The 286641-nt window shown below is 38.2% G+C and overlaps 10 protein-coding genes and 1 non-coding gene across 34 annotated transcripts in view; 8 read left to right on the forward strand and 3 right to left on the reverse strand.

Moving 5' to 3' along the window:
- The window catches only part of sytl2b (synaptotagmin-like 2b), a 20644-nt gene extending 12645 nt beyond the window's left edge, over nt 1–7999 (reverse strand). The window contains exons 1-7 of the mRNA XM_067451179.1: nt 7948–7999; nt 5916–6113; nt 2658–2809; nt 2443–2563; nt 1942–2008; nt 494–611; nt 1–390 (exon numbers count right to left, since the gene is read on the reverse strand). The exon at nt 1–390 is cut by the window's left edge and continues 429 nt beyond it. Coding sequence (XP_067307280.1) covers nt 1–390; nt 494–611; nt 1942–2008; nt 2443–2563; nt 2658–2809; nt 5916–6016 — 949 coding nt within the window. The 5' untranslated portion in view covers nt 6017–6113; nt 7948–7999. The remainder of the gene's footprint in view (nt 391–493; nt 612–1941; nt 2009–2442; nt 2564–2657; nt 2810–5915; nt 6114–7947) is intronic.
- A 9942-nt stretch (nt 8000–17941) lies between these two features.
- picalmb (phosphatidylinositol binding clathrin assembly protein b) lies at nt 17942–48694 on the reverse strand. 12 transcript variants are annotated; one of them, XM_067451187.1, is made up of 26 exons: nt 48112–48127; nt 44561–44712; nt 43980–44122; nt 43798–43873; nt 41635–41737; nt 41206–41299; nt 38479–38590; nt 38032–38138; nt 37905–37946; nt 37305–37316; nt 37092–37177; nt 36772–36895; nt 35574–35624; nt 35149–35282; nt 32864–32955; nt 32577–32729; nt 30008–30091; nt 29675–29764; nt 26990–27100; nt 26647–26754; nt 25932–25962; nt 25731–25830; nt 21683–21742; nt 21502–21606; nt 21164–21275; nt 17942–19323 (listed from the first exon to the last, which is right to left on the reverse strand). In XM_067451187.1, exons 3-25 carry the CDS (start codon nt 44097–44099, stop codon nt 21183–21185), a joined length of 2088 nt encoding a protein of 695 aa, XP_067307288.1. In that variant the 5' UTR covers nt 44100–44122; nt 44561–44712; nt 48112–48127; the 3' UTR covers nt 17942–19323; nt 21164–21182. The 12 variants fall into 12 exon arrangements, with proteins under 12 accessions (XP_067307288.1, XP_067307281.1, XP_067307285.1 ...); XM_067451180.1 differs by lacking the exon at nt 44561–44712 and having other exon boundaries at nt 48112–48691; XM_067451184.1 differs by lacking the exons at nt 21164–21275; nt 44561–44712 and having other exon boundaries at nt 48112–48694.
- Nucleotides 48695–51703: 3009 nt separating this feature from the next.
- zpld1b (zona pellucida-like domain containing 1b) lies at nt 51704–72003 on the forward strand. The gene is made up of 12 exons (XM_067451858.1): nt 51704–51833; nt 61621–61729; nt 61852–61965; nt 63084–63304; nt 65189–65370; nt 65505–65577; nt 67770–67867; nt 68168–68248; nt 68450–68621; nt 68710–68815; nt 71156–71185; nt 71495–72003. Exons 3-12 carry the CDS (start codon nt 61860–61862, stop codon nt 71656–71658), a joined length of 1233 nt encoding a protein of 410 aa, XP_067307959.1. The 5' UTR covers nt 51704–51833; nt 61621–61729; nt 61852–61859; the 3' UTR covers nt 71659–72003.
- A 3381-nt stretch (nt 72004–75384) lies between these two features.
- On the forward strand, nt 75385–81370 carry si:ch211-229d2.5 (zona pellucida-like domain-containing protein 1). The gene is made up of 10 exons (XM_067451859.1): nt 75385–75497; nt 75611–75831; nt 76968–77152; nt 78021–78093; nt 78201–78298; nt 78382–78462; nt 78769–78937; nt 80261–80369; nt 80479–80496; nt 80591–81370. The coding sequence occupies exons 1-10, from the start codon at nt 75413–75415 to the stop codon at nt 80725–80727; spliced, it is 1176 nt and encodes a 391-aa protein (XP_067307960.1). The 5' UTR covers nt 75385–75412; the 3' UTR covers nt 80728–81370.
- Nucleotides 81371–81816: 446 nt separating this feature from the next.
- On the forward strand, nt 81817–127856 carry alcamb (activated leukocyte cell adhesion molecule b). Of its 5 annotated transcripts, none has more exons than XM_067451192.1 (17): nt 81817–81949; nt 85885–86064; nt 117012–117118; nt 117401–117602; nt 117710–117774; nt 117942–118029; nt 119114–119287; nt 119844–119968; nt 120071–120200; nt 120659–120771; nt 120907–121033; nt 121184–121305; nt 122454–122586; nt 124569–124598; nt 124912–125026; nt 125155–125271; nt 126429–127856. In XM_067451192.1, the coding sequence occupies exons 2-16, from the start codon at nt 85974–85976 to the stop codon at nt 125249–125251; spliced, it is 1719 nt and encodes a 572-aa protein (XP_067307293.1). In that variant the 5' UTR covers nt 81817–81949; nt 85885–85973; the 3' UTR covers nt 125252–125271; nt 126429–127856. The 5 variants fall into 5 exon arrangements, with proteins under 5 accessions (XP_067307293.1, XP_067307294.1, XP_067307295.1 ...); XM_067451193.1 differs by having other exon boundaries at nt 125158–125271; XM_067451194.1 differs by lacking the exon at nt 124569–124598.
- A 2253-nt stretch (nt 127857–130109) lies between these two features.
- Nucleotides 130110–159306, forward strand: dyrk1ab (dual-specificity tyrosine-(Y)-phosphorylation regulated kinase 1A, b). Of its 2 annotated transcripts, none has more exons than XM_067451197.1 (11): nt 130110–130825; nt 152916–153112; nt 153281–153373; nt 154712–154900; nt 155115–155262; nt 155361–155647; nt 155755–155901; nt 156358–156498; nt 156602–156905; nt 156998–157122; nt 157221–159306. In XM_067451197.1, the coding sequence occupies exons 2-11, from the start codon at nt 152993–152995 to the stop codon at nt 157824–157826; spliced, it is 2160 nt and encodes a 719-aa protein (XP_067307298.1). In that variant the 5' UTR covers nt 130110–130825; nt 152916–152992; the 3' UTR covers nt 157827–159306. The 2 variants fall into 2 exon arrangements, with proteins under 2 accessions (XP_067307298.1, XP_067307299.1); XM_067451198.1 differs by lacking the exon at nt 130110–130825 and adding an exon at nt 131374–131509.
- Nucleotides 159307–161109: 1803 nt separating this feature from the next.
- Nucleotides 161110–161181, forward strand: trnap-cgg (transfer RNA proline (anticodon CGG)). Its single transcript has one exon. It is a non-coding gene; the product is annotated as a tRNA-Pro (tRNA).
- Nucleotides 161182–162983: 1802 nt separating this feature from the next.
- thap12b (THAP domain containing 12b) lies at nt 162984–169913 on the forward strand. Its single transcript, XM_067451199.1, has 5 exons — nt 162984–163245; nt 164805–164925; nt 165052–165159; nt 166344–166380; nt 167660–169913. Exons 1-5 carry the CDS (start codon nt 163157–163159, stop codon nt 169549–169551), a joined length of 2247 nt encoding a protein of 748 aa, XP_067307300.1. The 5' UTR covers nt 162984–163156; the 3' UTR covers nt 169552–169913.
- Nucleotides 169914–173060: 3147 nt separating this feature from the next.
- Nucleotides 173061–184750, forward strand: map6b (microtubule-associated protein 6b). 2 transcript variants are annotated; one of them, XM_067451201.1, is made up of 4 exons: nt 173061–174199; nt 175802–176018; nt 181054–181093; nt 183325–183459. In XM_067451201.1, exons 1-3 carry the CDS (start codon nt 173481–173483, stop codon nt 181087–181089), a joined length of 972 nt encoding a protein of 323 aa, XP_067307302.1. In that variant the 5' UTR covers nt 173061–173480; the 3' UTR covers nt 181090–181093; nt 183325–183459. The 2 variants fall into 2 exon arrangements, with proteins under 2 accessions (XP_067307302.1, XP_067307301.1); XM_067451200.1 differs by lacking the exon at nt 181054–181093 and having other exon boundaries at nt 173065–174199; nt 183325–184750.
- Nucleotides 184751–186090: 1340 nt separating this feature from the next.
- zgc:112083 (uncharacterized protein LOC550461 homolog) lies at nt 186091–208256 on the forward strand. Of its 2 annotated transcripts, none has more exons than XM_067451209.1 (10): nt 186091–186399; nt 186650–186806; nt 201637–201863; nt 201947–202058; nt 202137–202289; nt 202417–202491; nt 203987–204107; nt 204201–204339; nt 205743–205867; nt 207333–208256. In XM_067451209.1, exons 2-10 carry the CDS (start codon nt 186656–186658, stop codon nt 207739–207741), a joined length of 1512 nt encoding a protein of 503 aa, XP_067307310.1. In that variant the 5' UTR covers nt 186091–186399; nt 186650–186655; the 3' UTR covers nt 207742–208256. The 2 variants fall into 2 exon arrangements, with proteins under 2 accessions (XP_067307310.1, XP_067307309.1); XM_067451208.1 differs by having other exon boundaries at nt 186093–186399; nt 205740–205867.
- On the reverse strand, nt 208236–241963 carry auts2b (activator of transcription and developmental regulator AUTS2 b). Of its 6 annotated transcripts, XM_067451203.1 has the most exons (17): nt 241817–241963; nt 241609–241689; nt 229665–230296; nt 229375–229559; nt 228469–228509; nt 215669–215958; nt 215354–215571; nt 215185–215229; nt 212760–212855; nt 212295–212366; nt 212124–212153; nt 211952–212023; nt 211725–211860; nt 211152–211232; nt 210989–211072; nt 210702–210909; nt 208236–209483 (listed from the first exon to the last, which is right to left on the reverse strand). In XM_067451203.1, the coding sequence occupies exons 6-17, from the start codon at nt 215763–215765 to the stop codon at nt 208373–208375; spliced, it is 2250 nt and encodes a 749-aa protein (XP_067307304.1). In that variant the 5' UTR covers nt 215766–215958; nt 228469–228509; nt 229375–229559; nt 229665–230296; nt 241609–241689; nt 241817–241963; the 3' UTR covers nt 208236–208372. The 6 variants fall into 6 exon arrangements, with proteins under 6 accessions (XP_067307304.1, XP_067307305.1, XP_067307307.1 ...); XM_067451204.1 differs by having other exon boundaries at nt 229663–230296; nt 241609–241957; XM_067451206.1 differs by lacking the exons at nt 229375–229559; nt 229665–230296; nt 241609–241689; nt 241817–241963 and adding an exon at nt 228848–229292 and having other exon boundaries at nt 211725–211857.
- Nucleotides 241964–286641: the final 44678 nt, after the last annotated feature.

Consider the following 286641-nt stretch of genomic DNA (forward strand, 5'->3'; position numbering starts at 1 on the left):
CTTTGTCTTGAATTTTGCTATTGGATTCCTCTGTACTTTCCAGAGAAAATCTAGATTCTTCAGGATCCTTTTCTTGACTGCTTTTTTTGTAAACATAGCTTAGTGATACAACTGGTTGGCGCAGATGGCTCTTGAGAGTGGGCTCATTTGAGCTGTGTTTGAGGATACTTCTTGGTGGTGGAGACCTGATACCTGAGCTTGCTGCGGTGGACACACGCTGGCTGGGTATGCTCTGGGTGGACACAGAGCTGGTGCTGTCTGAGATAGAGCTCTGGGGTTTGTTGATTTTCGTTCTCTTCTTTGGCACAGGCTTTTGACCAGGAGGTCCGTTTTGTATGATGTTAGAGACCTCACTATTAACTTCACTGTTACTTGCTTCCTGATGTTTTACTGCAAATGTGAGACTTGTAAGCAAGGGAGAACACAACGCATTACAAGTTTCTTAAAACTTCTGAGTAGAAATGAACATTATACAACAAGTTGTCACATCAACCTTGTGAATCAGAGCCCCTGTCTATTGATTTCCTGAGTCCAGGTCCTGAAGTAAAGTGGATATCAGTCTCCCCAAAATCAAGCTCTACTGGAACACTGTTGAATGGGTTGTGTCTTGGCTGAAACCAGGTAAAAAGGCAAAGTTAACTATGAAGAATTACATTGATTATTGATGTCATATTGATGTATTTGTCATTTAACATTAACTTTCACCCAAAATTCACACACTAGATTTAGGCCCTATGATTTACGCAATGTGTAAAACCCAGACGGAATCGCAGAATCTAATTTTCTAAACAGTTCTTCACAGCAACCTGTCAAAATAAAAGTTTGGTTTAATTTGAATAAATTGTAACAGAAATATATTACTGTTGTACAGTAGAATGTCTCAATACTACCACTAATATTAATGATACATTATTATTAAAACTTAATTTTTTTAATAAAACTTTGTTTAATTTCATATGATTAAAAGTTGAAAAAAATATGTTTATGCTTTGATTTGATTGACAGAAAATTTTAAATACACAGAATTTCTGAAATAAATAAAAAACATTTCTTATAAATAAAAAATTGTCTAATTAATAGACATGTTTTTGATTATTAAAATTTTATTTGGTTTAAAAAAACTTTTTTGGGGGGGGGGGGGCCTCTAATAATATAATTTTTGTTAAACTTTTAATAAATTGTTGTTCAAAGGTTTCAAGATTTCAATTAATTAGACTTGCATTTTGATTACAAAAATGTTATTTAACCATTAAATGGAGTCCAAAAAATAATAATTATGGAGAAAAAGAAAAAAAAAAGGAATCCAGAAAAATTAACGGAATTGAGGAAACAATTAAAGTGTTTTTATAGGGCCCTATAGATAGACTTGGCTGAATCCGAAATCGCCCCTTTTACCCTCAAAAAGGGCATTATTTGAGGGGATAGCCATTTGTAGTGGTGTACAAAATCACAGTGGACGTTATTCAGTGCACTCACTCTATCCCCCAATGCACCGCAAAAATTAGTGTCCAGCCGATGTACACACAGTGGCAGTCTGAATTCACGCACTCGTTTTCATACGGTCCTTCAAGTGAACTATATTAGTGGACTAACATAGGGGATAGTGAATGAGTGTTTAAGGTTAAGTCATATCCTACATTTTTGTGAAGTCATTTAAAAAAAAATGTTTTTCCTGTTAGTGAAAGTGCCAAACTAGTTTCCTGAAAGCATCATTTTTCAGCCTCTCTCTGAATACATGTTTTACCTCTATGCCTAACACCCCATTACATACGACATGAGAAACAGAATCTCATAAGCTGCAGGTCTGCTCTAGAGTCCAGTCCATCCAGAGGATGTTTTGAAATTGTAATTCCTTATGATATGATTCCTTTAAGGATAGACAGTAATGGTGAGGGCAGATGATAATGATATGTTTGTATATTTCTATGAGCACTTACATACCTTGGATGGTGATCTCATGCCTATGTTTAGGTTTTCTTGTTGGACCTCTAGTGTTTCACCATTTTCCCTAATTTTAAAACAAATAGTAACATGTTAATTTAATGTTACAAGATATCCAGCTGATTTGAACTCAAGATCTTCCAGACATCCTGTAATGACCAGGATCAATTAAACCTTTTAAGGCAGAGCATTAAAAGTACAGTGAGCAAACTCCTCTGTTGATCCTTGTCGAGTCATAAAGATATTGAAATCATGAGGTATCCACACCTGTAAAGCACACAAGCTCTTGGGAGGGTTGGAGGTTGCACACACAGCCTAAACCAAAGGGTTATGTTAAGAGTGAGCAGATATTACCCCTGTTGTTCTGGATAAGTTGATTATTATCAAGCTAATACTAGGTAAAATGGACCATATGTCGCAGTGTAGGATTATGCCCGTAGGATTATGCCCGCAGCATCAGGTACAACTTGTGTACATTTGTACATGAATATTTCGCATTACCTCTCTTTTAGCTGCTCTGAGGACTCAGTAGATTGTGTTTTTTTAGGTGACGTCATGATGCCATCACTATCCTTTCTGCTTATGCTTCTGGATCTGCCACCCCATGACTTGGTTATATACTCTATATAAAAGGATAGTGAGATTTTCACTGATAGTGTTTATAACGCTCACTAACAAAGAGTTGCATGTGTGGACTGTAGGTGTTTTAGACTCACCAACAACTGATGGTTTCCTTTGCTTCATTGATGCCATAATGATGTCAGAGCCATGAATCCTGTCCTGGTGTCGCTGTGACTTCACCTCGTAGAACCATTCTCCTGAAAAATACTTGCGTCTGTCTTCCTCTGGGACGGCTTTCTGCAGCTGTCTGGAATCAGATGAGCGAAAAAATCATACTTTTTACTGGAAAAAGAAACAAGTGCAGTTCCCAACAACATGCATCTTCAATACTGTGTGCTGCATCCCAATTTGCCTACTTGTACTACGCCCTCAAAATATGCACTCTTTTTGTGAAAATAGTAGACAATCTTTGGGACATATTATCACGTCTTACAATTGCATCTCTTTGCTGTCTGTCGCACCCTGACACGCATCCTGTCACCGTAAACTGGCCTGTCAATCATCTTGTCACAGTTAAAATCCTCCACATTTAATTGAATTTCCTACCGTATCAGAGATAAATGCAGTAGGATGTCGGGGATCAACTCCTCTAATATTAATGTATAATGATGCAATTTAAAAGTAAATGGCTTAACAGATCTTTATTAAAGTTCATGTTGTTATTGCAGATTAAATGTAACAAAAAAAAATTATGAGGTAAAACAGATTATTAGTAGCCTTTATCTAAACCTCTCACAGTCAGTTGCACATTTCCGCCATGTTGTGTCGTTTTTTAACACTTTTTACTCGTGTTTGTAGTTCTGAACCAAATCCTCCTCCAAAGCGCAGTGGGTTGTGAGCAATATTAGCCTTTATAGTGTGCACGGATCCACACTTCGATAATCTACCAGAAATGGTAGACCATCCGGGGACTTTTGACATACTCTTCTCAACATAATATGCTTCGGGAGACTTATTCTAATCCCATTTAGGATGGATATGGACATTGGGACTCATAGTCTGTCTCACGGACAGGACAACACGGCCCTTTGGACAAATACCATACATTCCATAGGGCGCAAATTAGTTTACTTCATCAGCAATCAAGGGAAGAAAACACTGCAATAATCACATTTTATGTTGTTTGCTCACAAAATGTTAAATTCTTTTTATGTACAAATTTGTCAGCCAGTCGCGAGCTTCACAATGTCGCTACATCATTGCTTTATTACTTTATTAGGTTACACAACTTTCCTGAATTAGAGGCTCCTAAATCAATAACATTCATATGACCAAAGAGTGTGGACAAACTACTCCATCATCGGCTTATACGGTACACTGTCTTCAATACTGACTCTATTTGTTTTGCAAATCCCAAATCTCTCATAATGGTTGCTTCTTAGGTACTATCAAAGTTTCCAGAAGTTGTATCCTGTTAAATGAATCAAACACTAATGATTTAGTTTAGTTTAGTTTTTTGTTTTTAAAGAAAAGCAACACAAGAGATTGAGAGTAATAATTATACCGTGACTTGTTTGAGAGCTGGTTACTGTTAAATGCTACAAATACATATAATTACGTAAAACAACCTTAAAAGAGACATTGTGAGCATTTGCAGTGATTCAAAATGGTTTGATTAAAATCATGTGTTTGGAAACAACACATCTTCGCTTTTGAAGGAGTGGAAACTATGTTGGTCATGTGAAAAAGGCCAAGACAATTATTCCACAAGGGTAGACTTAATCCTTTTATACAAGGTTGAGTAAGGTTGAGACTGAACACAGGGAAATCACCCAGACATAGCCAGATTCTGCATTCTTCCTTTCATGTAGACTTCCAGTCTCCATTTAAAGCGTTAAACATGAGAACAAATTATTTGCTTGTGCAGTGGCATTCATGTGGGTGGCGTACATCTCACTGTTTGTCTTTGGATCAATGCCTTGTTTTTTCATATTGTATTTTGATGTATTTAATTTATTATGTGTAAAATGACAATTATGTGCATTTGTGTAGTTTACAAGTAATACCAATGTTTTACATATATTTAATCTGCATTTATTTGGTCAAATATACAGTAAAAAAAACAGTAATATTATTATCAGGGCTCGAATATAAGGGCATTATAAACATCGCTCGGGAGTCGTGACAGATTCAACTGTCACTTGCCCGATCAGGCCAGTGCTGCATTATGGAAGTTTATCATTTGCACGTTGTTTTTAAGCCTTGCCAATTTAAATGTTACAATTTAAAAGACACGAACGAGAACTGAATTCAGTAATGTGAGAAGTTATGTGTGCAAACCCATTCGAAGCGTGTGGCCAGACAGCGTACGAAAGCTGAATTTAGCTCTCTTTCACGTCTTCTTGCACTTGAAAAGACACATTCACACAAAATTACATCTGCGAGTAAAGTGTCCTCATATCCTGATATTAATCACTATGTTAAGCGGCCTAAATGTATTTTTATAAATATATATATTGTCTGTGGAAGGCGCATATCTTTTCATTCATTGATGATAGCATGTGTTCTCTTTCTTTCAATGTGTGTTTGCATACCACTGCGCAGCCTGTTCACGCAGACGTCAAACATCATCGGCGCGTTCACGTACACTGTGCAGACAAAACAAGAATGGCAGGCAAACAGTTGTGTATGGTTGTTATTGTAGTACTTTTACTCACTGTACTGTAAAGGTTTCTCATTGTTGAATGTTGCATGATGTAATTTAATAACGTTGTCTCTGGTCATTTCGCTTCTGGTCTTTACACGGTCTTATGTGTTTTGGAGGAGGCATGGCTTTGGATGCCGATTTTCATGTGAGGGACGGATTGTATGCTTTCAATGCTAGCAGGCTAAAGTTTGCATTTTCCAGATCACCTATTGTACCTTTAATCTATATTTTTTAATTGATACAGTGAGGACTATGCAGTGCTATTTTACATTTGAGTATTCATTATCTCTATCTGAAAACTACTGTTAGACCTACTTGACAAACATGAAGAGCATCGTTTATTTTATTTGTATGTTTGTACAATTGTATTTGTGCTATTACTCTTAAAGTTTAAAGTGGTGGTTGATTATGATGATTTCTCTTTTTTAACTTTAGTTAGTGTGCGATGTTGCTGTTTGAGCATTAACAATATCTGTAAAGTTACCATTTTTTCCAATTTATTTTTCAGAGTAAAAATATTTTATGAGTAATCTGTTTATGCGAGGTCATAAAATGCCATTTTTTAATATGTATGCAAGGTGGAAACGTTTCATATATTATATCACACGGCTGTCACTGCTTGATATTTTCATATCATCTACTACACATTTAAAATAAGAGGAGGGTAATTTAGCCTAATATTCAGTTTGTGCCTGAGCAGTCTTACTTGATTCGTTCCTCCTCAGCTTTCTTCAACTCAGCATCCCTCTTTAAAACAGTCATGATCATCCCCTGCTCCTCTTCGCTCAGGTGGCTGAGGTCTATCATGATGGATGTTGTGCTTCTCACTGTCGAGACACTTATGCGAAGGCTATCTATTGTTGCTCCTGATTCACCTTCATTTCTTTATGCGCAATTAAGGCACCTGTAATGAGCACACCAAAACCTTTATCTCCAGTAGTCTCTTTCAGATCAAGCGGCTTTAAAAGAAAATAATTAGGGTATTATTAAGTCATTATTTAATGGAAAGGACAAATGTAACCCAATTTGTATGCTGCATTTGCTGTAATTTGAAATGAAATGTGACTTCTAAATAACTGCACAATGAAGCCGAGTGTGGGCCGAAAATGCTGAGATTAGACAAAACATGTGATGGCACTGTCAGTTGACCATGAGAAAGGGCAGACTTTTAGATCGAGCACATTTACAGACAATTATTAAGTTTTCCATTGAACATAAATTGTGTAATGCTGATTCCACTTGTGTGATGTCAAATAATGGCTCTAATATACTATTAGGTTTGTTTCATGTGCACAGAAAAACAAGAACATGATCTATTAGTTTAAAAAAAGTTTCCTTGGCTTTCATGACCATAAAACTTAAGACACCAGCATGTCAAGTTAGCTGTGCAAATATTTGAAAAAGGCTCACTGAGACACTATTTACTCTGGGTTACACCTTGATCAAAACAAGCTTCAAATAAATTACAGAGCTAGACTAATACGTAACATTATACAAACAACCAGCTGACAATCACATAGAAATGAGATGGTAATACTTAACATTGCTGAGGATCTTAAATAAAATCTGAATAGAAATGCATTCTCTAATTAGAGACCAAAATTATGAATAGGTGTTGAATTAGGTTGAATTACACAAAACAAAACCAGTGTATGAACAGCCCATGAGTAATGGATTTAACGTGATGATTGATATAAAGCAGCATCCTGAATCCTGTTACTGTCCAAAATAATTTTGACTCATCAAATGAGGCTCTTCAATGCAAATTGAATTGGGTTGGATTAAATGAATAAATTCTTAGCAAATGCAGTATATTTACATATAACTTTGGTAACACTTCATTTTAAGTAGTAAAGTATGCATAATTACAAGTAACTAACCCTAAACGTAACTTTATAGTAACTTAATGTTGTTCAATAAAATTACTTAGTACTTATTTGAGTAAGTACAATATAACTCACCTTAAAATGAAGGGTTACACTTCTAAGGTGTTTAAGCAAGTAGTCTAATTATATTAGTAAATAGCCTACTAATTAACAAAGTGAGGGTTAGTTGCAAGTAAGTATGCATAATGTATACATGGTAAGTACATGTAACGTAACAAGGACACTGCAAAATAAAGTATTACCAAATAAAGTGTAAAGAGGATAATTAACAATAATTTAAAGTTGTGTGTTTTTTTCTTTCTTTCTGGATATGTAAAATAATTTCACCACAAGAAGCCCAGTGGAACTTTAGGTTAGTTTAACTCAAATATTTGTACTTTATAGACATGTAGCCTATAATTGAATTTTAGAAACAAGATAATGTGGTGTTTTCCTGTCTGTCCTGTCTCAGGATTCATGTGCCCTTTTTCTATTCTAGTTGTTTTCTGTTGAATTCGTAGTGCATTTATATTTAAACACTAGCCTTGCCTATAAATGCATTAACTATATCTGCAATAGTGAACAGATAAGACAAGAACCTCTTATAATATTCATAAGATACATCCTTCACTTCAAACTCATATCGGTAAATACTCGAAACCAACCGGAGATTAGCAATCTCGTATTATAAATACAGTGTAATTTCTGCTTTATACCGAGTTATGTCAGTCACTTAATCAACAGTTTATTTTCCATGGCTTCAAGGATATATTCATGAAACCACTAGATGTTCGTAAATATATTATAAAGCGCTAAAACTCTCTTCACCAACATAACAACAGGTATATGTCCAAGTGAAATGTTTCAGCTCACCTTGTTTCCGTGGCAGAATTTATGGAGCGCCTCACTGACGCGCAGTGCAGAACACATCTTCACTGTGTGAGCGACGCGTCTCTCAGGGTTGGACGGGCTCTTGACGTCGAGTCCCAGGCGACCAATCAAAGACTGCGTTTGTGCGGTCGACGCGACGCGACAAGATGAAACTCGCGTATGGAAGTAGTTGCAAAAAAATATGTAAATGGACAGTATAAATGGCAACGATTCGTCTTGTTGAATGCTTTTTAAAAGTGTTTTATTTAGGCTGTTATTAAATTGCTATATATGTAGGCTATGCCTTTGGTATTTGAAAACATCGATGACGTGTTTTATGGGCGGCGCCCACCTGCTGGCAGAAAATGCCAATTCTTACTTTCAATTCTGACATCCGATAATAATTGGAATAAAAGGCACAATAGTATTTTTTTCTCTTATTCAGTGGATTTGCCCATTTCCCTCCACTTGTTAGAGCTCTTTTTCTGCTACCACAATGTGTGCGCAGTCGCAGTAATGTAAAATTGAGTAGAGTTACTTAACTAGATCATTTAATCTGTTCATTTGTGTGTGATTTGTAATTTATAACCAGCTTCTGTACCACTCATCTTGTCTGTCTTTCTTCCAGACAGACTGTCAGTCTGTGAATTAGCATTGGAGAGTTTTTAATGATTTATCTTTCTGAAGGTAGGTTACATCGTTACACCAGTAAGGTATTGTCTTTATGGGTTATTTTAACGATCTGAGTGTATGGTCTGAAGCGCATGGTGCAGGTGCACTCTGGGCGTATCCGAATCCACTTTTGTTAGTTTAACAACGAAAAAAAACGGTCAGTGCACTAGGGGCATGGTCCAAAAGGGCTGTACCTAATCTCTTAATGAGCTACGGGTGTGTTTCAGGTATAACATGCAATAATCAAATCAGAGTCTCATCTCCCATTCTCTTTAAAAGCCGGTTGCGCTCGCGCCAAGGCGGATTCGCTATGCTGGAATTTGCGAGTGGATAGAGTGAATGCTTCTCCAGAGTGCAATCATTTTACTTTTAATATTTGGCACATTTGTGTGCGGCAACGTGTCAACAAAATATCCCAAATGTTTCCAAGAATGTTTAAATTCAGAGAAATAGGCCATTTTTAAAAGGACACAGACCTGTGTGTTGCAGATAAATGGCATCATACCCACATTGCCTTCTATTTCTAATTTATTTTGTAGAAACCTGAAAAAAGACAGATGAGACACTGTTTGCATACATTTATCAACAACAACAAAAATTATTGTTAAATAGCTCAACACAGTCTTATTGTTTAAATCTGGTTCCCTTTCGAAAGGGAACTCGCGCTGCGTCAGCTGACGCTACGGGGAACGCCTTCAGCGTGACAGGTGTCTGAAATCGCTATCAAATCACAATCCTACTGACCGTCGGCAGCTGGTGATGTCATCACCGTGCGACCAGGAAGTATAAAAAGGCACCGTGCCAACATGACAACATCCTTTCGTCTTCAGGGACTGTTTTGTCTGGTTCGCTGGAAAGTCAAAAAAAAAAAAGATGAAGTGCACACGCAAAATGAAGGGAGCGTACAGGAAGTGCGCTGATCCGTGTCCCAGGTTTCTCACACCTGAGGACACACACACCCTTTGTGTGCTCTGCCTGGGGGAAGAGCACGCGCGGGAGGTTCTCGAGGGGGCTTCCTGCGCAAACTGCGAGCGTTTTCCGTTGAGGACGCTCCGCTCTCGCTTGGCCTTCTTCTCGACGGAGGAAGAGCCAGCATCTGGGAGCGGTCCCGCTCAAGCTGAGGCTGAGCGGCGCCGTCTGTCCTGGGGCTCCCAGATGGACCTGGCTCATCGTCTGGAGAGTACAGTTCTCGCGGACGATCAGCCAGGTCGCGAGAGCAGGCTGACGGAGGAGGAGTCGGATGGAGACTCCTCCTCGTCGTCAGTCCGTGCTTTTCCGGTCGATCAGAGGATGGCTGTGGATGAGGAGGGAAATGAAGCTGAGGCTGAATCCTCCCAGCCATCCTGCCCCGTGTATAGGGAGCTGATAGATGTGATGGGGCGCGCGGCGCTGAGACTTCAGCTGCCGTGGCAGAGAGCCAGGGGAGAGGCCGCCCGCCCTGACAGACTGGGCGATCGGTTTCTCCCCGACCATAGCCGCCCAGCTCCCGGGAGCCTTCCATTCCTCCCCGACCTTCACGAGCAGGTCGTGGGGGCATGGAAGAAACCCTACTCGGCGCGAATCCATCGACATCAGCGTTTTAACTTCGCTGATGTCGAGGGATTGGCCGAGGCAGGGTATGTGTCGATGCCGCCCATCGACGAGACGTTCGCGAACTATCTCGCGTCTGGGCGGCCGTCGACACTAAGAGCTCCTGCCCTGCCGTCTAAACCATTGAAGACGACCTCGCGTCTTAACGGCAGGGCATACACGTCGGCAGGTCAGGCGGCGGCGGCCTTGCACACAATGTCAGTGTTGCAGGCCTATCAGGCCGATCTGCTGAGGGACCTCAATCAGGGGGAGGGCCTACCCCCTGATGCGATGGTTGAGTTGCGCCGCACCACGGATCTCTCTCTCCGGGCGGCCAGACACACAGCAGTCGCCATCGGACGATCGATGGCGGCTATGGTCGCCACGGAGAGGCATCTGTGGCTGAACCTGGCGGACATCGGGGGGAAAGAAAAGGCCTTTCTCCTCGATGCCCCGGTCTCGCCCTCTGAACTTTTCGGCACCTCCGTCGAGGCGGTGGTGGGAAAGTTCAGAGAGGCGAGGGCGCGCCCAGCGGCGTTTAGAACATGTATTCCGCTGAGGTCCGGGGTGGCGCCCAGGCAGGAGGGTGTCCCTGGCTCTTCGGGATTCGAGGATCACCGACTGGGCCAACGCAGCAGCGTGGCCTCTCGTGCGCCCCCTCCGTGGAGGAGTAGGACGCAGAAGAGGCGGGACACCCGCAACAGGAGGAGGGACATCGGGGAGAAGAACCGCTTCCAGCGCCGGAAGCAAGGAGGTGGTAAGTCTCCGCCCCCGAGGGCGCGGAAGTGAGTTTAGTGTCCCCTCCTTTGTTTTCTTTTCTTTTCTCTCCCCGGGCGCGCTTTACACCAGGCCGCGCGGGCCGATGATGAGCGGATGTGAGACTCTGACGGCCTGCCAAGCCGGTGTGTGAGAGCGCCCCACCCTCAGGTTAGTGCGACGAAGCATGCATGTTACATGAAGCGATGAGGCACTGAAGACAGCGGGTGAGTCCCCTTTTAGGGCAAACATTCTTCTTTTCAATGCCGTATGTTTGGACTCTATGCTTTCCTTCGATATTTTGTCGAAGGAAAGTATTAACAGATGGAAATGTGGGCCTGTAGTTCCCTGGCAAAGGTGGCTAGAACGATGTTTGTATAAACACAGTGGGTGTTTGTAGGCTGATGTTTGCTAGTGTAGCAACAGTAGTTTATAAGGCTGCTTCTCTTCTGGATATGTGTAATATGAGCAGATGAGGCCACCGCACATGCCGCGGGCATGTAGCGGCGATTTAAACTGACGTATGTTCTCCTGGCGAACGTTTTTAGCTGTAGCCACCTCTGGGTAGCGGTGGCACCTCTGCTAGTGAAATATCTAGATGAATTTGTGAGGTTGGGCTAGCGCATGAACTACAGTAAGGTCTGTCCCAGTCCTTCTTAGGGCCGTTGTTGTGGGATTATCAGACCGATGCTAGTGCATCAAGTTGGCCTAGGCTGTTGATGGGATGACGGTGGCGTCTCGCGTGGCATATCGCCCTGGCAGTTGCCCCGGGCTCCTGTCGGTATCCCCGCAGGAGCTTTGTATCCCTACCCGGCCTCCCCGTAGTAGGGTTGTCAGGCAAATGCCCCCCCCACCCCCCCCCCCCCCCCCCTCCTGCATTTGGGGGTTGTTATTAATGCAAAAAGGTGTGTAGCAGAATGAATCGCGACTCAGCCAGTGGTCGTGGGGACGGGGTAGGCGTCTCTTCGCGGTGCGCAGTCAGACTGGTTTTGCTAGCCCCGCCCCCCAGAGCTAGTGCGGCCGCCACTTCGGGGCGGCCCCCCGGCTTGGTTCAGGAAATGGCCGGTTGTGTGTGTTCAGTATATTTCACTTTTTGCTCTGTGTCTTCTGCTTCACCTTTTAGGCTCGGGTCGAGCTGTACTTCGCAACCATCTGAAAGCATCGGTTGGTAGGATGCTCCCCTGGAGTCGAAACACTGTCACGGCTGACGCCCTTGCGCGGACGGCGGACCGCTGGACGACCAGATGGCCGCCCTGGAGGCAGGTGGCGTAAGTTGTACTCCCCTCGCTTTAGAGGGTACAAGGCGTTTTATGCTGAGTGCACTGCTGTGGGCATTGTGTTTTAGGTCCACGCTGGTAGGCGCTGCCTGAGAGACTGCGCCGTCGCAGAAGGCTGCTATGGGCCGCTGGGGCGGACCGACAATAGAAGGCGGGCTGGCGGGAGACGCCAGCCGAGGCAGTCCGGGCAGTTAACTCTGGGTCAGGTGGTAGGCCTCAGTAGGCCTCCCTGCGGGTGAGGCCCATGTGAGCAGGGAGGGTTCTCCCCAACGATGTCGGCTGCAGCAGAAACCTCGTCATAAGTAGGCCCCTAACAGCCTCCCTGTGGATGAGTCCCCAGGTAGTGACTGGATACCCAGTCCTCATCAGCCAGCAGACAGCCACTGTCAGCCCGACTTTAAGGGCTCGCTGAGTTTCAGCACGCCTCACATGGCGTCCCCTGAGGGGGTGACCTAGGGTTCCGACCATTGGTTGACAGGATCTAGGCCGCTTTGGCCTCCTGTAGGGTGAGCCCCGGTTCCCAGGTCTTGCGACAGTGTGCGTGGGTGCTAGCCAGGCGGCTAGCATAGTCTGCTATCAGGGACGGGCCGCTTCAGGCCGTCCTATGATCGTTTCCCGGCCCTGCGGGGTTTCCGGTGGGATTTGCCATCGGATAAGCACCGTATGTCACCAATCTAATAGGGAACTGCCATTCGGCAATAGGCCTCTCCAGGCCGCCCTAAAAGGTGGGAAGGGATTCCCGGACCAGGTCTCGGTGACAAGCTAGCCATTAGCATAGGTGGCTTCTGGCGTTATGGCCTCATGAGCCCCTGAGGAACCAGTAAAGCCACCTTCCTGCGGCTCTTAACAGCTAGCACTGGCGGTGCCAGGTAGAGGCGCCTCCTGGCCTCCCTGGAGGGGAAACGTTCCCCTAAGCGGGAACATAGAACTGGCTTTGGCTGACAGCTAGCGGCTGCCTGCCGTTGGGTCCCGGCCTGGGCCGGTATAACTCAGTGGCGGGCTCGTGCCCTAGCACAACGAGACTCCGTTTCTGCTGCGCAGTCCCTTCAGGACAGGGACTGGCTAGCCTACAGCATGGGTTACCTACCAAGCTGGCTTAAGAGCTCCCCTCATTGAGGGTCGTCTGCGAGCTTACGGCCGCTTGAGGCTGATCAGACGGGCAGGCCCCCCTCGGGGCCTCCCGGGCAGATCAGTCCATAGGCCTTTTTTAGGCCTCCTGAGCACCCCTGTAATAAATGTGCTCAGTAGATCCTAGGATCGAGCAGAAGAGACTCCCCTCGATGGCAAGGGTAAGAAGCACTAAGCTGAGTACTGCTCTCCAGGATTCCCGTCTCCGAGTTCCGGTATGAGGAGGACACTGCCACTTTGCAGTCCCTCAGTCTGGATGCTCATAAGTAGAGCGATGTCCGGAGGCTCTGTTTTGACAGACAGGGTTGGCCAAGCTGGGGTGTCCCACAGAAGTGATGCCAGGTGAGGCCTCCCTGGTGGCATTCGGTGAAGGGTTTTCCCGAATTAGTGACGGCTGGTGGCGCCCTCGGGTCCCCTAGCCACATTCCCTTAAGGGACTCCTTCCTTCGAAAGTAGTAGGTCCCAGGCCCTCGAGCAAGCCGAGAGTAGGAAACCTCAGTTAAAACTTGTTTAGGTTCTCTCTTAGGCATATAGCTTGGGCTATGACCGTAGGGAATGATGTCACTGGCAGCCGGTGTGGCGAGAGGGGGAGTGGTTCAGACTTTCCGCGAACACTCGTCCAGGCAGTTCTCACTGCCAGTAAGGGGCGTGCACTCCCCTCAGCATGGCGGCGTGGGTATATCGTTCCCCGTAGCGTCAGCTGACGCAGCGCGAGTTCCCTTTCGAAAGGGAACGTCCCTGGTTACGTATGTAACCTTAGTTCCCTGAGAACAGGGAACGAGACGCTGCGTCACATGGCCATGCTTCAAGGTGTGCCTGCCCACAGTCCCTTCAGACGAAGCGGATGTTGTCATGTTGGCACGGTGCCTTTTTATACTTCCTGGTCGCACGGTGATGACATCTACAGCTGCCGACGGTCAGTAGGATTGTGATTTGATAGCGATTTCAGACACCTGTCACGCTGAAGGCGTTCCCCGTAGCGTCAGCTGACGCAGCGTCTCGTTCCCTGTTCTCAGGGAACTAAGGTTACATACGTAACCAGGGACGTTTACAGGTTTCCCGCTAATATGTTTTACCATGCCTTTTATCGATCTCATGGTGTCTTGTAGTCACTGAGCGAAGGCAAAGAGTAGCATTATATCATGACTTTCAACACACTCAAATGTATCTAATATGATAAAACAGCGCCGTGTTACCCCACATACATGAGTGGAAAAAGCGGAAACAGTCGCCTGTGGCATAATAAAAGCTCCAATGCTCTCGAGCCCTGTGTTCTGCTTGTCTCTCATTAGCAATCATTTTATTCAAGCTTCATGCATTCTTTTTTTATCAACATTTGAATATGGGTAAGTTTCACAAAAAATCTACATTTTGAGCAAAAAGCTGAGAAAATATATATTTTTTTTGGTCAAAGACAACATCCAGAACGAATTCAGAACGATTATCAAACACAGAGGGAGTAGATAAAGGTCAACACCCCAAAGCTTCACAGTCCTATAACTCGTCCTGGATCAACATTTCATTCTGCAACATTAGGCAGTTTTGATTTATATGCTGTTGATGATCATGTTATGTTATATGCATCTGCTTATATATGATATTGCTTGTTTTTGGGTCTTCTTCGCCTGTGTTTTGATCAGGAGATTCTGAACTCATTCAGAAGATGCACAATAACACCCCCTAGCGTATAACATTGGAAACACAGACAATTCTGTTGGGCTGGGCGATATGGAGCAAAAAATATATCTCAATATACGATATATATCTCGATATCTTTACAGGAAAAATAACCCCCCAAAAACTACTGCAAAAACAAATATGCCAAATACCACAGTCTTTTTTTTATTGGAGTGCAGTTCATGTAGGAACAAAGTGCTTTTGCAACATTTAAAAACAAAACAAAAAGATTCCCTGTATACAAAAATTTAACTGTAAAATAAAGGAGGAAATAATACACATTGCCGTTTTTTCATTCATGTTTCATGCTTTCAAAAGATGAATCAAAAACTCCCTTTTTTACACTTAAAGTAAACAGTAAGCATTTTGCAGAAAGATGGGGGCATGACAGATCTAAATAAACTGATTTTGTCATAACACCACTTCCTGGTGAATTTATAAGGGGTATAAATAAGAGGTCACAGCACTTCAGTGCTCTGTAATGTAACGTTTTAAAGGTTAAGTTTATATAATATAAAATAATACAAATAGCTTGAAACTTTTTAAACAAAGCTAAAATTTGTTTATGTCTATGCTTATTAGGATCGACAGTTTACCTCAATACTTTGCTCTGAACAACCATAAAAATACGTTACGGACTTGACTGTTACAGATGCTTTATATTAAATCATGCTTATGACTATTAGCCTACTGTGATCAGGCGTAGCCAACCTTATATCCGTGCATATCCAATAATCTTTGTGCTTTCTTAATTTTAATACAAAACAGCTTTAATATTTCAAGTTCGGTTTAATTTGTATCAAAATTCCAACAGTAGATGTCGCGCTCTTTACTAAAGCGTGACTGAGCGCCACAGTGTAAGCTATAGACAGTAAAAGAAATGGACACAGTAATCCCATAGACTTCAACGGCGAAAAATGAAGTCAATTAGAGGCACTCACTTCCTGATGGCTGAGTGTAATGCGCAGGCTCAGACTGAGCTTGAGGACGTAGATGTGACGTAAGCAACCTGTCTGACCGTTGTAGGTCTTCTAGTAGTTGTGGAAAGTGAAATCTGAATGAGGTTGTTTAAATTTTTTCTCCCGTTGCTTTTGGCTCACCATCGGCTTCTACCCATTCTCCTCCCTTGACTTTATCGGACTTTATGTTTCCACGTCCCCCCGACTGTCTCATAGACAGTAAAAGATTGCTTCTGAGCTTCTCCTCCTGTCTATACGGTAATTTCTCAACTGTCGCGTTGGTTATGACGCAATCGTTAGCCTATTTTTACAAAAACAGCTTTTACGGGGCGATAGTGTAAGATACAAGGTAATTGAGCCTTTTATGCATTGTCGTGTTTCTTTAGAAATAAACAATGGACAAATGGAGTCTTTAAACGCCTCAGATGTAAAGTTATTCACTGTCAAAGTGACTCAAAAATAAATGGGAGTCAATGGGATGCTAACAGCAGGTGATGGCTTGGTTAGCAATGGCCGCCCCTATGGGTGGAACGCTTTCCGAGTGCTAGATTACCCCCTTGGTGTAAGCGGCAGATCAAGTGGATCACGTGCACATGAGCCTATATTCCCTTCTTTTCCAGTTACAGAACGAAATATGAATGTCAGAAGGTAGGATATAGGATACAGTACAACTTATAGAAGAGCACTGTGTCTCATAGGACACCCGGGATGTCGCGTTTTTCCCTCTTGGTTAAAACATGAATAGACCTATTGATCATAATCTCGCGATAAAGCGGACAAAATAATAGCCTAATAATAATGATTTTGCAATAATTTTAAAATGTTTTCAAATAATATGCGATCATTTTGACTCACGACTTTGAACTGCATAAACTGGCCGAAAACCATGGGATCAGTTAGACACAAAACATAAACTGACATGATTGCGACTGCGTCTCACCTGACCTGACTGGGTGAAACATGCGATTTGAACGCCTATAATGAACATTAATATTTCTTTATGAATTTTAGCAAGCAGTTGTGTAGAAGGAAAATCATAGTCTCTAAACTGAGTCTTGAACAACGCACACGCTTGTCAACTTGATAAATAATCCTAACCTGGTTGCTGATGCCGCCGTGTTCAATGAGACGACACGCGAGGGGAGGGGGAACAAAAGCAACGAGGCGGGGGGCGAGCGAGCGGGAGCGAGCACAGCACAGGGAAGGCAAACAAGCAAAGTGGCGAAATCAGAATTAAATATAAACAATATAACGATATATGATTTGTCAAAATCCATATCGTGTTTAAAAAATATCTCAATATATTTTAAATATCAAGATATCGCCCACCCCTAATTCTGTGTTTGGCGGGAAGAGAGTTAATAAATCTTTAATACATTCGTTCGTCCATGAATTTTCATCCCATCAGATTCTTTTCCACCGGGTGTAGAAGTAAAGACAACAACTCCCATGATTCCACAAAATCAAGGAATCATTAAGCTACAACTTTGTTTTGAATAAACGACCTCTAGCGGTGAAAATTACATATTGTGCCTTTAATATGAATAATAATAATGTGGGAAAATTACTAAGTGCACCGTCTATTGGTATACATTGTGATAGCCATTTGTGACCTTGTACTTACCAGGAAAATAATTATACAAATTGTGGCCTTTTTGAGTCCCCAAGTAAGTTTATATTAGAACAAGTTTAACCTGGCTTATGTTTAACAAGTAGGAGGGATGTCTTGAAATGGGTAGATTTCACGTAGTGTAAATAGGACAAATTAGCACAACTTCTCAAGTCTATGACATTTTTCTTCTGCCTGAACTACTATTTAGATGAACTGAGTACAAATTACCATTTACAGGTTCTTATGGGCAAATAAGCTTTGTTTGGCTGTATTTGTATATCATAAAATCTAGCATATGATTAACCACTGTGGAACTAATGCATGCCATGAAACAAACGTTGACAATGTGTGGAAGCTGCACTTTATTTGAAAAAGAAAGAGTACACTAATCGTTCTTACATCTTTTAAATACATAAAACAAACAAACCAAAAAAAGATCCGTGAGGACAACACAGAAATTATTCAGTAAAACTTAGGTCAGTTGCGATTTGATTGAATTGCTTTCATATTTCAAACCATCCTCAGCCAACCCCTGGACAAACTGCCTACGTGATATATGTATATATATACATAAAAGCACCGATCAACAGTGCTCAAACTCCTCTCCCAGTCAGCGATTCTCATATTTTACACTACAAATTTACAGTGATATCAATAACCCTGTCCGCAACCAATAGCTAGAGGAGCGTCCAGCTCCCGTTCAGTTTTCCTGGACTTTTAGAGAGCGGGCTGCCTAACTTGACAAGAAGTCTGAAACATGAGGGCAACTCTTAACATTCAGATCAGGGGCAGCCATATCTAACGGTCCGTGTGAAATGATGGCATGCCATGCATAATGCAGAACACCTCCCTTCCCAAGTGCAACACTTCACAGTCACGGAGGAAGTGCTTTTCTACTCCAACAAACATCTCATTGCAAAACCCCTAAGCACAGTATCGACTAAACAGTATAACAAACCATTCACTAATGATTACCCTCCCAATAGCCTTGGGCTGCAAATGTTTCATCCACGGGAAGTTGTTCTAGACATAAAACTTAGAGAATAGTTAGTGCTCTATCATTTAGCTTACAGGTGTATTTTTCACATAATATCTATTTTAAAAGTCTAAACCTTCATTATACAATCCAACACCCATGAATAATGTTGAATTATTATTTATATTTTTCCCCAATGTACTTCGTAAACTCTCTTTTTTTTTTTTTTAGGCATTAATCATAAATAAATACAAACGACACGCAAGAAAGGTCTACTGGTGAATACAGTTAAAGTAAAACTAAAAGATAAAATGTAAAACAAAGGTACTGTTACTATTTCATAACACATACTATATCAGATGCTGAGTTACACTCCGATTTAAGTCGACATTCGCCACAAGACCTCTCATCGGAAGCTCCCGGTCGAAGGGGAAAAAACAATCTAGCAGGAAAATCAAACTATAGCTTCTCGGAACACAAAATATCAAAGTCTCTCAATGCCCTTACCTATCTTAACAGATTATAAAATGTATGAGGAATCCCTTTATGGGCTGAACAGCAGCATCACTTGACATCTTAAACAAATTACGAAATGATTGCAGTATGCTCCCAGTCTTTCAACACACTTGGTTTACATCTTTGACGTCGAGTATGTTGTGGGATTGGTCCTCTGAAGAGCATCCCGGCACAGAGGACAGAGCTTAATGGTTTGACATCAGGGAGCAACTTCATTTTGTGTTACATAAACTGCATCTGGAAAAAGAAACAAACATATAATTAGAAAGGTGCTTTAAACAATAGCGTGTCACCCATGTTCATCCCATGTCACTTCTGTAATGTGACACATTTATGAATGTAGGTTATTTGATGGGGGGAAATGTGAATAGTCTCTGTCCATCACAGGTGGTTGGAAGATTAAAATCAAAAAGACCTTGGTGATGTTAACCAAAGAGTTTTAGAGGTGTTGCAGGCTTTTCCATATAGTGGTTACTAGATAAGCATTTTAAAAATCATTCATTCAAACTGATTTCATATAATAATTCAAATTTATGAAATATTAAAAAAAAATCTATATAACATAAATATTAGCACACTGAACCTATAGTAAATTACATATTATTTTGTTTAGTTGTCGCCAGAATCAAATATTTTAAAAAATCATTTATTATTTTTATTACATTAAATTACATTCACATTATTATTTATGTTCATCAAGACTGCAGTTATTTGATCAAAAATAAAGAAAAAACTGTGGTATTGTGAAATATTATAACCATTTAAAATAATGTTTTTCTATTTTAATATACTTTAAAATATAATTTATTTCTGTGATGCAAAGCTTAATTTTCAGCATCATTACTTCAGTCTTCAGTCACATGATATTTTTAGATTCATTAATGAATGAAAGGTTAAAAAGAATAGCGTTTATTCGAAATTGTAATAAAAAAAACAATTGAACTTATCGTTGCTGAATAAAAGTATTAATTTCTTTTCTTTTTTTAAATATATATATATATATATATATATATATATATATATATATATATATATATATATATATATATATATATATATATATATATATATATATATTGAATGGTTTACTACATTCCTATGTGGCTTTTTTTTAGCATTTAATTGTTTTCCAGTAAAAGTGACACACCAACCAAGTATTGTTACCCCAAAAGTGTTGGGGAAAGTTACTTTTAAAAGTAATGCATCACAATATTGTGTTACTCCCTAAAGAAGTAACTAATTGTGTTACTTATATTAGTTATAAACATGCAAATATTTCTTACATACATGTGCGCATGTGTGTGTATTTAAATATACATAATAAGTAGTATACACAGTACACACATTAATCGATTTGGCAGCACTAGTTTGCGTTACCTTTTCTCACCTCGCTTGCTCATTTGTTTTTGTTTTTATAACAAAACAAAAAAAGCAAAAACTCTTTACATTTATTTGCAAATGTAAAAGCCCTTTCACACCAAACGTGAAATAGAGGAGTCTCAGGGATCAGGAAATGAAGAAAATGTGATTAATTATTTTTATTTAAAGTTTTTCATTTTTGCTTATTAGCACGGTTCAACTGGATCTTTGAAGGTCAGCAGCAAAGACATTGGTTAATAAAGTGAGATTAAATACATAAACTATATTTGTATTATTTACATTTAATTTTAGGTTTGCGTAATATTTTGAGTTTGCATTTGACTGTTTTTATACGTTTTGAGGAATACTTAATGTGTTTTTGTGCAGGTGAGATGAGTAAATCTTAAGTAACTACAATAACCATGTTTACTCAACACCTCTGCACTTACTCCCGATTTCTCTCAACAGGAGGGCTGTCAGTCAATGAATGGGAAAACCAAATAAATTGCATTACTTATTTGAGAAAGTAGCTCAGATATTTTGTTTCAAATTTAAAAGTAATGTTACTTTACTCGTTACTTAAAAAAAGTAATCTGTTCATGTTAATGTGTAACCTGCAACACAAATGCAATCTAAATGTCCGTTCTACATCTAGCAAGGGATGAAACTGAACACGACTGCATGCAAGACCATCGGTGAGCACAAACACATGCGGTACCTAGACAAAAGACGAAGCTCTACAAGAAATCCTTGAGAGAGAGCTGTGCAAAGGGGTCTTGTCCTGGGGCTCTGAGAGGACTCTGACTGGAAGGGCTAGAGGCAGCGGAGGGCTAATGCAGAGAATAACACAGAGAGAGAAAGGAAAGAGCTTGGAGTGACAGGGAAAAACAACACACGTGGAGAAGGAGAGGAATGACCTGCAGTTCTGGGAGGAAGTTCTTGGTCTCATGGCCCATTAGAACACAATGGGCCATGATAATGTAGTGTTAATAGAAAGCTACATTCATCACAAGAACCATGTAACGTACATAAACATTTGGATCGTAGGGACCGTACCTGTGCGCTGGACACTGATCCAAACGGATTGGATGGCCTCATGACAGGCTGTGTGTACATCATTGTGGGCTGGGTCATCATGGTCATAGAGGGCAACTGCGGAGGCTATAAAGATCACAACCATGAGGAATGCAATTTCGACAACCTCAATTCTGGAAGATGGTTTTAAAGAAGAACTAACCATGCCATATCCCATCATTCCTGTAGGTGTTGTGGCAGGGAAAGCCATGATAGATGGTGGCTATAAAACAGAGGAGGACTCATGAGTACAAGTTCATGTGATACATTTCATTACAATAATTCTGTTCCAAAACCTTAAGTAGGGCCCTATGTGGAAAACGTGGATGGAATCATGGAATCCAGTCATAAAAATGGAACTTAATATATAACGCTTAATTTTACTGAAATGTGTACATTTTTTGATGAATAAAGAAAATTCATTGTGATCGTCATATCATAAATGTCTTCACAGCAACCCCTCAAAATAAAAGTTGGGTTTAACTTGAAGAAATTGGGACAAAAATATATTACTGTTGTACAGTAGAATTTAGCAACGTCTCAATGTAATAACAATTACGACAAATAATAAATTATTATTAAAACATATTTTTTAAAGAATAATCTAAATAGTTCACAATCTCAGTTGTGCAGCACTTTGTTCGACAAAAAAGTTTCTTTAATGTCATATGATTAAAAGATAAATTAAATAATGTTTTATGTCTTCATTTGATTGCTGGAAAAATTAAAAGCCTAGAAATAAAACATACTTTGATCAAAATGAATAAAACTGATTTCATAAGACCCTAAGCATGTCATTTTTGTTAGGTACACATTTTATGATTTCAATTAATAAGACATTATTTTATTTTATTTAACCATTAAAGTAGAGTCCAAAAATGGTTTAAATAGAAACCAGAAAAAATAAAAAAAATAAACTGAATTTGGAAAAAAATAAAATGGATTTCATAGTTTCACAATTTGTGTGCTTTGCTTACACTTTTAAAAAAGTATCAAGCTGTTAGCTCAGCAACATTCTAATTCCAGCCACTTTTGAAATGACTTATGCCTGGCTCACCCTACAGGAGCTTTAAAATCCTATCCGATTGTAAAATCTGGTTGCAGCACACACTTTGGACAGGAGAATCTTTGCAGATTTTCTTCCCTCAAATCTTAAACATGCTCACACTACACGATTTGAAAATCGAGGAGCATCACACACTACAAAATATTATTAAGATTATCTTGCCAGAGGAAGTGCGTCACGTGATCTACGCAGCAGATCGTAAGCGGGAACACAAAATGGAAAGGCCTACTGTAGCATGAAAACCAGTGGATTAGACAATGGTCGGGAGATGGGCTCAACATGGATTGTCAGTTCTTCAGTGAGAAATGGAGGTAATTTTATTGACCTTATTTGATCCTGTCGTTCTGGCACTCATTGTGTATACGTTAGCTGTGTGCGTGCAATGTATTTTTCCCCTCGGGGCTTGCCGTATAAAGGTGGTGCATGCGCACTTTTTGTACTGGAGTGTAGCAGGGTTTTTTTAGGCTGGTTATTTTGTGTGTGACAGAGAATACAGTGAAGAAACGTTCAGACGACTGTCATTTATTGTTTTCTTATTTCTAAGTATTTTAGGCGAACCCTGCATGAGCGCTATGTCACACTAGTGTGCTAGAATGTTTACCGCTGCCTAGTTCAAAAGCGATTGTCACGTCACTTGTTACAGTGTAATATATTTGTGCTGTCAAATGTTACAGTGGATTAGATATTTGTGCTGTCTCTCTCTCTCTCTTTCTCTGAGAGCTAGAGCAAACTATGGCAACTCAACTCACGGTCGCTATTTCGAAATGTCCGTCTCGTCGTAGACTTGTTTCCTATTGGCTATTGTGACAGTACTGACATTATTACAATCTTGCTCATCCCGATAAATATCAAACATGTTTGCTGCATGTTGTGGTGCAAGATTTGATCTGTGAACCAAGGTTATTATAGTTTTGCTTTTTGAAATTAGTTTTTATTTTATTATCGTTTTCAATTTTGCTACAAATTTCAGTTTAGTTTTAGTTAGTTTTCCAAATGGTTTTGCTAGTTTTAGTTTAGTTTTTATTTTGCAAATACATTTCTATTTAGTTTTTATTTATTTAGTTTCAGTTTTAGTTTTAGTAATTATAGTTTAGCAGAGTTAGCATAATGAAGTGTAGAGACCAAATCAAGGTTTTTAATTTCAGCAAAGTTTAATGTTTGCACAGATTAGAGTTTAATCTTACTAAACATCCTTAAGTGAAATAACTTGATAAACGAGCATTATTGTTTAAACCCAGGACGGTCTTACAAAACATGCATAAAGTTGGGTCTTCACCTTTGAGCAAAAAAGCTTGAGTCAAACTATGACCTATACAAACAACGATCTGGAGATTAAAAATGAAATACATTATATTTTGATATTAAAAAATTATATTTTATATTTTTGACATAGATCCTCTGAGTATTAGCCTATCTTAAAGAACAAAATAAATACAAAGTAAAATATAAAAGTAAAAATTATAAATTCCAGACAAACTCATTCATAACAAAGATGAAATATTGTTAAACAATTAAAAGCTTATTTTAATTTCTTCAGTAGTACAATGTAGGCTAGCAGCTAAAGTCATCTGAATACAGCCAACACACACTGTTGTGCTGTGTGTGTGTGTGTGTGTGTGTGTGTGTGTGTGTGTGTGTGTGTGTGTGTGTGTGTGTGTGTGTATGTGTGTGTGTGTGTGTGTGTGTGTGTGTGTGTGTGTGTGTGTGTGTGTGTGTGTGTGTGTGTGTGTGTGTGCGTGTGTGTTGTGCTATAATTGTAAAGGGGACCAATGTCCTCACTTATCTAGTAAAATATTATGATAACTGACTAGTAAGGACATTTGACTGGTCCTCACTAGTTAAAAAGGCTTATAAATCGGCCAAAACATGTTTTTATTTAAATCTGTTGTTTTGCACGTTCTTAGGATGGGTAGGTTTAGGGATAGGGATTGGGTTAGGGAATATAAAATATCATTAACCTGATATAAAATCAATGGAAGTCTATGCAATGTCCTCACTTATATAGTGAAACAAACGTGTGTGTGTGTGTGTGTATCCTGGTATTCCCTACTTTGTGGGGAAATGTCTCCACACAGATAATAATATAATATAATGTAAATGATTATGATAACACCTTTGAGCCTGTCAATTTCATGCAAACATGAAATCTCAAACGTACAGTAGGCTAGTACTTGCTACTAGTTGCTGACTTTTGCGCCTGCGTCTCTCGTCGCGTAAGAAACGGCATTCTAAAACAGTGAGCTTAAGTTAAAAGAAGTTCAACGTGCATCTCATTACCTTGTGTTATTTCCCATTTCACTGCCACGGACGCATTTGATTCTTTGTGAACTGCCGTTTAGCGATGTGTTGCCTGTCTGCACGTGTCCGTCACTCAGATCACTTCACGTGCAGTAGCGCAATACAGACACTCCCTCAACCGCAGTCAGATTTTCCACCACATTAAAGAGAGCTTATTAATAACGAAAACGAATATTTATTTTTGCTAATTATTATTTTATTTCAGTTAGTTTTTTAGTCAGAGTAGTTAGTTTCGTTTAGTTTTAGTTTTTTATTTATTCAGGTTTTTAAATTTTATTTCAGTTTACGAAAATGTTTTTTGACCAATAGTTTTAGTCTTAGTTTCAGTTTTCGTTTACGATAATAACCTTGCTGTGAACGCCTCACATTACCAGATAATCTGCGCCGAACATCGGAACAACCGATCGAATCCTGGAAAATATTTTTTCTCCTAGTCTCGGGGGGGGAAAATCGGGCATAAATCGGCCTAAAACTCCTGTAGTGTGAGCCAGGCATTAGGAGTTGTGTCTTTTGTGCAAAGAGATTTTTGTGTAGAGAATGTAGATGCTGCCTATGTAGTGATCTCTAGTTTGATCACTTAAAGGCTGGAGTACACTACGGGACCCATGCACAGATATATATATATATTTGCTCTGTTTTGCAGTCTGGATGAGTTGCCGCTAGTTGCCGAAAGCCAGTCTGTAGATTTTGTTCAGTCAGAGTTGACCAAGCATAGTGTACGATGGGCGCAGACTCTTTTTTTTTTTTTTTCTTCAGACTGCGATTTCATCTGGTCAGCATATATCAAACATGGCTGATATTTTGTTTTGGAACAGAGCCATTTTACTAATAAAAAGTAAAGTTGTACCATAGAAACAGGGTTCCATGTAGTAGATGGAGTAGTCTTGGGTTGCCAGTTCATTCCACCAGTTAATTTCTTCTCTCCTGGTTGGTTCCAGTGGATATCGCTGTGAAAGCAGTTGGCTAATATTAACTCTAAACCAGAATATGAAAGATTCATTCTAACTGTCAGAAATGATATAATGAGCATCAGAAAGTAAATTCTTACTTTTTAGTGGTACCATTTCCAATACCCAGATCTGTAAGGGAGATATGTATATCACAAAGGTTTAAAAGCGGTACGCTTAACGTTTTAACAGAATCATTTGGGAAAATAAGGGGCCATTCACATTGAACACATTTTTGCATTCCATCTGAACTGCTTTTCCATTATTTTCGATGTAAACATAAACCAGACGGACGTCTTTGAAAATTGGCCTCTTTTTTGCAGCGTCTCTAAAAATGCAGTGCTCACATTGAAAGAAGTTTACGGCCGCTCATACAAAGGGCCATAACTTTAACGATAACAATGTAGTTTAAAAACTGTTGTAAATATAAAAGAATAGAGGAGTCTACACCACAATATTAACGGCATTAACAATATCATTGGAATCACTTTCAGAATGACTTTTGACATACACAGCTTAGGTGTATCTGCTTTAAAGAGCTCGAGAATTTGTGAACTTTTGAAAGTGGCAAACAACATAGCTGCGTGCATAAAACATCATAAAGAAACAAAGATATTCTGCGTTGGTGTGGACACTAATGAAGTTATCATATAGTTATCGTTTTTGGTGTTAACTGGCCTTTAGACCTTTAGATCTCACCGTAGATCTCACATTTTTTATGTAAAACCGCATTCTGTGTGAATGGCCCATCAGTGTTTTATATCTTGATTTTCTAACAACAGCCGACATGCAAACCTCTGAATAATTAACACTTACTTCCAACAAGGTTGGCCAAGGAAGAATCCAGGTCGTCTGACACCAGTTTCTCTGGGAGCTGATTGGAGGACTGATTTGAACCGGCCACTGTGGGTTTCAAAATCCCTGCTGTGGAGATTCACAAGTGAGACAGGCGAGATTATTTATATAGCATATTTGATACACAATGGCGATTCAGAGTGCTTTACATAGGCATATGAAAGCAATTAATTTAAAAAAAAATTGAATAAAAGTCAAGTTTAAAATCTTTTTATACTGTAAATTTAGAAACTTCTGATTAGATTTAAAGAATTGTACAACTACTTTTTCACTTGGATTATAAGTAAATTGCCAAATGCCTTACCATCTGTATCCAGGCTATTGGACGAGGCAGCTTTAGTACCAAAAACAGACTCAAAATCAACACACAGCTCTCCTGAGCTCTGCTGAGGAGGGATTTGTGGCGCTCCGTATCCTTCAAAAGGCAAAGAAATAATCCATTTAACCCTCTTATAATACATACAATTTAGATTAGGGCACCATTTGAAGAATACAAAAGTTAAAACAATGGCCAGTATCATAAGCACTAGGTTCAAGTGCTGCCAATAAGTGGACCAGTATCCATGGTCACATGTCAAAGTTAGTGGAGGGTAAACTACAGACATGCACAAAAACAGTACAAGAAGAAGTACAAGAACCACTACATACTCACAATGAGCAATGGTGTTAGGGTAGCAGTATTAGGGGGCTTTCACACTGGCAGTTTGGTTCAATAATTAGTCATGTGAAAGCCGTCATGCGGACCCGGGTGCACACCGGGGTACCGAAACCAAGACTACCTGAAGGAGAACGTCTTGGTTCGGTTGCACTTGAACAGTGGCACCTAAATGTGAAAGCAACACGGACTCGGGTGCGCACATATTCAGGAACAAAAGTAACCTATGCATGTGTTTTAGCCGATTGTAATGTATTTAGTTCAATTAAACACATGTAAGGGATGAGTGTTGATGATATACCTTGGATATGAGCGAGAGTGAGCGTGAAGTGTATTTGTCCATAGCGAGTGCAATCAGGGCGGCAAATTAATGCCAATCCACTGTCTAAGAAGAACAGCAGAAAAACCCCTTCATGCTACGCACATACAGTAAACCCGAGTGTTGTTTACTCAAATGTTTTTGATGACGTAAGATGATCGCGAATCCTGGTGAATTATTTAATCTAGGGATATGCTATATTGGCAAACATTTTTATCTCAATATTTTTATTTATAAGGATAATTCATATTTTCCAGAGTCTGTTTATTGTGTTGGTACATTGGCAGGTTTAGGACTGCCTTGAACAACTAGACGCAAATATCGTCAATTTGCGTCATGGGAGGAATGTTTGGCCAGCCGCTTAAGACTACAGCAACCAGAGGAAGCTATTTCAACAAGCTTTTTAACTCGCACATGGGGGATGGGGGGTCGCACTCACAGCTCAGCTCGGCTCAGGCATTAATCTAAACGGTGCGGCCTGCAGAGCAAAGTAAGTGTTTCAACTTCTCAAATTAATTCCTATGAAAGTTAAGCTTCCAAAGGCATGAACTGAAAACGCGCCAGACTGAACACGCGTTGTGAATCTATCCTGTGAGTGTGGTCGCGTTTACCTCAGCTCTCATCACGAAAGCTCATTCAGCTCATCACGAATGTATGTAATTTGACTCCTGCAGTTTGTGCTGTGACACTCCCTCAGCAGCTAAATCACATATTGAACAGACACGTTCAGTTTTTAATTGTAGTATCTGTTGTCTAACTGAACTGATTTGATGAAAACGAACGCGGTCGCAATGGGAAAGTGAAAGTGATACAGTCACAGTGATTCAGTAGCGGTGGCTTTTGGAATGGCCTCGTAGGGCAGCGAAGCATTCTGGGAATTTTTGTCTTTCATGCCCATGAGACAAAAATACATTTTCTGTCTTTTCTTTGTCTAGAAAGCACCAAATAAAAAAATTATTTCACATTTCTACTACATTAATGACCCAGTTTAAATACAGATAAATCTGCGCTGAAGTACACCTTTAATGAGCAAGTTATTGAATCATTCATTCAACTGATTTGTTCATTTAGTAACAAAACACTAATGTGTGTCGCAAACCAGTTCTGTGGCCTTGTTTTAAACTATTTTAGTTGGTGAAAGGGTGTAAAAACAAGCAATGTTGTGTCTAAAATGTAATATTTACTTGTTTTTGGAACTGTTGTATAATATCAATATCATATTTGTAATCATGCTGATATTTGGAGAGAAAAAATATATTGATCTACGTATATTATACTTACTATAATGATATAAATATAAAAGACAGAGAGGCATTTTTGCCCCTTATCTTAAATATTGAGGGCATTATAAATGCATTTGAATAGATTAAATCACGCAGTGACAGCATGCTCTCTAAATGCTCAGCTCAAGTGCACTTGTCTAACCTACTACTAGTCTATATCACGTGTATGTGTGCACTTTCTAGTGTGTTTTTGTAAAGTGAGGGACATACTCTAATGTCAGATCGCACATCATTAAAACAACAATTGTGATATTTTTTTATTGACACACACCCCAAACATCACGTTCAATAGAGTCCAGTTGAGTGTGAAACCAGACCAATGTTTCGGGGGTCACGGGAACTATCATGCTCGCACTTAAACCACAATGAACGGCACAGTGTGAAAGCCACCCTTAAAGAAACAGTGCACCAAAAATGCAAAACTCTTATCATTTACTCACCCTTATTCAAACAAGGTAATTTTTGAAGAATATTCAGGCAATTCCTTTCTATACAATGTCAATGAAATAGAATTGAGGTTGTCAAACGACAAAAAACACAATAAAAAGCATCATGAGGGTGAGTAACTGATGAAAGAAGTGTAATTTTTAGGTGAACTAGGCCTTTAAGGATCTGGTTTTGAATGGGGTTAGATCAGACAGCATTAGAGAGGGGGTTCAGAGACAGAGGAAAACATATATCACAAAGGGGGGCAGCGTCACACAAGGCAACCTCCAGCCACAGGCTCCCTACCTCTGAATAGGCCTGCTACAGTGGAGGGCTCAGACTGGAAGGGAGAGGGGTTTGGGAGATGCTGGACCATAGACGGTTGACCAAATGAGTCTGACAGGCAGGCGGGGAGGAGGAGAAACAACACAGCAAGCATTACAGACATAAAGACATTTCAGATTCAGATTGGATTAGTAAAGAGCGTATTTTAATAGCATTATTAAGTCACAGCCATGTGCAGAAGGCAAACAGCATCCGGCAGGGATGATCACAGGTTAGTCCCTGTACACTGCTTCAGTGCCTCTATGTTTCCTGACAGAGGGGAAACATAGGTGGGATGGTTTGCCATCATGGTACCTGAGATTAAGTGCTCTATCCGAACTGTGCGTTTGTAATTGGTTGATACAGATGAACTTGAATCAATAAAGGGATTGTACTGATCTATGGTAAAAAAGGAAAAACAAGCATTCATTTATAGCTTTATAGTTTTATTACTAAACCTTTACAAAGCAAAAGTAGACTGAGGTGAAAACTGGAATGAAATGGGATTTTCTAATAAACTTCTTGTTTTAGAATCAAATAACATGTCTATTTTTATGAATAATATATATTATGATTAGGACTGCCAGATAAAATATTTAATTGCAAGTATTGCCTTTATTAAAAGGGGCCACTCATGTTTGATACTTCACTTTTTGACCTTTGACAAATATTAAATTGCACCATACAAAGACGCATATATTTTAATATTTTTTAGTAAATCACAATCACATTCATTGTGATTGCCACAATTTTATATATACTGCCAATCAAAAGTCTGGGTTCAGGTTTTTTTGGGGGGGAAATACATTTTTTAATATATAAAATAAAATAAAATAATTTTTTTTAAATAAAATATATTTTTTAATTTTTTTATATTTTTAAAATAAAGTTTTATTCAGCAAGGATTTTATTTTGTCAAATTGATCAAAAGTTACAGTAAAGACATTAAACATTTGGAAATAATCAAAGATTTATTCTGTAATTAATCACAATTAATTTTAATATTTTAATATTTAATAATTTCACAGTTACTCTTCAAATTAATGTTGAAACAACTTAATTAAAGACAGTATATTTTAAATATTTGTTGTAATGGTATCTCTTTATGAATGAAGGTCAGTATTACTGATACTAATACAGCTACTGATGACTATATGATAAAATAAAATAATTTATGATTGACAGTCAACATTACAGTATAATTTAAAGCTATTCGTGTTTACATTTATTAGGATTAAAAAAAAAATACAACTTTAAGTGAGCATAAAACAATCTTAGAACTAAAAATGTCATATTAACCTGTAGAAATTGATCAGAAATTGAAGTTATCAAACAGTCTGCACTGCATAAATGATACATTCAATTAGATTAGATTAGAATGGATTAAGCCGCCGCTGAACATGACGTGGGTTTGTCACGCGCATCTCATTTTCCACTCATTAAGTTAATTTGAAGGTGCCCTGCCACACAAAATCGTTTTTACTTGTTTTGTTTTTTTAATATGTGTTTGTGTTATGTTGTGAATGTGAAAATGAACTGCTACCTCCTCTGTCAGCTGTAGCCACTGAAAAGAAATAAGCAGAGAAATCAGGCCATTTACAAAAGCCGGTCAGTTTGACGTGGTCGCCTGAGCTCATTACTATTCATGAGCTTCCCCAGTTGAGACCGCGCCCACAGAATTTGTCTAGCTCAGTGACAGTATTTGTATACAGCAAGGATGGCTGAACGTCTTCCTGCAGGCTTTCTATACCACGCTAGAATGGCTTGAAACAAGGTAACCAAGGCATTTTTCCACAAAAAAATGTATCCATGATAGAACTACAGACATTACCACAAAAGTAATGAAACACGTGTGACAGGGCACCTTTAAGACTTCATTTAACTAAATTAGGACATAATTCTGTGTGTTATTGCTCGTTCAAGGGCAAAAGAGAACTCGATTCTGGCGCATGTCTTTTTGTGCGTTGTTTGTGTGTCCGGAGATTCACAGACAGTGCGTTCTCTTTTGTCGCGCTTAAATGTTTTAATAGCATTCGCATGAATAAGAGCATGATCATAAAGGATGCTAGCCAAAGGATGACAGAAAAAACGGATGCTGCATTAATAACATTAAATATTTTGAATGTGTTAAACTGAAAAAAGTACATGCTTGCGTTAACACATTCATTTTAATAGCACTTATATTTTGCATTTTGTTTCAGAAAATTATGTTCTTTTGAACTTTCTATTCATCAAATAATTCTTTTAAAAAAATCAGTTTCCACAAACATATTAAGCAGTGCAGCTGTTTTCAACATTGATAATAAGTGTTTTTTGTGCACCAAATCAGCCTATTAGAATGATTTCTGAAGGATCATGTGACTTTGGTGAGACTTTTTCAAATACATAAAACAAATCTAGTTATTAGTTAGTAATATAGTTAGTTAGATGTTAGTATATCAGCTGTTTTTTTATGTTGGGAGTGGGGCAGTCATCTAATCAGCATGTAGTCTACTTCTCGCTTTTATTTGTCTTTATATTCACGCAAATTAACACGGGGATCTCACACTACCTACGCACACTTTAATTTCAGCTATTGAGATTAAACATGTAATTAATGAAACAGCCCTCTTTGAACAGAGCCAAAACAAAGCTCTGTGTCTGCAAACATTAGTTGAGTGCTATCTACAGGACTGCCATCTAACCTCCATGTAGTCTCCAATTACAGACTACACCAGATGTCGAGTTCAACTGGACCGAACTTAATCAGAGGATTCCTGATTTGAAACAACAGGATACTGTGCATGCCAAACAACGAGGGACTTTCAACGACCAAAATACTCAAACTAATAAAACACTTTGGATGGGTGGGTGGGTTGGAAGAAAGAAACTAAGGCATGTTTACCACCAAAAATCTCATGACCTGACGTCCTAGAGGAGAAACTAACACCATCTGATGACATAACGGGTAGATGAGCACCATCGACAACAAGTTTGGTTAGGAAAGGGTTTAGGTTTGGAATGGAGTCATCTACAGCTTCAGAAGAAGAGAAAGGATCTGAGCAGGCAAAAGGAGAGAGAGAGAGAGAGAGAAAGAGTCGAACAGAAGGACATTAGGACGAGACTCAAGTTAACAGAGAAGGCTACAGCATGCTGAATCTCCGACACGCCGTCACATGCAAAGGATCTCACCTCCCCATGCCGTGGCCACAGAGGGTCCAGGCTGCATGCCAGACTGAAAGTTAGACTGCAAGTCGAAGAGGTCGCTCTCCATCTTCAGGGCACTGAGGATAAGAAAACAAAAAGGCCAAGAGAGGTTCAGGTTAGAGCCCTGCGTGGGACTGTTTTCTTAATCCCGCACCCGCAAACATTCTGTTACAGCTTGTAGAAATTGTGAAAGAAATTACAGCAACATTAGGGGGTTGCTAAACGTTCAGAATAAATAAGGTAAAACACTGCATTTATTAAACTGACCATAAGATAAAGTAATGCTGGCAAACAGTCATCTTTTTATTAGCCTTATAAAACTGTTAAAACAAAACTAGTGGAGCCTTAAAACATATTTAAACATATGCATAACAATAAATACCAAACCATAACAGATAAACTCTGGTAACATAAGGCAAAATATATATATTTTTATTATTTAATGTCATGTTAGTTAAGTAAGTTTAATTTTTTTAATGAAAAATTATCTGAGCTTTCAGCTGCTCATCGATGTCAAAATATTTGAAATGGCCAATCAAATTAGAGTAGACAGGCTTAATGTTCACAGAAACTGCTGAACGCGAATACCAGTGCAACTATAAGCTTCAGTTAACAGGCATAAACTGCAAGAAAAGCTAAACTAAACATTTCATATCTTACAGCTGTCACTGACACATACAAAAATTAAAGACTATTGGTCAAAGCTCAGCTTTAGGAGGGGAAGAGTCTGGGCAAAATAAGGAGACTGAGAGAAAAAGAGACTGATGGAGATGGGGAGAGAACAGGTATTAACAAATAATCTACTGCCCACTGATATGGTTTTAAAGCTACTTCTTATCCATTTTTGAAATGCACAAATGTAGATTAGAGAAATAAAAAAATTCTCAGCAGAGCCCCTGATAAAGCCTACGGCCCTGTTAACCAATTAATTAAATAATCTATCACTTGGACTGGCCTGCTATGCAGGAAGAAAATATTACTAATCGACTGCGGTGACTCCTTTCTTGTTACACGTCAAATTGCAGAACCCGTGCTGTATTTTTTGACTGCCCCAATCCCACCCGCAGCCAAAGTAAAACCGTAAGCTTCCGCAAGATTTGCGTTGGGTCCTGCAAGATCCCAATCCCAATGCAGTTCAGGTAGATGTGTAAAGGGTATGTTTTAGGGGTGAACCCGAATAGTCGAAGAGTCGATGCATCGATATGCGGAGCCAGATTTGACCACCGATCTCAATGTGGAATCTTCGGGGGTGTTATGAAACAAGGATCATACTATTTTGGCAATATGGGGGTGCTCGATATTTTAAAGGCGCGGCGCTGCACTGAGCTTCGCGTCCGGTGTGCAACCCCTTTAAGGTCGCTAAGCTTCGCACCGCAACTTTAAAATTATAACACATTCAGTGAGTGTAGGCCTTCGTTTGCTGGTGGCGGCATTCGGTGGCGGATTACCGGTGGCGGCATTCGGTGCCTGTCCGCAGCGACACAGGAAGTTGTTTAAAATCCTGCCAGGCCACAGAGCGCCATTTCAAGGTTTTATATTAAATTTATATTATATTTACCTCAAATCGTCAATGTACATACTGATTTCAGCCTGTGCTACGAGATACACTCATCGTGCAACTCTTTTGTCAAAAATTGATTCAAGACCCCCTTTAGGCACAATCGGCTTAAGAACGTGCATGCAAACGCACTCAAAACGCATGTAAACGCACTTTTTTTTTAGGTTTATTTATCAAAATGTTCTTTTATATATTTGTGTGATGTTCTGTATTTAGATTGCGGCTTTAACATGTTATAAGAAAACGTGTTACCAATGTTTATCCACCCCATTACCTTTTATTTAAACCTAAATAAGAAAGCCATTGTCAATTCGTCTCTCTATTAAAGAGTTTTGGTTGCTTTAAAAAGTTGTTGCTGTGTGCAGTGTGTAAAGGAAAATAAAAATAGTTTAACCCTCCTTCTGACTGTCGTGCTCCTCCCAACCCATTCACACACACTTAGATGATTTGACTATCGGTCGACCATAGAGAGATTCGACAATTCTAATTCGAATGTGTAAATCCTTAGTCGGGGATACCCCTAGTATGTTTATACGACAATGACGTACTAAAAACTGAAAAGTTGTGCTGAAATTTGGGACTCAAATTTGGTGCAACTGTTAAGTGAATTTGCCCCTGGTCAAGTAAAAATCCTGCTTGTTTTTTAAATCTCTCAAGCCATACAGAAAAATATCTGGAGACGTCACACTGTGGAGTGATTTGTTTGGCTAACCCATTGGAGCAGCTGGGAGTGGAGAACAGGTCTATGGCAGGAGCGGTGCTGATGCATGCTGCTGTGGTGGAGACTGGAGAAGTGTCGGTCGTAGCAAACGAAGGCCTCTTGGAGAGCTCCTTCAGCCTCTGTTCCTGTTCACAAAAACACAACAAGCCAAGAAACCTTTTAGAGAGGAAGGAGCCTTCTGATTGGCATGCAGAATGACCAACCACTTTACATTCATTAACGTGATGCTTAGGGGTGGATCAATTTAAAATCTGTGACAAATATCTGAATATCTGAATTCTTTTTTTCTTTTTTTTTGGCATGAATGCAAAAAAATTTTTGGCAACAATTAAGGTTAGTAGAATTTATTTATGTTAACTCTATGGGTTGAAGCTGGAGACGCAAGGCCTCTGGGGATAAAGGACCTGTGACTTCACCTGGGGGTGTGGCCAGAACCGGAAGTGACAGTCATTCATCTCACTGGCCAGCTGCATGTGAAACAGATTCAATCTACTTTATATCTTGGCAATCCTTTAAATTACTTGAGATCAGAGCTGCACGTTTATTCGCAATTAACCTGAAATCAAGCTTAAACCGATTTGGCTTGGTGCGATTTATGATATTGCAACGGCTGCGGTTTAATTTTTTTTATGCGCAGCTTGTCAGTGAAGCACAACTCTGTGATCAGTAGTAAACGCTGCTCCGTCTGAAAGCACTGCGAGTTGAGTCTCAACACGTGTGTGTCAAGCATTTATGATCCTCTTATCCAACAAAAGACATTTAATAACACGTTTTACTCCAAACTCACTTCATAACGCCAGATGAGCATTAGATGATGTGGCTTTTTACACAGAATAAGGCACACAACATATTATTTCATAGTCTTCTATACAGTGATTAAGGCTATGTCGATTAGCATTGGAGTATAAATATACTTTATTATCATGAAAATACCCAAGAAGGCTTGAAGAACCATATATTGTTGTAGTCATGTGTTTATTAGTCAAGTTTAATCAATTAGAGCCTTTCAATCTTCAGTTTATCAGCTACAGATAGTATGATGCCCATAGGGATTTGGAAGTTATTGTACTTCAGCGGGGCATATTTTGAGTTTCTGTGTGAGAGCGCCCTCTGGCTTTCAGACGGAGCAGCATTTGCTGATCACAGAGCTGTGCTTCACTGGCAAGATGAACATAAAAAAAATTGCAGCCAAATCGCATGTGGTTAAATTTCGATTAATCGTGCAGCCCTACTTGTGATTTAGATTTTTTGATTGTATATATATTTACTTTTTTGTAATGCATGCTATTTCAGTTTGGATGCATGTTAACTTTAGTATTAAATAAAAAAACAAATACTTATACAAATACATACTTATAAGTGCAAAGATTTATGCTGAAATTTTCCAAAGTCTTGCCTAGGCCAATGGAGGACATTGTGCAATTAAAAATAGCCAGGACTAATATACTTTTTTTTAAAGTACATTTTACTGTAAAATCACCCACAAAATTACGGGAGTTGCACATATAAGTAAAAAAGCAATCTATAATTAACAGAACAAAAATTTACAGAAAATACTGGAAATAATTTTCTCTGGTAGGTGAAATCACTTTTGATTTGTGTCCAGTAATGTACCTTTAATGCTTTTAATCGCGCCTGCTCCTCCTCCAGAGCTGCCTGCTTTTCCCTTTCATCCACTTTGGTGAAAGACATGCCCGTGTTGGCCAGAGATGACACAGCATTGGAGAGTGTGCTTGCCCTACAAAAGTCGGGGAGCGATAAATTAAGCTGCTGAGAGTATGAGTGAAAAATCACACCTGGAGTATACTGAACTACTGCATTTGTCAAGCACTCCGCTCTTAAAAGTATAAATCTATCAAGACCTGTCAACATAATGCATCTGTTAGCACTCATTCATTTGTATTCAAACTCAGAGCGTGACATGAATGTCCCACCTGCTGGCGGCGGTGGAGTCCTTCACCTTCTTCCCTTCTAATGAAGCCAAGTGTTGCTCCAGGGCTTCCAAAAGACTGCTGGGGGCCTGAGGGAATGCACAAACATTTACTCAAGGATAGCCAACCATGAAAAGACTGAATAGCTTGACATTTATTGGCAATAAGAATTAAACGGTGCAGAGGAGTGCAGAAAATAGTGAGAAGAGTACTTACACACACTGTAAACTGAAGATGGACAGAAGGTGGAAAGATAAAGGGAAATACAGAATATAAAGGTGGTGGAGTTATAATGCATGGCTATGATGGCATTTGCACTAGATATATAATATGTCCTTTTCATGTCTGTTTAGTTCATTCATGACATAGTCCTAAATGTTACTATATGTGACAATCCCCAAGGTGTCAAGTTGCTTGGGCAGAAGCCCTGCATGTCCCTACGTAGATGCCAATAGTGAATAAATCATCATTATAATGGCTGATATGTGTCCATGCTGTAAACTATACTGTATATAATTGAGTGAGAACCTGTTGCATATATTCTGAGTCAATATTCTTATAACTGTGGGAGTTATGATTCTCCACTGAGCCCATAACACCTTTATTTGCTGTAGACAGGGAAAAGTTAAGACAGAAAAGGTAAGAAATCTTTAGTAACATGTGCATCCTAATGACCTGCATGCGTCTTTAAGTCAGAAATGCATTTGTGCCAGGTAAAGTAAAAGAAAAAGCAGAACAGCTTCAGAAAATACTCAGGATTGTTAATAAAGCAGAAAGAGTGCAGGTGTTAAAGTCAGAATAAAAGTGTGCTCTTACCTGAGACAGGTCAGGTATGTCCCCGCGGTCTATTCCCACCTGCTGTGAGGCGAGCAGAACAGATGATGTTACATAACTCTCTTTTAATGCAGTGCCTTGCCTCCGCAGCAACACACGAGAATCTCACCTCTGCCACTTTAAGGAACTCCGAGATCCGGGTCATCCGGGTAAGGAATTTCTTGTAGATGTCCAAACCCTCTTTGCACTGAACTTTTTTCATATCAAAGTACTTTTCTGTGAGAGAACGATGAAGAAGTACACAATACCAATCAACACTATGCCATTATTTTCATGTGTAGATCGCAAAGGTTACGTCACTTTTTTTTTATTGACAGGAAAAGGGACGATATGCAATCAGGACAAGATGCAGGCTGAATCTGAACCTGCATAACTGTAAGTACAACTTCTCGTGAGCATGTGCCAAACTTTTTGTCAAATTTTAAGAGCTTAAATGTACATCTTTAATGTACATTACTTTAATGTACATCTTGCATTTAAAAGTAAAATGGGTGTATTTATACAATACATGGCTTATTTCTTTAGTATTGAAAAGAAAGCATTATGAAGGACCTACCCAGTAAGTTTATTATCCCTTCATTGTAAGCTGCAAAAAGTCGGATGGAGTCTTTGAAAAGAAGCATGAAGGCTGCATTAATAACCCCATTGGTAAGTTCATTGGCATTGACCTGGGCAAACAGAAAAAAATATTTTTATAAACATGTCCAAAACAAATGCTTTGTTGCTACACAGGCATACAGTCTGATTACAGTGTGTCAGTTATGGGTAAATCACCGCTAAGAGTTTATGTGGGAACAGGACCTGTTAAAAAATACCGGTAAATTGGTTCTGGCAATTTACCAGTATGAGAAGTCGTAACATTACCAGTAAGTTGTAACAAAACCAGTATGATGCTGTGTGTGAACAAAGAATGAAGATTACCAGTATGTGCATGCACGAGGTCAGAACGCACTGACGTAAGAAGTTTTCTTTGGGGTTTGTGCTATGGGTGCATCTCAATCCTAGTTCAGTAGTCAGGACACTGATCAGGGAGTCTGCCATTTTAAAAGCTTTCTCAAAATCTTTCCAGTGCACTGAAACGTTCACTCCATAAAAAGTCCCAAAATGGACCATGGAAACCAGGGAAAATCGATGCTCACTGTTGGCTGAATCCGAAATCCGCCCCATACCCTCAAATGGGGCATTATTTGAGGGGGCAGCTATTTGTAGTCGTGTCCGAAATCATGGTGGACGTTATTAAGTGCACTCATTCAATCTCACAATGCACCGCAATAACGAGTGTACAGCCGATGTTCAATGGCTGTCCAAATTTGCTCACTCATTTTCATTCACTCCTTCAAGTGGAACTGTATTACTGGACTAACGTAGGGAATAATGATTGACGCTTTAGGAGGGGATTTTTCTCTTAACAGAAGTTCTTAAGCATGAAACATAAATCACGTGTGCCAACTCACTACACATAATGACACGAGATAGATGTTTTTAAAAATACAAACCGTTATTTCGTTATATATTTCATAAACATACATCACTAGACAGGTAATGAACATAATAAAGTTAACATTTATAATTTATTCACAGCTGAAATCTTGCACGTACATGTAACAAGCAAAGAATTTATAATGATATACTTTAAATAACATTAAAAATTGTGTCAAAAAATATATCAGTTCTGTATTTGTTTATAAATACCAGTAGTGATGTTGTACAATGAGGATCCTGCGGCACTGCAATTAAGGCAATTACATACTCCGCAAGAACAGAGAAAAAATGTCCCTCTCCCAGAGCTGCGAGAACAAAATGACGTAATTTAGTTCTCGCAGCCCTGGTTTGGGAGTTCTCGCAGCTTGTTCTCGACACATTTTCTGAGCAGAATTTTTTTCTTGTGGATGACCGAGAACTATTGTGTGATTGGTCAGAAATTTAAAGTGAGTTAATGCAGGACTCCCCAAAAGTTCAGTACCTGCTTTTCTCATGAAGTATGGAATGTCCTGGCCAGAACAAACTTTGTTCTTGTTATTGCCACCTCGAGAAAACTTGCAGAGTAATTCTTACAATCTTTATTGCGTACTATTAGCCTAGAAATCTAGACGCACCCTAGCGGCACCAAATCTAATCTGCCCGCGAGTGTCGTCTAGCAACTCTCAACACCCTTCTGAGCTGTATTCCCCTAACTCTTGCCGGGCCAATCACATCGTGTATAGAGTCGGTGGGCGGGGCCATAATGACGAAGGCCGAGTTGCGCTTGCGTGCTTCCAGTAAACACAGAAACTGGCGAACGGCGGTCTTTCGAATCAGCTTTGACTGCAACTCTGGAAGACTTGGAGTTAAGCTTTTCTCTGAGAAAAGAACAAAGAGCGGCACTGAAGTCTTTCTTAAGAAGGGAAGATGTGTTCGGAGTTTTGCTGAACGGATACGGTGAATGTTTAATCTATCAACAAGCTCCGTTTCACCTTCGTTGCTCTGGTTGGTTGTAGCGCTATCCTATCGCGTGCAGAGGGAGTTTGAAAGACAACCGTTTATCCCGCCCCTCAGATTGAGCCCTGTCTATGGTGAGTTTCCAGACCAAACATCTTGATGTGGGTCTGGCTTGTCAGGCTAGCGTACTATAGTAACTGAAATGGGTTAGTTCACCCAAAAATTAAAAATCACCCTCATGTTGCTTGACACCCGTAAGACTTTAAGAGGAAATGTCATTGCTGCCAATGAAGGCCTTTCGGAGCAATCGGATTTTAACAAAAATATCTTCATTTGTGTTCCGAAGATGAACAAAGGTGAGGGTGCGGAATTAATGACAGAATTTATTTTTGGGTGAACTAACCCTTTAAAAGGTTTGCAACATTTCAAGCCCTACGCAACCGTCAGCCAATCAGATTGCCTATGCAAATACCCTAGCGAAGAAAGTAACCAATTGCGTTCACGCAACACTAGAAAAGTAATATGACTGGCTGTTGTCACTATGACGGTCGCGTCAGCACCAGCTTCAGACATGCCCTCTGTCAAGCATCTTGAATATAGCGTCATGCAGAAGTAAACAAAAAAATTGTTTTACTAAAATGAAACTAAACGGCTTAACGTTTAAAGGTCATTTTCAATGACATCAAAGAGTTTACTCGTACTATGGTACCGGTGTATGAATGGTAGCTTACCTACAAAAACATCACATTTGTGCATTTACCAAAGAAGTCGTTCTGGTAATTTTACGGTAATTTCTGTGTGAAAGGATCTATAAGAAGAATGCATGTAAGTAGATCAGCTGTCAGCTCTTTGCGTTCTAACTTACATTGAAGTCAAGAAGGGCATCCATCTGGTTCTGTATAATAGGGATGGTTTTAAGGAGCTTCTCTGTGTTCATGGTTCTCATCACTCCATCCACCCTTAAGGAAAAGATTTTAAAATATAGGTCAAATGACATTAGGGGGATCAGTGCATGGAGGTTTAGTGGATGATCCAGTGCAATGACTTTAAGCACTTAATGCATGTACTTCAAAAATAATGCTTAAATCATTTTAAACAAACTACAGCTAAGGCAAAAAAATAATTGTATCGATCAAACAATTTGCTTGTCAAGTGAATCAATGTTGGAGTTACATAATCCACTTACTGCAAAAGTCAGCACACTAAAGAAAGCAGGAGCTAGAAAATACCTTCAAAGCCGTATTATAAGATATATAATACGATTATAAGATATAAGGTATAAAAAATGACCTACCCACGCTTTACTTTCGTGAAGTCAAAAGCCACCTGTCGATACGAAACAGCTTTCTCATTCAGATATCGACTATACCTCCGAATGAATGTTGACATATCGTAACCTAAGGAGACATTGATAAAGATGACAGTTAAGAATTCAACTACTTTATTCATAAGTAATTTTAAGGAGTAGTTGCTCATAACGTTGAAATGTTTAGTTAAAAAAAATAGGGGTTGGAAAATGTTGTTACCTCACAACTCAATTAAAATTTGATTCTTGATTTTGAATCAAATTTCGATTTGATATATGCATTGATTTAATTCTAGTTTACTGTTTTGTGTTACTTTTCCTCTTTGATTGGGGTATACACTCACCTAAAGGATTATTAGGTACACATGTTCAATTTCTCATTAATGCCATTATCTAATCAACCAATCACATGGCGGTTGCTTCAATGCATTTAGGGGTGTGGTCCTGGTCAAGACAATCTCCTGAACTCCAAACTGATCGTCAGAATGGGAAGGAAATGTAATTTAAGCAGTTTTGAGCGTGGCATGGTTGTTGGTGCCAGACGGGCTGGTCTGAGTATTTCACAATCTGCTCAGTTACTGGGATTTTCACGCACAACCATTTCAAGGGTTTACAAAGAATGGTGTGAAAAAGGAAAAACACCAGTGTGCGGCAGTCCTGTGGGTGAAAATGCCTTGTTGATGCTAGAGGTCAGAGGAGAATGGGCCGTCTGATTCAAGCTGATAGAAGAGCAACTTTGACTGAAATAACCACTCTTTACAACCGAGGTATGCAGCAAAGCATTTGTGAAGCCACAACACGCACAACCTTGAGGCGGATGGGCTACAACAGCAGAAGACCCCACCGGGTACCACTCATCTCCACTACAAATAGGAAAAAGAGGCTACAATTTGCACAAGCTCACTAAAATTGGACAGTTTGGAAAAATGTTGCCTGGGCTGATGAGTCTCGATTTATGTTGAGACATTCAGATGGTATGACGGAGTCAGAATCTGTTATAAAAGAATGAGAACATGGATCCATCATGCCTTGTTACCACTGTGCAGGCTGGTGGTGGTGGTGTAATGGTCTGGGGATGTTTTCTTGGCACACTTTCGGCCCCTTAGTGCCAATTGGGCATCGTTTAAATGCCATGGCCGACCTGAGCATTGTTTCTGACCATGTCCATCCCTTTATTACCACCATGTACCCATCCTCTGATGGCTACTTCCAGCAGGATAATGCACCATGTCACAAAGCTCAAATCATTTTGAATTGGTTTCTTGAACATGACAATGAGTTCACTGTACTAAAATGGCCCCCACAGTCACCAGATCTCAACCCAATAGAGCATCTTTGGGATGTGGTGGAGCGGGAGCTTCGTGCCCTGGATGTGTATCCCACAAATCTCCATCAACTGCAAGATGATATCCTATCAGGATGGGCCAACATTTCTAAAGAATGCTTTCAGCACCTTGTTGACTCAATGCCACATAGAATTAAGGCAGTTCTGAAGGCGAAAGGGGTCAAACACAGTATTAGTATGGTGTACCTAATAATCCTTTAGGTGAGTGTTGAAGAACAAAAATCCAACTAAATTAAATGTGATTGTGTGTAACTGAATGTTTTTCTTCCCATTTTAGTCAACCCAATATTGTTATTATTAAGCTAACTGCAATCATTACACACATGACTGGCAGTCTTCTGTAATAATTTATTTGTATTATTTAAAATAGGAACAAAAAAGCAAATTAAAATATTAGGACAAATATAGAATTTTTGAATAGAAACACAAATAGAAAAAAAACATACAAAGTTTTTCAGGTACAGTAGACTAGGTTTATTTAACGTAGTAAGAAATACTACAGAAACTGAATCAAATGCAAATATAAAACACTGTATAGTCTTCACTGTATGAATTAAATATAAATTGATTCATAGTAAACATACAAAAGACATTCACTCATAAGCAGTGAGTGTTGTTTACATCAATGAAAAAGTTGATGTTGTGGTGGTTAATTATAAACAAATTAAATTAATTAAAACATTTAAAAAGGTTTTTAAAATATTATTTTGAATGTTTATTTAATCAAATAATGCATCCAAAGATGAGCATCCAAGAATGAAGCCTCTGTAGAGAGTGAAATAAATGTGTATAGTTCAATACTGTACCTTGTAAGCCACTTTTGTCCAGGAAATTACTAAGGTTGAATAATGTGTTCCTGGAGGCCAAGTACTGAATAAATCGCTGTAACCAAAGTAATAAATTAACAGATGTTTAATGCATGCAATCATTTGCAGATCTTTACTAGTAGCTTGATTAAAAAGCAGACAGATCTCCCACAGTCACGCACCTCGTTTCCGTATACCATGAGGTGGTGTGTTGTGATTAGGGACTTAAAGACCACCACCCAACTGGTGTTGGTGGTTCTCTCGAACAAAGAGTCTGCCAGCTGAGGAATGTTCACATTCATCTCATTGGTACAGTGTATCAGGTCTACAATAGAAGCAGAGGTTTCCATTAACTATTGACATTATTAACTGTGTGAACAGGCAAGAATCGAGCCAAACAAACAGACTGCACTGGTATAGAGCTTAAAATGTAATACATAAAAGGATTATCATGCATTTTACAACATAAAACAGAAAAATAATCTGTGGAGAGTCCACATAAATGAGCATTATGCAGGAATTGTGCAGGAATTCCACAGCCCACTATCAACTGTGCTGGTGGACTTTCTTGATGAAATGTTTGGTAGCACTTTATTTTACAGTGCTGTTCCCCATGTATTTGTTATAGTAATTACAATAACTGGGTAATAACTCGTTAATAACCCTACTTTCTCAAGTAAGTACACTGTATACTGTACAATAGAGTGCAACCAAATGTTTAATGCACTTCTGCAAACATAAATTTTTGTGGTGTAGTATTCACATAGATGGTGATGTAGTGCAGTTTCTGATGGGCTTCTTCTTTCTGAATGAATGAGGTTGACTTCAATCGTGTGGTTGGTTGGTTTGGTGTAAGACAGCTGCCTCCACAGCACTGCCAACTTTGATTCACTCCTACTCCTGAGAAACAAAGCCCTCGCCACAAAAGATGTCAACTAAAATGTTTAGAATCATATCTAATCTGTCCTGCAGCCATAGGCCTATAAGGTGAGTTCATCTTTGGTTGGTGGAAAGGACCATAAGTACCCATAATTGATGTGATGTGTACTGTAACTCAAAGGGATGCTCGTCATCTCACCCCGACAAAATAATGTAAAAACTGTATGACTTTCTTTCTACGTGGAACATAAAACATATTTTGAGAAAATGTCATATAATGGTTGTTTGTCTGTACAATGGCATTCAGTGGGCACCAAAACTGCTATCAACATTCTTCAAAACTGTGTAATTTTAGTATCGCTGAGATTTTTTATTTGTTTTTATTTGTACATTTTCAGATTTTATTATAATTACAACCATAGTCATTTCGTTTTGTGTTTTTGAGGTTTTAATTATATAGGTTTTTATTTATTTTTACTTAACTTTTAGTTAATCAAATTACACTAAAAAATGGTACACAATGTGTTCCAAAGTCTCTTCAATCTCCTGATAGAAATCACTAAGTTAAAGGTCCCGTTCTTCGCGATTCCATCTTTCAAACTTTAGTTAGTGTGTAATGTTGCTGTTAGAGCATAAATAATACCTGTAAAATTATAAAGCTCAAAGTTCAATGCCAAGCAAGATATTTTATTTAACAGAAGTTCCCTTTCAAAGCCTACAGTGAACGGCCGGTTTGGACTACAGCAGGGAGTGCAGGGATGTAATGACGTCACTAGAACCGTTTGTTGACTAACCCTCCGCCCACAAGAACACGCAAAATAGGGGGCGTGGTCTTGTTGCTCTCCCATGTGGAGAAGAGCGCGCATTCAGCGCTTGCATCTTTCCGTTATGGTAAGAGGCGGGACCTTTCCGGGCAAAGTGCGCTAAGCTGCTGTCCAATCACACAACACGGGAAGTGCTGGCCCAATCAGAACTCGTTACGTGTTTCTGAAGGAGGGACTTCATAGAACAAGGAAATCATCAGGCCGTTTTTAGGACAGAGGAAACAGCGCTGTACAGATAAGTCAATTGTGTGAAAAATACTGTGTTTTTTTTACACGCGAAACATGAACTCATGTTATATTGCACACTGTAAACATAATCAAAGCTTCGAAAACACGCGAAGAACGGGACCTTTAAAGGCACAGTATTTAGATTTTATTTAAGATTTAATATATAGATTAACATTTTAAATATACTAAATCCAATAAGACAATGTTATATATTTTGTTGATCCCAAACGTTTCCAGCAATGATGAAATCAGCTATTTTAAACAGATATGACATCATATCCGCACTAGTCTTAATTTCCGAAGAGATAATGAAAACACCAAAGAGCTTTAATATAGTAAGTACTTTATTAGACCGATGAGCAAATGTTTGGATAAATCCAAAGTCATTTAGTCATCATGTGTTTATGTGATATTCTAATATCGATCTATAAGCAAAGTGCAATAAGTCTCTCATACCAGCCACAGAGCAAATGCGCAGAGTACTTTCAACACACTCAAATATATTTAGTATGATTGTTTTAACCATGTAAAACAGCACTGCATGTGTTTTCCCACATAAGCAACGGAAAGAGCGGAAGCGGCAACTGTTCAGTTCAGTTCAGTTCAGTTTATTATTCATCCGTACAGGAAACTGCAGCATAATCATCATAAAAGCTCAGAGATCGTGTTTCGCGCAGGTCTCTCTCATTAGCATTCGCTCTCGGCCTGTCCTGCTTAACACCATTACGTTAAAGTTACACTGTGTGATATTTTCCCCCATCTAGCGGTGAAAAGGTATATGACCATCCACTGAATAATAGTTTCTGTTCCTCTCAATTCTGATTTCGTTTTAACGGTGGCCGATTTAGTCCAAGATTAGCATGGCAATCCCCCTCTTCACATTCGACACGGTGCCATCGACTGTTAAAATGCTAAAGGCAAAGCTTGAATTTACAGGTATGTCCCTCTTTGGCTAATGTACTTTCAAGATGGAGGGGCAACATGGCGACCAGCATTCGAACCCCTCACCCGTATGTATTTTCAATGGCATATTATAAACATACCAGAATACTTTATTACTTGAAAGAAGTAAATATACATTAATGAGGACATATATTTGAAAGAACTAAGTGTTTTTAGCTAAGAATAAACTAAAAAAGTTACACAGTGTAGCTTTAATAAAACTTTAATGCATTCGCTAATTCACGAACATGATTTCTGAACGAGTCCGTCAGATTCCTTTCCATCAGGAGGTGAAGAGTCAAGACTACAACTCCCATGATTCCACGCTCATTCACAATGTCATCAAGCTACGACTGTTTTGAATGAGCAATCTCTAGCGGCGAAATTTACATACCGTGCCTTTAGGTTTTTATCAAATTTATTTCAGTTAAAGATTATTCTATTTCCAGTAACAAACTTTTTTAATGGTTTTAGTTCACTATAATAACTCTGCTTCATAATATTTTAGTTTTTGTTCCACAGAAGAAACAAAGTCATACGACTCAAGGGTGAGTAAATCATGACACAATTTTCTTTTTTGCCTGAATTTTCTCTTCAAGCTTTAAAAATATTAAGTTTACCCGCAGTCAAATAGACCCAGACCGCTGATTAAAATTAGAGGCATCATTAGCTATCATAAAGTCTCAGATAAAGACAGAAAAAAGAGTCCTTTCTACAACAACAACAACAAAAAAGTTAAGTAGTGGGGTGAAAGATGCGAATGGTCCTTCAAACATGTCATAGCTTGTCTTATTACGCTGTAAGAACATAATGAAAGAATAGTCAGGCTTGGCTGAGACAGACGTAAATAGAGATCTATTCTAAAGCACCGACTGGCACTGGACCAGCACTTCTTAAAGAAGGTGCACAGCATTCACTGACATCAACTGACAGTGGTCCTGTAACCAAATGGACATGAGAATCAAATCCAAATGAACTTGTTCTGACACATAACACCTTCCTTAGAAATCAAAAACAAAACAACAGCACTGATTTATGTCTGCCCAATGAGCATTACAGGGATTTAACCAGCATTTACCAGTATGGCAATGCTGAGGAGGTCTACATGAGGTCCTAAACTATATTAAGAGCATTTATTAAAACTATAAATCATAATGGATCAAACTCAGTGGCAACCCTCTTATTCTTATACTTGCATGCAAACAGGATTTTAGCACATTCAAAGTCTTGCTTCAAAACAGCTGAAAGTGATGCATGTCAGTTTGTCATAATATATCCAATATTATCATCAGGAGCCTGTCTAAGCACATTAGCTTAGCACAACCTGGGCCTGGCCCATTGTACAATAGCCTCCAATCGTAGCCATAACAATCAAAGCAACAGCTGTACACACGCACCATCCACGCAATTTGGTTTTAAACACACAGCTGCTGATACTCACAATCCAAATGTTTCTTTTTAGGGCCCATTATTTCGTGCGTTGTTGCCTTGCAGACAGTTTTGGAAACGGCTGATCCAGTAACGCTATGCTGAGCAGCAGTTATCCTGTCCGTAATGCTCTGCCCAGACATCTTCAAAGCTTTCCAGCGATCGACAATCCAATAATATGTATGCTGAATATTGAAATTCAAGCTGCTACTAAACAGTGTTCACAGTTCCCGGCCGACCTCCTATTATACGGGGAGACAAAGATTTTGTTCGGACAAGAGGAGGCAGATGGGAAGCCTTGCACACAGTTATCCGCTGCGCGAGACGATGATGAATCCACAAATGATGTTAGCGTATATCTCGCGCGGAATTCTTACATTGTTACGGGTTTCAATCGCGCGTTGTAAAGGCTCGTGACTCATCTCTCGTGTCTCGACACTAATCCCGCCGTTCAACCGCCGCCTGTCTTGTTCGTGTAAGCCCGCAGGATTGAAGAGCAGCGAAGGCAAATGGCGGGCCGGTGCTGTTCCATGAGAGCTGGAGGAATATAGGACACTGACCGCTGATGCTGCTGCTGATCCAGGATCAGGCAGACGCCTTCATTAGGCTACAAATGCACTTGGAATCAAGGGATAATCATATTCGCATACCTTTCCACAATGTTGGATATTCGTTTAATTTATGTTTTAGGCTACTATCTTAAAAAAGTATACATATAGTTTTTAATTATACATCTCAGTTAATACTAATATTAGGCTACTACTTGCTTCTAATAGGCTTTTAGGTAAATATCAATTAAATACAGTGTTCATACATTATATTTTATAAACACGTTTTTCCTAATTTTGTTGAAGGCAGGACCTTTCAGGTGTGGTTCTAATATAGCATCACATTAAATAATCTTCTGGTAGGCTACTTTTCACGTGACGTGTCGGTAAAAATGATAAAAAATAGTTTTAATTAAATAATTGATTACAATGGGCTATTTTAGTTCGATAATATTTTTTGCACGTTTGAAATGTGGTGTAAAGTGATATTCATGTTAGCCTATGCTATCATGTGGACCATAATCTCTGAGGAATGTTTCCAGCACTTTGTTGAATCTGTACCATGAAGAATTAAGACAAATGTGGGTCCAACATGGTATTAGCAAGATGTAGTGGCCTGTGAGTGTATACAGTGTCCTCACTATTGGCAACTTTGGTCAAAGATGGCTTTGAAAATAAATCTGCATTCTTTATACTTTTGATCTTTAATTGTTTTGTTTTTTTTAATCACAAAAAAATCTAACCTTTTAGTGAAGTTTTATTAACTAATTTCGGGAGGAGCACTAACAGATAATTAAACAATGGAGCCGTCAGCTAATCAAACCTAATTAACAAGGGGAGCACGGCAGATAATTAAACCTAATTAAACGCAGGTGGAGCATGGTAAGCTAATCAATCTGATCAACGATAGGAGGTGTACTTATACTACAGATTTACCTCCTCTCGTTGACCATTTTTATTTTAGCATCCCTCCACCACCCCATCTCCTCACTTCAATTTAATAAACCCTCATTAGATGCCATCACAATCCATAAAACATTACAGTCTAGTTATAGAGTATCTTTACCACGGGGGGGAAATACTCTGGGTTCGGGCAAAAATCCGAGCCCGGAGCCCTCCCCTGGACAGCACGCCAAATACGCATAATCTTTACTCTATTTAATTTGATGTAAGTGGGAACTCGTGAATTGAAGTAAAACAATTGAAAGTGTGTGTGTGTGTGGGGGGGGGGGTCTTATTATGAAATAAATAGTTTTCTCTAGTTCATGTTGGCCATAATTATTGAGTCTGAGCCTTCTTCTATAATGCCTGAGATCAGAGATCATTCCTTCATACAATCTCTCCAGATCCTTCAGATTCACAGCTCTTCTCTTCAGTTCACACTCTCATTTTCTTCACCCGCTTCAGGGGACAGAGACGGCCATGGCAGAAGCTTAATTTTGTGCTCAGTCACACATTTGTGTGTTGATTTTGATGTTTGTTTTGGATCATTGTCCTGATGGAAGATCCACCACAGCCCATAATAAGATTTCTAGCAGTCAGGTTTAGATTTTATCTGTTGGTATTTGCTAGAATCCATGATACGATGTATCTGAACAAGATGTCCAGGACCTCCAGCAAGAAAATAGGCCCACAACATCAAAGAGCGGTATTTTTAACCGTGGGCATGAGGTACTTTCTTATCCCTGTTTGCACTAAAACCATTGCTGCCAAAAAGCACTTTTTATAGTTTCCTCTAACCACAGAATCAGGTCCCTTTTGATGTTCCCGTCGTGTTTGACAACCGAATAAGCTGGAGTTTGTTTTTGGATGAGCGAGGAGGATTTTTCTTGAAACCCACGCCAACAACATGTGGAGAGTCTTTGTCCACTCAAACTCTTCTCCTCGCCGTCCTCTTCCAGGCAGATTCGTAACATCTTAAGTTGGTTGTAACTTCTTAATGATTGCCCTTATGTTGGTGTTTTCTTACAATCACTTTCTATTTTGTGAAGCTCAACAATCTATTCCTGCACATTAGAACTATATTCTTTGGTTTTGAGATAAATGTTTAAAGGAATATGGCCTTTGTGTGTCCTCATATTTATACTCATGTGAAACAAAAAGTCAGCTGCATGTCATGCTCCTGGACGATGTCATAGCTGGACAATGTTGTAGATATGAATGGGAATATACTTCAGAGATATTTTACTCATAAGAATTTCTAGGGGTGCCAATAATTGTGGACATATTTTATTATGATTAGTCTTTAGACCCTGTGTTATAGTGTATGCTAGTGGTGGTAAAGGGATAATGTAAAGTTTGACAAAATTAAGAGAAAGAAAAATCAGATGAAATGGCAAAGAAGGTTGATATGCTATCATTATTTTAATTTCAGATTTTGTTAAATTTTGTAAGTAGGCTACTTCAATATGAACTTTGATTAACTAAACTGAATTAAACACCTGAACTGATTATTGCAATATTTAATCTTCTATCTAAAAAAAATAATAATTTAGTTCAGTAGCATATACCTAATTAAAAAAAAAAAAAAAAAAAATATGGCTTGCATGTGTGGGGTGTATGTAACCACCAGCCTTGCCATGCCTGTAAAAGAAAGTAACATCAAGTTGTTCCAAACCTGTGTGAATTTGTTTCTTCTGCTGAACACAAAATAAGATGTTTTGAAGAATGTCGGTGACCAAACATTTGATTTGAGTTGTCTTTCATAGTGTTCAAAATATCTCTCTGTTCAGCAGAAGAAAGAAATTCGCACAGGTTTGGAACAACTTTAAAATGAGAAAATGATGACAGGATTTTCATTTTTGGGTGAACTATCTCTTTAATTCCTCACAGCTATGCGCCACTTGATCTGAACACTAGAGGGCGCGGTCGAAGCATTATGCCGATGGCACCGGAGAGATCCTTTATGGGATCCTTTTATGTGAGAAACAAAACATACTCATGTTTAATGAATAATTAGTTTAAAATATCACGATGTAATAAACGTGTTTTTAATGACTACACCAGTTATTTTTTAATAATATAGCCCAAGGAACAACAAAACGGTTCTTATTTTTCTTCCACATGCTTCTCCCCTCTCGTTGAGAAATTGACTTAATTAGCCTACAAGCGTCTTAATATTAAAAAAAGAATAGGCTACAGGTAGGTGGGTCCAACATAAGTGAGCTTGGATGACATACCCTGAAATGTTAGCTGATATCTCTCATCTTCCTTTCAAATTGTAGTCACATTTCAAAGGTTTTATTATTCATACAAACAAAACATGAATGGCGAAAGTCCCTTACAATCAGTTGTTTCGGATAGCTTTCACTCTAGGTGGGTGGGCCTAGTAGGCCTAGGTAGTGTGCATAACTTTGAAAAATAGATATATAGGCCTACCTTAAAAATAAAGGTCCCAAAATAGGTTTTACAGCAATGCCATAGCATAGAAGAACTGTTTTTGGAATCCCGATGTCTCTTTTCGGTGAAAAGTTTTAAAAGAACCGTGTGGAGAAAATGTTAATAATCTTATAGGCCTATGTGTTAAAGTGCCCCTATTATGATTTTTTGAATAATCCCTTTAAGAAAATAAAGTTATTGCTCCCAAAAGAAACAATTCACTCTGAACTGTCTATACGAGTCGTTTGTGTTTCGAATCCCTCTGCATGACGATTCTATGTCACAAGAAAATATTTACATAATGCCCACACATTGTCCGACGGTGGGTCTGTAGCCTACCAGTTTATTTGGACCAGCTTGCTCCTCTGTATATGAATAATTATTAATGTATATATTTTCTAACGGATGTAGTTTTGTGATTTATATTGTGTGCGCTTCCGGCTAACAGCTTAACTCGCATTATTAGGTTACTGTCTTACTGAAATACTTCTGCTCATCAGCTGTGGGCCACTATTACCTAAAACTGCATTAATGCAGATTGTCTGTTGTTCTTACTACTTTGAGTAAAGATAAAGGATGGAGCGAGATTTGTTTTACAAGCGTTTGTTCATTAGTGATTCATTTTATAGCTCGGCTAATGTATGCGCTGTTATTGGTACACTTCCCGCATGTTCACAAATGGACACTTGTTAATGCTGATGGTGAGGAATTACAGTTGCAACATCTCATAATTTTCCCCAAAATTATATAGTTTATCATTGAGAAACGTCCCGCTCAAATTGTGCTTGCGATAGAGGTTCGGGTTGAATACCTGTAGTTCATCCAATGTTTCATCATCAGACTCAAGATTGGATTGATATGGTAAAATCAACGCCATTGTTGTGAGGGCTGGATGGAAGAACAGAACCCAAGAGCAGATCAGTTCAAAATATTTATTGGGACAAAAAGCAAAGTAAAAGAAAACAATATTTAACTGGGCAGCCGAGCTGCCACGTCAGGGGAAATAGCTGTAGACACAATCCAAGAACAGACAGAAGTCAGCAACAGGTAGACAGTCCAGTGAGGCAGTAATGCAAGAGGGCAAGCCAGGAGAGTGATCGAGGGACAGGTAGGTTCAGGGCCAACAAAATGACACAGCAAGGTGCAGGGCAGGGAAAAGTCCAAGAACTGGCACAGACTCAGTAACAAAAAGCCAATCCCCAAAATGGAGATGGCAACACCGAGCTGCAGGGCTGGACCAGACTAGGGAAAAACAACACAGCATCAAAACTTGACAGGACAGAAAATAGATTTGACATCTAAGAGGCTGGAGCATGACAAAAAAGCAGTCAAAACACTCTGGCAGAGAAGGCAGATAAGAGTGGAAGCTAAATAGTGTGAGAAATTAAACGAAAGGAGAAACAGGTGAGAAGTGTGCAAGAGCCCTGATTATAATGCAGCACAGCTGCCTCCAAAATCAAGAGCGGGAAACTCAAATGAGGGACAGGTGAGAGAGTGGTGTGCAGTAGTGCTGATTAAGAATACAGCACAGCTGTGGTGCAATGGAAAAATACAGGGAAACAACTGAGAGAGCAGGAAAAGCAATGATCAAACCCGAGTCCTGACAGTACCCCTCTCCCCAGGAACGCCTCCAGGCGTCCTGGGTTGAGGAGCAGATCGGTGGAAATCGTCGATCAGCGAGCGGTCTAGGATGTCCCGAGTCGGGACCCAACATCTCTCCTCCGGACCGTACCCCTCCCAATCAACCAGATACTGGAATCCCCTTCCCCGCCTTCGGCTATCAAGGATCTTCCTGACAGTGAAGGCAGGAGTGCCCTCAACCATCAGGGGAGGAGGGGGGGAAGTAGCAGAAACAGAAGTAGAGGGACGGGAAACAGAGGAACGAATAAAGGGTTTGATGCAAGAGACATGGAAGACAGGGTGAACACGATGAATAGGGTGCGGGAGCCGAAGCCGTACCGCCACCGGACTGATCACCTTGACAATAGGGTATGGCCCAATGAACCGCGGTGCCAACTTCCTAGATGGCACCTTAAGAGGCAGGTCCCTAGTGGAAAGCCACACCCTTTGCCCACAGATGTATTTAGGTGCTTCAGCCCGACGACGATCCGCCAATCTCTTGGTGCGTTCCCTCGTTCGCAGCAGTGCCTCCCTGGCCCGCCTCCAGGTCCGCCGGCACCGATCAATGAATGCCTGAACTGAGGGAACCGCAGCTTCGGGACCCTGTGAGGGAAACAGAGGGGGTTGATACCCAAGACAGCAATAGAAAGGAGACAATCCAGTAGACGACACCGGCAAGGTATTATGGGCGTATTCCGCCCAAGTGAGTTGCTGGCTCCAGGATGAAGGACTGTGAGAAGCAAGACACCGGAGAATCCGCCCAAGATCCTGGTTTGCTCGCTCCGTCTGACCGTTGGTCTGTGGATGGAATCCTGACGACAGACTAGCAGTAGCACCAATCTGCCGACAGAACTCCCTCCAAAAGTGAGAGACAAACTGGGGACCCCTGTCAGAGACCACATCCTCCGGAAGACCATGAATCCGAAAGACATGGTCCACGATCACCCGAGCAGTCTCTTTAGCAGAGGGGAGTTTGGGAAGGGGAATGAAATGAACCGCCTTAGAAAAACGGTCCACGACTGTGAGAACCACAGTATTGCCACTGGACTCTGGTAACCCTGACACGAAGTCCAGTGCAATATGGGACCAAGGACAGGAAGGAATAGGAAGGGGTTGGAGCAGACCAACGGGCATAGCATTACCAGATTTGTTTTGCGCACAAACAGAGCAAGAAACCACAAACCGATGGACGTCCCCTCCCATGCCCCGCCACCAAAAACGCTGCCGAATAGCAGCCAGCGTTCTTCTCACCCCTGGATGACACACTAACCTGGATGAGTGGCCCCACTCCAGAACCTCTGGCCGGACCGATTCCGGAACAAACAATTTGCCCCCTGGACACCCCCCTGGAACCTCTATCCCCAACTGGGCCCGCCTGACGCGCTCCTCGATGCCCCAGGTGACGGACCCCACCACACAACCCGGAGGGAGAATAGTATCAGGCGGCACCACGTCCTCTGGGGCAGAGAACTGACGTGAAAGCGCATCAGGCTTACCATTTTTGGAACCCAGCCGGTAAGACAGGCAGAAATTAAAGCGACCAAAAAAAAGTGCCCAGCAGGCCTGCCTGGAGTTCAGCCGTTTAGCTGTTCTAATGTACTCCAGGTTCCGGTGATCGGTCCAGACCAGGAATGGCTCCATTGACCCCTCCAACCAGTGCCGCCACTCCCCCAGCGCCAGGCGCCCGGCCAACAACTCACGGTTACCGATGTCGTAGTTCCGCTTTGTGGGTGACAACCGGTGAGAAAAGTATGCACAAGGGTGTATCTTGTGATCATGAGGGGATCGTTGGGAGAGAACTGCTCCCACACCTATTTCTGATGCATCGACCTCCACAAGAAACTGTTGAGAAGGATCAGGAGTAATTAGAATAGGTGCTGAAGAAAAACGTCTCTTCAGTTCATTAAAAGCAGCCTGAGCTTCTGGAGACCAGCAAAAAGTTTTTTTCGTGGAGGTCAATGCAGTCAGAGGGGCCGCCACCTGACCGAAATTACGGATAAACCTCCGATAGAAATTGGCAAAACCAATAAAACATTGCAACGTCTTTCGGCTATCAGGTGTCGGCCAATCTGAGACAGCTCTCACCTTCGCAGGGTCCATGCGGATCCCCTCCACCGAGATGATATGACCCAAGAACGGAACTGACTGGTTATGAAATGAGCACTTCTCCGCCTTAGCATAGAGTTGGTTCTCTAACAGCCGCTGCAGCACTCGCCTGACGTGCTGAATGTGTACCTGGAGAGAACGAGAAAATATCAAAATGTCATCCAGATACACAAAGACAAATTGGTTGATCATGTCTCTCAGCACGTCATTAATGAGAGCCTGGAAGACAGCGGGGGCATTAGTAAGTCCGAAGGGGAGGACCCTATATTCAAAATGCCCTGTGGGGGTATTAAATGCCGTCTTCCATTCATCCCCCTTCCTAATCCGAACCAAATGGTAGGCGTTGCGGAGGTCCAACTTCGTAAAGTACCTTGCTCCCTGCAAAACCTCGAAGGCTGAAGACATCAAAGGTAGAGGATACCTGTTCTTAATAGTTATGTCATTCAGCCCCCGATAGTCTATGCAAGGACGCAAAGAGCCATCTTTCTTCTTTACGAAAAAGAACCCCGCCCCTGCCGGTGAAGAAGAGGGACAAATGACACCGGCTGCCAGAGACTCAGACAGGTAACTCTCCATGGCCGCCCGTTCAGGAGCGGACAGGGAGAACAACCGTCCTTTGGGTGGAGAAGTGCCCGGGAGGCGATTGATGGCACAATCATAAGGACGGTGTGGAGGAAGGGATGTGGCCCGGGACCGACTGAAGACCGCCCGCAAATCACGATAGACCTCAGGAACTCGAGACAGATCCACAGACTCCTCCTGTAACACAGGAAGAGAAGAGACGGGAGACAAGGCAGACACCAGACAATGGGCATGGCAATAAGAACTCCAAGATAAAATTGAATTTTCTGACCAATTAATATGCGGGTTGTGTGTGGTAAGCCAAGGGTGTCCTAAGACAATAGGAGCAAGGGGTGAATGACAAATAAAAAAAACTAATTCTTCTCTGTGGTTACCAGAAGCAACAATGACTAAAGGAACAGTGGTATGAGAAATAGTGGAGAGTTCTCTGCCATCAAGAGCATGAGCCGTGAGAGGGGGAACAAGAGCCTGAAAAGAAATACCTCTCCTAGAAGCCCAGGTGGAATCCATGAAATTTCCCTCAGCCCCTGAGTCTAAGAGAGCAGATAGATGAACATTAGTACCTTGGACCACTACAGAGATAGGTAGCATGGAAGGGGAACCTGCAGATGGGGTAGTAGAGGTAGCGCTCGCCAGTATCCCCTTAACTACTGACGAGCATTGGCTTTTGCTGGACAGAGGGCTGCAAAGTGCCCTGGCTTCCCACAATACAGACACAGTCCCTTGGTGAAGCGTTGTTGTTTCTCTGTGGCAGATAGATGATACCTTCCCAGCTGCATAGGTTCAGGAGAAGGTAGATGAACCAGAGCGTCGGGAGACATCCCGGCCGGAGGGGTGTCCTGGAACGATGTGGGCACGGAGGTGCGAACTCTACGACGGAGATCCCGCCGATTGTCCAACCGAATGGCCAATTCCACCAGCCTGTCTAGACCCTCAGGCAGTTCACGTGCATAGACCTCGTCCCGTATATCCTCTGCAAGTCCTTCTGCAAATCTAGCCGCCAGGGCTTCATCATTCCACCCACTCGATGCAGCGAGAGTACGGAATTCTATTGCAAAATCCGCCACTGAACGCCTTCCTTGTTGAAGGGCTGCCAAGAGCCGAGATGCTTCTTTCCCAAGAGCTGACCGATCAAACACCTTCATCATTTCCGTCTTAAACAATGAAAATTCCTTGCAGCAATCAGCCTTCTCAGACCAGACAGCCGTGGCCCATTCCCGAGCCCGTCCAGTCAAGAGGGAGATAACAAAAGCTACCTTAGAAGAATCCAAGGCATATGTGGTGGGTTGCAAAGAAAAAACCACCTCGCACTGGATGATGAAGGGTCGGCACATAGTAGGCTCACCAGAATAAACAGGTGGGTTGTTAATCCGTGGCTCGTGGATGGTAGGAACACATTCAGTGGCAGGCGGCTCAAGGTCACGGTCCCTTTGCATCCGTGAGATTGTCTCTGTAAGCTCAGTGACCTGGCGCATCAAAGTGTCAACAGCATGATGAGCTGCTGTGAGCTCCTCCTGGTGACGTCCAAGCATAGCACCTTGCGCTTCCACCGCTGCACGCATAGGTGACTGATCCGCTGGGTCCATCTTGGCCAGAGTGTGATGTGAGGGCTGGATGGAAGAACAGAACCCAAGAGCAGATCAGTTCAAAATATTTATTGGGACAAAAAGCAAAGTAAAAGAAAACAATATTTAACTGGGCAGCCGAGCTGCCACATCAGGGGAAATAGCTGTAGACACAATCCAAGAACAGGCAGAAGTCAGCAACAGGTAGACAGTCCAGTGAGGCAGTAATGCAAGAGGGCAAGCCAGGAGAGTGATCGAGGGACAGGTAGGTTCAGGGTCAACAAAATGACACAGCAAGGTGCAGGGCAGGGAAAAGTCCAAGAACTGGCACAGACTCAATAACAAAAAGCCAATCCCCAAAATGGAGATGGCAACACCGAGCTGCAGGGCTGGACCAGACTAGGGAAAAACAACACAGCATCAAAACTTGACAGGACAGAAAATAGATTTGACATCTAAGAGGCTGGAGCATGACAAAAAAGCAGTCAAAACACTCTGGCAGAGAAGGCAGATAAGAGTGGAAGCTAAATAGTGTGAGAAATTAAACGAAAGGAGAAACAGGTGAGAAGTGTGCAAGAGCCCTGATTATAATGCAGCACAGCTGCCTCCAAAATCAAGAGCGGGAAACTCAAATGAGGGACAGGTGAGAGAGTGGTGTGCAGTAGTGCTGATTAAGAATACAGCACAGCTGTGGTGCAATGGAAAAATACAGGGAAACAACTGAGAGAGCAGGAAAAGCAATGATCAAACCCGAGTCCTGACAATTGTTACTGTCTTTATAGTGTGTAAAAGCCTCCGGAGCTGAAGTTCAGTTATTGAAGTTCAGTTAGCTTGAAGTTCAGTTAAAGGGCGTTTAGTTTCCGAAAGACACACTGTACAATAACAGACTGGGCCATCTGGCCAATCGGAGCAGAGTGGCTCATGGAAAGGTTGGATTTAGAGAGACTATTCATCTATCGAGTCGTTTGAGAATCATTGAAAAATGTGATGCGCAATATTATGGGGGAAAAAAAACATTTTTTTTTACCTTTGATGTATGTAAACATTTCGTAGGAGACCTCCAAAATAAAATTAGGAGCTTTAAAATAGCATAATAGGGCACTTCAAAGGTTCTTCTACTGAGTGCCCTGTATTCTTATTATATATTTAATACCTGTGTAAATATGTAACTTTGTGATTTTAACTCTGAGAACAACGATTATATAAACTGTGCCTTAATATAAACCTAGAGACTACAAACGATTGTATGAGACTATACGGACCCACTTTATATTAGGTGGCTACAATGTACTAATATTGTAATTAATAATTTGATACAATGCACCTATTGTGTACATACATGTTTTTACATTGTACTTACATTATAAAAATACCTGCATGTAATTACATCTGTAATTAATTTCTGTAGTTACATTTGTCATTACACTTTTGACACTTCCCTTAAACCTAATTTACCCAGACCATCACACCTGCCCCTAACTCTACCCGTATCCCACCTCATTATCAGCAAAGGTGTTTTGCAATACAATTTGAACACAGTAAGTACATTGTACTTATTTTTTGATGTAAGTACATAGTAGTACTTAAGGCCACCTAATATAAAGTGGGGCCGAATATACTGTGTCCTCACGGCTCTGATCTTAACAGCTGCTCTGAACATCAATCACTAAAAACAATAGAAGGTCATGTAATCCATCAGGATGAATCATAGCACATGGCCACCTCCATACAGTACATCTGGGTCGTTTCATGGGCGGGTGTTGTAAAATACAGTATGGTTGTGGTTTCAGGATTTATTTTGTATTCATTTCAGGTTTAAAGGGCCATTTGATCCTATTTGGCCTGAATAGTAGCCCTCTCAAAATCTCAACATATTTGATTTCAGCACAGCCTAATAATTGCAAGATTCTTCATATGCAGCCATAGTCCATCCCTTAAAAATATTTGATTCTTATTGTGACAATTAACATCCCAACAAATTGAATAGGGCCTGTCACAAGTATTGCTTAATCGTCTGATTGTAACCAAATGTATTTGAGATAACTGCAATAATGTGCAGTTTAAATTTCAATCAAATTTTGCCTTCCAAATAAGGTACATTTTATTGTGGTTGTGTTATACTGTAAATAACTAATGAAATGATTTAGAAAATGAATTAATATTTTCACAGGAAATCATATAGGGCCTATTTTTATTATAAATTGTATTTTATTTATGATTCCAAGTAATAAAAAAAGGGCTAAGGCTTACATTGTAAGTGACATGAACAATAGCAATTATTTTTTATTTGTAATTAGATTATGGCATTTTAACAACCTGGAGAAAGCAATCAACAAGACACATACTGGTCAAAGGTTTGTGGTCAGGAAGATACTTTTTTTTTTTTTAAAAGACATTAATGCTTTTATTCAGCAAGGACTCCTGTCTGCTTAAATAAATAAAAAAAATAAAAAAACATATATATAAATATTACTGCATTTTAACCCACTGTTTATCAGTATTAGACATGGCAGCTTTTGAGCCCTATCATACACCCGGCTCAAGTGTCTTTTGCTAGTTTCAGTCAGACGTACTTATCATTTTCACGTCCAGCTCCACGTTGTTTAAATAGCAAATGCACTCGCACCCATCTGTTTGCCCATGTTGGCACGTTACTATTTTGAGGAAACTAAAAAAGTAAATTGTTTGTCATTGTTTTATTGCACATTATGCCCAAAACACACCATGACTCATTTAGAGAATAGGTACAATCCTTTTAGACAATGCGCCTGGCGCGCCGATCATTTTTTCCATTGTTAAAGTAGCAAAAGTGGATTTGGAGACGCCCTAAGCACCTTCAGACCATGCACTCAGGTCGTTATAGTAGGGCCCATTATCTATTAGCTTTACTATTTAATGTCAAAAAATACACACTGTAAACATTAACAAATTAGTTAAATCAAATGAACTTTTATGAGTATTTAGAACTTTCTTTTACTTTTGAGTTCACAAAACTGACACATTTGAAGTAATCTGAATTGTTTTGAGTTTTATGAACTTATGAGCTTCTTTTAATTTAACCAAACTTAAGTTGAACTGAAACTGGGCTGGGATTTATATTTTCCAGCATGCTTTGCCCATGGCACTCGAAAAGGAATGTAAACGCTAAATTTGTGCAATTAATGTTAAGTGGGAGATTAAGTGATTCATGTTTTGTTATGCAAAGCAAACTTACTAAAAAATGTCAACTTCAGAGCAATTAAAATGTAAGAGTAAATTAAACAGTTGTGTTAATCCAGCTCTGCTTACTTAAAAATTGGGTGTAACTGATTACCTCAGGGTTTTTTTAGTTTTGCCAGCTTTGTGATTGTATCTTCATCTAGTGTATCAGTGAGTGTTTACAGTTGCGTTAAGTGCGAGGAGGCCAGAGAGTGACGATAACAGCACACTCGCTATCATCCCTGATGGACTGACAGAGAGAATAGGCCCTTTAGTCACTTCAGCCGCCGATGAAAGCATAATTTCTGCCTTCAGTCCCACACTGAGTTCAGACATTATTGAGCGATGACAGAGGCAGATCAAGCCATGAGGAGACGAGTGGGAAATCGTAAAAGCGGCTCATGTTTCTGCCTCCATTAAAAAGATTTGTTCAGCGCATTGAGATTGTGATGGATTTTCCCATGTTGTCCAGGACAGCTCTTTTTGTATAAGGCTTCTGATAATGGCTCATTGTTTTGGCTGCAGTAGAGGCCCGTGGTGCGGGCGGCCCTGTGCAGATGCCAGGCTGCCCATTCACTCACCGGCAGCAGGCCGAAACGCATGGAGCACAGCTCACCTGCATCAGGGGACTGAGGTAATAGAGGGATCTCAGCACTTTATGCCATTATATTAAGACAACAAACATTACTGTCATTATTTTAGGTATGACTGAAGTTTTGATATGGCAGTTAAATGTCTGTTTTCATTCCTTTCCAGGTGTTGAAATGGAGTGGATATGTGTTCCTCTTCTGCTTTTCAGTGGGATTCATTTGGCTTTTACACAATTTAATGGATTCAACTGTGATCCTAACTTACACAGCAGATTCCCTGGTAAGTAAATGAGAGCCATAATTCACATGTTACAGAATGTTAACAATAATACACTAATGTTAAACAGTTTGGGTTCAGTAAGATTTCAAAAGTTTAAATGAATACTTTAACTAATGCATTAAATAGTTTAAAAGTTGACAGTAAAGACATTTATAATGTTACGAAAGATTTCTATGTCAAATGAATGCTATTTTTTAAGTGAAAAAAATCAATGTTTTCAACATTGATAATTATAATCATCATATTCTAATGATTTCTGAAGGATCATGTGACACTGAAGACTAGAGGAATTATGCTGAAAATTCAGCTCTATCATCATAGAAATAAATTACATTTTAAAATGTAGTGATATTTTACAAAATTACCCTATTTACTACTGTATTTTTTGATTCAGTCATGATGAACATTAGAGACTTCTTTCAAAAACAAATATCTTACTGACCCCACCCTTTTATTTACACTTTTAACAGTGTAAATAAATCACTTTTAACTAACTTTTTTTTAAACGATGATAAATAATTATTGTATCTAAATACTCGGGGTAACTAGTTGCTTATTATCATGCATATTACTATATTTGGTATATTACTGTTTATTAGTACTTATAGAGCACATATTAATGCCTTATTATGCAGGACCATATTCAACATCTCTTAATCCTACCCAATACTTTAATGTAATAATTACCTTAACTAAGTAGTAATTAGGAGTTTATTGAGTAAAACATTGTAGTTAACAGTGAGAATAGGTCCCTAAATTTAAGTGCGACCAATATTAGATTATTAATTACTAATATATTAAAGGAAGTATTTTATATACCGGAGTCTGTACTGGAAAATTGGGATTTAAAATTTAATTTAAAAATAACCTAGAAATTTTTGCATTTTGAAAAATGTATGACAAAGAAATGTTATGCTCCAAAAGGTCAGATGTTCTTGCCTGTGACATCAATGAACCTTGTCATTAAAGCAAATGCAATACATTTTTAAATTCATTGTAATATTTTAGTTTGCACATTGCAATTATATTGTCGTGCTGATAATATAATTTGTAACAAAAAAAAATGTATCCCACGGAGATGTCATATCATTTACTTGTTGTGCTGTCTTTCCCTCAAGGCGACAGAGATATCAGCGTATACTGTGGTGTTCAGACAATCACACTAAAGATTAACCTCTGTCCTGTGCTGTACTCTGGATACACTGATGCTGACCTGGCACTGAACGGCCGTCATGTAGATGCTCACTGCAGAGGCTTCATAAACAACAACACCTTCCCCACAGCGGTGCTCTTCAGCATCAGCCTGAGCACACTGGAGGCCTGCGGGAACACGCTGAGGGTAAGGGATACATTCATGTACCATGGTATTGTTTTTTTGGATTTGTACATGTGATGGTGTATGAATATCTTAATAATGCAATATCATTGCAATCCAAACGTTTAACAGCTTCACCTTTGCCCAATCTATTCTGTTGGTTTTAATACTGTATTACATGCCCCATGGCTCAAAAGGGACGCAACAAATGGGGGCTCGTCCAGGATTTGAACATAACATAACTGACCAGCATTCTTTAGAAATGTTGGCCCATATTGATAGGAAAGCATCTTGCAGTTGATGGAGATTTGTGGGATACACATCCAGGACACGAAGCTCCCGTTCCACCACATCCCAAAGATGCTCTATTGGGTTGAGATCTGGTGACTGTGGGGGCCATTGTAGTACAGTGAACTCGTTGTCATGTTCAAGAAACCAATCCGAAATGATTCAAGCTTTGTGACATGGTGCATTATCTTGCTGGAAGTAGCCATCAGAGGATGGGTACATGGTTGTAATAAAGGGATGGACATGGTCAGAAACAATGCTCAGGTAGGCCGTGGCATATAAATGATGCCCAATTGGCACTAAGGGGCCGAAAGTGTGCCAAGAAAACATCCCCCACACCATTACACCACCACCACCACCAGCCTGCGCAGTGGTAACAAGGCATGATGGATCCATGTTCTCATTCTGCTATAACAGATTCTGACTCCATCATACCATCTGAATGTCTCAACAGAAATCGAGACTCGTCAGACCAGGCAACATTTTTCCAGTCTTTAACTGTCCAATTTTGGTAAGTTTGTGCAAACTGTAGCCTCTTTTTCCTATTTGTAGTGGAGATGAGTGGTACCCAATGTGGTCTTCTGCTGTTGTAGCCCATCCGCCTCAAGGTTGTGCGTGTTGTGGCTTCACAAATGCTTTGCTGCATACCTTCGGTTGTAACGAGTGGTTATTTCAGTCAAAGTTGCTCTTCTATCAGCTTGAATCAGTCGGCCCATTCTCCTCTGACCTCTAGCATCAACAAGGCATTTTCAGCCACAGGACTGCCGCATACTGGATGTTTTTCCCTTTTCACACCATTTTTTGTAAACCATAGAAACAGTTGTGCATGAAAATCCCAGTAACTGAGCAGATTGTGAATTACTCGGACCGGGCCGTCAGGCACCAACAACCATGCCACGCTCAAAATGCCTTAAATCACCTTTCTTTCCCATTTTGACATTCAGTTTGGAGTTCAGGAGATTGTCTTGACCAGGGCCACACCCCTAAATGCATTGAAGGAACTGCCATGTGATTGGTTGATTAGATCATTGTATTAATAAGAAATTGATCAGGTGTTCCTAATAGTCCTTTAGGTGAGTGTATATAAAAACTATGTTCTAAAAGCTATAAGGCATTAACATGGCTTAAAGATGCACTGTTTAAATTTAGTTTAAACTAAACAGCATCTAGTGGTGAGGTTGCAAATTGCAACCGCCCACCCTCTTTTGAAGCACATAGAGAAGCTACGGTGGCTGACACAGGACTAAGATGTCGTCTGAGACAGCAGAGAGTAGCTAGCGGTCTGTAGAGAAGTTTGTCCATTTAAGGCTACTGTAGAAACATGGCGAATTCACTGTAAGGGGACGTGCGGTGTATGGCAATAGAAATTGATCTTTCTAAGGTAATAAAAAACATAACGGTTCATTATGTAAGGTCTTTATACACCATTGAAAACATTGTTATGTATATTATATTGCATTTCTGTCAATAGATCCTCATAAATGCTACACACTGCACCTTTAATCTAAGCACTGTCTGTGAAACTGGGCTTAAAGATTTTAAACTTAAGAACAAAAATGTGATATTCCAAATAAAAATAATATTTGCATTAAGGGAACATTTAAATCTATCTGTGTTCAGGTTTCTGCAATTCAAGGTTTCAATGCTTATGGGAACATCTCTATGGTGCAGATGGGGAATATATCAGGCTACATTGACACCCCAGACCCTCCAACTATCATCAGTTACCTGCCAGGTCTGGTGTATAAATTCAGCTGTAGTTATCCTCTGGAGTACCTGCTCAACAACAGCCAGCTGGCATCGTGAGTCTGACATGACAACCTACTTCTATCTACTATTGTTCTATTTAAGTCCAAGTAATCAATGATGTGCTGATATTTTCTGCAGTTTATACACAGTTATAATGTCTTGCTCTGATCTCAACCTCCTTTACCAGCTCGTCTGCTGCAATATCAGTGAAAGACAACAATGGCACTTTCCTGAGCACACTCAGTTTGGTGCTTTACAATGTGAGTGATCTCTGTAGTTTGTAAAATAAAATGATTATTAATTATTAGAAATATTTTCATGAGATCACAGTTAATTAGCAGGTAAACTTTTTTTAATTGGATCACACTTTAGATTTAGGTCAAATTTTCACTATTAAATGTTTATTAACTACGACTTTTGCCTCAAGACACTCCTAATTACTACATATTATTAGTTAGTAAGGTAGATGTAGAATATGGTCATGCAAAATAGGGTATTAATATGTGCTTTATAAGTACTAATAAACAGTCAATATCCTAGTAATATGCATGCTAATAAGCAACTATAATGAGCATTGGGCTTTAAACTAAAGTGTTACCTTACATTTCTTATTTTAATAATATGTTGTTTATTTTAATAATGTTTGAATGTTTATGATGGTATACTTCAGTTTAATTGGGGAAAGAATAGTAACACTTTAAGAGCTTATGTATAATGCATTATAAAGATATTCATAATTTACATTATACACTCACCTAAAGGATTATTAGGAACACCATACTAATACTGTGTTTGACCCCTTTCGCCTTCAGAACTGCCTTAATTCTACATGGCATTGAGTCAACAAGCTGCTGAAAGCATTCTTTAGAAATGTTGGTCCATATTAATAGGACAGCATCTTGCAGTTGATGGAGATTTGTGGGATACACATCCAGGACACGAAGCTCCCGTTTCACCAAATCTCAAAGATGCTCTATTGGGTTGAGATCTGGTGACTGTGGGGGCCATTTTAGTACAGTGAACTCGTTGTCATGTTCAAGAAACCAATTCAAAATGATTCAAGCTTTGTGACATGGTGCATTATCCTGCTGGAAGTAGCCATCAGAGGATGGGTACATGGTGGTAATAAAGGGATGGACATGGTCAGAAACAATGCTCAGGTGGGCCGTGGCATTTAAATGATGCCCAATTGTCACTAAGGGGACTAAAGTGTGCCAAGAAAACATCCCCCACACCATTACACCACCACCACCAGCCTGCGCAGTGGTAACAAGGCATGATGGATCCATGTTCTCATTCTGTTATAACAGATTTTGACTCCATCATACCATCTGAATGTCTCAACAGAAATCGAGACTCATCAGCCCAGGCAAAATTTGTCTTCAACTGTCCAATTTTAGTGAGCTTGTGCAAATTGTAGCCTCTTTTTCCTATTTGTAGTTGAGATGAGTGTTACCCGGTGGGGTCTTCTGCTGTTGTAGCCCATCCGCCTCAAGGTTGTGTGTGTTGTGGCTTCACAAATGCTTTGCTGCATACCTCGGTTGTAACGAGTGGTTATTTCAGTCAAAGTTGCTCTTCTATCAGCTTGAATCAGTCGGCCCATTCTCCTCTGACCTCTAGTATCAACAAGGCATTTTCGGCCACAGGACTGCCGCATACTGGTGTTTTTCCTTTTTCACACCATTCTTTATAAACCCTAGAAATGGTTGTGCGTGAAAATCCCAGTAACTGAGCAGATTGTGAAATACTCAGACCGGCCCGTCGGGCACCAACAACCATGCCACGCTCAAGATTGCTTAAATCATCTTTCTTTCCCATTCTGGCATTCAGTTTGGAGTTCAGGAGTTGTCTTGACCAGGACCACACCCCTAAATGCATTGAAGCAACTGCCATGTGATTGGTTGATTAGATAATTGTATTAATAAGAAATTGAACAGGTGTTCCTAATAATTGTTTAGGTGAGTGTTAAACATTATATCTTTTCATAAATAATTGTAATCAAAGTTAAAATTAATTATAATATTTGTAGATTCTAAAATTGGTTGTTTGTCCTGTGTTTTAATGCATTATACTTTCTAAATGTGTGTTCAATTAATAGATAAGTATTATAATATATTATAAATATTTTATATATTATAACCATAACTATTATAATTATTCATGAGCCCATACAATGCATTATGAAGCACATTACACGGCATAATTACTGTATTAAAAATAATTTTATAATGCATTATTCATAAAGACTTTACCAATAAATTATTTTACTTAAAACTATGATATTTAAGATTAAAAAAGATTTCCACTTAGGATCCATAATTGTCACTTTCATATTGTAGATGTGTACAGAAATGTGTATGTAGTTCTCAAAGTTAAATCAAAACGTAAAAATGTCACGTTTGTGTAATGAAGAATGGCTTGTATCGGTAATATTCGTTCTCATATTTTACAGGATTCCACATTCAATCAGTTCATATTTATACCAATGTCTGGCCTGTCCTTGAAGACTCGTGTGTTTGCTGCAGTTAAAGCTACAAATCTGGACAGGAGGTAGCCTATAAATATTTTATGATTGTATAAATTACTATTGAAACACTATGAATACATTTTTCTGTAAAATAATTTCACATCAAAATGTTTTTTATACTAGTAATACATCACAATTTTTACTAGTAATCTAAGTAATTGAGATTTTGAGAGGAAAATAGGGATTGTGAGAAAGACATAAATTGTCAGCTTGAGTAAATATTCAGCTCTTGAGCCTTGCCCCTATTAACTAATTATTATTTTTTCTTGAGATTAGAGATTCGATTCCCATTAATAGCAGAAATGACTGTGTGTTCCCTTCAGGTGGAATGTTCTGATGGATCACTGTTACGCCACCCCCTCTGGGAACCCTAATGATGAGATACGCTATGACCTTTTCTTTGGGTAATTTAGTATTTTCTGAAATTATGTGCGCATTAACTCGGTGAGTCCTCATTACCTGCTCAACTGACTACTATTCAATGCACAAAGGCCTTTTAGATGAAATGATTTGTGTGTTTGAGTGTGTGCACGTTTGCATGCGTGTTTGTTTGAGTTTGACTGAAGATAATCAGCTCATACTTTTGGTGGTGGGGGTTTAAATAGGTGCTACAAGGATCCACAGACAACTGTTTTTGAGAACGGAAAAAGTCAAATGGGCCGCTTTGCGTTTGAAGTCTTCCGTTTTGTGAAACATAAGAACCAGAAGATGTCCACTGTGTTTCTGCATTGTGTCACGAAGCTGTGTCGAGCAGATGACTGCGCATTGCTATTGCCGGTAAACAGTTTTAATGCTGAAATAACTTATGGTTAATAATGTATTTTAAGTTTCCTAACTGAATGAGAGCATTGTAATACCTCTACAGATCTGTGGAAATCGCAGGAAGAGAGATACTGTGGATGAACACGTAGTATCAGGTTCATCCTCAGGGGATGCCGTCATAACCGCAGGTCCCATAATCACTAGGAGCGGTGAGAGCCCTCATCTTCAGCTTTATTGTCTGTTTAAAAAAAACAAATAAGATTAATTTACTTTCTAGGTTTGTTGTTATAAGGAAATGTAACTATTAATGGTTAACTATTCATATTTTTCAGGATTCTTTTAAAAAAAATTTGAAAGTTTGTAACATTATAAATGCTTTACTCTCACTTTTGACTCATTTAATCATAATTCTTGGCTAAAGTATACATTTCTTTAAATATATATTTCTTTAAAATAAAACATTTCTTTAAAATAATAGTAATATTTCAAACAGTCATATAAAGGATATTTTCAACAACATCATATTATACATGTCTGAGATGTAAAAGTTTGTCATTCTCACAGACCTCAACATTTGGTGCACAAAGCACGATAACAATAACATGATGACAAATTCAATAGCACAATGTAAAAGCAAACAGTAAGACCATGCCAACTTATTAATGATTCATGTCACAGTGCATGTTGAAAAAAGATTTACATATTTGAATCTGTAAACAAATGTGTTTTAAACTTTTTCTAAAAAATGTGAGCTTTTGATTTATGCATGTTTTAATTGAGTACAAAAATAGCTTAAAAATTTCAATGTCATGCTTTCAACTAATTCAGTGTATAAGTATTATAAAGGGGTTATATGTAGAATTCAGAAGTGACACTGTGCTCGCACATGTAATGTTCAAGAGAATGTGATTCAAGGCCCCGATACACACAATTAAGGTTTTTTTCCGTACTTTGCTAAGAAGTAAAAAGAAGTTGGAAATACCTGTGCAGCGAATATCCAGACGGCGTCCACACGGTTGAGAGGGACGTTTAGATGAATATGTAAATTAATACTGCATGCTTTCCTCTCAATAACAAAAAAACACAACAAAAATTTGTTTAGTGGTGGGAAAACAGCAGTTAAGAAAGCATCTGATCATAGCGATGTGAATATGTTCGCACCAGCTCTGCAATTCACCATGCAATTCATGATGCAATTCATGATGCAATTCTGGCATCATGTTCATATGAGGTAATTCAATTTAGACGTTTATGTTAGTTCGTTATTATATATACCTGTATATAAGCTGAGACTATATAAACTATAGAGATCTGGCTATGTAAGACTACAGTTTGAATCAGGGCCGTAACCAGACACGGGACTCATATTCATGAATGAGCGAATGTATTAAAGATTTATTAGCGGTACTGTAGTATGAAGCAGGGTGGGGCTGAAAGCTGTTGGAGCGGAACGAGGCCGCTGGAGCGATTGATAATGAGAGACGAGCGACACGCGGCTCGAGAGCAGCGGAGCTTTTATTATGCCACAGACGAGCGCTTCTGCTTCTTCTGCTCATGTGTATGTGAGGTAACACAGCGCTGTTGTATCATATTACATATCTGAGAGTGTTGAAAGTTGTTATAATGCTACTCTGTGTGTTCGCTAGGCGGCTACAAATAAAATAATTTGGAAAAAAATCTCAAGGCTTTTATAGACAATCTAGGAAGTCAGGGACGTTTTTTTGGTTTAAAAAAATAAATTTTTTAGGCTGGTCTGCTGGCACGTCGATGTCAAAATGATGGCCAATCAGATCAAAGAAGGAGGAGCTTAATGTTTACTGAAGATGAGTGTGACTCCTAACATGATGCTTTTAGGTTTTACAGTCAAAGAGTGCATGAGTGGGAAGAGATAAGCTAAACATTTAAAATCTAACAAATGTTTTACAGTGGATATGTTGAATGACCCACAGTAACATAAAGTGATGCAAACAGCTTTTTCTTGTAATTTTGCCATTTTGAAAAGATGCACTCATTTAAAATGATGTCCTTCATAACTGAACTTGAGGAGACAAGAAACATTTTAGACATTTTTGACATAGACATACAAACAAGAGTGCATTTGTGCTTTTTTAAAAAAATAATTTATTATTTGCAAAGATTAAATGGATTACTTCATAATATAGATTCTTTTTTTACCATTCTTATTTCTTTATTCCTTTAAATCCCCTTTAATCCTTAAATTATTTAATATATTTAAAAAAAACTTTAATCCCCCCAATGTTCAAGACATGGTTACGGGTTGAATTAAGCACGTTTCTTTGCATGACAGATTGACATTACAGAGCACAATAGTAGCTCCTTCGGCATTGTCCTGAACAGAATAAAAAATGGCCTTCAGGCTTTCGTAGACAATCTCGGAAGTCATGGAAGGTTTTCATCATTAAAGATGTTTTTGTAAAGTTTCATTACACTCATGTTCACACATTGGCAACACACATATTGAAAAGTTAAAATTATGACATTTGTTATGCTTAATTTATGTACAAATGCATCTTGTCTGTTTTCTGCAGATGAGTCTCCAACCAACAACTCGCAACTCGGTAAGATTCTTCTTAAGAGGTCAAAAAAGTGTACTTGGAATAAGTAAACTAGCCTGAAAATGTTTTTCATTAGTAGACGCCCCTCACCTGCCCCTCACCCATGTCCTTTCCGTGAGACATCAGCTTTGTTTTCAGTGAAACAATGGACACCAGTGTCAAATTCTGTAAATGAGATCCATGACAGCCGTGGTACCCATTTACAGAACCATCTAGTCTGTTTTTGACCCCCATTCCACCCAAACCCATTCTCCCCCAAAAACCTCTGCTAACCCCCACTCACCCCCCACACTCCTCTCTGTGCCTCTGCAGTGAGCAGTTCCTCCCAGCATCTGAATACTGTAACCAGTGCCTTGATATCGGGTGTGGTTGTGCTGGGTGTGATGAGCCTGGGCCTCTTCCTCCTCTCCCTCAGGCTGCTCAGGAAGCCCAGCCCTTCTAGTCTGACAGGGGTCTGGAACCTCAGCTTCAGATGACCTTCATTCTTGGACCATGAGCGCACTGAAATCTTTCAACAATATTAGGACATATTCCTATTATTGCCTTATAATCACATCCTTAGTGCTGCTTTCTTATGTCACAAAGGCAGCATTGGGCTGCTTTGTCAAACACGTTTCCCTATTTGATAATGAATGAATCTAATAGTCCCTAATAATATCAGTTGAAAACAGAAAAAAAAACTGTGATACTTTGATGACCACATCGTTCAAAAGAATTGCATTTGTTTGAAATAGAAATCTTTTGTAACACTATAAATATAGTCACTTTTGATCAATTCCTTGCTGAAGAAAAGTATAATTTTTTTCTTCTTAAAAAAGATTACTCCAACATTTTATTGTATAATATAAGTGTACATTTTAAAATACCTCAATTTGTTTCAGGGTCTGTGATCCTTTATGTCTTGAAGTGCAAAGCACAAAACAAATGTAAATTGTTCACATATAGATGATTTCAGATTTTTTTCTTTATGCATTTTTGTGATTTTGTGATCATGATTATGATGTAGTGTGTGTGTGTGTGTGTGTGTGTGTGTGTGTGTGTGTGTGTGTGTGTGTGTGTGTGTGTGTGTGGGCATGTTTTTGTGACATATGAGGACACAAATATGTATAATGATGAAAATACAGTTTGAACAGTATAAAAACCATTACGCCTATGGAATGTCCCCATATGTCACAAAAACAAACGTGTGTGTGTTTGTGTGTGTGTGTGTGTGTTGTGTGTGTGTGTGTGTGTGTGTGTGTGTGTGTGTGTGTGTGTGTGTGTGTGTGTGTGTGTGTGTGTGTGTGTGTGTGTGTGTGTGTGTGTGTGTGTGTGTGTGTGTGTGTGTGTGTGTGTGTGTGTGTGTGAGTGAGACCAAAAGGTCTTGAAGAAATATTCCTGGTTAAATACTAGCTGACAGCAAGACATTAGATGAACCACAGAAAATATTGCGCAATAAATGTCTATTTTAAGTGCATTTTCATTTTGACAAACAGATGGAAGATTTATAATTGTGTTATTTTGTAATAAACAGCATGCAGCAGATCCTGTTAGCCAACCTTATTTTACAATTAACCTACGTGTGTGATATAGTATAGTTTAAAATATTTTTAGATGTACATTTTATAGTGTTTTTTTACATTGAGGTGCCATTATAACCTGTTTCACATTCATTCATTTAGCTCTTTTATTCAAATTGTATATATGTACAAACTGATGTTTGCCAACTGCTTGTAATGGACATTTTAATATGTGATAATACAATTTTTGTTAATAAAAACATTTGTTTGCATTTGTATCAGTTTTACAGATAATCTGCAACATTTTATTTGTGTCCCTAAAATTGTACAGTCTTCTTGATATTCAGCCCCAAGAAATAGACACAAAACACCCATTCATTTCCCACAGTGCCACTGTAGATCTCCACAATCTGCATCTTTTTTTCAGACTAATCCCGGATTACTGCAGCGAGTCAAAAACCAGAAAATATCTGATGCTTCTCCCTCTCGTGTCTTATCAATGCTGTGGACTTTACACACGCATAAGAGCAAATACCTCAGCTAAAATATTTAACTGAATACGTCATGGCCAGCATCATATTATAATGAGGTCTGTAACATTTTCCATGTTTTTGTGTTGTTGACAATAGAAGGCAGCAACACCCAATACTCTGATTTAAGTCCAATCATAAAATGATTGGCCTTCCCAGGTAGATCAGCTGACAAGTTCATATTACAATTGCATTGATATTTTCTGTGATTTTTGTACCTCATTTTCACATTAACTGCAACCCTATTTAGAGCCCAGCCTAACAGTTTACCAGTCACAAATTTCTCATCATTCACTGTTGACATGCTATAGATAAAGCACAAGAAGTATCCAGAAATCTAAAACTAGTATTTTTATGAAAACTGTACTATTCGGAAAGCTTCAGAATTACTAAAAGATTGTTAATTTGTAGGCTCAAAAATATCAAAAGGAAAATTCACTTAAGAAATACAAGAGGCTAGCTGTATCATCAATAAATTTGTTTTATGTCGTGCCGTCCTTGTGGCAAGCAGCGGGGCGAGGGCCGGTGACGAGTGGTAATGAGTGCCAGCTGCGCGACATACCGGTCTCGTCTCGCGGCCGAGTGACGGGAGCATAAAAGGAGGAGCGAAGGCAGAGGAAGACGACGAGAGAGGACCAGGCCTGGAATTTATGTTGTTTTGTTTACGTTCTGTTGTGTGTGTGTGGGCAGTCGTCCGTGAGGGGCTGCCCACGTTTTATTATGTGTGTGTGTGTGCGGGCAATCGTCTGTGAGGGGCTGCCCGCGGTTTACTTTCGTTTTGTTTATTTATTTTGAAATTAAAAAGTTTGTTAAATATTCGCCGGTTCCCGCCTCCTTCTTTCCATCAACGAACCTTGTTACAGTCCTTTAGTCGTGACTTATTCACGATACAGCTCTAGCCTCGAGTACATTATTGCTTTTATAAAATGGTTACCACACAAACTAAATATTAATGCCAAAAAATATGTATCAATGCAGCTTTCATGAAGTAAAATCACTAAATGTCTTCCATCCGCTGGAAAAAATAGTACCTGACTGTAATTAAAAGAAGTTACATTATGTTCTTTATGTGTGAGGGAGTCAGTCAGTAGTGAAGACTTTTATATTGAAAGTTCTGACACTTGTTGTGAACATGGAGCAAAACACAACACACAAATGCATTGACTAGCGCTGGACACTGGAAAACCCCTTAACTGTTAAAAAGACAAGATATCGCAGTGGACATTCAAACTGTTTTTGTATTATGAACATAAGACTGACCTGAAAGAAAATGCTATATCTGAATGCAGGTAATACACTTACTCACTCGACCCACCCTTCTCATAAACATCATGCCCACACACACACACATACACACACACACACACACACACACACACACACACACACAAACGAACAATACTCTTCATAATACAGTAGGCGTCATTGAACAAAATTAATGAGAACAAAGATATAGGTCTATGTTTATGTTGCTAAGAGTAGTTGCTAAGGGTAGTGATACACAGAAAAGACCAATGGGTGAAGCGGCCATAGCAATGTTTTATCGTGAATAAAACACAGCTATTGTCCAATCAGAATCAAGGGCTGATTTTATAACCAAAAATAAACAAAACATTTTTTTCCCAAACTGTAGTATATGCATGTGACTTCATCCAGTGTCCACCAAGGCTTTAATGTAACAAACCTCCTAAAAGGCATTCAAGGTCAGAGGTTACACTGCGGACTATTATGTCCAAAGAGAAGATGAGACCATCCACATATCATGTGCGTCTTCAAAGGAGTTTGTACTTATTTTATTAAATTACATGTTGATATGTGTCAGGATGTACGAAATGACAAAGACAGTGGTCATTGTTTATGGTCTAACTTTAAAGGGAATGTGTAAGGTTTCAGGTTTTGCCTCAAGGTAATGGCACCTTATCCACAAAAGTGAATTGTTCTGGAGAACTCAAACAACCATAAAAAATGGCAAATGACCTTGTTTTGATCCAATCCTGCGGAAGTGCTCCAACTAACCTTTCCTACACACACACACACATATATATAAAGAACAGACTGAAGCCTCTCAGAGTTGAGCCAACATTGACTTTGAGACTCTTTAACAGAAAGGATACATTCAGGAGCTCCTCAAGATTTTCTCTGGGGTGCCGAGTGTCATTTTATAGTAATTTTTGGACATTGATTAAGAGCAGATAGCTGACATGTTTCTACTCAGCCTCTTGATTTTGGGCGCGCTGGTTCAAGGCCACCTGACTATTGACTGTGGGTCTTCCCTCCGGCGTCCAGGTATTACCGCTCATCTCTTGTATGCAATTATTATTGTAATTGCTTTTAAAACTAATGAAAGTCACAATCAGTGTTATAAGAAAGACATCATGAAACTTGTCTTTGTTTTACAGAGTACACCGACATCGCAGTGTCTTGCGGGACTCAATCTATAAATTTGGCAATCCAAGTTTGCCCGGTCATTTACACTGGCTATAACGAGTCTTTGTTGATATTGAATCAAATTGCAAATGATCCGCTGTGTCAGGGAACGCTGGATGCGACTGCAACTCCACCAGTCGTGCGCTTCAGCTTTCCGCTTAGACAATTGGACGCCTGTGGCAGCATCTTCCGCGTGAGTATTACTGCATCTGCAATGAAAATAGTCATCTCTACTTAAAAAAAAAAAAAAAAAAAAAATTAAAAAAACTTTAAACCAAACTGACCTTGCAGTATGAAGAGTTGAGAAGTGTTCAGGCCAGCAGCAAACCATTCTGGTTACCAACAGGGGGCAGTGTTAAGGACTGTTCTCACCAAGAACGATAACTATATTAGCGTCCACAGCATAGATTGTAAAAAAATATGGACGTTTTGTCTGTGACATCACCCATAGGATTCTGAAAAGCAGTTTTGAAGCATAAAGTAGGGGGTCGAGCTGGCCACCATCTTGGCAGCTCTGCGTGTCACTCCCAGGTAACAGAAAATGGGCAAAAAGGCGGGACGTGGCTGGAGCTGAGGTGACGTGTGACTAACAGACAGCAGACAAACGAAAATCCACCTGTCATTCTGTTCTTGGCTGTGTCCGAAATCAGCCCCTATTATAAAAAGGGCACTATTTGAGGGGACAGCAATTTGTAGTGGTGTCCGAAACCATAGTGGACGTTATTGAGAATTCTCATTCAATCATTGTTTTTAAGGGTTTATACATGCTACTTTCCATGCCGGAGTTTAATATAAATCTGCTCATTACTAGGTTACTGGAGCTGCCAGTTTTTACATTTCAAATCATTATTAAACAGCGAGCAGAAACTTTGAAAAAGCGCCAGCCCCTCCGGCACACTCACTGTCTCTGAATTCACTCACTCGTTTTCATTTACTCCTCCAAGAGGACTATAATAGTGGAGTAAAGTAGGGAATAGTGAATGAGGGTATAGTGGGCGTTTCGATCACAGCACTTGTCTGTCACTTTAAATCTTTGAGCTCGTTACTGCAGGATGGATTCTGATTGGCTGTCAATTGCTTTACGTTCATCAGGTGGATTAAATTGTTCTGAAAGTGATTCCAACAAAATCGCCTCTGCGCCGTTATCGTTTAGCTGTGAACTCTGCTATTATTTATCGTTATTATATGTAGTTATAGTCCCTGGTGTGAGCGGGCATGTACTCCTACTATAATTAGAGCATCATCTTGTTGAACAGGTTTCAAAACACACAGTATTTCGTTCTCTCTCTGCACAAGTCTTCTGCATTTTGTTGTCTCATCACTTTATAGACCACGAGTGCCGCGGGAACCGGGATCTTCGCAGACTTCTCTAACATCCAGACGGTCAACATCAGTGGGGTGGTCAGATCTTTTGACCCCACGGTAGGAACGGTGACCTACAATGCCGAGCTGAAGTATTTCTACTCCTGTGCATATCCACTCGAGTACCTGGTCAACAATACACAAGTTGATGTGTAAGATCTTTTAACTCTCTTAATAGGTTAATCCTGCTAAAATGATAATAATAAAAAAATCTTAAAGCACCAATTCGGTGTCCAAGTGTAGTTATTTAGTCAAAATTATGAAATCCCACTTAAATCAGCTAAGACTTAGACTTGCCATATTTATATAAACAAAGCAAGGATGGTTCATAGACTTTAACTTTTGGACTGACCCACACACTTTCTTACATACACTACTGTTAAAATAGATTTTGAAAGAAATTCATACTTTTGTTCTGTGGGGATGCATTAAATTAATCAAACACATGTATATATATTTCAGGTTTTCTTTTGAACATTTTATTAATGAGAGAATCCCAAATTAAATAAATCATGCTTTCCATAAATATCTTAAGCAATACAACTGTTCTCAGCCTATGAGAATAATAATAAATGTTTCTTGAGCAGCAAACCATCCTATTGGAATAGGGTGACCAATTGCCTGTTTTCCCAGGACATGTCCTGACCCTAATATAACAATTTTCTATCCGGCATGCATTGAAATTAACAAAGGAATCTTTGAGTAAACTTCCAAGTATCATTTGAGTATTTCATTGCCGGGCCGAGTTCATTCCTGGTTTTCGGTAATCAATATATAGTCACCCTATATTATGATTTCTGAAGGATTATTTGACGTTGAAAATTCAGCAGGAGAAAATAAATAGGAGATTTGTTTAAAGAAAAAAACATTTAGTAGGCTAGTGTATATAGTATTAAACATCTGAAAATGCAGCTGCTTAGTCCAAACTGCATAAATATTTTAATGGGATGGTAAAATTGTAACGCAGGAGAACTTGAACTGCTTGGCCCTTATAAAATGGAACCTCTCCTCCCTCTGCAGGTCATCCTCCTCTATTGCAGTGCAGGACAACAATGGAAGTTTCATCAGCACTTTAAGCATGCAGCTCTTCCAAGTACAAACACTTTTTTTTTCTTCAATTTCCCAAATCTGTAGCTTTTTCTATTTGACTTTGTCAAATCATTTTCAGTCCCTAAACCTGTGTTTGAATTGTGCCTCTAGGATGAAAACTACACTTCTCCGCTCAAAATCCCATTTATAGGCATTGAGCTCAGAACGCAAATCTTTGTGCAAGTCATGGCCGCAAACTTAACTTCACAGTGAGTAACAGAGATGTTTCTCCTAGGAAATGCCTCTATTAGTTAATGTAGAAGTTGACTGATTCTGTGCTCCTCCTCCACAGGTATCACGTTCTGCTGGATCGATGCTACGCCTCTATCTCACCCATACCCGCCAATTCAACCTATTTCAATCTTTTTGTCCCGTAAGTTTACAAAATTCTTTTTAAAAAACAACTGGAACCATAGAAATTCAAGGAAATGAATTGGTCATCTGATCCTGTAAGAAATAAGTTCTTGGAAAAACAGGAAAGCTAGTGGTAGTTTTCTGCCCGCACATTATCTGATTATTTTTACGGACACTTAAACACAAAACAATGCGGCTTAAAATTCAGGTAAAGTTCAAAATACAGACAAAATCAATACAGACAATTCCTTCATATTAACACAGGAAGTTGGGCCCTGTTTTTAGAGTGTATAACACACTTGAAATGTACCTTTTACCCAAAAAGGTGCTCGAAGGATTCGTTCACCACCATGTTGGAGAATGGAGACAGTCAGAAGGCTCGCTTCAGCTTCCCAGCCTTCCGCTTTATCGAGCAGCAGAACCAGACCATTTCCACCTACTACCTCCATTGCATCACCAGGCTGTGTGAAGCCAGCACCTGCCCCCAGTTCAAGGTACCACAAGCTCTCAGAACTCAGTGGTGAACAGAATGCTCAAATAGGGGTAAATATATGGCAAGCCGTTTTGACTTTTGCTATATACCAGGATATGAATTCTTGATATCACCAGTTCAGTCATCACTAGTTAAAATGCTAATTCTTGATATCAGGAATTATATTGCAACTAGTATCAATGGTAATTTAAAATGTCAGGAATTACATTTCCACTTCTTGATATCAACAATGAAGTCATCACTTGCAGAAATATGAATTATGGATATCAACAATTGAATTTGAATGCCAGTCTATGGTGACATTCAACTAGTAAAAATATAGTTACAGATATGAAGACTTACAGTTTTTACTATTTAAAATGTAATTCTTTATATCAATAATTCATATTTCTTTCATTGTTGATATCAAAAAATCCTGATATCAAGAACTCATGTCTAGAAAAGTTAAAATGGCCCGCCATACAAATGTCTGTTCTTGATATCAACAACTGAACTTATACTAGTAAAAATGTTACATTTTGATATCAATAATTCAGCAACTGAAAACTAGTGACAAATGTTAATTTCTGATATCATGAATGTGATTTTTACTAGTAAGCAGAAAAGGGCATTTAAATCGAATATCATTTTTTCAAATAAGCCTTTTATCCATTTTCTATCCCGTAACATAAAAATATAATATCAAACCAAATTCTTGTAAAAAAAAAAAAATGCATTTTATATATATAAAGAATAGCCGCTTTCTTTGAATATTAAATAGAAAAACGATTGAACACGGATCCATTTTAGATATCTAAAATTACTTTCCTGATTATTGACATTTCAGAATTTGAAAATTAACAAATTTAACTGTTAAAATTCATTTACTGATATCAAGAATTAACATTTCAACTAGTCCACAATATCAGGAATTTTTATTTTTAATAGTAACCACGTAATTATTGATATAAAAATTTGATTTTTACTAGTAAGCATTGTACAGGTATTTCTGATATGTGAAATCAATAATTATTTTTATCAACACTTGCATTTTAATGGCAGCCTACATTTAACTAGTGAAAATACAATTACAGATATCAAAAATGGTTGATATGAATAATTAATATTTCTGCGAGTGACGATGTCATTGTTGATATCAAGAATTAACATTTTTACTAGTGGAAAAATGTCCTTCCTGACATCAAGAATTATTTAATTTTAAAGCGAAAACCGAATTGTTGATATCAAGAATTCCTATCCTGGGAATGAATAAAAGTAGAAATGGCTTGCCATATAAATGTGTCCTGCTGTTTTGTTTAACCTTAATTCCCTTTTCATTGATCAGAAATGTAGCACGAGGAGGAGACGTGAAACACAGTCAACCACAATTAAAGATGGCATCTCAGACACCACCCTCATCACCTCAGTACCTATCAGGACTCAATCGAACCCCCGTACGGCTCTCTCCTTCCTGATCCTTGTCATAATTTATGAAACTAATGGATATTTTTCAAGAAGCATAAATGTAGTCAGATATTAACTTCTAATTGCTCTTTCTTTCAGCCCTTACTAACGAAGGAGGTAAGTCTTCCTCATCAGTGTGTTTCATTTACAGAAGAGTGGCAGAAAACAAGTCATTTTGGTAATAACGTTGTGTCTCCTGTTTCCTGTACAGCAATGAGCAGTGCACAGAAGGGTGCTAGTGGGGCGTCTGTGGGACTGGGCATTGCTCTGGCTGTCCTCGTCATCGTCGGCACCGTTGCTGCTCTCATGGCCGTGACATTTTACCGCAGACTCAAAATGCTACGCTAACTGTCAGTGATTAAATTAAAACAGCACTGGTGGAGGTGGGAACTGGGGATCATATCAATATTTGACTTTTTAAAATAAAATCTCTCAGCATAGCAGACAACATGATTGTCATTTGAAATGCAAATATTGCTCACAGCAAAAAAATATTTAAGTAAAAACTGCTGAATTTATTCATTCATTTATTTACACGTGTATATTTCAGATACACATTTTTTTAATTGATACATTACATATTAAAGCTAAATATGTACAGAATGTGTGGAAGGATTACACAGGGAGCAATGCTTGTTTATGGGGTGTTTGTGAAAAAGTGATTTTTAATTTATCGTAATGGATTTGTGCTAAAGTTGTGCCACATTAAAGCAGGATTCAAGGCTTTAGGATTGACAGCTTATACATTATTCTAAATGCTGCATGAAGAGCTGTGCTTTGATTTAGCACACTTGTGTCTTATGTGGAAGGAAAGTGTAATTTAAAAAAAGGATATGCTTATTTTATTTTGGAAACTTAAGCATATGTAATATGTTACAAATCCAAACAGTTGCTATTGTGGAACTGATTTGCTTTCAAGAATCATATTCATTTTTCTGTATTGTAGGCTATTTGTTAAGTTTTTACTCTTAATGCATGCAATGTCATTAATAAAGGCTGAGTAGAAATGTGAAAACATGTGGATGGTTTCCTCTCCCAGAACCACTAGAGGGAGCCTCACCATTATTGAAAACACCAGCAAGCAGTCATGTTGCAAAAGTGCTGTTTATTTCAGAACATTTTACAAATCACTGCTCTAGGTTTCCCCCACAACTGAGGCCTAAACCAAAGAAAGTCTGTAGTTTGTTGTGTTTGAAAACAAGTAAGCTAGCCTATATGAATTTTTTTTTTTATCGTAGTATACACATACTTTATACATATTACTTTATTTTTTTTAATATGATTTTTTCGTTAAAATCACTAAAAGTCTTCCTTCCTCTGAAAAAAGAAGAAAAAAAAGTCCCTGGCCGTAAACTACAACAGAAGTTACATTATTACGCCTTTAGATGGCGGTAAAGACTGTCTTTATGAGTGAGTCACTGTCACTGAGAAGAAGAGAAGACTTTCACATAACTGACAAGTGCTTTTACTAGCGCCCATTAACTAAAAAGACAAGATATCGCAGCGGACATTCAAATAGATTTTCTATTATGAACATAGGACTGAAGGAAAATGCTATATCTAAATGCAGGTAATACACTCAATATCTCTATCTCTCTCTCATATTAGGCTACACATAATACAGAGTAAGCTCCAATTACATATAATAATATCAGAAGAGCAATATGTTTACGTTGTTAAGAGTGATTGCTAAGGGTGTTGTGTAGGGATACACAGAACCGTGTTGGGCGAAGCAGTCAGCGCCATAGATATATAGTGTCTTTTAGTAAATAAATAAAAAAACAGCTATTGACCAATCAGATTCAGGCTGCATCCTCTAGCGTCAGTCGCTAGAGCGTCTCTCGAGGTCAGAGGAGTGAGGTTTACTCGCACAGCAACTACTAGCCTACTAGCTGGCCTCTGTTACATACATTCAAAATGTTATTTTTAAAACATTAATCTTAGCATTATTTGTGCAGAAGTAATTATACCAATTCAGAGGCAACGTTTGTGCCACCTCTGCAACATAAAGATTATTTTTTATTGTTAGTGACTATATTTTTATTGTTTATGATTATCAGCACTATATAGTGTCTTATTCTAATTGTATTTATTGATTAAATATAACATTTCAAGAAAGTCTGTACACGCTTTCAAAGAAGTCTTTAAATGTGAGATAAGCACCACGTTTGGACTAGTTTGAAGGTGCCTGAGCCTCTTAATTAAATATAAGACATTTCTCAGACTGTATATGGATCTTTTAGAGGATTTTGAGGAGTTCTGGTCTTAGTCTTGGCCCAGTCTCATCATGCCTCGGTCTTGGTCTCGACTTGGTCTCGGTTTAGTTGGTCTTGACTACAACACACCTGTGAACGTCACAACAGTAGCGCTCAAACTCTTGGGAATTCTCTGCTGCTTATAGCCTATATGGCTATATTCACGTGATGAGAAAATGCTGTTTGGAGATTTCCTTTTCAGATTATTGTTCAGTGAGGACAATAGTTTGATTATTGAAGTCAGTGTACGCATAGCTCTTGTTTCAGATAAAAGCACAATAGTCATATTCTGCTGTACAAACACCAACTCTCTATTCATAAATTGTTTGTTTATAGATATCCCCCCCAAAATTAATTTTGTGAAATGCATTTAGTACTACAGTACAGTAGTAATATTAACGAAGCCTTGCTTTAATGTCAGAGCCACTGCATATTAAAAATGTACACGGTGCTAAGTAGGTCATGATAAATGCACAGAAAAATGACTTTCATTATATGATGATGAGGATAGTTAATACGCGAGAATTATATATGAGGAGGGGTATGAGAAGTAAATACGCCTGTCCTCCATCGAGTAAAGCTCTAATTAATCTAAGAGTGAGGATGTCCTCAGAACAATACATGAGAAATGTAAGACAAAGACAGTCTAAGACAAAACTGGGCAGGAACTCTTCAGAGGACGCAGGCGTGACCTTATTACTTAGAAAGATGACTTGATTTCAATTGCAACGCAATGTGCTAATTGCAATGGCTTAAAGTAGTGTGTGAGCGGTGATTTATTGTGTGGTAATGGAATTCTCTATGATGCAATTTCATGTAATGTTAAATTGCATGGCAGGGTTAAACTAATTAATGGAGTAGATATATTTAAAACAGACAAGTAGTGTCATTTTTGGAGATGGAGTTTGCAAGAAATTACCAGACAGGAAAGGAATCATGAAAAATGTATGCACTGTACCATATCCAGACAGATGGGCCTGTCTCTGGAGACTGTGGGTAAAACATTAGCAGCGAATGAAACTCTCAGTCTAGATACTGCGCAATATTACTTTAATGTTGGGTTATGTTTTTTAATGTTTTCTTTTATTTCTTTTTTGGGAAGATAATGGCAATGTTTTTTTGTTTAGCTTTTGTGAAGTAGGAAATGAGAAAATCAGCTGCTGCTGAGAACTGTTGTGTTGATCAAACACAAAAAGAAGGGCTTAATCTCCAGATGAAGAGCTCTAAATGACGGTGTGAATGTGTCCTCGCTGAAAACACCCTCTAATTTAAAGACCAGTGTGTTTGAGAAAGCAATGCCGAGGGCTTCAAAAGTTTAATTCCTGTGCTTAAACTATAAAGTTTAGTAATCGTGTATTTTCTTTTGAAGCTTCTTACACTTTTCCAGCACTTTGCGCTGAAAACATCCCACAGTTTACACACTTAAGCATGATTTTAAAAACAAAAGAGTCTATTTTTCTGTTAAATCCTCATGCTTCACTGGCTGTTCTGCTCAAATGATGGATGCTCACGCTCATCATTTCAAATTTCTATTTCATATTGCAAACGTTACGTTTATTTCATTACAGTTCACTACTCTTCAAAAGTTTGGGTTCATTAAGATTTTTAATGTTTTGATTGAAAATACTGTAATGCCTTGAACTATTACATTAGATATTAATATTTAATATATTTTAATATATTAAATTAACTCCAGTCTTCAGTGTCACGTGACACTTCAGAAATCATTCTAATATTTGCTGCACAAGAAACATTTATTATTATCAATGTTGAAAACCGTTGTGCTACTTAATATGTTTTGTGAAGATTCTTTAATGAATAGACAGTTCAAAAGAACAGCAGTTATTTGAAATATATATTTTGTAACCATGTAAGAGTCTTTTCTGTCACTTGTGAATGCATCCTTGCATCCTTTTTTGTAGATGTAAAAAAAAAAATCTGTCCCAAAACTTTTGAATTTTACTCTCAAAAGCTCTCACTGGGGTGGCACCTTTGTACCTAAAGAGTGCATATTAGTACATATTGATATCAAAAGTGGACATATTATTACCTAAATGGTACATGTTAAAACCTTTTTAAGGCACAATATGTAATTTCTGCCGCTAGAGGTCGCTTATTCAAAATAAAGGCATAGTTTGATGATGCCTTGATTTTGCCTGAATCATGGGAGTTGTTATCTTCACTTCTACAGCCGGTGGAAAAGAATCTGACGGGACTCGGGCAGAAATCATATTCATGTAACAACCAAGTTTCTATCTCACAGTTGCTCACCTGTCTAATAAAACACATATATATTATATATTATATAATTTATATAATTTATATATATATATATATATATATATATATATATATATATATATATATATATATATATATATATATATATATATATATATTTTATATAATTTTTATATATATATATAATTTATATATATATATATATATATATATATATATATATATATATATATATATATATATATATATATATATATGTGTGTGTGTGTGTGTGTGTGTGTGTGTGTGTGTGTGTGTGCATGGTGTTTCCATGATTTTTAAAAAACGAAAAACAAGGGTAACTCAGGTATGATGTCATTGATAGGCGACGCACAGATATTGTCCGTGTTCGGGATAAAATTGCTAATTTCTCTAGATTTAAACATTCTTATAAACATTTGGGATAATGTAACTACACAAGTCTACAAAATATATTACACTGTTCTAGTGTTTTTTTTAATATATTTGAATGCAAAAAATCTTACATATTGGGCCTTTAAAGGGTCCAGTAACAGCTTTTGTACCATTTTTTCCCAAGGGAATTATAATTTTTGTGTAAATGCATTTATGTGCCTCTGTGCACTGCAGCATATGTGTATAAATGTACCTTTTTCATTGTTACCTTTTCAATGTTTTACCTTTTAAAGCATTAAAAATGCACCACAGTCTCTGCAATAATTTAAATATTAGATTCTTAAACTATGATGATGGCTAGTTTACTCTACTTTTTTACCATTGCAATCACATTCAAGTGTAAGGAAGAAAATTATAAGTGCCGTGTAGGAAAAAATGGTTTCATTCAAGGAGTTGTGTAACACTATTAAGCTGCTTGGAACATGATGTTTGTCACCAATATAGCAATTGGTATTTACAGTTATGAACAAAACAGGAAATGCCGCAGATTTTTTTACAGATCAGTCAGACAATTTTCTTTTTAATCATACATTGCTTCGATTTTGTACACCCGCAGCGTTTTACCAGTGGAATGCAGGGACATTTTTACAGTCTCTGACCCAGATGTAAAGGAGAGTTCAGGGCCGAAGCGCCAGATCGTGCCAGATGGGACGGTTGAGTGCGTCCTATAGCAGACCCCCTGCTGAGCATAGACCAGCCCCAGCCACACATCTCCCGACCTGCTCCAGCTGTAGAGGTGCTGCTCATCTTTCATAATTCATTACAGGGGCCGAGACACAAAGCAGGCTGCCTGCAGGCTGTGCTATGATGTAAAAGGTGCTGCATTATGCATAGGATATGTTATGTTCTCAGCTTCAGACCGAGCAAAGGTCTGCCATCTGAATCACTGAGTAACTGGGAAAGAGGGCAAAATGTCAATGTGTATTGTGGTGACCCGAATGATTTGTGAAAATGCTCCTCACAAGTAACTCACCTGGTCAGCGTGAAACTGTCACCACAATAAATTTTACGCAAGGACGGATATCCCAGCTTACACACTGTAAAAAAAAAAAAATGTTGATTTTTGTTGGTTTAACTTAAAAAAGTAAGTAACCTGGTTGCCTTAAAATGTTGTGTTTATTGAACTTAAAAATTTGAGTTGATACAATGAAGGAAATTTGTTCAATAAATAGAAACTCAAAACATTTTGGTATTATTGTATCAGAACCACATAAAAAAAATTTGATAAATCATGAAAATAGCACTATTCGGCATGTTTCACTGCATCATCAGAAATAAAACACACACAATTACCCAATATGCTGACAAAATCTTTTAATAATATTTTCATAAAGGTTGTCGAATCTCCAAAAATGTTCATTGTATTAACTCAAAATTTTAATTTCAATGAACTCAAAATTTTAAGGCAACCAGGTAACTTTTTTTCTAAATGATTTTTTACAGTGCAAAAATATGTTTTAATTCAAAATGTCCAGTCTTATATATATATATATATATATATATATATATATATATATATATATATATATATATATATATATATAAAACATTTAAAGACCCCCTGCGATGAAAATTTCCTTTTTGTCAAAGTCAAATCGGTCCTTTCATTATATCAACTAGCGAATCCCTGATACTAAATTTCTTTACCGATACTGATTATTGGCTGATACATTGGCACATCTCTAATTTGGACAAAAAAAGTTGAAACACACTGAAATAATTTATTTTGTGATCACACAGGTTTGTCACAGGTTTGGAGTGTCATGAGAGCGAGTAAATGATGGCAGGAAAAGTGGCCGTCATCCAGTTGACTTCCTTTTCCTGTAACATTCTTTACATTAAATTAGTCAACGACATAGTTCGGAGCAGTAGCTCATGCTGTCATTATGAGTCACTCAATACAAGTCTTACCAGTTCACAAAGCGGCTTAGACACTCTTTTATTTTGAGAAGTGAAGGGATCAGAGTACTTTGAGTCAGAGGCAACCTTTTCATTAAAGATTTATAGCCTCCAGAGATACAAATACATTTCAGTTTAGAGTACAAACACCAGTATTGTCCAACACACGAAAGAATTTGTGCTCCATATTTGAGTTTCTTTTTTTAAATGCTGTAGTTTTATTCCTGTTTGTTGTCACAAAGTTTTAAATACATATACAGTATGGAAGAGAAAATTGCTTTTCTATGTGGATATATAAAACTATCAATAATGATCATGTTTGTAATAGACATTGAGAAAAAATATATATATGGAGCATGATGTTTACACGTTCAACTAAAAACTGGCTGTTCAAAACTGTGCAAGATTATTTGTTCAATCTAGGCAAAGTGACATCACTGTGTTTTAATACAGCTTTTTTAGTCGTATTCGCGGATCCGTGCGAACAGGGTATCGTTGTTGTTGTGTGTACTCGAAAAACACAAAGGAACTTTTTTCCCCCTTTTTAGTACATTGTTGTCATGTTACTGAATGACAAGTGACAATTGTGATGATGTTTGGGCAGATCTTTGGCTGCGGATGTGTTTGGGGTTTGGAAATTTTGAGCGGTTTGACCCCGCTTGGAATGCGACCATGTCTGAAAAAGCGAAAAGCTCAGTTTTTTTGTCTGAAAAATTGCCAGAGGGCTTGTGAAATTCAGTCAATAGCATGACAGGATCTCTAACAGACCTCCATAGTTCCACAACAGAAACCTGCAAAAGAATTACAATCCCGACAGGACGAGACACGCCTCCGCAGAACCAACCGCATCTTTCTATAATCTCTGCAACATTTTTCATGCTATTTTGTCTATTGGGTTGTATGAAGTGTTATTTTTAGTATTATTTATATAGTATTATGATATTTTTTATATTGTGTATGAGCTTTTATTTTTAGATTTTCTATTTTAATTTTCTATTTAAATTTGATTGATTGTGTCAATTTTATTACTATATACAGTATATGTACAAGCGGAAGGATTTGAGCGAGTTTGAGGGCCAAATTGTGATGGCCAGACAACTGGGTCAGAATATCTCCAAAACTGCAGCTCTTGTGGGGTGTTCCCGGTCTGCAGGGGTCAGTATCTATCAAAAGTGCTCCAAGGAAGGAACAGTGGTGAACCGGAGACAGGGTCATGGCTCACTGATACACGTGGGGAGCAAAGGCTGGCCCGTGGGGTCTGATCAAACAGATGAGCTACTGTTAATGTTGGTTCTGATAGGAAGGTGTCAGAATACACAGTCCATCTCAGTTTGTTGTGTATGGGGCTTCATAGCCGCAGACCAGTCAGGGTGCCCATGCTGACCCCTGTCCACCGGCGAAAGCACCAACAGTGGACGCGTGATCATCAGAACTGGACCACGGAGCAATGGAAGAAGCTGACCTGGACTGATGAATGACGTTTTCTTTTACATCACATGGATGGCACCAGTGTGATATTTGGACAATGTTCTGCTGGGAAACCTTGGATCCTGACTACCATGTTGATGTTACTTTGACACGTACCACCTACCTAAGCATTGTGTCAGACCATGAACACCCTTTCATGTAAACGGTATTCCCTGGCTGTGGCTCTTTCAGCAGGATAATGCGCTCTGAAACATATCAAAAATGGTTCAGGAATGATATGAGGAGCACAAAAATGAGTTTGAGGTGTTGACTTGGCCTCCAAATTCCCCAGATCTCAATCCAATTGAGCATCTGTGGGATGTGCTGAACAAACAAGTCCGATCCATGGAGGCCCCACCTCGCAACTTACAGGACTTAAAGAATCTGCTGCTAACATCTTGGTGCCACGTACCAGATAGTGAAGTCCATGCTTCAACATAATATGATAGGAAGGTGCTCATAATGTTACGCCTGATCTGTGTGCCTGATTTTGTGGTCAGAATTATTGGCATCTCTGGTAAAAAATTAACAAAGATGGCTGAAAAAATAAATCTGCATTGTTTATCCTTTTGATCTTTCACTCAAAACAATCCAAAAATTGTAACTTTTCATTGAATTAAAATAATTGAAAGTATTCAATCAATTCTAGTATTCATGAGTAACGTATTCCCATTTACATTTGTGTAGTACATCAGGGTGTAGCATGTCATTGTCCAAAATGTCCAGCTATGACTTCTTGTTCCACAGGAGTATAAATATAAGGAAACAAGTTCACTTAATCATTCATCACAATAAGTATATGCACAGCAAAAGATTCTTGAGCTTCACAAAATAGAAAGTGGCTGAAAGAAAGAACATATTAGTTAAAGAAATCCACATTTCCACCATCAGGGCAATAATTAAGAAATTCCAATCAACTAAAGATGTTATGAATCTGCCTGGAAGAGGACGATATCGTCCTAATGCACGGCGAGGAGGAGAGTTTGAGTGAACAAAGACTCTCCAAAGATCACACATGGAGAATTGCAGAGATTAGTTGAGTCTTGGGGTCAGAAAGCCTAAAAAAACAACCCCTTTAATCACCACATGTTGTTGGCGTGGGTTTCAAGAAAAATCCTCCTCACTCATCCAAAAACTAACTCCAGCATATTCAGTTGTCAAACACGCCTGGAACCTCAAAAGAGACCTGGTTCTGTGGTCAGATGAAACTATAAAAAGAGCTTTTTGGCAGCAAACACACCAGATAAGTTTGGAACAGGGATAAAAATGTCCACGGTTAAATATGACGCTGGATCTTTAATGTTGTGGGCCTATTTTCTTGCTGGAGGTCCTGGACATCTTGTTCAGATACATGGTATCATGGATTCAAACAAATAACAACAGATAAAAAAATCTAAACCTGACCGCAGGAAATCTTATTATGGGCCGTGGTGGATCTTCCATCAGGACAATGATCCAAAGCAAACATCAAAATCAACACACAAATGTGTGACTGAGCAGCACAAAATGAAGCTCCTGCCATGGCCGCCCCAGTCCTCTGACCTGAACCCTGAAGAAAATGAGAGTGTGAACTGAAGAGAAGAGCTGTGAATCTGAAGGATCTGGAGAGATTCTGTATGAAGGAATGATCTCTGATCTCTTGTCAGGTGTTCTCCAAACCCTTCAGGCATTATAGAAGAAGACTCATGGCAAAAAGAGGTTACAAAAAGTATTTATTAAAAGGGTGCCAATAATTATGGTAAAAATGTATTTCATAATGTGATTTACCCCAATTATTTTACTTCAATGAAAGGTTAGATTTGTGCTTTTTTATTTTATGAAAGATCAAAAAGATAAACAATGCAGATTTATTTTTCCTGCCACTGATCATATTTAGCAGGGGTGTCAATAAATAAACTTATTTATTTCAGTTCCCAAGGCAACATTCAAGTAGTTTTTCATCTAATATGTATTTTTTTTATTTCAGCATTATTTCAATTACCATTTTTTAAATTGTTTTTTATTTAATAATAACAGCACTAAATATTTCCTCAGACAGTCTAGCTCTGCTCCGGTATCTCAGTTTCGGTGTCAATGCATTTAAAAGTACGAAGCGAATTCCAGTGTTATCAAAAAGAAAAATGTACCCATTAATCTCTTATCATCTGTCTTAGTTCTGCATCTCACTAATTGAATGGGAGGACACTTATTGCATTTATGTTTTCAAAGAAATTCTTCAACCTCCCACCATGAATACATTTGTGGTATTAAACAGGAACAACAACAAGCTGCTTGACAAGTTGCGTCATTGCTTGCATTGTAGATGCTCATTTAATTTGTGTTATGACTGAAGCTAGTTAAATATGCATTTCATGCCTTTTTATCTTGTTTTCAGTGCTTTCCATTTTCTATAATGCATTTCTTTTGTTAGAAAAAGAGCAGGATAATGTATTACTCAGCCATTTTAAGTTTTTTGCTAGATTGTGTTATCTACGCATTCTCATCTGATCCTCTAAATAGCTAAACCAGCATTACGAATTTGTATTTGTAGCATCTACTGATCACCTTAGGCTCTCCTTTGTGATCAGTGGGCTTGTCGTCTCTGTTGTAGGTCTTGGTTTCTGTCACTAAAAAAGGTGGTGCTAATCACAGAAAAACAACAACACCCGCTAACTGATACTGCTTTACTTTATTGTTGATTTGGGCCTTGACCTGTTTTTTGTCAGATCTTGGTTTCAGATATTGGGTCTTTGTCTGGTCGTCGTCTGGTCTTGGTTTGACAGACTCCAGGATTTCAGTTATCAGAAACCAGAGCATCTGAAATCTCTTGTATGCTTTGATGCATAATGAAAGTGATAAACATTATCCGCGGTAAGTGTGTGGGATAAAGGAGACTGATATGTCATCTGAATGTTTCATTAGAATGATTCAAAAATGGGTTTTAGTGGCTCTGGAGAATATTATGAGTTTAAAAAAAAAAAAAAAAGATATCTAAACATGAAGGACCAAACCCAGGCATACAAAACTCCCCTCTCTCACACAATCCTTTCGAGGTTTTCTCACACAAAAAATGGCTTAAACTTGTTTGAATGCAGTGAAGCATTTGTTCGGGTGTTTCTGTTAAACACAGTGTAAATGCTAATGCTCAAAATAATTAATTGGTTTGAGTTGAGCCAGCTCAAATTAAACAAATTAGCTATTTAGAACTTTATTTTTCTTTTAAATTCACAAAACAAAGCATGATCATTCGAATACTCCAGGGTTTCTACTAATACAAAGCCATATGCTAATCAGTGAAGTAACCCTTTAAACTTTACATTTCTTAAAGGGGTGGTTGGATGCGATTTCACTTTTTTAACTTTAGTTAGTGTGTAATGTTGCTGCTTGAACATAAACAGAATCTGCAAAGTTACAGCGCTGAAAGATCAATGCAAACGGAGATATTGTCTTTTAAAGTTATAGCAGTTTATTGCCTAAAAAAACGGCCGGTTTGGACTCCAACAAGCTTCTTCCTGGGTTGGTGACATCATAAACCCTTGCAAGTAACATAAACACTTTCCCTTAGATGTGACTTCTGCCTGTAATGGTAAGGGGCGTGGCGTTTCCGGCAACCTGTCCTTGGCACTTCAGCCCGTAAAAATACATGGAACTACATTTGGCCATCTAACCGATCTAAGACTATTGCGTTTTTCGGAGGGATGGGCTTCATAGAAGCAGGAAGCAAACAAGCCGTTCAAAAGACAGTGGAGACTAGCCTGACAAGCCAGACTCACATCAAGATGTTTGGTCTGGAAACTCACCATAGACAGGGCTCAATCCGAGGGGCGGGATAAACGGTTGTCTTTCAAACTCCCTCTGCACGCGATAGGATATCGCTACAACCAACCAGAGCAACGAAGGTGAAACAGAGCTAGTTGACAGATTAAACATTAGCCGTATGCGGTCGGCAAAACTCCGAACACATCTTCCCTTCTTAAGAATGACTTCAGTGCCGTTCTTTGTTCTTTTCTCAGAGAAAAGCTTAACTCCAAGTCTTCCAGAGTCGCTGTCAGAGCTTGATTCGAAAGACCGTCGTTCGCCAGTTTCTGTGTTTACTAGAAGCACGCAAACGCAACTCAGCCGTCGTCATTATGGCCCCGCCCACCGACTCTATAAATGATGTGATTGGCCCGGCAAGAGTTAGAGGAATACAGCTCAGAAGGGTGTTGAGAGTTGCTAGATGACACTTGCGGGCAGATTAAATTTGCTGCCGCTAGGGTGCGTCTAGATTTCTAGGCTAAGAGGAGACAGCAGTGTGTAATAAAGGTCAAATATAAGACAAATACGTTTAAAAAAAAAGAAGTATTAAGACATGTTATACTGCGCCCCATAAACACATCCAAGCCTGGAAAAAAAACACGGAACCACCACTTAAAAGGTGCAGTGTGTGAATTTTAGCGTCATCTAGTGGTGAGGTTATGAATTGCAATCACACAACGCTCACCCTCCCTTTCGAAGTACATACGGGCCGACACAGAACAAAGATGTTGTCGTCTGAGACAGCAGAGAGTTTATACAGTTTAACATATTACCTCAATACTTTGGTTATCATCTTCAACATGTTGAATATTAGCTTACATGAAACAGACTCCTCTTAGACTAACAATGTTAAAAAAACATGTCTGTGTAAATGTTGAGACTATATGTATTTGAGAGCAATTAACCACCAGAGTAACAATGTTCAGCTTAAACGTGACAGAACTTAAAATAACAGCGAGCCACCTCCACAAACATTGCTGCTTTGTTAAGGGATTGTGAGTTCCCAGCATGCATTACGACATTAATAAATTATACAGTTACTGTTAACGGATTAATGTTTTACTATGTTATGCTTTTATTGTTGTTTTTGTCATCACAGTTAGTTGGGTCATTGCTCTGTATTTTTGCTTTATTATATGATTGTATGCAGAATACTTGATCTTCATCTTCATGTTGTAAAAAGCCTTATCTTATGGGCAAACAATTATTTTATATAAATATTGTGAGTTGATTCGCTGAACAAAAGATCTGTTTTTGAGTTTATGCTCAAGAAGATTAAGCAATGCATGCCTTTGTTCTTTGACTTTTTAAGCTGTGATATCCTGTGAGTTTAATTTTTATTTATTTATTTCTTACAGTGAAAGGTGCAGTGTGAAATATATCTTAATGACTAGGCAAGATTATACTGCAGCGGATGATGTCTTTAAAGTATCAGAACATCAAAGAAATCAAAGGTTCTCTACATGTGGTCTGCCTTTTAGGTGCTTTTAGGGCTTATCAAATATTTACATGCCCATACCATCATAATCCTCTCATAAAAGGTTCTTATATATTACCTCACCACAAAAAAACAACACAAATTCTGTGCTCTTTAGAATTTTACAAAAGAAGTGCAAGCTGTTTTATGTTACATCATATCATTAAACCTTTTTTAAAAAGCGAAATAAATGAGTGAAAAGGAAAACACCTCATAATTGTAGTGCAAGTGCAATAAAAAGCCCTTCTCCATTGGAAATGTTATAATGGCACAGTTTGATATGCCACAACCTATATAACAGAGAAGAAGGGGGGGGGGATTGGGGCTATAAACTCATATATAGCATGAGAAAGAGGGGGCCTCTCAGCAGACACTCTGTGTTAATGGACGCTTTGCATTTGCCGGGTCATGCTGAAGCTCTCGCAAATTGTGAGATGGTCGCCAACCATTACAGGCCACAAATTGATTGATTCCTGTAAGCATTAGGAAGCTTAAATTACTTATGTGTCTGAAAAGGGCACAACATGCAACACTCACTTCCTCACTTTCCTTATGAGTTCCAAAGTCAACATAATTCATACTGAATATGGATTCCCTCTCCTTAATGGTGTTTCAAACATTAATGTACATTCATGTGTGTGTTGGGGAAAGTTACTTTGAAAAGTAATGCATTACAATATTGAGTTACTCCCTTAAAAAGTAACTAACATACTTGCCTTTACTCTTTTGTTTGTTTGTCCTAACAGGTCTCTGCCTCAAAGGTCTGAAAGATTATCTGATTTTAAAGGTTCAATGAAAATGATCTGTTTCACTTTTTTTTTTTCAGGGCCTGTGAGGTCATTTTCTTTTTCCGTAAGATGATGCAAAAATCAGGTTATACCTGTATAGTATCACAAAAACATCAATTGAAATGCCCATTTCATTATGAACAAACTATACAGGGTTGGGAAGGTTTGAAATAGATAAATGAATAAACTGTATATAATTAATCTGTGTAACACATAAGTGTGCTCCTAAAAATATAAGAATACAAATTATAAAACACACACACACACACACACACACACACACACACACACACACACACATATATATATATATATATATAAATATATATATATATATATATATATATATATATATATATATATATATAATCACTGTGAAATAAATATGAGACAAGATTAGATTTTTGATAAAATAATAAATTATATTTAATAATAAAATGTTTACCAATTATCTAAAATGTATTAAATAAATAAGCAATGCAAAGTAAAGACCGAGTCAATCTTCTTCTCACTGCCAAGCCCAGTCAGATGAACTAATGAAGCACTCATGCATTTGAGTTTGGCTATTGACTGACACTGAGCAGGTCATTAAGGGCATCCACACCTCCCACAGACCTGTAGATTACACCAGGGTCAAAGTGTCATCCTCCACCCTCGGCCCCCACCCTCCGTTACATTCAATGACATACATATAATGAGGCTCTGCTGCTAGAGACTCTCATTCACACTCTGTGGAACGGGTGAGTGTGTCTTTGAGCGTACTGGAGGAGAGCGTCCCCTCTCTCACACGTATAATTGCAGACAAAGCTCGCACATGTTTTGGGGCCCCTGATTGTTGTTGGTTTGTACTAATTTGAAGCGAAAGCTTCTCATCAGCATCATTTCACCTGATGTCTGAGGTGTCACCATTAAAAATTTCTTTTGAGGACTATTCATGGGACTTTGCAACATCAGCTGAATGCATGCAATGAACAAAAAACATGATCATTTGAGAAATTACATCTCTTAGCAAGGGGTTCGCCACCACTTTTGCAAGAGTTATACTTTTTTCAAGTAACTTTTTTAAATAAGTAACGCAAGTTACTTTCTTGTCCCATTTATTGACTGTAAGCTCTCTTGTCAAGACAAATTAGGAGGAAGTGCAGAGGCGTAAATATGATGACCAATGTAGTTCTAGATTAAATGTGAGCATGTATTTACTCATCTCACTTACACAAAAACAGATTCAATATGCCTCAAAAGAAATTAAAATATGCAAACACACACGCACATACAAATATGCAAAACAATTCAGAAGATTGTCTTTTATTTTTTATTAAAAAACAAACAAGCTAGCCCAGCCTGAGTGAGAAAGTAACGCTAACGGTAAGATTACTTTCTGGTTTACTGGTAATACAATTTTTTTACTTTTTTAGGGAGTAACATGATATTGCAATGCATTACTTTTGAAAGTTACTATGCAGAACACTGCTCGCCACTTTATTAACAATAAAACAAAACACTAAAACACAGGTAAAAATGTGCATTAAGAGAAACACTGTGCCCTGTTAATGAACTCTCTCTCTCTCTGAGCTGTCATAGGCTCTCCTTTGAGAGCGAGAATACTCTTGCCTTTGTTCCTCATGCATTCAGTCTCGTATCAATCAGGCGGGCCATTAGGAGGTGTTGGGAAGTACAATACAAACGAATGAGATGAGGGATCACCCCACCCCATGTGCCCAAATGTCACTGAGATGCGTGTGTGTGTGTGTGTGTGTGTGTGTGTGTGAGAGAGAGAGAGAGAGAGAGAGAGAGAGAGAGAGAGAGAGAGAGAGAGAGAGAGAGAGAGAGAGAGAGACGGGGGATTCCAGCTAATATCGGGGCAATAAAATGCAAAGGAGGAGAGATTTGGTGGCTAACAGGGAGGAGGGATAGATAACGCAGGGTGAAAAAAAAGAAAGATGCAAATGAGTCATGTCTCTTGATGTACCGGTTCACTTTTCGATCAGGCTTTGAAGGAGATTCTCTTGTCTAAAGGCTCTTTCACTCCCGGTTTAACCTGTTTGACTGATTGTATGTAATGCACATTGTTTGATTAATGAAATAAAATGAGCATGCATAGCTAATATTATTAGCACTATTACTGCTACAGCTGCACTGTCTAAAATGCATGACAAAGAGAACGTATAGCTAGCCATTGGAAATAATGTTTGTTAGTTTGTCATCTACAAAGCAATTAAAATACCCACTGATTGTTTGGATTCAGGTTTTGCTTAATATCCCACTTGTAGTCTATTCTGAAGCTTAAAGGGATAGTTCACCCAAAAGTACAAGTTTGAGTTGTTCCAAACCTGTATGAATTTCTTTGTTCTCTTGCTGAACATAAAAGAAGTTATTTTGAAGAATTTCGGGAACCAAACTGTTGATGGATCCCAACAACTCGAGGGAGAGTAAATGATGACAGAATTGTCATTTTTTGGCGAACTATCCCTTTAAGGCTCTCTTTATTCAAAACAATATTCAAATTTTTTTCAGTAAAAAAAATTGCATGCAGGGTGTGGGACCTGTGGGTAGAAAATTTCAATAGTCGGATGAAAAATCAAACTTCAGGGCTACACTTGGATCAGATTTTTTGTAGTTTGTTTGTTTTAAGTTATTAGTAATGGTAATTTTGTAAATTACTTTTGTAATGCTTCTCTGTGCGTTCGCTCGGCAGTTACTATGAGACACAAGTTCAAACTGCAGTGAGCTAGATTGATATTAGGCATGGTAAAACATGTTACTGGTGTTAAATCAAGAAAATGAGCGTTGAGCTGTATAACAATGATTCGTTTTCTGTAGATGAATGTATCCAAACAGTTGCTCACCTTTATAAACACATAATAAAGTGTCTTTTGTGTTTCCATGGTTTTTTAAATGTCATAGGTGATGTACAGACATGGCCCGTGTCCTGGTTATAATGACTTATTTTTCTGGATTTAAACATTCTTGTGAACATTTTGGATAATGTAAGCCTACACAAGTCAAAAAAATAGCCTATATAACACTGTTCTAGTGGTTTTTGGATATTTTAATCCAAACATCTTACATATTGTGCCTTTAACTTTCTGAGAAAGCAGCATTCCCATAGCCTAAAGAATAGTGATTTTCCTGTAGTTTTTCCATCACAGCCATGGTTAGATGTTGCCAAATCAAACATTACGAAAATAATACTATAGTAAAGTAGAACCGCAGAATATCACAGGACCATGTAAGAGACGTTGTTTCATCAAATGTTTTCTATATAGATTATATTAGTGTATGTACACCGCGAAGGGGGAGGAGCTTCAGAACATATAACCGCCCCCATCACAGCGCCGACAGAAGAGACACGTGGGGAACGAAGAACAACCTCAAAGTTTGAATTTTACTGACGCACGCTGCTTGTACCTTAGTTTCCAGATCATTATCCAGACAGGACTCAATAACGCAAGGATATTATTGCTCAAGATTGAGTGCAACTGCCGAAAGATGCGCTGGACCGCCTTTTTAACGTGTCTGCTCACCGTATCCCTGATAAATCAAGGTAATACCTATTTAATTATTTTTCAAATGTTTTTTGATTTTTTTTTTTTAGCTGCTCTCTTTTGACTTTTAGAACGAGATGGACCAATGAAAGAAATGAGCAGTGTTGCTTTTATAAGATTAGCTTTACTGTAAAGAACTTCTGAGAATGATCGCACGTTATGAAATTATATCAGGTCTTTCTTAAAACAAAGCGTGCACGTAAGAGTTTCACTTGAAATACTTTCCAAAGGTAAAACTATTATTTACTACATTTATCCGCAACTTATCAGCTCACTATGGTCTTCTCCATATAAAAGAAACAATTATTTCGATACACGCTTTTTGTCCCCGCCCCCACCTTTTGCTATACCTTTTGCTTGCACCTGTTTCGCTTGTGGATTTTTTTTTTTTTGTCTTTGTGGTCGGATACTACCTTGTGCAAGTTAAACCTTTACGAGTCGGTAGTTAAAATAAATTAATAATTAATTTGAGCCTTAATCTTAGTTCCTCTGTGTTTGTTGTGTCTCGCTTCAAATGCAAGGGCGCTGGTTTTCATAGCGTTTGTTGTCGCGAGTGCAGCATTATCATATTCAGGTAACGAAATAAAGGACACAAAAGCCCAACATCTGTTATTGTAAAGCACCAGCGCATCTGTCAATGCAACTTTAAAGAGACTCTCTTGCCTTTTGGGCTGGAAACCCAAACGCATAATGATAGTGTGTCATGTGCTGAAAGATTGTTGGGTTGGAAGACAAACTTAAACATGCTGTGAGTGACGGGTTTTGTCCTTAGTTGTAAAAGAGGGGGAAAGGGTAATTCTTTGAACCAGTGCTGGATAAGTTGGACTTTACTAAATAAAGTAGGCTAAACAAAAATAGTGGGAATACAGTAGGCTTATTTTGTTATTGTTGAATGAAACTAGTTTTCCATTCAGAGTTAAAATTTGGTCATGTGTCTGTTTGGGTCATTTTCGGTAACGTTAGTCATGGGTTGTTTCAGTTACACCCGTGACTATTTGTCTAGATTGGCCAAACCGAGTTTACAACTAGTAGTTTTTAGTGCAGCATCTGTTTTTTGTTCTCTCTTTCTTTCTTTCTCTCTCTCTCTCTCACTCCACCCCTCCCCCACAACCCCCCTCAAAACACACCATCTGCAATGTCACACCCTGTATTTCTAGTTTAGCTGGTGGGTTTGTCTTTTTGCTTAAAAAAAATCACCTTTTTCCTAAGAAGAACGTTGCCTTCAAGACAAGTATTGCTGTAAATGCGGAAGTGAGGTCACATGCTTATTTGCTGTGAGAAATTGCCTCCTGGCAACTTTTGCTTTTTTTTTTTTATTGATTGATTGGCTTTTGTATTGCAAAACTCATTTATAGGGATGCAGCAATATGAAATTTTTGGCTGCTGATTCTTCATATTTGAAAGCCGATAACCAATATATTGGACGATAAATTCTAAACTTGTATATAATTTTTGAGAGCCTAATTACAAAAACAAGTCTTGCCTTTAAAGCCATGTCCCAAGCACACGATAATAATGTTTGTATTATAATTTTATGTAGGCCTAGCCTATATGACAGACTTCCAATCATTTTTAAAGCAGTGCGCAAAGTGTCTCGACTGAAGGAAATACGTTATTCATTAGCTTTAATATATCGGCTACGGCTACATTTTCTTATCGGGGCATTAACATTAAAAATGAACATAAAGTATATCGGCCGATATCAATATATCGTGCATGCCATCTTAATGGGCATATGTTAACTAGAACTTTTATTCTAATTCTGATTTCAGCTTAGTTTTACAGTTTACTTGTAATCCTTATTGGTTCAAGGGATTACTCGCTGTGTAAATTTTGTTTAAAATATTAGAATCTTTTATTTCAAAGATGACTCATCCACTTAGTTTCCCGTCTGCAATATTGCACCATCAAAATACATTTTATAGTCCCATTACAAAAGAAAGCAAATATAGCGCAACAAAAGGCTGTTTGCTTTAGATTAGAGGTCCTCAGTGTCATTCATACATTTATTAATAGTCTTCCCTAAGTGAAAGTACTACTGTGGAAATACTATTGTCATCCTCTGGCTTGTACTCTTCTCTTCTTTACGGCAGAAGTACCTCTTTTTCACAGTGGCCTTCATAAGGAACATGTTTATCTGTCATCAGGCAAGACAAGGGAGCAATTGTTCAGTCAAAAGAGAGGAGACACATTGTTTTACAACAGGATAGGCGTGTGTGTGCTTAACAGTGGCACTCTTGACTTGCAGAAATGCGTCCATTGAGATGCATGAAGTCCCCCATGGTTCTCTGTAACCTCCAGTGCACTTTCTTGAATCCACCCTGCATTTTGGGACAAAAAAAGTCAGGTTTCACTCTTGTTATTCGGCTTCCCCAAGACCTCCTTCGAACCCCTGCTGACTTTATTGTTCGCCAGGTTATTTTAAACTAATGCGTGTACGATTGTGACATCTCCCACGGACTCTTCCCCATTTGTAATTAAATTCAACGGTATACTCCCCACCGAGAAGCCGTTATCTCGCCCTGATCCTTTATATACACTTCTGTTAAAAAAGACATTGGGTTTCCATATGAATTACTGCAGTGCATGCTTCTGTTTTCATCATGCATTTCAAAAGCACCACTGAGACTGAAGTATTCAATATGTTAGTATTTCAAGAGATGTGTGTTAACCCCATTGAGGTTGAGACAAATGCATTTGTTTTGCAAATACTCGCGTCTGTCTCTGTCTACTGTCTTCAACCGGAATACTTCTGATGTTTTTGACTTTGGGTAATAATATTGTTAGAGAACATGTTGCTTTTGGCTTTTCTGTCGTGTTTTCAGAGAAGCAGCTGAGAGGAAGCATCTGTGCTATATATGTTCAATCGAGAGCTCTTAATCCTGCACTGTTTGGGTCGGGATTCAGGAAATGAAACCAGCCATTACAATAAAGCCGCCTACCCCTCCTTTCCCGCCTATCCCCCAACCCACCCACCCACCCTCCCCTCTTGGGTAAGGTGAAGCCAGAGGCAGAATTCTAAATAATTTTTCCTCCTCTTCCTTAACTTCTGCTTGTTTCTTTCTAAAAACCCCTTCAGGTATAGCCTCAGAGATTATTGCAGTTGTTTTGAATTGTTTACTCTCCTTTGCATATTGCAGAAGTGCTGTCATCATCTCATTGGTTTCAGCCACAGGTTCCACCTTGGTTTTATTTGCATTTCTCACCAGTACTCTGAGATTAAATGCAACGTTTGATTTAGAGTTTGATTTGATACTGATTGCTAAAATGGGGAAATCTGTGGATAATTAGTTAATCGGGCAATGAAAACTTTGCCCTAAATGTAAAATAGTGCTGAACCTAATATTAACTTATTGAGAACGGATACTGTTAATTAACATAAATCTATGCATGTTGTGTGCATCTTCTGAAGCATGTGATCAGATGTGCAAATGGAAAGCTCGGGCATCATTTTATTATTAGTAAACCATATTCAATATTAGAAATGCTTCAATTGCATTTTTCTTGGTCGATTCAGTTTTTGTGTAATGTGCTGATACTGATTTTTGCAGATTCTGATTTTCTTTCTAATAAATGAAAAATTAAATGCAGATTAATGTTTACAATTAAAATTCAAGAGCAGAGAGTGATTTTCTTTGTCTTTTGTTCTTTTTTTATTAATATTACAGACAGCAGCAGGAATATTAGGCTACTGTCACTTTAACAGTTTATGCACGGATCCAATATACTGACATAATATGCGTAAAATGGGCATTTTAGCATACTTTTGTATTTTTTTTTAACTGCTTGATCAATGGTGATCTTGTGGAAAATCCCTGGCTCTATTAAAAAATATATTTTGATTAAAAATGTATACAAAAAGCAATTGGGTGTGCTGGTTAATCTGTAGAGACGTGGCCACATTTAGCACGGTTTGGTGAATTTTTGTGGGTAAAATCCAGTCATTTCCATGCAATAAGGAATTTTGTGTGAGGGCAAATTTTTTCCTTGTAGATTTTGCAACTGTTACAAATGTGTCTCATGGATTTGCCGTTTGACCAACAGAAAGCTGCTTGGTTTGACACTGAAGGTCACTTCTATGTGAGCTGTGCCTCATACATTGCTACGCTATTGACAATGGACCTGGTTTTCTTATGAAAATTTATAGAAATTTCGCTAATGTGACCACACCTTAACGCTTGCATCAGTCAACCTCTACTACTGATTCTTTGAAATTGTTTGGTCAGATCGTTTTGTGCTATTGTAAAAGAGGAGCCCTAAGAATATCTCCATAAAACAGGTTTTCGGGTTGCTTTAAACAACTGGACGTGGGTGCTATATGTTGAGCAGCATTTGAATGTAGGCTTTATAAAACCATGATCAGCTTTTGACATCATAGATGTGATGCAGTGGTTAGCCAAAGTGCGGGTCTTATTTTAGCTTCCTTTGCTGAATGCGGTGTGTCTTCATAAATGAGCCTTTTCTCAGCTCATAGTCGCATCACAAACAAAGATGTTATAAAATATTAACTCTAGGTTATTACTGTCAGACATTTTTTATGAAAACTGACATAGCAAAGTATTTGCGAGGTTTATGTTCATGTTCACAGATGTTTTCTACAAGAACTCCAAATCACACTTCTCTATTATTTAGCATGTTGTTGCAGAAAAGGTGCAGATTGTGTGCACTGTGCTGGTTGGTAGTTTCTGTTTCTTTTTGCCAAGTTAAATTCCATCTGGCCTACTGCTCAATAAGTGAGTAAAAAAAAAAATACAATTTTATCTATTGGCAGAATCTTTCCCATGGTACAGCAGGAAAGTTCCCTGATTATTACAAATGAAGATATTTTTAGTGTCCCTCCATTGACAGCTACGCAACTTTCAATTTTGGCGCTTCAAAAAGTTTATAAAGAGATTATAAAGCTAATCCATATGAATCTTGTGGTTTTGTGAAGACATGACCAATTTATATGATGAACAAAATGAATTTAGGGTGAGTAATTGATTCAATGTGTTTTCTTTCTTCCATTTTTGGTTGAATTTTCCCTTTAAAACTTAATTTTAGATTCCCACCAAAGCTGCTTTGAAGTCAACGTATTCACTTTCTACTCTGCACATGTGTGAATTTATTGCAAATATGGACGATAAGACTGTTTGTTTTTTTGCTCTTCCACTGAAACGACTTAACATGTCTGCTGATGTCACAGATTTTGGGGGCTGTTGTAAATATTAATCGGATTATATGGATCAGATTCTGGTTCCTGAATCTGAGCAGAGTCCGATTCCATCAGATTACAGAAGTAAAGCTGGTCGCAGAAAGCAATTCACATTTGAATTTAAAAACAAACATCTTTGGGTTCAAAAGTCAGTTTAATGACCCACTATAACGTGACGCGGGTTAGTGCATACTGATAGTGAAAAGCCAGACGCTTCAATTGTGTTACTTTGGAAATGTTTCCTTTTCCCAGCACTTCTGGCCGCTTTCCAATAATCCTTTGACATTATAACTTTGAAGATATAAAGAATACAATTTTCTTTGGTTTTCTTTCTTTTGTGAGAACTTTGATGTTGTATGCTTTTAAGCTGGCATGCCTGCACAAGTAGTGAACAACAGCCGCACCTGTCCCAGATGTCTGTGCTCTGTCAACATGAGAGCTAAACCTGGTGGCCTTCAAAAATGCCACAGATTTCTAGTGTTCTCAATTCATTTCTAAGAGTGTAGTGTCGTCAAAGAGCATTGGAGTTTACTTTTGGTCTAAACATTTTATTGTATCCTATTGCAAGGTGTTATAACAAGTTTGTGGATTTGGGATTGAACTAGAATTTGAATCTATTCCATGTACTTTAAGAGGTGGGAATAGATTGAAATGTCTTAAACGTGAGACTTTTTAGATTTGCATAAAAAGGTACAAAGTTACTTGGCGTTGGAGATTTCTTTGTACCCTTTTTGTTATGGATGGATGGACTGAACGGGTGGGAGTTGGTTGATTGTAGCAATAACCACTTGACCACCAGTGATGACGTTTTTCATTCTAAAAATCATTTTAAAAAGCTATTTTCTTTTTCTTTTTTTTTAGCAGCTATAGGATCATGTCTTCTCTAATGTATGTATAGAGAAAAGGTCTGCTCTGGTAGCTCATCAACAAATACCAATATTCCATCCAATTTATGGTTTAAAATCCTTTAAATGAAGTTCCTTCAAAGTCTGCAGTGTATGAACTAAATTTAAGTTGTTTTCTGGGTAGCTTTCTGCAGATGTAGACCCTTAGGCTAAAGGGATAATGAAGGAGGAGACAGTTAAGGATCTTTATGACCTTTTTCTCAAACCTGGCCAGTCCCTGAACTACACAGGAATGTGATAAAAAGATCTGCTTTGTTGTATCACAGCATCATAGTGGAGGAAAAAAGGAGAGAACCGGCTCATTAGTAGTGACATACTATCACGTCAGAGCCTTTTAAACCTAACATAATTCATGAGAGTTAATCGCTCAGACAGAAAAGGCCTTGAGCGAGTACTCTCTAAGTTCCGCTGTCTATTTTTTGTTGTTTCACTCCCTGCAGTGGGGAGTTCAGAGTTGCACAGCACACACCCACCAGCCATGCTTTCTGAAATCAATGTTTGCTTTGCTTTTGTTTAAACGGGTATAAAGGTGGCCTATATATAGGGATGGTGCTTGAAGTGGGGGGGAAAAGTGCCGGGTGGGGGGTTATTGTTGGGGGGGCATTCCCCCTGAGGGGGTTGGAGTGTGAACCGTTTAACTCTTTCCCTGCCAGCGTGTTTAAGTTGCCAGCCACTACCAGCATTTTTTTTATTATCATTTTCACAAAAATGTCATGGCCCCAAAAAATATTTTGTTGTTTGAATATCTGAACATGCAATATATCAAATAACTGAACTGCTTTAAAAAACTAAAACAAACTTGTTTTATTCTAGCTTCATGCATTCTTTTTTTATCGACACTTGAAAGTGTGTTTCACAAAGCAACATTATGAGCAAAAAGCTTTTTGTCAAAGATTATGTCTGGATATGATTCAGTACGATGATCCAAACACAGATGGCGTCCCAGGGCATGCTTCATCGTTGGGGTTATTTAATTTTTTTTTGCATCCACACATGCAAAGTTAACATACTTGCAATAAAGTAATAGACTAGTTAATCACTAATAATAACTAATAACTCAAGGTCCAGACTTAAAAGCTCTTGATTCCTATCTTGTACTTATCCTCATGCTGCATTCACACCAGACGCGACTTGCGTAAAATAAATTGTGCTATTTGCGCGTAATTGGACGCCTAAACACTTTGAGTTTACTTGCATCATTCGCGCGTGACATTCACTTCACAACAAATGCGAATTTGTGCCATGGGAGGGGCTTCTGCCAGGCAGCCAGTCTCATTACGAAATGGCTGACATTGATTGGTTTAAAATACGCCGAATAAGTTTCATTTGAAGGCTTTAACTAGCTTGTAGTCTCAATGGGGTGTATTCAGGGTGATTGTAATACTTATTCCAAGTCATCTCAATGTGGCAAAAAGTGTCCCAATTACCCTGAAATCACCCCATGTAGGGCTGGGCGATATGGCCCAAAAAAATTATCACGATATAATTTAGCATATCAGTCGATATCGATAAATATCACAATAAATGTAAAATGTTTATTTCTTTAAAGTTTGAAGGCATATTTTTGCTCCTGAGTGAAATATGTAGAAAACAAACAGTTAGCTGTGGTTTTAAACTATCCTTTATTGTCAAAACATGACAAACACTTCCCAAACAAGTGAACAATTTATTTAAACTGAGGTAGATTTATTTATTAAAATCTTAACTGTGGCCAGCATTTTTTTACTCAACACTTTATATCAATAATATATCATTATACAGGGCTTGACATTAAGCATGTTCATGTGCTTGTCCTTCGAACAAGTACATCGTTCAAGCTTGTCCAAGTAAAAAATTAGCTTGTCTGGAAAAGTGTGTGTGTGTGTTTGTGTGTTGTAAATATAATTTATTCTGAAGCAATATTCTCACCAGTGTTCAATCAGCTTTGACATATTTAAATCTGCATCATTTGAAATTTGTGATATTTTCACCTTTTATAAAGGGCATTTTCCCTTAATCTTATTAAATATAGGCTAAGCTTCATGTTTCATTTTATATTTGTAATTTTGATCAATACATTTAATTAAAATAAAACACTATAAGGGCTGTTACCAATCAAATTAAATAATTTACACTGAAAAGTTACAACAGCATTAAATAATGTTTTGAGATTTGTAGTTTTGAATAGACAAATAAGACATGCTGGAAAGTATGTTTAAAGATCAAATTAAACCACCAGTAGGTGGCAGCAGGTGGCCGTCTTAATGAGCGAGTCATTGAGTCGTTCATTCAAACGATTCATTCAAACAATGAATCGTTCATTTACACACGTTGTTGTGAGATGCGTTGCGGTTCTGCTGTGAACGATTTTCGCAGCTGAAATAGAACAAAAATGGTCAATATTACATCATATATATTTAATTGTGTAAGTAAAACACTAAAAACGCAAACGGTAAAAAAAAAGCGTTTTAAGAAACATTTTGAGGCCCCTTCTCTTGCCTCACAGTGGATTGGTCCACCGTGCATCTCACCGACACACACACACAGTCACACACACACACACACACACCTCACCGACAGTGGGCTGGTCGGGAGAGAGAAAAGTTCAGTATTTGTGGATCTCCAGTAAGGGCTGTCTAGTCTATTTTATTAATTTTAAACACCAGATGACATTATTTCTCTTTTGATACAGGCGATGCGGAGTCATTAATACATCACCAAAGACAAACAATTATGATAGCAATGTACAAGTCCGATGTTTTAGTGATTATAGTTTGGTAACGTTAGCCTGTTGTAAATAAGTCACCCACAACAGCTAAGGTAATAAGCCGGTGTGTGAATGTAGTTAATGTAGGTTCTGTGTTGGGCTGCATGTTATATGGAAGAACTTTGAAGAAACACGATAATTTAATAATTAAATTCCGTGTGGTGAACGTGAACCTATGAAAAGCAGTCCACGCACGTCGCTCTGTTATATGTCGGATGGGATCGCTAAAATATCTCCAAACCACTGAAGTTGAGCGAACTAACTTGTCAACGATATCTGTCCCCCGAACTGGCCGTGAGCGCTGCATTTTCTTCACTATTGCTCATTTTTATCGCTCCACTTAACCCCGATCCTCCAAGCCTGTCAGCCACAGACTGTAAACATTACCGCGTGCAGCACGCAGACGCCCGGTCTGCAATACGCATGCGCAGCATTACGCATAGCGCGTAAGCATTATATCGAGAATTTATCGACCTGTTGTTATCGTTTTATCGAGGAAATTTATATCGTGATAATTATCGTTATCGTTGTATCGCCCAGCCCTAACCCCATGTATAGCTCAAATTGAGTAAAGAGCAATTTTTATTACTTACAGACTATCCAACCTCCTCACTTACTTTCTTCCAAGCAGGATCCTTTTTATTACTGTTTCTATAAAGTATGAAGATGTATCGTACAGCTCCAGGTATCCACAAATGATTGTGTCCTTGTTGTCACTACTAGAGCCAGCTCCTGATTGGTCAACGCGACGTGAATATCAGCCAAAGTTCAGATTTTTTAACTTTTGCGATTCGCGTGTCAAACACTCAATTTGCGCCATTCCTGCCGCAGAATGTATATTCACGTCTTTGCTTTGACTTAACAAGTCACTTGCGCTTATCGCTTCATTCGCGTCTGATGTGAAAGCACCATCATGCAAAAATAACACAGTTCTTGTAATTGTTTAACGATAGCATTGGTAACAATAATGACAATTAAAGGTAAGACCATTTTGATGGATCTTCATTACATCGCTTAGAGCCAATGTTAACTTTTTTTAAATCTGTCATTTATGAAAAATTTGCAAAATGCATAGAAACTATAGCTACAACATGCCACAGTTGTAATATAAATCTATTGTGAAAAATCTATATTATCTATTATAAATTTAAGTTAGTCAAAATTCACCACGATGAATACAATAGAACTAGGGATGTTAACCGATGACCATTTGACCGATCAAAGTTGTTGGTTAAAAAAAGAAAGTGATCTCTAAATTAGGCTATTATAGACAGTGGACTAAACGCTACTACAGTTAGCCGTCTCATTCCAAAATCTTTTTGTGTGAAGTGAACAAAATCCCTCACACTCAAATTTTCATAACTCGACTGTTTGTACTTAATAAACCAATAAAACATTTGATGCAAGGTCACAGCGTTTGGGTTTGTGCGCTCACAAGGTTTCCAAAAAGTAAACAGGCTAAAACACTCGAGGTTAGAGCCAGAGCAGACGGCAGTATAAAGCATCATTTGGAAATATATTACATCTACACTTCAGTGGTAACACATAAGGTGCTGATCATCATCTTTATTTATTATTGTTAGCACTACCTCGAACTAAAGCCGCGTCATTTGGAGCTGTCATTTTCTTAAATGAGCCGCGGCAATGTTTCAAATGAGCTTCTAATGCTGGACAAATGCCTTTTTTTTTCAACGCGATCACCTTGTACCCAAACCATTACAAAACTAAGGAGCCATTTGTCCTCTGATTACAAACAAGCTCCTCTGCGCCGCGTTTGCGGGACTCTCGCTGTAGAGGATTTTAAAAAAGTGCCGGGACAGTGTTTTGTGAGTGTGAGAGAGCGGCAGAAAGATGCGACGGAGTTGCGAAATTGCAGGCGCGGGTCGCGGCTGTTATTTCAAATAGCGCAGCATATTTTAAACGAATCGGTTAATTGGTTTCAACCGGCTAATGAGGCTTGGTGGTCGGTCAAGAAAATGTTTAGTTTTCACCATCCCTAAATAGAACATGATACATTTCTAGTAAATGTTGTTTAAAAATCTGTCTAATTTATGTTTTCCCTCTTTTTAGTGGCTGTTTCAGATCTTGTTCGACTTTCTCTGTAGTGTTTTATTATATTCTCAATAGAATTCAAACAAGTTTTACATTGTATCATCAGCGTTGCGATAGGCTCACACAAATCTTATCACAGTTTTGTTGAAAAACGCCTATGCTGATTTGAGTCCCACTAAGGCAAAAATGTAATAATTGGCCTTCAGTCACAGTCATATGCAGATGATGATCCTGATCCTGAGTTTGTACAACTTATAAAAGCTCAATGTGTAATTTATGTAATTAATTAATTGCATGATTCTATGTTTTGAGAGAGAAAGTAAGGGTACGCTACAGATTAAATATCACAGTACAGGGCTGGATTGTTATGGGCCCTCTCGCAACTTGGGAGGCGGCCCTTTCAGAGCCCAGAGAAAGAGCTTATTTAACTCCCCATTCAAGCTCGCTGACCTCTGTGTTTTGGCACCAGATCTGATTGGTATCTCATTGGTTGCAAGCAAACGCTGATGTTATGAACACAAGGGGCCCTGCAGGATCTTGTGGAATGCCCGGAGCCTAAAGGCTTCTGGGAGCAGAGAGACTGGTGAGATAAAGAGATAAAGGTCCATGAAAAAATACGAGACACCTCGCTTTCTTGTGAAATGCTTTGAGATATGTTCAACAGAACACCTTTGATGTTGGGAATGCTGTTAATCAAAGACCACACAAAAAAAACCTCCAAATCTTCTCAAATTTATGTTCGAGCAATTAGACTTTTAGAAGTCAGGACTGACTGCCTCAACGTGCTCATTAGTTTTACATTTTGAAGTGTCTGTTAACTTTATACAGCATATCCAGCATGTCTAAGTGTGTTCATGACATGCCTTGGTTAACGGATAATAGGGCTGTCAACGAATATTCTAAATTCGAATATATATTCGAATAGTTTTTAAAAAACTAATTTCAAAGGTGAAAATTAATATTCAAATTTAAAAAAAAAGAAGGAAAAAAACGCCCGCGGTAGTCGAGGCGTGGCTGTCTGCCTGCTTTGCTCATGGGCGCACCTGAGGGTGACAGGTCACAGGAGTCAATGCTGAAAGTTGACCCGTCTTGTATGGAAGATGGCAGAAAGTGCACAGCCCACCTCGACCACGGCAGAGAAAGCGATTTTTTACTAAAATCTAAAAAGCCATTTCTGGAAGTACTTTAGATTTTGGTCAGTAGGAGTTCAAATTGTTGAGCCGCGAGATAAAGTTGTATGCAAGCTATGTAAGATACAGTTAGCATACAATGCCTCATTTTATTTAACGTTAAACAGAAACATTACTAAAGTGTAGGCTACTCTACTGACTGAAGAGAGATTGCATGAATAAAGGATAAATGCACTGCTTTCACTGGTTTGATTATTTACCGTTTCATGTCAAGGTTCCATGTTTAACGTTACTCGCAGCGCTCACTCATGTTGTAAATCTTAAATTAATATTAATAATATTTGTTTCAATCACTGAATAAAGCCTGCTTTATTTGGGACAAGAGGTGACCTTAAATTGCTTGCACAAAACTCTTGATTTTTTTCCTTTAAACCGTTATGCGCAGATATGGTAAGGGCGAGAGAGCATGAGGTCTGCGGTCTTGGCCATTATGATGTGAGCTTCAGACCGTCAGCGGCGTTCATCTCTTATGTTCCCACAGAGAAGAGCTTCATCTAGTTGATTTACTTGTTTTTGTGTAAGTAATAATACATTTTCAAATATGTTTAAACTTAAATAGAAACGTAGTTATGTCTCTTTGTATTAATTTGTCCTGTTATTGACGTAATGCACGTCATTGACAAAATGCGCGCCCAGATGTTCGAATAGTTCGAATATTCGTGTTTTTTTTTTAAGGGGGGGGGAAACACTCAGTTTCAGTCAATCTCATGTCAATCTTGAGTACCTATAGAGTAGTATTGCATCCTTCATATCTCCGAAAAGTCTTTAGTTTTATTATATTTATAAAAGAAATATGGGCTGTACCGAGTCTTTCCGGAAAAAACCAAGCGCCTGGAGGCGTATCGTGTGGGCGGAGCTAAAGAATGACGAATGCGCAAAGCGGTGACGTCCTCAAGCGTGGAGAAACCCTTGCTATCGATCTCAGCTAATAGATATGATCCAGAATCTAATTCGGAGGCTGAAATAGAAACAGCAACAGCAGGACGTCTGTCTCTGTGGTATGTACTGTATTTAGTGGCCTGTCAACATTTGTGTGTCTTTACTCTCAGTTTATGAGGGCATGATTCAGTTTATGGACTATTGTATGCAACCAAACCTTAGTAGCAAGCAAAACGGTTTTCACGTCAGACTAGTGTAACGTTATACAGAGAACAGCAATGAAGTCCGTTAGCGCATTTGAATGACGAAGCACGCGATCGTGTCGTTTACTGATGTTTACTCACGCGACGATAGCCGACAGCACAGACATTTGAAGCAGTTTTACTCACCGGCTGCTTCCAAAGCAGGACCGAACCTTTATCGCTGGGACCGCTCCTTCAAAAACACACTTCTTGGAGTGTGGAGATCCACTTTGCGATGCGACTGAAGCATTTCTGCGTTCAAATCGGTTCAAATGCAGCGCTGCCTTCCCGGAATGCTGTGCTGAAGCGTTGAAGTCGCTTAATGTCAAAGTGGAGGAATGAAGTGGAGCGCAGCGCGGACTATAACCGACATTACTGTTCACGGACGACTGGATCTGCAGCTGAGAGAGTGTTTACGGCCGTGCATTTCCTCTCTCGCTCTAGTCACGCGCGCACCCTACCGGGAGAAGTACGAAGAAGTACGACCCATACAAGGACCTTCCGCTCTATTAACGTCAAGTCGACCCATACTCGAAAAAAACTCTCCGAAACTTGTGAGAAACCGGAAGGAGTATTTTTAACACAGAAATACTCCATCAAACGTCCAACATTAGTTTTTGAAACTTTGTCTATGTTTAGGATGGGAATCCAAGTCTTTAACAGTGTAAAAAGCTCAGTATGCATGAAACAGCATTTCACCCCCCCTTTAAAGGGAATATTCAAATGTCATTTTTGAGCAATTTTGACAGCCCTAACGGATAACCTGAATGAACTTGGATGAACAGGTTTTCATAACTTGGCTGATATAATTGGGTCAATTACATGACCCTATGCCATGTATTAAAAAATACATTAAAATCCAATTCACACCTAATTTTGATAAGGGCCATAAAGTCAACAAATTTTGATATCATAATGAGGAAAGAAGCAACATTAAAATAATTAAATTAACTTTTTGACATCCTATTTTTTCTTAATTTTACAGAATGTTTTTTTTTTTTTTTTTTGAAATATGAATTCCCTTATGACATTGGACAATGGTCTCTAAGTCTCTTGAAATATCAGATAATTTTACCTTTTATGATAATGAAAAGTTAGTTGAATGTCATGTGGTATACATTTTCATTTTAAAATTGATCATTAATTAAGAATTTAGCATATTTAACACAAAACATTAATAAATGTCATTACATTTAAAGTTTTCTTTAAAAAAAAAAATGGTGTGCACTTTTGAATACAAAGACTTCACTCTAAAAATTGCTGGGTTGTTTAAACCCATGTTTGGGTAAAATATGGGCAAACCCAACCGGTTGGCTTTAAACCAATAGTTGGGTATGTGCATAATTGACCCAAACATGGGTTGAAACAACCCAGCAATTTTTAGAGTAATGGATTTTAAGATTCTGCAGCGGCAGCAGAATGAACAGTCTGTCATAACCTTAAGCTAGTAAATTGCTTTTGGGGTTAATGGACCTCCACGGAAGCTGCTTGACTGTATTTTGTTAATAGTTCGCTATTTAGTTTAATAGCCGCTCACACAAATGGGGGGCTGTCGGTGAATCCTCTGGGTCAGTATTGAATCTGCCGTGATCTGCTGTCAGACGCAGACATTCTTCAAGTTCCCCGGGGGCCACTGCAATCAAATACATAATTTAGAACTTAATGGATGTGATTTCTGAGTGCACTTATCACTTATGAGTCCAACCTGCTTGATGAGTTTTGTTTTGAGTGCAATTTCAGGCCCGTCGTCGACTTAATTTATGGCATTTTCGAGGAAGCCTAATGGCTCTTGCATGTTGGAGTGAGTAAAGAAGGACATTTGGTGTAATAAGACAGACTTCAAATCAATTCCTGGGTTGTCTCCGTCTCCTGGACATTCACTATGGTCTTGGCAACAACGGACACATGTTCACTTAACTGACTCATCCTCAGGTTAATGGTTTGCGAACATCCTCTCGACCTGTGAGAGCCGTTCTGAACCCATTCACCCATTATAATCCTTTGAGCCTTCAGTGGTGTTCAGTTTGACTGCTGAAAATGTATTAATTGTATTTAATTTTTGAAATATGTCGAATTTTCTTTGTCCAAATTAGAACATTAATCATTTCTTTAATGTTATAAACATTGGGCCCTATGAAATAATACAGTGTTTCCCCTACAATGTATTCACACTGGATTTACAGCGCCGCTGCAAGTTCTTCACATAATCAGTAATATTTTGGGGGAGAATCTGTACTTTTTTTCCGTCAACTTTTACTCCACTACATTTTCCCAAAGCATTTTTGTTACTTACAAAATAAATTCTTAAGACTGCAAGCAATCGTGTGCGAACAAGTGCTCGCACAGCCCCGATACTTGCATCCATTGCTATAGCGACTGACACGTGAGACTGCGCGCAGCAAAGCGGGACACTTCAAAAACGGATTTAAAACAGACAAGAAAACGGTATGTTGTACACTACAGTTGTACCTGCTTTACTATCACTATAAGTTAATAATTTGTTGACTAGAGGCTGTATTAATGCAATCGAGGCTGACGCTAACATTAGTAACTGTTACCTCAAGCAGTTAAAACAATGTAACAAAATCACACGCAAGTCTGACCCAAACGTTTAATATCACGTTTGTACCATCTAACTTTATTTGCATTCTTTTATATCCCTCTGGACGCTTTTATGCAGTTGCATATTTGAAGCTAGTGACATGAAGAATCAAACTATATCTTCAACAGCTGACAGAAACATATAAACAAACCAGAAACTCATTCGTGTTTTGTAACATCACTGTAGCATATTTTGATTAGATAACCATCAAGTGTTCTACAGTAGAAGCAAATAAAGTTTGTGAGTGTGACTTTTCCACACTGAATAGAGTGATTTTAATCAGATCCATTATTCATTTATTAAAACATATTGACGTGATATCTGTATAGCTACAGCTCCAGCCACAGATCTGTATGCCTACAGCTTTCTCACAGACCTGAGAAATAGGCTAAAGGACAGCACCTGCCCACATGCATGCGTGTCAGCATTAATACACACACACACACACACACTATAGCATGCAGTTACCAGAGAGACTTAGAGATCTTCTATGAAAAGCCCAGAAAAATGAAGTGCTCACAGATTGGTGTGGCCTTTGCCATTTACATAAAATTTTCAATCAGTTGTAAATAATCTTTTTCTGGGTTGTGCTGTGTCATTGTTCCCTTATCAATTTCTACCAAAACTGTAAATGAAAGCTGAAAATTAACACAAAAGACGAATAATCTTGTCAAAAATGATCAAATTTCTATTTGTGACCAGTTCAAGGTACGTGCTGCTATAATCATGCCTTGAATCTGTTGATGCGATGTCATAGTTGTCTCAATGTCCATTTCTATCCACACAACTTGCCAGAAGTCGTGGTTCAAGAGGTTATTTAAAAAAAAGTTTTTATTATTAGTGTTAGTATTGAAATGCTGTGACAGTCATATTTCTGTCACGATTTCTTCAAGTTAAACCAAACTTTTATCTTGTCGCTGCCGTTAAGACTTTTTGAGTTTTTGTGTGTTTGATTTGAAATGGTAAAACGCTCATGTAGTGACTGTCAGAACCGCTCTGGAGATGAAGTTCATGCATTTATTGAATTTCATTTTTCCATTGTTTTCTCTGACCTTTGGAAGCCCAACAAAACAACATCAGTTTTATTTTAGAGAATTACACTTGGGGGTGTAAAAACAGCTGTCTAACAAGCTAACAAAATCCTATTGTCTCTCTGTATGCTTTCAACGAATAATCTGTTAGCACGCTGCAGTTTCTAGGTCTAGGACATAATATTTTCCATCAAGAGATTTTCAGCAGCATCGAGTTTTAGCAACAGGTGCATGAAGACGCTCCTGCAGCAGCACCTGCTCATGAAACAAAGAGCAGAGGGATGAGGTGTTGGGAGTGGACAAACAGAGTCATTTGTTTACTTTACCTGACGCTGGTTTTGAAGCTCTGAGGCAATCTGACACCCAATCCTTGGCTCTTTTAGTGTGTCAGCCAGCATCCGTTTGCTTTATGTGCTACTGCTACTTAATGCTTCAGTGTCACCCAAGACCGTATATCAGTATAAGTGTCGTGCTAAAAAAACAGGGCCGCTGTTATATTGAAATATAACAGGGTCGATCCAGCTTGTCCAGGTCTTACAAATGTATTCTGTTCTGTTACAGTTAAGGGAGAATATACAGCCAGTAGGTCTTAATCGCAAAATAATCCAGACAGGTTTGTAATCAGGGTCTTGTATGATCCTGAAGGGATTTATTTTTTTAGTGCTGACTGGTTTACTGTACATTTTCACTTAATACAGTGCTACTTGGCAGATAAGTAAATGGATTAAAATATTTTGAGTTGTAATGGGGCTGCACGATACTGGAAAAATGACATTCCAGTATTTTGTTTTTCTGCTATTTAAAAAAAAAATGTATATTTATATTCAGATGATTTGAATAGCTATATTTGTAAAGAATTAATCTGAGAGTGCGCTTATCAAAATGATAAACAAATTACAAATGACTTATTTACAATAAGCAGTGCTTTGTTTTATGTAAATCTAACTGTATTCAGGTACAGAGAGAATAATCAAATGTAAAGTAACACTGCATAGTCTTCACTGTATAACTTAAATATAATGTGATTGAAGTGTTTGCGGTGGCTTTTCATTGTGACCCTCAATATTTTAATATTATGTAAATATTATTAAATTTTGCCAGGCTGATTTGCAGGTTGATTTGTATATTCAAAGAGGGTTTTTTTGTAAAGAGAGAAATATTTTTGCTGAAAGAGAGAAGTCTGTTGTCCTCTGATAAACAGTCACTAAATAAAATAACTATTTAGTATTGCTGACAATTTAATGACGCCAATATGGGTAAAAAATTGGTTTCAAACTTTTGTACTAGATGTTTTAAGGGGTGGGGGAGGGGGAGGGGGGTGTTTAAGTTTTTTTTTTTAAGGGTTAGGTTTTTTTTTTTAATGCCAAATCGGTGAAGTGACAAAATGTTTCTTTTGACCATTTCAAATCATGCTTTTTGGGTTTTCAGTACACCTCAACTTGACATGAGATTCACCTGAAACTAAATATTCAAATTGGAACAAGGCTCTGAATCCAATTTCTAGACAAACACCAAAGCCAGTAAAACTGGTTGTTGTGTCATGACTGCACTTCTGAGAAGAGGACGTCAGCAGCTGGGATGGATAACTGTCAATAGAAGTTCTGATAAACGTAGTAGTATGATAAGATTGAGACACACAGCCGCATCCTTTCCACAGAATTCCACAGAAATGCCTCATAATGTAAAGCTTGACTGAACCTGCCACATCTTGATCTACAATCAAGCATTTTAGTTGCAAAAATACAAACCTGTAACAATATGAGAATATCATTGTACATGTGGATATATTTACTTTAGAGTTCTCCTGAATCTAATGTAACCATCATAAGATGTTTTCGCAACACATTTTATTCACGGTCTCACTTTTGTTTTTAAATTGTGCCTATTAGTGAGTGGCTTGGAATCTGTCACCGGAAAGTATGGAGAGACCGTTGAAATCCCATGCAACGATGGACGCGTCGTGGAAGCGGATGTCAACTTTGTTAAATGGAAATATGTACGTTTGAGATTTACTCATCATTTGTTAAATTTGCTGTGTGTAATTTCACGTAAATAACCATTTCCAAACAGGTATCCCAAAGATAACTGCTGCCACCAAATGGCTTATTTTGAGAAATCCTTCCCCCAACCTAATGATATTATTGGTTCATTTTGATATTCTAATGAATTGTTTTAAAGGCACTTTAGAGCCACAGTGTTTACACTTAAACAAGAATGTCAATGTATGAATAGCATAATTGTAGTTGTCTCTGTTAAACATGCTTTTTACATGCACTAGGACATCGATGGCAAAATACTGGTGAAACCAGTGAATCAGAATGCCACCATTTCAGACGATGTGAACTACAAGAGCAGAGTCAGCATCAAAAAAGATTTCAGCCTCGTCATCAGACAAGTGACTATGGCGGATCAGAAAACCTTCACCTGCATGGTGGTTAAGGAAGACATTTTTGAGTACCCTGTTCAACTGGTCATTTACAGTAAGAATCGTACACCATAGAACGTTTTCATATTTATGTCAGATAACTAAATGCTACAATTATTGAATGTATTTATGAACTACACTAACAGTTTCCTTTCTTTTCAGAGCTTCCGTCACAACCTAAGATTACGAACCAAACGACTGCGATGGCAGTTGGCAAACTAACTACGGTATGTGTATTTGACACACAACAGAATGAAAAGAAATGGTTATTTGCAATGAATGCAGCATGAATGTGATTTTAGAGACGTGACAAATTCTTATTGTCTCCACTGGAAGTTTCATATATTAATACATTTTCACATTAACATTGTGGTGTTAATTTTTGTCTCATCAGTTAGCGGAGTGTCGAACTGAAGGCGCCAATCCAGCTGCCAACATCACATGGTTCAAGAACAAAACTCCACTTATCTCTGATGGAGCAGGTAGAGTGAAATATGGTGGTCACCCAAATATTTGCATAAATTTACTCGCCCTCTTTTCATTTCAAATCTGTATGACATAAATTAGATTAGAAACTGTTTTAATAATGGGTTTTAAATGAGATTTTAAAAAAAAGAATCATTAAAGGGATACTTCACCGCTTTTTCATGTTAAACTATTATTCCCTTAAACGAGTTGATACATACCTATCTCATCTGAGTGTGTGCACTTAATCGCTCTGACGCGCGGTGACGATCTGATAGCATTTAGCTTAGCCCACTAAGCCCAGTTCATTCACTATGGTACCAAACAGAGATCAAGTTAGAAGCAACCAAACACCCCCACGTTTCCCCTATTTAAATAAAGTTACACGAATAGTTAAACGATCAAGTATGGTGACATAAAATAAAACGTGGCGCTTCTCGAAGCGGATTAAAAAGGAGAACTATAATGTGTGGCGGAATAACACTTCTGAGAGTACTTCGACTCTGCACAGTAAAAAATCCATGAAAGTGGTTCTCTGTTTTTGTTCCATGGAGGAAAGAAAGTCAAAAAGTTAGTTACAAATGAACTCTTTCCCCGCCAGTGTTTTTGGTCATTTTCACAATTTCATGGCCCCCATGAATGTTTTGTTGTATGGATATCTCATCATGCAATATATCAAAAGAAAGAACAGACTCTCTGTTTTAAACCGTTTTATTCTAGCTTTGTGCATTGAGTTCGTCAATGTTCATCAAAGCCTAACCACTTCCCGCATCGACATTTCACTCGGTAACATTAGGCCGTTTTGATTTATATGTTTGTTTATCGTTGATGATCGCAGTATTTTTCTCGTTTCTGCTTCTTTTCCTGTGTTTTGATCTGGAGATGCTGTACCCGTTCAGGAGATGCGTAATAGCGCCCCCCTACCCCATAAACAGGGAAAACACAGAAAGCCATTATAACTTGTCACTCTCAGTGAAGCGTTTTCTCATAAAACATAGAGGAAAAGAGTTAAAGAGCAAATGGTTACAGAATTATTATTTTTGAGTGCTATTTCTTTATATTTATTTCCCGTTATTAACATTTTATTTGTGTTGATTACAGCCATTAAAATCTCTAGAACTGTGGATGTTGATAAAGAGACTGGACTCTCTGCCACAACTTCTTCCCTTGAGTATACAGCAGTGAAGGGAGACATTAATGCCAATTTCACCTGTCAGATTCAACACATCCGGTCTGCAAACATGGATTCCTCCCCTCTTACCTTCACTGTGAACTGTAAGTGTTTTTTGTTGTACTGCTTTCTTTTTCTTTATGGTAGTGTTTGGATAAAATTGTTCCTATTTGTGCCATTTTTGGCAAGATTTTAATCCTATTGCTTCTACTTTCCTCTAATTCTGTTCCAAACAATTTAACTAAAAGCAAATGTATTCAAAACTGAAGTGGTTAATGGTCTACTATTGAGCATAATTTATAGGGTTATTCAGAATAACTCCTTCCATTTGAAGTAGCCATGAAAGAGAGGCCTTATCAGAATCAAATGCCTTGTTGAATTTCGTCCAATAAGATATGTAATTTGGCCTTTTAGGAGCAGGGCGTTTAGATGTTGAATGGGGTTTTGTCTTGCCTCTGGCTATTATTGTGAAGGTACTAGTCCACCGCTAACTCTCAAAAGCATTTCACGCCATGAGAGCACTCTCAAAGCCTCAACTCTTGAGCTGAAGGGCCTCTTCTGGCTCATAAGGAGCTTCTCTGAAGTGCCCTTATCTGCATGGGCTCTGGCAGGGCTTCTCTGTGCTGCCCTCCTTGATTTACACAAATCCTCTCTCTACAGACCCTACCGAGAAGGTTATTCTCGAAGTGGTGTCCCAGGGTCCTTTTAAGGAAGGGGACAACGTGACCCTCAAATGCATGGCAGATGGAAACCCTCCACCTCCTAGCTACATCTTCTATGTGAAGGTAGATCTTCTCCGATTAACTGTGTTCACTTTGTGTGTCAGTCAGGAAATGAAGGCTGTTTCAACTCAAACGGCTGCCTAATCTGCCTTTCTTTATCTGTAGGGAGAGAAAAAGACTGTGAAGTCCAACACATACACATTGACCAATGTCACCCGGGAAAGCACTGGAGAATACAAATGTTCACTGGTGGACAGTGAGGATATGGCAGCTTCTGTAACCATCACAGTTGAATGTAAGGAAATACTTTAGGATTCTTTCTTTTTTCATTATTGCTATATTTCACCCCCTTAGGGCTTGCGCCCTATTGTTCTCCGTAGGTACATTTTTATTTTATATATATTTTTTTTTGTTATGTGCAAAAATATGCAGTTAAAAATATGCAAATATGTTGGAAGAAATTAATAAAATCAAGTGTAATGCATAGTATAACTATTAGATGTTATTTTTAAAATGGTTGAGAAAAGCCTTGTTGCAGAGAACAGTTTTCAGACATAATTAACTTTGTCACAGTTTTGATGTAACTTTTTTTTTTTAATTTAATTTTTTTATTCTCTGTCTCAAGTACAGAGTTTCCCTAAAGAGTTTCCCTAAAGCCACTGGGGTGGCAGTGACGCCAGTGCTTAGGCACATTATTGTGACTAATTTTTTTTAAATTGTGACTGTTAGAACTTTTGTCCTTTTCCCCAAAAGATCTTGATGTGGTTATTAGCGCCACTGGCCGGATTTTCAAGGGTCTTGGTGAGAGCTTTGAGGTGACCCTAGAAGTTAAATCTTCACGAACAACACAAACATCTTGGAGAAAGGTAGAAAATGAATATCTTTTTTTTTTTAATATTCTCATTAAAAACCATGGCACACGTCACTACTCATCCCTGTTAAAAAAAACTAATCCTTGTGCTGATTTCTAGTCATTGACAAATGCTGAAACTCTCTTCTAGGGCAATATGAAGCTGGATAGCCTGTCCAAGATCAGCACGTTGAAGTACTCCGACTCTGGTGTGTATGAGTGTGTTGTTTCCATGGCTGGCCTCAAGAAGACACAAACATTTGAATTAACAGTTCAAGGTAAGATGCATATTTAATTGATTAAAATAAGCATTTGCTTTAGCACTTGACCACATTCCAGATGCTGAACATTGTAAATCATAGAAATGCTTTAGAAAACTGTTTTGAATGACCATTTTTGATAGCTAATGACATTGAGTGTTTTTGCAGGTTCTCCAGTAATCAAGGAGCTGACCAAGAAGCGTGGTACTGGAACCGTGAACAAGGTCCTGACCTGTGAGGCTGAAGGCTTTCCAAAACCCACAGTACAGTGGAGTGTCAATGGCACAGATGTAAGTCTAAATGAATAAAAATTAAAGATTAAAAAAAAAAGTTTTGGAAGAATTCAGTTATGCTCACCAAGACTGCATTTATTTGATAAAAAATACAGCATTGTGTCTTGTTGTACAGCATAGTGTTTTTTTTTTTTTATCGTATGTACGCACAAATTTCTGTGTACGCATGCTTCGTGAAAGAGACCCAATATTTCCAAGGAATCATGTTTTGTTAAACATCTGGATTATTTCTTTATAAATTCCTTGTTTTTTTCAGTTTTTTTTTTCGTGTTCATCGTGCCATTTGCCAGATGTTCATGTTTCACTAGAGGACAATGCCAAAAAATGGCATCATTTTTTTTCGAAGCAAGGAGTGAATTTATAATTGTTCACTGTGAATCATGATGCTGTGATAGAAGAATTTGTATATATCAAATGTACCATGTAACAACCTAATACTTATTATTGCAGTTACTAAAGGACTTTCTTTGGCTTTATAAGTATCCTTTTTTATTATTAAAACCTGAAACTGAGCCTGCCTTAAATCTTTTATGATGATATTTCTGAGCTCTTTTAGAATTCATCTTCCAAGGTTTATTGCCGTTATCAACAGTGAAAGAACCTGAAAAGAGTAAAACTGAGCATCTTTTATTTCGAACAAGCCAGCAGGACATTTTTGAACTGATAAAGATGTTCTCGCAGTAGCACTGGGACAGAATGTATTTTGTTAAACAAAGCAGTTATAGTGCCCATATCAGTAAGCACTAGGAGAAGGTCACTGTCCAAACACACCAGACATCTAGTGTGCATGAATGAGTGTTTACAGAGGAAGCAATTAAAAATGATGATGCTTTTACATACTTCCTGTATTATGTGGTTTTGTATTGCCACAAATTGAGCTGTCAGTGCAACTCACGAGATGTCAGATGTGCATTACCTCATTGTCTGTCTACCGTGTGCTTTCTCTTTGTCTAAGTGCATGCCGACCTAAAAGGGAATATACTAGTGCACAGGGCAATAGCGCTCTCTAGTGGTGACCATAATCCTTTACACAACAGCCTGTACTTCCTGCATCTGTGTTTTTAATGTCTCTTATAATACTTGAGTACAGACGTAATGTTTTAGTCTGGTGTCATGTTAATGGATGTTATGTGCTGTATTTGCAGGTTGTTGAGAGTGCTTATGTGGATGGCAAAGTTATAAACAGGATCACTATCGTTCCAAAGGTCAATCTCACCGTGTCCTGCATGGTCTCTAATTCCTTGGGCTCTGTAAATAAGAGCATTAATGTGTCACCACGTAAGTGTAACCTCCTCTCCACTCTTGTCTGACTTCCGAACCATCACAGGATTTCTCCTTTAAAGTTGTTTAATGGTTAATTTTTAACAAAATCATTAAGACACAACTTTTAAAAGAAACACATTTGTAAATGGCAGTGTTTGACATCTGAAATGACACTCACCTATTTATTCATGTCAACTCACATCCCAACAAGATAGTGTTTGTGTTTAAAACGTTATTTTGCATCAAATAAAATAACAGTAACACTTTACAATTAGATCTTATTTTTTAATGCATTGACTAAAAATAACTAACAATGAGCAATTAATTTGTTACAGTATTAAAAATGGTAATAACAGTACAACTCGGGTCCATGAAATACTCTTAGCAGATACAAATGTTATTATTAGTATTGTGAAATAAACATTAAGCTTGATAAATGCTTTAGAATTTTTCACTGTTAACAAATTGTAAAGTGTTACCATAATAACTATAATGAAGTATTAGAGTTGACAAAAATGTAAAATGTGTACCTTGAATGCAATGCAAGTCGCTTTGGATAAAAGCGTCTGCCAAATGCATAAATGTAAATAAATGTAAATGTAAGTAGCTAGCACATTTTTGTGAAGCTTTATTTGTTGACCTTAGAATATAATTTACAGTACAAACACACTTAGTCCAACTTTTTAATCAAAGTTTTGTCTTAATGGTTTGGTTGGCAAAGTAGCATTACAGCATTTAAAAATGATTTCATTGGAGTTCCCCTTTCCTCATCCTCTTCTTCTGTTCTGTTTGTCGGGATGCTGGTCTGTCCTCTCACTAACACATGCTTTCACTTGACTCAAACATCTTTTGGCTAACTTTGGACAAATGTTTAATTTTTAAAACTAACCTCAGCTGGATATCTGGATTTTATATGCATTGCTGTTTCACTTAGGGTTGGAAAACCCATATACACTTATAAATATACATACCATGTTTTTAAAATAAGTCCAAGGCTGCATTTATTTCATTAAAAATAAAACCGGCAATATTGTGAAATAATATTATTACAATTTAAAATATATTCAAACAGAAAAGTTATTTAATTTTTTTATATTTTTTTTTAATGGTGTAAAATGTAATTTTCAGCATCATTCCTCCAGTCTTTAGTGTCACATGAACCTTCAGAAATCATTCTAATATGATGATTTGCTGCTCAAGAATTGTTTTATTATTATTATGATGAATGTTGAAAACAGTTGTGTAATTTTTTCCCCTTCAGGATTCTTTGAATAGACAGTTCAAAAGAACAGCATTTATCTTAAATAAAAAGCTTTTGTAACATAATACACTACCGTTCAAAGGTTTGGGGTCAGTAAGATTTTTTTGGGGGGAACGAAATTAAAGAAATGTATAGTTTTATTCAGCAAGGATGCATTATATTGACCGAAAGTGACAGTAAAGACATTTACAGTTTTACTAAAGAGTATATTTTAAATAAATGGTGTTATTTTGAACTTTCTATTCACCAAAGAATCCTGAAAAAAATTGACACAACAGTGTTTTCCACCAATGATGATGATAAATAATAATAATAATAATAATAATAATAATAATAATAAATGTTTCTTGACCAACAAATCATCTTATTAGAATGATTTCTGAAGGATCATGTGACACTGAAAACTGGAGTAATAATGATGAACATTCAGCTTTGATCACATAAATTACATTTTAAAATAGATTCAAATAGTTATTTTAAATTGTAATAACATTTCATGATATTACTGTTTTTTTACTGTTACTTTTTAATCTAATAAATGCAGCATTGGTAAGCCTAAGAGACTACTTTTAAAAACATCATTATAAAAACGTACCAATCTCAAACTTTTGAATGACAGTGTATATATATTTCTATTCATTTCTATGATTTCTTCAGTTCTATATGCAGTGGGCTTTTCATTCCATGAGAATTCAATACGAATAGAAGTTAATATGATTTTTATATCTGATTACAGTTGTTGAGGACCTGGAAATTGCCAAACAAGGTAAGACGTTGAGCTGTTATCTACAATCAGGTCTGGCACTGTGTACGGTTAGCATTAAAGAGGAAGAGAGTGTATGCTAAAACTCTGCCTGTACTCAATTTAATACATGCTTTTTATGTCTATTTTGTTTAAGAAAGGCTAAAACAAAGGTGCTGAGATGCCCAGCATCCTGACAAATATTGCATCAGTGTCTTGTTTACTTTTATTTAGTTCATTAAAGGTTTATAATATAGCACTCCTCCAGTTGTCTTTCTTCCCCCTCTCATTAGTTGTCCTTCTCTTTTTCTGACTGTTTTATCTGTTTCTTAAGCAGATCAGAAAGATGACTACAGTGACCAGACGGCACTGGCTATTGGCATTGTTTTTGGCCTGATGGTAGCTGTTCTTGCGATAGCACTGGCCTACTGGCTGTATATGAAGAAATTCAGGTACTGGAATGTCATCCACGTCTCAAATAGATTTATAAAGATGTGACCATTCATCACAATTTGCATATTTGAACTATGTCATTCAGATTTGTTTAAAATGGTAGATTATGTAACTTTTAATCTGAAAGTAGGCAAGGATCCTGGAAAACTGGAGAAAAGGAAGACGGATCAGCGGAGGAGAGCAAAAAGCTGGAGGAGAATCAAAGTCAAAAAGCTGACGTGTAATGTCAAAGGAGCCATTCAAGGTGAGATGGGAACGGATTTCTGAAACCAACGTCTGCGAGACTAAAATGCATGTTTGAGCCGTTTTAACTGAAAGCAACTGGCATATCTTAAAATATGTCAGTGCCATTGTTTTCTCTCAAGATGCGCACCAGTAAGGTTTTTTTTCTTCTTCTCTCTAAGGCACATTTATAAAAGCTACTTAAATGTCCTAATTGAACAAAGACTAATCCTGGCTTCATCTAAGGTGTGTGTGTGTGTGTGTGTGTGTGTGTGTGTGTGTGTGTGTGTGTGTGTGTGTGTGCGTGTGCGTGTGCGTGTGCGTGTGCGTGTGCGTGTGCGTGTGCGTGTGCGTGTGCGTGTGCGTGTGCGTGTGCGTGTGCGTGTGCGTGTGCGTGTGCGTGTGCGCGTGCGTGCGTGCGTGTGTGCGTGTGCGTGTGTGCGGGTGGCCTGGTAATCCCTACGTTATGGGGACAAAATGTCCCCACAAAGATGGCAATATCCGAAATTCTTGTCTTTGTGGGGACATTTTTAGGTCCCCATGAGGAAAACATCTTATAAATCACTCAGATGGAGTTTTTTTGAGAAAGTAAAAATGCAGAATGTTTCCTGTGATGGGTAGGTTTAGGGGCAGGGGCGGAGTAGGGGGATAGGAGGTACAGTTTGTACAGTATGAAATCCATTACGCCTATGGAAAGTCCCCATAAAACATGGAAACACGACGTGGGTGTGGGTGTGTGTGTGTGTTACGCTACCGTTAAAAAGTTTCTTGTTATGAATTGCACTACTGTTAAAAGGTTTTTTTTGGAAAATGTTTTTAAAGGAGTCACTTATGCTCACCAAGGCTATATTTATTTGATCGAAAAATACAGTAAAAATAACAATATTGTGAAATATTATTAATAGTTTCAGTAGCCATTACTCTAGTGTCTACTTCAGTGCCACATGATCCTTCAGAAATCATTCTAATATGCTGGTTTGCTGCTCAATAAATATTTTTTTAATTATCTGTGTGAATATTTTTGTGGAACTGTAAAATTTTCAGGATTCTTTGATAAAATACGAATCTTTTAGAACATTGTAAATGTCTTTACTGTTACTTTTGATCAATTCAAAGCATCCAAAGTGTATCCTTAACAACCAACTAAACTTTTATGTTATGTATCTTGTCTTTCCTCAGGATTAATAAGAGATCCATGAGAGAAGGAGTGAAAAATTGGTGGAATCTGTGAAAAAAACCTAAATCAGAAGCTGTAATGGAGGACCCGAGTAGCTGTGTCAGTTACATCTCCACCATCATCTGTAACGTGTCTGTGCCTCCCCTGTGCCGGGGGATTTCGTTAATAATGTGTGTTGTAAAATGTGTGAATCTTTTGCGTTGAAGATCAAGCCTGTTCAGAAACCTGTCTGTAAAGTGTTCATTCGCAATGTTGGGTTTCATATTTGATCCCCTCTGGGGGAAAAAAAACCTCTTTGTTAAAAAACTGCTTTTTTCTTCTTCTTTTTTTACTTGTGTGTATCAGGTATTTAGTTAATGCAAATTCTGTACTTGCAATTTCACATGGTAGAAACACTGTGGCCTTTAGTATCTGCAATGGACTTTTCCTGTAGAGTGACACATAGTACCTAATCTGTGGCATGATGTGAAGCATGATTTTCAGATTTATACTGAGCACTTGGCTAGTTTTCAACAAGTCAGTGAGCAAAATAACATCCCTATATTATATTTATTGGGATCCAGAAGACCATACTTTACCAACATTTAGACCTTATAAGCATTTTATAAAGACTTAAAGTTAAAAAGTCTACACTGGACAAATGACATATTGTGATTTCAGAAGTAAGAAGATGCCGGGACCAATGCTTGTTTGTAAATGAAAACGTGCCTTTTGCTTAGATTGTTTAGCGTATCATTTTCAACGACTATAGACATTGATCTCAATAATGTACATGAACACTCCCTCTTTTCTCAGATTATCATCTGTTTTGTGTGTTTGTTACATTGTTTTGTGGCAGAATTATATGTAATCTGGTTTAAGCATTACTTGTAAATATGGTAAACTTTTTTTATGTTCTATTTATATTGTTACGGTTTAGCTAAATGCCAGTGTTTTGACAATACTGTAGCTAGTTTTAGTGAATTCTCCTGAACACCGTTGTTGTTGAATGGTACAGTACATTTTTAATGGTATTTACTTGCAGGCTTTAAAATTGTGAATCTTTCAGCTTTCAGTTTGCATAGTGGTGTTGCTGCATTTCCACACTTAAGTGCTTATTCTGTGCATTTAATCCATCAAACCAAAGAGGTTGAATGTGGTCATGCAAGTATTGTACATACTGAACATTGTTTTGTACTCCTAGTTCAAATAAAGTGTACATTTTTAGGGAAGTGTTTTTTCATTCTTTGCTGTTTTGTTGACCATTCTTCCATGTATGTTCACAGTTCCACTACAGTAATTATACACTACCGTTCAAAAGTTTGAGGTCTAAAAGTTTTTTTGAAACGTCTCTTATGCTCCTCCTTTTTTTGATTAAGTCTCAGTTGTTTAATCTTTATGGTTCATACAAATATTTACACATGTTCAGACATTTGCTGGTAATAAAAGCAGTTGAAAGTGAGAGGCTGTTTCATTTTTTATGTTATTTATTACTGTGGTGGCAAAGCTGAATTTTAAGCAGCCATTATTTCAATATCACTTGATCACTTCATAAATCATTCTAAAAGAAACATTTCTTATTACTATCAATGTTGAACACTCATTATTTGCCCGTGTGTGTGTGTTTTGCAAACATGGCATTTATTTAGGATGCTTTCAAAATTATAAACTGGGCTCAAACTTGTATTTATAACTCTACAAAGGTTATTTACTAAATCAATACATTTAAAATGTTGTGGTCAGAATTATTGGCATCTTGATTGTAAAAATAAATCTGCATTGTTTATGATTTTGATCTTTCATTCAAACGGTTTTGATTTTTTTATCTGTTGTTATTTGTGATAATCCATGATACCATGTATCTGAACAAGATGTCCAGGACCTCCAGCAAGAAAATAGGCCCACAACATTAAAGATCCAGCGGCATATTTAACCGTGGACATGGGGTTCTTTTTAACCCTGTTTGCACCAAAACCATCTGGTGTGTTTACTGCCAAAAAGCTATTTTTTTATAGTTTCCTCTGACCACAGAACCAGGTCTCTTTTGAAGGTCCCGTCATGTTTGACAACTGAATATGCTGGAGTTTTTGGATGAGCGAGGAGGATTTTCTTGAAACCCTCCCAAACAACATGTGGTGATTAAAGGGGTTGTTAGATGTTGTGAAGGCTTTCTGACCTCAAGACTCAACTAATCTCTGCAATTCTCCATGTGTGATCCTTGGAGAGTCTTTGTGCACTCAAACTCTCCTCCTCGCCGTGCCCGTGCATTAGGACGATAAGGACAGATGTCTTCTTCCGGGCAGATTCGTAACATCTTCAGTTGATTGTAACTTAATTATTGCCCTGATGGTGAAAATGGGAATTTCAATACTTTAGTGTTTTCTATTTTGTGAAACTCAACAATCTTTTGCTGCGCTTTAGAACTATAATTTTTGGTTTTACTCATTGTGATGAATGATTAAGTGACCTTGGCCTTCCCCCCCCTCATATTTATAATCCTGTAAAAATAAGAAGCCATAGCAGGACAATGTCATGCTCCTAGTCATCCTGGTGGACTAAAAGTACATATTAATGGAAATATAGCCTACTTCTGAGATTACTTTTAATTTTAAGGTGCCAATAATTGTTAAACATATTATTGTATGTATAAACGTATAACAATAAAACGTGTTTTGGAGAATACAAATTTCATAATATGACCCCCTCCCCCCACTTTCAAATTCAATGAAAGGTTAGATTTTTGAACTTTTTAAAAATTTAATATCAAAATTATAAACAATCCAGATAATTTTTTACTGCCATTTTTGATTAATTACCTGGGGTACCAATAATTCTGACCATAAGCTAAAAGGAAGCTAACAGCATAAATCATTCATTTTACAAATGTTTGACACAAAAGATTTGACAACTTTGTACTTCTCTGTTAATATTGTTTCATTATCTCATAAGATAAATTGGAGAATGGTAGCAAAGTAGGCTATTCAAATTAAGTCTCCACCAACAGTTTTTATTTCTCAGTGCAGAGCTGCTGTCCATGGTGCTGTAATAGACAAATTATTCATATATTGCATCTGAACTGTAATGTGCATGTTTGATAAGAACTAAATCACCGTTAACATTACATCACAATCCATATGCATCGTTTCCCCCCAGGACAATTAAATGGGCATACAAAAATATACGGCTGACAAGTGATAAGCACAACACTAATCACAGACCCGAGAGACATTGGTAAGTAAGACTAGGCTATATGCTTAAAGTTTTAATAAACTTTCAACAGCATACAGCCAGACAAGCTTGACAAAACACAACGAGAATCAGGATAAACGTGCAATGTCCTCTAGTGTTTTAGAAAGTTACCGATCCTAACCTTGTATCAACTATTATATGTTTTACTTATTGCATACAGTATGTTTTACCTAAAATATAAAGGTGCTTATATATCATTATTGTTTAAACATAACATTTTTATAATGTAGTTGATTCTGAACAAACTCTGTCTAAGCTGTCAGTAAAGCGCAAAATAAAAAGAAGCCCAATATTGCTTAAAATTCCTCGGCGTTTTAGCAAATAATTAAATGATTTTCAGTGTAAAGTTTTTGTGAACGTTTTACTTGATTGACACATTGCGTGCAACAACCTTTACTGCTTCCCCCTACGAATCGTCATATGAACATCCGGGTACTCGGCCGCTTGATTGACAGTTGCCATAGCAACAGCCCAGGCTGTCGCCATTTTGTCAGTTGCTTTTTTAATCTTTCAAATGTTTTCGCTTCCCGCCGGAATAATGCAGTCACGCGCTCGTAACAGTGTCGATTTTGGAGAGGCTTCGCCAACCGCGTCTGACTGAAAACGACACCTGGACAAAGAATCGGGATGTCAGGAATATATTTAGTGGGCTAGTCGTCCGTGTCTCGGGTCCGCCGGGCCGGTCCGCTGCGCAGGTTTGGAACGCGCGCCATTTTGTGAAAACTGACAGAAAAGCTTAACGTTTTTTTTTGTTCACATTTTTATGCAGCTGTTTCTATAATATCTGCACGTCGTTGTTTTAAGTCACTAATTTTGCTTTCGAAAACAATTCATTGGCATCTCCTCCTCTCCAGAAGCGAAGAATCTTGAATGTGCGTTTCCGACGCTAGCTGGTTAGCTGCGTTCGTTAAAGTCACTGAGAAAGAGCGCTAACTAGCCGCTAGCATTCACTCCATCACCTATAAACCATGCTTAATACACAAATGAAGACTGACACAGGCAAAAACGAACTGGAAAGACGCTGTTTCGTCTGCCATTTAAAATAAAAAGCATTTAGCCCCGTCTGGCTCAGTACACTAGGGGTGTCTCATTGGAAGCAGCGCAGAGAAACTGGATCAGTCGCTTCACTTTACTGGATCTGGGACTTTAAATGAAGATCACACCATCAAAGGTGAGTCTTTGACATTTGTAGAGGTCTGAATGAAACCTAGGGACTTTGTATGTTTGTTTACTAATCGCTTGTGTGGTAACGGTAGAAGCTTCAGGCTAGTTTGATTTGGCCTAGACGGCTAGCCCATTAATAACTTCCCTTAGGTTAGTTAGCGATCTTTATTGATACACCAAATAGCTTATCCGGTCATCTCGGCCTGATGTTACACTCCCCAAGCCTCATTCGCGAGCATTTGTAATGTTTTAGGACAGTCTGTTAGTAGTTAACAGGTAACTTAACCCCCGTGTACGTTAGCTCCGCTAGGTCAGACCGCAGGAGCAAATGTGGTTTGCTTAACGTTAGCCTAACGATTGTTGTATACCAACAGAAAGTCGGCCAGCTGGTGATTGCAGAAGTGTATCATCACATCAGTCTGATGGGAGTGTTTGGCTGGTATCGCTGTTGATAGTGGTGGTGATGATGATGATGATGATGAAGCCCCATGACTAGCGTGTTGTCAGTTAGCCATCAGGCTGGTTTCCTGTCGGGGGAGGGGGGCTGACATTAGCCAGCGATGAGATGCCTAACCATAGTTATCCAGCAAACATTGCTCAGTCATGTAGTACGGGTTTAGACTTTTGCGTGACGATGGAGGCGTTAAACGAGTCCGATCGACCCCGATGAATGGCTAAGCCATTTAGACAGGTAAGGTCCGCTTTAGCTGCCACTATCAATCAGTTTAACCCTGATTCGTTTGCTCGGCGAGCTCAGTATTTAACGTTAGGGGTTTATATCAAGTTGTTTCTGGTTAATATGGAGGAATTGATGACACGCTAACGTTACTTAGATTTGCATTTGTTAATCTAGGTAACGTTAAAGGGGGGGTGAAATGCTGTTTCATGCATACTGATCTTTTTACACTGTTAAAGACTTGGAATCCCATACTAAACATAGACAAAGTTTCAAAAGTTAAGGTGGACGTTTGATGGGAGTATTTCTTTGTCAAAAATACTACTTCCGGTTAGTCATAAGTTTCGGCAAGTTTTTTGAGATCATGCGTCCCCATTGACGTTAGTGGGGGCGGAATTTCCTTGTATGGGCCTTACGGACAATTCTACCGGAAGCGCGTGAGAGAGAGCGAGGGAGAGAGCGAAAGCAACAGCCTACGCCCATCAAAGCGCTGGCTTGTAGGATTCTAAACAGGTGATATAACCAGTAGCTACTGACTTACCCACTGATAGGCCGGCGGTCGATCTGTATTAGCACTTTCCTCACGCGACGGGCGAATCACTTTCCTCACAGAGCGACTCACTTTCCTCAGGCGGCAGGCGAATCGCTTTCCTCACTGAGCGAATCACTTTCCTCACGCGGCGGGCGAATCACTTTCCTCACCGAGCGACTCACTTTCCTCACGCGGCGGGCGAATCACTTTCCTCACGCGGCGGGCGAATCACTTTCCTCACAGAGCGAATTACTTTCCTCACGCGGCGGGCGAATCACTTTCCTCACGCGGCGGGCGAATCGCTTTCCTCACTGAGCGAATCACTTTCCTCACGCGGCGGGCGAATCACTTTCCTCACCGAGCGAATCACTTTCCTCACGCGGCGGGCGAATCACTTTCCTCACGCGGCGGGCGAATCGCTTTCCTCACTGAGCGAATCACTTTCCTCACGCGGCGGGCGAATCACTTTCCTCACCGAGCGACTCACTTTCCTCACGCGGCGGGCGAATCACTTTCCTCACTGAGCGAATTACTTTCCTCACAGAGCGAATCCCTTTCCTCACAGAGCGACTCACTTTCCTCACGCGGCGGGCGAGTCACTTTCCTCACAGAGCGAATCACTTTCCTCACGCGGCGGGCGAATCACTTTCCTCACAGAGCGAATCACTTTGCTCACAGAGCGAATCACTTTGCTCACAGAGCGAATCACTTTCCTCACTGCAGCGCGCTGCTGCACACGTCATTATTTAGCTCCACTCACACGACACGCCCCCACCCGCTCGGCTTTTTTCGGAAAGACTCGGAACAGCGCATCTTTCTTATATAATTATAAAAAAAATAAAGACTTTTCGGAGATATGCAGGATGCAATGCTACTCTATAGGTACTCAAGATTGACATGACACTGACTGAAACTGAGTGTTTCACCCCCCCTTTAAATCTTTCAGAAGGATGCTTTCGCCTTTGCCAGATGAATGATTTCTGACCAGGTAAATACAGGGCAGGCTGTTAGATTTCCCCTAAATGTCACCTGAAGGCTCAGCTTTGGTGCTTTTATACTTGTAGCCTTTATAAAAGTACAGTTGGTTCAGATATGAATGCAATATACACACAGATATGTGTCTTAAATGAGGTCTTGGTTTGTTGCTGTTTCCCTGAGGTTAACTTTATTCTGAAAGTTCATAGGTATGTCAGATGCCATCTTTTTTGTCCATCACATCCTTCCACAAATGTGGTTGACAGTGGCCTTAGTTTAACAGAGGCTCTTTGTGCTGTCCCGTTTTGCACAAATCTTATTTCTAGGGATGCTAGGATTTGTTTTTTATTTTAGTTGATATTGATTTTGACAAACTATTGTCTGATTATGATATTTGTTACTTGCTCTCTTATCTAAACTTTTGTCGTTAAAATATAATAGTGTTTTGTTTTCATAATTCTTTAAATGAGAAAAGTTCTAAAACGCATGCATTAAGGTATACTACTAGATTAGTTTTATTGCTGCATCATCAAATAAATTCTATTGAACATGGATCCATTTACCATTCAATAGGCCAACACAAATGCATAAGTACAACAGAACAAAGATACAAATAAAATACAGTGCTTTTCCGGTAGGTAGTTTTCAGAAATAAAAGTAATCAAAACACTGTGGTGTTCAAAACACTTTCATAGTTCCGGCTTTTTTATGTTTTTTTTTGTTTGTTTGTTTGTTTTCTCACAGTGAGTAGAATTGAGGTATTGCGCTTGAATATTTTACTTTGCCAGGCTTAAAAACATGCAAAGGATAAACTTTCATGGCAAGTATTTTAATTATTTTACCCAGACGAAAACTTTGGATTATGCAACAGACGTAGTGCCTTTACGCAAGTTAATTAAATAAACCATCAGCGTTTTTTATGCTATAGTCAATATGCTAGTGGTTTTAAATTAACCAATAAATATCATCAGCCAATACATCGGTGCATGTGTACTTATTTTGATCACACTTTAAGATTAAATAGAAGCATGCAGAAATAGACCTACTTGCACAAAAGGACGAGGATCCATACTGTCACTCATTTGTTTTTGTTTTACCCTCCATCGGCATTCCCATATCCCTTTTCTCCATTTAATTTAAATTGTTTCGTAGTTGTATTGGTGCCGAGTGACATTCGAGAGCTTCTGTTTGATAAGACATTTAGTTTGAGCATTTAGATGATTTATATCTATAATATAAGTTATTAATTATTATGAATTATAAGTTATATTTAACTTTTAATTGGGGAATTGGAAGAAAGTTTTTAAAGTTTTGAAAAGTTAGGCCTACTGGTAGAAGTTGGAACTTTATGTTGCCCATTTAAAAAAACAAAAACAAAGTTCACATGTGTGAACTTCCCAGTATATTGAGTTGTAATAATTTCTTTAAATTGTTGTTTGTTTTGTATTAAAGTTTATTTGCAGCCCTTTATATCCATGCAGTACTCTTAAGGAAAATATTAAATGTTTTGTATAAGTTAACAATTATTGCAAGTGAATACAACTATTAAAGATTAAATTAAATAATACTAGTAATAATGAATAAATAACTAGAAAAAATGGATCTATTCATCACTGTGGAATAAGTTGTACATTTCAGTATTCATATATCACTAGCTAAAATGGTGGTTAAAGTTGTTGCATGGCAACATTTAAGCCCCGTTTCCACCACAGGAACTTTACCCAGGAACTAGGAACTTTGGGTGGTACTTCGTGTGTTTAGACCGCAGGAACCAGGGTCTAAATAAAGTTCCGGGTAAATATTTCCCCCTCCAAACGGCCCTGCTCGGCCCGGCCCGGTAGTACTTTTTCAAAGTTCAGGAACTTTCGAGGGCGGGACTTGAGCGCTGAACATGCTGATTGGTTGAGCTGACGCAGCATTTTATTTCAACTCGGCATTTTTAAAAGTCTTTTGCGAGGTTCGGTCTACGTTCAGTAATAATCAGTCTTACACGCCGCGCTCATGTTGACAAGAGAGGAAAGTTAATTTTTCTGAGGGGTTAACTTTTTATTTCGTAAGTTATGAAGATAATGTTGGAGTAATGACACAGCGTATATTGCCCCAGGCAGTTTTTACTTTAAGTGCGCCTGACAGAATTTTTTTTTTTCTCAGATGATTATTTAAACAATTAAATAGCTTATAATATAATACTGTATTAGTCCTGGTGGCCGTTAAGAGTTGCTATGGCTACAGTTAACACACTCCAGCTGCTGGAGAAAACAGCGGCGACATTTTTGATGTGGCAGACAAACTGCTTATGTGACAAAATGATTGCGATTGAAAGTCATCACATGTAAACACCAAATCGGTTTAGATAACGTCTTATGTAAACAGTTCACTAAATCTTTCAATCGGTAGGCTACACACAAAAATGATTACTGTCCGTTAGGGCTGTCATTATTGAAAAAAATCTAATTCGAATGGAATTCAAATATCAAGCAATGCATTCGAATATATTCAATTATCTACAACGCCGTCATCTCCAGCAGCTGGAATGTGTTTACGGATGCCATAGCAACTCTCAACGGCCACCAGGACTTTACGGTTTTATAGGGACTTATACGGACTTATACGGTTTCATTTACAAATGAAAAGCTATTCATTTGTTGTAAAGTGTAATAATCATCTCAGAAAAAATAAATTCTAATGTCAGGCGCAGTTGAAGTAGTTAATGATTGTTTGCTTACATAGGCTTAGGGACAGTGTCATTATGCCAACATTATCTTCATAACTTCTTATGAAATAAAAAGTTTCTCCCTCAGAAAAATGTATTTTCCTCTCTTGTCATGCTTGGTGCATGAGCACGACGTGTGCTCTTCAGTGGTGAAGGCGCGCGCTGTGTACATCACATAAGGACGCACACTCAAAAGTAATCCGGTCAGGTCATTTACATGGTGAAATGTTTAGTTTGATCGATTCATGAAAAGGTTTATCCACCCATCTCAAAACGATTACAATTTCATTCAGTTTGGGCATTTTTATTACGATTGATCAGGTGTTTATATGGAGCATTTTCTTTCAGATTGGACTTTTAAACTGATTGCAGTGCTCCATGTAAACGCACCGACAGTAAAAACAATTGCGCTACATGGCACTTTAAAAACCGGATAGTTTATTTATAGTTCGATTACGGATATTTCACGTCATCTTCGCATGCATATCGAAAAGTGACAGCCCTGGTCCGTCACTGGCTTGGAGGAACAGTCGCGTGCAGTCCTACATCACCGGACTAATTTGCCTAATCCTCTCGGAACTTTATCGCGGTCGAAAGGCAGACAGCTGCAGGTCTGGGGGGGAGAAAAGTTTCTGTAAAAAAGTTCCTGGTACAAATTGTTCCGGGTAATTTTGGTGGAAACGGGGCTATAGTCACTTGGACATTAGTTTGTAGTAGGGCTGAATGAGTAATTGCATTTGCAGTAATATCATGACATGATAAAGCAAGAATTTATAACCGCAAAGGTTGCTGTGGCGAGGTGAACGAGCGAGAGACATGGGAGGAGCGAGCGAGACCGGGGACGTGATTGCGAAAGAGTGTCACCTGCGAGCCACACCGGTCTCGAGTCCTCTCATGAGGGAGCTCAGAGGCATTTAAGGACAAGCGACACCAGTCAAGGACGAGAGAGGACCTGAACAAACTCAGAGTTTCAGAGTAGGTTTAGAGTTGACAAATCCAGATAAATCCAACCTGGTTTAGATCAAGTTCAACCGTTTCTCAAAGCTCGGTATAAACTTTCTCTGTCAACTCAGGTTTAATCCAGAGTTAGCGATCAACTCTGAAGCATGTGCACCTGAAAGTGTGACATCTCACACTTCACTCAGGTTCACTTCTCTTCTGAAGATTGAGAGATCGTTTTGAAAATTATTTTGAAAATAAATGTGTTTACAAAGCAGGAATAAACACTGCTGCTGCAGCTGTTTGAAAAGATATCAATGCTGTGAATCAAAGAAACATGCCTAATAATTATAGGTTCACAAAGAGCTCAAATTAATAGACATTGTTTAAAAGAATTATAAATTCATGTATTATATTTATTTTACTATATGGCTACTTGTCAATTAAAATAATATTTATATGAACATATTATATGAATTCAAAGTGATTATAATATAAATATAATAAATAATTAGCACCAAAAGATCCACAATTTCATTTTAAAAGGTTTTTTAATCAATCAATCAACTTTATTTATATAGCGCTTTTACAATGACAATAGTTTCAAAGCAGCTTCACAGTGTCAAACAGGACAATATTGCAACAGATTTTGATTTTGATTACTAATTTTAGTGTTCCCACTAAAAAGTCAGAATGGGATCATAATTTTAGTGTCATAAGTTTTGGATGACAATTTTAGTGTCCCCACTTTTCATTGTAAACTTCTTTAATTTGGATCGGGACATACAGGGGGTGTGGCTTTATTGCGTCTTTACTTGCAGCTGATTGGTCCAGTTTGGGTTTGCGATCTCAAACCCAGAATAAAACCTGCTCCAGAGCAGGTTAGCCGTGTAGTGTAAGTTACTATGGTGATAAACACCCCTAAAAACCAATCCAGCTTCTTGAGCCCGAAAAACCAGAGTTTGCTCAAACTAATCTCCAACTTACCTGGGTAACAACTTAAACCAGCTTTGTGCAACAGGCCACAGGCCTCGATTTTATGTTATGTTTTGTTTCCGTTTTATTATGTGTGTGCGGGGAGTAGGGCTGAGCGATATGGACAAAATTTTACATCTCGATTTTTATGCCAGATATCTCGATATCGATACGATATGACTACGTGTTCAGTGAAAACCAATCATTTCTCAGAAAAAAAAAAAAGATTTAAGCCTACATTTTAAAAATTTGTGTCAGAAAATGTATTGTTTTTAAGCCTTTCGCACGTACGATCACACAGTTGTAATCAGTCTAGACTGGTCCCTGGAGCGTATGATCAAGTGCATCACATGATCAACTGCTAAATCCAAATGTTGAATTTAGCCGGAGACAGACGCGCTCAGAGCTGTCATCACAACCTTTTAGTGTTTTCAACCACATACTGTTTATTTTAGGTTTCAAACATATGAATTCACATAAGTTCTAAAAAAACAATACATTTAGCGTTTGTAAAATACACACTGATGTCTATGGAAGAGGTAATAATAATCCTTTCCATTATAATTCGACACGTTTTATTCATATCAGATACACATTGTGTAAGTAACTTCAATGTTTACTCTATTCTATTCCCAGTTCACCAGCCACTTACTTTTAAGTATTTCGGGAGAAGCAGATGCGATTTTCTGAACTGCGTCTGCGGCACAAACTAAATTCGGCGGCGCCCATCACGCATACAGCTCAACTAACGCGATCGTTATAAAGGTGTTTAAACAACAATATACTTCCACTTGCATGTATTTGACAATGGGAATATCAGATATTTCATGCCATAGCTAACACAAATTTGTGAATATTCTGAATAAAAATGGAAAAATTACATAAAAGCAGATCATCATTCATTCAGCGCTGTTGCTGCTGCGGTGTGTCACGTGGCCAGCAGTGATGCGTCACCATGGAAACGCCGCCCCGCAGGGCTCTACGCTAACTTTTTTCTTGAGGAGCACTTGTGCTCCTAATACAAAAAATTAAGGAGCACAGTCTACAATTTAGGAGTACTTTCTAATCCATCAAATGCATTCCAATTATAACTTTCCCATTACAGGACGATATGTGTCCCTTTAAACTAATGTCTAGGGGCATTTTTTACCATTATGCAATGTTTTCTAATCTTATTAAATGTATGCATCATCTGTCAATTTCTTAAATTAAAGTAGAAAAGTTATTTTTAAAATGTTAATTTAAACAATAAATTCAGTTAGAACAATTAGACACAATCAGACTGTTTCCAATCAAATGAGATGTGCATCAAAAGATACATTTTTGCACTGCAGAAGTGGCACAGAAGCTATCTGAAGTGAAATTTACATGTGAAAATAATATTGTGTGAATGTTTTACATGTAAGCTTTTGAAGTTAGCAATATGTACAAATTGAACTTTAAAAGTTTAATATTTTAAATAAAAAGTCCATGCAAAGTATAAATATGAAAATAAAACCGCCAGTAGATGGCAGGCATTCATTCAGTCAATAGTTCAAAACAGATTCATTTGAATCGAATCGCTTGGAGATGCGAATTAGTTCTGGACTGGTGTGGCTTTGATTTTCACCAAATAGACAGTGTTCTGGCTAAAACGTTATTACTTAATATAAACTTATATAAACTTTTGTACAAGATCAGTATCATATGCAATCATACCAATACTCAAAAATACGCAAAAAGCAATTAAGCCATGACTTTTGGCGCTCTGACGCTTCATAAACAGAACCGTTACCGCATGTGTCTAGCTGAAGAACATTGCAGCCGGATCTACTTCTCTCTGTTTGTGTCTATGGCGAGTCGCACAGATACGGTGCTAATCCGCAGCGGGAATATAAACACTTGTTTTATGTAGGGCTGCACGTTTTCAAGTTTTTCATTAACCGTTAACCGAGGCCCTTAGCGGTTAATACTCGGTTAACCATAGTGTGCGTCAGGGTTATTTTTAGCTTATTAATTTGACGACCACCATCTCCGTAGTGAACGCGCCTATAGAGAGAAATGCACATCATGGATTACATAATCAGAGTAGCCTATTTCTTTTCGTTTTAAATTGTTAAAAGACATTTCAAGTTTCTTAAGATCTATTTCATGTCTGCGAGGCGTACGTTGAGTTTCGTTAAATTAGGATGAGATGCGCTCTAGTTCACGAGCAATGCAAGTGGCCGCGAGGTGAGGGCGCCTGCATGATTAGGGCATTAGTAAAATATGCAGCCGAGAATGATTCACACAGACAGCGTTTGACTCGCGCGGCTGCTGAGCCTCTCCCGGCAGAGAGTTCAAGCATCTGTGGACTCGTCCCTTCAGCTCTGGCCATCTTGCTTTCAGTCCGCGATTAGCTTTTTTGTTTTCTTCATTACAGTTAAAGTAACGTCTGCTTTTCTCTAGTCATTCACAAGTTTCTCACTTAAAACTTTCTTTCTTCTGCTCCGTTATGCACAGCGCTCGCGCTCTGCTTCTGCCCTAATGCGACTTATAGTCCAGTGCGATGTTTGTTATTTTCCTCTTCATGACGCATATTTTGACTGATGCGACTCATACTCCGGAGCAACTTATAGCCTGAAAAATGCGGTAAGCACTGCATTGCAATACTTGCATTTCGCCCCGTCACTCATTTTTAAAGTGCTCCCACGCTTTCTTTGCCCGCTTAGAAAGCTGGTCATGACTTCTTCTTGTGGATATTACAAATGTCTGGCAGCGCTCTTGCGGTCTCTAGGGGTGCAAACATATATTACAACTAAATTCAAAGCACGTCATTGACGCCACTTAACCGAGTAAAATGTTTCACTCGGTTACGCAATTTTTAACGGTTAATCGGTCAATCGGTTAACCATGGACACCCCTAGTTTTATGTGTAGCCTACCATAGTGATTCAGGAAAAGACAAAAACACGGTTTGGAAAAAAATCTTCATGATGTGCTCGCTCATTTTATACATTTAGTAATTTTTTTAAACAGCATGTGTGATAGAGTAAACTCACTCAAGGGCATTCTAAATATATTATTAATACATTATTTTTTGATGGCATATTTGCCCCAAGCATCCGTTCATTTCTGAGTTTATTTATATTAATCCAAATGTGGTATTTCCAGTTAATTTTGATTTGACTGTAAATCATCCGTGCAAGGCGTCTGGTAGCTAAAGTGCGCATGGCTGCCTATTCAGACCTGTTTCACTTTGTAAACAATCGTTGTTTGAAGTGTAGTCCGTCCGGCGCACACGTTTTTGGACTTATTCTGCTGACTGAAGGCATGAAAAGCAGTTGATTGCAGTAGGAAACGTAGCCTAACAGTTTCTCAGTGTTGATGCACTTTGTTGTAGTTTTTATTCTGATTGTACACACATCCATTCATGAGAATCGGTCGGGTTACTCGCACCGGTGCGCCTAAATATTTTTTCACAGTCGCACGCAGTAATTTTCAGGCTTAAATGCGCCCAAAACTGGCGCTTTGTAGAGCCCTGGCCCCCCTGTCACAATATAGTTCCCACGTCACAATATAGTTAGTACCGGTACTTTTCAGGAGGACTGCGCTAATATGAGCTGTATTTCTTAATGTGCGTGGATGTGTGTGACAGCAGGTGTCAGGACGTGTGTGCAGAGCTCTGCTTCCACTGTTCACTAAACATTGGAAGTAGAAGAGTTAAATATATACGTGCAGCGCATGACAGAGAAAGCAACAGAAATATGCGCGCATGAGAAGAAAAAGCGCTGCGCGGGACGTGCTCGCGCTGCCGCACTCTGACCTGAAGCGCGCACACGCCTTTCAGACAACAAACATGTGATCGCCATTCAGTTCTTTCGCAGATTATTATTTGGGTTTGAATTAGGAGGGCATTTTCCCAAAATATTGTATTCGAATATTTGGGCTCATAAAAATCGAATATTCGAATATTCGTTTATTTAAATTAGGTATTTTGAGAAAATGAGAGAGATGTTTCTTTCTTTTTTTCTCTAAACATGTCGTCACCATTTCTGAACAAGCTTATGATTAGACAATGTACACAACACGCTTACGTTATATCTTAAGGTTTTTAAAACATTAAACAGTGTGTAAAAAAATGCCTAAAGAACAAAAGCATTATAAGCTCAAGGAGCACGAGCGCAGAGCGCGTCAGTTAGCGTGACGTACGTACACACACACACGCACACACACGTCAATAGGCTATAGCCTACCGACCTGTGTGTGTGTGTTTGATATGGCTGATGTGTTTACTTTGTATTGTTTCACATTTTCATGTAGAGAGAAACTATAATATTATTGGATTATGATATTATTCTCGGGTGAGAAAATGCGCCACTGACAGGCGTTGCGCAGACAAAGATAACGGTTAAGTGAAGTCTGAGTGAAGAACTTTGTGTTTTCTGTTCATAAACCCTCAAAGAACTTTAAAGGAAGCATTTGTCTTGATATCATTTTGCTATCATAAGTTATCTCACTCTCATTCGGGGTACAGATGATCTTACCTGCACTCCTGAGCAGTGATCGCTCATCCCACTGGTGTTTGGATTTCATGTGATTCTCGTTTGTGGTGGTGATATCATTATAACTCAGTTTCAGTAATTGATTTCATCAAAAGTAACTCCATTTTGTAACAGCATTTTCAATTTGCATCGAAGTAATTCCAAACATTGCGAGGCAGACGACGACATTGTGATCAAATACACTTAACTTATTAACCTGCTCCACAGCGCCAACCAGTGGATTGAGTTATAACTGCGAGATTTAGAGGGATTTCTCATGGATTCACTGTGTAGCCAGTTGCTTGTGACTTTTTATTTTATGTCATCCTACTTTTATTATTTTATTTTACCTTACCTTATTTGCGTTGAAAGAAATATTTTTGTAAATGTGTTAACTTCATCAAAACTTAATGTTACCCTTTCATTGTTATTTATGTTTAATTTTCAATGGTTCCAGTCGGGAGTTCCTACCAATTGTTGTAGGTGGGGCCTTAATTAGTGGCGCACCTTAGGATGCGTTATCACTTCCCCTTTAAGCGTTCGCGCTCAGTCTGACTGTGAATGCAGACGGGGAAGTGCGGAGTGAGACAGTAGGCCTTCCAGTGTGCGTGTTTTCTAATTTTGCTCCAACCTACTTTTTTTTTAAAGGAAATAAATGTACATCCTTCATCTCATCCATGTTTGGCTGTCCTTCTGTCCTGAGGGTACCACTTAATATCTGCTACAACTGCATTTACTGCCAGCCAATTAACAAAATAAAATTCGAATAGTATTTTTAGTTTTCGAATGTTAATTACAGATCGAATATTCGTGCACACCCCTAGTTTGAATGGTCAAACATATGTAAAAATGCACGGTCTGGAGAGTATTCAGGTGAACACAGTCGGATACGTCTTTAGTGAGCGTATACAGCTGAGGTAATAAGATCAGTGTAGGTCTTAAGACAGACCTAATATTCTGTGATCAATGTTAAGCAAACAATGAAAAATAGAAAACCACCACTTGCTTGGCTAAATAACTAAAATATATTTATTAAGAATAAGTGTATAGTTAAATTATAGAGTGAAGACTAAGTAAGGAGTTTTATATTTGATTGTTTAATTTCTTTCTTGACTTGCTTCTGTTAAATAGACCTAATGCAGCTGAAAAATAAAGCACTGTTTTTGTCATATTGTTTGTAATTTGCATTTTTCGCTTATTTTTAAAAACGGATACAATTAAAAATCTATATTATAATTATAAGATTACATTTAAAAAATATCAAATTACTCGTATCATAAAATATGATTTTGGTCATCCCAACCCCTTGAGAAGTGAAATGTTAGTGAATGATAACATGATTGATAATGTGATCTCTGTGAAGATCTTCACACTGGCATGCAGTCATTATAGCAATAAGAGGAGGGAATGGTCAAAAACCAGAGCAGGAACATGCTGGCCAAGTGAATTTTTAGTAAAAAAATAAAATGATGAATAATAAGTTCTGTTGTCATTTTATTCATATTACCTATTTTTTGTTAGTTTTTTACCGTGGTACTGATTCAGTATCGGTATTGAGGTGTTTTAGTCTGGTATCGTATCGAAGTCAAATATTTGGTATCGTGCCAACACTAATCTAGATATAGATAGATACGATAGCGATATATCGTTCAGCCCTAGCGGGCAGTCGTCCGTGAGGGGCTGCCCGCGGTTTACTTTCGTTTTGTTTATTTATTTACTTACTAAAAGTTGTTAAACGTTCGCCGGTTCCCGCCTCCTTCCTTCCCATTTCTACAAACTTTATTACAATTGCGATTACACTCTGGCCATGTGATAAACGAGAGTAAAGCAGTATGCAGTGCAATAATCAACTTGGCACACTACCTATATAAGCCAGGCCTACAGGAAAGAACTGTTTATGTTTAATCTGTCTAATATTGTGTTGGTCATAGTGCTGGGCGGTATATTACGTTTTTATAATATATCAATATATTTTTTAGAAATTATATGGAATAAGGCAATACAGTTTATATTGACATGAGAGTCGGGATGTCACAAGTACCAGTACTTCAGTACCAAATTGGTACTGAAATTATAAAAAATTTGATAAGCTGTCATGTGGACCTGTGAGCGCACCAGTAACACACCATACCCGGAGGAGGTCCATATTCCACGAGTAGGAATATAGTGTGGCCCCTTTAAGAGAGGCGTGCTCTCTATTGAACTGCCGGTATTTTGTGTGTGCGTCCCGAACTATGCCTCAATTCACGTGAACAGTGTGAAGAACACGGACTCGGGAGTGTTCTTGTTCAGAAGAGTAACCTGTGCATTCGTTTTAGCCGATTGTAATGCATTTAGTTCAATATAACACATGTACTGTAAGTGGTGATGAGAGTGTGAGCTTCAGTGTATTCACGCGTCGCGCTCGGACTGCAGAGAATGTGCTTAATGTAAAAGGACTTTTCTTCCTTTGGTGTCTAATATGGTTAAACAGAAAATATGGTAGCTTATAGGCAATAACTGGACTTTTGGTTTAGAATATTAATGATAACCATTTTCTTTCCCTATTAATGTTTGCTGCTGCATCCTTTACGTCTATGACTTATCCCGATTTCTCGAACTACGGGCTATGGATCAAACAGAAAATGCAGAAAATGCGCGCTGCTTTAACGCGCTTTAATACATTTAGTGCCGTTAAAATGATTTTGCGTTAACGTGTTATTAAAAATATTGCAATGTAATTTTTTTCCAATATCGTGCAGCCCTAACATTGCAATATTTTTTCCCCAACGATATATATTGCGATATTGAGAGCCATCAATCTAGCCTGGTTTTACCAGACTCGTACATTTCATTTGTACATAGAGTTTGGCCACTCTCCATTGACAAGGGTTTATTTCCGCGATGGCGGGCACCCTGTTGAGGTTTAAAACTATTGGATCTGCCCTGAGCCACTCTGGATCTGCCATAACCAATCGCTAACGTTTGGTCGTGACGTATGTCATGCGCCCTTCGCCTGTTTCACTCATGGAAATCCGACAAAATAAAAGTGCACGTGCAGGCTACCTCAGTAATAAAACTATAGGATAAAACCTAAAACCCGTGCATTCGGATTGTGATTTATTCACGCCACGGTGGAGAGGAGAGTTTTGTTATCGGGAGCGCGGTCCTCACGTGGTCCGTAACATCATTGTATGCTGTAAATAAAATGTCATATGCTTGGTAGGATAATAAATGCTGCTATAAATAACAGACCAATTCAAAGTTTAAGTGATTTTATTTTAATTTGTTTGAGCGGTGATGAAATATATTGCTCTTCTAAATACTTGCCAGCATTTTAAGGAAATACAAGTCTAGAAATGCATTCAAATAACAGCAAAGCAACCGTATAGTGTTCTGCAGTGGTCAAAAATAATTTCAAAGTGCATTTTGAAGTGATATATTGTTGAAAACTCAGAGATGTGGATTCGGACAGCTGTTACATCAACACGACCTTGCGTTTGTCAAAAGCAGTCGGTAACTCGGACGGGGATTTTTCCGCTGGTGGTGAGAGACGGACGGCAATAAAATAACTGACCAGTCCCTGTAACTTAAATGATGGCAATACCTTCCGACCCCACGAGAAACAGTTACCGTCCGAATAGCTTCAGCAACTCCTTCATCACTAACGAAGCGATCTGGAAAATCAAACTTTTCCCGAATTTACCCTGTTGGAGGGCCACAACATCATGGCCACCAACAAACCCCAGCAAAGACTGTTATTGCTCCGGCTTTAACTCCTGGATATTTTCGGCAGCAGTGCCACAATGGAGTAAATGGTTTAGTTTGCATCTTCCTCCGCCGCCATTACTGAACTACATCTCAAACTAGCGCTCGACATCAATGTCATCGTTCTCAGACACTCCCTCTGTTCGCTGATTGGACCGGTAAAAATTTGTTCGGAGAAAACCTAAGACTTCACAGCAGTCCCAGACGTAGTACTGAAGGAAAATGAAAATTGAGTGGAAGTACGTAGGAGGGCAGAGCCAGGCTACCATCAATCCAGGCAATCAAAGTCAATAATTATCATTCCATGATATTAATAATTTCAGTAATAAGCAAGCCTCATTACAAGTGACAAAAAGAAATCTTAGAAAGTAAGTGCAAACATGAAACTAAACCTCCAGTAGGTGGCAGCAGGTGACCGTCTAAATGAGTGAGTCACTGAGTCGTTCATTCAAACGATTCATTCAAACGCTGAATCGTTCACGCTTGTTGCTATGAGTGAGACGTGTTACGGGTCTGCTATGAGCGATTTTCAATGCTGAAATTTAACAAAAACACAAAATATTGCATATAAAATGTAAGTGACTTTAAGTGAATGTTAATTAGTTGTTTATGGAACTGTCATATGAAATCTGTATCATTTACAGTCGTGATGGTATTCAGGAAAACGCTCAAGTGTTGTAATTTCTCCTCGAGAGGCTGCACGAGCGTCAACAGCGCGACCTTATTATCGTCAGTTCATTATATATTATCATCCACTATCGATCGCCACTTACAATAAATTAATGCACAAACATTCTTGGATTTTGGTGATTCGCTAGTTTTTTTGTTTTAATCAGGCTCTTGTCCGTCAGGCAAGTAAATTCTCTTTCAGTTGTCCCTTCAAAACATCCACGTCCCGGACAAGCGTTAATGTCGAGCCCTGCTTTGTATTCGTCGTAAAGATCTTTGTGGTGCCGTTTTAAGTGATCAGACAAATTGGTGGTGTTTTCTTGTTTTGTGGCCACAAGACACTCCATGTAGTTACAAAGTACCTCTTTTTGTTCAACAACATCCTTTATGGTACAAACCTTTTTTTCCCCCTCTTCGGATCCTCTTCGTCTCGCATTTTAGCAGTGAATGTTTGGCCGTGACCGGTGAAAAGCGGCACAGCGAACCAATCATTGTGCAGGCACGCGGAACGTGCATGTCACTCCAGCAACAAACTCGTGTTTACTGTGTGCTACCGTTCTCTTAATACACCATGGGCTACTACCCTTCACATCGCATGTTCCGGCGATGTGACTATCGCACATGCGCACATCGCGATGACGATGTTAAAACAGAATATCGTTCAGCCCTTATATATAATATATGATATATGACACAGACATAGCCTGGCTACACTGAATTATTTTTTTCTGAGATGATTATTACACTTTACAACAAATAAATAGCTTTTATAAAACCGGATAAGTCCTGGCGGCCGTTGAAAATTGCTATGACAACCATGAACACATTCCAACTGGAGAGGACTGCGTCAGAGAGGACGAAATGTGTGCGCATGTCTCAAAATGATTGTAATTGAAAGTCTGATCGTTTTAGATAAAGACTCATGTACACGGTCCACTGAATCTTTCAATCAGAATGACTTTAATCAGAATGACAAAAAAGTGTGCATGTAAATGTGGCTTATGATTAGACTGTTTGTTTTTAATTTTATTGTTTGCCATTAGGGGTGCACAGAATTTTCGGCCGCCAAAAATGTTTGGCCAAAAATGGCCCAAAAGCAGATTTGCATTTTTTTCCGGAAAGACTTTTATCATCAGAAAAATACGGCCGAAATGTTGTGTTGATGCAAACAGAAACCGCGACCTGCAAGTGCTTGTCTAAGCAACATCTGCAGTGTGGACGTATGTGGTTAATCTCACATCTGATGACGCGTCTATAATATAGGTTGTAACTTAAAGTTAAAATTCGACAAAACCGAACAAAAAAAAAATCAAAACAAATTAGGTTGAAAATAATGCTATGTTTATGTTTCTGTCGATGGCTACACGTGCTGGCTCCTCAGTGATACACTACAACAACAGCGATAATAAAAGAAAAACGGTCTGTTTTTGTAAACTTTGTTCAATGCATGCGAGTGCTGCCGTATGTTCGAATATGACCAGTGGTTTCCACCTTCATCAACCGGGTGTAGAGCCAGAAGAAATTGGTATCGAGTATTGTAACATTTTGATGATATTGGTACCGAGTAATGGTATTTTGGTACCGTGACATCCCTACATGAGCGTATCTGAAAAGTAGTGGCGTACACAGAATGAGCTGATGCAGGGAAAATGCATACAACTTGTGCTCAACATGACACATGCTTTATTTAAAGGGATAGTTCACTTAAAAATGAAAATTGTCATCCTTTACTCACCCTCAAGTTGTTTCAAACCTGTATGAATTTCTTTCTTCAGCTGAACACAAGGGAAGATTTTTTTAAAGAATGTCAGTAACCAAACAGTTAACTGGAGCCATTGACTTCCATAGAAGGAAAAAAAAATACTATGGAAGTCACTGGCTCCAGTTAACTGTTTGGTTACTGGGTGACATTCTTCAAAATATCTTCCCTTGTGTTCCGCTGAAGAAAGAAATTCATACAGGTTTGAAACAACTTGAGGGTGAGTAAAGGATGACAGAATTTTAATTTTTAAGTGAACTATTCCTTTAAGGGCTTCAAAATAACTGGTAAGATATAGTTAACACGTATAGTTTAAAGCAGCTTACCCTGTCAGATGCCCTGAGAGATTGTGCTGACAAACAGATAATTACTTGTGCTGTTTATTGCGTTTGAAATTTGTTGCTTTCCTCAGTGTGTAACTTTTCACAGGTATATTCTCCATCTGTGAATGTTAGAAAGTCATGCAAATATGTCCATTTTGCTGTCCGGTAGGGCTGTCATTTAAAAAAAAAAATCTATTTCAAACGGATATCAAATATCAAGCAATGCATTCGAATATATTTGAATATCTACGACTGATTCGAATGCATATTCGAATATCGAATAAAAAGCTAATCAAGCTAACAGCTAATCAAGCTAACAGCTGCTCGATTGTAATCTCCGTCTATACAAATCATGGAGAGCTGCACGAATGCGTTGGATTCGTGGCGTTTTGATGCCGATGTAGGATCATAAAGCCATGAGCCATTGATGGAAGGCTTGTTAGAGATGCATCGGTGCAAACGACTCCTTATGATTTTGAAACGCTCACGCTGTATTTTGATTTCATATACTGATCGGTCTGCGCAACGCCGATGCATCTAGAACAAGCCTGGTGTGTTTGTATTTCCCGTTGCCTCGCTAGCATTGCTAAAACGCTAGCGAGAAAGATGCGACGTATACAGTGATGTAAGACCTAGCTCTGTGGTGGCTCTCTAGCCTGTGGAAAACCAAACCGGTTCTTAAAGGCTCTCAAGTCGAAACCAACTTAGAACTGACACCAGCACTGGCTCTGAACTAGCACCCGGTTCATTCTGGTGGAAAAGGGGTAACAGCAACCGTGTGTTACTGAATGATTCAGTGTTTGAATGAATCAGTTGAATCAGAGATTCAATGACCTGTTTGTAGACGACTGCCTCATTCTTGAATGAATCAGTTGTTTGAAAGAATCGTTTGAATTAATGACTCACTCATTAAGACTCACCTGCTGCCACCTACTGGTGGTTTAGTTTCATTTACTTTTCAACATTTATTTTGTTTATTAAAAAAATACAGATCTCATAACATTATTTAAAGCAGTTTTAAGTTTTCAGTGTACATTGTTTAATTTGACTGGTAACAGCCCTATAGTGTCTTATTTTAATTTAATGTATAGATCAAATTTAAGAATATAATATGAAACCTGAAGCATAGCCTATATTTAATAAGATTAGGGGAAAATGCCATTTAAAAAAGGTAAAATATCACAAATATGCAGATTTAAAATATGTCAAAGCTGATTGAACACTGGTGAGAATATTGCTTCAGAATAATTTCTATTTACAACACACAGACACACACACACACACTTAAACAAAACTTACACAAAAATCTAACTTTTTTCCGGACAAGCACATTTTTTTACACGGACAAGTGAATGACTGATTTACTTGTCCAAAAGACAAGTACATGAATATGCTTAATGTCGAGTCCTGCTTCAAGTATATATTTATGAAAGTGACCATTATAATGTGGTAATCAATTGTAGGCTAATATGCTTTTGTTTTTATTTTCATTTTTCGTTCAGTAAATTATTAATTTACTTTTTAGATTGTAATGTGATGTTAGAATGTAATGTGATTTTAACCCCCTTCTTGCATATATTGCATACTATATTACATTTACTGTATTTGTTTATAGACTTCAATATCAACATTGTTTTTAGGACGTCATTGGGCAGGATATGAAATTCATATAAAATTCATTATTAAAATAAATACCGGGATCTATACCGTGTATTGCTATTCATATTTTTTGGCCATATCGCCCAGCCCTAGTTGGTCATAGTATATAATAGGGGTGGGTAGGGCTGTCGCGATAGTCGGCAAAAAAATTAATCACACAATAAAAAAAATGAGCTTGATCATTTTTCCGGCCGCGATAATTGCCATTTGCATGCTTTTTTGTTTTCCTCGTCTCTCTCGTTGATTGCGCGCGCCTCGTCCGTTGGGGGAGGTGTTTATACTCCATGCGCAGACCGCGTGCGGCATGATGAGACTAAAGCTGATTGTACTAAACAATAATTTGTTCCCTGTCTTTGTTGATACCGAAGATAAAGAGCTTAAAATAATAATCGCATATTAAATAGCAATATTGGTTTAAAAAAATCGCAATTAAATTATTTTCCAAAATCGTTCTGCCGTATTTTGAAGGGAATATCTTTTGTAATCAAAACCTACAAGTAGTTGGCTGCTCTTTCTCTTTGTGGCTTAGACATAACTTGGGCAAAGTTGTTCTTTGTTTGCTGTACTTTTTTGTTTAATGTGCTCCTTGCCAAATATTAAGAGGAATAATTTCTGGGACATGTAACACATTTAAGGTTTGCAATTTGAGTAGGTGTCAGTGCAGTGAATATCATGAAAGCCATTAAAGTACACGGAGCTGGCCTTATATTGCACTATAAGTAAAGGCCAGTTATGTTGTTATAGAGCTTTATTATAGATTGGAAAAAGTTTGATGGAAACCCATAACTGTTCTCAGCTCTTTTTGCGTGTTCATTGATAGAAGGTCATTTAATGATCACATCCCTGCACTGTACAATAGTCAAAGGAATTAGTTGTATGTTAGATTAATTATTTTTTCAACCAGGCATGTCATAGAATAAATTGACTTAAAAACGACCCATTTTGCATTAGATGTCAAACGTTTCTGCGAATGATTTTATTTATTACAAAGCATATCTCGTTTTTGTACGTTGTTAAAAATAAATTCCATTAAAATTGTCCTAGTTTTATTTAATTTATTATTATTTATTTCATCCCTTAAAACTGGATAATCACAGATCAATAAACTGAAAAGACTTAAGTTAACTATATCATATATCTTTTTTTAAATTGTAATCAAATTCAGAAATAGAAATGTCCATCTGAGTAGTGCACATGTGATATTTCAGTGACATGCAGAAAAGTGAAATGCACTGCTGAGGGTCATGTTGATCGTTTATATTTGCAAAGGCTTGTTGACATTTTTTATGCTACAACTTTACCGTTTGAATGCAGGCCTATACAAAAATGGTTGCTTTTATTCTGTGAAAATAAATCACACAGGCACAGCACTAGATGTACATTTAAAGGGACTTCTGTGGGGCAGAATGTAATGTTTTTTTCTTAGTATTGTGCCAAACATCAGTTTTCTCTTGTTGAATTGCATGCAGTCCTTGATAACAATTGATCAAGCCTATATTGAGAAATGTGCCTTAGCATGACTACTAAAAAAAACATTTTTATTATATTTAAATGTATTTTTTTTAAAAGCATTGCATCCATTTTAAATATTTATATGAGCAAATGTAAAATGTGCTGTGAAATATGTATTATTATTTCATAGGCTTTTGGCATGAAAATCTTTTGAAATGGTTGTTTGAGGCTGGAGAAATGTTTCCATCCTGTGATATTTTGTGGATCACATGAATTCTTTGCCCTGCCTTAGTTAGGTCAGCTGAATCATTCTCTGCTCCTACACCATGAGTGGGGTCTGAGCTGCTATTTTGCTGTCAGGCTCCAATGTGGTGGATGCTTCATCTAAGTGTGCCAAAGTTCAATTTTATTTCTTGTTTATTTCTTGTTTTCTTATTGGAAAATGGGAGCAGCTCTGCCCTGGCAACAAAAGTAGGCTATTTGCATACTCTTCTGTGATTGGCTTGAACATTGATGGGCTTGCCAAATCACACTGTATCTTCTTGGTGATAGGCTATGCTAATTAGGTGCTGTTGCTGGGATTCTGAATAGTGGTGGGATTCTGTGTGGCTGTGGTGCATTGTGTTGCCTGGCAAGAGATGCTGATATATGAGCAAGCTCCTTATAATTATCACAATTTACTGCTAAAAGAGGACAGATTTCTGACCAAAAATGTTTGCACTTGACATGAAATTTGCCCTGTAGTCTTCATTCGGTTTTATTTAGAAATTGAGAAGAGAACTGCTGTATTTTTCTTTTCTTTGCAGTTAGCCTATATTAATTGAAGCTTCATTTTTTGTTCTTTTTGTTGTTGTTGTTGTTGCTTTAATTGCTAGTGTCTTTATTTGTTTGGCATTTGCTCTTATATTTTGCTATATTCTGATAAATAACTACACAAATTTGAAATGCATTTAAATATATATATTAGCTTTCTACCCTGTTTGGTGTTCGTTCTAGTGCTGTAAGCCTATGCTTCACATTTGGTTACATAAAAATCTCAGGGATGGATTTGCTCTCCTTAAACAGAGAGAAAAGGATAGTCTTATTAACCTTAAAGAGGTTTGTGATTCAAAGGATCACAGAGAGACAGGAGAATTTTGTTTCTATAACACACTAATTTAACTTAAATTTCCTCCAGGGGGAGAGACCTCAGCATGCAAACCCTCGTCTGTCCGGCTTGCACCCTCTCTTTCTTTCCATGCTGCTGGTCTTCAGATGGCTGCTCCCATGCCTCATTCGCACCAGCAGTACAGTGACTGTCACCAGCAGAGTACAGACCAGTCTGTCACTGTACTGCCATACAGTGATCAGACACAAGCACTCACTGCCAGCCAGGTACTGAAATTTGCATAAACATGGATGGAATATGTGAAATTATTGCACTTTGTGAAATTAATTCTTCCTGTTACTTTTCACCTTGCCTGTGGATTATTATTTTTCCTCTTACACAAAAGTAAATAAGTATCAGCTATTAAATCTGTGTTGCTACTTGTTTTATTGCAGAGGCACATGCCCCAGTGCTTTCGTGACCCTACTTTAGCTCCTTTGAGGAAGCTCTCTATAGACCTGATCAAAACCTACAAACACATCAATGAGGTAAAGTTTCTTCATTTTATTCTTGGGATGGGACGAGTCATGAATATAGTGACCCAAACTATCACGATTATCAATAATATAATGGTTTTGTTGAAATTAGATGACATTGTTCAAAAAGAACTGATGCACACACTGAAAACATTTCAACAAAATAAAACAAGCAGCTCTTTGTAGTTTAAGCAAGTTTCTATTCTGTGGCAATTCCTTCCTTATGATGACCGTCGTCAATGCATTATAACAGTGCACATCCATGCGTCACAACAGATGCTCTCTCGTTTCATTCAAACTTGCCATCTTGTGTCTCTGTTTTTGATTGTATTGAAAATTAAATCAGAGGACTTTACTATTAATACTACTTTATTACTATAATTACGATAACTTACTTTGATAATCTTGTCTGGACAGTTAGTTTTGTACACTATACAAAATGGATTTATAAATGTTTAAATCTCAATTCAATATGTTCCTGTAATTATATATGTGGTAAAGCAAATCCGTGTAATATGAGTACAATAAATATGCATTATTATCCCTTAAATGTCACCCTTTATAGTCTTAATTGAACTTGTTCGTTCGTCTTTGCCTCAAAGCCAATTGATGCAAACTTTTCTTCGTGGAAGTTTTATGTTTATTTTAAGCAAGAGAAAATATTTTAACTCAAAAATGTGTCCATTTATTTCCCAGACATAGTTTTGGTATTGAGTTCAAAGTCCACTTGCCTTGCGTTCGCTATACACTGAAGATGACTCGGCAGATTTGAAGTGTTTCCTCCTATTGCAGCGACTTTCTTTTTGCATGTTCTGCAGATAGGGTGACCATCTGCAATTAAATTTCCCTCAGGACTTTTGTAAAAGCCAAAATATGACCACACCTCAGATTTGGTTGGCTGAACCTTTCACCTTTTAGAAGGCTGAACAATCCCCTGAGCGCTGTCCATGTCTCTGCCATTTCTTCTTGTTGATGTGTCTGCGTCAGACTGATGCTGACGGGACAGGATTTACCGCAAGTTATCAAAATCATGATAATCAAACACACTTTTAATGATAATTAAATTTTAAACAATATCACTAACCGTCAGAACATTTTATCATGGTTTATCGTGAAACAGGTAATCGTCCCATCCCTATTTTATTCTAATATTCCAGTTGACTGTCCTTGTAGTTGTAGAGCACTAAATAAAGATGTTATAAAGAACAAACTAAGAATACTAGATGTGAAGGTACCTATTAAAAGTCTTTTAGGAATTTCTCCAACTAATAAAGGAGAAAGTTATGAGCACAGCGATGCTTAAGTATTTGAGATTGATGCTGTGAAACTTGTTTTCACTCCTTTGTTTAGGTGTATTATGCAAAAAAGAAACGACGGCATCAACAGGGTCAAGGTGAGGACTCCAGCCACAAGAAAGAAAGAAAAGTCTTTAATGATGGCTATGATGATGAAAACTACGACTACATTGTCAAGAATGGGGAAAAATGGATGGACCGCTATGAAATTGACTCTTTAATTGGAAAAGGGTCATTTGGACAGGTATGATGTCGAAAGTCTCTTCAGATTTATTTTTTTGACTTTTTTGTAGGACTTTTTTTTCAAGATTATAAAAAGTAAGAAATATCAACTTTTGCCATGGTGAAACAGGCTAAATTATTGTTTTGGACCACATGTAATCAATGTAGTTTAGATGTCTTATAAGGGATCAACTTAAAATGATTGTCTAATGAAGGTAATTGACACATGATTTTAGGTTGTAAAAGCTTACGACCGAGCTGAGCAAGAGTGGGTAGCAATTAAGATCATCAAGAACAAGAAGGCCTTTCTGAATCAAGCTCAAATTGAAGTGCGGCTTCTCGAGCTCATGAACAAACATGACACGGAGATGAAATACTATATAGGTAAGTAGCCTGTTACAATTCTTTAATTTTAATTTTAAAATCTTTACACCTGGTGCATTCCTTCAATTCAAAATCCCTTTTCTTTCTTTTTTTCTCAGTACACTTAAAACGGCACTTCATGTTCCGGAATCATCTTTGCTTAGTATTTGAAATGTTGTCATACAACCTGTATGACTTGTTACGAAATACGAACTTCAGAGGCGTCTCTTTGAATCTGACTCGGAAGTTTGCTCAGCAATTGTGTACAGCACTTCTGTTTCTCGCTACACCTGAGCTCAGCATCATCCACTGTGACCTAAAGCCAGAGAACATCCTGCTATGTAACCCCAAGAGAAGTGCCATCAAAATTGTGGACTTTGGGAGCTCCTGCCAACTGGGACAAAGGGTATTGTGAACCACCTTATGTATTGCTTGTGTGGAGTGTTAAAAAGGACTGTGTGGTTATTGTCACAGTATGCTTAATGTAATTATGTATTCCTCCTCCTACATCAGATATATCAGTACATCCAGAGTCGATTCTACCGCTCCCCTGAAGTGTTATTGGGAATGCCCTATGACCTGGCCATAGATATGTGGTCTTTGGGATGTATTCTGGTGGAAATGCATACAGGAGAACCTCTCTTTAGTGGAGCAAACGAGGTAATGAGCTATATGATAATTATTATTGCTAATATACTTTCATAACATTTCCCATATCCTTAAACACCATGGATCTATAATATTTTTGTACTCAATTTCTACCTGATAAAATATTGTATAGAGTTGGGCATAACTAGAAAAATGTATGTTTATAAAATTCCCAAGGAGTTATAAGATTTGATTAATTTGTATGACTTTATTAGATCTTAAAATTGCACTTCTTTAATTCTTCAAAAAAAAAAATCCTCATACATTGCTTTGGCTACAATTTAGTTGTTTGGTTTATTGTAAATAATTGTAATACTTCTTTAGGACCCTTAGTTAAATGTGTTACAAAATACAGGAGTTATGCCATAGTTTATTGTGGATGGTTCTACCCAATAAAAAGGTACTTTATTTTAACAAAAAAAAAAAAAGTCTGACAAAACTTGTCTTTTATAAATGAAACCCCAATAGGTGGACCAAATGAACAAAATTGTTGAAGTACTTGGGATCCCACCCAATCACATTATGGACCTAGCACCAAAAGCCAGGAAGTTTTTTGAGAAGTTGTCAGATGGCACATGGAGTATTAAGAAGACCAAAGATGGAAAAAGGGTATGCGCTACTGATATTTTGAAGTGGAATCAAGTGAAGATTTTGTGTGAAAGCTTGTTATTGTTGTAAGTGCTATAATGTATCTCTGCTTTTCTGTGAGCAGTACAAACCTCCAGCATCTCGAAAGCTCCATGCCATCTTGGGAGTGGAATGTGGTGGACCAGGCGGTCGCCGGGCGGGAGAATCCGGCCATGCAGTAGCTGACTACTTGAAGTTCAAGGACCTCATTCTCAGAATGCTAGACTACGACCCCAAGACGCGAATTCAGCCCTACTATGCCCTCCAGCACAGTTTCTTCAAGAAGACGACGGATGAAGGAACAAATACAAGCAGTAGTGTGTCAACAAGTCCTGCACTTGAGCAGTCACAGTCATCAGGGACCACGTCTAGTACATCCTCAAGCTCAGGTTCTACTGTGTTTTATTCTGTCTCTAAACTCTCTGATAGTAGTGTTTCGGGGTAAAGCTTAACACCGTTCTTTTGCTCTACCTCGCCTCAGGAGGATCGTCTGGAACAAGCACCAGTGGCAGAGCAAGATCCGATCCAACTCACCACCATCGGCACAGCGGCGGGCATTTCGGCACAGTCATGCCAGCCATAGACTGTGACAACCTTTGCCCTCAGGTGAGCCCCCCTGGCTTATCTTGTCAAGTAGTTAAAGGAATTCAGTTTGGCCTTCTAGACTGAACAATGTTTTCTTCTGATTCTCCTTGTCTGTGCAGGCGAGACAGCCTTATCATCCACCCGTAGTATGGCCTGGAATCGTAGGACCAGAACCTGTCACTGTAGAGACTCATCCAGTCCAGGAAACCACTTTTCATGTGCCTCCCCAGCATCCCAAGGCATTGCACCCCCATCACCACCATCATCATCATCACCACCACCACCACGGACAGGTCATAGCAACGCGACCACGGCCGCGACTCTACAACTCGCCCACCAACAGCGCCTCCACCCAGGATTCCATGGAGGTGGTGCACGGTCATCTGTCCATGACATCCCTGTCTTCCTCTGCATCCTCTTCCTCCACATCTTCCTCTTCCACAGGAAACCAAGGCAACCAGGCTTACCAGCTCCGCCAGCTTCCTGCCAACACCCTGGACTTTAGCCAAAATGGAAGTCTGAGTATGAGTATGGGTTTGGGTGCCTTCTCAAATCCTCGCCAAGAGACTGGTATGGCTGGACATCCCACGTACCCTGTTGCCACAAACACAGGACCTGGTCACTTTATAGCAGAGGGACACCTGGGCATGAGACAAGGCATTGATAGGGAAGATTCTCCAATGACTGGAGTCTGTGTTCAGCAGAGCTCGATGGCCAGCTCGTGACTTTAGCTGAAATTGGTTTGTTTTTCTGTGTGACTTTTATTAGTTTTTTTCTTCTTTTTCTTTTTTTTCCCCTTCCTTTTTTTATTTTTATGGTGGTGTTTTCATTTTCTCCTGTTTTTCAAAAGGTGCATAGAGAATAAAAGCTGCTCACTTCTGAGGGGAGATATCACTGAACCGCTACAAATTGAAGAGTATTTAAAAAGTATATATGTATTTCCATCAATTTACGTTGTCGATTTCTAGATTAAGTTAGTAATACTGCAAATAACCATAGTGAAACTGAGACATCCATCTGCCGATTCACTCACCTGCATACAGTACTTTTTTACCATCTGTTACATTGGAAACTAGGAGATTTGTTTAATTTAATTTGTTCAATACAGTGAGCATTTCAGAGCTGTGAGCTGTCGTACAGCTTTTTTATATGTAAAGCAATGCAAAACATTTGTTTAGTTCAAACAAGTGAGACATTGGACATTATAATTTGGCTGGTCGTTCTTTTATTTACCCTTTAAGTGAAACTTCTCTAAAGAGCTGTGTGTTTAAACCTGTAGCGTGTCAAGGAAGCAGTACTTGCAGTGATATTTCGTGTTGTCGGTATCGTGTAACTCTTCGAGAGGGGGCACAAAGCGCTGGCCTAGCTGTTAGGGCCCGAGACAGACAGGTGCAGTACTCTTCAGGCCTGGAGTCCTCCAATCCAGGCGGCTTCGACTACGTACAGCAACTGATGAGGAGGTGTGCCGAGGAGTGACGAGGGCGACAGATCCGGATCCAGATGGATCTAGGGCTGCTGTTGAGAACCCTTTGGCCTTATGACTTTTGGACCTTGACTGAAAAGGAGCTGGACTTGATCATTAAATAGAGATGATGGCTGTCCTCTATTTTTAACATTTTAAAGAGTCCTTAATTGGTTAGGTGAACGAGAGTGGTTATTCAGAGGCCTTTATTTAGCAAAGATTTCTCATTTGAGGGACTCCAAATTTGCAGGGTCTTGTTCAAACGTCCCTAACATGACTTCCTAAAATTGCCGAAGTGGGATTTCACATAGAAGGTATTCATTCCCATTGTCTTTTAGTTGCTTTTTCTTTTTTCTTTTTTTTAATTTCCCGTCAAGCATGTGGTTCCCATTGGAAAAACATCTGCATAATTTTTGCCTCTTTGTGTTGAACACAGAAGATATGTAATGAGATTTATGTGACTGCCTTTTTTCTCCTCTTGAATTATGCTGTGAATTTTACTCAAATTGTTGTTTTTTCTTCCTTTATTAGTCTTGATTTCTTTCTCTCTTTCTTTCTTTTGATATACCAAAGCAGTTGTTTTTTATAGCACTAGGTGTCTGTAAGAAATAATGTAGCAGTTCACCACTTCAGCCCAAGGTTCATCAAAGTCCATTTAGTCTGTATACTCTCAAACTGGAACTTTTTTCTCAACTACTTTGTTTTAATGTTAACAAAATACTGAAATTATATGGTTAAACCTCCCCGATTTTCATTGGTTTTTCCTGTCGAGGGGAGGGAAGGGACTCTGACGGTTACTCTGCAGGCTACAGAGTAGCTGAGAGATCACAAATTATTCTGAGGAGAGAAAAGAGTTTTGTTTTGTATTTACCTGGTCTATCAGTCAGTGATGCTGCCTTTTATACCTAATTTGATGAACATGCTAATTTCTACCTTTTTAAATCTAAGTGGCTACTTAAATTTATTTATTCAGGCAGTCTACTGTAGCTACTGTGACCTGAGTCTGAGTTGAATTTGTTATCAAGTGATTGGTTCGATGCTTGCCTCAGATGTACTATTCAAAGGGAAACTAGAGGTGACGTGCTGCCACACAGACACAGGGCACATGCATGTTGTTCTGAAGAGGATAAATGTTTATAGTCACTATTCAGTCATGTTAAGGATAGCTGTGCTCACTCTGATTCTTATATTAGAGGTTGTGAGCACCCCCCACCCCTCTCACACTCATCACCTAGCTTCTCACTTTACATCTCAATTCTTCAAACAAACCCTGTTTGCTACTTCTCTCAGTCTAGCAGTTCTTTACAGACAATATCGGGGACAATATCCGTGTGAAAGTGTGTGCAGATTTTCCTTTCAGCCAGAGTCATGTTTTGATATATTTACAAATCTCACAACGGCTAGTGGTAATCGGAAAGAACCTGAATGTTAGCTGGATTTAAAAAGTGTTTATTTATATATATATATATATATATATATATATATATATATATATATATATATATATATATATATATATATATATATATATATATATATATATATTATAATAAACATTTCGAATGCAGTTTGATGACGTTGACATAAACATTCCAAAAATCGAAATCTAAAAAATGACAGAAACTTTTAAAGAGTGCACCTGTTTCAGCTGTTACTAAATGAGATCTGATTTAGCGCAGTTTTCATGAGATGCAGCCCCTTTTTAATAGTTGAAATAGAATTTATGTATATATTTATATTTTTTTAAATAAAGGAAGTATAGAACCCACTACATTTGCTCCTGCTGGTATGTCAATTACATTGCCATGTTTTTGCTTACCTATTTAGATTTTTATTTTATTTTTTGTTTTATTTTTTACCCTTCTTGTCTTACTCGGTCATTGGACCAAATTTGCTTTTAGTCAGAGGCATTTTGACTTCAAAAGGACAACATTAAAGGTAGGGCTTATAACTTGTACCGAAAGAATCTTTTCACAGGGTATGACGCATGTATGTCCACACTTTTATAATGCTCATGGTTTGCTAGGTCTGTTTCTTCCCTTTCTCTTAAATGCATTAAATGTCACTGATTCACAAGATCATGGATATTAATTCAACATTCTTCTGCCTTTTTGATTATTATTTTTTTCTTTCCAGATTTTCTTGACCCTTTTCATGCAACATGCACTATATAATTGAACAGCATGGGGAAAAAGGATAAGTGTCCACAGAAGATCTAGTCAAGACTTTGCTGTGTATATGAAAATGCCCTTTGTATTATATTCAAACAGTCTTATGTATGATATATAAAAAATAACTTAATTGACGCGCTCTTGGCTTTTTTCTTTGTTCCCTTTCTTGTTGCATCAGCACCACATGTCTTTTTTTGTCTGCTATGACGAGAAACGTGTTAAAAGAGTTGATGTAGATTATCGAATAACATAAATTAATAAACGGCTCATATAAGTAGTTTACCACAAGTTAGGGAATCAGCTAAAAGGTAGGAACATAAAGGTGGTTTGTATAGTCCATTGTTTATGAGGCGGTATTTTCTCTATGTTCTGCGCGGCTCGTTGGTCTAGGGGTATGATTCTCGCTTCGGGTGCGAGAGGTCCCGGGTTCAAATCCCGGACGAGCCCAAGTTTTCTTACTATTAATTACAAACTTACTTTGAAATCACAGCGTTCAATGTAAATGTTCCGTGCTGAATTATGGATAAAATAAGAGTTTAATTACGAAAATATTTATTATTAGTAATGTGAATCCGGAATCGGTTCTATTGAACAGTTCGTTTCAAAGAATCGGTTCAGATTCAGTGGTTCTTTACACCATGACGTGATGCGAACAAATCTCACGGTCCATACCGGTTTATTTAAAGAGTCATTTGACCGCTCGTTTTAAATAAAACCAGAATTATCATACTTAAAATATTCTGTTAAATAGAAATGCTACAGCTATTGTAGTTTTGAGACTACTGATTTACATTTACGGTTTGGAGTAAGTTTTTAGTAACCTAACTACCTAAAGATTATATTTGTATTAATTAATAATATGTAATGTGTCATCACTGTGGCTATATCAACATTGTTATCCATTGCACATTAAAAACTAAAAGCACGTTAGAAAATATAGATAAAAGGCGGGATAATTATACATAAATGTACGTTAAGTTACGTACAGACTTGGACTGACAATCATAGACCGTAAAACTCCCAACATAACTGATTCCATACATAGAAATTATCAAAACAAACTTTGAATGTGAGAGGCTGCTCACTGCAGAGCCAATGGGTGGAGCTTGACGTCCAGCTCCCTGGGACTCTGGACGTTAGAGGTGGAGCGGTGGACGGAGGTGTGGCTTACGAACCTCATTAGATCAAGCTCCACCCATTAGGTCCACAGCACAGAAGTGGACGTCATTTGGCTCTGCATTGAGTACGTTGTGAATGAGCTTTTAATTAAAAATGTCCGGTCTTTGCTGCCATCTACAGGATCCATGGCTTTAATAAACTCGAATACTATCAGGTGGCATTCAAATGCTTGTTTGAATGACACACAAAAAGGAAGGTACTCAGTCAGACGTAAACAGAGAAGGAATGAATTAAAAAGCCTTTATTTGGTATGGCTTAAGTCAATTTTTTTTTTTTTTTTTTTTTTTTTTTACAAGAGCCAACATGTTTCAACGAAGAAATGGTCTAGCATTTGAAGATTTTGTGCATTTTTATTCAGTATTGTTCAGTAAAATGTACAGATTTAGTAGTTTTTGAAACTATAACAATAAACAAATTTACTCAATTGACCTGAATAATGAATTACACTATTATCTTATGGAAACAATTTATTAGATGAGTTTTATAAACTATTATGGGCAGAATGGGAAGAGGTAAAATATATTAGATGAGTTTTTATTTTAATTATTATTATTGTTGTTATTGATGTTGTTATTAATTATTTTGTTGTATTACATTTTCTAGATAAAATAACCGTATAAAGTAAACAAAAAGAAAACGAGAATGAACAGACCATACCAAATCTTACGGAGCCCCGCACATGACATTGCAGTAAAAAACTAGGCTAAATTGTGCGCACAATTTACTATTTCGTTCCCTCGATTTATAAAGTTAAATCGCGCGCACATTTTACTACTTCGTTCCCTTGATTTAAATAGTGCGCACGTTTTACTAATTCGTTCCCTCGATTTACTAAATCGTGCGCACAATTTATAAATCGAAGGAACGAAATAGTAAATCGTGTGCACTATTTACCTTTTTTTCTTGCATGTAAGGGGCTCCGTAAAATCTAACATTCGCGTACATTAATTAATCCACACATTGGTCACTCGAGAAACGATTCAGGCCGGTTTTGCGAACCGGTTCAAAAGAATAATTTGAAACGATCTGACTCAGAAGAATGATTCGTTCCTTTCAGTGAGTGTGGCTGGTGCATTGTGGGATCGAAACGAATTGCATTGTGGGTTGGTACGCCAACAATACTGGTGCTACTTGCGCGCCTTGTTCATTTTCTGTAATGTGGCGAAATATTGTATTATTGACATAATAACTAATAGAGTGCCTAGACGGCTGTAGAAAGTTTTCATCTGACATTCAATGCACAATGCCAAATTTTTGCGCCGCTCCGAACTGTACCAGGAAAAGCACTCAATCCGATTTAGCTTTCTTTAGATTTCCAAGGGATCCGGAGAGGTATGACTTTCTTTTTAACTTTCATAACATTATCACTGCCGTTTTATGTTCACATGCAGTTAATTTATTCTGACGACTGATATGAAACTATTCTTGGGAAAGGAAAGCCAAAGTTGCCGCTTCAAGTTACTGATGGTTTTCCCAGTGCAGTTCATGGATATTGACACAACCGACGACACTTACCAGTCCAGTGCGACTAACTCATATTTATACGTCTCTTAATGTCGATGTGAAGTCTTTTGGTGAATAACTCCTCAACAGAGTTTTAGTACCATGTAAAGGAAATGAAGACAGTACATGTGCTTCTGAATTATATTTTATGTTCTTCTCAGGTTGATTTGGACACTTTTCCCAAGGCATTTCAATGGCAAAAAGTGTCCCAATCCCCCTGAATTCACCCTGGGTAGATGAGATCCTCCTATATATTTGTAGCGTAACCAATACTTAAATATGCTTGTGTCAAATCAACCCAATCTCTGACTCTTCCCTTGCTCAAATGTCAGATTTTGTTCATATTTTTTCTAAAGAAAGGCAAAGATAAATAGTGATGAAAGCCTAAAAATGAGATGCCATGGATATATATTTACTAAGTAATCCACTGTTTTGTAGAGGGGGATTAAAATTACAATTTTCACCTGAGATCTAGAGCCATATTAGAGGGCGTTAAAAAAGACTTTGGAAAGATGGAAGCATCATTATTTTATTTTTACACAGAGACAGGTAGGTCTCTTAGTGAAATCTGTTGACTTCAGCAATCTTTGTTGTATTATTTGTGAACAGTCACTGTTCAAAATGGGTAAAAAGCCAGAGTTTTCATTCCTGTAACTCAAGTAGTATTAAAGATATCTTAATATCCTTCTATATTTTGGTTTCAACAAACTTTTCTTTTAGCATCTTACTTCTAAAGGGTTACATATGGTACAATGCCAGAGATATGGAGATCTTAAAGGGTTAGTTCAGCCATAAATGAAAATTCTGTCATTAATTACTTACCCTAATGTCGTTCGACACCCGTAAGACCTCCGTTCATCTTCAGAACACAAATGAAGATATTTGTGTTGAAATCCGATGGCTCAGAAAGGCCTTCATGACACCAATGTCATTTCCTCTCTCAAGACCCATAAAGGCACTAAAGACGTCGTTACAAAGCCCATCTCACTACAGTGGCTCTAAAACAATTTTATGAAGCGACAAGAATAGTTTTTGTGCACAAAAAACAAACAAAACTTGTATAGTGATGGGCCAATTTTCAAAACAAAGTTTTGAACCGTTATGAATCACCGTACGATTCATAATTCAGATCACGTGTCAAACCGCCAAACTACTTAAATCATGTGACATTGGCGATCCGAATCCTGAATCGATTCGATGATTCATAACCGTTCAAATCTTTGTTTTGAAATCGGAACGATCAAAACTATTAAGGGAAACCCAGTGTTTGAAATAGAAAGGGAAAAATACTTACTTTTCTTCAACAAAATAACTGTCACACCTTATCAATTTTCAGTGTTTTGCAAGAAATAAGTAAATCTTAACTTTTTTGTTTTTGTTTTGTACAGATGTAGGTTGTGGGTGGAGAACTGTCGGCGTGCAGATCTGGAGGAGAAAACTCCTGATCAGCTGAACAAGCACTACCGGCTGTGTGCAAAGCACTTTGAACCAGCCATGATATGCAAAACTGTAATGCAAAATTTCGCAAGTTATTCAACATTACTCACAGTAATGAGTAATATGAATGTTTTATCATTTCATCTAAGAAGTTACAGTTCTTAGATTTTCTTTTTCTTTGTTGAATGTGTTTTTCAGAGCCCTTACAGGACAGTACTAAGGGACACTGCCATTCCCACGATTTTTGATTTAACCAGCCACCTCGGCAATCCTCACAGCAGACATCGCAAACGCATCAAAGTTCTGGTAGAATGCAGTTATTTTTACCATTGTGTATTCTTTTGAATCTCATACATTCCTTCTAAACTACATAATAATAACTTTTTACATCAAAGCATCACATTTCACATGATTTTGTAAATATAACATTATAAACCAGCACAATAGTTATTCTATGTTTCTTATAAGTCTACTGAAAGGGTTAGTTCAACCAAAATGAAATTTCTTTCATTAATGACTCACCGCAATGTCGTTCCACACCCGTAAGACCTCCGTTCATCCTTGGAACACAGTTTAAGAAATTTTAGATTTAGTCCGAGGGCTTTCTGTCCTTTGAACGTAAGTGTATGCACACTTGCTGTCCACGTCCAGAAGGTAATGAAAACATCATCAAAGTAGTCCATGTGTGACATCAGTTGGTTAGTTAGAATCTTTTGAAGCGTCGACAATACATTTGGGTCCAAAAATAACTACAATTATTCAGCATTGTCTTCTCTTCCGTGTTCCTCAAATAAAGATTCAAGTCATGATTCAAGATTCGAATCGTGTGTCAAACTGGCAAACTGCTGAAATCACGTGACATTGGCGATCTGAATCACGAATCAATCTGTTTGAATCTTTATTTGAGGTTTGAAAACAAACGCGGAAGAGAAGACAATGCTGAATAAAGTCGTATTTTTGTTATTTTTGGACCCAAATGTATTGTCGACGCTTCAAAAGAGTCTAACTAACCATCTGATGTCACATATGGACTACTTTGATGATGTTTTCATTACCTTCTGGACGTGGACAGCAAGTGGGCATACACTTACATTCAAAGGACAGAAAGCCCTCGGACTAAATCTAAAATTTCTTAAACTGTGTTTCGAGGATGAACGGAGGTCTTACGGGTGTGGAACGACATTGGGGTGAGTCATTAATGAAAGAAATTTCATTTTTGCGTGAACTAACCCTTTAAGTAATTGTATATTTACCATCTGGAAGCACTTTACTGTTCCCCGTGTACATACAATGTACTTGTTATAGTAATTACAATAACTGGGTAATAACTCTGTACTAGCCCTGAACCTAAACCTAACCTTAACCAATGTAGTTACCTTATATTATTACCCCATACTTTCTTGCGTAAGTACATACAAGTGCACAAACTGTAAACTAGTGCAACCTAACATCTAATATAAAATGACACTTTCCATTCCTGTTTTCCTCAGACAGATGAAGAGGTTCGGAAAATCAAAGAAAGACGATGTAAGTAAGACATAATTGATTATTACATAGCTCTATGGAGTATTTGATTCTGATTGGTCCATTGCAACATTCAGCAGTCAGATATTTTTAACTCTTTCACCGCCTGCTTTTTTTTAAAAAAGTTGCCGCCGCCAGCTTTTTTGATAATGTCCCCCCGAATATTTAGTTGTATGAATGCTGTATGTAAAGTTGAATGTTGTTTTATTCTAGCTTCATGCATTATTTTATCAACACTTGAATGTGGGTAAGTTTCATAAAAAACATTTTTTTAAATAGCAAAAAGCTAAGAAAATCACATTTTTGTCTAAGACTATGTCTGGGTGGGATTCAGAACGATGCTCAAACACAGGAGTAGATCGAGTCCATCATCACCCCCAAAGTGTCACCGTCCCATAGCTCGTCCTGGGTCAACATTTCATTCAGTAACATTAGGCAGTTTTTATGCTGTTTAATGTTGATGCTCACATTATTTTAGAAATGCATCTGCTTATATATGATGTCGCTTGTTTCTGCATCGTCTTTTCCTGTGTTTTGAACAAGAGATTCAGTAACTCTTTCAGAAGATGTGTCATAGCACCCCCTACCTTATAACAGTGAAAACACTGAAAGCCGGAAAATGCAGTCAATGGCAGGATATAGGTTAATATTTACTGTCATCAATGGCAATGTTGATATCACTGCTCATTTGGGTGACTGAAGCCTGCGCTACTTTCATGTCTCGTATCACACGGCCGACTCGCTCACTCGTTTCATATGAACGCAACTGCCGTCATCTCGCTTCTCATTTAATGGTTGAAGTGAAAGTGTTTGTGCGTAGTGAAATTTTGTAACAGTGTTTTTCTTCTTGCTAAGCCAATTAATTTGGGTTGAAATGGACTGTATGAGATAATATACAAGAAACATTTCAATGTGTTTGTTTGGATCAACGAAGGGGTTCTGATCACAATTTATTTTGTAATATCAACCGGTTCAGTCTACATTACCCTTGACTTACAGGACTAGTTCACACAAAAATTTAAATTCTGTCATCATTTACTCTCCCTCAAGTTGTTCCAAGTTTTTTTTTCTTCTGCTGAATACAAAAGAAGATATTTAGAATAATGTTGGAAACCATGCAGTTGATGGGCCCATTGTCTTTCGTAGTATTTTTTGTTCCTTCTATGGAGGTCAATATGCCCATCAACTGTTTGGTTAAAACATTTTAATTTTTGGGTGAACCATCCCTTTAACTGATTAAAAAACGTTGCAATAAATGATACTGGCGTCTCTATCTCTTTAGTGGAGTCTTCAATTGAACAACTGCTCTCCAAAAAAGACTGTGATACTCAGGATGACAGCGAGCCCACTGACGACGTCCCTCAACTGACACCCGAACAGAAAGACCTGAGAGACTTCTTGAGATCTACGTTTGAAGTCATGGTTTTGATAGGAAGACAAAACTTTCCATTCAGGTGCAATGCAAGAGAAGACGAAATTCGCTCTAAGGAGGAGGAAAGACTCTTCACGACAGGTACCTTTCAAGCGCTAATTGAGAACCGTGTCAATGCGGGCGATGAGTTTCTACGAAGGAGGTTCGAGGCGGCCGCTGTTAATGAGGACTATTGCCCAGCCGTTCAGCAGAGGCAGCTGCTGGAAGTCTGCGAGAGATGCGTCCGAGAAGAGATCCTTCAACAAGTCAGAGAATGCCGCTTCTTTTCGATCGTCACAGGGGAGTTAGTAGACTTCCCAGAGGGAGAACATTTGCCGGTATTCCTGCGCTTTGTGGACCAAGCCAACAATCTTAGAGAAGAATTCATAGAGTTCCTCTCATTCGAAGGAGAGGAGGTTGCTGTCGCTGAGAGATTGGAGTCTCAGTTGACGAAAGGATGGGGCCTGAGTATGGAAGACTGCAGAGGACAAGCGCATGCGGGGTCTGGTATACTTGGGACTAAGATGAAGGTCATCGCTGCTCAGCTCAAGGAGAAATATCCCATGGGGGTGATCACGCCCACTTCCACCTGTGCACTTAATGTTCATCTTGCTAACGGCATGCCTCTGACCGGAGTGCAAGTCGTGATGTCCGTTCTGAAAAAGACGAATGCGTTTTTTAAAACCTCTCCATTGCTGCAGACCGAACTCGATAACGCCATCTCCATCCTGTGTCAAGGAAACACTGAAAAAGAAAACATTCTCAAAGAGGGATCCCGCTCCACCTGGAGTGATCTTCATAATGTGTTTGAGATGGCCGTCGATTTGATGGAGCCGCTTCTGCTGTGCATGGACAGCATACATGATAATGAGGATCTGAAATGGAACGACCAAGTCACCAATGATGCTTACGCCATTTCAGAGGCCTTGGCGGACTTTGAGTTCATCGTGACGTTGGTTATTTTGAAGAACGCCCTGTCTTTCACCAGGGCTTTTGGGAAGAACTTACAAGGAGAGACCATTGATGTGTTTTTCGCTGCCAACAGCCTAACAGCCGTACTGCATTCGTTGCACGAGGTATCGGACAATCTGGAAGTGTACCACGAATTCTGGTTTGAAGAGGCTGTCAGTTTGGCGACTTCAATGGATATCCCAGTCAAAGTCCCGAGGTTGTTTCTTCGGAAGCAACAGGTGGTTGAGACCATGGAAATACAGACGGAGTCGTTCTTTAAAGAGTATCTTACACTGCCGGTTATGGAGTACATCACGCAGGAGGTCATGGACATATTCTCTGAGAATCATCTCAGGGCGCTCAAGTGCTTGTCTCTCGTCCCCGCCGTCATGGGCCAAATGAGGTTCAACACTTCCGAGGAGACCCATGCGGACATGTACAGGAGCGATCTGCCCCATCCGGACACGTTGCCAGCTGAGCTGCATTGTTGGAGGATAAAATGGAAACACAGAGGCAAGGAAGTGAGCTTGCCGTGCACCATTCACGAAACCCTTCAACACTCTGACGTGAAGTTCTTCCCAAATGTTAATGCATTTTTGAAAATATTAGCCACGTTGCCGGTACTGAAGCTTGATGGAAGTCACGGTGAAACTGCCCAAAGACGCTTGCAAGCTTACCTCACAGACACTGCGGTGAACCAGAGGTGTAAGAATCTGGCTGTGCTAAACATCAATTACCATATAAAGACAGACCTGGAAGAAATGGTTCAGTGCTATATCAAAAGTTACCCAGAAGAAAGTGAAAGCGATTAACCGGTAAAACATGTAGACTCGCCGACTGCAAAAATATTTGAGCTGGAAATGTAATTAGTTGTGTACTGTTTTTCATACTATTTTGTAAGTTACATTTGCTTTTCGTCATGATGCCAATTGTTTATTTTCATGTCTCCCCCCCACACACACGGAGAAATATAAAACAATTTTTACATTTGTGAGGAACGTCTAAAAGATTCACCATGCAAGAATCTACATCAAGATGTGGTCTTGCATGGTTTTGTTTGCTTGACTGTCTAGGGTGAAGCTGAAATGATAAAAAACAAACTCAACTGCAAGACAAGTTTGTGTTGTATAAACTGGTCCAAATGGTAAATAAAATAAAAGTACTTTCGATGCTGTCTTCTACAATGATGCCATTTCTTTTTACTGCCACAGTCATACACATTGCAGTTATTTTACACTTGGTAACACTTTACAGTAAGGTCTTATTGGTTAACTCTGAAACTTTAGTTACAGTATTTATTATTCTTTGTTATCGAGTAAACCTCACACCTCTGATCTCGGGACGCTCTAGCGACTGACGTCAGAGGTTGCAGCTTTTAGCCTCCTTTAGAGTGTCTGACTCTTATGCCGTCGGACCCGGGTTCGAGTCCCGCTTGGAGTGGGTGGGTTGAACAGGACTGGTTACATTAGTTCATGTTAAATAATGTAGTAATCCAGTAAATGGAGCTGTTAAACCACATTTGTTCTATTACTCCAGTCTATCCAACCAAATATTGTTTTGCCTAGAAATACAGTAGGTTTAAAACTGTTACTTTTAGACAACGTTTGTGTTTCATTGCACTTTAACAACACACATGCACTGCTTCAAGCAGACAGCATTCTGCCATCTATTGTAAGCTTTCCTTTTTTTAACGCAACATTACAACAAATTAGCGCAACCGAAGTGGTTCTGTTTTGTGAGCTCTATGGTTTTATCAAGCTCACTGTGGCAATTTATTTGACAGTACATGATGGTTTGACTGTTAATCACATACAAGTAAATATGTGACTACATTTCTGCCATCCGTTATTAATAGCGTATGTGAAAATTAGGGATAGTTCACCTTAAAAAATGAAAAATCTGTCATTTACTCTCCCTCAAGTTGTTCCAAACCTGTATAAGTTTCTTTCTTCTGCTGAACACAAAATAAAATATTTTGAATGTCAGAAACCAGACAGTTGACTTCCATAGTATTTTTTCCCTATAATCTGGAAGTTAGTCTGGTCCATCAACTGTTTCGTTCCCCATTTTCTACAAAATATCTCTCTGTGTTCAGCAGAAGAAATTCATGTAAGTTTGGAACGATTTGACAGTGAGTAAAAGATGACAGATTTTTCATTTCTGGGTAAACTATCCTTTTAATGCATGCAAGTCATTTCCCCCCTCAGTATAGAAGTTAACAATATTCAACACAATTAATGCAGCATCCATTTTTTTCTAAAATTTTTGGCTAGCGTTACATTGTGATCTCACTCTTATTCGTGCAAATGCTTTTAAACCATTCAAGTGTGACAAAAAACGCCACAATCAAGTTCTCTTTCGCACTCGAAAAAACAATAACGCAAATAAGACATCGGTAGCAGTATTAGTATCAGTGATACTGACCTTCATTCTTAAACTATATCATCTTTGTTTTTTTACATTCATTTGGAGATAAACTGAAATTACATTATAAAATATATTAAAAACGTAAGGGTTTTAATTCACAATTAATCACAGATTTTTATGGGATTAATCTACTTAATTTTCTTAATCGTTTGACAGCACTAGTGAAAATACATCAGCATAGCATGTTTACATTATGCCTGCTTAAATCATGTTTGTCTTTCATAGTATGCATAAATTCTATAAAACCTATTTGCAATGCAAATTCCAAATGCATAAAATAAAGAATAATGTTTTATACATGAATAACATCTGTTGCTCTTTGTATTTTGAGTTGATTCCACTTTGGTCCTCAAGAGAGCAGCATTTGTATAAAATCATGCCAGTTGGTCTATAGATGGGGGTTACAATAAAAATACTTGTGCATGAGAACTTGCAAAACATTTTATAAAACCACCAAGGAGCTGCACTTTTAGCACACAAGGAGATTCAAGTGGATTTGTAAGCACATTTAAAGCATGAAAAAATGGCAACTTTTGTATTGTCATACTGTCTTATCATCCCACTGCTGATTAGAAGGAAAAGACAAAGCAGATATTTGAGGATACTAAACAGCAGGCCAAAGTGTGCATGCTATATCCTACCATCCAAAAAGGCTTGAACTAAGGTTTCCGATATCAGGTTTCCCCTCACTTGTCACTTTTGGTCTACTTTTATCATTTCTGACATGATTTTTTAATTGCGGTAATGGTTTATACTGTCCAGTTTATCCATGCAATGTTTAGCTGATGCAGAGCAGCATCACCGGATAAGCTGCATTGAACCATGCCAGAGTGCCCCACCCCATGGGCTACACAATACACACATGCACAACACACACTGCCATCATTACATGTACCACTAGATGGTATGTGCACATGCACGGATGAGACAAAAGAAACTGGATGTGGCTTCACTGATGCAGGGTGGGGATTTCTTTTGAGCCAAATCTCAAATTTGTCCTATGGTGCGAATGTTACAACTTTTATAAATTAAAATGAAAATCATACATGTTAATAAATACCTTAGGCTTAATTCTACTAGTGTCTAGTAAATCACGGCCATTTTTTTCATATATTTCTAAAAGAGTAGGAGCTCAATAGCTACATTTTTATTACTGAAAACCATCATCCTCATCCTGATTTTTAAATCGGACAATTCCACTGACAAGTTGAATTAGTTGAAGGACCCCATTCAAGGTCATGTTTATTATGAAGCCTGTGCACATGCTCAAAGTTTTTGTCTCAGAATTGTTCAAATATTAACTTTTTGTGGAACCACTAAAAAAGTGTTCATTTTTACTGTCCTTAATTAATATATGTCACACTGGAGGCATTTCAGTATTTTTTATTTATTTAAAAAAAAAAAAAAAAAAAAAAAAAAAAAAACTGAAAGAATTGACAAAGATAGACCACTGTATTTTCTCAAACATCAGACGTAACACTACACAATAAAATTAATTTTTCTTAAAAAGTGCTGTTTTACAAAAAACAATGAACTGCTTATTTGTCAAAAACCCATAATCATACATTCATCATAATCTGTCCAGCATGTTTACGTATATTGTGATACTAACATAAGGCATTAATAATAGGCTATTTTAATATTGCATTGATCAAATATATCAGTTGTTTTACAACTCAAGTAAAACTCAAGTAAAACAGACCACCAACTCCTTTAGACCCCTATAGTAGCCTAACTTAAGCTATAGGGGTCTAAAGGAGTTGGTGGTGTGTTTTACTTGAGGTGTCAACTAACCAATGCAATAGGCAACATACGGGTCTTTAGATCAACAAGTCCCAGAATCATGCAGGCAAAAAAATAAATAAATAAAAAATTAATTGGTGAAGCATTGGGTGGACGCGCGATGTGTGTCAGTGTTGAAAGGGTTAAAGGAGCGGCATCTCCACCCGATGGTGCTGTCCAGACGCTGACGGCTGCAGGTGATAGTTCACTCCGCATCACCACGAGCGCTTTCCGAGGACCGGGGCGGTGTCTTTGTCACACAACTGTCAATGAAGTCGGCGTCTTTGTTATACTCTAAAGAAATATTTCATTTGTAACCGATAGAAAACAATCTCGTCGAAATTTCTTAGCCGCAAGTGCGCAAGCGCGTGCGCTACGATACAGAGGATTTCAAGAGGATTTCTCGCATCACAAGGAGCGTTAACAGCAAGAAGCGTCGCTGCCTTGATAAAATTGAGATTTTACGTGTTGCATGACTCATTTCTGAATTGTTTCTCTTCAGATTCAAGGCTTCGCCTCGTCGTTATCGATCATGGCATGGCCCTGTATAACCAGGGCTTGCTGCATCAACCGCTTCTGGAGTGAGTTGGACAAAGGTGACATTGCAGTGCCTTTGGTTTTCACGAAGTATTCAGACGTGGCCGAGGTGCAACATCTGCACCCTCAACCCAAAACTATAATATCACAGAAGCCGGTCACCACAGAAGCTCAGCCGGCCCATGGCGCTCAGCAGGAGGCGTCGGCCCGAGCGACTCACGCCGCTGCCGATGCCGCAGCATCAGCATCTCAAGACGGGTCAGGCGCTTCCGTGATGCGCGAGGATTTCAAAGCCTGGAGTGTGCGTCCGGAGCGAAGCTGCAAACCTAGAAACGAGTACCAGCCATCAAAGACCCCTTTCAACAACGTGACTCAGTACCAGAAAGATTATAAACCGTGGCCCATTCCGAAAAAAGGAGATCATCCGTGGATTCCCAAACCCTCTCCTGCTGCACCCTGTAAGGCCGAGGGCAAGTTCTCCAAACAGGAGCAGCCCACCACCGAGGTGGAAACCGGGGTGGAAAAATGTGAGATCGAGGAAAAGCAGCATGAAAAAGAGAGTAAAGAAAGGAGAAAGAAGTTAGACAAAAAAGAGCACGTGTCAGAGGGGAGCAAAATGGAGCAAAATGTCACAGTGGAGGGAAAGAGGAGGTCGGCTGCAGATGCTCTCAACAGGCAGATTAAGCAGGAAGTCAAATCTGGAAGCTCATATAGGTAAATATCGCATTTTCCCTATTAATAACTTTATGATGGGTGTGCATATAGCTGTCAACAGATGCACCCAATGTCCCAATTTGTTTACCCTGATTTTATCACTTGGCATAAGTTTTGTTTGAGTAATGTTGCTGAATATTACATATAAGCCTCATTGATGTCAAATATATATTGCCACATGGTTGCTGGTTATCTTTTGTCAGGTTATTGGTCTTCTGAAAATGAACCATACACCATTTTTGATTACTCTGCCATGTATATTAAGAGACTGTATTAATGAACTGATATTAGAATAATATATTAACAATATAATATCTAGCTGTTTTGAGATTATAAGTGATTTGACTCTGCCATGTGTAATTTATTATTAAGAGACTATACTAAGGAACTGATAGTAATATATATATATATATATATATATATATATATATATATATATATATATATATATATAATTTTTTGTTCACATAACATATGGAAGATTAGCAAATGGTTATAAAAAATATAAACTAAAAATAACCATTAGATAACGTTCTGTATGTTTTCTTTCGGCGCAATGTTAATGAAAGGCTCATTTTTGGTTACCAGAAAGAACCTACAGAGAACATTCATATTTTTGATTCCCCCCAAAATTGGGAACCATCTTGGAATTATAAGGTTTCATCTGCATTCTGAGCGCTTTTGAGAAATTGAGCTTCAAAGTTTTTGCATTCCAATCGACTTTTTTGTACACAACTTCTTCATAAAAAAATCACATAATGTAAATAAGTTGTCATAATAAAAATATGTGAAAAACTGTCAGATATCACATGTCAGATGTCAGATAGAACCTTATAATTACAAGGAGATGATATGCTAACGTGTAGGGAATATTCTGTCTTTGACATGAACATCTGCCAGCAAAGATTGATTAAATAAACACTTTTAAGTTAATTTTGAGTAAATATTCAGTCTATATAGTCTATATAGATTCGTTTTTGCACTAGTTTGTTATTGTACATAGACACAATGCTGTAACCAAATACTCAAGATTTGGGAGAACCCAGAGTAGAACTGGTCATTGAAAAATCCTCACTGATCTGATTATTGGGTACTTTTCTAATTTTACATACAAACAAGACTATCAGATTACTGTAGCCATCATGTAACCTCTGAAACACAAGATGTTATCAATGAACAAGATGTAAGGTAAGATATAGATCCAGTCTTTGAAAAATATCACCAGTCACCGGAGTAATTTCCTCCCTGTTGGTGTCTGAGGCTTTTCACCATGAAATATGTTGAGTCATTCTTGAGTTTTCAGATCATTTTCTGCACAGTCACTGCATATAACAGTCATTAACAGATGCACCCCAATGTCCCAATTAGTTTGTCTTGATTTCTTTACAAGGCACCTGTTTTGTTTGAGTAATGACGCTGAATATTAACTTCAAATAGTGTATAGCCACAACTATTGATGTCAACTTAATGAAGCATGTATATTGCCACATGGTTGCTGGTCTGTTATCTTTTGTCAGGTTATTGGTCTTCTGAAAATGAACCCATTTTGATTACTCTGCCACGTATATGTATATAGTTATAAAAGCCTGTTTGTTTCTCCAGGACGGAGTTCAAGGCTTACACAGATGTCAAACCAGTGAAACTCATCAAAGCCAAATCTCAGTACAAAATCCTAGTAGAGGAAAAGTCTAACCTTGAGACCAGTTACAGCGCCACCTTTAAAGGAGAGCAGGCCAAACCTCAGGCCACAGACAACAAGCTGATGGAGCGCCGTCGGATACGAAGCCTGTACAGTGAACCAAGCAAAGAGTCCAGCAAGGTATGATGCCTTCTCAGGTCATCAGTTTATGACCGAACACACAATTTGTTGAGCCCTGTTTTAATTAGCATAGTAATAAAATGACTCCAGATATGAGCATAATCATCAAGAATGTTATTACACTGTGAGGGATTCTGCATGTGGCTCCAACTTTTGTCTCCAACATTTGTCTTAATATGGGGCTCCAACATTTGTCACTCTAATGCTGTCAATTCTGAGACAGAACAATATTCTAGTATTATTATATTATATTATTATTATTTTAGTTTTAGTTTTTTATATTTCAGTATAGCTTTAATTAATTTTTAAAAGTTTTAGTAATGTCTATGGAAGCTTGTTTCTGCCACTGAATAAAAAAATCTCACAATTCGGACTTTCTCGTCAGAATTGCAAGATATAAACTTGCAATTGCGATAATTGTGGAATATTAACTTGCAATGCCAGAAAAAAAGTCATAATTGCAAGATATAAACTCACAATTCAGAAAAAAAAAATCAGAATTGTGATTTAAAAAGTATTGTGAATTAAAAGTCGCAATTATCTTTACATTTTCTTTTTATTCCATGGCAGAAACAAGCTTCCTCAAATCTCAGTACTTCAACATAAATTTATTTGAATTTTAGATTATTTTTTTTCCACCTAAAATGTTTCCATTTTATTTCAGCTTTATTTCAAATAACGTAAATTCTTTTTATTATGCTTTAGTTGTAGTTAACAATAACAACACTAATTCCACAACTTATTTTCTTAGTAGAAATTTTGAAGAATTGCACTGCTCCTATTTGCCATTCAATCAGCCCTCATGGGATGGGGACTTTCATGCTTTAAAAGGAAGCAAAAACACCATGAAAGTGGCTCTAAGTCTTTTGATGTAATGTGAAAAAAAGTGACATTTGATAATCTTTTCATCCAGTGAGCTGTTAACTGGATGGTGCTGGTAACTGCTGTGGCCGATCATTGAGTCTGTGAGTCCCTCGAGAACCAGATCAATCTGGGCTGTGAATCGTTCATGGGGTTCAAACGATTCATTAAAAGCATCAGACTTAAAGAACGATACAGAAACATTCTAACTCAGAATTCTATCTGTTTAGTAACCATGGTAATTTCACTTAAAATAGAACATCCTCCACAGAAGAAAGTCATACAGGTTTGGAACGACTTGAGTGTGAATGAATAATGATAGAACTATTCCTTTAACTCTTTCCCCGCCATGGTCATTTTCACAAAAATGTCATGGCCCCCAAAATGTTTTGTTGTATGAATATATGAACATGCAGTATGACAAAAAAAAGAACAGATCCTCTACTTTAATCCCTTTAATCCTACTTTAATTTGATCCTCTGCTAAAAAAAAAAAAGGATTCTAGCTTCATGCATTCTTATTTTACCCAGTTGAATGTGGGTATGTTTCATGAAAAAGCATTTTAAGCAAAAAGCTGCAAAAATCATGTTTTTTGTCAAAGATCACGTCTGGATCAGATTTAGAAAGATTATCAAAACATAGATGGAGTAGATTGAGTCCATCATCACCCCCAAAACTTCACAGTCCTATAGCTTGTGTCGTCATTGTATTCAGTAATATTAGGCAGTTTTGATTTATATGCTTTGTAATGTTGATGATTGGGTCATGTTACATAAATGATGACATCAGGGCTACGTTCCACTCCACTTTTAGACACACACTTGCAAACTTCCCTAAGCACTATCTTGCAAAACTTTTTTATTGCTATTGCGAGTTATAACATGCAATTCTTATTAAAAAATTATATTAAAAATGTCTATAAAAGTCTATAAAAAATGTATTCAGTGGCAGAAACAAGCTTCCATAAAGGTTACTAAAATGACATTTAAAATGAATTAAAGCAATGTAGAAATATAAAAACCTACAACTAAAAATGACAAAAGCACACAGCAAATCTCTCTAAGTGGTCCAAGGAAAGAACAGTGGTGAACCGGCGACAGGGTCAAGGCTCGCTGATGCACGTGGGGAGCGAAGGCTGGCCCCTGTGGTCCGATCAAACAGATGAGCTATGGGGCTGCATAGCCGCAGACTAGTCAGGGTGCCCATGCTGACCCCTGTCCACCGCCTAAAGCACCAACAGTGGACACGTGATCATCAGAACTGGACCACGGAGCAATGGAAGAAGGTGGCCTGGCCTGATGAATCATGCTTTCTTTTACATCACGTGGATGGCCGGGTGCGTGTGCATCACTTATCTGGGGAACACATGGCACCAGGATGCACTATGGGAAGAAGGCAAACCACCGGAGGCAGTGTGATGTGTTGGACAATGTTCTGCTGGGAAACCTTGGGTCAGATGTTACTTTGACATGTACCCCCTACCTAAGCATTGTTGCAGACCATGTACACACTTTCATGGAAAGGTATTCCCTGGTGGCTGTGGCCTCTTTCAGCAGGATAATGCGCTCTGCCACAAAGCAATGTGCACAAAAAATGGTTCAGGAATGGTTTGAGGAGCACAGCAATGAGTTTGAGGTGTTTACTTGGCCTCCAAATTCCCCAGATCTCATTCCAATCGAGCATCTGTGGGATGTGCTAAACAAATAAGTTGGATCCATGGAGGCCCCACCTCGCAACTTGCAGGACTTAAAGGATCTGCTGCTAACATATTGGTGCCAGATACCACAGCACACCTTCAGGAGTCTAGTGGAGTCCATGCCTCGACGGGTCAGGGCTGGTTTGGCAGCAAAAGGGGGACCAATAAAATATTAGGGAATAGGTAATAAACCTTATGCCTGATTGGTGTATATACACATAGAATGGTAAATATAACAAATTCAAATTTATGAATTAAAAAAAGGAGTTTAAATAATAAAGCTCAAGTGATCAAGGGCTTAGTGCGTTTCATTTAAACTTTATACATAAGTTACTCTAGTACTGGGCACTCGTGCAACGTAAGTAGTGTTGCCACAGTTACTTTGAAAAAGTAATCTGATTACTGATAACTGATTAATCCTTTAAAAAGTAACTTAGTTACTTTACAGATTACTTGATTTTAAAAGTAACTAAGGAGGATTACAAGTTACTTTATTAGTTTGCCTACATTCAGCAGTTGCTGACAACACCCCTGACTACATAGAAATGAAAACTGTTTTTGGCAACACTCCCTTTATTGGAAGTGGATTTTTAACAGTAACATCAACAATGTATCTCTAGAGCCCTGCATTTATGCCCGAGCCCAACGGGCTAAAACATTTTTTATGGCCCTCACGGCCAGGCTTCGGGCCAATTTTTTTGTGCCACATGTTACCCCTGGCAAACAGTTAAAAAATAAACGCGTGTGAGAGCGTGTTATGGGCTGTAGGATATGTTGTAATCAGATATGATGGTGCTACTGTAACACGCATCGCTGCAAATGAGTAAAGCAAGCCAATGCAAATGGGCGTAAATTAAACTTAAAATAAATCACAAAAATAAGTCACACAAAAAACAATCCTCTTCAATAAAAATTAATGAGACTAAATGATCTTACCAGTGCTTAGGTCGCTCTTTCTCATATTGCGGTCTTTGAATTTGAAATGAGCTGCTGAATAAAATGCATCTTGAAACTTTTGCTTTCATTGATGTGAAATCCGTTAAATGAGCATATACCCCAGGAATTGTAGGAGGTGTAAGGTATAAGACGACCTGCATGTTCATTTTTTAATTTGTTTTTGTTTAGATTGTGTAGCCCTTTTCGTTTGCAAGCGGCGTTGCGAGCAGTATCAGCCTGCCTCAACTCGTCAAAAATGCCTTTAACTGTGGTGGTAATAGTAGGCTAAATTAACTAAAATTGTGATGTTTGAAGTGTTAAATCTGTGGATTTTATTATAGGCAAGAAAGGTCAAGAGATGATTTGAGAGGCTTAATTGATTAAGCATGGGATTAACTCACTGTCGGCCGCTGGCCGCTGGCCGCTTGGTCATCACATAAAAAAATTAAAATTTTACTTTAACAAACAAAAAATTGCTCTAAATATTTTTCTAAATTAACTTAATAAAGAAACTAAATGAAATATAACTACTTTGACATTAAAAACAAAACTGAACTATTTTAATGGTTGCAACAACGCTGTAAAAATGTTTTGTTGGTTTTTGTTGGTTTAACTTAATAAAGTAAGTAACCTGGTTGCCTTAAAATTGTGAGTTTATTGAACTTAAAAATTTAAGTTGATACAATGAAGGAAATTTGTTTAATAAATAGAAACTCAAAATATTATTGTGTCTGAACCACATAAAAAATTGATACATCATGAAAATGGCACTATTTGGCATGTTTCACTGCGTCATCAGAAATAAAACACACAATATTACCCAATATGCTTACAAAATCTTTTAATAATATTTTAATAAAGGTTGTCGAATCTCAAAAATGTTCATTGTATTAACTCAAAATATTAATTTCAATGAACTCAAAATTTTAAGGCAACCAGATAACTTTTTTTCTAAATAATTTTTTACAGTGCATGTAAAAATAAATAAATAGCCAGACTGGGCTGCAGTCGGGCTCTGGCCAAGATTTTTGATAAGCTGTCAGTTTTTACTAAGGAAAATTATTAAAATAGTAACACACACAGTGACTTGGATTAATTAATTTAATCTGATTACTGGTTTGGAAATAGTAACGTGTTAGATTACTTGTTACTGGAAAAAAGAAGTCAGATTAGAGTAACGCGTTATTAAGTACTAAGCTACTAAGTAACGCGTTACTGGCACCACTGAACGTAAGCATGCACATCCGAGTCCATGAGGCGGAGGGAAGTTAGCGAGTGAAGGCATACAAATGTTTGAGTGGAGCGCAACTATGATATCACTTGTTTCTGCGTCTTCGCATGAGTTTTGATCAGGAGATTCAGTACTCTTTCAGAAGATGTGTGATAGAGCCCCCCACCGTATAACAGTGAAAACACGGAAACTGCTGTGTTTGGTGGGGAAAGAGTTAAATATAAAAGCAAATATGTTGAAAGAGGACAATTTTCTAGTGTTTGTGTGCATGTGATGTTTTGATGTAGCCCCTCCCTCTCTCACTCTCATAGGACTGTTCTGACAGTGACAGCAGCTCTGTTCTGTAGTCAGGTGTGTTCAGTGATTCTTTTGGACAGCATGGATCTAGAGTACTTCACCATACAGCTGCACCATCACAGATGGTTCTGATTCTGATGAAATCCTCCTCACAATGAGGATATGCTCAACACTATGCATTTTCCCTCTCTTTTTTGCATGAAACTGTAGTATCTTCACTATCAACAGGGGCTAGTTTCCATTGTAACTGAATGCAAATGATGTATGCAAGGTGACTGGCTTCAGAAACATTGAGCAGAAGTGGTTGAGTGCCAAAAGATACTAATAGGCTTCAACTCCATTAGTATCGAAACTAAACTCACACTGATCACTGCGATCATGCTATTGTGCACGGCATTTGAATGAAGCACAACTTGCAAAATAGCAGACATTGTTGGAAAGTTTAGGTAATCTAGGATTAGTCACACATTATATATGTTATATATAATCTTCTGTGACAAATTTGTATAGCTTGCTTTAAAAGACGTGGCTTAGATACAGTCTGTCATCAAAAACAAACTGCATCTCTTAGTTTGAGTATGCAGAACAAAACACCTCGTTTTGAACACATCATCTACATTTAATGAAGCCTGAATATCACATCCTAACACATATTTCTGTCATGAGATCCTAACATGGATGTCACTATACTAATTTAAACATGATTCACATTTTCAGAATTGCTTTATTGATGTTTTAAATGTACAGTGTGCACTGGAGGGCCAAAATCATGTTTCTACTGTAAATTACACACTTTTCCTTTTTATTGATTTGTTTCCTAACCGTATGGCGCTCATGGGGTCTAAGTGTTTACCATAAAGGTTTGTGGGTAGAAACTACACTACCATTAAAAAGTTTGGAGTAAGTACGAATTTTGAAAGAAGTCTCTTAATCTCACCAAGGCTGCAATTATTTGATAAAAAATGGTTTCTTATTATTAACAATGTTTAAATGTGTGTTTGGAAAATTATTTAGTATTCTTTAATGAACAGAACATTCTAAAGATTAAAGAACAGCATTTATTTAAAATAGAAATATTTTGTAAAATTATAAATGGTCAAATTAATGTGTCCTTGCTGAATAAAAGTTTTAATTTCTTAAAAAAAAAAAATTGTACTGGTCCCAAACTTTTGAATGGCAGTGTATATGGTCACATAATATTTTTTACATTGAAAGGCACAATATGTACATTTTTTGATTAAAATATCCAAAAACCACTTGAACAATGTTGTTGTTGTAGAACAAATGTCTTGTGTAGTTACATTATCTCAAAATGTTCAAAAAACTTTTTAATTTGAGAGAAATAAGCAATTTTAACCAGGTCTGTGCATCGCATACCAATGACATTATACCCGCGTTATACCTCGATTTCTGGTTTTATTTTGTAGAATACATGGAAACACCAAAGATACTTTGATATATCTTTTTATAAGAACAATGAGAAACATTTTTGGATACATTCATCGACAGAAAACGAATCATTGTTATACCGCTATACACTGTTAGTTTTATTGTTTAAATCTGTTTTTTTTCTCTCCAGGTTTTCTTGATTTACAGCGAGTACCATGTTTTACCATGGCTAATACCGATCTAGTTCACTGCAGTGTGAACAAGTGTGTCAAAGTAGCCGCCGAGCAAATGCACGATTATAACATAACACACTCAAATGTATCACATATGCAGGGGTCCACTTAAGTTTTTAGGTCTGGTGTGAGCAGTTTTTTAAATAAAAATAATAATAAATAAAGTGTGATTATACTATTATATTTAATTTTAAAAAAAAATTGATAGTGCACTTAAAAATACAATACCATTTTTATATGAATTTTCAACCTTTTCAAACCTAAAATCAGTAAGCTTTTATTTTGGCAGGTTGCCAGGAAGTAAGTGAAGTAAGGAATGTCACTGAGGCAGATTTAATATGCATTCAGTTCAAATGGAAATCTTATATTTAGATAAGATACTATATCATATAAATCTTTAATACATTTGCTCATCTATGAATATGATTTCTGTCCAAGTCCCATCTGATTATTTTTCACCAGCTGTAGAGGTGAAGATAACAGCTCCCATGATTCCACAAAATCAAGGCGTCATCAAGCAACGCCTTTGTTTTGAATAAGCGACCTCTAGTGGTGGAAATTACATATTGTGCCTTTAAAACAAAAGTTAAATATATAATAGGCATGTGTGCTGTTTTACAGTTTTGAATAATGCACCAAAATGTCTTTTTTCTTCTTCTGTAGGTGGAGAGGCATCATTCATCACTTTCCAAGCCAAAAAAGACAACAAGCCATAGCAAAACAGTGAAAAAAGCAAAGGAGAAGCCAATAGCTGGGAGCCAAGCTGCCAAAAAGAAAACCTCAGTGAGCAACCAGGAGTCAAAGCCAGAGGGAGGGGTCACCAAGAAAAGCAAAGAAATTATCAACAGACTAGCTGAGGCAAAAGATTAAGTGCACTTTTGTGTTTGGGGGGGGGTTGAGGAGGCTATGATATGGAATAGAGGACTCTCATCCCCATTTTCATGACCTAACTCTAATGGCCCGACTCTGATGGTGTCTTTACCGATGTATTGTAGTGGATCAAGGCTTGGTTTGTCTTGACTGTGTGGCCTCTGTCCTGTCTATTATGAATCTATCTTTGCTTTTGCCCCGCATCTTCTCCCTTTCCATATACATCAATATCTTTCTCTGTGGCAAAGATGATTCACAGATCCTTGTTGCATGCTGCCTCTGAGCAAAATGGCCATAAGCCTTATTATATAAGATAAGGTTTTTGCTTTATCTTGCATTGAAAGATATTTAGTGGTTGTTTCTTTTAAGCAATCTCATTTGATGTGATATGGACTTCATTTGAAGTATATGGACCACTCTAATTAGATGCACCAATAGCACTAAGAAATAATATTTTTCACAACACATTGAGATTATAGCATTATTATATGCCTCACTTACGATCTACAATGAACACAAGAATGTCTAAAAATCTTGAACCGCATGATTAAAGATTGTGTGACGGTGTATCACTGGAAATTAGCAGGTAGGAGCTTCACGAGTCAACCAAGCGCACCATGTTTAGCAAATGAACACGATCCTGAATCAAAATGAGTATTTCAGTACTTTCAGCAACAATTGTGATTGTTACCTTGTAGTGTAGAGCATTATGCTATGGAAATATATTTACGCTCAGCTTGCTCTGCTCTCAATAAAGCAACATTCAGATGTGATCTCATATGCTCCATGCGATGTAATAAGAGAATTTGCTGATGTAAACCTAACATTGCCTGCTTTCCTTGCATTTAATATTGATGATTTAATTGGGAAGGATGCTGCTAACCGGTCCATGCAAGTGACAGGCAGACGCATGCCCATCCTAATCATCTGTATGTTATCATTCTGACCCGATCTGTTTCTGTGAGCATGGTCCGGAGGGGTGAGAGCCCTCTCAGTGTAAACCTACAGCCTCTTGGTCCCGAGCTTCTCCTGGGTTGTCCTACACGTGCTGTGCACACCATTCTAGGTGCTATCCTCAAGCTATGCTTTCCATAACAGCAGTGCCTGTATATTGAGCAACATAGGACCATCAGATGTCCAACTGGTAATTCTAAGTGTGATGTGCTTATGTCGTGAGCTTGCTTTGAATGAAATGGATTAAATCAATTAAAGAAACACATTTGTGATGTGTTTTGCTTCTTTAATCTTTTAAGGTTGATCAACCTATTGATCGAATTTTTTTTAATATGACACAAGCAGGGGCGTGGGACTGGGGGGATAAAGGGTACTGAGTAACCAGGGCCCGAGGCAGGGGGGGGGCCTTAGAAGTCAGTTTTCTATACATACACATACATGGTACGGGGGCCCAGCAAGATGGTTTGTACCCAGGGCCCAAAATTTGGTGCTACGCCCCTGGACACAAGCATATACAATATTACAGAGAAAAAATACATTTCACAATACACAATATTATAGAGAAAAATGGATGGTGAAGCTGTGGGACAGTGTCAGAAATGGAACAGATGCACTGCATGGACTCGACTCAGTCGTCCTCACAAAATTCAATAAATAATTCAAGTCTCAGGCTCTGGATAGGGCTGGCAAATTCAAGTCACTGCACAAATGTTGTTTGCGTGTGGTATGGTGAAAATTAACTCAAATTGGCAATGTGGCTTGTTGTAAAAAATGTGAAAAGTAGTCCTATAAATTACATGGGTCCACTAACACTGAACTCATTGTGTGTATTTTATTCAAACGAAAAACAACCGAGCAATATGAAAATATGTCTTAATTCTTAAGTTCAGCTACTTATGATCACATTTTGAAAGCATTGAACCACATTTACGGGTTTCTCAGAAGCGGAAGTTGTCATAGAATGAGACTGTTCCCATTTGATGAAATAGCAAAGGAACAAAATAGTATTTTCACAACTTTCAGAAAGGAAAAAAATAGAGAGATTGATAAGTTTGATTGATAAGAGGAGAACAAGATGTCAACACAGCACCGTAAACTAGTTTCTTGTAATCTGATGCAAAGGTAATATAATACAAAGTAGCCTGTAGTATTATTATAAATGTAGATATTTTTGTAATTGAAAATTTGCAGGATTTACGACGCTGATGAACATTAAAACGCTTCATCCTCACACATTTATAAACGTCATCTCGTGGACTCCAGCGGTTATTTTAAATACTTGACCCCCCCCCCATTTATTTATTTATTTTGAAGCATAAATAAAACCAATTAAATTACTGCATAGACATAGGATGAAACCCTGATACGCACAATTCGTCTTTTATTTTGCATTTCACACGGAAACACTCTCAAACAAAACTAATGATATTGATTACAGTACATACATGATTAAATTAACATAATACCAATAACAAACATCTAATTTTTGTCATTTAATTTTAATTTATGAACGTTTCCAATAATATAAAGAATTGCAAAATATATGTTTCCTCTTTTTCTATCCCATGGGCATTAAAATATTGTATAGCTTCACTTTTTCGTCGGGACTTTTATTTTGTCTGTTAAACGGAAACCAACGTCATGACCTTCTCCATCCTCTCAAACAAACACTTTACCCGCGTTCTTGTCTGTCCGCTCACCTGCTCTTTGGACATGAAGTTTTATGTAATTTATTTTCCTAAACAATGAGACATTTTAACAGATCAGAGTCCACTTGCAGTATATTTTAAGACTATGTGAATTTCCTTCTACATTAATGCTTGGATGTGTGCGTGCGTTTCTGAGCCTCGACCAGTTAATGAAACTGACCTAGCAACTGAGCTTCAAACCAGCCCGTGACTCATTAACATCAGAGTAAGCAATTTTAATCATTCATAACCTTTATGACAGTGTCACGGTGATGTAATGAAATGTATTTGCTTGTGTATGGCGCAGTAAACCACAAGCACTCAACCTAGTTTACGAATTTGTTGAACGTTTGTTTACTTCTCCTGAGCTTAGCTCTTACGCGCCTTGAGGCACGTTATGGTACTTGTCATTACCAAATGCAATGCATTTCGTATTCAGAAGTATTTTATTAATCTTGTTTTATGCTCTCTTCAAGGTTAAAATGGCTAAAAGAAGAAATGTCTCTAAAATAGTGGTCGTATGCGAATGGGCATCATGCACTTTCAAGAGTGAAAGCATGGAGGAGTTGAGTGATCACATGTCTCTGCATCTGAAGGAGCATCTTGGGCAAGAAGATGCCATGGAGGAGCTAGGTAGGACATTATGCATGCATAAATATACAAGTAAATGAGGCTAGTGTCTTTGACAACATTTGAATCGTATGAAAAATGAAATTACAGCTCCTATTAAACGCTTAGTTCATGAAAATTCAGACAAATTCAGTTTACCCTAATGTCGTTCCAAACCCGGTAAGATCTTCTTTCGTCTTCGGAACACAAATATACACAAAGATATTTTGGATGAAATTCAAGACGATTTCAGGTTTCTGAACCCAGCCATAGCCGGCAACGTCATCTACGTCAGAATGCCAGCTCCTGCGTCAGTGTCACACGTGAAAAGTGTTGACCAATAGTGAGCCGCCGCTCTGACGTAGAACCTGGAAGTGCTGCACTGTTTACTACTAGACCAGCATAGGAGAGTGATGTTGAAGAGAAGAGATTGTTGAATAAAGTTGCTGGTTTTGTTTGTTTTTGCGTATTCTGGTAGCTTCATAACATTAAGGTTGAACCACTGGAGTCACGTTGACTATTTTAACAGTGTCTTTGCTACCTTTCTGGACCTTGAAAGTTGCAATGACGTTGCTGCATGTTACTAGCCTAGAAATCTAGACGCACCCTAGCGGCAGCAAATTTAATCTGACCGCAAGTGTTGTCTAGGAACTCTCAATACCCTTCTGAGCTGTATTCGCCTCACTCTGGACGGGCCAATCACATCGTGTATAGAGTCGGCGGGCGGGGCCATAATGACGACGGCCGAGTTGCGTTTGCGTGCTTCTAGTAAACACAGAAACTGGCGAACGACAGCGGTCTTTCGAATCAGCTTTGACTGCGACTCTGGAAGACTTGGAGTTAAGCTTTTCTCTGAGAAAAGAACAAAGAAGGGCACTGAAGTCATTCTTAAAAAGAAATGAAAGATGTGTTCGTAGTTTAGCCGACCGGATACGGTGAATGCTTAATCTATCAAGGAGCTCTGTTTCACCTTCGTTGCTCTGGTTGGTTGTAGCGCTATCCTATCACGAGCAGAGGGAGTTTGAAAGACAACCGTTTATCCCGCCCCTCGGATTGAGCCCTGTCTATGGTGAGTTTCCAGACCAAACATCTTGATGTGGGTCTGGCTTGTCAGGCTAGCATGTTACCCCTTCTCTACTAGAATGAAACGGGTGCTAGTTCAGAGCCAGGGCTAGTGCCGGTTCAGAGTTGGTTCGACTGACGAGCCTTCTAACAACCGGTTTGCCTTTCCATGGGCTAGAGAGCCACCACAGAGCCAGTTCTTATGTCACTGTATACGTCTAATTTTTCTCAGCTAGGCAGCGGGAAGCACAAACACTGAAACACACCAGACATGTTTGAGATAGAGTCCTGCAGCAGGTTGGGTTGCATAAAAGTGGCTAAAACGGGGGGGTTGTGACATTCCTAAAATTCATGGGTGGGGATGTTTGCGGATAATTAACTACTTGCAGGCGGGTAGTAGCGCGGATGAAAAATAGGTGAAATATTTCTATATAACCTAGGGCTGGACAATAATTCAATATCAATATATATCGCGATATAATTTTTTTCAATAACGGTGATATGATTTTTAAACACATTTCCGATATTTCGATAAATACATTACAGCATTCCTCACTGACTGACGTTCAGGGTGCAGCCGTCAGAAAGAGCAGAACATGATTGGCTACTTGCGCGATGACGTACACCACAGAAACGCAGTCAGTGCTCAGCAGTAGTAGGCTGATAGATCCAACGCGGCAAGTTATAGCTACAAAAAGAGTTTCCCTGACCCTGACCGCAACACAAATGTGACTGAACGAACTTCCACAAGTAAGGAGAAAGAAATAGTTGATAAGAGAAGAAAGACTAACGTTAATTCAGTGGGGTGGAAGTGGTTCGGCGTGTCCCCCGCACTTTTAATAAAGTGTATTTTCATCCCCCGCACTTTTACTGGGTCTCACCGATCCTATTCGACCCGCTCCGAGCGGGATTCGAAGCGGCATTACCTGGAGCGAGTGCGGGCAAGTTAACAGGGATGCAAAAGACCGCTTTATCTAACCTCGGTTGATTGCGCGCTTCTTGAAGTCACGGGCAAGTGTAGCCTACACACAGAAACCAACGTGAATACATCAAGATTTAATTTCAGAGACAAAAAATAATCTATGCATGACCTGTCATTTTATTCGTATCTAAATATGAGGAGGGCGCTCTCAGAAAATCCAAAAGCGGATTCGTAGAAACTTATACTGTCGCGCTGGAGCTGCAGCTGAAGGAAAACAATCGTTATGAGCTGAAAGGTGACGACGACAGTCAGACGATTGCGACAATATATGAAAGCAATGAAGGAGCATCATGAGCAACAAAACTGTTTTCAACACTGATAATAATCATAAATGTTTGTTGAGCATCAAATCCTAATATGAGAATGATTAGTGACACTGAAGACTGGAGAAATTATGATAAATTCAGCTTTGATCACAGAAATAAATGACACTTTACTATATATTCACGTAGTGAACAGATGATGTAGATCAGAATAATATTTCACTGTATTACGTTTTTTACTGCATTTTTAATTAAATAACTGCAGCATTAAATATATGCTATGGTTTTACATAAATGGAAAATAGAGGGCTATGAATTGTTCTTCACTGAAATTTAAAACTTAAAAGAAAATGCTCAATAAACTGCGTCTGCGGCATAGGAGCACTGTACGCTGTGAAGCAGATCCACCACCTGAAGCAGAGCCATCCGCTAGAATATTCTGAGAGTCAGGCTGAATCCTGGCTGAAGCACTTTTGTTTAATCTATATTAAGAATAATATAATCAGCCTATGTTATAGTTTAAACTTAAAGATATTAATATTAATAAAGTGAGAGTCTTATGTTTATTTGATGTTGATTTCACATTTCTTTTTCATATAAAGGCTAAATACAAATAAAAGAGGAACATTCATTTATTTGTACTGGTTTTATTTCTAAAAAATTATATAGTTTTATAGGAGGACTATTCATAGACTTGGCAAATACATTTTTCAGAAGTTTGTAGGTACAGACATCCTTTGTAGTTTTTTCTAAAGCTTTTATATAATTCATATCGATATCGGAATTATATCGTATCGACCGAAATTAAGAAAAATATCGTGATATGAATTTTTGCCATATTGTCCAGCCCTAATATAACCATTCAAGGTTATTTTCGTAAACGAAAACTGAAACTAAGACTAAAACTATTGGTCAAAAAACATTTTCCTAAACTGAAATAAAATGTAAAAATCTGAATAAATAAAAAACTAAAACTAAACGAAACTAACTACTCTGACTAAAAAACTAACTGAAATAAAATAATAATTAGCAAAAATACATATTGTTTTTGTTATTAATAAGCTCTCTTTAATGTGGTGGAAAATCTGACTGTGGCGGTTGAGGGAGTGTCTGTATATTGCGCTACTGCGCGTGAAGTGATCTGAGCAGGAGATTAACCGCTGTCCTGTGACGGACGCGTGCAGACAGTCAACACATCGCTAGTCCTAAACGGCAGTTCACAAAGAATCAATGTGTCCGTGGCAGTGAAATAGGAAATAACACAAGGTAATGAGATGCACGTTGAACTTCTTTTAACTTAAGCTCAGTGTTTTAGAATGCCGTTTCTTTCGCGACGAGAGACACAGGCGCAAAAGTCAGCAACTATAGTAGCAAGTACTAGGAGTGGTGTAAAGTAACGAATTACAAATACTCTCGTTACTGTAATTGAGTAGTTTTTCTCAGGAATTTTACTTTTTTTAATTATTTTTTTAAAGGTTTTTTTTATTGATTTTTGCATAGATAGGGTCACATACATTGTTCGTAGTTTCCTTCAGAATAAAACAAACAGAAAGGAGACCCTCTGAACCCCCCACCCCCACCCCACTCCAGCGATCCCCAAGGTCCAGGAATTTTACTTTTTTAAAGGGTTACTTCAGCGATTAGCATATGGCTTTGTATCAGTAGAAACCCTGGAGTATATTCAAATTATTGTGCTTTCCCCCCTCATATCTCCCTGAGACAAGAGATTTATGCATTTTATTTCTAGAAAAATTCCTCCTATGATGCAAATTGACGATTTTTGCATCATAGGAGGAATGTTTGCCCAAAGGCTAAAGACTACAGCCAGCAGAGGGAGCCATTTCCGCATGTTTTGAACCCGCTCATGGGGGATGGAAGATAACACTCAGCTCGCAGGCACTCATTTAAACGGAGCTATGGTCTGCAATGTAAGTCTTTTAACTTATCAAATTAATTTCTATGAAAGTTAAGCTTGTAAAGGCATGAACTGAAACGCGCCAGACTGAACTCGCGTTGTGAATGTATGCCGCGAGTGTAGTCGCGATTACCTCAGCTCTCATCACTCGTGCAGTTAGTGCTCAGTGCTGTGATACTCGCGCGGTGACTCACTCATTATATTGAACAGACACGTTCGGTTTTTAATTGTAGTGTCTTCTCTAACTCGTCTCTGTAATCCAGTAGTGGTGGTGTTGGGAATGGCCTCACAGGGCAGCGAAGCATTCTGGGAATTGTAGTCTTTCATCCCCATGAGACAAAAATACATTTTCTGTCTTTTCTCAGTCTAGAAAGCACCAAATTCAAAAATAATTTCACATTTCTACTACATTGATGACCCAGTTCAAATACAGATTCATCTTCCCAGCGCTGAAGTACCCCTTTAAGTAGTTAAAAAACAGTGTACTTTTACTTTTACTTGAGTACATTTTAAGTGCTGTATCTGTACTTTTACTGCGCTATTTTCCCTAAACCTGCCGTCGCTACATTTTATTTATTTATTTCCCTGTCAACGTGATTGGCTAAGACAAATAATCAGTCCTGCGTGTCCATGCGTCACGCACGTGACTTCCGTCAAATTAACCATAGCGACCATTGTGAGAGTGAGAGGCACGCGCACTTTATGAAAGGGGGTAAGTGCTGGCTACTGTATGATGACTGCAATCGTTAAATTGCCTTAAACAATTACTACAAATGGACCTCAGAATATTACATTTTCTAATACATGCATAAATAGTCTGTATTCTGTTAGCGCTGTACAAGCTCCCGGTGCTATCTTCTGGAAACTCTTCATTTAGCTCGATTGTTTACCACGCTTCAAAGTGCATTAGGCATTAACTGATGGTCACTGCTAGATCTTCGTCCCTTACGTCAATTTAGTTTAACATGTAAACACATTAAACCTGCTTTCTTTCTTACTGAAGTGCATATTTTAATGTAATGTGTTCTCACATGGCGATTTAAAATTGCAGGCCATGTATATAGCAAATAACTTTTATGAAACATCAGATTTATATTTAAATCAGGTTTATTATTTAATTCCAAACAAAAATAATCAGTGGTGAAAACCATTTAGTTGATGTTACTCGATTCTGATTTCTATTGTTTTTACAGAGAAAACATCCATTGAAATTAAAGCACGAATGCGTCTTGAAAAGAAATATTTTTTATACATTTTTTAACGTGAAATTGTTAATGTACAAGGCTTTGCAACCTTTGTTAATTAACTGCAAGAAAACCTCTACAGAATGGTTGTCATAAATGTTACCAGATTATTGGTTGATTTCTAAAATATTACAAGGCTATATTCTTAGTGCTAACAGTCAAAAATAAAACTAAATATTTAAAGAAATATTGAAATATTTTTTTGGTGACATGTTTTTGTTCTTACTGAGAATCTTTCATTAAAGAGTAGCTACATTTTTAATTTGCAGGGTATAAGATGGACTAACATTCATAGCATAATACTCACTACTCACTACTCTTGAGTACTTTTAAAACGGCTACTTTTTACTCCTACTTTGAGTAGTATTTAGGACAGGTACTTTTACTCTACTTAAATTACATTTTTTGACAAGTAACAGTACTTCTACTTGAGTATGCTTTTTCAGTACTCTTTCCACCACTGAGTACTAGCCTACTATGTTTGCATAATATTGACAGGCTCAAGGTGTTATCATAATCATTTACTACTAATAATATTATTATTTGTGTGGAGACATTTCCCCACAAAGTAGGAAATACCAGGACACACATACACACACGTTTGTTTCACTATATAAGTGAGGACATTGCATGGACTTCCATTGATTTTATATCAGGTTAATGATATTTTATATTCCCTAACCCAACCCCTATCCCTAAACCTACCCATCCAAGAACGTGCAAAACAATAGATTTAAATAAAAACATGTTTTGGCCGATTTATAAGCCTTTTTAACTAGTGAGGACCAGTCAAATGTCCTCACTAGTCAGTTATCATAATATTTTACTAGATAAGTGAGGACATTGGTCCCCTTTACAATTATAGCTCAACACACACACACACACACACACACACACACACACACACACACACACACACACACACACACACACACACACACACACACACACACACACACACACACACACACACACACACACACACACAGAGAGCACAACAGTGTGTGTTGGCTGTATTCAGATGACTTTAGCTGTGGTCTTACACTGCTAGTCTACATTGTACTACTAAAGAAATTAAAATATGCTTTTAATTGTTTAACAATATTTCATCTTCGTTATGAATGAGTTTGTCTGGAATTTATAATTTTTACTTTTATATTTTATGTTGCATTTGTTTTGTTCTTTAAGATAGATCCTCTGAGTATTAGCCTTTGTCAAAAATATCAAATATAATTTTTTAATATCAAAATATAATTTATTTAATTTTTAATCTCCAGATCGTTGTTTTTTATAGGTCATAGTTTGACTCAAGCTTTTTTGCTCAAAGGTGAAGACTCAACTTTATGCATGTTTTGTAAGACCGTCCTGGGTTTAAACAATAATAGTTGTTTATCAAGTTATTTCACTTAAGGATGTTTAGTAAGATTAAACTCTAATCTGTGCAAACATTAAACTTTGCTGAAATTAAAAACCTTGATTTGGTCTCTACACTTCATTATGGTAACTCTGCTAAACTATAATTACTAAAACTAAAACTGAAACTAAATAAATAAAAACTAAATAGAAATGTATTTGCAAAATAAAAACTAAACTAAAACTAGCAAAACCATTTGTAAAACTAACTGTGCTGTCCTCACTGCAGTATAGCAACTGCAGCTATACAGCCAGCTAACTCTGATACAAAATGACGAAAAGTTGTAGTGAGCGATTTCTTGCTGTTTACTGTGGCTTTCAACATCATCTTACATGACAGAGTGAAAACTGTAACAAAGGAAAAAAGTTTGAATGTTTTAACAAATCTTGTCTAATGAAATATATCCATATCTGCATGTATATAAACACTGTAACTATGTTTGGTCTTTTCTTTTAAACATTATTGTAACATCAACTTATTAACATAATGAATTTAGTACTTACGACATTGCTTCTAGCGCTAACAACAGATGGATTGCATGTACACGCATACTGTCAACTTCCTTCTTTTCTTACAGGAAATAACCTTTAACCCCGAACTCCAGATCTACATCATATCAAAATAAAAGTCCTTAACATTTTGCCTTAATGGCAACACACTCCCCGCCTGACATCTGTGAGGTCACTATCCTCAAGTTATGTATTAACTAAACATATGAACCTCATCCTTTACTCAGAAGCAAAACAAGTTCTGTCACTGGTCTAAGGTACTTTTTTGAATGTCCTTGATCCGCGGTCTTCAATTCCACCTTACGGACTTTCCCGTCTTCTCCAGGAATAACCTTTGTGATTATTGCCATAGGCCAGTTGTTGCGGACAACTAGGTTGTCTTTGAGGAGGACGACATCTCCTTCCTGCAGATTTTGGTGGGACTTGGTCCATTTCTTCCGGCCTTGTAAAGTTGACAAGTACGCTTGTCTCCAACGGCGCCAGAACATGTTGGACAAGGCTTGCACTTGTCTCCACTGCTTGGTTAAGAGGTCTCTGTCCATAAAGTCTCCTGGAGGAGGTGGAGTACCGACTTTCATAGTTAATAACATAGATGGTGTGAGAATGAATGGGTCCTCTGGATCATTTGAAACTGGAACCAGAGGCCTTGCATTCATAATTGCTGTCACCTCCGCCATCAGCGTGCACAAGACTTCATGAGTCAGACGAGTGCCATTTTCAAGAAGCAGTGACTCCAGGATCCTTCGAGCTACTCCAATGAGACGTTCCCATGAACCACCCTTGTGCGAAGCATGTGGTGGGTTAAACACCCAGGAGCATCCTTGTTGGTGTAGGTACCTCTGCACAACGGTGTCTGGTTTGTCTGCGCTCATCCCAAGTTCTCTGCAGGCCCCTATGAAATTCGTGCCACAATCTGACCGTAGTTGTTTGGCTGGTCCTCTTATGGCGAAGAAACGCCTTAAAGCATTGATACAGCTCGAAGTGTCCATTGAGGCAATCACCTCAATGTGAACCGCCCTGGAGCTCATACAACAGAATAATATGGCCCACCTCTTGCTCTCAGGCTGAACTCCTCTTGTACGTCTGGTAGTGATGTGCCATGGACCAAAGACATCCAGCCCCACATACGTGAAGGGAGGGCAGGCCTTGAGACGCTCTGGTGGCAAATCCGCCATTAACTGCTCCTGCATCCGTCCTCTGAGTCTACGACAGGTCACGCACTTGTGAAGAGTTGAGTTAATGAGCCTTTTACCACCCAAAATCCATAGTCCTGCAGCTCTCACTGCGCCTTCTGTTAAATGGCGGCCTTGATGTTTTACTAGGCTATGATGATGCCTGACGAGCAGCAAGGAAACATGGTTGTCTTTTGGGAGAATTACAGGGTTCTTTTGATCAATCTCTACATCTGCGTTTTTCAGGCGACCCCCGATACAGATGAGGCCATTCTGCAAAATAGGGTTGAGACGACGTAGACAGCTGTTTATAGGAATTGGTTTGTGTCTTTCTAGAGCCTCAAATTCCTTTCCAAATGCTTTTCTCTGTACGGCTCTAATGATGACTTCTCTGGCTTGGGAAAGCTCATCCAGAGAGCGAGGCAGCTCACATTTATGCCATCCTCTACACTTGCCCATCATGTTAGGGTACTTGTAAGATCTTGCCACATGAATTAAGAGTGCTACAGCTCGCTGGAGAATGTTGAAGGTGGAGAACCTTCCAAATCGCTCTATGCTGAGACCTTTTTTGTGTAGTTGTGTGGCATAACTCTTCACATCCGGACGAATTTCCGCATCCAATTCTGGCGAGACTAAACTGAACGACTGAATAGGTTCTGGTTGTGTGGAAAGCTTACGCAGAAAGGTAGGTCCATTGAACCACATTGTTTGTGTGAGACGTGATGCTGGAACAGACCTTGACGCAATGTCAGCCGGATTGTCCCCTGTGCGTACGTAGTGCCACTGTTCAGGATTTGTGGTCTGTCGAATACGCTGGACTCGATTGTGGACATACACATAAAACCGTCTGGATTGGTTATGAATGTATCCAAGAACCACTCTGCTATCGGTATAGAACTTGATGGAATCTAGCTTCAAGTCCAGTTCATCCTGAATCAGTTCGGCCACTTCCACAGCCAAAACCGCAGCACATAGTTCAAGTCTCGGTATGGTTGGCTCTGACTGAGGAGTGAGCTTAGACTTTCCCATGACAAATCCAATGTCAACATTGTCTTCTTGGATGATCCTCAAATAGGCTACAGCCCCAATGGCCATAGTAGAGGCATCACAGAAAACACAGAGTTCCGTCCGTTCGGCCTTGGTTAACGAGAGACCAGTGTACATCCTTGAAATATGGAAGTGCTTCAGCTCTTGAAGTGAGTTTTGCCAAGCCTTCCACTTGCCTAACTTCTCTTCAGGTAATGGAGTGTCCCATTCTGAAGCCTCAGAATTCAGCTCTCGGAGAAAAGCCCTGCCTTGAATTACAACAGGAGCCAAAAAGCCCAAGGGATCAAAAATACTGTTCACCATGGAGAGAACTCCACGACGAGTAAACGGCTTTCCCTCAATGGACACAGAGAAGGTGAATGTATCCGTAGCTACCTCCCACAGGAGGCCTAAGCTGCGTTGGATGGCCGCCTCTTTCGCACAGAGGTCTACCTCTCTTCCCTCTGCCACACAGTCCTCACTTGGGAAAGCTGCCAAAACAGCCGGACTATTCGATGCAAACTTATGGAGCCTGATGTTAGACTCAGCAAGTGACGCCTGAGTCCTATGCAGCAAGTCAATGGCTTCAGCATCAGTAGGGACAGAACAAAGACCATCATCAACATAAAAATGTCGCTCGACAAAGTTAACGGTGTCTTGTCCATATGCTTGTGCACCGTTTCTGACAGCCCTTCTAAGCCCATAAATTGCTACTGCTGGGGACGGGCTGTTCCCAAACACATGGACTTTCATCCTGTAGTCTACGACTTCACTTGTTACATCATTGTTCTTGAACCATAAGAACCTCAAATAGTTCCTGTGTTTCTCTTCTACGAGAAAGCAGTAAAACATCTGCCTTATGTCTGCCATAACAGCTACCTTTTCCTTTCGGAACCGCATAAGTACTCCCAGAAGAGAGTTATTAAGATCGGGCCCAGTCAATAGTACATTGTTTAAGGAGATTCCGGAGTGTTGGGCACTCGCATCAAACACCACCCTGAGTTGACCTGGCTTCTGTGGGTGAAATACTGCAAAGCTTGGTAAGTACCAACACTCTTCATCTTCCTTTAGTCCTGGTGCCAACTCAGCATGATCATTTTCCAGTAGTTTACCCATGAATGCCACATATTGCTTTTGCATCTCCGGCTTTCTTCTCAAGTTGCGCTGAAGTGATTCAAATCGTTTGAGTGCTTGGCTGCGGTTGTTAGGCAACCGTTCTCTAAGCTGCTTGAACGGTAGTGGAGCGACCCAACTGTTTGAATCATTTCTGTAGACTTCTTTGTCCATTATGTTCAAGAAAGTCTCATCCTCAATTGATGGTGCAAGCTTGTTGTCCTGTTCAGTGCGATCGAATACATTTTTACCCAGCTTGTCTTCTTTAGCTCTGTTAAGCCCCAAAACACTCTTCCTGGGCTCTTTGCTGTGAAGTTCATCACTGACATGCATAAAGCTTGTGCACGGTTGGAGGAGCGAAGGCCGTTGACGATCAAGCACTACCGTCCTGTACGTGCTGACATTTGGCTTGTGCGAATTTCCAAGGCAGACCTCACCAACCAACACCCAACCTAGGTCAAGACGTTGAGCAAAAGGGGCGTTGGGAGGGCCATTCACCTGTTCCCTTACCTTGTGCACTCTAATTACGTCTCTACCCAGCAGCAGCAGGATCTCTGCAGTGGGGTCCAACTTAGGTATGTGTTCTGCTACTTTGACGAGGTGAGGTTGATGAAGAGCAGCATTCGGCGTGGGAATTTCAGCCCGGTTGTCAGGTAAGTCATTACATTCAATAAGTGGGGGAAGAGGGATTGTCACTTTCCCATCAAGTGCTTTGACCACAAAATCTTCAGCCTTTCTGCCAAATGTTTCCCCCGTGCCGGAACACGTTCTCAGTAAGTAAGGATATGGCTTACTCTGAATGTTGAAAAGATCGAAGAAACTGGACGTTGCCAATGACCGGTTGCTTTGGTCATCTAAAACGATGTATGCCTTGATGGCTTTATCTGGACAGCGCTTGTGATACACCTTTGCTAGGCATATCTTGGAGCATGACCTCCCAACTTGTTCTGCCCCACATACTTCAGTACAGCTTGAGATGATGACTTCCCTACTGTCATTGCCCTCTTCTCCCTCCCCGCCATTCATTGACGAAATTACAGGAGCCGTGGACTGTGATGGAGGGCCCGGATGCATTGCTGAGACATGATTGGTGCTGTCACACTCGGAACATTTCACTACTACAGTGCAGTCCTTCGCCACATGACTATTTGAGCCACAGCATTTAAAGCAGAATCCTCTCTCTTTCAGAAAAGCTTTCCTGACTTGAAGGTCTTTGGCTCTAAAGGCTTTGCACTTCTTCAATGGATGTGGCTTTGCATGTATAGGGCAGCTCTTATTTGGATCAATGGAAGTGCTTGACTCTGCTGGGGAGACATTGGTCTTATGAACTGCAATGGGGTTCTTGGTGCTTTTGAGATAGGGACTTTCAACCTTTACAGAAGATCCACTAGCATTTGAATAGACGAAACTTGGATCATTCCTTTTCTTAGCCTCATAGCAGATGACTCTGGTAAAGAACTCAAATGGGGGAAACCGTCCTCCATTTTCTTCTTTAAACCTTGAACCCGCAGAGATCCATTTTTCTTGAAGTCCATAAGGCAGTTTGGTTACTATAGGTTCAATGCCTCGAGCAGTATCCAGGTAGGACAAACCTGGAGAGTAGCCGTCTTCCTTAGCACACTGCACTTCCATCAGCAGATCTGCTAACTCCCTTAACTTCCCATTTTCTTTCGCCGAAACCTTAGGGAACTTATCGAGTCGCATGAAGAGGGCTTTTTCCACCACCTCTGGTGCTGCGTAGCATTCCTGAAGACGTTCCCAGGCTTTTCTGAGTGCTATGTCTGGACTCGCTACATGCACTGAACGCAGGCGCTTCACTTGGTTGCTGGATTCTTTGCCAAGCCATCGAGTCATTAAGTCTAACTCCTCAGTCGCAGTGAGAGCCAGCCCTTGTGTGGCATTTTTATATGAAGACTGCCAAGCGCGATAATTCTCCGGTTTGTCGTCAAATTCATACAAGCTTGCGCTCACCAGGTCACGTCGAGCTAAATATTGCGCAAGATGTTCAGTAGCAGACACGCACTGGTCTGGTTTTAGTTGGGGGTAATAGCACGGAGCAGAAATATTCAAGTTAGTATGAAACTTCTTCGAATCAACTTGAGGATCCTCTCTGTCTGTTAAAGTCTTACCATATGACAGTTTGACTGCCGGTGGAACATAAGCGCCGTCTAGACCGTCCTCCAATAAATTCACATTTCCTATGATATTATCCTGACGTACTTCATGTGAAGGAACATGGTCCTGCCGGTATGGAGAGAAGGGGTTATTCGGACTGAAATTAAGAACGCCATCCGCAACAGGCTGAAAAGTCTGAGCGCAATCCTCAGTAAGCGCCCGCCTTGCGGAGCTAGTCAGGTCAAAATGCGCTTGGACGTATTCGCTTGTCCGTTCCATTTTATCTTCTCCTGAAGCACTCGTTTCGTCCAACAGAATACACTTCGCAATTGTATCAGCCGATTCCCAAACGGCTGCTTCAGCTTCGGCAGCCGCCGCTTCACGACACATCGCGAGTGTTTCAAGCTCAGTCTCTCTTTTTACTTTCTCCAACTGTGATTCAGCTTCTTTAGCTGCCTTTTCTATTTTTGCTTTAGCCTCTCTTTCTGCATATTCAGCGCGTACTTTAGCAGCTGCTGCTTTAGCCCGTGCACGGATAACTGCAGTGCTTGATGACACAGACGAGTGAGAACTTCCACCAGCTACAGAAGACTTAGTACGTTTCCCTTCCATCTTGTCACGATGTTCAACACTAACTCAGTGTCTTTTCACTGTGCTGTCCTCACTGCAGTATAGCAACTGCAGCTATACAGCCAGCTAACTCTGATACAAAATGACGAAAAGTCGTAGTGAGCGATTTCTTGCTGTTTACTGTGGCTTTCAACATCATCTTACATGACAGAGTGAAAACTGTAACAAAGGAAAAAAGTTTGAATGTTTTAACAAATCTTGTCTAATGAAATATATCCATATCTGCATGTATATAAACACTGTAACTATGTTTGGTCTTTTCTTTTAAACATTATTGTAACATCAACTTATTAACATAATGAATTTAGTACTTACGACATTGCTTCTAGCGCTAACAACAGATGGATTGCATGTACACGCATACTGTCAACTTCCTTCTTTTCTTACAGGAAATAACCTTTAACCCCGAACTCCAGATCTACATCATATCAAAATAAAAGTCCTTAACATTTTGCCTTAATGGCAACACACTAACTAAAACTAAACTGAAATTTGTAGCAAAATTGAAAACGATAATAAAATAAAAACTAATTTCAAAAAGCAAAACTATAATAACCTTGTAACCATTACACGTACGCGACAACGATATGCCATTTGACCCATTACGTCACCACCACTACGACAGTGCAACTTTTGTTGATGCCTCTCGTAGCCCAGTTGGAGCGAGCGTTGCAGGAGTAGCTATGGATGAAGTAAAAGGAAAGTTGGTGAGTGGAGTGTATAAAATTGTTGACAAGAGTCTTTAAAGACACTTTAACCCTTTTATTTTATTTAGCCCATTCATGACGCTGTTGTGATGTTGATAGAGGTGCAAGATAAAAAAATAAAGCATTTTAATTGGAATGATTTTAGCATGTGTGATTGATCACAGATCGGGTAAAGGGCCTAATATTAATGGGTCTGGGCGGGTGCGGGTTTAATTTTGATATTTTCATGGGTCGGATCTGGTGCAAATGGACCCGTGCAGGACTCTGGTTCGAGATGCATCGGCTATTAGCTCAATTAGCTGATAATTAAAAAATGGCGTTCACAAGTTTGTGTTCGTCTTGTTGGTTACGGTAACCCCGCTCACTGCCCCTGATGCAACCGATCTTACTTCTAGACCAGCAATGTTTTGGTGCTACTTAAGAACCACTTTTCCTGAATCGGAGCTGGTGCTTTGGCTGTGGAAAGAGAACCGATTTAAAACTAGACTCTTGCTCCGAGCCAGAAACAGCACTGCCTTGGTGGAAAGGGGGTATGTGTGGTTCAAAAACCTCTCGGGTTTCATCAAAAATATCTTGATTTGTGTTCCGAAGATGAACGGAGGTCTTACGGGTTTGGAACGACATGAGGGTGAATAATTAATGATAGAATTTTAATTTTTGGGTGAACTAAACCTTCAAGGTTTGACATTGTCTTGTTTATAGAGGATTACCCGTGCCTATGGAGGGGCTGTGAGTTCCTGGCGATGGGAAGCCAAAGTGAGCTCGTCGCTCATGCCCATTTCCACATCTTCCACAGCAAGCTGAAATGCATCGGGACTCGGCTTCTTGAATCCCACCCCGAACTGGCTAGTTGCACTCAAGATCTCCACAGCAGCAGCCTAGTCCCGGATGTCTCCGAGGGGTTTGTCTGTCAGTGGCAGCACTGTGATGTTAGTATTGAGTGTCACTTCGGTTTTACTTTAATATAGCCATTATATAAAGAGCTTATGTAATTTTGTTTTTGTGTCGTCAGAGTTCATTTAATAATCCAGAATGGTTCTACCGTCATGTTGACATGCATGCACACTGCACTGAGCTTCAGCCTCTTCCTGATCGACAGCAGGCCCTCTTCTGCAGCTGGTCAGGTAGGCGCTTTCTGCATGTCTGCAAACCACTGATTATAATCCATTTGTCTGTGTGAAACATTTTTGCTCTTTTTGCAGGCTGTGATGCTTTCTTTAAAATCAAGTACCGTCTGCGGGAACATCTGCGCAGTCATACGCAGGAGCGGCTGGTCGCTTGCCCCACCTGCGGCTGTATGTTCTCTAGTAATACCAAGTTCTTTGACCATATTCAGAGGCAAGCCGAACCGGAAGGTCTGTTTATTTCACATCGTTCCTCTTCAGTCGCTGACAATATAAAAACTCTTCCCATTAATAGTCTTCAGTTCCTATAATACTGGTCTGCTGGCTGTAGTTGGTCCATAAATACATTTCATTGCAGATTCTCTGACATGTGGACATTGTGACAAAGCATTTGCCAATGAGAGGCTGCTGAGAGATCATGTTCGTCAGCATGGTGAGTTCGTTTTTTAAACTTGCATTAGAGGTAGGGATGCACAACATATGGTATCAATGAATTCTGATATTACAGATTTAAATTTATTGAATATGAAATTGTGCATGCTCATTTCCACAATTTTTAATTTAGCTTACCATTACTGTCATGTAACAATCACTTTAAAAACACTAATAATTTAAAGGCACAATATGTAATTACTTTGGATTAAATGTTTTCAAGAATGTTTAAATCCAGAGAAATAAGTCATTTTAACGAGGACATGGACCGTGTCTGTGTTTTTTATTTTGTAGAATACATGGAAACACCAAAGAGGCTTTAATATATTATATAATATATATATATATATATATATATATATGTGTTTTGTTAGACAGGCGAGCAACTGTTTGGAAACATTCATCAACAAAAGCTAATCGTTGCTCAACACAGTTAGTCTAATAGTTTAATTCTGGTTTTCTTGTTTTACCGCGAGTACCATGCTTTACCATGCCTAATATCAATCTAGCTCACTGCAGTGTGAACAAGTGTCTCAAAGTAGCTGCGGAGCGAACGCACAGAGTAGTATTATAACAAACATGTAACAAATGTAACATGATAAAACAGCGCTGTTACCCCACATACACATGAGCAGAAGAAGCAGAAGCACTCGTCTGTGGCATAATAAAAGCTCCGCTGGAGGCGTGTCGCTCGTCTTATTATCAATCGCTCCAGCGGCCTCGTTCCGCTCTAACAGCTTTCAGCCCCACCCTGCTTCATACTACAGTAACGCTAATAAATCTTTAATACATTCGCTCATCCATGAACATGATTTCTGCCCGAATCCTGTCGGATTCTTTTCCACCGGCTGTAGAGGTGAAGACAACAACTCCCATGATTCCGCAAAATCAAGCCGTCATCAAGCTACGCCTTTGTTTGTAATAAGTGACCTCTAGCAGCGGAAATTACATATTGGACCTTTAATAAATAACACTAAAATCTCAGGGTAAATTTTCATACCATCCATTATGTTGCAAAGCCTGAATCCACTTTTAGCATTTAAAATAATAGATTTTAGTTTTTTAATGTTCTATTTCTTATTTATTTAGACAAAATAGTATGGTATTTTAATATCAGCTAACAATGGAAATAATTTTCAGCTTATGATTATTGGTCAGAAATCAAGAAAATAATACATCTTAAGCATGCACAATATTGTAAGTGGCCTTTTATCTTGTAATTGTGCCTTTGAACGATTACGTAATTGTGGAATCTGTAATTATACATTTGATTAGTTGTGCAGCCCTTATAGCTCCTCTAAAAAAATCAATACTGTCATTAGTTCAGTGTTGATTGAAGTTTAGTGTTTAGTGAAATATGATACTAACTGTATTGAGCTATAAAGCAGAAGACAATATTGTCACCATCCAGCTAGGAAGGTTTACTCTCATCCATGACGGTCAGTGTCATTAAACCTATATAAAACATTTTAGATCTATTGTTCTTTTTCTTTCAGTGAATCATATAAAATGTCCTCTCTGTGACATGACATGCACGTCCCTTTCCACATTGAAGATCCATATCAAGTTTCGTCACTGTGATGAGAGGCCCTTCCCATGTGACTTCTGTGAGAGCAGGTGGCTGAGAGCGTATACACACTATCCACACACGCTGAAGTAGTCCCGAAGAATATATTGCTAATATTTAATGGTTTGTCTCCTTACTTTTAGCTTCAAGAACCAGCATGATCTGCGGAGACACATGGAAACACACAATGAGGGAGCAGCGTACCACTGCACAGTAGAGGGCTGTGGATACTCTTCACGCATGGCTCACACCATGAACCAGCACTATAAACGAGTGCATGAGGTCAGCCAGCAGAGGGAGCTGTAATCTCATGTTTCAGATTTAAAGGGACAGTTCACCCAGAAATGAAAATTCTGTCATTTACTCACCCACATGTTGTTCCAAACCTGTATGAGTTTCTTTGTTCTGCTGAACACAAAATAAGATATTTGGAATAATGATTTGATGGGGGTAACCCTTCAACTGTTTCATACAGAATTTATATTTTTGGGTGAACTATCTTTAAAAGGATGCTCTGAGTTGAAATGTTGGTTACTACTGAAAATATTTCTGACAGTTTTATTGTAGCCACAAGAAATGATCACTGCATATAATCTGTTTTCAAGTTTTTGCACTTGTACAGCTCAAATAATAAACATATTTTTACTGATTAATAATTAATAATACTGATGAAGTAATAACACTATTTCTGCTTTAACAGATAAGCTTTACATTTGTGCTTTATCTGTTATTTGCTTATCTTTATTAGTTTTTTATTTATTGCTATTGTGTTAAACTAGTTTAAATCACCATGTACATATACACAGCTGTTGTCAATAGAGATCAACTTCTATTTTAAGTGTAACTTAAAGGGTTACTTCAGCGATTAGCATATGGCTTTGTATCAGTAGAAACCCTGGAGTATATTCAAATGATCGTACTCCCCCCTCTTATATCCCCCTGAGACGAGAGATTTATGCATTTTATTTCTGGAAAAATTCCTCTCAAGACTCAAATTGACGATATTTGCGTCACGAGAGGAATGATTGCCCGGAGGCTAAAGACTACAGCCAGCAGAGGGAGCCATTTCCGCATGTTTTCAACTCGTGCATGGGGAATGGAGATCACACTTACAGCACAGCTCAGCTACAGGCATTAATTTAAACGGATGCTAAGCAATGTAAGTGTTTTAACTTCTCAAATTAATTTCTATGAAAGTTAAGCTTCCAAAGGCATGAACTGAAAACGCGTTGTGAATGTATGCCGCGAATGTGGTCGCGATTACCTCAGCTCTCATCACGAGAGCTCATCAACTCATTTATGACGTTAAATGTAATCTGACTCCTAATCTGAGTCTGCTGTGAGACTCACGCGGCAACTCGATCGTTATATTGAACAGACACGTTCAGTATTTAATTGTAGGAACTCAGTCTCTGTAATCCAGTAGCGGTGGCTTTGTGAATGGCCTCACAGGGCAGCGAAGCATTCTGGGAATTGTAGTCTTTCATCCCCATGAGACAAAAATACATTTTCTGTCTTTTCTCAGTCTAGAAAGCACCAAATTAAAAAATAATTTCACATTTCTACTACATTAATGACCCAGTTTAAATACAGATTCATCTTCCCAGCGCTGAAGTACCCCTTTAAAAATCAAAGGTTATTTAGTGATGACATGTAATAACATGTATGATAACTGTCTGCAGCAGGACAACATGGTTCCGAGGTATAAGTGCCACCTCTGCGACAAGACCTTCTCTTGGTGTTACACTCTCACCCTCCACCTCCGAAAGAAGCATCAACTCAAATGGCCATCTGGACACTCCCGGTTTAGGTATGTTAAAAGCAATGCATAATATCTTTTTGTAATTAGTTGCTTTTATTTTTCTTCATGTGCTATCAATTAGTGATTTGACGTTCAGCACCGAGGCTTTGAAGCATGTATTGAAAAAAACAAAAACACCATGTGATCTTTGACGTACATAGATGTTTTTGCACACAACCACATGATTGTATTCTTAAAAACAGCATGAACCCCTTGTGCAGGTTTTAAGATTCATTTGCTTCTTTGATAATAATTCATAAAATGAATGAGTATTAAGAGTGACATGTAGTGTTGTGCATGTTCCATATGTATTAATCCCCATTTCACAAGCACTTCAACTGACCATTCATTAAAGGGTAAGTTCACCCAAAAATGAAAATTGTCATTAATTCCTCACCCTCATGTCGTTCAACACCCGTAAGACCTCCGTTCATCTTCAGAACACAAATGAAGATATTTGTGTTGAAATCCGATGGCTCAGAAAGGCCTTCATTGACACCAATGTCATTTCCTCTCTCAAGACCCATAAAGGCACTAAAGACGGCGTTACAAAGCCCATCTCACTACAGCGGCTCTACAATCATTTTATGAGGCGACGAGAATAGTATTTGTGCGCAAAAAACTAAAACTAAATAACAACTTATAGTGATGGCCAATTTCAAAACACTGCTTTGTGACGCTTCGAACCGTTATGAATCAGCGGTTCAGATCGCCAAAGTCACATGATTTCAGCAGTTTGGCGGACACACGATCTGAATCATGAATCTATACGCTGATTCATAACGCTCCAAGGCTTCAGGAAGCGGTGTTTTGAAATTTTTTTTGTGCACAAAAACTATTCTCGTCGCTTCATAAAATGATTGTAGAGCCGCTGTAGTGAGATGGGCTTTGTAACGCCGTCTTTAGTGCCTTTATGGGTCTTAAGAGAGGAAATGACATTGGTGTCAATGAAGGCCTTTCTGAGCCATCAGATTTCAACACAAATATCTTCATTTGTGTTCTGAAGATGAACGGAGGTCTTACGGGTGTCGAACGACATGAGGGTGAGGAATTAATGACAGAATTTTCATTTTTGGGTAAACTAACCCTTTAACAATATTCATTTATTTTGATCATGTATACTTACACGAGCCTTGCCTATGAACTCATAGGTTTAGGACTAGGGCAAAAGCTTACATGAATAAGGCTGCATGTGTTGGTCGAAGCAGATTCATAAAAACTGCTACATTTGAACTGCCACGTCCCATTTCATTTTGTAGCACAATTTTATATTATATGAAACGATCAAAACATTCAGTCGTCTCGTCTGGGATGCTAACACAGCTTTTCCTCCTTTTGACCACATGATGTCGCTAGTGTGCACTGTTGAAAAGCTTTGAGTAATGAACCATTTTACAATGCAGTAAAGGGAAAAGCCTTGGTGCTTCACAAAGCATCATTTCACCAGCACTACTAACAGATGTCTCTTTATCAGGTACAAGAAGGATGAGGATGGGTATCTGCGGCTAAATATGGTGCGCTATGAGACTGTTGAGGTCACGGAGGAGTTGATCAAGAACATGGCTGAAAAGCGCACCCCTCGCAAGGTCTCTGGTTCAACCGGTCACTCCAAGGAGCCCTTGATGCATCCTGACAGTGGCAACAGCACTCCCCAAAACTCTTCATCGCCCTCTTCTCCTTCCTCGTCTTCCTCCACCTCAGAGCTCTTAGAGGGGGCCGACAGCAGTGCATTTAAAGGCGACGAGACGTCTGTGTATTGTGTGTTGAACACGGTGACTGAGGTGATTGGGGAGCCGGAGGAAGTGTCCCAGCCTGGTGAGCCGTCAGGGGCTGTCCGAGCTCTAGCTGCAGTGGCTAGAGGTCTAGGGATGGACGTGGTGTAGTCTCCTGCCTATCAAATAACCCATGTAAGAATACATAACCCGTTAGACCTCCATTAGATCAATGTTTTTATAAACTAAACTAATATATATGCACAGTTCAGAGGATGATGTATAACATTATCGATTGTTCAGAATTTGACTAGGGTTCTGGTTAAGGTTTTTAAATTATCTCAGGTGTCTAATTTTATTTTTATTTTTTTGGGTCTGCAAACGCCATGCAGTGCACTGTTTTCCAATTTTAGTTTTACATAAAATTGACATTTTTTATCTGTTTTAAAAGCTTTTTTTATATATATATATACCCATATACGTACATTTCCAGGAACAATAGGGTGAGTTTTAGGCATAAATAGCTAACATCTAATTTATTTGTGTTGAAAATGTTGTATATTGTGCTGTATTGTTTGCTACAGTTGTACATAGTTGTGTATTTTTTTACAAGCCCTTTGGTTTCAAATATATTGTCAACATTTGAAAAGAGTAAGTAAAACTGATTTTCTCAGAAAAATCTTTAATATTATCTTTGACAAATTCATTTCATAACTTTCCGCCACTGTACATTCCATGACTACACTTTTTCGCATGAAGTGCTTGATATACACGAGTCTGTCAGTTCCAGATACGGTCCAGCTCACCGAGTCTCAGAGTCTCTGTGTGGATGCGAAACATGTCTGTCCATAAGAGGCGTCATCCGTCTCGGAGACCCTGGTCTTGTCAGCAGCATTGGGAAGAGTGGGTGCGGTTGGGTGTGTACATATGCTGCAGGTAGAGTCCTACTGAGTGAACTGTAATGTGGGATCCCCGTGTTTGGGTAAGCTGCCGTGAGGAGTCCTGGAGGCGGAAGGTGAGGGTCCATTGCAGCATGATGCATGGCCAGTATCCGACCCCGCTCGCTCTCCTCCCTCAGGAAGTTCATGCGCTGACGCTCTTCCATCTGATTCCTTTGCTCCAGGGCCATGGCCTGCAGAAACGGCTCTCGTGTGTAAGCAGGGTGTCCCATCATGGTGCGATGCAGATGGTCGTTTCTCATTAAAAGGTCTTTGCCCAAAGAGTCTCTACGAGGAAGTTCTAAACCCCGGTAAACATTTCGCATTGATTCCCAATGCTGAGGCGAGTAAGGCAGCCTTTCGGCTCCATGTAATGGACTCATTCCCAGAAAAGGTGAGATCAGCCTAGCCCTGTCGAGACCAGGGTGGCCCGCTGGGATTCCTATCGGCAAATGATGACTAGAAAGAGGCGAAAGGTTTATAGCAGGGCCTCTGGGACCCTGCCATGGTTTTTCCATGACCTTCTGGTGAGTTGTAACGTCATGGTCCTGGTCGTCTCTCTTCTCCTCCTTGACCCTCACCTTGCTGCTCTTAGCATAGGGGGGTTCATACTCCACTCTAATTTTCTTCTCAGCTGGCTCCCAGGGTTGGATATCACTATTTGACCGCTTGAGATCCTCTCTCTGTTGCTTGGGTGATGAACTCTCCTTTCCTGCTTGCTTGTCCTCAGTGGGCTTCTGCTCGCTCTTGACATCCTCTTCTCTTTTGTCACTTTGGATCTCTTTGTGTTTCTGCTCCTCAGTTTCTCGGGTCTGTTGCGGGAGTTCTTGGGCTTGTGTTTTTTCCCTTGCTCGCTCCTCCCCCTCGGCCTCATCTGGAGAGGAACCTTTGCAGGACTCTGTTGATGGTTTGTTGTCAAGTGCACTGTTTCTGATGGGGGACAAATGCCTTCCATTCGATTTCTCTTTTGGCTCCCTGCAAAGATTGAAATAAAAGATTTGAGGTAAGCAAGAACTCTTGATCAGGGGGTTTACTCTAAACTCTTGAACCAAGGGTTTCCAATCCTGCTCCTGAAGGGTCAATGTACTGAGTTTAGCTCCAACATGCCTCAAACACACCAGCCTGGAAGTTTATTGTAGTCATTAAGACCTTGATGAGTTGGTTTAAGTCTGTTTTATTGGTCTTGAAACTAGACAGTGGCCCTTTGGGAGCAGGATTAGGCACCCATGGCTTAGGCAGTTAGTCCCTGTTTTCACATCTATTAGTTCTAGGGAGCTAACCGCCAGGGTGATTTTCTGAGAACTAAAAGTTCCCCTAGGATTCATTCCTGGTTGCATTCGCACTGCCAGTAGGAACATTGATGTGACGTAAGCTGCACTTGTTGTTGTGACTTAATTTAAGGGCACAGGGGAACTTTATTTTGACTGCGCTGAGAATGCCAAAGTCTGAGCACACAGCTCTCACTTTCTCCATCTTCATTAGTTTATGATTGGTTTAACAGACATGTCTAATATGTATTATTAGTTAAAAGAACTATTTTACAAAGAAAGAAGACAGTACATGAAAAGGTATTAGCGTTTGCCACGTGGTTAATGTCCAATGGATTTTCTCTTGTTTCTCATGTTCGTAGAGTTAGTTTCTTGAGTAAATATATATAGGGCAGGGCTATTCAAATCTTGCCCTGGAGGGCCAATAAGGATCCTGAAGACAATGATTAGCATGGAGCTAAAATCTGCACCGCATTGGCCCTCCAGGGTAAGATTTGAATAGCCCTGATATAAGGTATAATCTGTTTGTGTAGACTTTTTTTTTTTAATGGCGGGTGCTGGTGTCTCGCATGCATTCGGCCAATCAGCGTACACTTGTCACTGGTAGTTCTTATTGTGCTGGTTTAGACCCTAGTACTCTAAAGTAGGAGCCAAATTAGTTCCCACAAAAGGAGTTCCTAAATTGTTCCTGCAGTGTGAACACGCCAAAATCTGGGTACTTCTGCCAATAGTCAACTTCTGTCAAACAATTTGTTAGCATTCACAACTGTTCAATGACAACTTGGCTAGTGCAGAACTCCTCAGAAGTACCTGATTTCTGAACTTTTTTCCAAGCCTCCATGAAGCAAATACAACTTTTAAAAGGATGTATGCGCTAACTGAGCAACTGTCATTGAAGTAGCAGGTACCTTCTGCTGCTACCTACCTTTCCTGATCATCCTTGTGGATTGTGTCTTTTTTAATCGCTGTTCTGTCTGGTACGGAGGGAGCCCTTTCAGGTTCAGAAGGCCTTGGACACAGAGGGAGCGTAGGAAAGGATGAGGGTGTCTGGTGCAGTCTGTTCCAGGCCTCCAGTGGTCCACTTAAAGTTGGCGCTGTTTTACCATCTTTAGTACCATGTGTTGCATTTGGTGCTAAAACAGAGTAATCATGATCAATCAGGGAAAGACAGTATTTGCAGACCATTTATTGTAAGCATAGATGTGTCCTTACTTATTGATGGGTTTCCAAGTCCTCCAAAGGCAGATGAACTCAATGTAGTTAGGCCTCCAAAGGTGAGTGGCTTATTAAGAGACTCTACACAACAACAAGATAATATAAACCAATGTTTGACCAGGAATGATGATCTAATGTGAATTAAATTCTCTAGTCTTACCGTGATGGGGAACTAGATTGTGGAGATTGTTTGGGGTATGCGGTAAGGAGCCATAGGACGAAACTGAAGGGTGTGCAGGACCTAACAAGACAGATGTAGATGACACTGGATGAGCACAGAGTTGTAAAACAAAATCTGACTGAAACAGGACTAACATTAGTTTTCTGTAATTCACTATGGGCATTCATTAAAATGTTCTTCCATTTGATCAAATATAGTTCCACTGGTAAGACATGTTTCTGGATTATCTTTATACTTCCAAAATACCTTGAAGTAATCCTTCTAGTAATCATGAAGACTGATAAGCTGGTTCAGGTGTGTTTAATTAGGGCTGGAGCTGAACTCTGCAGGACAGTGGCCTCCAGGATCAGCCACCCCTGCCCTAACCTTAACCCCTGAAATCAGTAGGAAGTAACTGGACGATAAGATTGGACCTAGTGCTAAACAAAACCTTATAATCTAATTGGTTGATAGGGATGTTGTTTCAGGATCAACAAGATGGTGATCCAAGAACATCCTATTGGACAAAATTACAGTCACTTGTGTGGACATGTTCCAAACTGTAACTCGTACCTGCATTAGAGAGGATGGTGGCGGGGCGGGGTAAATCACGCGGCTGCAATCCCATGAAGCTCGAGCCAGGCGATCGATTCAGAAACTCAGGTTTAAACCCAAAGTCTAATTTATGTGGCTCAATTTGCATCTGCTTCTGTAACAAAGGGATGGAAAATGTTCTAGATTTAAAACTAAATGACAGATTTTACATCTTGAAAATGAACAATTATTTGATTTGAACTTACCTTAATTTTTTGCTGATGATGGTAAACCTGCCATGCAATGTGGACATGCATTGCACACCACTTCCCAGGTTTCTGTAGTACATAAAAAAAACTGATGTGAATAATGAGTAAAGAAATTTGTTTCTGGTTTACAAGGTTAATAAAGAGTCCAACAATCATATCCAAACCTTACCTTTGGTTTAGGACACATTGGGTCTAGAAGCTGGAAAATATATAAAACAATACATTATCCTCCTTATAATTCTTCATCGATAGGCAGAACAGCAATAAATATTCAATGAGACACCTGAACATGTCTGGCTCAGATTTTCAGTCTGGCAAAGGATGATAAATTGAAACTTACTCGTGAGTCCTTCTGTAAAAGTTGGTGTGGCACTGATCCTGGTCTTGACACCACATCTAGTGGGTTGGAAGCCTGCAGATACAAAAAGCTTGTGAATACGGTGTCCGTTTTTAAAAATTAAATTATAAACAAAAATTCATAAGATTCCCTTCTCTTCCTCAGCACACTTTATCTCTAAGTATGTAAGTGTGGCTAGACAGAAATCCTGTTATTTTGTACATTCATTTTATTTCTGGCCTTTAAAAACAGGCTTTGCAAATGAGGGGTTGAAAATAAAGTGCAGAATCTCATCTGAAAGCCATAAAAAGACTTCTGTTCTCGTTTATTTTTCTTCCTTTGTGGGAGGTCATATTAACTTAAGAAATATCAAGTTATTCACAGGCTTCTTTCAGCTTCGCCAATGCCTTTTAAGAATGCTGTGTTTCAAACAAAACAAAAAGCTAAGAGACAGAGTGGCAGGCAAACCTTGGGCTGAAAAGCTCCCTGGAGAGAGCTGAATGGTCCAGCAGGTGGAACCATAGGAGGTATTCCAGTCATTACTGACGGATAGGACGGGACCAACTGTAGGGAAACAGCAGAAAAGTGTCATTAATGTCAGGAAACAAGACTCTGTTCATGCTGATTCAGGACATTAAAGGCCATAAACAGACATGCTTTTAAGTCAAATCAAAATGGAGCCTATTTAAAGAAATGCACATTCCTGAAATGATTGTAGATGATTTACTGGTACGTTAAGAAAAAAAAAACCTTTTTGTAATCTTTAATCACATTGTAATAATGTTGGAGCTGATGGCCTCATGAACAGTGATCTGACATGTAGCACAGTTGCACTTTGCGTCACCCGAGTTTGTGAAATTGTACTTATATTTATTAATCAGCCACAACACAGACACATTATTATGCTAAACTATTTAAACTTTTAGAATAAAACACTAAACGGACATTCTACTCGGATCACAGGCCATTAACTCTTTCCCTGACATTTTTTTTGATAATTTTCACAAAAATGTAATGGCCCCCAAAATATTTTGTTATATGAATATCTGAACATGCAATATGTCAAAAGACAGTTTTTAACTTTTCCCAGCATTGTCGGAAATTTCCAGCTTTCCACTGTTATGTGACATGTTCTGAAAGAGTTACTGGTTCTCCTGATCAAAACACAGGAGAAGAAGACGCAGAAACAAGCAGTATCATATGTAATCATATGGATGAGGACGAGCTATAGGACTGACGCTTTTGGGGTGTTGATGGACTCGATTTACCCCATCTATGTTTTGATTATCGTTCCGAATCCGATCTAGATGTGGTCTCAGCCACAGACATGATTTTCTCCGCTTTTTGCTCTTTTTAATGAAACTCACCCAAACAGAAGTATTTATTTAAAAAAAATAATACATGAATAATAAAACTTTTTGTTTTGTTTAAAAGCAGAGACTCAGCAAATTATTCTGGCGGCCATGAACATTTTGTGAAAATTATCAAAAAAGCTGGGGGTGGCTGGCAACATAAAAAAAAACACTGGCGGGGAAAGCGTTAAATAAAAAACTTTTTCATGCGGTCTTTTTTAAACACTTGAATCTGGGTAAGTCAAGACTACAAGGTGCATAAGGGTTGCTGCTCCTTTTTTGCATGTGTTTTGATCATAGACAATAAAAAAAATGGATTAGAAGTGAAGCTGCCAATGTCTGAATATGGCGCTGACATCTTGTGCTGATTTGGGACTGAGTCTGTGCAGTAGAGATGCGATATCAAGACCCCACCCACAGTCTCACAGTATCTGCTTGTACAGTTTACTGCAGTACAACTCATGTCGGTGTGAAATAAACAGTTTTGAAAATGTAGAAATTAAAGCTAAAGGTTCAATCTCACTAAAAAAGTCCATTGCTGCTTCAGTGAATACTTTGCTCAGAGAAGCTGTCAATCATGAAGCCACACCCCCATTTTTAAAGCTTCAAATAACTAAAACCAAAAAAACAAACGCTTTTTTTTTGGAAGTGTAATTGGATTGTTTAGTTTGTCCCATTACATTACACGGAGAGGGCAGGGTTTATGACCTATACAGGAGTCAGGGACCCACCACCTGAGGGCGATCAAGACGCTTTGGTTTCACTTCTCAGGATGTGTGCCGCACGCTTGGTTTTGATCAGTAGATTCAGTACACTTTCCCCTACCGTAATATGAAAACACGGAACGCAGGAAAATTCTGTCAATACCAGGGAAGTATCGTCTCATAAACTATGGAAAATTCCATCAATAGTGGGAAAGAGTTAAAGGGTTAGTTTACCCAAAAATGAAAATTCTGTCATTAATTCCTCACCCTCATGTCGTTCAACACCCGTAAGACCATAAAGGCCTTCATTGACACCAATGTCATTTCCTCTCTCAAGACCCATAAAGGCACTAAAGACGGCGTTACAAAGCCCATCTCACTACAGCGGCTCTACAATCATTTTATGAAGCGATGAGAATAGTTTTTGTGTGCAAATCATAATCTAAATAACGACTTGTATAGTGATGGCCGATTTCAAAACACAGCTTTGAAACCATTATGAATCAGTGTGTCAACTCATGATTCAGATCGTGTGTCGAACTGCCAAACTGCTGAAATCACGTGACTTTGGCGATCCGAATCATGAATCAATACACTGCATCATAATGGTTTCTTGTAAACTTTGTAACGCCGTCTTTAGTGCCTTTATGGGTCTTGAGAGAGGAAATGACATTGGTGTCAATGAAGGCCTTTCTGAGCCATCGGATTTCAACAAAAATATCTTCATTTGAGGTCTTACGGGTGTCAAACGACATGAGGACGAGTAATTATGACAGAATTTTCATTTTTGGGTGAACTAACCCTTTAAGTGGTCAGAATATATCTGGTCTAACTTACGCTCTGTCTATGAAAGTTGTCCACTTTAGCAGGGTATTTGTCAAACTGCAAGAAAAGAGGGAAAAAAGATATTTACGATAACTTAATTTTACACATTGCAACTGGTAGATTTTCAGCTTAAATCATTGCTTTTGAACATCAGAGATGCATCAGTAGTATTTCTCCTCACTTGTCTGCCAGGGGTACGCACCAGTGGTGCTGCTGGGCTGGGCATGACTGAATGGGGGAACGGAGTGAAGGTGTGCTGATGTGTGTGTTGGTGTGTGTGCTGGTGCTGGTGGAACTCTGTGCGCAAGTAGGCCTGTGGAGCCATTGCTCCTCCTCCTCGATCGGCAGTCTGGGAGGCCAGGAACCGAGAGTTTAACTCCTGCCGCAGTAGGTCGTGATCTAGAAGTCGCGCGACAGACACAGAGCACAGGCGGTGAATATGCCAGAATGATTTAAGTTACATTTTGAGGTTGCGGTCTGTCTTGTGCTGCTGTACCTGTGTAGGGACCTGTGGATGGAGCACTGGACACTGGCAGAGCACTTCCTGTTAGGATGGGAGGAGGATGAGGCAGGGCTGTCGTTGGGGCAAACATGTTGAGGTGTTTGGAGAACGGGATGATTAGAACTCTCTTCTTCAACTTGTGCTTCAAGCGTTTGTATATACTGCTTTGAAAGGGGGAAGAGGTTTTCCTTCAGGCTTTCTAGAGGTTCTTAAATATCTCCTTGTGGCATCCTGCCTGCTGTTTTCTGGTCACACATTTGTGGTATTAGCAACATCAGCAAGACCTGCAGGTCATAAAATATAGAGTCAACACTGGATACCAGGCCAGCCAAGAAGGAAGAGCAAATTATAATAGGAGAATCCGTCATACTAGTATAGTGATTACATCAAATAATACAATACAAGTAAAACTGGCTTTTTACATTGTTTTTCCCAGACAAACATTATAGTTTAAACGCTTAAGTCTAGAGTCCACAAAGACACCTTGATATTTTAGTCCCTACAAATGACTTGTGTACCTCCTTCAGTTTAAAGGGATAGTTCACTTTAAAATGTCTTCCTTTACTCACCCTCAAGTTGTTTCAAACCTGTATGAATTTCTTTCTTCAGCTGAACACGAGATATTTTGAAGAATGTCAGTAACCAAACAGTTAACTGGAGCCATTGACTTCCATAATAGGAAAAAAATAAATACTATGGAAGTCAATGGCTCCAGTTAACTGTTTGGTTACTGACATTCTCCAAAAAATCTCTTGTGTTCAGCTGAAGAAAGAAATTCATACAGGTTTGAAACAACTTGAGGGTGAGTAAAGGATGACAATTTTCATTTTAAAGTGAACTATGTACACTACTTTAAGTCGTGTACAAATTCAAATAGTTAGTTTGACAAAAATAAATAACTAATGGGTTCAACTAAAGCATTTACTATACAATAACTGAGATCATGGTAGGACTGTCTTTAAAGTTACTATTAAAAATGAAGGATTTTAACTTCTGGAACCTGACTTTTGTGCCCTTCCAGACAGCAACATGGAGTCGGCCCAGATCCACATGTAGCAGATGTGGGCCGGATCTGGGCCGACCCTATGTTGCTATCTGGGCTATTACTTTTTTTTAAATTTATCATCTGTTTGAATATACCTTTTCACGAAACATTATGGAAGAAAAATCTGTTACAATTCACACTGGCATTAATGCACATCCTCAGGATATGTCTTGTCCAATCAGCAGTCAGTATTCCATTCACCATGTCACTTCCTGTGTGTGGTAGGTTCCCTTTCCGTTAGTCATTGTAAATTAGTTTTGGGACTGGTAAAAGTGTTTTGCGTCTTGTTAATAGGTTTTCTTAAATGTAAATTTATTTTGTCCTTGGTAAAAGTGTTTTATCAGTAGCGTGCACAGATCTCCACGGGGGCAGGGGCAGTACTGATCGCGTGTATAATGTACAAACATTTGAAGTAATAATACTAACCAAAAAAATAATTACATTTAAAACCATTCAAGCCAGTAAGATTTTTTTTTTTAAAGAAATAAATTTTGAATTGATCAAAAGTAACAGGAAAGACATTAATGATGTTACGAAAGATTTCTATTTTAAATAAAAGCGGATCTTTTGAACTTTCTAATAATACAAAATAATTATAAAAATCAAGGAGTATCATGGTTTCCACAAAAACATTAAGCAGCTCAACATATTAATAAGAAATGTTTCTTGACCATTAGAATGATTTCTGAAGATTAGCGGTTTAAAATGAGGAAAGCAAAGCTTGTAAAAATAAAAATGAAATCTAAATAAGGAGAAAAGGATATCTCTATTTTTACAGTATTAGTGTGTTCACGCGCTGCTATAGCGCTGGTTTCACAGTGACATTTACTGCTCCCTCCTGGGGGTGGGGGTCGCTAAAAGTGAATGCAAATGTGATGAAGGGGTGAAATCCTTAGGGATTCGCCCATCTATACAACCTGCAATTACCTCCTTTTGAACAGCACTCATGCACATAAAGCAAAGCAGTAAATCTCTTTTGTGTGGAGCTGTCAATTTAGCCCTTTTCTCCAGTGCTGCTGTATCTATAGAGAAAGGTCTATTGAGAGCCCCATAATGGATTGTTAGCTTCTCCAAGGGGTAGACCTCCTTTCGCGAACACCAGGGGTACACAGAGGAGGGAAACACAAGGAGCAACTTATTCGCCTGAGCCGAGCCCCAAATCCCTTGTGATGAGCTGTTTGTATTGAATAGGGTGACACAGCCACAGGGGTCATTCAAACGTTGGGAACAGTATTTGTGCGTGGAGAAACAAACTAAACATGAACCATTTGGAACCTGAAAATATAAGGTGTTTAAAGGTGCTTCCAGAATGCAATACTTCATACGCTAAAAAATAAAAATACAGAAGGGAGTTTTTGTATTGATGCAATAAAAGGAACCATTGTGGGTTCCACAAAGAACCTTCCGGTTAAAAGTTCTTAATTCTGTCATTATTTACTCACTCATGTCATTCCAAACACATAAGACATTTGTTCATCTTCTGAACACAAATGAAATCGGAGATATTTGTCCCTCCATTGACAGCTATGTTACAAGTTTGATGCTTCCAAAAGTTCATATAGAGATCGTAAAACAAATCCATATGATTTGAGTGGTATAGTTCCAATTTTCTGAAGAGGACTGATCGCTTTATATGATGAACAGACTTAATTTACACTTTTATTCACATATAAAGATTTAAGTCATTTCATCGCCTCAGTTAACTATAGACCCGATATAGTCTGGCTATGAGTAACCTGCTTCTAGCCAAAATAACCTCTAATTTGGTTGCATGTCGTGTCTGCCACAATGACTTGCGTAATGTATGATGTTCCAACATGTAAGCATAGCCAACAATAATTAAAAGGCGTTTGGTTTCATTTCTAGGTTTTCTAGATGTCTGTTCTTGGGCTATGGTTGGACGTTTATAAAACTTTCACTGACAGCCCAAATTTTGGGCTAAAATGTTTTGTTACATATTTTTGGTAACATTCTCGTGTTATGTAGAACGCTTGAGTTTCTTTGAGAACCAATGAGGTTTGTTCTCATGTGTCTAGCGGGTTCAGTTGAGCTTATGTTTAGGTTCGCTAAGCAACATATATATGTGAAAAAAGTCTAAATTAAATCTGTCCATCATAAAGGGATTGAGTCTCTTTTAGAAAATTTTGACTAAACTGCTCAATTCATATGGATTAGCTTTACGATCTCTTAAAGAACTTTTCCAAGCGTCAAAGTGGAAATTGCGTAGCCGTCAATGGGGGGACTAGCCTGACAAGCCAGACCCACATCAAGATGTTTGGTCTGGAAACTCACCATTGACAGGGCTCAATCCGAGGGGCGGGATAAACGGTTGTCTTTCAAACTCCCTCTGCGTACTCAAACTCCCTAATAGGATAGCGCTACAACCAACCAGAGCAACGAAGGTGAAGCGGAGCTAGTTGACAGATTAAACTTTCGCCGTATCCGGTCGGCTAAACTCAGAACACATCTTCCCTTCTTAAGAATGACTTCAGTGCCGTTCTTTGTTCTTTTCTCAGAGAAAAGCTTAACTCCAAGTCTTCCAGAGTCGCTGCCAAAGCTGATTCGAAAGACCGCCGTTCGCCAGTTTCTGTGTTTACTAGAAACACGCAAGCGCAACTCGGCCGTCATTATGTTAAGCCCCGCCCCCTGACTCTACACACGATGTGATTGGCCCGACCGGAGTTTGGCTTTTACAGCTCAGAAGTGTATTGAGAGTTGCTAGACGACACTCGCGGCAGATTATATTTGCTTCCGCTAGGGTGCGTCTAGATTTCTAGGCTATGGGGGGACACAAATCTGTCATTTGTGTTCCAAAGATGAACGAAAGTCTTGCATGTTTAGAATGACATGAGGGTGAGAAATTTAAATATAAATTTTTCATTTTTGAGTGAACTAACCCTTTTAAAAATAACTGATTTCCACTATAAAGAACCTTTTGAACAATTGAAAGGTTCTTTGGATGTTAATGGTTTCATGAAGAACCTTTCATTCCAATAAGAAACCTTTATTTTTAAAAGCGTAGAGCTCCAGACCAGCATGTCAATCGTGATGAACGGGAGAAATGCTGGCGGAGTCCATAAGTCTCCAGAGGGGAGAACAGACAGTCTCCATCTAGTCCATAATGTGTGGTACAAGCCACATGGCACAGCTTCAAGAGCTGGACTGGCTACAGACTAATCAAGTAAAGCTAAATAATAAGCACAGAGAGTCCTTAATCGACCCTTGGATCATAATGGCGCTGGTGTTTAAATCTAATTTGCATCCAGTTTAATCAAAGAACAGCGTGTGCTGATGTACCCTGCCTCCCATCAAACGAAGCAATAACAAGCAGTAAAAATAAATGAAAATATTTGGCCTGTCTATATAAGACTCATTTCACTTAAACTGCTTGTTTTCAATTAGTGTCATGGCACAGTAATGCTCTATTTTGATGCAGGTCAGGAATTAAGCTAAGCCTCTTTTTGGAGCTGTCAGGCCACCAGCGAATTTGTCTTCCTGTGTCAGTTGGCAGCTCCCTTCTCCAAGCCATTTTTGTCATTCATCAAGCCCATTACTGGCCTAACCCTTCCAGGCATGCAGAAACGAATGGTCTAATCCCTTCATTCTCACAAAGACAAGATTAGTTGGAGGTTAAACACTCGTGTTCTTTAAATTTTGTCCTTGACAGGGTGCCAGGGGAAAGCTCTTAATCTCGTGAAGGAGCAGTTGGAGGGAGCTTTGTGTGCATACAAAAGTAGACGAGCGCAGCTCAGGCGAAGCGCAGGTAAGCCCTCCTAAAAACTACACATAATCTTCGAATCATAGACGTGTTTACTGTAGCCGTTCCCTTGCGGTTTGTGCTCACAGATGGAGGCAGACATCTCATAAATCATTCGGTGGCATCAAGGGCCACGTACGTTATTGCTAGGGCACAGTTGGCAAATGACTCAAACTGAGAAACAGTTGTTCTTAGGTGCTGACAGGTTCCCACGTGGTTTTTAGCTCACTGTGAAGGAAGCCAACTCAGCTAAGGTGCATCTGTTGGGCTGCACCTTTCTCTGACACTTAGCCACATTTGTGGGATCACCGACAATCTCAGAGAAGAACACAACCTGTGTGGAAATCAGCTAAAACAAACACTCAATTCTGATATGTCTAGGATTCGTCATCAACTAAAAACAGTTTAAAAAGCTCCTACCTCTGTGTTTCAACCCTCTAATAAGTCGGAGTTGTGCATGAATCCGTTTGAAAATTGCCGTTTCCAGGCTGTGATCTGGCAGGTTTAGAGAGCTCTCTCTGGTGCAGTGTTCAGCGGGCGTTCAACAGCTCTTGAATGAGACACAGGGGAACAGTATCTCTCTGTATTCTCAAATTGCCAGTCTGTCTGCAGGATCACAGTCTGTGGTGTTGGGTATCACACAGACTAAGCGAACACTTCCTTCATGGCGCGGCTCTCTCTCACTCGCTCTTTTCCAGTTAATACATCAAAGCAGTTATCCAACTGGGTGGTACGCAGAGGATTTTTACGTTCACTGTGATTTACATGAATCAAAACAGTAATGCGTGCAGATCGTGGCTATGAAATTGGGATTTTACACAGGCTTTGTAACAATATTTTTACTTTACTTTATAGCCTACCAAAGAAGGCAAGAAATTAACGCTACTACACCAATTTATAGTTTCTGAAACTAATCTCAAACGTGCATTAAGAGTTTCAGAGGAGATCTTTTCCACTATAAAGAAATGGTTTCATGAAGAACCTTCCATTCCAATAAGGGACCTTTATTTTTAAAGGTGTAAAGCGCCAGACCAGCATGTCAATCGTGATGAACGGGAGAAATGCTGGCGGAGTCCATAAGTCTCCAGAGGGGAGAACAGACAGTCTCCATCTAGTCCATAATGTGTGGTACAAGCCACATGGCACAGCTTCAAGAGCTGGACTGGCTACAGACTAATCAAGTAAAGCTAAATAATAAGCACAGAGAGTCCTTAAAGGTGCACTATGTAGTATTTTTGCAGTAAAGTATCCAAAAACCACTAGGCCAGTGTTATATATTTTGTTCAGTTGAGTACCTACAATATCCCAAATGTTTCCAACTATTTGTAAATTGTGAGAAAACTGCTATTTTAACTAAGAATTGATCCCGGGACGTTTAAGCATAGCATTTGAGGGAGTCGCCCGTCAATCGCATCATATCTGCGCTACCCTCAGTTTTATTCTGCAGAATTTATTCCGCTTTTCTCTTAGCAGTGTGAACATATCACAGCAGCGCCGAGCGAACGCACAGAGCACACTTAAATGTATCTAATATAATAAACAGAGCTGCTTTACTTTATAATCATAACCGGAAAAAGCAGAAGTGCGCACGCCCGGCGACTGTGTCCCGTCCCGTCATAATAAAAGTCCCGGTACTCGCGAGCCGTGTGTTTGTATAACAATCACTCCAGCGGCCGTGCTCAGCTCCACAACACACGGTCCTGCTCTGCTTCACACTACAGTAACGTTAATAACCGCATGCATGAACATGATTTCCGAGTCCTATTTTCCACCGGCTGTGAGGTGAAGACTACATTTCCCATGATACTGCGCTCACACTTGGCGTCATCAAACTACGCCTTTGTTTTGAATAGGCGCCCTCCAGTGGACAGAAAGTTGCATAGTGCACCTTTAATAGACCCTTGGATCATGTTTAAATTAGTCAAAAGATCAATTAGATCTAGTTGAGCTACAGCCTTCCTGTAGCTCAGCGTTTCTCAAAGTGTGGGGCGCGCCCCACTGGTGGGGAATAGAGACATGACCAGTGGGGCGCGACAAAGGAGGAAATGTGTTAATTTTTTGTGCCCATCTCTATTAACCTTTTGAGCAGTCCCACATGGGATTTTTATGTCTATGCCCCTGAGAGTACGGACCTACATATGGGATTTAGAATGTTCAGTGACATGACATCACTGCCAGAATTAAACGTTGGGACGCGCTTCGGCTGGCACTGAGCCAAATGCGGACGCGCTCAGCTCTTGACATACATCATGCAGTTTTCAACCACTTACTGTTTATTTTAGGTTTAATTTAATAGGTAACATTTAAATGCACAAGTACAAATAAAACAATACATTTAATGTTAGAGTTTGTAGAATACACACTGGTGTCTATGGAAGCAGCAATAACAATCCATTCAAATATAATTGGCTGACATGTTTTATTCATATCAGATACACATAGTGTAAGTACTATAAAGTTTGCTCGATTCTTCTCCCAGTTCACCGGTCACTTATTCCAGGAGAAGCTGATGAATATATGTGCTGTAAATCCAATTGACAGGACTCTGAACTGCAGTGCATTTGTTCAAACGGTTCAATAACGTAATAAAAGCGATACATCTGTCATACAGCGCTTTTTTGGTTGTGGTGAGTCACGTGATAAACATGACGCATTGCCATAGAAACATTAAGGTGAAACGTTCTAAAATAACGTTGCCTTAAAATAAAACTCACACTCTAGTCAGCTGACACTTTTAGTCAGCTAAAATATTTTGACTGTACGCATGAAAGGTTTAAATGTGATGTTAATAAAATAAATGTTAACAGGCAAACTTAAAAGCCTAGATACTTACCATTTTGTTGGGGTGATTGGGGACAGGTGGGGCTCGGAGCCCTTCCCTACCTCCAAAGTGGGGAATGGCAGAAAAAGTTTGAGAAACACTGCTGTAGCTCAACTAGTAGAGCATGGCGCTAGCAACGCCAAGGTCATGGGTTCGATTCCTTTGGGTCTCATTCACTAAGCATGCACAAATTTGTGTATGAAATGTGCATATGAACGATTTTAAGAACCCAAATCACAATTCACCAAAGATTTTGTAATTTTTTTCCTTTCTAAATTTATGGAAAAATACAGGAACAACTAAAACCACAAGTATGTGGTGTTTACACGACACCGTTTTCAACTAAAACTGTAACACTTATGCCTTTAGCCGTTCATTTACATGACAGTCGACAATGGTGTTTTGGGCACACGCAAATGCAAACTTTTGAAAATAGGTTTCGAAGTGCACGTTTTTGAAAAAGGTAAACAACAAAAATGTACACGTTCAGTCTCCACCTAATGGCCTGGCAGCAGAACACAGCGTTTTTTGTTTTGTTTTCGAGGATCCGTGTGAATGGTGATCGTCTCATCTGTACGCGGAAAACTCCGGAAAAACTTCTCCGTTTTAAGCATGTCATTGTTGTGGAAATACATCCTTAAGGTCGGCTCACACGTCACACTGTTCAACTGAACAGTGTCTGAAAACGGAAAACTTTTTTTTATGTACCTTAGCCATTCATTTACACAAAAACGCCAGTTTAGGGGCCTGAAAACGGGTTTTAAAGTGTAAGGTTTTAAAGTGTAAGGTTTTGAAAACTATGCTTTTAATGTCTCTACGTAAACAACAAAAACATGAATCTGTGAAAAAGGTGATGTCATGCGCATGCGTATTTCATGTTCATGCATGCATATTACGTGTTTCTTGACAAAGCGACATCTACAGGTCTGGCATGCACAAGACAGCCCTGGCATGCAGATCCATGTAAATGGAGATCGTTTTTAGTATATCGTTGTCGTGTAAACATACTATTAGATGGAACATGACCTACAAAAGAGTTTTTTTAGGATAACTGGAATTTGATCAAATAATCCTATTGTCTTTTCAGTAAATACACCCACCCCCTCTGTGTATTTCACTCAGTTTTAAAGCTTTAAACCTCAATAGCTTTTATTAAAAAGTGCAATTTCTCCTCCAAAACCCATTTCATCAGTCACAAACAGCATATGACAAAGAATCAAGCTGTATTTGAGTAAGTCATCTTTTGTTATCATACAGTAATCCCTCCACAAAGGAGGATGTGAAAGGCCAGTTCAGGACACAAGCTAAGGACGTATAAATTGCTGTGAGCAAAATGACTGCATTCTCCCACAGTCAATACAATAGGCAGCAGTGCCCAGCATAGAGCCGCTTCATTATTCAGCGCTCAGGTTTCGTTCAGTCGGGGATTAGTGATGGGGATGTAGGCCGGCCGTGCACATAATGTCTCCCGAAGCCTGTGGGATGTGTTGTACCTCCCGCTTCCGAGAAACCGAGCCCCTGGAGCGCCAGTAAAACAATCAGTGGCGTGGAGGACGCTAGAGACTCAGCTATATAACAGACTCTTAAAGCGGCTTCACTGATGATAAAGGGCTCGTTGTGAGTCTTATCGCAGTGGTCAGTCACGGCGGTAACGTGTGTGAGAGCCGAGGGCAAAGTGAGCGCTAAAGTTGGATAGTCAAAGTGTTTATTTGAGTTGTGTTGAAAGCTCCAAACAGTCAGCTGTCTGGCTGATCTCTCAGCAGCGCCGATTTCAGCTATACACTATCCTCAACACTCGGGCCCGACCCGGCTCGGGTTACCCTGCGAACAATGCCAACTCTGTTCTGACTGCCTATCTCACAGGCTTCGTTGTACTAACATGTATACCCATGTCTGCAACGGACAGGGGATGAACAGATTATACTATGGCCTTGAATAGTTTCGCTCCTACTTTGAAGGTGGCTACAGTGATCATGCCTGTGAAATGCATTCTGGGCCCTTTATAGCATATAATCTTAACACAGCCTTAACAAGCATTGCAGGAACGTAACAAACACTCTATCCAGGCCAGTCGCCGCACCTTGGCCAAAACTGAAGCAAAGACAGCTCTGTGAATAGTGGTTCAGTTATTCCTGGAAGAAACATGTTACGGCTGTGAGTGTTGAGGGAAGCTGTCAACTTTTGACAGCCGAGTGTCGGGCGAATAGATTACACAGCTCCTTCTCATATTAGCATTAACAACACACAACCAACAACAGGGAAGACAAACATAGTCCAGTGCTTATACGGGAGATTCTTCAGTGAGAAAAAAAGCTTTTAAAATATAGAATATTAGGAATATACATTATCATGGCAAGATTCATGTTTTTTAAAGAAGTCTCATCAAGGATGAATATATGAATATTATAAAATATAGTCTTCTATTTTAATATATTTTATTTTTCTTGTGATGCCAAAAAATGATTTGAATAAAAAGGTTCAAAAGAACAGCATTTTTTTTTAAATAGAAATCTTTTGCAACATGACAAATGTCTTTACTGTCACTTCTGATCAATTTAACATGACTCCTTTTTCAAATAAAACTTTTAAGTAGTGTAATTTTTGAGTGAGGAAAAGTTAAATATGACAGCAGGATAACAGTTTTAAGATCGGAAATGTCATTAATTTCATGACTTATACTTAAGTACCATTTTCAAATAGTTTAATATTTGATAAATTAAAATTAAAAAACAACTGGTTTGGTGTCATTGTGCGCGTGTTGTCTTAAAAAATGTAAATAAAGACATTACTTAAAAAAAAAAAAAAAAAATTCACACTGTCACACTTTATTCCAAACAGCAGGTGATAAAGGTTAAAATTCAAAAACTGACCTAAAAAATTACATTATCAATAAATTATGAAAACATATGTTTTTACAGTGCTTTACTCATCCAAATAAGTTAAGAATTTTATATATTTTTTATAAGTTTAATATACCGTTTTCAACTGATTTTTAAGTCAGTTTAATGTAATTTAAGGTGAATTAAGGAGTCAACTTGGATGTTTTAGTAATTTAGTAAAAACAGGTTCCTGAGTAAAAATCAGGGAATAGTGATTAAAATGGATGTTATGAACGTGTTTGAGAAAGAAATGAATGAGAGGTGTTCTAATAAAGATGGTACATGTATGTAGGCTGTAAACTGAAGAATGTTTTATTTTTATATCAGGCCATTATTGTGGATCTGACCATTTTATTTTATCTTATTTTTTATTATTATAATTTTTTTATTATTATAATTTTTTACTTTATTATTATTATCTTTACAACTGTTTTAACTATGCTTGTTTTAATTTTTTTATTCGTCCATATGGTATTCTTTTTTCTCATGCATTTGTTACCACTGTTTTAATTAATTTCTATGTAAAGCACTTTGAATTGCCATTGGGTATGAAATGTGCTATACAAATAAACTTGCCTTGCCTAATTTCAAGGAAGCAACTTTTTTTTTACAGCGTACAACTGTAAAAAATGTTTGATAAACAAGTTATGACAACATAGGCTAAAGCAATGTAAAAACATATCAAAATAAGTCAAGTATTTTTCATCTTTTTTATAAGTTAGACAAGATTCAATTCATTTTTTTTAAAGTCATTTAACCAATTTAAGTTGAAATTAGCAAGTTGAACTATCCAGATTTTGTGTCCGTATATAAATGTCATCAGAACTGTACTGATGCGTTCAGTAATACACACACACAAAGGAAGCTGATTAGAAATATGATGCGTGTCATTCAAGGATGTGATGTCTAATTAAAAACCGAATTCCGAGAAGCATCTGGCAGAACGCTGAGATATAAAACAGACCCTGAAAGCTGTCTAATCCCCCTATGATTGAGACAAGCGTCCTTTAACTCAATTGCATTAAGATGGCTTAAGGTTTAATAGGCTTCCCAAAACACTGCTGCACTGTGTGCTCGCATCCTTTCTGTTACCTTTGCAAGCCAATCACGGGGCTAACTGCAGCAAATAAAAGTCTGAAAATATCATCATTTAAAAAGCAATGGTGAAACACAATAATCTGTATGCACATGTGGAGCACTGCCTCCTGAACATAACAGCAGTGTGACCGAAGGCCATGACCCATCAGTCCAGCGAGACTCCAGACCTTGGCCCCTGCTGACAAATGTGCTAGACGGGAGCCTTCAGAGCACCCGCTCTAACTTAAAGACGTAAATTCCATTAACCATGGCTAGTGACCTTATGAAAGTAATCTGGTTAAGTTCTTAAGTGCCTCTGATTTGATTTCAGCGCGCTTAAGTAGCAAAAACTGCATGAAGTAAATGGTGATGAGTGATGTAGAGAGAAGCAATCGTGGTTTTCATGAATGCTTCATGAGTTAAATGTGTAAGTGTGCCAATAAAAATAAAACGCAAGGACTGAGAGTGTCTTGTTAAATAAATCAGCAAGGCTAAAGTGTTTTTGGCCAGTTTGGCTGTGGAGTGCCTGATCCTCTATCCAATTAAGTGGAAGATTACCAGCACGTACTTGGCCCGAACATACCCACCTCCTAAGTTATGATGAGGCTAATTGGCTCTAAGTGTATTGTGTTTTACATCCTTGTACTCAATCTAGGGGATTTCTCATCAAGCCATCTGCCCAATGCAAGTATCACATGTCTTATCATATATTTTGTTACGCAATTCATCATATTGCGGAACGGAAAAGACCTAGGCTGGGAAAAATGCCATGAACTGCACCGTCAAATGTCTAAAGCAATAACATGAACATACATAAAAGGTTAATATCTAGAAAGATTGCACTGTGTATATTTCTAACAGCATGTGTGCACCATGCATGTGATCTAACTGAATACAACATTAGTTCAACAACATAAGTCACCTGATTTACTGCTAATAAATAATAGCTAAACACAATTCTAATATAATTGAGAAGTCAACGTAATTATAAAAATGCCCACTAGAGGTTCCTAGAGGATTCTGTCTTCTTGGAATAGGAACTGATGTGATGACACTACCATTAGATAATTGAGTCCATCTATCAAAGCTAGATTTAATGGTTGCTAATGTATTCTCATCCAGGGACGCAAATAAACACAACACTAAGCTACGGCATATTTATTAAAGTGCATGCTATAAAATGTGACCAATAATAATAATTTGAGGTTCACTTACCTTCATTTGGAGGAGGGAATGTCTCTGTTTGTCAGAGCAACCTGCAATATTAATAAGTTTCAGTAAAAATGATTCATTAGCCAACACATATTTTAACCACAAGAGGACAGTGTTTCACCACTGCAAACATGACATGCTCCTTCACGCTTTAAAAGACGCAATGCTTTCAAAGGAAACACACACACACACACACAAATATATATTTCCCCCCATGCTTTATAACAGGAAACAAAGACTGGTCCAATGAAAACAAATTGCTGTAGTGTGCTATCCATGTTCTTCACTGTAATATCTAAATGCACAGCAAGAAGCATAACCAATCCAAATCCACCAAATCTAAAGACATTAACGTTTGATTCGATTTTTCAGAAGCACTTACCCAAAATGGCAATGGAAAGACGAGACAAGGAGGATGAAACTCTCTGCTCCTTCTCAGTATAATCCAAAATACTGGCAAAAAGGTTTCTTTCTCAAATATCCACTGCTTTTCAGAGTACAGTAAAAGTGTTAAAAAGTTGCTATATATGCGACAGATAGGTCCCTCCGAAATCTAGGAGCTCTGACAAAGTGTTCGCTTCTACCCTTTGAATATCAGCACACGTATGATGTTGAACCAATCCTTTCCAGAGACTGAATCTGTATCCTGTAAAATCCTCCAAACAGGGTAAACACAAGGCTTTGAGCTCCTTCAGCACCAACAGATTAAGCGCAAATCCACCAGGAGCAGGTTCGTGATCGTGCAGGAGATCCTTTCCAGAGCATGTCCGGCTCAAGAATGCTCCCTCAGTAGAGAACCGTGCATTCCTGTGATCCCTCCCTCAGCGGACACTCCCACCGCCTCCCACACACCTCCCCTCCGCAGAACAATTACAACACTCTCCTCCTCTCTGCTCAACACGTACGTACCTATAGACAGTCTAGTGATTATGGCCATCCTCTTAATTACAGGCCCAGAATAACCAGAGGGGACAGGCGACAGGTCAAGAATGCTGATGAGACGGTTCCACCTCGCACCGAAATGAGACTTCACTCTCATTGGGTGACGCCGTCGGCTCCAATTAAAGCTGCTGTGCTGGTATGCCACCCCGCTTCTGTGCATGGTGAGAGAAAGATAATATGATTTAATGCAGTGGTTGCATTTGTACCCGTCACAGCTTATTATAAACACGTCATATAAATGTGAATGTCACGCACACAGTGTTGTGGAATTCTTAGAGAGATCGACCAATCGCAGAGGTCCTCATCAGACGGAGGGCTGTAAATGTCAGCGGGAAAAGGGCATGGCGGCATGATAAATCACAAGACGGGGTATTATCACAACAGATATATCACATAATTTATTAGAACCGTCAACACCCCTGTGGGAGGAGGCGGATGAAAGCTCCCTGCACTCTTCCGTTGCTAATGCGGTGTCCTCTCTGAACCGGGGATGGGCTCTCTGGGGGAGATAGCACAAGACTTCAAAGTCTGTGGCCTGCCAAGACCGCGGGGAGGTCTCATTCAGTCGCTGCCCCTGTCGGCCCTGAGGGAGTTTCTAATTGCATTTCACAGGCCCTGAACAAAACAAGGCCTTGTTCAAGCTGAAGTTGGTCCTCCTGCTGGGACGTAGCTGTGATTTGCGACTCCTCAGCGGGACGTGGATCTTCGGCGTGCCAGCGCCGCTGAGCAAAACAGTTTCAGCTTCCTTCTTCTGACTGCACGCACCGGGACGCCGATTGGCAGATGAATATGCGAGTGGCCGCAACACCTTCCTTCTCCCCTCGGAGGGCGTTCGATCTGTGGGTCTGGAGGCAGATGTGTGGGCTCAAGTTGAAAAATGTATTCAGACCTACAAGAGAGACTCCAAATCATATGCAGGCCATCAAATATCATCAAACAGAAGAAGATTAGGGGGTTTTCTTTTCATAATTTATGAGCTCCAAATAACTAGACCCAGTACTTTCGACTGGGTCTAGCTGAGCCTGATGTTACTGCGGTATTTTATGGCAGTTTGATGTCTAATATCAGCGTAGTTCTTGTGCATTTCATTTAAATCAGACATGCAACATGCATTTCTAAATCCAAGGCTGCATTTGACATTAAAGTGATAGTTCACCCCAAAAAAGAAAATGACCCCATGATTTACTCACCCTTAAGCCTAAAAAATGTCCTGGCTCTTCCAAGCTTTATAATGGCAGTGAATGGAGGATGAGATTTTAAAAGCTAAAAAAAAAGTGCATGCATCCATCATAAAAATACTCCACAAGGCTCCGGGGGGTTAATAAAGGCCTTTTGAAGTGAAACGATGCACTATATAGCTTCCGAGTAAGCTTTGACGCCTCTCGTGGTTCAAACAAATAGTGTTGGGAAACAAACTTAAGCTCCTCTTCTCTTATAACGCGATCCTCAGACATTTCTCTTTAAAAAATCTTGTTTTAGACTTATAATTTGTGAGTGTGTTTTGTTTTCCTCTATCCTCTGTGCTTCAAGTCAGGTCAGGGGTTATTATTTCGCTGTAAAAATATTTGTACGGCCGTCTGTCGGAAGCTAGTTATTTTAGTTTATTAAGTCTTAAATATGGAAATTTTTCTTTCTTTAAAAAAAACAACAACCTTTGTTTCGCGTCAGAATAGCTTTATTAACTGCCTAGAGCCATGTGAGGTCCTTTCTTGATGGGTGGATGCACTCTTTAGGCCTTTAAAATCTCGTCCCCCATTCACTCCCACTATAAAGCTAGGAAAAGCCAGGACATTATTTAATATAACTCCAATTGTATTCATCTGAAAGAAAAAAAGTCACATACACCTAAGATGGCTTGAGGGTGAGTAAATCATGGAGTAATTTGTGTGTGAACTATCCCTCTAAGAACCAGGACATTACATTTCAGTGTTTGCATTAAAAGCAAAGCTATATGGCACCTTTATATGTGATATTTGAGAAGTCATACACACACACAGCTCTATAATGACAAAGGTTTGAAATCAGTATTTATTTACCACTAATGCTAATTTTTTATTCATAATTTTGAAGAAAACTTAAACCCAAACTGCAACCACAATCTTGCTGTACCTCTAACCTCAACCTATTTTATAAGCATTATTTATATTTGAACAATAAATAGATTAATTTATATATATAATTTTTAAAATCACATGCAAGTTAAAAAAGACTCTTGGAAACTGCGATTTACTGGTAAGTGCTGGTAATTTAAACCATATCCAAGTATTAAACAGATTTTTGATTTGAATGACCAAATAGCAGCACTTTGTTTAGAACGTAGATTTAAATCACTGCACTTTTGCACATAATCTTCAGTCATTATTTAACTAATATAAAAGAGAAATGATCATATATAGGGAGACAGTGCCATCACAGTATCAAAAAACAACCATATATTACCAACGCACAGCGTGTACGACTCACACAAAATAGTAAATCATTGCTAAATTGTATCAGATGAGTCAGATGATTACTGAAAACGAGCAGTGGAACGAGGGCTTTTATTAACTCAGTGCTCATTCTAATAAGTCCATTTGAAGTCATTTTGTGTAATTATGACAAAGAATCAGTTTACCGTAGCGCATTTACCGCATCTGTCCCAGCTTTAGGCCCTAAAACCCCAAAGATATCGAATGAAGAATGAGCACATGCAAGTTTTTCCTTCTGTCTTCTTTTAAACAGAAAGATTCTAGCAGACTCTCCTCAAAGGCAAAGTCATTAGTGCAGACTTGGCCTGATTGTTTTCACTGATTTTCTGTCTGAAGGAGGAGTAAATTGATGCCTTGGCCCTTCAGCTTCAGTCTGGCTATTAATTTCAAAGAGCAGGTTTGGCCCGATGGCCCTTTGAGAGAAAGCTGATTTAACTAGATCATTTTTAACAGGGATGGATTCCTCCATACTTGCCCTTTGGAATAGCTTCTGTCCTCCATAAGCACTGGTCTGTAATGGCAAGCTCCTTCTGAGACTATTACTAAGGGCCAATTGGCCTTGAAATGAAATACATGATCTTAATGTACTGGAAGATGTGCGAGCCGTTGGTTTGGGGAATGGAATGACTCAGTGCCGCAGGAGTTTTTAGTCCACGAAGAGACGTGCTGCAAGAAGCCGCCGATTCCACGCTGTCAGATCAAGGTAGACTTCACGAGCCGGCGTACGCAAACTCGCATGACAGCCGCTGCTATTTCCAGGGAGAGATAATCAAAGGCATTTGACTTGTGAGAGCCATGGCGAAATACCAATATTCTTGGATTTCAAAGAGCGTCTAACCACTGAATAGGGTTCCCATTCGCCCTTTCATTGGGATGACACAATGTTGCATCTGCTCGGCAAGGGATAAATTAAGCATGTGAAAGTTTTAGTGAAATCCCCATTTTCCAGTTAATCAAATCTCCCCTAATCAAATTAGGAGCTGTAATTCCCCAGGATGCGTGTGACAAAAGTGCATTATTCCTGCCTTTGGGGCCGCAAAAGAGAAATCAGCGTGAGGCCATTCCCCTCTGCTTCAGTGGCCCTGAATTGAATTGCTCTTCCGACTGACCCGAGCGCAAGAGGCAGGGTCGAGGTAAACTTTGGCAGTGTTTGAGTTCCCAGCTCATTAAAGAGCTGCCTCTGAGGCCACCTCCAGAGACTGTTGAGCCATTCATTAATGAGGCACTTGTGTAATTTTCCCTGGACATCTGTGACGAACAGGCTCTCTTCCCAATGCCGCACAAAAAAACACCTCAGACAATGAAGCTCACACTGGCGGCTTAGGGAAACCGCCAACGTTCACAGTTACTCGTCACGAGCCTGCATATAAAATCATCTTCAATCGTACGAATGTAGCATTGATCACCTGTGAGCAATGCACAAGGACTCATTTTCCACTGAATGAGAAGTCTTGAGATTTGATTGAAGATCTTCAGTAGGGCTGGCACATACAGGGAGCACAGAAAGTGCCCTTTTATGCTCGCTTAGCAGGGCGGTAAATAGGCCCATGGAGCATTCAGATGCCACTTATCAAGTGCTCATAACCGATGTGTACCTCCCGGCTTTGCACAACAGCTTCCTTCCAAACCGATTCATATGGCAGCTAATGAATATGCCACTTTAGACTTCATGAATTGTTCCTTTCCGTTCACTGCCCCCAGTGTTAACACCTCTTTATGCCATTCTTAACACCTACTGCACTGCCTCTCAAGGTCACTCTGGCTGAACGGAAAGCTGGAGAAAGCCGCACAAAACCTGAGAGGCTCAATTCCTATTCATTTGTCACATTTGCATGCATGCCTCTATACTCAATCACACAAAGGCCACGGTAGCTTAGCCATTGCCCCCTACCAATTACAAATGAGTCCATTAAGCTGTCTGCATTGGGCCCAGCCTCTTCATGGTAATGGCTTGTGAGATTTCCATCATAATCGTCGGGCTCCCACTGCAGTCATGAGTGCAGATGGAGGAGGAGAGTGGGTAAAGAGCTATCAAACGGGGCAGAGTGCATTCTTTCGGCTTTGTTTACGTGCAGGCCAACTCAAAAGCCAGTGCTTTCTTTAGGAGAAAAGAGCCTTTAAAGATTATTACAAAATTCTTGTGAGATTTAGGGAGCTAAAATCTGTGAAAAACAGTAGCCTTGATACCGATAAACTAATCATTAGTTTTAAATGATTACTGATAATAACTAATCAAATTTTATACTATTTTGTCAAAATAAATAGGCATCACAACAATATGATGTACAATATGGATATTCATTTTTATAAAGTTAAAGTATAACTTTAACATAATCAAATGCAAATATAATCAAAATATAAACATAGACATAATGAGCATGTACAAATAGTTCCAATATTGACCAATTAAACTAATTAAAAAAATCTCTAATATTGGCCGATACATTGTAGACCTGCATAGCAAATAATTTATGAGGACTACAAACTCTATAATATCATTATAATGCTTCAGATCCAACTTACAGTAAACTAAACCTAATCCAGATTATCCTCATTAGTTATAAGTATCATTTTTAAGATTATTTGTTCAGCCAAAATCAGGACAATTGTAGAAATGTGGGAAACACTGACTGAAGCAGATGGGATGTTTCTTGCTGTGTCAAATCATTTTCCTCTTTGGTTCCAAAATTAAATGGCAGGGGGTGATTTACGCACCTTCTCTATTAGCAATCTTGGAAGAATAATGTGAACAGCTTTTATTACATGCTGCTTGTTACTCTGACACCTAATCTACAAAGTCTGTTAACGTCTAAAGGGAAATAACAAATCATTTAAACCAGACAATCAATCCCATAAACATGCATTTATCAAGCTCATTTGTGAAGCCTGACCTAGTTCTTTCAAGTCATATAACAGGACAACTCTATAAAAGTCTATTCATAAGTGAAGGTAAATCACAGCTCGTGAAAAGTCTCAGCATATAAAAGAACTCATGACCCACCATTACATGATTTCACATATAAAAATAAATAAATAGCAAGGGCCGAAGTGTTTTACCCTAGACCTTTTTACACGTTCACCAAGTTGTAAGAGGATGTGTCCTTATAAGGAACAACAAACAAGTCGTGTCTAAAAGAGATGATTGGCAAAAAATGTCCAAAAATGGTTTTGCACATTTTGTACCCCACTGACCTTCTTTGCAAAACAGCTAAACCATTCTTTAAAGGTGCCCTAAAATGAACAATTGAATTAACCTTGCCATAGTGAAATAATACGTTCCGTTTCATGGACATCACATACTGTGAGTCTTAAAAAACACCATGGAAAAGTAAGTTATTCTCAACCTAACGCCACCTGTGATGCAATCTCTGGGGATCATTTATACGTACGCCCCCGACATTTGCATATGTCCGAACGTGTTCACTGTCTGATGGAGCTGTATCATCGGGACTGCAGGTAAACAAGCGACACTCGAGGATAAGCAAAAACGTCAGCTCTCATGACACACGTCATGTTCCAGGCTGTGTGAGGGACGTGAGGACTTTACCCTTCCTACAGATAAAAAATATCAACAGTCATGGTTGATGTTTATTATAATCGGATACCGCAACAATTTAATTCAAAATCGTTCGCTTGCTCGGCCAATTTCAAGCAAGCTTCGCTTAGCGTCTTAAACTGAAGAAAGGGGCAACTGTATTCCTGCAAGCACTAAGTAGTGATTTATCCACTTATTGACTGTTTAAACAATTTATGATTAAATTGAAAGTTTCTTAGACAGCATTGTCTAGATAACGCAAGATGCTAGAACAGTAACAATAGGAAACACCTAATCTGTCTAATGACAGAGTGTAATATTATTTTGTATTACAAAATACAACCGTAGATACGTTGCTTACAGATCGTTCACTTGATTCTTCTAGCAAACGTCACCTTTTCCACCATATAAGTTAAAACGACAGTCATTTGACAAGGCTATTCATTTTGTACAAATATATGTATTTATATTTTTGAGAACTGAAGTATGATGTTTTCGCATGCTTGTATTTCAGAGTACATCACAGCCACTGCGTAGCCTACATTGTGACTAAATTTATATAAACATGCAATATCGTTGACGAAAAAAGACAAGTCTAAAACGTAGTTTAAAAAATAAAAACTTGAAGCGGATGTAAGAAGATTGTTCGTGCCTGCGGTTGCAATATTTCAGTAATTTAAATCCCCCAATCAGAGCTTTTCTGTGAAAAGAAGATGTATACTATCTGGTGTTTTACTCAACACGTACAATCTGGCAACCATATGCACACAAGCTCTCTCTCGCGAGGATGCTCTGAAGTAAGATGCATTTTAGCAATCTCCATTTGAGACGTTCTGCTTAAAGTGTCATTTAGCCGTTCTGTGTTCTTTCATGAGCCGCTTCGCTGAACAACTGAACTGCTGTGAGCTGCTGAAATAAGCCAATCAGAGCAGAGCTCAACATTAATATTCATTCTCTTCCAAATAAGGCAAAAACAGAGCATTACATTTGGAGGGTTGTAAATGGACCTGTAACACTGTATATGGACATTTTTGCCCTTAAATAAGCCACATAACCTCTATGTAGATATCAGAGAACAATTTAACATATTGTTTCAACTCATTCTAGGGCACCTTTAAAATATCTTCGTTTGCCTCTTTTGTGTTAGTTTGGAATGACATGAGGGTGAGTACATTTTGACAGAACGTTCATCTTCGGCTATCCCTTTAAAAGTCAACCGTTCCCCATAACTGATGTTTGTCAACCTTAAAGTTTACAGCTTGTGAACCTGCAACACCATTTACAAGAGTTACAACCATTCTGTAGCAATACGACCCTTCACAACGAAGTACCTAATCGCTCTGCTTGCGCTATATTTCAGAGAACTGTAGACTCTCCTCAACCGTTACATGGTGAGAGTGATTGCAGCAGATCACCTTGAGGACATCTAGCCCTAATGTAGTGCCCCAGTAGTGGAGGACCATGAAGAAAGATGATAGGACTTCAGTGGTATTAATCACCCCGACAGTGAGAGTCTCAGCCCCCGGCCGTCAAGGGCTCAGGATAAGCTCGTAAAAATTGCACGGCCCTCCACAGGGCGCTCATGTCTTACTTGTTTATGGCAGCGAGTCCCAGAGGACGTGGCAGTGATGTGCTAGCCTCTAAACCCACGCCGTCAGGAATGATGTATGACCATCATTACCAGAAAATATCACTTCAGCCGACCCATGATCTTGCTCCGCTAAGGGTCATATTATCCATGAAGAACAAATTACGGTCCCCTCCGCACATTTAAATTACTAGCAAAAAAAAACTGCTCCTGCAGAGATGGTGATATGTCATCGGTGACAATGCCCCCCGGTGTAACGCAGATAAAAACCCACCTGAGAAATCATCATCATACAGGATGCTAAAGTTCACTTGCGTTTGCTGTCATGTAGAAGCAAATATACAGGAAAGGTTGTGCACTTTAATTTCCCCCATTTGAGCAATTAGCATATTTACACAACAAAGACAGTCGTGAAATGGCATTTTCAGATTTTGCCGTTTATCACTTCGTTTTGTGCTTGATCTTTGTATCTTTAAATAAATGGTGGTTATATTCATCGATATGTCAAATTTAACCTTTGCCAACTTTCAAATCCATTTTGGCTTATTGCAGGTTTAGATATATTTTATATAAAGTATGTTAAATGTATGGATGTGGCAGATTCTTTTATCCAAAACAACCTACACTCAGGGGATACATTTTTATCAGTGCTTGCATTTCCTGAACGTTTCTGGGAACCCATGACCTTGGCAGCACTACACTACCTGTACTTGAGGAACACTACTGTAAATCCTGACTATAAAATACTTCACATACTCATGTTATACATTAGAGGTTATTTTTCCCAGTCTTTAGCTGCATTTCCACCGCAGGAACTTTTCCCAGGAACTAGGGACTTTGGGGTGGTCCTCAGTAGTGATGTGTCATTTTGAACGAATCTTTAATATGACTCGAGAACGAGCGATTTGTTCTCAGCGATTCATTCTCAGAAAGCGATTCGTTCATTTTGTGTTGACCAGGCATGCACAACATCCCATATGTTCTGTACAGGGAACAGAATTGATTAGTTCATCTTTCGAGTCCGGGTTTGAGTCATTCGTTCATCAAGTCCCAGCTCCATAAACAAGGCTATGCAGTCTGTACCGAAAACAGAAATGATTCGTTCTCTTTAGTCTTTCGGTCCGATTCTCGTTCTTTTGTCACGTGACATGACAGCCGTGTTGGACAAAGAAATAGTTCATTCACAACCTTCCTCACAAACAAGTACGTAGTTTTGTTTTGTTTTTCTTCAGTTTTTTTAGCTAGTAGGCCTATAACTAATGATTGATTTTCCTATGAATCCTGGACGCTGGGTTGGTCAGAATGGATAGGCATAATAACAGTTTATTGCCCATATCTTCTGATGATTTTATAACAAAAATATTACAACATGCAGTCAATAAATAATACGACTCTAATGTTGTACATGTTGTGAGACACTGAACCGGCGTGGTCATGTGACAAAAGAACGAGACTCAGAGTCCGACCCGAAGAACAACTTGAACGAGAAGACTCGAGATGAACGAATGTCTTCTGTTTCCGGGGACTGCATAGCCTTGCCTATATTGGGCTGGGACTTGATGAACGAATGACTTGCAGACTCGAGAGAACTAAACTTTTCTGTTTCCGGACGCATGTATTACATATGAGGCTGTCACGGCCCAGATCGGACATGATGACAAAACTAACGGCTCGAACCAGAAGTCATGAGAGGTGTAGCCTAGCTACTAATCTTTCTAGGGAATAGACATGATTAAATGTGAAGTGACTAAAGAAAATTAAGATTTTTTAAAATCATTTCTTTCTCAAAGTTGCATTAGCTTATAGTTTATTTTTTTTATTCCAAAAGTACTAAATGTCTAGCCTGACAAGCCAGACCCACATCAAGATATTTGGTCTGGAAACTGACCATAGACAGGGCTCAATCCGAGCGGCGGGATAAACGGTTGTCTTTTAAACTCCCTCTGCACGCGATAGGATAGCGCTACACCAACCAGAGCAACGAAGGTGAAAGAGCTTGTTGATAGATTAAACATTTGCCGTATCCGGTCGGCAAAACTGAAGTCATTCTTAAAAAGGGAAGATGTGTTAGGTGCGTTAGGTGCAGTTCTTTGTTCTAAAAGCTTAACTCCAAGTCTTCCAGAGTCACGATCAAAGCTGATTCGACAGACCGCCGTTCGCCAGTTTCTGTGTTTACTAGAAGCACGCAAGCGCAACTCTGCCGTCATCATTATGGCCCCGCCCACCTACTCTATACACGATGTGATTGGCCTGGCAAGAGTTAGGGGAATACAGCTCAGAAGGGTATTGAGAGTTGCTAGACGACACTCGCGGGCAGATTAGATTTGCTGCCGCTAGGGTGCGTCTAGATTTCTAGGCTACTAAACGTGTTGATTTTACATGTAACATTTTTATTAGATTCTGCTTAAATGAACGAAATGACTTGGAAAAAAGATTTGTTCATTTTGCGGAACAAGATTCAAAGATCCAAGTCAGTAAAATGATTCAAACTTCCCACCACTAGTCCTCGGTGTGTTTTGACCACAGAAACCAGGGTCTAAATGAAGGAACTTTCGGGGGTGGGACTTGTACGCTGAACATGCCGATTGGTTGAGTTCACGCAGTATTTTATTTCAACCTAAATGTCTGTAGCGGTGTGTGCAGTAAGAGTTGTTTGGTATTCGAATCAACAATGAAGTTTAAAAAATACGACAGATGGACCGACAACGAGGTTTATTTTCATAAAATCAGTTCAGTTAGAGAACATTTACAGCGCGTTTTCATTATGGCACGTTTACAGTTCATGCCTTTGTAAGCTTAACTTTCATAGTTAAGTTTAAACACTTATAAGTCAAGTTACACTCATAAGTCAAGTTTAAACACTCACTTTGCTCCGCACCGCTCCATTTACATGAATGCCCGCGGCTGCCCGAGCCGAGTGCTGTGAGTGTGATGATCCCCATGGACAGGTTGAAACAATGCGGAAATAGTTCCCTCTACTAGCTGTAGTCTTTAGCCTCTGGCCAAAAATTCCTATAGAAAATTTCAAATAGGAAAACAATCATTCAAATATACTCTAGGGTTTCTACTGATACAAAGCCATATGCTAATCGGTGAAGTAACCCTTTAAGCCTATTTGTGGAAAATGAAATCCAGCGGGCTCTGGAAAGTCGCACACAGTCCTACGTCACCGAACTAATCTTCATGGTGCATTAGACCGCGATGGAAATGCAGGCAGCAGCAGGTCTGGTAAAGTGGCCATTAACTGCATTGTTTATAATGTTTCCTGGGAGCACTTTAACGTTAATATGATTTTGATACTAAAATGGTCATAATTTAGAAATAAAAGGCATTTGTCCTACCCTGATTTTAGCCTCTGATCTGAACGCTCTGTTTGAAGGGGCGTGTCTGCTGTGAGACTGAAGTGTAAATGCCCTGCTGTGATTGGCTGACATCTTTGCATATGAAATAGCTAGTATTGCATGTTAAACTCTCTCTAAAGTTTTTAGGACATTTTTACTTTTACAGCTCTCAAGGTTAAATAATCATGAAAAGTGTTGATTATAGCATTATATTTATACCTTTACCTTTAAACTATGATGAATTACTATTGATTATTACATTATATATGTGAGCATTGAATAATATGTTTTAATAACCTGAGTGACCGCTGGACCGGACCTTTTGTTTCAGTCCAGACCCCATGTAATGCAACAGAATGGACAATTATGGGTACAGTGGCATGGTCATTCTCTGCATTCTCTTTGCCTTTGGAAAACGAATCGCTTGATAATTTATAACCGAGGAGAAACAAGCGGCTGATGAATAGTATCCATTATCATGCATCATTTACTGTAATAACAGGCTGCTATTTCCATACAAGAAATGACAAAAATCCTCCATAAATTAGTTTCGAATTTCGCCTGTGGATGTTGGGAAGAGAATAAAGGAGCTTGTGAGTTCTACCACCCAATATCAATTTTAAGGTCCATTTACTTCCTCATCCCTGATCCCTGCCACGCTGAACAGACGGAGACCCCTGAGTGGGCGCATATGGCAGAGGGCTGGGAGTCCACTGGAGCTGGTAATGATGGCAGCAGTGGACTGGTCCATCACAGTGCCAGCGCTGGGGCTCCATTGGCGCAGAGTAATTGACAGCCATGAGCTTCCCTACAGAGCTCAAACACCGCCGCCTGCTCTCTGGCACACACTCCCTAATTCACACACGCAGTCTTGGCTGCTGGCTCAGCAGGGGCAGGCCATCCAATTTACAGCTCTGTCCAGCACTGCCCCGGGAGCCATCTCCAGCCTGCCCAGCCGGCCCAACAGAGACTAATGAAGGGCTCCTCCAACACCTCATACATTATGGAGAGAGAACAGACAGATCAGGAAAACACTGCCAACGCACTCCGCTTTTTTGAACGGAGAGAATCAATTGGGTTGTTGTGGGTAACCGCTCCCCTGCTACGACACCACTCTCGTTACACGCATAGGAAAACGTAAAGGTGATGGAGGGAGAGAGCGTGCAAACGAGACATTATTTCTGGCTCTCCTTTACTTAAGCTCGATGTGTTGCTGTTCAAATTTTCTGCACCACATGAAACACCACTTAAAGCTTTGCTTCCACTTACCAGCTCAGAAAGCAAGATGTCATCTTTCCAAGATACACTGGGAAACGACCCCTCTAAGATGACCTCCCTTTTTTTGTTAATCTGTATGGGAAAAAATTCATAATCAGTTATTTTGTATACTGTATAAAGACTACAGAGGTCCATCTACCTATAAGCATACACAGACTTTATGTATAATGGAGCTTCACTTCATTCTGTTCTTGCATACTTATGAGAGCATGGAGCACACCGGCCCACCGCTGAGCCTGCCTTGGCATGCTGTTACAATGAAACAAATTGTATTCTGCGATGGCTCCGCATGAGTCTTGGCTTGCTAACGTCCTTGGGATGCTTACCATCTGGCAGTCCCATCACTGTGTTCAGATACACTGCATTTCAAAGGGAAACAGCACAGAATGCAAACAAGACTGTTATCAAGTACTTTCCTCCGATGTTGGAATGTTGAGTAGTAAAGTTAATAATTCAATAAACGTTGGTTTTGCTTAGTTATAGCTGACAGCTACAAAGATGTTATTGAAAAAATATTAAATCATTTTGGCATTTTAAAATAAAGTAGAAATAAAATCAAATAAATATTAGATGAAGAACTTCAACTTTAAAACCATACAAAATTAGAAATGTTATTTGAATACAATAGGTTGAAGTACTAAAAATTACTAAAACTTAACATAAATTTGTAAATATAGCTGCAAGCAGCAATTATTGGGGTCAAGCACAAAGAACATGATAATACATCATATAAAAATATCAGATCAACTGTAACAACAAGCATTTAAAGACATTTTAAGATGATTTTAGACAAAATGGCTGAAAAATAAATAGTCATTAGTAATTATTTAATGGTTTATCACTTTTGACCAACAGGTGGCGCTGTTATGAAACTGATGTGGTGTGGTCAAAGTGAGGTGAGGAAACACGGTTTGGTGTCAATATGCCAAAGTATTGCAGAGAACATGAGATGCATAACTTTTTGGCCGACATGGTCTGAAGATGATACGATCGGATTTCGGTAAAAATCTGACAAATGGTCTAGTATGAGTTTTAAAAAGTAGTAAAAAATAAAATAAAAATCATAATGGCGGACAGGAAGTTCAGTTACTTCGGTCACTGGTTTCAATGTTCTCAGCATGATCCAATGAATTTATTACAATCAGTTTAATTATAATAGGCTAATGTAAAAGTGATTAGCATTTTTGGAAATTTACTTACAACTTTTGACCTCAAGGTGGCGCTGCTCTGAAGTTTTTTGAGTACCTTCAGGTTCTAAAGATGTTGTCTGGCTATCACTAGACCAAGCTCAATTTAAATTTGAAATGGCGGGAATATTTTCATTAAAGGTGCACTATGTAGTATTTTTGCAGTAAAATATCCAAAAACCACTAGGCCAGTGTTATATATTTTGTTCAGTTGAGTACTTACAATATCCCAAATGTTTCCAACTATTTGTAAATCAAATTTGTGAGAAAATTGCTATTTTAACCAATGCCCCGGGAGGTGTCAGCATAGCGTTTGAGCGAGTCGCCTGTCAATTGCGTCATATCTGCGCTACCCTCAGTTTTATTCTGCAGAAGCGCTTTACTCTTAGCAGTGTGAACATATCACAGCAGCGCCGAGCGAACGCACAGAGTAACGTCATAATTTTAAACACACTTAAATGTATCTAATATGATAAACAGCTGCTTTACCTTATAATCATGACCAGAAAAAGCAGAAGTGCGCGTGCCCGGCGACTGTGTCCCGTCCCGTCATAATAAAAGCCCCAGTACTCGCGAGCCGTGTGTTTGTATAATCAGTCCAGCGGCCGTGCTCAGCTCCACAACACTCGGTCCTGCTCTGCTTTACACTACAGTAACATTAATAACCGCAACCATGAACGTGACTTCTGCCCGAGTCCTATTTTCCACCGGCTTTAAGGTGAAGACCACATGTCCCAAGATACTGCGCTCACACTTGGCGTCATCAAACTACGCCTTTGTTTATAACAGGCGCCCTCCAGTGGATGGAAAGTTGCATAGTGCACCTTTAAGGAAAATTACATAATCAAATTAAATCATTTTGAGCCAAGGAATCAGAGGGTACAATACATTTGTCTCTAGCCCTTATGGTTTAAAAATTATTAGCACAAAAGCACATGGAAATTTGGATAATTGGTAGCACTAGAGGTATAAGTTCTCCAAATTTGCTCCTCTATCAATGTGCCAAATTTTATAACTTTCCTGAAAGCGGTTCTATGGGCGGCCATATACTCAATAGCAGCAGAAGTAATAATAATAATAATAATTACTATAATATAAGAACAGCAACGATTACAATAGCTGCCGTCACACCTTCGGTACTTGGCCCCTAATTGGAAATATGTTTAAAAATGATTTCTCAGAGAGCCTAAGAAATTAGTTGTTGACTACAATTTTCAAATTGGTCAGTAAGGGAATTACTCAGAGGTGATATTGACTCTCATTAAACAATTGACCCTTGTGCCCATTTTCGCAAGGTGCTGCTGCAGAGTCAGCCAGGTTCATCCATCAGCTTTATGGCAGGTGCTCCTTATGCTCAATGTAGTGGAAAGCAAGGCTTTATTACCAGCGGCTTCTCACTGAGAGAGATGAAGACAGAAACAATGGTGACAAAGTATAGAATTTCCAAGGCTGATGGTCATGGTTGATGCGTCAATATAACTCTGTATGTTCTTGAAATCAGTTGTTGCACCAAAGGATGGCAGCCATGGTGCAGACAAGGATGGTGTCCTTCACAAAACAATCCCTGTCTGCTCGATTTTATCAGCTCCACAAAATGGCGTCGGCAAATTATTCATGACAGGTGAGAACTGTCACCGTGTTTAACACCCTGAATATGAGCCAATGTCTTTTGACTTCCGTGGACGCAATGAAATCCACTGATGACAGCTTACTTGACATTTACACACTCCGATTCCCGTCCTTTAATAGCTACGCTCCATCTCCCTAGGGATTGCCAGCCAGGCCGACTGATAACAAACCTGTCAGGAGGGTTCACAAGGGATATGAATCCAGCGCTGGCGGAGAAATGATGTGTTCAGTGGAGGAATATGGAGACTGACATGAGCTGCACACCGGCTTAGTGACAGATGATTTGTTACACCGTGCGCTAAATGGAAGTCGCCACAACGGCTGATTAGGTCTTATCAGGGCCGTTTCGAGCGAGCAACTTTTTCATTTCACCTCTCTCCAAGGAGCCACCATCAAAAGAGATCACAGAGGTTTCCTGGGCGAGCCTGTCAGCTCAAGGTGAAGTCGAATGAGGGAGGATAACAGGGATGAGGAAATAAACTGCTGTCTCAGATAACATTAATGCTCAAGCTTCACGGCTGACAGTTACCTGATAAAACATTATCTCAGCCAATGAGAGACAGAACAGGACAAACACGTCCCCTCCCCCCACCCCCCAACACACACACAGTTTTTCTAATACATTTGGCCAGATTACAGCAAACCGCTCGCTATTCATCTGTGGGTCATATTGCAGCTTTTTCATTTTTAAAGGAAAGGTCACCCATCTTTCTTTCTTTTTCCCCCCTCACAGTGTAAGTCTAAACGTATAAGCTCCCTAATGTCATTAATTATACATATACATATATATATATATATATATATATATATATATATATATATATATATAATTTTAATAATTGACTGAAAATTTTATAATTTCACATCTCAATTTACATAAAAACAACATAAATACTTTAGCCTATATTTTAAATATTTGTTTAAATGGCATTTTAAAAGAAGGAGGCCAGTTTTACGGATATCAATACTGCTACTGATGTCTCGATGAAACCATTAACTATAGGCATTCAGCTTTACAGTATAATTGAAAGTTATTGTTTTTTTAACATTTATTAGGTTTGAAAAACCATAACTTTAAATTTAAGTAAACTTAAAACAATCTTCACATAAACCCAGCATGGTTTAAAAGCATTTGCTGGAATAAGAGCTTGATCATCATTACCACCATTATTTTTCTAATAATTCAATGGCCCAGAGTCAATTATTCCGCTTATATGGTTGTTCAGATGATGTACTTCAAGACATTTGTCAGGTTTTTGTCCTTAAAACATACAAATGTTCTATCATAAATTTCCTACTACCATTTCTGAAATCGTGATAACGAGCTCATTTTGCCTTGAGAGGGCCTTCATGTCCAATTTTTTTTTTTTTTACCTAGGAAAATAGTATTTACGATAATTCCGGTAGCAAAATACAGCAAGGTTTTTAAACTGTACTTCCAGAAAATGGAGAACAAAGAATGTGCATCACGTGTTTTGCTTTTTGATTATTTTAACTAATTTATGAAGCCACTGTAAACTTTATCGTTACATATGATATTGTTTTATAAAATTATCTGCATTCCAATATAGCATTTTCCTAGGTTATGTTCATAATAAAAAATCAGTTTGAATGTCCCCTGTGATATCTTGTTGTTTTAGTTAATAGGCGCTGGTCAAAGCATTTGTCTGTTGTGTGTTCACAAATTTCAGTCCTTTCAATATATACGTCTTTTCTACTGACTCGCTCATTAAGATAGCCTTTCCCACTATAAAGTAACTTCTGTTGTTGTTCATGGTCAGGGACAATTTTTTCCCAGCAGAAGGACGACTTTTAGTGATTTTACTTCATGAAAGTTGCATTGATAAATATTTTTGGCTTTAATATTTGTAATTAATATTTGTGTGGCAACTGTTTTATAAAAGCAATAAGGTCCGACGCTAGTGCTAATTGTGAATAAGTAGCGGCTCGTTGTGCATAAAGCCCTTCAGCATTTATTTTGTTATAGATTAAAAAGAAGTCGGACAATGTCACTGGTTTAAATATTGTGGTATTCCGCCACGTTACTCACTGACATGCCCCCAACTCGTAAACATGGGGGCTTTAAGAAAATCCCGAGATTCCCACTCGTATTTACAAGTTTGTGGTGGCGTTCATCTCGGAAATACGATCTTTTCGACCTAAATTTAACGCGAAGTGGGGTTGAGTGATAATAATCATTATTACACGGCTCTGTGGAATACTTGATTCTGATTGGTCAATCGCACATTCAAGTGGTATGTTATTCCATTATAACAACCACCAAAGTGAATAACACACCGCTCGCCTGGGTACTATGAGTTATCTTGACCGGTACTACTTGTGCTTAACGTGTCACTTCGCTGTCGTCGGCTGTCTGGTGCCATCTTGTGACTGAAAAACACTTAAAGGACAACTCCGGTGAAAAATTTACCTAGGGGTAAGTAACACATGGTTACCGAGTAGATCGGTCTCTGGGATGCGTTTTCATGAAAATCGAATGCAAAGAGTTTTATCTCTAAAACAGTTTAGCTTATAACTCTTTACATTCGATTTTCATGAAAACGCATCCCATAGAACGATCTACTCGGTAACCATCTGTTAATTATCACAGGTTCATTTTTCACCGGAGTTGTCCTGTAACCACCACGGGTTACAATGGAAGAAGACTGGAGGACAATGGAAGGCAAACGGCCAGAACTTTACTTTATAAAGTTTTAAATAAGGATATTTTCATACACAAATGCATCGATTCGCTTCAGAGGGCCTTTATTAATCCCCCAGCACACGTGTGGAGCACGGTCACAAGAAGAATGTCATACACCTAGGATAGTAAATTATGGGCTTATTTTTAATTTTAGGGTGAACTATCCCTTTTAGCAATAATTTCAACATATATGTTAAAAGTTTGCAGTTTGGAACACTTTTTTTCTTTAACCGAAGCTTTGTATTCAGTGTTATCCACGTTAAATTTTATTAGCAACTTTTGTAAAGGTTTGGTCATTTACTTTTAAATGCATTATTATACAAATTGGAACATGCAGAGAGTTCTCCAGACCCATTTACAACATGCTACTACCTTTCTCTCCGAAATGGTAGGAAATTTTATTAAATTGGATTTGAAGGGTTTTAACTGTGACAAGATGATTGACAGGGCAGTTTAAACCATGAAAGGATGCACATAACTAAGCAACAAAGCTGTCAGTTAAAGGGTTAGTTCACCCAAAAATGAAATTGATGTCATTAATGAATGACTCTAATGTCGTTCCACACCCATAAGACCTCCGTTCATCTTCGGATTATAGTTTAAGATATTTTATATTTAGTCCGACAGCGTATCTAAGTGTATGCACACTTTACTGTCCATGTCCAGAAAGGGAATAAAAACATCAAAGTAGTCCACATGTGACATCAGCTAGTTAATTAGAATCTCTTGAAGCATCGAAAAATACATTTTGGTCCAAAAATAACAAAAACTACGACTTTATTCAGCATTGTCTTCTCTTCCGGGTTTGTTTTCAAACCTCAAATAAAGATTCAAATAGTCATGGATCAGGATATTGATTCATGATTCAGATCGCCAATGTCACGTGATTTCAACAGTTTGACACGTGATCCTTATCCTTGACAATGCGCTTCTGGCTGGACTTCCATCTTGTGCAATCAAACCGCTGCAAATGATCCAGAACGCTGCGGCACGTCTTGTATTCAATGAGCCCAAAACAGCTCATGTCACACCTCTATTCCTCTCTCTGCATTGGCTACCACTTGCTGCCCGGATCAAATTCAAAGCTCTGACTCTTGCTTATGGATCTTCCACAAGCTCAGCACCCGCATACTTCGACTCACTCCTACGAATCTACACCCCCACCAGAAGCCTTCGCTCCGCAAATGAGCGAAGGCTTGTAGTACCATCACAGAGGCATGAAATCCCTTTCCAGAACTTTTTCTTTCATTGTTCCAGGTTGGTGGAACAATCTTCCATCCTCCATATGCACGACAGAATCACTCGCTTCATTCAAAAGACAGGTAAAAACTCATCTCTTCCATGAGCACTTAATCTTATCATAAAACAACAACAACCACAAAAACTCTTCCTCCTCTATTTCTCTTTTCTTCTTCCCTTTTCTGGTTTTTGCTACTCTGAGTAGTAAACAAATCTTGGTATTTAGGGCACATTTTGCGTTTTCTTTGCCTCTACTTGACGGATCGCTTCCTGTACTCCTGAGTTGTAAGTCGCTTTGGATTAAAGCGTCTGCTAAATGCATAAATGTAAATGACACGATACATACTTTTAGGGCCTAGTATGAGTAGGAAAACTGGGATGCAACATCCCGGCCTAAGTCACTTGTTTTGTTTCTGAATGAATCGGTTTGAATAAATCGATTGAATGAACGATTCAGTGACAGACTCATAAAGACTTGTCACCACCTACTGGTGTAACTATGCAACTACTAGAAAAGGTCACTGAAAATCAACTGGGGAGACATGTTTTAAAGGCCATGCAGAATCACATCAATATTTCAAGCATTGCCTCTAATTCAGAATCATGCTGAACAGCCATGAAATCCTCTCAGAGTGAGCAGATGGTGCTTCCTATATGCAACATCATCCACGTATTGACTGACAATTCAATCCAGATGAGACCACATTAGACCGCAAACTGACATCCATCACAAAGACTAAATCTTACTCTTAGTGGTGCAATGATCTATTTGATGGGTCCCTCACAAATCAATAATCTTGTTTCACAAATCCGTAGTATTGATCAATCTAAAATCCATAAAAGACACATTTTTTGCAGCTATCGGAAAACATAAGTCAGTTTATATCTTGTAGACCACAAAGGTTAAACCACGCAGCTGAGATTTGACAAAAATCCACACATTTGCTCGTCTTCGTTCTCATTAGGGCACCTTGGCTCAGTCTGCACCCTCAAAGTGTATCTGTTTACCCATGGATCTCATTTGATGAGACATAAGGCAGTAATTGGATGAGGCTTGTGATCAGATGTTCTCTTGGGGAACTAATTCCACTCTTTCTGACCTGCCTAATCTTCTAAGACCAAGCTGGGGTTAATGGTCTGCTCTTCCCCCACCAACTGCTCAGGGGTGGGTGAGTATATCCAGACTGCTGTATAGAAAACATTAGACGCGCTGTATTAGAGCACTGCAGAAGGATGTGACAGTATAAGCTCCACAACACGATCCATGATAAAGTAATTTATGCATGAGCACTGGACCGCAAGTGAATAGAAGATACATTTTCATGATTAGCAGAGCAGAGGTCACGCGTAAATGGATATCATATAGCATCCCATCTGACAAAAATCGTTAATCTGACTGTAATAGTTCCCATTTACTGGAATGTGTGTTTTTCCCCCTCCGTTGGGAGGTAGCTAACAAAATATTATATTTTAACAGACAGCAACCACATTGGCTGCTGCCTGGGAAACTGTAATGTTTTCTTCTCTTATTCAAGAAAAGAGACTGGACGTGTTAGCAATTTAGGAGTGGACTGGGCAATATATCAACTGAGTGCTGAATAGTTTACTTACAAAATGTTAATTATTATTATTATTTTACAAAATGAGGGATTGTACAAAATGCAGGTTCTTTTTTTATTTAGTACTGTCCTGAATAAGATATTTCACATGAGAGATGTTTACATATAGTCCAAGACAAAAAACGAAAACAAAAAAAAAAGTATAAACATTACCCCATTCAAAATGTTATACACCCTTGATTCTTCATACTGTGTGTCGTTCCCTGGATGATCCACAGCTGTTTTTTTGTCTTGTGATGGTTGTTCTCGAGTCTCTTGTTTGTCCAGAGCAGTTAAACTGCCCAATGTCCCTCAGAAAAATCCTCCAGGTCCTGCAAATTCTTTACTTTTCACAAAACAAAAAAAACAGCCATGGATCATCCAGGAAACGACACACATTATGAAGAATCAAGGGTGTGCAAACTTTTGAATGGGGTTTTAATAAATAAATATTTTTTAATAAATTCAGCTATTTTTGTCTTGGACTATATGTAAACATCTTGTATGTAAAATATCTTATTCAGGACAGTACTAAATAAAAAATAAGCATGTTGTAGATCCCTCGTTTGTTAAACTCATTAAAAATTTAGCAGATTCTGCAAGGTGTATGTTAAGTTTTGAGCATGACTGTTTTGTTTGATATTTAATTGAGTGAATTATTCAGTGACACACTCAAAGACAGGAGCATGAATTACTGTGGCTGGTTGCATTAATTGCTTACACTAGTCTTACAAGTTAATCATCTAATGTTTTTCTTTAAGACGGGCCATACCTTTTTTTAAAGTAAGTAACATAAAAGGGTAGATTGGTCTAATTTGAATCCAAAATTATATATAGACAACAAACACAGGCACGGTCCACGTCAGAGAGGTATTTCTTGAGAATGGTAGTGAACATATAAAAAAAAAAATTCAGTGCATTTCTGTGGTCCAAAGATCTTCTGAAGAGATTATGGACAAAACTGTTTTATCGCTACTCTTACAATTTTTCATTCACTTCAAAATGACGGACAAATAAAAGGATGGAAACTGAAAAAGGAGATAAAGTCAGAATCAGCATAAACCAAGATGCGTTTTTTAAAGTTGCACTCTGAAAATACACTGAAAATGGACAAACCCAGCAATTGGTTGTTTTAACCTAGTGATTGTGTTATTTTAAACATACAAATAACCCAACGGCTGGGTCAAAGAACACATTGACTGGGTTAAAACAACCAAATTGCTTAGTTTGTCCATTTTCAACCCAACTTGGGTTGTTTTTAAACCAGTATTTTTTATAGTGCATCTCCAAAACATTAGATGGCACTGTATTCAAACTTCTCAGGTACCATCAGGAAATGCAGTTGGTGACCTATACCAAATTGTTTGCCAATTTACCAAATTGTTTAAAAGATATTGCAATTCAAGACAAATTTCAAAATGGCAGACTGATGGTTAATTCAATCGGGAACCACAGATTTGGCACGACAAATCTACAGCAAGCTCATGATTGTTTAAGTTAAACATATTTCAAACAGTGGTACTGTAGAACAGATTTCCTTTTTCTTTTCTTACTCAAGCCAGGGAACGGGTGCTAGCATTAACAGTTTTCCAGCAAATTTCCTTTCTATCTCAAAGATGATTGATATCTTTAAAAATCCGCCACACAATGGTCACTGTCGAGCACTTTAGCAATCCAAATGAACCACCTGCCTCCTCTCCGAGTCCCAACCCAACCCTGTAATTGTGCATTGATTTGACAGACAGCTACATTATGATCATATGAAACAGAGCTAATCATGCTTTCCTGTCTCTTTCATCTGCACCAATGAGCTCCTTACACGCGGAATTCAATGGCATTTCGCTTCTGCACCAAAGATGAGGAAAGGTCTTCTGTGACCCCTGTTTTTCAGGCCCGCTCACATGCAAAGCAGGTTATACAAGAGTCTTAAAAGAGCCTTCCTTTCAGCAGGCGGCAGCAATCAAGGGCCCTCAGAAATAAAAGCGATTATAGGCATGAGCCTGTTCGTTATATTAAGCCCGTCTGTCTATTCTCCCCAGAAATTTGTAGGCAATTAATTAAATTCCCATGTCCGTGCCTGGCAGTCATTAGCCCAATATCGGCTTTCAAGGGAGCACCGAGGCGGCGGTCGCCGTGCCAGGTCACATCACGAGGGAAGGCGAAGCTCTGCTTCCCGTTTGCCCTCCACAGATCGCCTCTTCTCTTTTTATCGCCATTCATTTTCCATCAGCAATACGATGCCAGCATTATGCTTGACTGATGTGGAGAGACAGAGCAATTTCCTGAGACACTTAACACCAGGTCACAAGGGGTTGAAATACGATAGACAGACACAGCCATTCACAGGCTGCTACTCGAGATGATGCCAACCCAGATGTTATGTCAATGGGTGAGGAAAACACTTTCTCAGTGCTTCGATTTTCGAGGACGGCGAAATTGCGCCTCGAGTGCGCTTTCAATTTGCCCAAAGGAACAACGAGGTGAAAGCGAGACCTCGTTCTAGTAGATATTCAAACGCATTCATTGAACTGCCTCACGGAGGAGACTAAATATGGAAATTAACTTTGACTGCCAGATGTTTCCTCTGTGTAATAGAAGTCATTACCATCACATTTAGTACTACGTTTCCAAATCGCCTCGCATTACGCGGTGAAATGTATTCCTCCGCGAGCTCGGTAACAGTGCATTACGCGCAGATAATGATGACTTTGTTATCCTGTGGTCTGTGAGGTCCATTTCCCAGCTCGCCTAACTACAAATGTCAGCCCCGACAGGCAATTACAGGAGTCCGATTACTCTCTCCTCCGCTATCGCTCTCCAATCTCAGAGACCCTGGCGTGGTGAAGAGCAAAGGTAATTTTCCCCCGGGCCTAAAACAAGGCCATGAACTTGGCTATTAAAGGCCTAACCGGTTTTGTCGAGGCAGTCTGGTGGATTCTTGAGTGACACGCAGTCGATATTCTCCGTCCTCTCGGGCCATCTCAACTATCAGCGAAAGTCTGAAGTTTCTGCTCTCAGCAGCTGATGAAATGTGAAAAAGATTTTTTATACAGCAAACATTTCATAATAGGTCTTTTGCATTAGCCAAAGCACTATAATAAAGTAAATAGATGCATGTTGTTGTTGTTGTAGGTGTACTTGCATTGCGCAGACGATTTGATTTCGAGCTTCTTTTTTCTGTCCGCCTGAAGGTTCAAGTTCTTCGGCGGCTTTAAATATAGCGCAACATCGCCACCTGCCGGACACATTCAGCTACAAAGGTTATTTCATGATCTCTAGTATAAAATGTATTTAAAAAATAATATTCATTTACATTTTTAGTACTGTCAAAAGTTTTTTTTCATAAAAATACTAATAATTTAAAATACTACTAATAATAAAATAAAATAAATCGGTTTTGGGGGAGACGGGGTTGGTTTGTAAATATTTTGTCATTCCATTTCAGACATCTTTATCCAAAATGACAAATTAATGAACAATATAAGCCTAAACATCTATTTTTCTATAAATGCAATGCATGTTAGGCATGTCTCTTGTTCACTGTTTTATTTCGGTTCTAGGCCTACAACATTATGAAACACTTTCAATGCTAATTCCATGGGTATTTATTCAATTATGGGCACTTTTGGCCCTTTGGACTAAACTCTCTTTAAACACAAACTTTCCACACACTGAAAATGTCATTGTCATTTCCACCACATATCTTGACGTATTCTGATTATGGCACCTGTGGCTGTGATCTTCACCGTCATTTAATTTGAATCACCATCGTGTCCATCACATAGGAAGTCTATGGCTGCGTTCGGAACCGCATACTTCCCTACTATATAGTATGGAAAAAGCAGTAGGCGAGCGAAAAGTATGTCCGAATCCTTAGAATTCATAAAAGAGTAGGCGAGAACTACAAGGCGTTTGGACTATTTCAAGCGAGATTCGGACGTACGTGTACTCAAGTTGCGTTCGAATATGCCTACTAACCTACTATATAGTAGGCGAAAACAGTATGTGAAAGGAGTAGTATGTTCGAAACCTCAGTAATCATAAAAGAGTAGGCGAGAACTACCAGGCGTTTGGACTATTTCTCGCGAGATTCGGACGTACGTGTACTCAAGTTGCGTTCGAATATGCCTACTAACCTACTATATAGTAGGCGAAAACAGTATGTGAAAGGAGTAGTATGTTCGAAACCTCAGTAATCATAAAAGAGTAGGCGAGAAATCCCCTGATGGCCTACTGCGCTCCGCCCAGATTGTGAAGCGCTCATCGTCGGATACTTTTCTATCCCTGCCTTCCCATAAGGCCACAGGAAAGGATACGTCAGGTGGAGGAAAGTGATGCGGGTGTTTTCAAACGTGAGTATTACAAACGAAAATCACGGTTCTCTTGTGTTCAAATCACGTTTGTTGAGCTTCTGTAGAGTAAACTTTTGAATTGTTGAAGGTGTAAAGTTGTCTAAATAGTTGTGATTGTAGGCTACTGTAAAAAAACGTTTTATTGTGTAGGCTATAGCTATAGCTTATAGTATACTTTTTGTGATAATTGAATAAATTCACTTTTACGTCATAGTATACACTGTCGTTTTTTGAGGTTTTTGTCCATTTTGATTTTTTTTGATTTTTGAATAAATTCACTTTTATGTCATAGTATACACTGTCGTTTTTTGAGGTTTTTCTCCATTTGTACTTTTTGTGATAATTGAATAAATTCACTTTTACGTCATAGTATACACTGTCGTATTTTGAGTTTTTTGTCCATTTTCACTTTTTGTGATAATTGAATAAATTCACTTTTACGTCATAGTATACACTGTCGTTTTTTGAGGTTTTGTCCATTTTCACTTTTAGTGATAATTGAATAAATTCACTTTTACGTCATAGTATACACTGTCGTTTTTTGAGGTTTTTTGTCCATTTTGAATTTTTATGATTTTTAAATAAATTCACTTTTACGTCATAGTATACACTGTCGTTTTTTGAGGTTTTGTCCATTTTTACTTTTTGTGATAATTGAATAAATTCACTTTTACGTCATAGTATACACTGTCGTTTTTTGAGGTTTTTTGTCCATTTTGAATTTTTATGATTTTTAAATAAATTCACTTTTACGTCATAGTATACACTGTCGTTTTTTGAGGTTTTGTCCATTTTTACTTTTTGTGATAATTGAATACATTCACTTTTACGTCATAGTATACACTGTCGTTTTTTGAGGTTTTTGTCCATTTTTACTTTTTGTGATAATTGAATAAATTCACTTTTACGTCATAGTATACTGTCGTTTTTTGAGGTTTTTCTCCATTTGTACTTTTTGTGTGATAATTGAATAAATTCACTTTTACGTAATAGTATACACTGTCGTTTTTTGAGGTTTTTTGTCCATTTTGAATTTTTATGATTTTTAAATAAATTCACTTTTACGTCATAGTATACACTGTTGTTTTTTTAGGTTTTTGTCAATTTTTACTTTTTGTGATAATTGAATAAATTCACTTTTACGTCATAGTATACACTGTCGTATTTTGAGGTTTTTGTCCATTTTCACTTTTTGTGATAATTGAATAAATTCACTTTTACGTCATAGTATACACTGTCGTTTTTTGAGGTTTTTGTCCATTTTGAATTTTTTGGATTTTTGAATAAATTCACTTTTACGTCATAGTATACACTGTCGTTTTTTGAGGTTTTTGTCCATTTTGAATTTTTTTGATTTTTGAATAAATTCACTTTTATGTCATAGTATACACTGTCGTTTTTTGAGGTTTTTCTCCATTTGTACTTTTTGTGATAATTGAATAAATTCACTTTTACGTCATAGTATACACTGTCGTTTTTTGAGGTTTTGTCCATTTTTACTTTTTGTGATAATTGAATAAATTCACTTTTACGTCATAGTATACACTGTCGTTTTTTGAGGTTTTTCTCCATTTGTACTTTTTGTGATAATTGAATAAATTCACTTTTACGTCATAGTATACACTGTCGTTTTTTTGAGGTTTTTCTCCATTTGTACTTTTTGTGATAATTGAATAAATTCACTTTTACGTCATAGTATACACTGTTGTTTTTTGAGGTTTTTCTCCATTTGTACTTTTTGTGATAATTGAATAAATTCACTTTTACTTCATAGTATACACTGTCGTATTTTGAGGTTTTTGTCCATTTTCACTTTTTGTGATAATTGAATAAATTCACTTTAAGTCATAGTATACATGTGACGAAGAGACTGAGGCGTTCGGATCCATGTGCAGTAATTTATTAATACAACAAACAAGGGCAATCCAAGAAACGTAGGTCAAACAGGCATAGGTTCATAGGCAGGCGGCTTAGGTTCAAAAATGATATCACAGTCCAAGTCAAAAATACAAGAGCAAACACAAGAGATAAGCTAGAGACAGCGTGTAGGTAAATCAAGACTTCACAACTGAACAAAGAACATAGGAGTCCATATAAAGGTGAGCTAAGGGTACACAGGTGAAAATGATACAGGGATAATGAGGAAAATGAGAGCATGCAGTCCTAATACGCAGGAGAGAGGGATCTGGTGAAACCAGGAGGAGGCGCAGTTGAGCGTTCTGTGACAGAGCCCCCCCCTGCGAGCGGCTCCGGAAGCGAGGACCTGGCTGGCGGCGGGGTCTACCACGGGGTCTTGGCGCTGGTCGATCGGGGTGGTCTCGGTGAAAAGCAGCAGTTAGTGTGGGATCCAGGATATCCTGGGACCTGACCCAGGAACGTTCCTCTGGGCCGTACCCCTCCCAATCGATGAGGTATTGCAACTCCCCGCCGTGACGCCTGGAGTTCAGGATCTCTCGCACCCGGAAAGCCTCCGAACCGTCCACCTCAATGGGGGGAGTCTGCACCTGAGCGACCTCCTCCCGACTCCTCTCTCTCCTGGGGGCAACAGCGGGTCTGAAAAGGGACACATGAAATGTGGGTGAGATCTTGTAATGAGCGGGGAGTGCCAAACGAAAAGAAACAGGCGTTATCTGACGGAGGATCTTGAATGGTCCGACGAAACGAGGAGACAGCTTCTTGCTCGGGAGCTTGAGCCGAAGGTCTCGTGCAGAGAGCCACACCCACTGACCGGGTCGATACCGAGGACCCTCGTGCCTCCTCCGATCTGCCTGGTGCTGAAAACGGCGTATGGCCCGCTGTAAGTGAACGTGCGCCGCATCCCAGGTGGCTTCGCTGCGCCACAGCCATGCATCTACTGCGGGGAGGTCGGATGGCTCACCAGCCCACGGGAAGAGGGGAGGCTGGAACCCTAGGACACATTGAAAAGGGGTTAGACCCGTGGCAGGTTTTACCAGAAAATTCTGGGCATACTCTGCCCAGGCCAGAAAGCGACTCCAGTCCTGCTGATTCTGATGGCAGTACGTTCTCAGAAAGCGAATCAAATCCTGGTTGAGACGTTCGACCTGCCCGTTGGCCTGGGGATGGTAACCAGACGTTAAACTGACATTGATGTTTAGCTTGCCACACAACGCTCTCCAGACACGGGAGGTAAACTGAGGCCCACGGTCTGAGACAATGTCCTCGGGCAGACCAAAGAGATGGAACACCTGGTTGAAAAGAGCCTCCGCTGTCTGTAAGGCCGTGGGCAGACCGGTCAGGGGTATAAAACGGCAGGACTTAGAGAAGCGATCCACCACGGACAGGATGGTGGTAAACCCCTGGGACGGAGGGAGATCAGTCACAAAATCCACTGCGATGTGCGACCAGGGACGCTGTGGTACAGGCAGAGGTTGTAATAGTCCAGCTGGTTTGAGATGAGAGGATTTCACTGTGTTACAGACAGAGCATTGATGGATGAACTTTATGACGTCCGACTGGATAGAAGTCCACCAAAAGCGATTGGCAACTAATTGTAGGGTGGCTGCGATACCTGGGTGACCAGCGCTGGGAGTGCAGTGAACCCATTGAAGCACACGGTGGCGGAGCCCAGGCGGAACGAAAAGCCGACCAGCGGGACATTCGGGCGGAGCGGGATGACGACTAAGGGATGCGTTAATCTCTGTGATGATGTCCCATTGCACAGGGGCCACGATAAGGGTTGTGGGAACAATAGGTTCGGGCTTGGATTCCTCACCAGGACCGTCAAACTGTCGGGACAGAGCGTCCGCTTTGCCATTCTGAGCGCCTGGCCTAAAGGTGATCTTAAAGTCAAATCTGGAAAAGAATAGAGACCAACGAGCCTGACGAGCGTTAAGGCACTTGGCTGACCTAATATATTCAAGATTTCTGTGATCCGTGAGTACCGTAAAAGGCTGATGAGCTCCCTCTAGCCAGTGCCTCCACTCCTCAAAGGCGGTCTTCATTGCCAGCAATTCGCGATCCCCCACATCATAGTTGCGTTCTGCAGAGGTAAGCTTGCGAGAATAAAAGGCACATGGGAACATTTTAGCAGGTTTACCACACCGCTGCGACAAGACAGCCCCCACTCCTGTGTTAGACGCATCCACCTCCACGATGAACTCCCTCTCCGGATCCGGGTGACGGAGAATAGGAGCAGAAGTGAATCTCTCCTTGAGCTGGGCAAAAGCCACGGTGCAATCCGCTGTCCACTTGAAATATTTTCCCCCTCCACGAAGCAGAGAGGTGAGAGGCGCTACAATGACGCTGAAGTTGCGGATAAATCTGCGGTAAAAATTGGCGAAGCCCAAAAAGCGTTGCAGCTCTTTCACCGAGGTCGGTTGGGGCATATTCACCACGGCTTTGACCTTGCTGTCATCCATCAGGACGCCCTCCGCACTGATGATGTAGCCCAGGAAGGAGATACTTGTCTGGTGAAACTCACACTTGGAGAGCTTGGCATAAGGCTGGTTCTCAATCAGGCGCGTGAGGACCCCCCGGACATCCTGGATATGCTCCTCGAGGGAATCAGAAAAGATCAGAATATCATCAATATAGACAATCACTTTCCGCTGTAACATGTCCCGGAAAACCTCATTGATAAAAGCTTGAAACACTGAGGGACTATTGGAAAGGCCGAAAGGCATTACCCGATATTCATAGTGCCCAGATGTAGTAGAGAACGCGGTTTTCCACTCATCACCCCTCCGTATGCGAATCAGGTTGTAAGCGTTCCTTAAGTCCAGCTTGGTGAAGTAGCGGGCAGTGCGGAGCATCTCCAGGGCTGCAGGAACTAATGGGAGAGGATAGCGATATTTCACCGTCACTTCGTTCAGGCCACGATAATCAATACACGGCCGAAGACCCCCATCCCTCTTCTTGACAAAAAAGAATCCGGCGGAGGCCGGAGAGGTAGAGGGAGTAATGAAACCTTTAGCCAGCTGTTCGTCAATGTACGCCCTCATGCTCTCCGTTTCAGGTTGTGACAGCGGGTACACCCTTCCGCGTGGAGGCACCGCTCCCGGCAAAAGCTCAATCGCACAGTCGCCAGCCCGGTGAGCGGGAAGATGAGAAGCCTCGGTCTCACTGAAAGCCAGAGCTAGGTCATGATAGTCGGGGGGAATTTTCTGAAACTCAACTCCCTTGAGGGAAGCGTTGTGGGGTTCAGTACCTGGGACAGCGACCATGCAGTGGCTCTGACAGCCTGTTGACCACTGGGAAATCCTCCCTTCAGACCAGGAGATTTGGGGGTTATGTCTTTCCAGCCAGGGGAGCCCCAAGATAACCGGATGCATGGGTGAGTGAATCGTGAATAACTGGATGATCTCAGAATGCTGCCTCCCGACACTAAGCGTGAGAGGTTTGCGTGGTGTATTGCACCTCTCCTGACCCCAGGGGGCGTCCATCGAGCGCTTCCACGGTTACCCCCGAGTCACATGCGAGGAGAGAAACATGGTGAGTTTTAGCGAAGGCAAGATCGATGAAGTTTCCAGCGGCACCAGAATCAAAGCTTTTACGTTTAGAATTTGTCCATTAATCTTCAAAGAACTATTCACCTCAAACAATCTAGAAGTGTACTTGGAACTCACTGCAGGAGAATTTTTGAGCGCAGAATTGACCGGGCAGGTGGCTCTCAGATGTCCCAACTCTCCACAGTACATGCAAAGATTATTACGCCGTCTCCTCTCTCGCTCCGCCATGGAGAGACGTGTGTAGCCAATCTGCATGGGCTCCGGCTCCGCGTTGGGGAAAGCACCCTCGACTGAGCTGGGTCTGAGAAGTGTGCGTCGGGAGCGAATCAAGTTGTCGAGGCGGATGGCGAGCTCCATTAGTTGATTCAAGGATTTCCCGTCGTCGCGGCATGCCAGCTCTCCCTGGAGATTCGAGTTCAATCCCTTGCGACACAACAGTTTGAGAGGTCCCTCCTCCCATCGAGTCTGGGCTGCCAGGGTCCGAAACGAGAGTGTGTAGTCCGCTGCAGTAGAGTTTCCCTGACGCAACGTGAGCAATAATTCTCCTGGATCCCTTCCTCCCGCAGAATGTTCAAACACCTCTCTAAATTGAGTTAGAAAGTCATCATAAGAGGGAAAGGAGAGCTGACCTCCATACCAGAGTGCAGTAGCCCACTCCAGAGCCCGGCCGGTGAGTAGGGAACATATGAAGGATACGCGGCTTGCATCCGTGGTGTAGGACTGTGTCTGCTGGTCAAAATACAAGCTGCACTGCAACAGAAATCCCTTACAGGCGGAATGTGAGCCATCAAATTTTTCGGGAAGGGATAATTTAGGGTGGTTGGGATTGTTACTCACGGCCGGTGGCACAGAAGCCGGTGCGGTAGGATTCGGAGCTTGATCTTCGGCTGCGCTCGGCGAGGAGAGGGCTCGGACAGATCTCACAAGCTCCTCCGTGAGAGAGGATAGTTTCACCAGCTGCTGTTGATGGGCAGTCAGTACCTTAGCTTGAGCGGAAACCTCAGAGGCCAGGCGAAGGGAATCTGCTGGATCCTGTTGTGGTGAAGTCTTCTGTGACGAAGAGACTAAGGCGTTCGGATCCATGTGCAGTAATTTATTAATACAACAAACAAGGGCAATCCAAGAAACGTAGGTCAAACAGGCATAGGTCAGAGGCAGGCGGCTTAGGTTCAAAAACGATATCACAGTCCAAGTCAAAAATACAAGAGCAAACACAAGAGATAAGCTAGAGACAGCGTGTAGGTAAATCAAGACTTCACAACTGAACAAAGAACATAGGAGTCCATATAAAGGTGAGCTAAGGGTACACAGGTGAAAATAATACAGGGATAATGAGGAAAATGAGAGCATGCAGTCCTAATACGCAGGAGAGAGGGATCTGGTGAAACCAGGAGGAGGCGCAGTTGAGCGTTCTGTGACAATACACTGTCGTTTTTTGAGGTTTTGTCCATTTTTACTTTTTGTGATAGTTGAATAAATTCACTTTTACGTCATAGTATACACTGTCGTTTTTTGAGGTTTTTCTCCATTTGTACTTTTTGTGATAATTGAATAAATTCACTTTTACGTCATAGTATACACTGTCGTTTTTTGAGGTTTTTCTCCATTTGTACTTTTTGTGATAATTGAAAAAATTCACTTTTACGTCATAGTATACATTGTCGTTTTTTTTAGGTTTTGTCCATTTTTACTTTTTGTGATAATTGAATAAATTTACTTTTACGTCATAGTATACACTGTCGTTTTTTGAGGTTTTTGTCCATTTTGATTTTTTTTTATTTTTGAATAAATTCACTTTTACGTCATAGTATACACTGTCGTTTTTTGAGGTTGTCCATTTTTACTTTTTGTGATAATTGAATAAATTCACTTTTACGTCATAGTATACACTGTCGTTTTTTGAGGTTTTTGTCCATTTTTACTTTTTGTGATAATTGAATAAATTCACTTTTACGTCATAGTATACACTGTCGTTTTTTGAGGTTTTTGTCCATTTTGAATTTTTTGGATTTTTGAATAAATTCACTTTTACGTCATAGTATACACTGTCGTTTTGTGAGGTTTTTGTCCATTTTGAATTTTTTGGATTTTTGAATAAATTCACTTTTACGTCATAGTATACACTGTCGTTTTTTGAGGTTTTTGTCCATTTTTACTTTTTGTGATAATTGAATAAATTCACTTTTACGTCATAGTATACACTGTCGTTTTTTGAGGTTTTTGTCCATTTTTACTTTTTGTGATAATTGAATAAATTCACTTTTACGTCATAGTATACACTGTCGTTTTTTGAGGTTTTTGTCCATTTTTACTTTTGATGATAATTGAATAAATTCACTTTTACGTAATAGTATACACTGTCGTTTTGTGAGGTTTTTGTCCATTTTTACTTTTGATGATAATTGAATAAATTCACTTTTACGTCATAGTATACACTGTCGTTTTTTGAGGTTTTTGTCCATTTTGAATTTTTTGGATTTTTGAATAAATTCACTCTTACGTCATAGTATACACTGTCGTTTTTTGAGGTTTTTCTCCATTTTTACTTTTTGTGATAATTGAATAAATTCACTTTTACGTCATAGTATACACTGTCGTATTTTGAGGTTTTTGTCCATTTTTACTTTTTGTGATAATTGAATAAATGCACTCTTACGTCATAGTATACACTGTCATTTTTTGAGGTTTTTGTCCATTTTTACTTTTTGTGATAATTGAATAAATTCACTTTTACGACATAGTATACACTGTCTTTTATTGAGGTTTTTGTCCATTTAGAATTTTTTTGATTTTTGAATAAATTCACTTTTACGTCATAGTATACACTGCCGTTTTTTGAAGTTTTTCTCCATTTGTACTTTTTGTGATAATTGAATAAATTCACTTTTACGTCATAGTATACACTGTCGTTTTTTGAGGTTTTTCTCCATTTGTACTTTTTGTGATAATTGAATAAATTCACTTTCACGTAATAGTATACACTGTCGTTTTTTGAGGTTTTTTGTCCATTTTGAATTTTTATGATTTTTAAATAAATTCACTTTTACGTAATAGTATACACTGTTGTTTTTTGAGGTTTTTGTCAATTTTTACTTTTGATGATAATTGAATAAATTCACTTTTACGTCATAGTATACACTGTCGTTTTGTGAGGTTTTTGTCCATTTTTACTTTTTGTGATAATTGAATAAATTCACTTTTACGTCATAGTATACACTGTCGTATTTTGAGGTTTTTGTCCATTTTTACTTTTTGTGATAATTGAATAAATTCACTTTTAGGTCATAGTATACACTGTCGTTTTTTGAGGTTTTTGTCCATTTTTACTTTTGATGATAATTGAATAAATTCACTTTTACATCATAGTATACACTGTCATTTTGTGAGGTTTTTGTCCATTTAGAATTTTTATGATTTTTAAATAAATTCACTTTTACGTCATAGTATACACTGTCGTTTTTTGAGGTTTTTGTCCATTTTTACTTTTTCTGATAATTGAATAAATTCACTCTTACGTCATAGTATACACTGTCGTTTTTTGAGGTTTTTGTCCATTTAGAATTTTTTTGATTTTTGAATAAATTCACTTTTACGTCATAGTATACACTGCCGTTTTTTGAAGTTTTTCTCCATTTGTACTTTTTGTGATAATTGAATAAATTCACTTTTACGTCATAGTATACACTGTCGTTTTTTGAGGTTTTTCTCCATTTGTACTTTTTGTGATAATTGAATAAATTCACTCTTACGTCATAGTATACACTGTCGTTTTTTGAGGTTTTTGTCCATTTAGAATTTTTTTGATTTTTGAATAAATTCACTTTTACGTCATAGTATACACTGCCGTTTTTTGAAGTTTTTCTCCATTTGTACTTTTTGTGATAATTGAATAAATTCACTTTTACGTCATAGTATACACTGTCGTTTTTTGAGGTTTTTCTCCATTTGTACTTTTTGTGATAATTGAATAAATTCACTTTTACGTCATAGTATACACTGTCGTTTTTTGAGGTTTTTCTCCATTTTTACTTTTTGTGATAATTGAATAAATTCACTTTTACGTCATAGTATACACTGTCGTTTTTTGAGGTTTTTGTCCATTTTGAATTTTTTGGATTTTTGAATAAATTCACTCTTACGTCATAGTATACACTGTCGTTTTTTGAGGTTTTTCTCCATTTTTACTTTTTGTGATAATTGAATAAATTCACTTTTACGTCATAGTATACACTGTCGTTTTTTGAGGTTTTTGTCCATTTTTACTTTTGATGATAATTGAATAAATTCACTTTTACGTAATAGTATACACTGTCGTTTTGTGAGGTTTTTGTCCATTTTTACTTTTGATGATAATTGAATAAATTCACTTTTACGTCATAGTATACACTGTCGTTTTTTGAGGTTTTTGTCCATTTTGAATTTTTTGGATTTTTGAATAAATTCACTCTTACGTCATAGTATACACTGTCGTTTTTTGAGGTTTTTGTCCATTTTGAATTTTTTGGATTTTTGAATAAATTCACTCTTACGTCATAGTATACACTGTCGTTTTTTGAGGTTTTTCTCCATTTTTACTTTTTGTGATAATTGAATAAATTCACTTTTACGTCATAGTATACACTGTCGTATTTTGAGGTTTTTGTCCATTTTTACTTTTTGTGATAATTGAATAAATGCACTCTTACGTCATAGTATACACTGTCATTTTTTGAGGTTTTTGTCCATTTTTACTTTTTGTGATAATTGAATAAATTCACTTTTACGACATAGTATACACTGTCTTTTATTGAGGTTTTTGACCATTTAGAATTTTTTTGATTTTTGAATAAATTCACTTTTACGTCATAGTATACACTGCCGTTTTTTGAAGTTTTTCTCCATTTGTACTTTTTGTGATAATTGAATAAATTCACTTTTACGTCATAGTATACACTGTCGTTTTTTGAGGTTTTTCTCCATTTGTACTTTTTTTGATAATTGAATAAATTCACTTTCACGTAATAGTATACACTGTCGTTTTTTGAGGTTTTTTGTCCATTTTGAATTTTTATGATTTTTAAATAAATTCACTTTTACGTAATAGTATACACTGTTGTTTTTTGAGGTTTTTGTCAATTTTTACTTTTGATGATAATTGAATAAATTCACTTTTACGTCATAGTATACACTGTCGTTTTGTGAGGTTTTTGTCCATTTTTACTTTTTGTGATAATTGAATAAATTCACTTTTACGTCATAGTATACACTGTCGTATTTTGAGGTTGTTGTCCATTTTTACTTTTTGTGATAATTGAATAAATTCACTTTTAGGTCATAGTATACACTGTCGTTTTTTGAGGTTTTTGTCCATTTTTACTTTTGATGATAATTGAATAAATTCACTTTTACATCATAGTATACACTGTCATTTTGTGAGGTTTTTGTCCATTTAGAATTTTTATGATTTTTAAATAAATTCACTTTTACGTCATAGTATACACTGTCGTTTTTTGAGGTTTTTGTCCATTTTTACTTTTTCTGATAATTGAATAAATTCACTCTTACGTCATAGTATACACTGTCGTTTTTTGAGGTTTTTGTCCATTTTGAATTTTTTGGATTTTTGAATAAATTCACTTTTACGTCATAGTATACACTGTCGTTTTTTGAGGTTTTTGTCCATTTTTACTTTTTGTGATAATTGAATAAATTCACTTTTACGTCATAGTATACACTGTCGTTTTTTGAGGTTTTTGTCCATTTTTACTTTTTGTGATAATTGAATAAATTCACTTTTACGTCATAGTATACACTGTCGTTTTTTGAAGTTTTTGTCCATTTTTACTTTTTGTGATAATTGAATAAATTCACTCTTACTTCATAGTATACACTGTCGTTTTTTGAGGTTTTTGTCCATTTTGAATTTTTTTGATTTTTCAATAAATTCACTTTTACGTCATAGTATACACTGTCGTTTTTTGAGGTTTTTGTCCATTTGTACTTTTTGTGATAATTGAATAAATTCACTTTTACGTCATAGTATACACTGTCGTTTTTTGAGGTTTTTGTCCATTTTGATTTTTTTTGATTTTTGAATAAATTCACTTTTACGTCATAGTATACACTGTCGTTTTTTGAGGTTTTTCTCTATTTTTACTTTTTGTGATAATTGAATAAATTCACTTTTACGTCATAGTATACACTGTCATTTTTTGAGGTTTTTCTCCATTTGTACTTTTTGTGATAATTGAATAAATTCACTTTTACGTAATAGTATACACTGTCGTTTTTTGAGGTTTTTGTCCATTTTTAGTTTTTGTGATAATTGAATAAATTCACTTTTACGTAATAGTATACACTGTCGTTTTTTGTCCATTTTGAATTTTTTTGATTTTTGAATAAATTCACTTTTGGTTGGTTGTTTTGTTTATACTTATTGGTTAAAGTTATGATCCTTATCTGGTGATGGCGGATTTTTTTAAATGGGGGTGTGTGACGGTTCCGTCAGTTTGTTTAATCCTGAGTTACAGGTGATTGCCTGAGGGAAGGCGTGGTTTCGCACCTGAACCTAATTATGTCCCTTTAAGAGGGACTGGATCAAACCGAGCAGGAGTGAAGAGCACGTTTGGGCCTGGCATTGAATACAGGAGTGTTTTGTCCGTCGTTTGTTCATCATGAGAGTGCCTGAGATCTGACGTTATGTTGGAGTTGGAGGGAGACCACAGCCGCATCGGAGTTCACGTTGATTGATCTTCCCCGTGTCGATCCGCATCACCTGTTTGTTATTTGGTTGGATTGATTACATGCATTTCATACTTGCACTTGCACGCTTGCATACTGACTAACATGTACACTGAATATTCAACATTTTATGTTAATATTACTTTATTGTATTAAATATTATTCTTTATACAGCGGTTGTGTGGCGTCTCCCTTTGTTTGTTGCGGTTTACGAATGGAAATCGTAACATTACTTTTTGTGATAATTGAATAAATTCACTTTTACGTCATAGTATACACTGTCGTTTTTTGAGGTTGTCCATTTTTACTTTGTGATAATTGAATAAATTCACTTTTACGTCATAGTATACACTGTCGTTTTTTGAGGTTTTTGTCTATTTTTACTTTTTGTGATAATTGAATAAATTCACTTTTACGTCATAGTATACACTGTCGTTTTTTGAGGTTTTTGTCCATTTTGAATTTTTTGGATTTTTGAATAAATTCACTTTTACGTCATAGTATACACTGTCGTTTTTTGAGGTTTTTGTCCATTTTTACTTTTGATGATAATTGAATAAATTCACTTTTACGTAATAGTATACACTGTCGTTTTGTGAGGTTTTTGTCCATTTTTACTTTTGATGATAATTGAATAAATTCACTTTTACGTCATAGTATACACTGTCGTTTTTTGAGGTTTTTGTCCATTTTGAATTTTTTGGATTTTTGAATAAATTCACTCTTACGTCATAGTATACACTGTCGTTTTTTGAGGTTTTTCTCCATTTTTACTTTTTGTGATAATTGAATAAATTCACTTTTACGTCATAGTATACACTGTCGTATTTTGAGGTTTTTGTCCTTTTTTACTTTTTGTGATAATTGAATAAATGCACTCTTACGTCATAGTATACACTGTCATTTTTTGAGGTTTTTGTCCATTTTTACTTTTTGTGATAATTGAATAAATTCACTTTTACGACATAGTATACACTGTCTTTTATTGAGGTTTTTGTCCATTTAGAATTTTTTTGATTTTTGAATAAATTCACTTTTACGTCATAGTATACACTGCCGTTTTTTGAAGTTTTTCTCCATTTGTACTTTTTGTGATAATTGAATAAATTCACTTTTACGTCATAGTATACACTGTCGTTTTTTGAGGTTTTTGTCTATTTTTACTTTTTGTGATAATTGAATAAATTCACTTTCACGTAATAGTATACACTGTCGTTTTTTGAGGTTTTTGTCCATTTTGAATTTTTTGGATTTTTGAATAAATTCACTTTTACGTCATAGTATACACTGTCGTTTTTTGAGGTTTTTGTCCATTTTTACTTTTTGTGATAGTTGAATAAATTCACTTTTACGTCATAGTATACACTGTCGTTTTTTGAGTTTTTTCTCCATTTGTACTTTTTGTGATAATTGAATAAATTCACTTTTACGTCATAGTATACACTGTCGTTTTTTGAGGTTTTTGTCCTTTTTTACTTTTTGTGATAATTGAATAAATTCACTTTTATGTCATAGTATACACTGTCGTTTTTTGAGGTTTTTCTCCATTTGTACTTTTTGTGATAATTGAATAAATTCACTTTTACGTCATAGTATACACTGTCGTTTTTTGAGGTTTTTGTCCATTTTGAATTTTTGTGATAATTGAATAAATTCACTTTTACGTCATAGTATACACTGTCGTTTTTTGAGGTTTTTGTCCATTTTCACTTTTTGTGATAATTGAATAAATTCACTTTTACGTCATAGTATACACTGTCGTTTTTTGTACTTTTTGTGATAATTGAATAAATTCACTTTTACGTAATAGTATACACTGTCGTTTTTTGAGGTTTTTGTCCATTTTTAGTTTTTGTGATAATTGAATAAATTCACTTTTACGTAATAGTATACACTGTCGTTTTTTGTCCATTTTGAATTTTTTTGATTTTTGAATAAATTCACTTTTGGTTGGTTGTTTTGTTTATACTTATTGGTTAAAGTTATGATCCTTATCTGGTGATGGCGGATTTTTTTAAATGGGGGTGTGTGACGGTTCCGTCAGTTTGTTTAATCCTGAGTTACAGGTGATTGCCTGAGGGAAGGCGTGGTTTCGCACCTGAACCTAATTATGTCCCTTTAAGAGGGACTGGATCAAACCGAGCAGGAGTGAAGAGCACGTTTGGGCCTGGCATTGAATACAGGAGTGTTTTGTCCGTCGTTTGTTCATCATGAGAGTGCCTGAGATCTGACGTTATGTTGGAGTTGGAGGGAGACCACAGCCGCATCGGAGTTCACGTTGATTGATCTTCCCCGTGTCGATCCGCATCACCTGTTTGTTATTTGGTTGGATTGATTACATGCATTTCATACTTGCACTTGCACGCTTGCATACTGACTAACATGTACACTGAATATTCAACATTTTATGTTAATATTACTTTATTGTATTAAATATTATTCTTTATACAGCGGTTGTGTGGCGTCTCCCTTTGTTTGTTGCGGTTTACGAATGGAAATCGTAACATTACTTTTTGTGATAATTGAATAAATTCACTTTTACGTCATAGTATACACTGTCGTTTTTTGAGGTTGTCCATTTTTACTTTGTGATAATTGAATAAATTCACTTTTACGTCATAGTATACACTGTCGTTTTTTGAGGTTTTTGTCTATTTTTACTTTTTGTGATAATTGAATAAATTCACTTTTACGTCATAGTATACACTGTCGTTTTTTGAGGTTTTTGTCCATTTTGAATTTTTTGGATTTTTGAATAAATTCACTTTTACGTCATAGTATACACTGTCGTTTTTTGAGGTTTTTGTCCATTTTTACTTTTTGTGATAGTTGAATAAATTCACTTTTACGTCATAGTATACACTGTCGTTTTTTGAGTTTTTTCTCCATTTGTACTTTTTGTGATAATTGAATAAATTCACTTTTACGTCATAGTATACACTGTCGTTTTTTGAGGTTTTTGTCCTTTTTTACTTTTTGTGATAATTGAATAAATTCACTTTTATGTCATAGTATACACTGTCGTTTTTTGAGGTTTTTCTCCATTTGTACTTTTTGTGATAATTGAATAAATTCACTTTTACGTCATAGTATACACTGTCGTTTTTTGAGGTTTTTGTCCATTTTGAATTTTTGTGATAATTGAATAAATTCACTTTTACGTCATAGTATACACTGTCGTTTTTTGAGGTTTTTGTCCATTTTCACTTTTTGTGATAATTGAATAAATTCACTTTTACGTCATAGTATACACTGTCGTTTTTTGAGGTTTTGTCCATTTTTACTTTTTGTGATAATTGAATAAATTCACTTTTACGTCATAGTATACACTGTCGTTTTTTGAGGTTTTTGTCCATTTTGAATTTTTTTGATTTTTGAATAAATTCACTTTTACGTCATAGTATACACTGTCGTTTTTTGAGGTTTTTGTCCATTTTTACTTTTGATGATAATTGAATAAATTCACTTTTACGTAATAGTATACACTGTCGTTTTGTGAGGTTTTTGTCCATTTTGAATTTTTATGATTTTTAAATAAATTCACTTTTACGTCATAGTATACACTGTCGTTTTTTGAGGTTTTTGTCCATTTTGAATTTTTTTGATTTTTGAATAAATTCACTTTTACGTCATAGTATACACTGTCGTTTTTTGAGGTTTTTGTCCATTTTTACTTTTTGTGATAATTGAATAAATTCACTCTTACGTCATAGTATACACTGTCGTTTTTTGAGGTTTTTCTCCATTTTTACTTTTTGTGATAATTGAATAAATTCACTTTTACGTCATAGTATACACTGTCGTATTTTGAGGTTTTTGTCCATTTTTACTTTTTGTGATAATTGAATAAATTCACTTTTACGTCATAGTATACACTGTCGTTTTTTGAGGTTTTGTCCATTTTTACTTTTTGTGATAATTGAATGAATTCACTTTTACGTCATAGTATACACTGTCGTTTTTTGAGGTTTTTCTCCATTTGTACTTTTTGTGATAATTGAATAAATTCACTTTTACGTCACAGTATACACTGTCGTTTTTTGAGGTTTTTCTCCATTTGTACTTTTTGTGATAATTGAATAAATTCACTTTTACGTCATAGTATACACTGTCGTTTTGTGAGGTTTTTGTCCATTTTTACTTTTGATGATAATTGAATAAATTCACTTTTACGTCATAGTATACACTGTCGTTTTGTGAGGTTTTTGTCCATTTTTACTTTTTGTGATAATTGAATAAATTCACTTTTACGTCATAGTATACACTGTCGTTTTTTGAGGTTTCTGTCCATTTTTACTTTTTGTGATAATTGAATAAATTCACTCTTACGTCATAGTATACACTGTCGTTTTGTGAGGTTTTTGTCCATTTTTACTTTTTGTGATAATTGAATAAATTCACTTTTACGTCATAGTATACACTGTCGTATTTTGAGGTTTTTGTCCATTTTTACTTTTTGTGATAATTGAATAAATTCACTTTTAGGTCATAGTATACACTGTCGTTTTTTGAGGTTTTTGTCCATTTTTACTTTTGATGATAATTGAATAAATTCACTTTTACGTCATATGATACACTGTCGTTTTGTGAGGTTTTTGTCCATTTTGAATTTTTATGATTTTTAAATATATTCACTTTTACGTCATAGTATACACTGTCGTTTTTTGAGGTTTTTGTCCATTTTTACTTTTTGTGATAATTGAATAAATTCACTCTTACGTCATAGTATACACTGTCGTTTTTTGAATTTTTTGTCCATTTTTACTTTTTGTGATAATTGAATAAATTCACTTTTACGTCATAGTATACACTGTCGTTTTTTGAGGTTTTTGTCCATTTTTACTTTTTGTGATAATTGAATAAATTCACTTTTACGTCATAGTATACACTGTCGTTTTTTGAGGTTTTTGTCCATTTTGAATTTTTTTGATTTTTGAATAAATTCACTTTTACGTCATAGTATACACTGTCGTTTTTTGAGGTTGTCCATTTTTACTTTGTAAAAATTGAATAAATTCACTTTTACGTCATAGTATACACTGTCGTTTTTTGAGGTTTTTCTCCATTTGTACTTTTTGTGATAATTGAATAAATTCACTTTTACGTCATAGTATACACTGTCGTTTTTTGAGGTTTTTCTCCATTTTTACTTTTTGTGATAATTGAATAAATTCACTTTTACGTCATAGTATACACTGTCGTATTTTGAGGTTTTTGTCCATTTTTACTTTTTGTGATAATTGAATAAATTCACTTTTAGGTCATAGTATACACTGTCGTTTTTTGAGGTTTTTGTCCATTTTTACTTTTGATGATAATTGAATAAATTCACTTTTACGTCATAGTATACACTGTCGTTTTGTGAGGTTTTTGTCCATTTTGAATTTTTATGATTTTTAAATAAATTCACTTTTACGTCATAGTATACACTGTCGTTTTTTGAGGTTTTTGTCCATTTTTACTTTTTGTGATAATTGAATAAATTCACTCTTACGTCATAGTATACACTGTCGTTTTTTGAATTTTTTGTCCATTTTTACTTTTTGTGATAATTGAATAAATTCACTTTTACGTCATAGTATACACTGTCGTTTTTTGAGGTTTTTGTCCATTTTTACTTTTGATGATAATTGAATAAATTCACTTTTACGTCATAGTATACACTGTCGTTTTTTGAGGTTTTTGTCCATTTTGAATTTTTTGGATTTTTGAATAAATTCACTTTTACGTCATAGTATACACTGTCGTTTTTTGAGGTTTTTGTCCATTTTTACTTTTTGTGATAATTGAATAAATTCACTTTTACGTCATAGTATACACTGTCGTTTTTTGAGGTTTTTGTCCATTTTTACTTTTTGTGATAATTGAATAAATTCACTTTTACGTCATAGTATACACTGTCGTTTTTTGAGGTTTTTGTCCATTTTTACTTTTTGTGATAATTGAATAAATTCACTCTTACTTCATAGTATACACTGTCGTTTTTTGAGGTTTTTGTCCATTTTGAATTTTTTTGATTTTTCAATAAATTCACTTTTACGTCATAGTATACACTGTCGTTTTTTGAGGTTTTTGTCCATTTGTACTTTTTGTGATAATTGAATAAATTCACTTTTACGTCATAGTATACACTGTCGTTTTTTGAGGTTTTTGTCCATTTTGAATTTTTTTGATTTTTGAATAAATTCACTTTTACGTCACTGTCGTTTTTTGAGGTTTTTCTCTATTTTTACTTTTTGTGATAATTGAATAAATTCACTTTTACGTCATAGTATACACTGTCGTTTTTTGAGGTTTTTCTCCATTTGTACTTTTTGTGATAATTGAATAAATTCACTTTTAAGTAATAGTATACACTGTCGTTTTTTGAGGTTTTTGTCCATTTTTAGTTTTTGTGATAATTGAATAAATTCACTTTTACGTCATAGTATACACTGTCGTTTTTTGTCCATTTTGAATTTTTTTGATTTTTGAATAAATTCACTTTTGGTTGGTTGTTTTGTTTATACTTATTGGTTAAAGTTATGATCCTTATCTGGTGATGGCGGATTTTTTTAAATGGGGGTGTGTGACGGTTCCGTCAGTTTGTTTAATCCTGAGTTACAGGTGATTGCCTGAGGGAAGGCGTGGTTTCGCACCTGAACCTAATTATGTCCCTTTAAGAGGGACTGGATCAAACCGAGCAGGAGTGAAGAGCACGTTTGGGCCTGGCATTGAATGCAGGAGAGTTTTGTCCGTCGTTTGTTCATCATGAGAGAGCCTGAGATCTGACGTTATGTTGGAGTTGGAGGGAGACCACAGCCGCATCGGAGTTCACGTTGATTGATCTTCCCCGTGTCGATCCGCATCACCTGTTTGTTATTTGGTTGGATTGATTACATGCATTTCATACTTGCACTTGCACGCTTGCATACTGACTAACATGTACACTGAATATTCAACATTTTATGTTAATATTACTTTATTGTATTAAATATTATTCTTTATACAGCGGTTGTGTGGCGTCTCCCTTTGTTTGTTGCGGTTTACGAATGGAAATCGTAACATTACTTTTTGTGATAATTGAATAAATTCACTTTTACGTCATAGTATACACTGTCGTTTTTTGAGGTTGTCCATTTTTACTTTGTGATAATTGAATAAATTCACTTTTACGTCATAGTATACACTGTCGTTTTTTGAGGTTTTTGTCCATTTTTACTTTTTGTGATAATTGAATAAATTCACTTTTACGTCATAGTATACACTGTCGTTTTTTGAGGTTTTTGTCCATTTTTACTTTTTGTGATAATTGAATAAATTCACTTTTACGTCATAGTATACACTGTCGTTTTTTGAGGTTTTTGTCCATTTTGAATTTTTTGGATTTTTGAATAAATTCACTTTTACGTCATAGTATACACTGTCGTTTTTTGAGGTTTTTGTCCATTTTTACTTTTTGTGATAATTTAATAAATTCACTCTTACGTCATAGTATACACTGTCGTTTTTTGAATTTTTGTCCATTTTTACTTTTTGTGATAATTGAATAAATTCACTTTTACGTCATAGTATACACTGTCGTTTTTTGAGGTTTTTGTCCATTTTTACTTTTTGTGATAATTGAATAAATTCACTTTTACGTCATAGTATACACTGTCGTTTTTTGAGGTTTTTGTCCATTTTGAATTTTTTTGATTTTTGAATAAATTCACTTTTACGTCATAGTATACACTGTCGTTTTTTGAGGTTTTTGTCCATTTTGAATTTTTGTGATAATTGAATAAATTCACTTTTACGTCATAGTATACACTGTCGTTTTTTGAGGTTTTGTCCATTTTTACTTTTTGTGATAATTGAATAAATTCACTTTTACGTCATAGTATACACTGTCGTTTTTTGAGGTTTTTGTCCATTTTGAATTTTTTAGATTTTTGAATAAATTCACTTTTACGTCATAGCATACACTGTCGTTTTTTGAGGTTTTTGTCCATTTTTACTTTTAATGATAATTGAATAAATTCACTTTTACGTAATAGTATACACTGTCGTTTTGTGAGGTTTTTGTCCATTTTTACTTTTGATGATAATTGAATAAATTCACTTTTACGTCATAGTATACACTGTCGTTTTTTGAGGTTTTTGTCCATTTTGAATTTTTTGGATTTTTGAATAAATTCACTCTTACGTCATAGTATACACTGTCGTTTTTTGAGGTTTTTCTCCATTTTTACTTTTTGTGATAATTGAATAAATTCACTTTTACGTCATAGTATACACTGTCGTATTTTGAGGTTTTTGTCCATTTTTACTTTTTGTGATAATTGAATAAATGCACTCTTACGTCATAGTATACACTGTCATTTTTTGAGGTTTTTGTCCATTTTTACTTTTTGTGATAATTGAATAAATTCACTTTTACGACATAGTATACACTGTCTTTTATTGAGGTTTTTGTCCATTTTGAATTTTTTTGATTTTTGAATAAATTCACTTTTACGTCATAGTATACACTGTCGTTTTTTGAAGTTTTTCTCCATTTGTACTTTTTGTGATAATTGAATAAATTCACTTTTACGTCATAGTATACACTGTCGTTTTTTGAGGTTTTTCTCCATTTGTACTTTTTGTGATAATTGAATAAATTCATTTTCACGTCATAGTATACACTGTCGTTTTTTGAGGTTTTTCTCCATTTGTACTTTTTGTGATAATTGAATAAATTCACTTTCACGTAATAGTATACACTGTCGTTTTTTGAGGTTTTTTGTCCATTTTGAATTTTTATGATTTTTAAATAAATTCACTTTTACGTCATAGTATACACTGTTGTTTTTTGAGGTTTTTGTCAATTTTTACTTTTGATGATAATTGAATAAATTCACTTTTACGTCATAGTATACACTGTCGTTTTGTGAGGTTTTTGTCCATTTTTACTTTTTGTGATAATTGAATAAATTCACTTTTACGTCATAGTATACACTGTCGTTTTTTGAGGTTTTTGTCCATTTTTACTTTTGATGATAATTGAATAAATTCACTTTTACGTCATAGTATACACTGTCGTTTTGTGAGGTTTTTGTCCATTTTGAATTTTTATGATTTTTAAATAAATTCACTTTTACGTCATAGTATACACTGTCGTTTTTTGAGGTTTTTGTCCATTTTTACTTTTTGTGATAATTGAATAAATTCACTCTTACGTCATAGTATACACTGTCGTTTTTAGAATTTTTTGTCCATTTTTACTTTTTGTGATAATTGAATAAATTCACTTTTACGTCATAGTATACACTGTCGTTTTTTGAGGTTTTTGTCCATTTTTACTTTTTGTGATAATTGAATAAATTCACTTTTACGTCATAGTATACACTGTCGTTTTTTGAGGTTTTTGTCCATTTTGAATTTTTTAGATTTTTGAATAAATTCACTTTTACGTCATAGTATACACTGTCGTTTTTTGAGGTTTTTCTCCATTTTTACTTTTTGTGATAATTGAATAAATTCACTTTTACGTCATAGTATACACTGTCGTATTTTAAGGTTTTTGTCCATTTTTACTTTTTGTGATAATTTAATAAATTCACTTTTACGTCATAGTATACACTGTCGTTTTTTGAGGTTGTCCATTTTTACTTTGTGATAATTGAATAAATTCACTTTTACGTCATAGTATACACTGTCGTTTTTTGAGGTTTTTGTCCATTTTTACTTTTGATGATAATTGAATAAATTCACTTTTACGTCATAGTATACACTGTTGTTTTTTGAGGTTTTTGTCCATTTTGAATTTTTTGGATTTTTGAATAAATTCACTTTTACGTCATAGTATACACTGTCGTATTTTGAGGTTTTTGTCCATTTTTACTTTTTGTGATAATTGAATAAATTCACTTTTAGGTCATAGTATACACTGTCATTTTTTGAGGTTTTTGTCCATTTTTACTTTTGATGATAATTGAATAAATTCACTTTTACGTCATAGTATACACTGTCGTTTTGTGAGGTTTTTGTCCATTTTGAATTTTTTTGATTTTTGAATAAATTCACTTTTACGTCATAGTATACACTGTCGTTTTTTTGAGGTTTTTCTCTATTTTTACTTTTTGTGATAATTGAATAAATTCACTTTTACGTCATAGTATACACTGTCGTTTTTTGAGGTTTTTCTCCATTTTTACTTTTTGTGATAATTGAATAAATTCACTTTTACGTCATAGTATACACTGTCGTATTTTGAGGTTTTTGTCCATTTTTACTTTTGATGATAATTGAATAAATTCACTTTTACGTAATAGTATACACTGTCGTTTTGTGAGGTTTTTGTCCATTTTTACTTTTGATGATAATTGAATAAATTCACTTTTACGTCATAGTATACACTGTCTTTTATTGAGGTTTTTGTCCATTTTGAATTTTTTTGATTTTTGAATAAATTCACTTTTACGTCATAGTATACACTGTCGTTTTTTGAGGTTTTTCTCCATTTGTACTTTTTGTGATAATTGAATAAATTCACTTTCACGTCATAGTATACACTGTCGTTTTTTGAGGTTTTTCTCCATTTGTACTTTGTGTGATAATTGAATAAATTCACTTTCACGTAATAGTATACACTGTCGTTTTTTGAGGTTTTTTGTCCATTTTGAATTTTTATGATTTTTAAATAAATTCACTTTTACGTCATAGTATACACTGTTGTTTTTTGAGGTTTTTGTCAATTTTTACTTTTGATGATAATTGAATAAATTCACTTTTACGTCATAGTATACACTGTCGTTTTGTGAGGTTTTTGTCCATTTTTACTTTTTGTGATAATTGAATAAATTCACTTTTACGTCATAGTATACACTGTCGTTTTTTGAGGTTTCTGTCCATTTTTACTTTTTGTGATAATTGAATAAATTCACTCTTACGTCATAGTATACACTGTCGTTTTGTGAGGTTTTTGTCCATTTTTACTTTTTGTGATAATTGAATAAATTCACTTTTACGTCATAGTATACACTGTCGTATTTTGAGGTTTTTGTCCATTTTTACTTTTGATGATAATTGAATAAATTCACTTTTACGTCATAGTATACACTGTCGTTTTTTGAGGTTTTTGTCCATTTTGAATTTTTTGGATTTTTGAATAAATTCACTCTTACGTCATAGTATACACTGTCGTTTTTTGAGGTTTTTCTCCATTTTTACTTTTTGTGATAATTGAATAAATTCACTTTTACGTCATAGTATACACTGTCGTATTTTGAGGTTTTTGTCCATTTTTACTTTTTGTGATAATTGAATAAATGCACTCTTACGTCATAGTATACACTGTCATTTTTTGAGGTTTTTGTCCATTTTTACTTTTTGTGATAATTGAATAAATTCACTTTTACGACATAGTATACACTGTCTTTTATTGAGGTTTTTGTCCATTTTGAATTTTTTTGATTTTTGAATAAATTCACTTTTACGTCATAGTATACACTGTCGTTTTTTGAAGTTTTTCTCCATTTGTACTTTTTGTGATAATTGAATAAATTCACTTTTACGTCATAGTATACACTGTCGTTTTTTGAGGTTTTTGTCCATTTTGAATTTTTTTGATTTTTGAATAAATTCACTTTTACGTCATAGTATACACTGTCGTTTTTTGAGGTTTTTGTCCATTTTTACTTTTGATGATAATTGAATAAATTCACTTTTACGTAATAGTATACACTGTCGTTTTGTGAGGTTTTTGTCCATTTTGAATTTTTATGATTTTTAAATAAATTCACTTTTACGTCATAGTATACACTGTCGTTTTTTGAGGTTTTTGTCCATTTTGAATTTTTTTGATTTTTGAATAAATTCACTTTTACGTCATAGTATACACTGTCGTTTTTTGAGGTTTTTGTCCATTTTTACTTTTTGTGATAATTGAATAAATTCACTCTTACGTCATAGTATACACTGTCGTTTTTTGAGGTTTTTCTCCATTTTTACTTTTTGTGATAATTGAATAAATTCACTTTTACGTCATAGTATACACTGTCGTATTTTGAGGTTTTTGTCCATTTTTACTTTTTGTGATAATTGAATAAATTCACTTTTACGTCATAGTATACACTGTCGTTTTTTGAGGTTTTGTCCATTTTTACTTTTTGTGATAATTGAATGAATTCACTTTTACGTCATAGTATACACTGTCGTTTTTTGAGGTTTTTCTCCATTTGTACTTTTTGTGATAATTGAATAAATTCACTTTTACGTCACAGTATACACTGTCGTTTTTTGAGGTTTTTCTCCATTTGTACTTTTTGTGATAATTGAATAAATTCACTTTTACGTCATAGTATACACTGTCGTTTTGTGAGGTTTTTGTCCATTTTTACTTTTGATGATAATTGAATAAATTCACTTTTACGTCATAGTATACACTGTCGTTTTGTGAGGTTTTTGTCCATTTTTACTTTTTGTGATAATTGAATAAATTCACTTTTACGTCATAGTATACACTGTCGTTTTTTGAGGTTTCTGTCCATTTTTACTTTTTGTGATAATTGAATAAATTCACTCTTACGTCATAGTATACACTGTCGTTTTGTGAGGTTTTTGTCCATTTTTACTTTTTGTGATAATTGAATAAATTCACTTTTACGTCATAGTATACACTGTCGTATTTTGAGGTTTTTGTCCATTTTTACTTTTTGTGATAATTGAATAAATTCACTTTTAGGTCATAGTATACACTGTCGTTTTTTGAGGTTTTTGTCCATTTTTACTTTTGATGATAATTGAATAAATTCACTTTTACGTCATATGATACACTGTCGTTTTGTGAGGTTTTTGTCCATTTTGAATTTTTATGATTTTTAAATATATTCACTTTTACGTCATAGTATACACTGTCGTTTTTTGAGGTTTTTGTCCATTTTTACTTTTTGTGATAATTGAATAAATTCACTCTTACGTCATAGTATACACTGTCGTTTTTTGAATTTTTTGTCCATTTTTACTTTTTGTGATAATTGAATAAATTCACTTTTACGTCATAGTATACACTGTCGTTTTTTGAGGTTTTTGTCCATTTTTACTTTTTGTGATAATTGAATAAATTCACTTTTACGTCATAGTATACACTGTCGTTTTTTGAGGTTTTTGTCCATTTTGAATTTTTTTGATTTTTGAATAAATTCACTTTTACGTCATAGTATACACTGTCGTTTTTTGAGGTTTTTGTCCATTTTTACTTTTTGTGATAATTGAATAAATTCACTTTTACGTCATAGTATACACTGTCGTTTTTTGAGGTTTTTGTCCATTTTGAATTTTTTTGATTTTTGAATAAATTCACTTTTACGTCATAGTATACACTGTCGTTTTGTGAGGTTTTTGTCCATTTTTACTTTTGATGATAATTGAATAAATTCACTTTTACGTCATAGTATACACTGTCGTTTTGTGAGGTTTTTGTCCATTTTTACTTTTTGTGATAATTGAATAAATTCACTTTTACGTCATAGTATACACTGTCGTTTTTTGAGGTTTCTGTCCATTTTTACTTTTTGTGATAATTGAATAAATTCACTCTTACGTCATAGTATACACTGTCGTTTTGTGAGGTTTTTGTCCATTTTTACTTTTTGTGATAATTGAATAAATTCACTTTTACGTCATAGTATACACTGTCGTATTTTGAGGTTTTTGTCCATTTTTACTTTTTGTGATAATTGAATAAATTCACTTTTAGGTCATAGTATACACTGTCGTTTTTTGAGGTTTTTCTCCATTTGTACTTTGTGTGATAATTGAATAAATTCACTTTCACGTAATAGTATACACTGTCGTTTTTTGAGGTTTTTTGTCCATTTTGAATTTTTATGATTTTTAAATAAATTCACTTTTACGTCATAGTATACACTGTTGTTTTTTGAGGTTTTTGTCAATTTTTACTTTTGATGATAATTGAATAAATTCACTTTTACGTCATAGTATACACTGTCGTTTTGTGAGGTTTTTGTCCATTTTTACTTTTTGTGATAATTGAATAAATTCACTTTTACGTCATAGTATACACTGTCGTTTTTTGAGGTTTCTGTCCATTTTTACTTTTTGTGATAATTGAATAAATTCACTCTTACGTCATAGTATACACTGTCGTTTTGTGAGGTTTTTGTCCATTTTTACTTTTTGTGATAATTGAATAAATTCACTTTTACGTCATAGTATACACTGTCGTATTTTGAGGTTTTTGTCCATTTTTACTTTTTGTGATAATTGAATAAATTCACTTTTAGGTCATAGTATACACTGTCGTTTTTTGAGGTTTTTGTCCATTTTTACTTTTGATGATAATTGAATAAATTCACTTTTACGTCATAGTATACACTGTCGTTTTTTGAGGTTTTTGTCCATTTTTACTTTTTGTGATAATTTAATAAATTCACTCTTACGTCATAGTATACACTGTCGTTTTTTGAATTTTTGTCCATTTTTACTTTTTGTGATAATTGAATAAATTCACTTTTACGTCATAGTATACACTGTCGTTTTTTGAGGTTTTTGTCCATTTTTACTTTTTGTGATAATTGAATAAATTCACTTTTACGTCATAGTATACACTGTCGTATTTTGAGGTTTTTCTCCATTTGTACTTTTTGTTATAACAGGGGAGCTCCAGTAACACACATACGTCTCCAAAGTGGATTACATATGCATGTTAAAGATAGATAATTACTAAATGTTTATTCAACATCTGACAGGAATTTTTGATAAGTATTGCAGATGAGCACATCACACAATAAAATAGACATCTGATACATCTGAATAGATCAGAATGGTGTGTGTGTGCGCTATAATGAAGAGTTCACTGTTGTCAACTCTGCTTACTTTACATGAACCTGAGCAATGTAAATAAACAAATCTACATAAAGTAACTAAACATAAGTTATCAATTTAATTTGTCCATTAGTACTGTTGATAAACTGAGGAACATTAACACATCAGCAACTACATTTAAATGTAGTATTGAACATAAATCACATAGGTAACGGTAATCTTGTCTGATGTTACAGGGACAGAAGAGCTTGTGTGTGTGTGTTTGTGTGTGTGTGTTTATCTGGTGGAGAGCGGCTGATAAAGGAATGCTGTCATCAAAGGCTTTGATTCAGTATACTACAGAAATTAATAAAACATCTATTTAAATCTTAAGTTGTATTTTATTTCAAACAGTTATTTTAGCACTTTTCTGATTCTTGATGGCTCTGTATTTGCTGCAGAGCTTTTGTGGAGCAGGGCCTGCAAGACACGGGTGTCATGTGTGGGGAAAACCTGAAACGCAAATATAAATAATATCATTTAGTTACTTCTAATACAGAAATCAAATGGCATTGTGCTGTTTAAATGAGTGCTTTTGTATTATGTTTGTGCATTTTTGTAGGATCTGAGATGTCAGCATACGGGTGTGAGCACTGAGGATCCTGGACCCTTCATCACTTCACCTTAGTGCATCATCTGGGCCAGATATTGCTGTGGTCTCTTCATCCTCAGTAAACCCAGAGCCAGTGAGACTTCTAGAAAAAGACCAAAAGCGTCTAACAGTGCACTTATTACAGGGACGATCCCCCTGGAGCTAAGAGCCTTGCTCAAGCACACACTGGTGGTGACGGTTACGGAGATCAAACCAGAAAGCCCACTACACCGCAAAAGTCCAAACGCTATGAGGGACATGATGGATGGCTAGGACAGATGAAGGTGTTCACGCTGGTCAACTGCTTCATGAATATAAAGCTGCAGAACTGGCACACCTGTGTTGAGACGGGCAGCAGATGTGGCGTTCACCTTCTGTATGTGTGATCGTTAGAACAATACATTTGAATAAAGCTTTGTTTCATGTGTTGACTTTTATTCATTTCTTGTGATGTTTACTTTTATTAATTCTTTTACTCATTCATTCATGTTTCCTTAGTTGTCAGTAAATAAAATTATTCACATCATATTCACATTGGCTGCATCTGTCTAATGTGTATTCATGGCATGCATCGCTATGTCATATGACAAGTTGCCTTTTGTATGTTCTACTAAAACGATATATATATAAAAAGGTAATATAATTAAGTATTGGTCAGCATTTGTCATTATTATTGTAAGTGTTTGTGGGTGTGCTAGCAGTGCAGTTCATTCTGGGGGAAATCTTTTTTTTTAATAGTATTACTTACGTTTTTCGAGTATACAATCAACAGTTTCCTCCAAAGGCGAGATCTCTGAGCAGCTGAAAGATTTTTCTGAGCAGACATTACAAACACTGAGGGAAACCGCACCGGTCGGGCTGTGGAGTTACTGATGCTGAGCTCTTACTGCACCTGTCACTCATATCTTTTTTTTTTATTGTTTTATAATTGCATGGTGGTATATTTAACAACGAACAATCATAATGATAAAACTAATGGGTTTATGTACATTATATACAGAGAAAAAACAATAACAAGGTTCGATATCTTGAATAAATCATCATAATGCAATAATTTTTATTTATTTGTTTTAGTTATTTCATAAGCCTGGGATCAAACAGGAGTTAAATTTAACAAGAAAAAGAGGGAAATATAAAGGAGATTTAGCCCACTTTTGCTTGTGGATGACATTTTTTTTGCATATAAAATAAAGAAATTAACAACATATTCAAGAGATCACGATTTGGGTTTTTTGCAAGGATAAAAAAGGATGAAATTGTCAGATTAGTAGGGTTAAAATGTATTTCTTACAATGACAAAATAAATGGGCAGCTGTTTCTTAATAAAGACCACAAAAAATGAGCACGTTTAAACCAATATACAGATTAATTAAACCTGTCACACGAGTTGTTGCGCTTATGATATCGTCATGGGTCACATGATAACGTCAACATGGCGCATAAAGTGCGGATCGCATTCATACTTAACGAGATCTGGATATATAGTGCCTACTCTTTTAGCGCTCGTTAAGTAAGTACTTATTGAAATTGAGTACCTACTCAATGAGTATGCGGTTCCGAACGCAGCCTATGTGATTCAATTGTGATTCAAATTAAATGACGTTGAAAACGTTTTTGTAAGAATAACTATCTTTGAAAAAAGTCGTGAAGACAGTCAAAACTGAGGTTAGTCAGCCTACCCAAAAAATGAAAATTCTGTCTTTAATTACTCACCCTCATGGCGTTCCAAACCCACCGCAAGACCTTCGTTCATCCACCACCGGACGGGACACAAACTGTTGATAAAAATCAAAATGATAAAATCCGAGAGGTTTCTGAACCATATAGGCTGCAACAAGGCCCAGAAAGGTAGTAAAGACATCAGGTGTGTGTGTGTGTGATCGGCGAGAGGTAGCCGCGTGTAGTTGGGGAGGAGCTGCAAACGAAAACGTGAAGTCGGACACTTTCTGCTTCCCGTAGTGACGCTCCCGTAGTTTGGATATCACAGCTGAGTTATCTTTTTTTAAAGATACACTGTGTTACTTTTTTAGTTTATTCTTAGCTAAAAACACTTTGTTCTTTCAAAAATATATGTGCTCATTAATGTATATTAACTTCTTTCAAGTTATAAAGTATTCTCGTAAGTTTATAATATGCCATTGAAAATACATTGAGGAGTTTGAATGCTGGTCGCCATGTTGCCCCTCCATCTTGAAAGTACATTAGCCAAAGAGGGACATACCCGTAAATTCAAGCTTCGCCTTTCGCATTTTAACACTCAATGGCACTCATGGACGCAGTCGAACTGGAAGCCATGTTAATCTTGGACTAAATCGGCCACCGTAGGAGTTAAAACGAAATCAGAATTGAGAGGAACAGAAACTAATATTCACGGATTGTCATATACCTTTTCACCGCTAGATGGGGGAAAATATCACACAGTGTAGCTTTAAAGGTGCACTATGTAGTATTTTTTTGCAGTAAAATATCCAAAAAACACTAGGCCAGTATATGTAAAGACCATATATTTTTCAGTTGTGTTCTTACAATATCCCAAATGTTTCCAACTACCGGTATTTGTACATAGTGAGAAAATTTATATTTTAGCAAAGGAGCCAGAACGTCTGAGGGAGTCGCCTGTCACCCTCGGTTTCTGGTTTTATTTGGCAGAAACGCTTTACTCTTACTGCAGTGTGCAACAAGTGCCACAGCAGCCGCTGACCGAATGCAGAGTAACATCATAAGATAATTTTAAACAACCTTAAATGTATCTAATATGATAAACAGAGGAGTTACCTCATACTCATGACCAGAAAAGCGGAAATGGCGCCCGCTGACACATGACAGCTGTGTCATGTCCTGTCATAATAAAAGTCCCGCTGCTCGCGAGCCGTGTGTTGCTAAACAATTCATCCAGCGGCCTAGCCTGACAAGCCAGACACACATCAAGATGTTTGGTCTGGAAACTCACCATTGACAGGGCTCAATCCGAGGGGCGGGATAAACGGTTGTCCTTCAAACTCCCTCTGCACACAATAGGATAGAGCTACAACTAACCAGAGCAACGTGAAGCGGAGCTAGTTGAAGCTAGTAAACATGTGAGGATTAAACTTTCGCCGTATCCGGTCGGCAAAACTCCGAACACATCTTCCCTTCTTAAGAATGATTTCAGTGCCGTTCTTTTCTCAAATAAAAGCTCAACTCCAAGTCTTCAAGAATCTCGGTCAAAGCTGATTCGAAAGACCGCCGTTCGCCAGTTTCTGTTTACTAGAAGCACGCAAGCGCAACTCTGCCGTCATTATGTTAAGCCCCGCCCACCGACTCTATACGATGTGATTAGCCCGACCAGAGTTTGGTTTTTACAGCTCAGAAATGTATTGAGAGTAGCTAGACGACACTTGCAGCGCTACCAGTGGCCTTGCTCAGCTCCTGCTCTGCTTCATACTACAGTAACGTTAATCACATTCATGAACATGATTTCTGCCTGAGTTAGCCTGGATGCCAGCCGAACTTAGCCCCGCCCACAATTTTTTTAGGTCGGGCGGTTCGGTCCCGGTAGTACACATTATGTGTAGTATTTTACACATAAAATAATAATGTGTTATTTTGGCACAGTTGCCTGCTAAAATTGGCATTCATGGGTCTATATATCACATAATAGTCGACCCGCGGACATAGAAAACAACCCACGGAAAAAAAATGCGGACTTGGCAACACAGTGCAGTTGAGCTCTGTCTGTGGATATTTGACAATGCGTCGCTTCGTTGCTTTTATTGGTTGTAGGTCTATCCAATTGAGGTCTTTCCTGGTTCGGTTGAAACGCGCCTCATAATCACAGCCCAATGGAGCAGTGAAAGACTCATATTCTGACTGGAATTGATGTCAGGCTATGCCTGAGTCCTATCCTAATTATTTTCCACCGGCTATGAGGTGAAGACCACATGTCCCAAGATTCTGCGCTCAAACTTGCCGTCATCAAACTACGCCTTTGTTTTGAATAGGCGCTCTCTAGCGGACGGAAAAATTACATAGTGCAGCTTTAATGTTCTGAAGCGACAAGAATACTTAGTTTTTGAGAGCAAAATATAAATTAATTTTTCCCATTCTCCTATGCTATTTAGGTATTAAACACAGTCCAGCACTTCTGGCTTCAATGCCAGAACGCCAGCTCTCTATTGGCTGACGCCGTTCACTGCGTGTGCTGCTGACACAGGAGCTGGCCAATAGTGAGCCGGCGATCTGACGAGGAACCCTTTAATAATTATCACATGATTTATCGTTATATATCGTTATCGTTTTGGTGCTAGTTTTTCAAATAATTTGCGACATTTCTTGTGTTTTATGATTTTAAGAACTGGGAAAAAGGTCTGTGAAATCTATACACAAACAAACAATAAATAAATCATGAGGCATAATAGACATTTTCCAGTTTTAATGTCACCTTAATGCATTAAAAAGAAAAACATGAAATCTGTTAGTTTTATTAAAAACCAAGCCCTGGGAAATACAAGTGCCTTAAGTTGAATAAACACACATAATTCATTTAATGCATGTAGTTTTATGCATATCTCAGTGCATTCACATCTTTCAAATAAGCAATTTTCAGGACAGAATGCAGAAAAAAATACAATATTTTGACACTACAGAGGGAAATATTTTATCTGCAGAAGCAAAAATGACTGGTACATGACACTCAGAGACGGGCGAAGAAAAAAAAAAAACTCGTA

Source organism: Pseudorasbora parva, chromosome 8 (genome assembly GCF_024679245.1).
Source record: "Pseudorasbora parva isolate DD20220531a chromosome 8, ASM2467924v1, whole genome shotgun sequence".
NCBI lineage: Eukaryota > Metazoa > Chordata > Actinopteri > Cypriniformes > Gobionidae > Pseudorasbora > Pseudorasbora parva.

What these genes read in the sequence shown, in the direction of transcription:
- picalmb (XM_067451180.1), bottom strand. Translation starts at nt 48,241, where the DNA reads ATGTCTGGGCAGAGCATTACGGACAGGATAACTGCTGCTCAGCATAGC. An exon ending in GGTTCTGGCCACACCCCCAG is followed by an intron (nt 35,283 to 35,573) that starts GTGAAGTCACAG and finishes TTTTGTGAACAG; the next exon opens with GAACAGAGGCTGAAGGAGCT. An exon ending in CAATAGCCTGGATACAGATG is followed by an intron (nt 26,755 to 26,989) that starts GTAAGGCATTTG and finishes GAATCTCCACAG; the next exon opens with CAGGGATTTTGAAACCCACA.
- zpld1b (XM_067451858.1), top strand. Translation starts at nt 61,860, where the DNA reads ATGGAGTGGATATGTGTTCCTCTTCTGCTTTTCAGTGGGATTCATTTG. An exon ending in AACAACAGCCAGCTGGCATC is followed by an intron (nt 65,371 to 65,504) that starts GTGAGTCTGACA and finishes CTCCTTTACCAG; the next exon opens with CTCGTCTGCTGCAATATCAG. An exon ending in TCAGTTTGGTGCTTTACAAT is followed by an intron (nt 65,578 to 67,769) that starts GTGAGTGATCTC and finishes CATATTTTACAG; the next exon opens with GATTCCACATTCAATCAGTT.
- si:ch211-229d2.5 (XM_067451859.1), top strand. Translation starts at nt 75,413, where the DNA reads ATGTTTCTACTCAGCCTCTTGATTTTGGGCGCGCTGGTTCAAGGCCAC. An exon ending in GTCTTCCCTCCGGCGTCCAG is followed by an intron (nt 75,498 to 75,610) that starts GTATTACCGCTC and finishes TTTGTTTTACAG; the next exon opens with AGTACACCGACATCGCAGTG. An exon ending in CCTGTGGCAGCATCTTCCGC is followed by an intron (nt 75,832 to 76,967) that starts GTGAGTATTACT and finishes ATCACTTTATAG; the next exon opens with ACCACGAGTGCCGCGGGAAC.
- alcamb (XM_067451192.1), top strand. Translation starts at nt 85,974, where the DNA reads ATGGGACGGTTGAGTGCGTCCTATAGCAGACCCCCTGCTGAGCATAGA. An exon ending in GACCTGCTCCAGCTGTAGAG is followed by an intron (nt 86,065 to 117,011) that starts GTGCTGCTCATC and finishes TGTGCCTATTAG; the next exon opens with TGAGTGGCTTGGAATCTGTC. An exon ending in GCTACATCTTCTATGTGAAG is followed by an intron (nt 119,969 to 120,070) that starts GTAGATCTTCTC and finishes CTTTATCTGTAG; the next exon opens with GGAGAGAAAAAGACTGTGAA.
- dyrk1ab (XM_067451197.1), top strand. Translation starts at nt 152,993, where the DNA reads ATGGCTGCTCCCATGCCTCATTCGCACCAGCAGTACAGTGACTGTCAC. An exon ending in GAAAAGGGTCATTTGGACAG is followed by an intron (nt 154,901 to 155,114) that starts GTATGATGTCGA and finishes ACATGATTTTAG; the next exon opens with GTTGTAAAAGCTTACGACCG. An exon ending in GGAGATGAAATACTATATAG is followed by an intron (nt 155,263 to 155,360) that starts GTAAGTAGCCTG and finishes TTTTTTTCTCAG; the next exon opens with TACACTTAAAACGGCACTTC.
- thap12b (XM_067451199.1), top strand. Translation starts at nt 163,157, where the DNA reads ATGCCAAATTTTTGCGCCGCTCCGAACTGTACCAGGAAAAGCACTCAA. An exon ending in CAGCCATGATATGCAAAACT is followed by an intron (nt 164,926 to 165,051) that starts GTAATGCAAAAT and finishes TGTGTTTTTCAG; the next exon opens with AGCCCTTACAGGACAGTACT. An exon ending in GCAAACGCATCAAAGTTCTG is followed by an intron (nt 165,160 to 166,343) that starts GTAGAATGCAGT and finishes TGTTTTCCTCAG; the next exon opens with ACAGATGAAGAGGTTCGGAA.
- map6b (XM_067451200.1), top strand. Translation starts at nt 173,481, where the DNA reads ATGGCATGGCCCTGTATAACCAGGGCTTGCTGCATCAACCGCTTCTGG. An exon ending in AAATCTGGAAGCTCATATAG is followed by an intron (nt 174,200 to 175,801) that starts GTAAATATCGCA and finishes TTGTTTCTCCAG; the next exon opens with GACGGAGTTCAAGGCTTACA. An exon ending in CAAGCAAAGAGTCCAGCAAG is followed by an intron (nt 176,019 to 183,324) that starts GTATGATGCCTT and finishes CTTCTTCTGTAG; the next exon opens with GTGGAGAGGCATCATTCATC.
- zgc:112083 (XM_067451208.1), top strand. Translation starts at nt 186,656, where the DNA reads ATGGCTAAAAGAAGAAATGTCTCTAAAATAGTGGTCGTATGCGAATGG. An exon ending in AGATGCCATGGAGGAGCTAG is followed by an intron (nt 186,807 to 201,636) that starts GTAGGACATTAT and finishes TCTTGTTTATAG; the next exon opens with AGGATTACCCGTGCCTATGG. An exon ending in GAGGCAAGCCGAACCGGAAG is followed by an intron (nt 202,290 to 202,416) that starts GTCTGTTTATTT and finishes ATTTCATTGCAG; the next exon opens with ATTCTCTGACATGTGGACAT.
- auts2b (XM_067451203.1), bottom strand. Translation starts at nt 215,765, where the DNA reads ATGTTTGCCCCAACGACAGCCCTGCCTCATCCTCCTCCCATCCTAACA. An exon ending in ATCCACAGGTCCCTACACAG is followed by an intron (nt 215,572 to 215,668) that starts GTACAGCAGCAC and finishes CGCGACTTCTAG; the next exon opens with ATCACGACCTACTGCGGCAG. An exon ending in ATCATCAGCAAAAAATTAAG is followed by an intron (nt 211,861 to 211,951) that starts GTAAGTTCAAAT and finishes CCTTTGTTACAG; the next exon opens with AAGCAGATGCAAATTGAGCC.